The 244,390-nt window shown below is 47.5% G+C and overlaps 2 protein-coding genes, 1 long non-coding RNA gene and 2 pseudogenes across 7 annotated transcripts; 2 read left to right on the top strand and 3 right to left on the bottom strand.

The window, feature by feature from the left end:
• Positions 1-20,051: 20,051 nt before the first annotated feature.
• LOC103248646 (phosphatidylinositol N-acetylglucosaminyltransferase subunit P-like) lies at positions 20,052-20,775 on the bottom strand (annotated as a pseudogene).
• A 102,609-nt stretch (positions 20,776-123,384) lies between these two features.
• On the bottom strand, positions 123,385-167,779 carry CHMP4B (charged multivesicular body protein 4B). The gene is made up of 5 exons (XM_008021206.3): positions 167,443-167,779; positions 129,084-129,261; positions 126,635-126,749; positions 125,498-125,624; positions 123,385-124,253 (listed from the first exon to the last, which is right to left on the bottom strand). Exons 1-5 carry the CDS (start codon positions 167,630-167,632, stop codon positions 124,189-124,191), a joined length of 675 nt encoding a protein of 224 aa, XP_008019397.1. The 5' UTR covers positions 167,633-167,779; the 3' UTR covers positions 123,385-124,188.
• LOC119618588 (uncharacterized) lies at positions 166,377-187,354 on the top strand. 3 transcript variants are annotated; one of them, XR_005234974.2, is made up of 4 exons: positions 166,377-167,361; positions 176,346-176,423; positions 178,757-181,414; positions 186,949-187,354. It is a non-coding gene; the product is annotated as an uncharacterized lncRNA (long non-coding RNA). The 3 variants fall into 3 exon arrangements; XR_012089845.1 differs by having other exon boundaries at positions 176,346-181,414; XR_012089846.1 differs by lacking the exon at positions 186,949-187,354 and adding an exon at positions 181,513-182,005 and having other exon boundaries at positions 176,346-181,414.
• ZNF341 (zinc finger protein 341) lies at positions 182,103-242,471 on the bottom strand. Of its 3 annotated transcripts, none has more exons than XM_008021175.3 (15): positions 242,138-242,471; positions 232,166-232,276; positions 227,916-228,112; positions 224,418-224,567; positions 220,935-221,186; positions 216,966-217,161; positions 215,506-215,596; positions 212,955-213,148; positions 208,305-208,495; positions 204,718-204,926; positions 193,625-193,721; positions 190,823-190,955; positions 185,709-185,820; positions 184,780-184,850; positions 182,103-183,379 (listed from the first exon to the last, which is right to left on the bottom strand). In XM_008021175.3, the coding sequence occupies exons 1-15, from the start codon at positions 242,166-242,168 to the stop codon at positions 182,850-182,852; spliced, it is 2,565 nt and encodes an 854-aa protein (XP_008019366.3). In that variant the 5' UTR covers positions 242,169-242,471; the 3' UTR covers positions 182,103-182,849. The 3 variants fall into 3 exon arrangements, with proteins under 3 accessions (XP_008019366.3, XP_008019378.3, XP_037838797.2); XM_008021187.3 differs by having other exon boundaries at positions 216,987-217,161; XM_037982869.2 differs by lacking the exons at positions 227,916-228,112; positions 242,138-242,471.
• Positions 221,343-223,821, top strand: LOC119618602 (large ribosomal subunit protein eL31-like; annotated as a pseudogene).
• Positions 242,472-244,390: the final 1,919 nt, after the last annotated feature.

Raw genomic sequence — 244,390 nt, 5'->3', positions numbered from 1 at the left:
AACTGTGTAAGAAGTCTGGCTACCCTGCTGGAGAGACCACATGGAGAGAACACATGGTGGGAAGAGACTAAAATTGTATAAAGAGAGTCAGGCCAGCCATCCCAGCTTCTCTGTTGAGCCCAGCCATCAGCCAACCTGCCAGCTGAATGCAACCATAAGAGTGATCACCAGCAAGATCACTAGAAAAACCACCCAACTAAGCCCAGCCCGGATTGAACAATCATAAGCAAATAAAATGGTTATTGTTTTAAATCACAAAGTTTTGGGGTTACATAGCAATCGAAACAACAATCATGTTCAATAACATTTCCTACATCCACAGAGTTCTCAGAGCTCTACCACATCTAAGAGATTAGGATTGTTATTAGCCCCATTTTACAGATGGGGAAGCTGAGGCCCAAAGATGGGAAGCAACAGCCCCAGTCAAGCAGAGACAGAGCTGTCACATTCATACACTTCTGAGTGAGCTCCTTCCACTGCACCTCCCACTGCTCCTTCCACTGCACCTCCCACTGCAGTAACTTCTGTCCAGTTGAAGAAACTTATAAGCAGCAGCAGAAAGTGGTGAGGTATTGGAGCACTGGACTGGGATTCACAATAGCCTGGCTTGAAGTTGGCCATTATTTGTCTGTATGTGCTTAGACAACTCAAACCACTTCCCTCCCTGAGCCCGTCTTTCCAGCTGTTCAGTGAGGGGGGAAGCATACTGAAATGCTCGCAGAGGCCAGGCAGATAACACAGACAAGGGAAGCAGGTCAGGTGAGGATTATAGTGGCTGAGCCTATGCCCTTCTATGTGGGGGTGGTCACTATCCAGCTTCAACCAACTGTTACCATATGGAATCGGGGCCCAGTGTAGCTAGATCACCTGATTTTTTTCTTTTCCTTAGAGAAGCAGGAAATGTAGGTTATGATGTTAAATTTCCCAACATTAAAATGTTATATACAGCTCAAGAAAAGCAGGGAAAAGAAAAAGAAATGTTATGAATTCATTTGAATTGTTTAAAAATATACAGCCATTCAAACCTACAGTCTGCTGGTTTGAAACCCTGGATCAGCTGGGCGCGGTGGCTCACGCCTGTAATCCCAGCACTTTGGGAGGCCGAGGCGGGCGGATCACAAGGTCAGGAGATCGAGACCACGGTGAAACCCCGTCTCTACTAAAACATACAAAAAATTAGCCAGGTGTTGTGGCGGGCACCTGTAATCCCAGCTAGTCCGGACGCTGAGGCAGGAGAATGGCGTGAACCCGGGAGACAGAGCTTGCAGTGAGCCGAGATCGAGCCACTGCACTCCAGCCTGGGGGACAGAGCGAGACTCCGTCTCAAAAAAAAAAAAAAAAAAAAAAAGAAACCCTGGATCAGATTATTTCAAAATGTCCTGCTAGAGTTTATGCCGACATCAAAGAAGGATGCCTACCGGTCCCAGCCCTGCCCTACGCACACAGAGCAGTTCCATCTATCTCCCCAGCCCAACTCACAGAGCCCGAACACCAGGGAGGCCTTGGGTGTAGCTACTCTCTTTCTCTCAAGGACTCTTATCTCCAGCCCTTCCACCCCTCTGTCTACAAGGAATGGGGTGCAGAGGCCCAGCTTCGAATGCCTAAAGTTGCTGGGGCTTCAAAGGAGGGCCAAAAGTGGAAAAGAAGTAGCATCCATTAAGCAACTACTGTGGGCCAGGTGTGATGGTGGATTGCAACATTATGAAATAGCAAAGGGTCTCATGACTATGAGGACATAAGGGATTGGAGGAGCGCTGTTCATCCCTGGTCATAATGAGCCTTGGAGACAGACAGGCAGTGCAGCGAGGGACGGCCTAGCTATTATTGATACTAATTAAAAGGCCATTAAATTGAAGGGGCACATACAGCCCTTCCGTCACCAGCCAGTGCTCTGACAGTCTCACCATTTTCTGTGAGGCCAGCGCAGCTTGTGTGGGGCACAGAGCGCAACCCCTCACCCCCTGACTCTCCACTAAAGCACTTAATTGTCCGAGAAAAAATACCAACACTCCCACAGCTCTGGGTGAAGCTGCAATATACTAATTGAAATTCAATGGCTTGAATCTCAGGAGGGAAAGGGTCACTAGTAGGGAAATATAGAAGCATACATTCATTCAATAAATTATTAGTCTGCATCTTTTATGTGCCTAGTACAGTGCTACATGCAATGAATATGGCAATGATCAAAGCAGATAAAGGGCTCCCCAAATATAATCATGGAGATTATGGAAGGATTGAATTCTACCCTCTACAATTCACAGGTGCAAAAAATGCATAGTTCTTTATTTTCTTTCTCCTTTTTTCTTTCTTTCTTTCTTTCTTTCTTTCTTTCTTTCTTTCTTTTTTTTTTTTTTTTTTTACGGAGTCTTTCTCTGTCTTCCAGGCTGGAGTGCAGTGGCACAATCATAGCTCACTGCAGCCTCAACCCTCCGCGCCTACGTGATCCTCCTACCTCAGTCTCCTGAGTAGCCTTTATTTTCCGTAAGTGATCATTTTTGTGTGTGTGCTTCCTTTATTTTCTGATAGAGAAAAATATAAATCTGATTACTAATTGTAACCGAGTCTCTTCCAGTTTAAAAGTCTCATGAAGGAGTATTTCATACCATTTGAGTAAAAGGTTCATCTTCCTTTCCTCCCACCTCTTCCTCCCTCAAGAAGGCCTGGGTGTCAGCCAGGTCACACATGGATCCTTGAGCCATCCTCTGGGAATATGAGCTGAGAGGCCCTTCCCATTGACTTAGCAGCGGGATGGAGAAACTCCAGCATATCATGGTTTCGTGGGCTGAAAATCCGGGGTCATCTGCTAGGGCCCCACGTGTGCCTCCTCAGCCCTGAATCCCTAAGATGATGACTGCAGCTATGACTCTGCTGAGCGCTTTCTCCTGACACCAAGGCAAACTTGGCCCACTCACTGGACAAGACAGAAGTACTGGAGATGTGGTACCCACAGAAATATCATTCAGCCAATGACAGGGAATTGATGATGATGTTAGTATCCTCTCCCCTTGTACTGGATACACCTGAGTGTTCTTGTGTCCTGGAAGTCCCAGTGGGATTGAGCTCCAGTTGTCCACAGTGGGGAATTTCTTCATCATACCTGATTTATTGGCAGCCTTTTCCTTCCTGTCTCACTCCCTAATCTGTTAACGTGTTCCCTGGGATCATCCTCCAAATAAACTACCTGGCCTTGGATTCTTGTCCTAAGGTGTGTGACTGAGAGAACCCTAAAACATCACCCATTTAGTGTTTTGTTTTGCTTTGAGACAGAGTCTCTCTGTTGCCCATGCTGGAGTACAGTGGTACGATCTTGGCTAACTGCAATCTCCGCCTCCTGGGTTCAAGCAATTCTTGTGCCTAACCCTTCTAAGTAGCTGGGATTACAGGCGCCCACCACCATACCCAGCAAATTTTTGTATTTTTAGTAGAGACAGGTTTCCACCATGTTGGCCGGGTTGGTCTAGAACTCCTGACCTCAGGTGATCCACCTGCCTCAGCCTCCCAAAGTGCTAGGATTACAGGCGTGAGCCACCGCACCTGGCTTTTAATTTTATAAGCCCCACTCACTGACCCACAGGGACCAAACCCTGCTGTATGGGAGGAACCTCCAGATCCCCTCCCTCCCATTGATGGGCCTCCTAAGGCACAGACGAAGAGAGAGGGCTTGCTACCAACTTGATAGTTTTCATAAGACTCTCCATAGCTAATACAAATTAAAGTGGTTTCATAGTTCCCAATGATGTCCCCGGTGGCCATATCAGCGCATCCCACCTTTGTTGTGGAAATGGAGCCATAGTGATTAGTCCGGGCCATGAGCATGTCATTCAAGCTAGGCCAATTAGAGATATCTCCTGGAACTTTTTACACCAAAACTAAGGGAGAGATGTTCTCTGAACTCCAAGAGTTGCTAAAGCTGAAAGGCTGTGATTCTGGAGTGGCCAGAGTCCGTCTTCCCCTCCCTGTGGAGAAGTCCACCTGCGAATGGCGAGAATGGCTCCAACAGGCAAAGAGCAGCAGAAAAGAGAGAGAACAGCCTGGTGGCCTTTGTGTAGCTGAATCCAGTCATCCGGGATATTGGCTCCACAGGGCGCTGTCCACGGTTTGGTTATGTGAACGAATGAACTACCCTTTCTTGCTCAAAGTAGTTGCAGTTGGGTTTCTATCACTTCCAACAAAAAACCTTTGATGAATTTTGATGAATACAGATATCCCCAGCAATGGAAAAGATGAGGAGTTTTCAGGTGCCCTCCCAGGCAGCGGATGTTCACAGCTGGGACAAGATTGGGGGGCCATAATAATGGCTGCCAATAACTGGTCTTTAAGCATGTAACAAATACCTTCCAGAGACTGCTAGGGATACACACGTCCCCTGATATTCTCTCTCTCTCTCTCTCTCTCTCTCACACACACACACACATACATACACACACACCAGGGATAAAGAAAAAATATCTTTAAGGAAAAGATAACACCATAACAACATTCTTAGGTACTGTATTGTTTAACGTCTTTGTAAAGCTCATTCCCTAAGTATGTTCTTTTCAACTCTACAAGACAGCAAAGAAAACAGATGTTTTAGCTATTGTTCTCTTATTCTTGCTCTTCATTCAGAATCGTTCCTAAATTAATTTATTACCTTTTATAACCTTATATAACCATAAAAACTATAGTCATTCTTTATGAGGAATTGCACAGTACATATCTCTCAAACAGAAGTTCTCGTGTGCATGTAAAAGCTTGAACATAAAGTGCTGGGGTCATTATCAAGCCTCCAGGAGCAGATCCCAGCAGGGTGGGCAGAAGTAGGAGCTAAGAGGCATAAACTCCGAGTCAATGTTTTGTTTCTTCTTTATTATTTGGGAAGAAATATTGGTTAATTGAGAAAAAACGAGTGCAAATTTTTCTATAGCCCAATTCTGAGAGGTGAGGGAGGAACTATCATGTGAATATTCGTTATTTGAGAATTAATTGTACTTTGGTACTTTGGACTTGAAGGGAGAATACGAAGAAGACTTTGCAAAAAGGGTGTGAGGCCTGTGTGAGTGAAAAATAGGAAGAGAAACCATGGGCTTTTGATAGAAAATAGATTCCATCGTTGTCAGGAACGTTTCCTCCTTCCCCTCCACCTCCATGGATGGAGTATACTTCCTCACCTCTTGACTTTGGGCTTGGCCATGAGACTTGCTTTGGCCAATGGCATAGCACCAGACATAAAGCAAATGGGCTTGGAATATGCTTACACAGCTAGGCATACTCTCCTGCAATTCCATCATCTCCAAGAACTAAATATGTTCTGGTTAGCCCACTGGTTCCAGGAAGAGGATGGGAGTTGCATGCAGCAGAGCCACCCAGCCTACTTCTGGAGTGATGCAGAGCCACCTGCTGATCAGGAAACTTGTAACCCCAGTGCTTACTGTCATATGCCACTGAGAGTTTGAGGTTGATTGTTATGTGGCATTGCTATAGCAATAACTAATTGACGAAACCTGTTAGTGTGATTTTCCTTGAAAGTGCAAATTGAAGAAGCTCAGCATCATTTGGATTGTACTAATAAAGTAAAGCTGAAGTGAGCAAATCATTTGCCTTTTATTATTACTGATTAAAGTGGAGTCAAGGTGAACCCCTTAACACCCCTCCTTCCACTTCGCTGACATTATGCTATGCTTTCAGGAGTTGGGAAGGGAGTGGTGGAGTTTCAGCTCTGGGACCTCACAGCACCCCCTAGCCTATCTGACCTAGGCCATGCAGCTTGTGATCAGGATATCCATGAGCTCTGAGCATCCCTGCATGTTCTTGCTGGTGCACCAGGAAGGCAAGACCCTGATTGCCCTTTACTCAGGCCATTTCTCAGGACTGTGTTTGCAGAAAACAACCTTGAGGGATGAAGTCATGTCTTCAAAGGGAAGGTTTGTGACTGCTCACTGTAAAAGCAGTAGTTTCTCTTAGCTCAATATTCCTCTCCTGTGACACAACTCCATGTGAGCAGGCCCACCTGCATCACATCCTCAGGACTTTGGAGGTTTGGGGAATCAGGGTAAGCCTGATGTCAGCCTCTACTTTCTCTGTAAGTAATAGAGTTTCTTATCTCTGACCCAGGAGTCTATATCTTCTGCCAGCATTCGGGAAATAATCCAGCTAATGAGTTTGTAAGTAGGGTAAAATCTCAGACCCTTCACCATTCCTGATGTGGGTCACCTCCCACGAGTATTAACTTTCCCATGCACTGCATGGGAACTCTGTCTGTGAACTCCTTCAGAGAGAGGGTGTCCTGGGGCAGCATGCAATGACAACCCAGGGACAGGAACCTCATACATTCTCAAATGTAAAAGTTAGAAGAGACCTTTGTGATCAGAAGAAAGCTTAATGCAGTAATTCCTAGAAGGTGGGATACGTCCCTGGTGAGCCACAACGTGATTTAAAATGATACATGGAAAAGCATGATTTAAAATTTTCATAGCAATTGTTTCTACTATGCATTACAAAAACACTCTTTTTTTCTTCTTAAAGACATATTTAAACAAAAATGATAGGTTAACTTAAAAATATAAGTAAAGAAGACTACAGTGTAAGACTGTGATTAACTGCAAGTAAGGACAAAAATGCTCTTTATAGTGATTTAAACCGTAAGAACCAAATGTAATTATCTCATATAATTGAGAGTCTGCATGTTCCAGTTATCTGTTGTGTATAACAAGCCATCTCACTTAGTGATGTAAAACAAAAATAACTTTATTCTGGTCATAGATAATGAGGATCAGGAATTCACACAGGGCACCGTAGGGATAATTTATTCCTGCTCCATGATGTTTAGGGGCTTATTGAGGAAGACTCCTAGGGTTGAGGACTAGAATCATCTGAAGACTTCTATGCTCACCTATCTGGTGCCTGGGCTGGGATGACTCAAAGGCTGGGCAGAGTGGGGACTGCAGATCACAATACCTATACCTACACATAGCTTCTCCATGTGGCTTGGGCTTCCTCCTAGGATGGTAGCCACAGGGTAGTTAAACTCCTTACACAGTGGCTCAGGAACCTGTGAGTAAGTACTCCAGTGAACAAGGCAGCAGCTGCATGGTATTTTATGACTCAGCCTCTGAAATCACACTGCATCATTTCTGCTGTACTCTTTCTTGTTGTTGTTGTTGTTAATGAAGAAAATATTTATTTAGTAATTACTACCTGCCCAGAAATTGTTCTGTGAATTTCACATACAACTCATCTAATCTTCACAATGATCCTATGAGGTATTTATGATTATCCTCATTTTACAGAGGTGGAAAAGGAGGTACAGAGCTATAAAGTTCATATTGTGCCACAGGACACAATTAGCAAGTGGTAGAGAAAGGGTGTGAATATTAGGTAGGTGGGACTTCTGTTGTACTCTGTTGGTCAAAACAGAAGCCCATCCAGGTTCAAAAAGGAGGGTACATGACACCACCCTTTTGTGGGAAGTACGTCAAAAAATTCACGGCCTGGCGCGGTGGCTCAAGCCTGTAATCCCAGCACTTTGGGAGGCCGAGATGGGCGGATCACGAGGTCAGGAGATCGAGACCATCCTGGCTAACACGGTGAAACCCCGTCTCTACTAAAAACACAAAAAATGAGCCGGGCATGGTGGCGGGCGCCTGTAATCCCAGCTACTCGGGAGGCTGAGGCAGGAGAATGGCGTGAACCCGGGAGGCGGAGCTTGCAGTGAGCTGAGATCCGGCCACTGCACTCTAGCCTGGGTGACAGAGCGAGACTCCGTCTCAAAAAAAAAAAAAAAAAAAAAAAATTCACTGGGCTAGCAAAAACTTAAATTTCCAAAAGACCCGCAGGTGGTGGCTTTAAATACATCTTTTTTTTGCCTCCACCCCCTGAGTAGCTGAGATTACAGGCACATGCCACCACACCAGGCAAATTTTTGTGTTTTTAGTAGAGACGGGGTTTCACCATGTTGGCCAGGCTGGTCTCGAACTCCTGACCTCAGGTGATCTGCCCTCCTCAGCCTCCCAAAGTGCTGGGATTACAGGTGTGTGCTGCGCTCAGCTTTAAATACATCATTTTGAAAAAAAGAAAGTAGAGATTTCTATACTTAAGATGCTCCCTAATACCCTCACAAGTGTTCAGTAAACTTGCTTGTTATTATTACTTGACCCAAGTTTTTTTTTCTTACATATATACCAAACCTAGAGAGAGACACAAGTATCATTGCACACAGATGCAATATCATACATACAACGCTGTTTCTTTTAAAAATTACAAGGTGGCTGTCTCTTCATATCTGTGTCTATAAAATTACTTCCGTTTAAAATATTTTTATTATGGAAAATTTCGAGTATATACAAAAGCAGAGGAAATAATATATCAAATTCCCATTTGCCCATCATCCAACTTTAGTGTTTATCAATTTATGGCTAGTCTGGTTTCTCTCTACCTACACCCATTTCTTTCTTCCCACATTATTTTGAAGTAGATCTCAGAAATTACATTGTTTCATTCATAAACATTTTAGTACGTGTAGAGCTATCTTTCTTTTTTTAATGACAAAAGCAATATCTGGTTGTTACTTTAAAACACCAATGTTACAGACACAGATAACATGGAAAATAAATATTCCTTGCTATGGTTTGAATGTCCCTTCCAAAACTCATGTTGAAATTTATTTACCAATGTGATGGTATTGGGTAGTGAGGCCTTTAAGAGATGACTAGGTCATGAGGGCTAGAGGGAGTGGGTTAATTATCACAGGAGTGGGCTCCTGATAAAAGAAAGAGTTTAGCCCAATGTCCCCTCTGTCTTGTGCACTAGCTTCCACCTTCTGCCCTTCCACCATGGGAAGACCCTCACCAGATGCTAATGCAATGTTCTTGGACTTCCCAGTCTCCAGAACCATGAGCCAAATAAACTTCTGTTCTTTATATATTATCTAGCCTGTGGTGTTCTGTTATAGTAGCAGAAAACAGACTAAGACATCTTTCATAGCCACAATCTCTAGACATTACTGCTTCCTTTCTTTCTCTTTTGAGACAGGATCTTGCTCTGTCACCTAGGCTGGAGTGCAGTGGTGTGATCAGGGCTTACTGCAGCCTCACCTGCCTGGACTCAAGCAATTCTCCCTCATCAGCCTCCCAAGTAGCTGAGATTACAGGCACACACCACCATGCCCAGTTAATTTTTTAAAAAAAATTTTTGTAGAGATAGAGTCTTTCTACATTGCGCAGGCTAGTCTCAGACTACTGAACTCAAGAAGTCCTCCCACTTTGGCCTCCCAAAATGCTGGGATTACAGGTGTGAGCCACTGCACCTGGCTCATAACTGCTTTTGACATCATCTTAATACTCCTCTAGATCTCTTTTTCTGTGCATGTGCCAGCATATATTCATACTTTTCAAAAACGTATTTTATTTTGAAATAAAAATAAAATAATTTTTTTTTTTTTTTTTTTTTTTTTGAGACGGAGTCTTGGTCTGTCGCCCGCGCTGGAGTGCAGTGGCCGGATCTCAGCTCACTGCAAACTCCGCCTCCCGGGTTTACGCCATTCTCCTGCCTCAGCCTCCCGAGTAGCTGGGACTACAGGCGCCCGCCACCTCGCCCGGCTAGTTTTTTGTATTTTTTAGTAGAGACGGGGTTTCACTGTGTTAGTTGAAATAAAAATAAAATAATATTTAAACTAAAGTATTTTTATTCAAAATAAAAATACTTTTTTTAAAAAAAAAGTATTACTACAAGCCTATTTGGTACATTGTTTTGTAACAGGAATTTGTTATTTAGTCATACATCTTGGACGTAGATCTGTTGCACAAAGGTTCTGGATCTTTCTGGTAGATTCTCCCATTCCTGAGACCATGGAAAGGTTAAGCAAGCACTGGCATGAAGATTTTAGCCAGAAGCCATAGTGCAAACCCAAGAAAGCCAGCATTATTATTTCCACCCTTCCTCTTCTCTCCTTACTTCTCAGATATTTTATTTCATTGGTTCAGCCCAGTCTGGAAAAATTATGGTTGGATTTTGAGAAGCAGCTTTAAGCTGGCTATTTGAGAAGCAACAGTATTGGGGCATGAAGCAGGCAGGCCCTCACCTCTTAGGCTGCATAGAACACTGCAAATGAACTTAGACTGGAATTCCAGACAGCTTCACTTCTTGTCTTGACTCTGCCCTTTGTATCTTTATTATGGTTAATTTGTTGAGACATTTTTTTTCCAGATAGACTACTAAGGTAGGGAACTGAGGTCTCTTCTTATTAGGTCATCTTATTAGGCACTAAGCCTGCACTAAATTTATGAAAAGTATCTTTTTTTCTTAAAAAATAAATTTAGTTCACTGTAACTTTACTTTATAAACTTAAAAAATGTTAAAAACCTATTGACTGTTACACAGCTTAAAACGCAAACACATTGTACAGCTCTACAAAACTATTTTCCTTCCTTATACGCTTATTCCATAAGCTTTTTTGATTCTGAAGGTTTTTGTTTTTATTTTTTAAACTTTTAAATTAAAAACCAGGGCACAAGCACACACACTGGCCTAGGCCCACACAGGATCAGGATCATCAATATCATCATATTCCAGGTCCACCCACATCTCGTGCCACTGGAAGGTCTTCGGCAGCAATACATGCATAGAGCTGTCAACTCCGATGACAACAATGCCTTCTTCGGGAATACCTCCCGAAGTTCCTGCCTGAGAATGTTTTAAAGTTAACTTTAAAAATGTAAATAAGAAGGCGAGGTATGGTGGCTCACATCTGTAGTCTTAGCACATTGGGAGGCTGAAGCTGGAGGATCCCTTGAGGCCAGTTCAAGAGCAGCCTGGTCAAGAAAGCAAGACCCCCATCTCTACAAAAATATTAAAAAAGAAGGCCGGACACAGTGGCTCACGCCTGTAATACCAGTACTTTGGGAGGCTGAGGTGGACGGATCACCTGAGGTTGGGAGTTCGAGACCAACCTGACCAACATGGAGAAACCCGATCTCTACAAAAAACACAAAATCAGCTGGGCATGGTGGTACATGCCTGTAATCCCAGCTACTCACGAGGCTGAGGCAGGAGAATCGCTTGAACCCGGGATTCAGAGGTTGTGGTGAACCGAGATGGTGCCATTACTCCAGCCTGGGCAACAAGAGTGAAACTCTGTCTCAAAAAAAGAGAAAGAAATAATAAAATAAATAAATAAGAAGAGAATGAGAGAGGACTACTTCTATGAAATATTCAATCTTTATAAATAATAATTACAGCAGTATAGTGTTGTTGTATGAATAGATAGACAACTAGCTGGATAGACTAGAAAGCCCAGAATACATCCAAAATACACACAGGAATTAAGTATATGATAATAGTGGCATCTTACACCAGAGGAGATAAGATAGACTATTCCAAGAGAGTTGATGGGAAAACTGGGTACCCATATGATAGAAAACAACAGCAACAAGTTAGATCTATTTCTCCCTCTCATCACCAGGTCATTTTTTTCTTTTTTAGTCTCTAGTTCCTGGTGATAAGATATGAGAACTTTTAAAAGATAGACAGGACTCTGGTGATGCTGCCTGGCTAGATTCCAACTCCTGGGTTTAAGCAATCCTCTCGACTCAGCCTCCTTAGTAGCTGAAACTACAGGTACATGCCACCACATACAGCTCAGGATAATTTCTACATGGATCAAAGATTCAAGTAAAAAAGTAAAGATGTTGGCTGGGCACAGTGGCTCACATCTGTAATCCCCGTACTCTGGGAGGCCCAGGCGGGCGGATCACCTGAGGTCAGGAGTTCGAGACCAGCCTGGCCAACATGGTGAAACCCCGTCTCTACTAAAAATATAAAAATCAGCCAGGCATGGTGGCACACGCCTGTAGCCCCAGCTACTCGGGAGGCTGAGGCAGGAGAATCGCTTGAACTTGGAAGTTGGAGGTTGCAGTCAGCCGAGATCACGCCACTGCATTCCAGCCTTGGCAACAGAGCAAAACTGTCTCAAAAAAAAAAAAAAAAGTAAAGATACTAAAAGAAAACATAGGAAAATTCCTTTATTTTGAGGGTATGGAAAAGGCCTACCTAATTATGACTCAAAACTCAGATAAACTTGACTTTTTTTTTACTATCAGATTAGCAAGACCCTAACATGATATCTATTGGCAGAGGGTCAGTGGAGGGGGCATGGCAGTCTCATGAAAATTGGTAATATAAGTTGGTGCAATGTCTATAGAAGACAATTTGGAAATATCAGAATTAAAAATACATGTGCTGTTTGTCCCAACAATTCCATTTCTGAGAATTTATAATAGCACCTTTACCTTTAAGTATGAAATGACAAATGCATGAACTTATTCATTGTGGCATTGTTCACAATGACCAATAATTAGAAAGAATCTAAGTGTTAATCAGGAAATTGGTTTAATCCATTGCAGCACATCCATATAATAGTACATATGTTTAAAAAAAGAATGTGTGGGATTTCCAGTTCCACCAACATGGAATAGCTCCATTTCTCCCAGGACCTCTCCCTAACAACTAAAAATCCCTGGACATAACACAGCAAGCCTAGGAAGATTCTCAAGGGTGGAAAGAAGAAGGCATACTACAAACCAATAGCTCTCATGAACTTGGATGTAAAAGTCCTCAACAAAATATTAGCTAATCAAATCTAGCAACAGATAAAAAGAATTATACACCATGATCAAGTGAGATTTTGTTCAGGTATGCAAGGCTGGTTCAATATTCAAAATTCTTTTTTTTTTTTTTTTTGAGATAGGGTCTCGCTCCATCGCCCAAGCTGGAATGCAGTGGCACCATCTCAGCTCACTGCAACCTCCACCTCCTAGGCTCAAGTGATTCTTGTGCCTCAGCCTCTCAAGTGGCTGGGATTACAGGTGTGCGCCAACATGCCCAGTTAATTTTTGTATTTTCAGTAGGCACAGGGTTTCACCATATTGCCCAGGCTGCTCTCGAACTCCTGGTCTCAAGTGATCCACCTACCTTGGCCTCCCAAAGTGCTGGGATTCCAGGTGTGAGCCTCTGTGCCAGGCCTGGCTATTTAAATTTAAGTTAATTAATATTAAATTAAATTAAAAATTCACATCTTTAGTCAAGCTAGCCATATTTCAAATGTTAAATAGTCATCTGTGGCTAGTGGCTCATGTATTGGACAGCACAGAATTACAAAACATTTACATCACAGAAAGTTCCATTGGACATCACTGACCTAGAGAGTTCCCCTTTACTGTGTGCTTACTATAAAATATAGCAGTCTGTTGAAGCGTCTCAGGGGGTGTTCTCTGGGGCCAGATTGTCTAGGTGTGAACCCCAGCTCTGCCAGTCACTAGCTGTGTGACCCCGAGCAAGTTACTTCACCTCTCTGTGCTTCATTTCTTCAACTGTAAATTAGGCATCACAATAGTATCTCCATGAGGTTACTATGAGGATATGAGGATTCAATGAGATAATACATGTCAAACACTTGCAACACTACGTTGACCCATAGTAAATGCTCAGCACCTGTTATTTTTATTTAAACCTCACAACAGCCCAGTTAGGTAGGCTCTATTACGGTTCTCATTGACGGAAGCAGAAATTGAGGCTCAGAGAGCTGGAATAACTTACTCAAAGTCACATGGCAATGAAGTGGCAGAGCTGGCTTTGAACTCCACAGCCCACAGTTTTCTAGACTTTAAGTTACTTCTGTCTCTGAGGAGTAGGATGCCTCTGCTTCTAGCCTCAGCTGGCATTTGGTCTAGCTCCATGATCTTCTTTGCCAAACAAGCTCCTGCCAACCCTACCAGGGGCTCCAAGTACTCATCCACGTCCCTATCGCCATCAGCAGGGGCCTCCACCATCCACTGGCACCTATGAGAAAGCCTTCCCCTTCCTGCTGCCCTAGGCGAGATTCTGGGCCCAGAGCACTGCACAAATAGAACATGAATTCTGCTGACAGAGTAATAATAAGGCCCCTAAATCAGCACTTGGACTTTTTGCTTTACATATATTACTCAAGTTACATGTCAGGAATTAATACACATTATAAACCAGATATGCCAGTTACATATTTCTCTCTGGAACATCTCTTGGATGCCTCCTGAAACTGCTACCGGTGTTAGTCACACATTCTTTCCACCGTACTCTGCCCTTTGTGGGACTGCACTGACAGCAGGAGGGTCAGGCAAGGGTCAGGAAGGATGGGGGGCCTAGAGGATCTGTAAGGAGCCAAAGCGCTGATTTTCTCACTTTGGAACCCGGCCCAGCTGTGTTGGGTTCCACAACAACTTCTGTATCTCTCTCTCTTTTTTTTTTTTTTTGAGACGGAGTTCTGCTCATGTTGCCCAGGCTGGAGCGCAATGGTGCGATCTCGGCTCACGAGAGTCTCCACCTCCTGGGTTCAAGTGATTCTCCTGCCTCAGCCTCTCGAGTAGCTGGGACCACAGGTGCAGACCACCATGCCTGGCTAATTTTTTGTATTTTTAGTAAAGACAGGGTTTCACCATGTTGGACAGTCTGGTCTCAAACTCTTGGCCTCAGGTGATCTGCCTGCTTTGGCTTCCCAAAGTGCTGGGATTATAGGCATGAGCCACTGCACCTGGTCCAATTCTGTGTCTTTCTGCTGTGCAGACTTTGTCTGTCAGCCTGGTATCTCAGTACTCGGCTGGGGTCTGGCACATGGTGCATATTCAGAGGAGGTGGCAGAGGCTGCTGATTTCCTACTCAAGGTCTATTCTCTCCTTGTTTCCAAAACAGGGTTTTAAAAAACCCTGATGTTCTTTGGGGCTGCAATGTACCAAGCTAAAAATACTCACCTTCATAATTTCCTTTGTCACTAGTTATGGGTATGGGAACTAGCTCTGGCCAATAAGATGAAAATATATACATATGCTGGGAATTTCTGAAAAGTCCTGACATAAGGGCCATTACTTACTCCTTCTCATTTCCTCTCCTTCTGCCTGGAATATAGTTGTGATGGTCACAATTGCAGCCATCTTGCAACCATGAGGTGACAAATATGAGGACAAAGGCCTATATGCCAGGACAGAGGTGTGAAAAGGTGGAAGTAATCTGGAATCACATGGATATATCTGAGCCTTTGTGCTAGCCCTGTTATGCCCTACCACCAGACACATTGTTATTTAAATAAATAACAAGATAAACAAGCCCCTATCTTAACCTTGCAGTTATTGGGACTTACTGCATTCCTGATGCATTTGTTTTCAGTGCACTGGCATTCATAGGAAAGCAACTCTTGGGGCACCCCTTTGGTCCTTGCCTCCTTCTCTAAAGTATGCCTGTCACTACATTCCTGCCCACACCCCATTGTCAGAGAGTGTCCACCACATTCCCCACTGGGTGAGTGGTGGAACATGGCCATACCTGATTGAGCCAATGAAATTAACCTGGCCTAACCACTTTTCCTCCCTGACAATTTCAACTCAATCCAGAAATTTGCATTAGAACATAGAAATTAGTGTTTGCAGCCTGCTGTGGCCCCAGGAAGCTTTCCTTTGGCCAGGATAGTGCTTTTTTAGATTTTTGAAAAACATCAAGCTTCCCCCAGATAGCTGGATATCTGACCTCTCTTGAAATAGTGGAAAATCTGGCATCACTGGGCTCATATTCCACACGGCAATAAATGACTGTTGCTGGCAAGTGGCTGCTCCCTCTAGACAGGCACATACTCACACACTTTCCATAGTCCCTTGGGAGAGCTTCCCTTGGGACTATGGAAAATGTGTGTGCCTGTGTTCATATACATGGCTCCTTTTTATCATCCCTGTTGGCTCCTGTAGGCATTTAAAGTTTAAGATGCCTGCTCTAAGTAGTCTGTATAAGTCCCCAGACCATGCTGATAATAACGCTGATAATGAAGATAACAACAGCAACAATTACTGATGGTTCCCTAAGTAGTTTGGTGAGGGCTTTACACACGTTGTGTGATTTCATCCTCAAAATAGAAAAACCCTACTACTGTCCTCATTGTACAGATGAGGAAACGGAGCCCAAAGGGGATCAGTGACTTGACCAAAACCTTGTGGTTGGTAAACTGCACATCTGAGATTTGAATCCAGGCATTCTGACCTCCAAGTGGGTGCTTCCTAAACAATAAGCTATAATGTCTTTCCATGAATTAAGACAAAACCACAGCTGGAAAGAAGTATGTGGGAGTTGTATTGAGAGAAACAGAGAAAGAGATAGATAGGTAAAGAGAAATTAAGGCACCAAAGTGGGAGGCAGAGTGAGTAGCTGCCTTGGCCCCAGTTTTCTATTTCCCTGTGAAGCCTAGCTGTAATCCACATTCGGGTTGCAGGCAAACCACCAGTTGAGATTCATAATGCAAGCAACAGAAACTGACTGTGGTAGATTTAAGCAGGAGAGGAATCCATAGAAAAGATACCAGAGAGTTTTTGGCATTGCTGGGAAGGCTGAAGAACCAGACCTGGTCACCGCAATGGCAGAAACACAGGGCCTGTGAGGACCCTGCTGTCCCCAATGCAGAGTACCAGACCCTTCCACTTGCCTCTCTGACTCTGCTAAAGCTCCACATCTGGATGCTAGGAATAGTCACTGGCCCTACTGCCTGGGCTGCCCCAGAGACAGGATATTGCTGCTTCTATGGCCCCACCACCAGACTGTGCCTCTCCACTGTCTCCATGCCTTTTTTTTTTTTTTTTTTTTTAAGATTTAGGTGGAAGTTTTTGGTTTTTTGGTTTGGTCTGGGTTGGGTTGTTGTTGTTGTTGTGTTGTGTTGTGTGTTTTATTTTGTTTAGAGACAGAGTCTTGGCCGGGCACAGTGGCTCACGCCTGTAATCCCAGCACTTTGGGAGGCCGAGGCGGGCGGATCACTTGAAGTCAGGAGTTCAAGACCAGCCTGGCCAACATGGAGAAACCTCGTCTCTACTAAAAACACAAAAAGTACCCAGGCATGGTGGTGTGCGCCTATAATCCCAGCTTCTCAGGAGGCTGAGGCAGGAAAATTGCTTGAACTCAGGAGGCAGAGGTTGCAGTGAGCCAAGATTGTGCCACTACACTCCAGCCTGGGCGACAGAGCAACACTCCATCACAAAAATAAATAAATAAATAAAATTTAAAAAATAAAAAAATAGAGTCTTGCTCTGTTGCCCAGGCTGGAGTGCAGTAGCGTGATCTTGGCTCACTGCAACCTCCACCTCCCAGGTTCAGGTGATTCTCCTGCCTCAGCTTCCCAAGTAGCTGGGACTATAGTGCGCACCACCACACCTGGCTAGTTTTTTTTTGTATTTTTTAGTAGAGATGGGATTTTGCTATATTGGCCAGGGTGGTCTCAAACTTCTGGCCTCAAGAAATCCACCTGCCTCAGCCTCCCAAATTGCTAGGATTACAGGCACGAGCCACCATGCCCAGCACTGTCCTTATGTCTTTACATCACCAACTCCTCATTCAAAATTTAGTTTATGCCTCTGACTGGCTGAGCCTAGGTCACGTGCCCAAGCCTTAGCTGCAAGGGAGGCTGAAAAGCAAATAGCTAGCACTTCCACATTCTATGTGGGGAAGTGAGCTCTACTTCCCACCAAGACTCATATGATGGGAAATTCTCCAGACGTGAGTATGCATTTCTGAGGCTGCACAGCCAAAAGGGACAATTATCCATAAAAATCCACAGTGTCTCCTTTTCAATAAGCTAGCTCAAGTGATTAGCATTTAGAATTACATCAAAAAAGAGAGAACACTCAAGTGGAGTGATCAAGGAAAGTATTTATTTATTTATTTTATTTTTTGAGACAAGGTTTCACTCTGTTTCCCAGGCTGGAGTGCAGTGGTGTGATCACAGCTCACTGCAGCCTTGACCTCCCAGACTCAAGCGATCCTCCTGCTTCAGCCTCCCAAAGTTCTGGGATTACAGGTGTGAGCCACCCTGCCTGGACAGGAAAGTATTTATAAAGTTGTAAGAATGGTTAAGGGAAGCCAACAGGAAATGGGGGAAGCACCCCAAAGACCGCGACTGTTGAGGGGAGTACATTATGGGGCAGGGAGAAGGAGTGCTTCCATGAATGTGGAAAGAGCTGGAGTTGCGAAAAGGATCTTCCATGATGGTTCCAGTCCTCGGCCCCAATGGAGGGGGATCTGGGTAAATAAATACCTTCATTTCTCTCTTCTTCCATCCTCTAGTATCCTCCATGTGTCTCCCATTGGGCAAACGCAATAGAAAGTCAGGGAGTAAAGAATCCTTTTGATATATTCCATTAAAGTGAATCTCTGGGGCACAGCACCACTGGTGGAGAAGGTGAAGGGTAGATCTAGAGGACTAAACAGAATAGCTAACAACACATGGCATGATCCTTGTCTTTCCATTGAATCACTGTAAGGGGGTTTTTCCACTTTAATTGAAAGACTCTGGCATTTTGTGGTTCTCCCAGAACTTTCCAACTGGCCACCTCTGTCATCTCCTCCTTTTTGGTCTGACCTGTTTGTTCCTATCTATAAGCCTGCATTTGAAGGTCACAGCCTTTGGTTTCCAAAAAGCACAGGCTTTTCTATGTGGTCATAGGGAGTCTCCTTTGTTGCAGGTGAAATCAATTCTCCACCCAGGTCCCCAAATTCTGATTTGACGGCTCTCCTGGAATTTTGCCAAAACAACTTGCCTCTGTAAGGCAGAAAATGTCTTCCCATATTTCAAGAGCTGCCCTCGTGGGGTTCTTTCTTTCTTTTTTGGAGATGCAGTCTCACTCATCGCCCAGGCTGGAGTGCAATGGTGTGATCTCGGCTCGTTGCAACCTCCCCCTCCTGGGTTCAAGAGATTCTCCTGCCTCAGCCTCCTGAGTAGCTAGGATTACAGGCACCTGCCACCATACCTGGCTAATTTTTTTGTATTTTTAGTAGAGACAGCGTTTCACCCTGCTGGCCAGCCTGGTCTCGAACTCCTGACTTCATGTGATCTGCCCGCCTCAGCCTCTGAAAATGCTGGGATTACAGGCCTGAGCCACCGCGCCCAGTCTGTTTATCTTTCAATGCCTCACTTGGTCTCTTTTTCCTCTCACGACGTGATCTGCCAGCCAAATTTTATCCTAGCTTTCCGCATTCCCTGTTGAGTGATCATTTCTCCATGACCCAGATCTCAGTCTTTCTCTCTCCAAAGAGCTACAAAGAACATTGTGTCTATAACTTAACTGCAGTTTGGTGACTCTGTTGCCAGCATGGCTTGAAATGGTTCTTGTTAAACTTTTTTTTTTTATGGTAATGCAGTATTTTATTTATTCTGTTCATTAACAATACATGAGAGCACTTACAATACTCATTGAACATCTAAGAAAAGATCAACATTTTTTACATCTTTATTAATAAGAAACGGTTGAATTAATTTGTGGTCAAAATTATGATGGCAAAAACTTGTAAATAAATAAATGCTTGGTGTTAGTGGGTCTGGAATTTATTTCTTCCAGTGGGTTCTTGGTCTCACTGACTTCAGTGAGGCCACGGACCTTCACGGTGTTACAGCTCTTAATATCTTAAAGATGGTGTGTCCAGAGTTTGTTCCTTCAGATGTTCAGATGTGTCCAAAGTTTCTTCCTACTGGTGGGTTCGCAGTCTCACTGACTTTAGCAGTGAAACCACAGACCTTCACAATAAGTATTACAGCTCATAAAGGTGGCGCATCTGGAGTTGTTTCTTTCTTCCCGTGGGTTTCTGGTCTGGCGGACTTCAGGAATGAAGCCGCAAAGCCTCCTGGTGAGTGTTACAGCTCATACAGGCAGTGCAGACCCAAACAGTGAGCAGCATCAAGAGTTACTGTGAAGGGCGAAAAAACTAGGCTTCCATAATATGGGAATGGGACCCCCACGGATTGCCACTTCTAGCTTCGGTGGCCAGCTTTTATTCCCTTATTTGGCCCCGTCCACATCCTGCTGATTGGTCCATTTTACAGAGCACTGATTGGTCCATTTTACAGAGTGCTGATTGGTCTGTTTTTACAGAGTGCTGATTGGTGCATTTTCAAACCTTTAGCTAGACACAGAGTGCTGATTGGTGTGTTTACAATCCTTTAGCTAGACAGAAAATTCTCCAAGTCCCCACCGGACCCAGAAGCCCAGCCAGCTTCACCTCTCATTAGCATGGCCACATACATTTCAGTTTTTGGTGTAAAGGTCTTTGGCTGCGAGAAGTAACATTTGGTTTACTTCACTAGTAGAAATAACTCTTTTTTTTTTTTTTTTTTTTTTTTTTTTGAGACGGAGTCTCGCTCTGCCGCCCAGGCTGGAGTGCAGTGGCCGGATCTCAGCTCACTGCAAGCTCCGCCTCCTGGGTTCACGCCATTCTCCTGCCTCAGCCTCCCGAGTAGCTGGGACTACAGGCGCCCGCCACCACGCCCGGCTAGGTTTTTTTTTGTATTTTTTAGTAGAGACGGGGTTTCACCGTGTTAGCCAGGATGGTCTCGATCTCCTGACCTCGTGATCCGCCCGTCTCGGCCTCCCAAAGTGCTGGGATTACAGGCTTGAGCCACCGCGCCCAGCCAGAAATAACTCTTAATGCTGGAATGGCCACCTCTTGTTATTTCTTCTGCTGTTGATTTTTAGCATAGTTATCTGTAATTGTATGAATGGAGTTGAGTGAAGGGGTACTCATCATGTTAATCCCAAACAAGAGCACATAGCCAATTACTACAGTAATAAGGAGGTAGAGAGGTAATGCAACTGTCCAATGTTTTTGAGGCCAATAGGTGAAACCTAAGGAGTTTAGCCAAGATTCAGGAATAAAAGCCCACATGAGGTAAAGTATGAAGCCAAACTGGGAGCTTAAGAGAAGCACAAAGTCATAAATCGCTCTTCCTGGCAGCAGTGAATTTTCCACCATTTTTCCTGGGGCTTTAGACAGTCTCAGCGCTGAGTTCCCTGCGCAAGCGCCGACCAGGAAGCCCCAGTGCGGGAGTGGGGTGGGATCGGTCGGGGGCGGGGGGCGGGGGGGGGGGGAGAAGAAAAATTGAGGGAAAGGCCTAGGAGCGAAGGCTCCTCCCACTCAGGCACAGGCGCACGATGAGCCTCCCCCTGGGTGGGAGCCAGCGAGCGGCTCTTGCCTAGGTTTCTGATGGGAGGAGCTGTTTCTCCTCATCCCTTAAAGTTTCGAGTGGATGACCTAGATAAATGAGCAATGAAACTATGACGACTAAGTTCAAAGGAGTGACATTTAGCATTGTGATCTCTAAAATCTGTACAAGTTAGGCGATGCATTTAGTAAGTGATTATAAATATTTAATGTATACATATATAGCAAGTGACAAGCGTTTTATCATAAGCATTAGCATTCTTAGGGAGAGGTGGCAGTCGAGTGGACTGTGATGTTCGGCACAGGCACCCCTCCTCCCCCACTGAGGAATGAAGGATTTATTCCACCAGCTACTGGGAGAAGTGTTGGCAGATGATCTTGGCTCTAAGCCCTCTTTGGGAATTTCCTTGGCTGCTGCCTTTTCAGGGCAGTCTGCATAAATGATTGATCAGCTTGGGAGCTTAGAGGCCTGGTCCCCTTACCTCTACTCAGGACAACTTGGAAGACCTATTCCAGTTTCAGAGGTCTCCATGAGGTCAGTGGAAGCCTTTGTTCTGACATTGCACTTCAATTTCTCCCTCTGCTCCATCCTGCCTCCTTCTCTGCTCTCCCCCCGGTGTTGATCCCAAGAGTGCTCCCTGAGTAACTTCCTGCATGTTAATCTCCATCTCAGAGTCGGCTTCCCAGAGAATCCAACCCACAGTCCTCCCATCCTCCTTGTTTCCGGGCCCCTTGGAATGTGACTTTGCAGCTTCTCCAATCAAGAGATGGAGTTTATTTTTTGACATCTTGAATCTAAGCCGGCCTGTGACTTGCTCTGGTCAATAGAATGAGGCAGAAGTGACATCGTGCCAGTTCTGAGCCTGAACCTCCAGAAGCCTTGCATGCTTCTTCTATCACTCTTGGAGTCCTGCTGCTACTGTGAGAACAGGCCCTGGCTAGCCTGCAGGAGCAGGAGAGACGAGTGGTCAAGTCATTGCTGTTGTCCCAACTGACAGTCAACCAATTCCTGAAGCAGAGTCACCTGGCTAACCACAGTACCTGAATGAACCTAGCCAAGACCAGAAATAATACCTAGCTGAGCCCAGCCGAAACTGCTGACCCAGAGATTCATGAGCCAATAAGTAGTATTGTTTTAAGACAGTTAAGTTTTGGGGTGGGCTTGCTACATTGCAATCCTTAACTGACACAAGAAGGAACTGTGTTTGAGGAACCACAAACTGGAGGCAGGAGCACCAGGCCCCTAGTAACAGAAGACATGATTAAGAGCTTTCCATGAGAAAATGGGAGGAATTTATTTTTTACCCCTGCGAAGAAGGTAGAGACAACAGAATGGAGGTAGGAGCATTAAAAGTAGGTAAGGAGGAGAAGGTTGCCAGCCAGAAGGTAAACGACTGGGAATAATACGAGTTGAAGCAGCAGGTGGAATTGCTTGGTGAGTCTATGTCCATGTAGTGAGGGCGGCAGAGAGACTTGTTTGTGTTTCTTAGATATAATCTCTTCTCTGTTTATTTGCATCTCATTCCAATCTCCTTACAAAAACAGGAACCAGGCCAGGCACGGTGGCTCACACCTGTAATCCCAGCACTTTGGGAGGCTGAGGAGAGCAGATTGCCTGAGCTCAGGAGCTCAAGACCAACCTGGGCAACGTGGTGAAACCTCGTTTCTACTAAAAATACAAAAAATTAGCGGGGGCATGGTGGCACATGCCTGTAATCCCAGCTACTTGGGAGGTTGAGGCAATAAAGCGAGACTCTTGTCTCAAAAACAAACAAACAAACAAAACCCACACATTATTGCATAAAAAAGCAACTTGCAGAAAATGGAATATAATAGCATTATAAAAGCACATAAGGCAAACATTTATGGATACATTTTATGTGTAAAAGTATAAAAACAAGATTTGGAAAGACAGACACCAAATTCCCTACGGTGGATTCCTCTGGGAAGGAAGACATATGTAAGATAGGTCACTTTTAACCCTATTAGATTAAAAAAATCAAAAGCCAATCTTGTAAAATAATAACATTAAATTCAAAGAGTTGGAGGGCGTGGGTATTTGTTAGACAGCTCTCTGTTTCTTCTGTGTTTAAGATTTTTACCAACTGAGAAAAAATCCAATTATACCCATGAATGCTTTTGGTTATTTGTCTGAGTGTGTGGCTGAGTTTCACATCTGGGTCATAGAGATTCATGCCAGAATCAGGACCCCAGAGGCAATGTTACCAAGCATGTGAGTCCCCTAGGGTCTCCAGACTCTTGGGAAGGGCTCTGTGGACGTATAGGCCATGGAAATGGAATCTGAGTCCATGTTACGGAGCTTGCCTATGGTGAGAGACCCTGGGGAACATCTGGGTTACATGTATAATTGTTACAGGCACTGACACCACGGGTAAGCAGATCACATATGTTAAACAAATGGTAAACAAAACAAAACAGAACCTCTTCTCTCTTTGCTAATTTCCCAGTGTCTATAATCAGGCTTGCGGTGGATAGTTTTCCCTGATACTATATATGATCCCACACACAATTAAAGGAAAGTGTCTGGAAATGAGAGAGCTGTGAGTATTAGTTGATGAAAGAGGCAGATCTGAGCAGAGGAGCTGCTGATAAGAATGAAGAAAAGACCCACACTAAGAGGGTTCACTGATTCTCCCGGGTCTCAGCTCAGGACCCGAGCTCGCTTTGGGTGCCTAATTCACACTCACCTACTGTCCCTCTGGCTACATGTTCTCTCCAAAAACTCTAAATGTAGCCATGCTTCCCTTAGATTCCTGTGCTAGGCACCATCTAGCCTAGACAAAGCTGACTTTGAGTCTCAAACTAGCTGTGTGATCTCTTTTTGAGATGCACTCTCACTCTGTAGCACAGGCTGGAGGGCAGTGGCACGATCTCTGCTCACTGCAACCTCTGCCTCCCGGGTTCAAGCGATTCTCATGCCTCAGCCTCTCAAGTAGCTGGGACTACAGGCCTGTGCCACCACACTCAGCTAGTTTTTTATGTTTTTAGTAGAGATGGGGTTTCATCATGTTGTCAAGGCTGGTCTTGAATGGTCTTGAACTCCTAACCTCAAGTGTTCCACCAGCCTCGACCTCCCAAAGTGCTGAGGTTACAGGCATGAGCCACCACACCTGGCCTAGCTGTGTCATCTTGAACAAGTCACTGAACTCTGTTGAACCTCAGTTTTCTCACCCATAAAATACTGATTCTAATCCTTGCCTTCCCCCATAGGACTGTTTTAAAAGCATTCAATAAAATAATGGACATTACAGGGGACTTGCAACCTGTAAGTTTGTATATGGAACAGTTGTAAACTATTCCTCAACTGTAGATAGCAACTGCTATAGATTGTTTTATTTATTTATTTATTTATTTATTTTATTTATTTTGAGGTGGAGTCTCACTCTGTCACCCAGGCTGGAGCGCAGTGGTGTGATCTCAGCTCACTGCAACCTCTGCCTTTTGGGTTCAAGCAATTCTGCCTCAGCCTTCCAAGTAGTTGGGATTACAGGCCCATGCCACCAAGGCCAGCCTTTTTTTTTTTTTTTTTTTTTTAGTAGAGATGGAGTTTTACCATGTTGGCCAAGCTGGTCTCAAACTCTTGACCTCAGGTGATCCACCCACCTTGGCCTCCCAAAGTGTTAGGATTACAGGCGTGAGCCACTGAGCCCAGCTATATTCTATTATTATTATTTTTTTTTTTTTAATTTTATTTTTTGGAGACAGAGGCTCCCTCTCTCTCCAGCCCAGGCCAGGGTGCAGTGGCGCAATCTCAGCTCACTGCAACCTCTGCCTCCTGAGGTTCAAGCGATTCTCGTGCCTCAGCCTGTACCTGCACAGCTCTTGTACCCTATCAACCATTCTCTTCTGGAGTACAGATGCCCAGGAAGTTTTGTGCCAAAGCTATTTAGATATCTTTCCCTTATGAAAACCACAATTATTTTTTTCCTGTTTCCAGCCTAAAGGTTGGGTCAGTTTCCTCTGGGGATGGTGGGGGTAGCAATTTTAAAAATACAGAATAATGTGAAGAAAAAAATAATCTATATTTCACCATGGCCTGTCTTGGCATGTTTTCTTCCAGTCATTTAGAACCTGAACTCTGTTTTTTCAGGGAACTGATACAACATTATTATGAAGAATTCAAATAATAAAGGAAAGTGTGAAGGTGATAGTAGAAAAAAAATCATATTTTGTGGTCTAGAAATTACAAGAGATGTGCATTATTTGAAACGTCTTTGTGCCAATATAAAATTAGGAGGATGAGATAGAAATATTTTATTAAAAGGAGATTATATTATAGGTTCAAATTTTAATTAAGAAATGTTACATTTTATTATAATTTACTAGACAAAAAAAGAACTGGAGAGAAACTAAAGGAATTGTTGAAAGTCAAACAAATATTTCTGTACTTCAAGAGATAACTTTTTGAAATATCCCTCTAAATTTATAAAGGAGAGATCACAAATACATTAAAGTTGTGGTCACTGTGCTTTTATTTTAAACCATGTGTTGCAGTTTTGTCTGTCTCCCCATTTTGAAAATGATGGCACTAGTACTCTCACCTCTCTTTTTACATCCCAGTTTTTGTTATTTATATATTTTTTTACATTTTTAAATTTTTCTCTGTTTTCTAATGAAGTATCATGGATTTTTTGCATGCATTTATTTTCATTGAGATATAATCTATATACCATAAAATTCACCACTTTAGATTGTACAATTGAGTAGCTTTAGTATATTCATAAGATTGTGTAACTATCACTATTATTTATTTGTTTGTTCATTTGTTTGTTTACTCATTTTTGATATGGATTATCGCTCTGTCACCCAGGCTGGAGTGCAGTGGCACAATCTCAACTCACTGCAACCTCTTCTTCCCAGATTCAAGTGATTCTCCTGTATCTGCCTCCCCAGTAGCTGGGATTACAGGTGTGCACCACCATGTCCAGCTAATTTTTGTATTTTTAGTAGAGACGGGGTTTCACCATGTTGGCCAGGATGGCCTGGAACTTCTGACCTCAAGTGACCCGCCTGCCTCGGCCTCCCAGAGTGCTAGGATTACAGGCGTGAGCTACCGCGCCTGGCCTCTCAGAACTATTTTTTTTTTAAGACAGGGTCTCACTCTGCCACCCAGGCTGGAGTGCGGTGGGCGATCTTGGCTCACTGCAACCTCTGCCTCCTGGGCTGAAGTGTTCTTTCCACCTCAGCTTCCCAGGTAGCTGAGACTACAGGCGCGCACCAACATGCCCAGGTAAGTTTTGTGTTCTTTGTAGAGACAGGGGAAGGGGAGAATGTCCCCCTATGTTGTCCAGGCTGGTCTCCAACTCCTGGACTCAAGTAATCCACCTGTCTCAGCCTCCCAAAGTGCTGGGATTATAGGTGTGAGCCACCTTGCCTGGCATATACAACGTTTTGTTTGTGCATTCATCAGTTGGTGGGCATTTGGGTCGTTTTCACTTTTTGGCTATTATGAATCATGTTGCCATAAACATTGGTGTATGAGTTTTACTATGAACATGTTTAACCTTTTGAGGAATTAACACACTGTTTTCTAAAGTGGCTATACCATTTTACCTTCACATCAGCAATGTATGTGGGTCCCAGTTTCTCCACATCCTCCCCAACGTTGTTGTTAGTTGATTTTTTTCTGTTTTGTTTTATTTTAATTTGCGTTTCCCTAATGACTAATGATATTAAGAACCTTTTCATGTAGTTCTTGACTATTTTTTTTTCTTTTCTTTTCTTTTTTGAGATGGAGTCTTGCTCTGTCGCCCAGACTGGAGTGCAGTGGCACCATCTCACTCACTGCAACCTCTACTTCCCGGGTTCAGGCAATTCTCTTGCCTCCACCTGCCAGGTAGCTGGGACTAAAGATGTGTGCCACCCAGTCCTGATAATTTTTGTATTTTTAGTAGAGATGGGATTTCACCATGTTAGCCAGGCTGGTCTTGAACTCCTGATCTCAGGTGATCTGCCCGCCTTGGCCTCCCAAAGTGCTGGGATTAGTAGGTGTGAACTACCACACCAGGCCTTCTTGGTAATTTTTATAGCCAACGTCTATTCAAATCATTTGCCTATTTAAAAATTGGGTTATTTGTCTCTCTATTGTTGAGTTGTAAGAGATCTTTATATATTCTAGATACTAGACTCTTGCCAGATACATGATTTGGAGGCCAGGCACGGTGGTGGCTCATGCCCACAATCCCAGCACTTTGGGAGACTGAGACAGGAGGATCACTTGAGGCCAGGAGTTCAAGACCGGCCTGGGCAACATAGTGAGAAACCCCAACCTCTACCAAAACATATATTAAAAAATTAGCCAGGCATGGTGGTGTAAGCCCGTAGTCCCAACTACTTGGGAGGCTGAGGTGGGAGGATCTCTTGAGCTTAGAAGTTCAAGGCTGCAATGAGCTATGATCATTCCACTGCCCTGCAACCTGGGTTACAAAGTGAGACACTGTCTCTTTAAAAAAAAAAAAGCGGGGGGTATATGGTTTGGAAATATTTTCTTCCATTCTGTGGGTTATCTTTTCCCTATTGTAGCACAAAGGTTTTAAATTTTGGTAAAGTCCAATTTATCTGTTTTTTGGTTCATTTGTGCTTTTGATGTCATGTCTAAGAAACATCCAATCCAAAGTCACAAAGATTTTCACGTCTTTTTTTTTTTTTTTTTTTTCTCTTTCTTTTTTGAGACTGAGTCTCACTCTGTTGCCTAGGCTGGAGTGCAATGGCATGATCTCGGCTCACTGCAACTTCTGCCTCCCAAGTTCAAGTGATTCTCCTGCCTCGACCTCCCTAGTAGCTGGAATTACAGGCGCGCACCACCACACCAGGCTAATTTTCGTATTTTTAGTAGAGACGGGGTTTTACCATGTTGACCAGGCTGGTCTTGAACTCCTGACCTCGTGATCCACCCTCCTCGGCCTCCCAAAGTACTGGGATTACAGGTGTGAGCCACCACACCCGGCTGATTTTCACATCTTTTCCTTCTAAGAGTTTTATAGTTTTAGCTCTTACATTTAAGTGTTTGATTCTTTTTGAGTTAATTTTTAGGGTGCAAATAGGAATCCAACTTCATGTTACATGTGGATAGTCAATTGTCCTAGTGCCATTTGTTTAAACTAAAATTCCTTCCTTTATTGAGTTATCTTGGCACTATTGTGGTAGATTATGTCTCTTTTTTGAGATACGGTCTCACTCTGTCATCCAGGCTGGAATGCAGTGGCTCCATCTCCACTCACTGCAACCTCTGCTTCCTGCGTTCAAGGAATTCTAGTGCCTCCGCCTCCTGAGTAGCTGGGACTATAGGTGTGCGCTACCACGCTCAGCTAATTTTTGTATCTTTTGTAGAGACAGGTTTCGCCATGTTGGCCAGGCTGGTCTCGAACTCCTGACCTCAGGTGATCCACCCGCCTCAGCCTTCCAAAGTGCTGGGATTACAAACATGAGCCACCGTGCCCACCTCAGTTGGCTTTCTTCACCTAGAACTCTCTTCAGTTTCCTTTGTGGCCCTTGAATCACAAAGGGTTTATTCTGTTTCTTTGGCTTCACTGTCTGTAGGAAGGACTCTACCTGCATGCTCCAGTTTGTAGCACTAGCCACACATGGCTATCGAGCATTCGAAATGTGGCTCATGTGAATGGAGATGTGCTGTAAGTTAAAATACATGGTGGGCTGCTCAGAAGGCTGAGATGCGAAGATCACTTGAGCCAAGGAGTTCGAGGTTGCAGTGAGCTGATGACTCCACTGCATTCTAGCCTGGGCAACAGAGTGAGATCTGATCTCTTAAAGAAATGCACACTGGACTTCAAAGACTTAGTATAAGAAATAATGTATTTAGTACAAGAATTAGTGTATTCCAGAGGCCTGAAACAGATCCTTCTCTTATAGCCCTCAAATAATAAGAAATCATGTAAATAATAAAAACAAAAAATTTTCAAATAATGTAAATTCTTTTACATTACATACATCGCATTTTACATTTGTTTACGTCTCATTAACAATGTTTATACTGATAACATGTTGAAATGATATTTTTGATACATTGGGTTAAATAAAATATAAAGTTTTTGTTTTTGTTTTGAGATGGGGCCTCACTCTGTCACTCAGGCCGGAGTGCAGTGGCTCTGTCACATCTCACTGCAGCCTCAACCCCCTGGGCTCAGGTATCTTCCCACCTCAGCCTCCAGAGTCGCTGGAACTACAGGCATGCACCGCCATACCCAGCTAATTTGTGTGTGTGTGTGTGCGCGCGCGCGTGTGTTTTGTGGAGATGCGGCCTCACTGTGTTGCCCAAGCCAGTCTTGAACTCCTGGGCTCAAGAGATCCACCCACCTTGGCCTCCCAAAGTGCTAGGATTACAGGCATGAGCCACTGTGCCTAGCCTATTATGAAGTTAATATCATCTTTTTGGTACTTTTTAAATATGGCTACTGGAAAATTTAAAATTACATATGTAACTTGCATTTGTGGCTCGTTTTATATTTCCATCTATTTGATATATTTCTAGAAATATATTCTATATTTTCAGCGCTGACTTGGATTTTAAAAACCTAAAAGGTCTGATGCCTATCCTGGTAGTGGCAGTGGTTGGGGGTTACCTTGCACGTCCAACCCAAGGACAGTGATTTACTAGTAACTATTTTATTGAGACAGAAAACACACAAGTTAAGTCTTTAACCATTAGAGACTTAAGTAACCATTTGGGTCATGGTGCTAGTCAAATCTTCAGGGGGCATCTCAGTATAAAGCTACCTGTTCAAGGTATTAATTATCATCACGACTTGGTGTGTTTCTTGCCTCTCTGGATCTCACCTATCAGAACTCATTTTGGAGCCAAGCTCCCAAGGACTAGTACCTACCAGCTGGGTCTGCACCTTCATTCTGGGGTAGCCGGCATTTGAGTAATAATTTATTCTCTGAATTGGCCCTTCCCCAACCTTTGCAAAGGATCTAGCAAATTGCATCTCAAGATGAGGAGAGGCCCCTGCCCCCTTCTTCTTTCCTTTCTATCATTTTAGAATTTGTAAGATGGTATAAATTCCTCTTCATCTTGTCCAAGATAGAAGTGTGAATGAGTAATGCCTACCAAAAAATATAAACCTTGAGGAGCCCAAGCCATTTACATGAGGAAAACCTCAAATATCCATCCCAGATCACATGCAGGCCACCCAGAGGGAGGCATCCATTGTGAAATTCAATTACCAGACCTCATTCAGCCGCTCCCTGGTAGACCAATTAATTTCCCCCCTTTTCTGCATGTGGGACCTCTTTATAAAGCCACAATTAAGGGGCTTCCAGAAGCAGAGCCTATTTTATATTTTAGGTGAATATAATGAGCAGGAAACAGACCCTTATTCTTCTTAGTTATGTATAGGGTGCCCAGGGGTTGGAGGGCAGCCCATGTCCCATGGACAGAGCCCTGTTCCAAGTCTATACCCTTTAGACTCCTGGGTCAGCCTGGGGCACATGGAAATCCAATGTAATTTCCTCTTCCACAGTTGTGGAGGATCTCTTCTGGGCCAGATGCTGGGGAAATCTGGGAGAACAAAGTCCCTGCTCAACCTGTGTCCAGTGGCCGCCAAACAAGAGCTGACAATGTAGCATCGTGAGGTGCTGGAAGGGACGGGGACAGGCTGTGCACAGCAATAGACACCACATCTGATTGTCACTTTTTTGGAGCCTTATGTTATTTTATTTATGATGATGATGATTATTAGCTACAAAACCCTCTTAGTGAAACAGATCTCATGAGAGAGAAGCACAATATATACAACACATAGAGGCCGGGCATGGTGGCTCATGCCTGTAATTCCAGCATTTTGGCAGGCCGAGATGGGCAGATCACTTGAGGTCAGGAGTTCGAGACCAGCCTGGCCAACTTGATGAGACCCTTGTCTCTACTAAAAATGTAAAAATTAGCCGGGCATGGTGGTGTGTGCTTGTAATCCCAGCTAATCAGGAGGCTGAGGCAGGAGAATCGCTGGAACCCAGGAGGTGGAAGTTGCAGTGAGCTGAGATTGCGCCACTGCACTCTAGCCTGGGTGACAGAGTGAGACTCCATCTCAAAACAAAAGAATAAATAAATAAATAAATAATAAAACAGATATAAGTGAAACCGCTTCAGTTGAAGAGGGGGTGGAACAATGCCTCAAATAGAAGACCTTCCCTTTGCTACCTAAGGCAGCCCCTGACCTTCCATGAGGCACAGTTTAAAAGCCACCGGGTTGAAAAAGTATCCTCTTAAATCTTCTACTAAAGCTCCCCGCCAGGCTGGAGCCAGTAGACAACCACTTTCCCATCCTGACATTGTCCAAATCTACAAGGTCAACTTCGCAGTGACAATGTCAGTAGTAGCATCTACTGCATCAGGAGAATTCAGTGACATACTTAGCATGTGACACACAGTGAGTGCACAATAAATGGCCATCGTTATTCTCGTTCTTATTATTCAATCTTGTGCTCTGAGACTTATCATCAAATTTGCCCCAATCTTGTGCCTACATTGTGATAAATGGTCTTGTGCTCTGCCCGTGTGTCTGGATTCCTGACCTTGTCATCTGCTCTGTCCTCAGCCTGTTAGGCCCGGGCCTGGCCTGGAGAACTTCTGGTCCCCATTTCACGGGAAAGAGTCCTTCCAGGCTCCAGCTTGGATTTGAATGGGTCTTCGTTCCCAATCACTGTTTCACGGAGCCCCAGGGCCACATCTCCTGACCTGCATGGGTATTAAAACCCTTGTCCTTTGTCCCTAAAGTCCAAGGATGTGCCCTGGGAGCTGCCACAACAGCAGCTGAGCGTTGACTGCTCTTGCTTGAAGATCACTCCTATTTTCAGGCTTTTGGAGATTTCCCTTTCCTCCTTCTCAACTCAGCTCTGTATTAAAAATATATGTTTTAGACCCAGCATGGCATCTCATGCCTGTAATCCCAGCACTTTGGGAGGCCAAGGCGGGAGGATCACTTGAGCACAGGAGTTTGAGACCAACCTGGGCAACATGGCAAGACTCCATCTCTACAAAAAAATTTTAAAAAATTAGGCGGGGTTGGTGTCATGCGCCTGTAGTCTCAGGTACTTGGGAGGCTGAGGCAGGAGGATCCCTTTAGCCCAGGAGTTGGAGGTTGCAGTGAGCTATGATCCTGCCACTGCACTCTAGCCTGGGCAACAGAGTGAGACCCCAGCTCTGTTTCAAGACTTTTATTGAACATTTCCCTATGTTTGTAGCTGAAACAAGTATCCACATAAGCATGGTAGATCTCGTTGCCAAAATCAGAATTTTCTCTTTCAAATAACTGTGCAAAGATTTCATGTTCACTTTTACTCTCTTGCTCTGTTAGAAGCCTAATTTTCTTTTTTCTAAGAAGACCATCAACACTTTTTGAGCTATAGATGCCCATCTCATGTGGGGGTTATGTCCTAACTTCAACACTGTAAAGCGAAAATTACTGATTGTCAAAATTGTCCTAAGATTCTGTGTGAACTGCCTTTTAATCAGCAGGACCTGGATATTTGGAAATTAACTTCCTTGGTTTCTCTCCCTATTCTGCCGTGGCTCCCTTTCCCTGGAACAGTGAGAGCTGAGGTCTAGTGAGGAAGGGGGTGAGAAGGTAAAGGGGTAAATGTAATATAATACACGTATATTTTAGCTAATAGTTGAACCTGTGTAATTTATACTCTCTCTAGGATAGTCTTTACACACCTGTAACAAAAGGTTACATGTATTTTTTGAGACAGGGTCTTGTTCTGTCACCCAGGCTGGAGTGCAGTGGTGTGATCTTAGCTCACTGAAGCCTTGACTTCCTTGGCTCAAGCAATCTTCCTGCCTCAGCCGCCCATGTAACTGGGGCTACAGGTATACTCCACTGTACCCAGCTAATTTTTAAATTTTTTTGTAGAAGCAGGGTCTCACTGTGTTGCCCAGGCTAGTCTTGAACTTCTAGACTCAAGCAATCCCACCTCAGCCTGGCCAAAGTGCTGGGACTATAGGCGTGAGCCGCTGTGCCCAGCCTCATTTCTTTTTATAACTCAAACTGCCTTCCAAGGAGGGTAGGGCCAGTTTAAATGGAAGGTCTTTCTTTCTATTAGTCCATTCTCACACTGCTATAAAGACGTACCTGAGACTGGGTCATTTATGAGGAAAAGTGGTTTAATTGACACAGTTCTGCAGGCTGTATAGGAAGCATGACTGGGGAGGCCTCAGGAACTTATAATCATGGCAGAAGAGTGAAGGGGAATCAAGCACCTTCTTCACATGGTGGCAGGAGAGAGAGAGAGCAAAGGGGGAGGTGCCACACCTTTCTTTTTCTTTTTCTTTTTCTTTTTCTTTTTTTTTTTTTTGAGACGGAATCTCTGTCACCAGGCTAGAGTTCAGTGGTGCAATCTCGGCTCACTGCAAGCTCTGCCTCCTGGGTTCAAGCGATTCTCCTGCCTCAGTCTCCTAAGTAGCTGGGACTATAGGCATGTACCACCATGCCCAGCTAATTTTTGTATTTTTAGTAGAGACAGGGTTTTGCCATGTTGACCAGGCTCATCTCGATCTCTTGACCTTGTGATCCACCTGCCTCGGCCTCCCAACATGCTAGGATTACAGACATGAGCCACCACGCCTGACACATTCAAACAACCAGATCTCATGAGAGCTCACTTACTATCCCAAGAACAACAGTCACCCTCCATGATCCAGTTACCTCCCACAAGGCCCCACCTCCAACACTGAAGATCATAATTCAACATGAGATTTGGGTGGGAAAACAAAGCCAAACCATATCAATCGTTGTGTTCTGCTGAGCACATGGGAGGTGAGGGTGGGTGTTGCACGTGCTTGTGCAGAAAGTAAGGGCTGGGGAGAGAAGAATTGCTTGGCATACTCAAGGGAGAAGAATTTGGATGGGATGATAAGAATGATCCAGGGTGGAGAGTTGAGGAGAAGAGATGGAGGTGGAGGGAGGGAGAAGCAAGGAACCATTGAGAAGGTGAGAGGATGGGGACCACATGGGGTGACATGGTGAGGGGCTGCCACAGATGGAGGCATGGCTGGAGTTTATGAATGGTCTACATTTCGACTTGAAGCAGTGTGTGAAACAAGCAGTAAATCCCTCCTTTACCCATTGCGCAAACCCAAAGGTTTCTGTAAGCTCTAATATACTCACACACAAAAAAAATGTTTTTGAATTAGAGTTTGTGGGAATTAAGGAAGGGATGGAATTTCACATCTGTATCAACATTATGCAGGATAACTTTTATATAGTGCTATGTCTGTGCTGGGTACTTCACATACAGTGACTTATTTAATCTATATCACAGCCTTAAGAAGGAAGTGTTACTAGCCAGGCATAGTAGCTCATGTCTGTAATCTCAGCACTTTGGGAGCCTGAAGAGGGAGGATTGCTTGAGCCCAGGAGTTCAAGACCAGCCCTAGCAACATAGCAAGATCCTATATGTCCACAAGAAAAAGAAGAAAGAAAATTAGCCAGGAGTGGTGGTGCACATCTGTAGTCCCAGCTACTTGGGAGGCTGAGGTGGGAGGATCACTTGAGCATGGGAAGTCAAAGTTGCAGTGAGCCATGGTCGTTGTGTCACTGTATTACAGCCTGGGTGACAGAACTGGACCCTGTCTCAAAAAAAAAAAAAGTAGGTATTACTATCATTTCCACTTTACAGATGAGGAAACTGCAGCCCAGAGAGGTTCACTTGCCCGAGATCACATAAATAGTATTTATTAAATTACTGGGTCTAGAATCCACACTTTTTACCACTCAAGACGGACGTTCCAGGCCAAGTGTGGTGGCTCAAACCTGTCATACCAGCACTTTGGGAGGCTGAGGCAGGAGAATCACTTGAGTCCAGGAGTTCGAGACCAGACTAGGCAACATAGTGGGATCCCATCTCTAAAAAAGAAAAATAATTATGATCAAAGGCAAACATTCCAGAAGCCTGGAGTTGAAGACACACAAAAGTGATCCATAAAATTCATAGGACTTTCTCTAGTGCTTTCTTTCTTTCTTTCTTTCTTTTCCTTTTTTTTTTTTTTTTTTTTTTTTTGAGACAAGGTCTTGCTCTGTCTGCCAGGCTGGAGTGCAGTGGCACAATCATAGCTCCCTGCAGCTTCGACCTCCTAGGATTAAGTGATCCTCCGGCCTAAACCTCCCAAAGTGCTGGTATGACAAGCGTGAATCATCATGCCCGGCTTCTCTAGTGCTTCCTAACAGGTACTATTCTGAGCCCTAACAAGCACTAACTTGCTTACAGGGGCAAGTGGGAGATTTGAACTCATGCTGTGCTGATCTCAAGGGGCTAACAGGCCCCACTAAGCTATGAGTTGTGCACCTTGTCTCACTGACTCCTCATAGCAGCTTTCTGAGGCTGGCATTATCCCCATTAAAAAATGTAGAACTCCAGGATCAAGGAGATGATATTTCCTGCCCAAGATCACAAGAACATGAGAGATTCGCACCATAAATCTGGAAGTTGAATTCACCTCTGTCTACCTCCAAAGGCAGGCTCCACTGGCCTCCTAAAATTCAAAGTGTCCCAGAGGTGAGGAAGCTGCTGGTGCCTAATGTCAGAAAGAGGGAAGGAAGCAAGTTGTTTCCAACATTTGTCAGATTAATGAGGCAGTCACTGGCTCATCCAAGCGGCTAAATGGCATCTAAACATGTTTGAGAACCACTTAGCAGAGGTTCTGAAGATGGTCCCCCTGAGTCCAGGGCGTCTGCCTCCGTGAGGAGTAACAGGGAGTGACAGGGGGCAGTGAATCAGACATGGCACACAGCTTCCCAAACAGCGCACAAGGGCGAGTCCTCTGCTAAGTGTTGACAAATACAGGCATGGAAATGAAAGGGATGGGAGCTAGCTCAAAATGACACCCGCAGTTCCTTCCTAAGCTCAAAAGCTGCAGCCTATCATGAAATATTCAGGCTCTCAGCATGGGCTGCTGGAGAGACCAAGTGGGTGGTGGCCGCAGGCTATGCAATCCCCCTACACGACTGGCAATATAGGGAGTAGAATAAGTTCCTATCCCATTCAATGGGTGGGATAGGATGTAAGCTTCCTCTCAAAGCCACAGGCCCAGAAGGGGACCTGGCATGTGTAGCTGGGGAAACTGAGACAGAAGGACTGAGCCATGGTAGGAGAGTTGAGGCTGAAGTTTGGTGAGTGTCCCAGTTACTACTGCTGTATAACAAAACACTCTAAACTTAGTGGCATAAGACAGAGACCATTTATTTTCTCATGAGACTGCAGTCTGGGCAGGGTTCAGTGGGGACAGGTCATCTTTGTTAATGTAATGTCACCAGGGATGTCTCTACTGAAGCTGGAGGCTCCGATGCCAAGGTGGCTCACTCACATGGCTGGCAAGCTGGCACTGGCTGCTATTTTCTCTCAGGTGGGCCTCTTCTCAAAGCAGCTTGGGCTTCCTCACAGAATGGCAGCTAGGTTTCAATATGAATGTTTAAAGAGACAGAAAGAGGAAGTCGCCAGGTTCTTAAGGCCTGTTCCTGGAATCTGATAGAACATCATTTCTGCTGTTGTCTATTGGTCAAGCATTCGCAGAGCCCAGATTCAAGGGCAAGGGTCAGGGATCCCACCATTAAATAAGAGGAATGTCAAAGAATTTGGGCACTATATGTTAAAACTGCCACAGTGAGAACCTTCCCTTGCATCCTGTTACCACAAAAGATTCCACTGTTGTCTGCCTCCTCCAATTCATTACAAGAGATGGCTGGACTTCTGTACTGAGGATTTAGAAACTGTCTCCAACCTCAGCAAGAAAGAACGATGTGATTGATTAGTGACCCTATAGACAAAGAAGTGGAGAGTAGAAGCATTTGTGTAACAAATATTGCCATCTCCCTCTCAAGAGGTGGGCTGAGATTCTGTCTCTGAAAACCACTTTCTCTGTCTTGTCTCCCCATTGCTTCAGACACTTTACTTCATTTATTCATGCAGGCTTGCATGCATTTCTTCATTCATTCACTGATTTCAGCAATATTTATAAAGTACCTATTCTGGTACAAATTCAGTAGTGCTGAATAAAGCATAGATAGGAACTGCACCCATGGAACTTACATCCTATAAGGGAGTCAGACAATAAGCAGGAAAACAAATATGTGATTGAATTTGGAATAAATGCTAAGACCAAGAGGGGGCACTACTGTTACTTGTGCAGGAACCCAGCAAGGACATCTGGCGGCAATGGACAAGCAACCATGAGACTATGCAGAATCAGTCTTCAACAGCGACACCCTGTGGCAGTGAGGAGAAATGACTATTGGTGGTGGACTGATAGACTAGTTCTCTCTGTAGGTGGCATTGGAACCATACTGATACCCTAAGCCCAAGTTATCCCCTAGACTTTGAAAATCCAGGGATCAGGGGATGCCTAAAGAGGGTGTTTTGGGACCTTGCATTAATAAAAGTATGTGAGAACTTGAATGAGTGGAAAATTGAAATAAAGGTGGCTATATTTGTACCCTCAAACTGGCAAGTTGTGCCATTCTGATTATTCTATTTTTAAGATCTTAGACACCATGACTTGAACTCAGACCTTAGAGTTTGGTGAGTGGGGAATACAGTTATAAATTGGAAAGGCTGGACTGGCTATGAAATGAGAGAGAAGGTCTCAACTGAGTCTGTACTGGGGCTGGAGTTATTGACTCCTCCAATTTAGGGCAGGATTTTTCCATGGTAATTGGAAAAGGGCTGAGTCTGCAGCAGATGTTAAGAGGCCTCAGTTGTGGGGCAGGGAGGAGGCAGAAATAGGAACCAGGGCTGGGTGCGGTGCCTCATGCCTGTAATCCTAACCCTTTGGGAGGCCAACGTGGGCAAATCACCTGAGGTCAGGAGTTCGAAACCAGCCCAGCCAACACGGTGGTGAAATCCCATCTCTACTAAAAATACAAAAAAAAATTAGCCGGGCGTGGTGGCGGGTGCCTGTAATCCCAGCTACTTGGGAGGCTGAGGCAGGAGGATTGCTTGAACCTGGGAGGCAGATGTTGCAGTGAGCCGAGATTACGCCACTGCACTCCAGCCTGGATGACAGAGCAAGACTCCATCAAAAAAAGAAAGAAAGAAGGGAAGGGAAGGGAAGGGGAAGGGGAAGGGGAAGGGGAAGGGGAAGGGAAAAAACCAGGCAGAGGTTAATGCATACTTCAGGACATCATTCTGTTAGACAGCCAAAAAAATCAGAATTGAGAAGGCATTCGTATATGGACGACAAAAGCATCTACACTCAGACGTGATAATCCATTTGATTTAATCTGGTTGCACATAAGAAGAAATCCAACCAAAACTGCTTCCGCATAAGGGGATGTTATTGGCTTATGGTCCATGGGTGTCCTGGCTCCAGGTGCAGCTTGATGAGGAACACAGATGAGCTCACCAGATCCTAGCTCCCTTATCATGTCCCCACTTGCTTCTTCAGCTGCTGTTTGAGCTCTAGGCCTCAGGTGACAACAAGATGGCAGGAACAGACCCAGCTCTTATGTGCTCTTAGGTTTCAGGTACAGCAGGAAAGAGAGTGTCCCTTTCCCAGAATCTCAAATAAAAGTTTCATTGCCTCTCATTGACTTTGATGGGGTCATATGCCCATTCCTGAACCAAGTGTTAGAACCAGAGGATGAGATATGCTGACTGGCTTAGGGCTAAGTCAGGACTTTTATCCCCAGAGTTGGTCAATTCTGCTTCATCAGATTCCATGCAGGCTGACTATCGGGTAGGGAGTGTTTTTTTCAGAGGAAAATGGGGGCATGGATACTGGAAGGAGGATAAATGGATGTGGGGCCCATGTGTGAGCTTCTGGAAGACATTGCATCTGAAAGTGAAAACAGGGCTGTCCCTAAGGTGCATAGGACCCTGGAAAATATATTTTTGGAAGCCCTGCCTATATAAACAATTTGATTTTAAAATGTATTACAAAATTACTGAGCCCATGTGAGGAATGATGAGGTATTGATGAACATTGAGAGTTGTGAATACGGAAGAAGTACTTAGGTATTTGAGTATTTTTCAATTAGTGCATGTGAAGATTCTTTTCAGTATCTAGGCACCATCTCCTGTTCTTTACTGTCAAATGTGCAGCCCTGGGCTAATGTCATATGTCCCACAACAAGGAAAAAGCACAAGAAAAAAAGCAGCAACATTGTTATTGCTCACAATGCCAGGCTCCTCAGGCTCCGTTTATATCGAAACAATAGAGATCTTCTTGCCTCTGCATTTCCCTGACAACATTTATTGAATGCTGGTTACTCATTAGGTTGCATCATCCATTGTGCTACTGGGGAGTACTGGGCTTCCAATGACTCAAAGACAGTGCTTCATTGATGATGACCACAAGGGAAGTCTTCCCCAGAGTCTGGAGAATATATGAACGATCATTTGTCTTCCGGTCATATTAAATTTACCATTTGGAATTTTACAGTGTGATATGGTTTGGATGTTTGTCCCCTCCAAAGTTCACGTTGAAGCATAATTCCCAGTATTGGAGGTGGGGCCTGGTGGGAGGTGATTGTATCACGGAGACGGGTCCCTCAGGAATGGCTTGGTGCCATCCCCATGGTAATGAGTGAGTTCTGGCTCTGATGGTTCATGCAAGAGCTGATGGTTTAGAGAGCCTGGCACATCTTGCCAGCTGTCTCTCACTCCGCTCTCACCACATGATGCACCTGCTCCTTTTGCCTTCCACCAGAACTGTAAGCTTCCTGAGGTCCACCCCAGGAGCAGATCCCAGCACCACACTTCCTGTACAGCCTGCAGAACCAAGAGCCAATTAAACCTCTCTTCTTTATACATTACCCAGTCTCAGGTATACCGTAACACAAAAGGACGAACACACCATGTAAATGTAGAACAGCGCTTTTCCCAACCATCTCTTCTCTTCAACTCTTTGTGCCACAATCACTGCATTCCTAAAACGCAATCTGTTTCAATGCTGACCTCACCCCCTGCCTTCCACACACCACTACCAGTGGGGAGCATAGGTGAGGGGCTAACAAATAGAGCAAGAACCATACCATTCATGTGAGGAATGTTTGTTCCAATCCAGCACAGCTTAAGGCCAACCCAGAACAGCAGGACTTGTCATATCAATCAGAGGCAAGAAAGGACATTGGTAGAAAGAGCCCATGGGTGCTGCAGAACAATGAGTGGTCCTAGCTGTACCACAGTACTGTCTGACACATGGCTTGAAGCCTACAGAGGGGTGGGGCCCCAGCAGCAGAGAGTGCACAGAGTAAGGATGCCTGTTGCCACCCTGCAGCCACGGGTGCCACAGACCAGAGGTGGCATCACAGTCTGAATGCAAATGGGTGAGACCCAGTGCATAGGCCCTACCCAGGAGAGAAAAACTAAAGGGTCAGTGGTAGGCCAGGCCATTGATAGCCCAGAGCTCTGAACTATTCCTGGGTCTGATCCAAGAGTCACCCCAAATGTGTGTGTTGGGAGCATTCTACAGACTCATTCATTCTGGCATGATCATATATACATGGACAACAGAGCAACTGAGACTCCATCTCTCAAAAAAATAATAATAATAATGAATCTAATAGGATAGAAAAATATTCACATGCCATGCCAAGGTTTCTTTTCTTTTTCTTTTTTTTTTTTTTTTTTGAGACAGAGTCTCACTCTGTTGCCCATGCTGAAGTGCAGTGGTGCGATCTCTGCTCACTGCAACCTCCAAATCCTGGGTTCAAGCGATTCTCCCACCTCAGTCTCCTGAGTAGCTAGGATTAGAGACGTGCACCACCATGCTCAGCTAAATCTTGTATTTTTGATAGAGACAGAGTTTTGTCATGTTGCCCAGGCTGCTCTCAAACTCCTGGACTCAAGTGATTCTCCTACCTCAGCCTCCAAAGTGCTGAGATTGGGGGTATGAGCCACCATGCCCAGCCTCGGAGACCATTTCAAAGAGGAGAAATAGGAAAAGGAGCCCCTCTGGAGCCTAGTTCAGGTTCCGGGGACTCTGCCCACATGGCACTGCCAGTCCCAGCCCCCAGAGGGGTTTTTAGAAATTTTTGATGTAGGTGTTTCTGGCGACCTTGACTGAATACCTCATAGGGTACCAGGCTGGAATAGCATTGCCCACTCCACCCGGTCCCAGACACCAGAAAAAGACTTCCTTTGAGGAAGGCACTCCAAAGCATGGGCCCCCTGAGGCCTGGGGCAGGGGTCCCCACTTGCCTGGGTCTCAGGACAGTACTGAGCGTGCGTGGCATGCCAGATTCACAGTTCAGCCTGACACATTTACTGAGCACCTGCTGGATGCCAGGTGCTGGGTCGAGACAAATGAGAAATCTGTGAGGCCACAGAACATTGCATATTGAGGTGTGGCCAGGGCAGTTACCCGCTGGTCACATCCCATCATCACTCCACTCCTCCAGTCCTTTCCAACAGATTCGAAATCCATTTTATGAAATGGAGAGCTACTCCATACATCCAGGGATCTGTTTACAAACCCTGCATCCACTATTTCATTCCATTCCAATAAATATTAAATAACGAGAAACACCAAGGTGTATTCTATGTATTGCAGGCATTTGTTAAGACCTCAGTTTCTGGACAGGGCTAGGAGGTGGAGGCTGGGGAGTGTGGAGAAAGTGAGAAGCCCAAAGAGCTACGTCCTAAGGAGCCCAACCCAGAGCTGGGGTTGTCAGTCTCAGTCAGGTGTGGTGTTTCCTGCCTATAATCCCAGCACTTTGCAAGGCTGGAGCAGGAGGATCACTTGGGCCCAGGAGTTTGAGACCAGCCTGGGCAACACTGCAAGCCCTCATCTCTACAAAAATAAAAAATAAAAAATTAGCTGGTGTGGTGGTGCACAACTGTGGTCCTAGCTACTTGAGGGGCTGAGGCAGAAAGATCGCTTGAACCTAGGAGTGTGAGGTTGCAGCAAGCCACGATCATGCCACTACACTCTAGCCTGGGTGACAGAGCCAGACCTTGTCTCAAAAAATTAAATAAGAAAAAGGAAACAATTCTGGTTCTATCCTCCTTCCACTTGGACTCCTTTCACCTCTCATGCCTTAGTAAAGAGTCTGCTGGTTAGAAGAAAAAAACACTCCAAAAATGAGGGTAGGCCAGGCACAGTGGCTAACTCCTGTAATACCAGCATTTTGGGAAGCCAAGGCAGGTGAATCACCTGAGGTCAGGAGTTTGAGACCAGTCTGGGCAACACGGTGAAACTCCATCTCTACTAAAAATACAAAAATGAGCCGGGAATGGTGACGGGTGCCTGTAATCTCAGTTACTTGGGAGGCTGAAGCAGGAGAATCGCTTGAACCCAGGAGGCAGAGGTTGTAGTGAGCTGAGATAGCGTCATTGCACTCCAGCCTGGGGAACAAAGGGAAACTCTGTCTCAAAAAAACAAAAAAAAATGAGGGTTCACATGAGAGGGTCAGAGATCATCACCAGCCAGGTGACCATGGGACTCTCATTCAGCCAAGAGGAGTAAGGAAGCTGAGGGCAGGGCCAAAGAGCTTGGAAAACAGGCGAACTTCAAAGAACTCCCAAGGGAGAAGAGAAAGAAAGACAGGGGAGCAGTGTGGGAGGTCCCTGGCATGTGCTGTGTATAACAGGCAACCCACCTTCTGTTTCCAATGAAATCTTCAGTAAAATGTATTTCTCACTAATGTCCATGGCAGCCTTCCCCCAGCCTATTCCTGCATTTCCGAGGCTCCACTCACACAAGGCCATCAGGGAGTGGATTAGTTTCCTAGGGCTGTCATATAGTTGGTGGCTTAAAACAACAGAAATGTGTTCTCTAACAGATCCCAGGCCAGAAGTCCCAAGCCAAGGTGTCGGCAGAGCCACATTTCCTTCAGGGCTCCATAGGAGGATCATTCCTTGCCTCTTCCTGCTTCCAGTGACTCCGGGCATTCCTGGGCTTGTGACTGTGTCACTCCAGTCTCTGCCTCCTCCTTCACATGGCCTTCTCCTTTTCTGTTTCTGATCCATATATATATCTATAGAAACAGGGTCTCACCAGGCTGAGCACAGTGGCTCAAGCCTATAATCCCAGCACTTTGGGAGGCTGAGGCAGGCAGATCACTTGAGGTCGGGAGTTCGAGACCAGCCTGGCCAACACTGTGAAACCTGTCTCTACTAAAAATATAAAAATTAGCCGGGTGTGGTGGCGCACGCCTGTGGTCCCGGCTACTCAGGAGGCTGAGGCAGGAGAATCGCTTGAACCTGGGAGGCAGAGGTTGCAGTGAGCTGATATCATGCCACTGCACTCCAGCCTGGGCAACAGAGTGAAACTGCATCTCAAAAAAAAAAAAAAAGAAAGAAAGAAAGAAAAGAAAAGAAAAGAAAAGAAACGAAACAGGGTCTCACTATGTTGCCCAGGCTGGTCTAGAACTCCTGGACTCAAGTTATCCGCCTCCCTCAGCTTCCCAAAGTGCTGGGATTACAGCCATGAGCCACCGTACCCAGCCACTTCTGTTGTTTATAAGGATGCTTGTCATTAGATTTAGGGCTCACCTAGATAATCCAGAATGATTTCATCTCAAGATCCTTAATTATACCCGTGAAAGTCTTTTTTTTTTTCCAGAAAAAAAGTCATATTCACAGCTTCTGTGGATTTGGATGTGAACATATCTTTTTGGAGCCACAATTCAACCCACCCCTAGAGTTACAACTGATCCTGAAGATTCGAGAACAAACACAAGGAGGTGTCACCACAGAATAAATCATCTCTTGAACTGAGTGTTAGACACTGCTGTAGCCAACGTCCCCCACCTGGGAATGTCACTCCTTTCACCGTGGCCTGTTGCCAATCTCCCCTCTCTATGCATTTACAAAAATCAGTTAAAACAAAGTGCTAAATAAAGGTTAACAATAAAAAAAAGAGCAAAGCCAGGCGCGGTGGCTCAAGCCTGTAATCCCAGCACTTTGGGAGGCCGAGACGGGCGGATCACGAGGTCAGGAGATCAAGACCATCCTGGCTAACCCGGTGAAACCCCATCTCTACTAAAAAATACAAAAATCTAGCCGGGCGAGGTGGCGGGCGCCTGTAGTCCCAGCTACTCGGGAGGCTGAGGCAGGAGAATGGCGTGAACCCGGGAGGCGGAGCTTGCAGTGAGCTGAGATCCGGCCACTGCACTCCAGCCTGGGCGACAGAGCGAAACTCCGCCTCAAAAAAAAAAAAAAAAAAAAAAAAAGAGCAAAGATACATGAGGCAAATGCCATAGACAGTACTTAAGTACTTAGGGAGAGCTGAAAATCCCGGTTCTTTAATGAAGCGCAGCAACACTGGCCCCCCTAGCAGGTGTCTCACCTGCTCCCCAGGCATTTCTTTGCATAATCAATAGGTCTCTTGAAATATTTTCCCAAACCCAAGAGGAGTTCTTTCTCAAGGAAGAATTCTAACATCTGCCTATAGACAGTATTATGCGCACACTGCATATAAAATAACATGTTTTGGGCCAGGCGCGGTGGCTCAAGCCTGTAATCCCAGCACTTTGGGAGGCCGAGACGGGCGGATCACGAGGTCAGGAGATCGAGACCATCCTGGCTAACACGGTGAAACCCCATCTCTACTAAAAAACAAACAAACAAACAAACAAACAAACAAACAAACAAAAAACTAGCCGGGCGAGGTGGCGGGCGCCTGTAGTCCCAGCTGCTTAGGAGACTGAGGCAGGAGAATGGCGTAAACCTGGGAGGCGGAGCTTGCAGTGAGCTGAGATCCGGCCACTGCACTCCAGCCTGGGTGACAGAGCGAGACTCCGTCTCAAAAAAAAATAATAATAAAAATAACATGTTTTGGCCGGGTGCAGTGGCTCACGCCTGTAATCCCAGCACTTTGGGAGGCCGATGTGAGAGGATCGCTTGAATCCAGGAGTTTGAGAACAGCCTGGGCAACACAATGAAACTCCATCTCTACTAAAAATACAAAACCTAGCCCAGTGTGATGGCGAGCCTGCAGCTCCAGCGACTTGGGAGGCTGAAGTGGGAGCATCGCTTGAGCACAGGAAGTCGGGGCTGCGACCTGTGATTGTGCCACTGCACTCCAACCTGGGTAACAGTAAGAGAACTTGTCTCAAAAAATAAATAAATAAATAAATAATAAAAAATTAATAGGCCAGCTGCGGTGACTCACACCTGTAATCCCAGCACTTTGGGAGGCTGAGGCGGGTGGACCACTTGAGGTCAGGAGTTTGAGATCAGCCTGGCCAACATGGTGAAACTCCGTCTCTACTAAAAATACAAAAATTAGCTGGGCATGGTGGCACACTCCTCTAATCCCAGTTACTCAGGAGCTGAGGCATGAGAATAGCTTGAACCTGGCAGGTGGAGGCTGCAGTGAGCCGAGATTGTGCCACTGTACTCCAGGCTGGGCAACCGAGCAGAACTCCATCTCAATAAATAAATAAATAAACAAAATTTAAAAATTAGCCAGGCACGGTGGCACGCACCTGTTGTCCCAGCTACTAGGGAGGCTGAGGCATGAGAATCGCTTGAATCGGGGAGGCAGAGATCACAGTGAGCCAATATTGCACCACTGCACTTCAGCCTGGGCAACAGAGCAAGACTCCTTCTCAAAAATAATAATAATAATAATTAATTTTAAAATTAAAATAAAAAAACAAGTTTTCTCCTAGCATCAGTAAACTGATCCCTCTGGTTTCCTATGAATCTAGTTCAGTGTAGAGAACTTGGGCTTTCCTGTTCGGGAAAGGATTTTGCAGATACTGGGAGAATTCTCAGCCCAGGGAACATTCATTTAGGCTGTGCTCATTCTTGTTTTCTTTTTAGGCCTTCAAGTAAGCCTTTCAAGCAGAAAAAGCAACTCTCGCCTATTTATATCTGTGATTTTTGAGGGTAGAGTTATGTGGGAAAGGGACATCCCTTCTCTGGGCAGTTTTTCTGTCACCAGCATAGGAGAGGGTATATCCAGGATACCTGCAGAGAGGCCTCAGCTGTTGCTCTCTTTTATCTGTTTCAACATGGGGCTTCCACATCAGATTTCATTGGAAATACACCTAAAGACTGGCAAACTCAATGACTTCCAAGAGCTCCATCTAGTTCTGCCCTTTGTTCAAGGTATTCAGTAAATATTTACCAAGCACCTGCTAGGGGCCACGTACTGTTCAAGGCACTGAGGACCCATCAGTGAACAAACAGGCCAAAAAAATCTCTTCCCCCAATGAGACCACATTCCTTTTAAAGTAAATTACACATTCATCAGAAGGTGATGAGTGGTCTGGAGAAGACTCAAATAGACAGGGGAGCTGCAATGTTTAAAAGGGTGATCAGGGGTCCAGGCGCGGTGGCTCACACCTGTAATCCCAGCACTTCGGGAGGCCAAGGTGGGAGGATCGCTTGAGCTCACGAGCTTGAGACCAGCCTGGAAAACATAGCAAGACCTCCTTTCTACTAAAAATCAAAAATTTAGTTTGGCATGGTGCTGCATGCCTGTAGTCCCAGCTATCTGAGAGGTTTGAGATGGGAGGAGGGTTTGAGATGGAGACTGCAGTAATCTGTGATTATACCACTGCACTCCAGCCTGGATGCTAGAGCAAGACCCCAACTCAAAACAAACAAATTTAATTAGACAAGAAAATTAAAAAATGATCAGGGAAGGGTTCTGTGAGGGCGGCATTTGAGCGCTCACAAGGAAAGCGAGGATCGAGCCAAGAGCCATCTCAGGGAGGAGCTTTGTAGCAAGTACTGCTCATGGGCACTCCGGATCCTCCCGGCCTCCCCTGGCTCCACAGATTTGGCCACTGGTTCCAACTTAGTTGCCGCTACTCTGTGGCCAGCTCTGTGCGAGCTCTCACTGATCTCATGCCTGGGCCACCTGCCCTCGCCTCCTGCTCTGGAGATTCCCTATTGACGCTGAGGTTGGAGATGACATGGGACCTGCTGGGAGCCCGTGCCTGAGCTACTGGGAAAGTGGGGGGGTTAATGCCAGTGTTAGTCTGTTTTCACACTGCTATAAAGAACTACCTAAGAATTTCTTCGTAATTCACTAAGAAAAGAGGTTTGACTGACTCACAATTCCACAGGCTTAACAGAAAGCACGACTGGAAGGCCTCAGGGAACTTACAATCATGGTGGAAGGGCGAAGGAGAAGCAAGGACCTTCCTCACATGGTGGCAGGAGACAGACAGTGAAGGGGGAAGCGTCACACATTTTTAAACCATCAGATCTCACAGCGTCACACACTTAAATCATCAAATCTCACAATAACTCACTCTCATCATAACCATGATGAGAACAGCAAGGGAGAAATCTGCCCCCACAATCCAATCACCTCCCACCAGGTCCCTCCTCCAATTCAACATGAGGTTTGGGTGGGGACACAAATCCAAGCCATTATCAATGCTAGTGAACCTTTACCTAGTGGGAACAGAAGCAGGTGGATGAATTCCTTTCCCTTTGTTCCCTTGGGTGGATTTTCCTGAGCTGGCTTTATTCATGTGGTCTCACGGAAGACGTTTCCAGAAGATCGAGCAATCAGTCATGCTTGATACCAAGTGGTGACCTGGTTGGTGGTGCACCCTTGTATTGGCCCTTCCTCCTTCCTTGGGATTGCACTCCGAGTAAACACAGACGTAATAAACATAAGCTGGCCCAGCGCAGTGGTTCATGCCTGTAATCCCAGCACTTCAGGAGGCTGAGGCAGGTGGATCACTTGACGTCAGGAGTTCGAGATCAGTCTGGCCAACATGGAGAAACATTGTCTCTACTAAAAATACAGAAAGTACCCAGGCATGGTGGCATGCACTTATAATCCCAGCTACTCAGGAGGCTGAGGCAGGAGAATCGCTTGAACCCAGGAGGCAGAGGTTGCAGTGAGCCAAGATTACACCACTGCACTCCAGCCTGGACAACAGAGTGAGGCGCCATCTCAGAAAAAAAGAAAAAAGAAGAAACAAACCTTGAGCTTTCTTCTGGCTCTGCTTTCTGGGGAACTCAGGCTCTGGCAAGTGTTCTAGGCAGGGAAACAGGAAGTGCAAAAGCCCTGACGTAGGAGCAAGATCGGTGTGGTAGAGGAACAGCAAGGTGGCTGAGGCAGAGAGAGAAGGACTGTGGTAGGTGAGGGGACCACTAAGGTGCCTCTGAAACTTTAATGTGTATTATGAATCACCTGGTGATCTTGTTAAAATGCAGGCTGTGATTCAGGTCTGGGGTGGGATCTGAGATTCTGCCTTTTTTTTTTTTTTTAGAGATGTATCTCACCCTGTCACCCGGGCTGGGGTGTAGTGGTGCAATCATAGCTCACTGCAGCCTTGAACTCCTGGGCTCAGGCAATCCTCCTGCCTTAGCCTCCCAAGTAGCTGGGACTACAGGTGCATGCCACCATGCCTGGATACTGCATTCCTAACCAGTTCTCAGATGATATTGATACTGCTGGCCAATGGACCACACTTTGAGTAGAAAAGGTATCAGCTATAGTAGGTTCTGTGGCTTTTACCCTGAATGAGATGAGAGCCAATGGAGGGTTTGGATGGAGAAATTACATGATCTGATGTACATTTTTAAAGGATACCAGGCCCGACGTGGTGGCACACGTCTGTAATCCCAGCACTTTGGGAGGCTGAGGTGGGTGGATCACCTGAGGTCAGGAGTTCAACACCAGCCTGACTAACATCATGAAACCCCGTCTCTACTGAATACAAAATATTAGCCAGCTGTGGTGGCGCATGCCTATAATCCCAGTGACTTGGGAGGCTGAGGCGGGAGAATTGCTTGAACCCAGGAGGTGGGGAGGTTGCAATGAGCCAAGATTGCGCCATTGCACTCCAGCCTGGGCAACAAGAGCAAAACTCCATCTCAAAAAGAAAAAAGAAAAAAAAAGGGATACCATTGGCTGGGAGGAAAATAGGTGGGGAATCTGGGTGGTGAGCTTAGAAACAGGAAGGTCAGTTAGGAGTATCTGGCAATAATCCAGGTGAGAGATGCCCTAGGAGTCATTAAGATGTTATCTAAAAGTTTCAGTCTTTTCAATTTAGTATTTATAACTATTTCCCAAAATACAGGACATACATCAGTGGTGGTATATGAGCTCATTTTAGGTAGGACACCAAGTAACCATGTTTTATTTTTATGGTTATGTGTTTATTACAAGTATTTTTGCTTTTCACTTTTAGCAATGATACCCAGTTATCTTTTAAAATAAAGGTTTTAAGTTTATGAAATATGTGTTGATTTAAAGTGAAATACTAAGTAAATGAACAGTGGTAATACAAACATGGCAAATGTGAAGGTGTCTCCCAAATGCCTGAGGTCTAGGAAACGCTGACTTTAAAATAAATAAAATTAGGCTGGGCGTGGTGGCTCACACCTGTAATCCCAGCACTTTGGGATGCTGAGGCAGGCAGATCACTTGAGGTCAGGAGTTCGAGACCAGCCTGACCAACATGGTGAAACCCCGTTTCTACTAAAATATGAAAAGTAGCCAGGCATGGTGGTGTGCATCTGTAATCCCAGCTACTTGGGAGGCTGAGGCAGGAGAATCGATTGAACCTGGGAGGCAGAGGTTGCAGTGAGCCGAGATCTACAGCGGGGGTTGCAGTCCACTGTACTCCATCTTGGGCAACAGAGCAAGACTAACTCTCAAATAAATAAATAAAATAAAATACATAAAATTATTACTGGTTATTTATTTTTTTAATTTCTTTTTTTAAAATTCATGATCCTGCTCCTTCTGTAAGGTGGTTATTTATTTCTTAGGGTAATTTTTTTTTTTTGAAGAACCCATCTCGCATTCTCTAATAAAAAAGCAATGAGAAAATGGGAACTCAAATCTGAGACAGGGTTTGTGAGTCACCTTTTAAAAATGCATCCAAGTGTAATAAACACTTACTTCTCACAAAGTCATTGTCCAGAAGGATAGCCCTTCAGTAATGGGAGGCATGGTTGAAAGAGTCACCCCGTGGTGGTTGATCTGAGAGGAATGAGTTGGACTTCGGTTAAGGCAGTTGTCCTCAAGCCTGGCAGGGCATAGTCATGCTTTAAAAAAAGAAAAAGAAAAAGAAAAAAAAGCCCAGGCCCCACCCCAGGTCAATAATATCAGCATCTCTGAGGGCAGGATCTGGCACCTGTGTGCTTTGAAAGCTCGCAGGTGATTCCATGCCTGTCTGTCCTCTTGTTCCTCCTTGGTACAGGGGAAAGGGCATGGCTTCTGGGACAATACAGACCTGGGTTCAAATCTTTCCACTTGCATGCTGGGTGATCTTGAACTATTTATTTGACTGAATTTCTGAAATGTATGCAGCTCATCTGTACAATAAGAATCGTCATACCCCCCCGCCTTAGGGTAGCTGTGACAATTCAATGACACAAGATTTGTCATGGGCCCACAAACAACATGCCAAACAACAGGAGTTCGGTACACTCTCGTCCCCTCCTTTCCTCAGTGACACTCCCGCCACCCAGACACTGGCACAGAATGAGTGCCTGGTAGTAGGACCTCAGCTTCCGCGAGGAATCAGAGGGTGAAGGTCTGAGCTGATTATTTTGGGGGATTAACAGTACCTATGAGTCAAACCTTAATTCATTGTTTTCTATTTTTAATTAATATTTAATTATGTCAGTAAAATGGAACCATTCTTTAAAAAACATTATAAATGGAGCACAAGTATTCTTTGCCCACCTCCTGCAATCCTGGTCCACGGCCCTTTCCAAATATTGAACTTGGCAAGTGCCTTCCAGATCTTTCAAAAATACATTCACGCATTTTATAGGAACCCATAGAAAAAATATAATATTGTTTAGTATATTTTAATAAATAAGTGGGTTTTTTTACTGTATATATCATTATGCAGCTTTTCTTTATGCAACAGTGTATTTGCAAGACTTACCCATGTGGTTACATACCTGAGTTCATTCCTTTTAGCTCCTTGATAATGTTCTATTGTAAGAATTACCATAATTTATGTAATTATTTTCCTCTCGATAGATTCTTTCCAACTTAACATCACAATCACAGCTCCCGAGGACATCCTTGTATTCACCTCCACATACTCATCTGTATTTTTAACCTTCAAAATTACTCTTTATTCGCTCGACAGTGGAATGAGCACTGGATTGGGAGTCCACACACTTTGATCTGGTTGCCAGGCTCCTCTGAATCCTAGGCTCTCCATTCTTGGCACATATCTTTGCCCCTTTTCCACCATGATTCTCTTACCTTAACCACTGCACCTGCCTTGTCACCGAGCTCCCCATCTCTGGCCAGGTCTCTGGTTCCTCCCAATCCTCACCTAACATCAACCACCATGTCATTCTGCTTAAAATCCTCCATTGGCTGCAGAGCCTGGCTCCAGCGAGGGCAAAACCTGCCTGGGTGAAGCACAGAGGCCCAGGGCTGGGGAGCAGGGGGTCAGAGGGCAGGCAACGGCATTGAGAAGGGCCACAGGGGACAGCACAAAATCAGCCTGTCTGGAGAACTCCCTGCTGACCACTCAAATAACTCACCCCATGAAGCCTACTGGGGCATAGCTGCCACTCCCACCTCCTGAACTCGCCTGGGACTGTGTCCTGCTACTATTTCACGCTCTGCATGCTGACTTTTAGCATGTTATCTTCCTGCCTGACTCCCCTCGGGCCTGTGACCTCCTCAGAGGCCAGGAGTGTGTCTCTGAATCCTCAGCGATCAATACAGGGCTTGGCTTAACTAGCAGGTGCGACTCCATATTTGTTGAACAATGGCATGAGCTTCCGCTTGAAGCTTGGTGGGCAGAGCAGCCCTGACAGGTGGTCAGCAGCAGGAGACCCCACGTGAGCGTCAACTGGGGATCCTGAAGTTGGCCAAGTATAGTTTGCAGCATGCAAAATGGCAGGGAGGAGCCAGACTCTGGTCCTAGCAGGGCTGGAGTCTCAGTTACTTATTGCTATTTAATATGCTACTCCACTCCAGACCTCAGTGGCTTAAAATGATGATGTGTTATTGTATTAGTCAGGGTTCTCTAGAGGGTCGGAATAAATGGGATATCTATATATATATATACACACACACACACACACATACATATAAAGGAGAGTTTATTAAGTATTAACTCACATGATCACAAGGTCCCACAATAGGCCGTCTGTAAGCTGGGGAGCAAGGAGAGCCAGTCCGAGTCCCAAAACTGAAGAATTTGGATGCTCAAGGGCAGGAAGCATCCAGCAGAGGAGAAAGGTGTAGGCTAGGAGGCTAGGCCCATCTCACTTTTTCGCATTTTTCTGCCTGCTTTATATTCTAGCCCAGCTGGCAGCTGATTAGATGTTATCCACCCAGATTGAGGGTGGGTCTGCCTTTCCCAGCCCACTGACTCAAATGTTAATCTCCTTTGGCAACACCCTCACAGGCACACTCAGGATAAATACTTTGTATCCTTCAATCCAACCGAGTTGACTCTCACTATTAACCACTGCACTTCCTTCCTTCCTTTCTTCTTTTTTTTTGCCCAGGCTGTAGGGCAATGGCGTGACCTCCGCTCACAGCAACCTCTGCCTCCCAGGTTCAAGCGATTCTCCTGCCTCAGGCTCCTGAGTAGCCGGGAGGCATGAGCCACCATATCCAGCTAATTTTGTATTTTTAATAGAGACTGGGTTTCTCCGTGTTGGTCAGGCTGGTCTCAACATCTCGACCTCAGGTGATCCACCTGCCTTGGCCTCCCAAAGTGCTGGGATTACAGGCGTGAGCCACCATGCCCAGCCTCCATTAGAGTTATTTTTTATGGTTCTAAGGGATGTCCAGACACAGATGGAAAGTTCTGCTCCACAAGATATTTTTGGGGATCACTCCCACATTCAGCTGGGGCTGGAACACTCAAGACACACATAGAAAGGTTCTGGCCCCTTCCCTATCCAGGGGCTCATCCCTGAACCTCAGCCTTAAACGGCTCTTCCCATTGCCCTGTCTCTGTGTTCCTTCCTCTACCCTGTCTTTGTGGCGGCCTTGGTTGTCAAGGGGTAGTTGGACCGGCTGGGCCCTGGCTGGGCATCTCTCCAGAAGGTTAGTTGGATTTCCTTCTCAGTGGCTCAGGGCTTCAAGAGAACGGAAGCTGCTAGGCCTCTTACAAGCCAGGCATGGAACCAACACAAGTGAAAGCAGGTCACAAGGCCAGCCCAGATTCTAGGGAGGAGAAATAGTGCCACCTCTTGACGGGAGCCTGCGTGTCCAGGGACAGGAGGCATTTCGCTCAACAAGATGGAGTTTCGCTCTTGTTATCCAGGCTGGAGTGCAATGGCAGGATCTCGGCTCACGACAACCTCTGCCTCCCGGGTTCAAGCGATTCTCCTGCCTCAGCCTCTGAAGTAGCTGGGATTACAGGCATGCACCACTACACCCGGGATTGTTGGTGGCCATCTTTGGAGGCATCTCCCTCAGCTGGGAAAGGAAGCCTGAACACTTGTTTTCCAGGTGCCAGCCTTTATCATCACCTTTATCTAAGTCTTAGGTGGGGTACTGGTAGGAGGAGGACAAGTGGTTGTTAATCCTGTGGGATTGGCCCAGCATTTGTAGGGAAAAATCCAGAATGGTTAAGAATTGCCTAGGCCAATTGCGGTGGCTCACACCTGTAATCCCAGCACTTTGGGAGGCCGAGGTGGCCGGATCACTTCAGGTCAGGAGTTTGAGACAAGCCTGGTCAACATGGTGAAACCCCATCTCTACTAAAAATACAAAAAAAAAAAAAAAAAAAAAAATTAGCTGGGCGTGGTGGTGGGCGCCTGTAATCCCAGCTACTCGATTCTCTAGCTGATGCAGGATAATCACTTGAACCCGGGAGGTGGAGGTTGCAGTGAGCCCAGGTTGCACCACTGCACTCCAACCTGGGCTACAGAATAAGACTCCAATCTCAAAAAAAAAAAAAAAAAAAAAAAAAAGAATTGCCAAGGCCATCAAAAAGAGGAGGTAGATGAAGGGAACATAGAGGCAGGACAATGGTAGGAGGGGTCAAGGCTGGGGTTCAGGGCTAAGCCTCTGGCTGGGGCAGGGGCCAGAATTCTCCTGCCTGTGTCGATGACCATCATGTCAGGCTGAACAACCATAATCTGATTTCAGCAAGAAGAGGGGAGAACCATCATCCAGATGTTGCCCACCCCTCTAATATGTCAGAGACCACAGGTCTTACCCCTCCCCACCCACCTGGGCTGGCACTGAACCCCTTACCCACTGGAATCATTCCTAAGCCCACCCCATCTCCACGCCCAGTTAAGGACCCGACAGTTTCCTTGTATTTCTTCTTTTTTAAAAATTATTATTATTATTTTTGAAACGGAGTTTCACTCTTGTTACCCAGACTGGAGTGCAATGGCAGGATCTCGGCTCACCACAACCTCTGCCTCCCAGGTTCAAGCTATTCTCCTGCCTCAGCCTCCTGAAGTAGCTGGGATTACAGGCGTGCACCACCACACCCAGCTAATTTTGCATTTTTGTAGAGACGGGGTTTTTCCATGTTGGTCAGGCTGGTCTTGAACTCCCGACCTCAGGTAATCCACCTGCCTTGGCCTCCCAAAGTGCTGGGACTACAGGCGTGAGCCACCGCGCCCAGCCCAGTTTCCTTGTATTTCAATTGCCCCCAGTAATAGACTAAGAATATCTGTCCAGTCTCTCCTGCTAATAAATATTTGAATAGCGGTTTGTTAATTTTTCTTACCCTTCAAGATGGAGATTAATTGCTATTTCACATTACACTCAACTTCTATTTGTTTGGGATTTACTTCCTCAGTGATACCACAAGCATTGGGCTTGAATAAAACATTTTAACCTAGACAAGCTCATTAAATTCTTGAAGGTGAATGGACAGAAAGAGGGGAGAACTGGCCCTAGTTTTGCAGTTTTGAGGGCATCAATTTAAATCCATCAGGCAAGTGTCAAACAGGTTTGGAGTTGGGACATGCTCGGTGAGGAAGGATAGAGGTTACTGGAAGGACAGTCCTGTTCAGTCCTGCTGTGCCTCAGGCCACCAGAACCAGCCCTTCCCCAGAGCCAGCCCCACCCTACCTGGCTTCACCCTCAAGGTGTCCACAGCCTTGTTGCCAAAGAGTTCACCCTGACCCAAATAGGACTGTTGAATCCTATTTTTTAGGGTCCAGTTTTACTCCTTGGACCTGACAGTCCTGCTGAGAGGAGTAAAGTTTTCTCACCTGTAAACAGGGGTGGTCATGCCCATTATCATGTTCACCATCATTATTGTCATAAATATCATGCTACCCCTAGTCCCAAGGGTTGGACCCTGCTAATACCTGGTGTACACCCCCACTTTTGCCTATAGCACCCTATATTATTAAGAACCCCTCTAGTCTTGAAGCCAGCCATCCCAACCACTCCTCTCTGACTCCAGACCCTGCTGGCTCCATTGCTTTCTCTCTCTTGCCTACAGGGATTATGATCGTACTGCAATACATTTTTTTTTTTTTTTTTTGAGGCAGTCTTGTTCTGTCACCCAGGCTGGAGTGCAGTGGAATGATCTCGACCCATTGTAACCTCCGCCTCCCAGGTTCAAGTGATTCTCATGCCTCAGCCTCCTGAGTAACTGGGATTACAGGCACCTGCCACCACGCCTGGCTAATTTTTGTATTTTTACTAGAGATGGGGTTTCGCCATGTTGGCCAGGCTGCTCTCAAACCCCTGACCTCAGGTGATCCACCCGCCTCCCCTCCCAAAATGCTGGAATTACAGGCGTGAGCCACCACGCCTGGGCCAATACTATTTTAAGACCAAAAAATCTATGAAGTTTCATAGAGTTATAGAATCAGGTGTCTATAAGTTATTCTTAGCTTCCTGAAAGACTCTTAACTTCTGGACCGGGGTGTCCAATTTTTGGCTTCCCTGGGCCACATTGGAAGAAGAAGAATTGTCTTGGGCCACACGTAAAATACACTAATGGTAGCTGAAGAGCTTATGTAATATATATATTTATATATTTATTTATATTTTTATATATATCACAGAAAAAAGTCTTATAACATCTTAAGAAAGTTGGACCACATTCAAAGCTGTCCAGGGGTGCTTGCAGCCCACAGGTTGCACAAAATTGTTCTAGATATTAACCTCTGGTGTTAATCATTTGACGACTTTCAATTATGCTGGGAATGAGAAACATACTTGAAGTCACCACCAGAAGCAGCTCTGGAAGAGGTTCGTATTTAACCCTGGTCATTAGTGCAGACTCCCACAGGTATGGTTCTTTTCCCTGTGAGTCTTTACGTCATTTTTCCCTCCAGGGGCCTCGGTCGGGCTCATCACAATTAACCAGAAAGGTTGTGATCATGTTTTACCTCAAAAGAAAAGGGCATGTGGCCTCGATTCCTAACCTTCCAGGTAGCTCCTGGCCTGTATGCAAATTTGCCAATTTTCGCTCTACAAACCATGGATTTATTTTGGGGGGTGTATTTACATAGCCACAGAATGTCTTTGGGGGTACCTTTCCCCCAGAGCAAGAGGCACCAACTTGCCTGATAATTCCATATTTGAGGGAAGAATCTGGAAGAGTCCAAGAGAATTTGCTGCATCTAGATAGGGAAGAGGTTAAACCATCTTAGGTTCCAGAACACGTAACATCCCACTTATGTAACTACTTGGAGAGCCACGAGGGAGAGGCACAGGGCAGTGCTCACAGGGACCAGGAACCCAGAAACCCTTTCACTCTCTTGGAGTCCACGTTTCCCTCTCTCCCCTCCCCCGCCAGCTTCCTCTGCCCGTGCCCCCACATCATGTCCACATGCCACCTAACTGTTCGGGTTCCCCCAGAAGCCGACCTTGAGACAGAGGTTCAAGGGCAAGTCATTTACTTGGAAGGTGATCCCAGGAAGTACCAGTAGGGGAGGGGTAAAGCGAGACAGAGAAAAGAAAGGTACATGATCAAGCCAGTTACCCCGTGGGCAATGGGAGCCCAATCCCACCAGGGGATGCTGGAGACAGTGTAGATCATGGAGGCAGAGTTGCCCCACCCCAGGCAAGGGAGCTGGGTCTGTATCCCATCAGTCATTGGTGGAGGGCTCCTGGCCATTAACCCTCTAGCAGACTGGCTTTCCCTGAACTCAGGTGGACATGCCCTCAGCAGAAAGCAGCCAGATAAAAGCCCGCAGGTGGGAGGTGGCAGGTGTTTGCGATTATACCTTCAGGGGGTAGGGCTGAGGGTCTTGCAGACATAAGCAGGGCAGCAGCCATGGTGGCTCCCTTGCCCCAGCTCAGATGCCATGTGAATTTCCATCTCAAACCCTTTGTTATGGACTGAATTGTGTCCCCTAAAATTCATATATTGAAGCCTTAATCCCCAGTACCTCCATATCCAAAGATAATATTTGGAGATAGAGCCTTTAAAGAGGGGATTGTATTAGCCAGGCATGGTGGCACGAACCTGTAATCCCAGCCACTCAGGAAGCTGAGGCAGGAGAATCGCTTGAACCTGGGAGGCGGGGGTTGCAGTCAGTGAGCTGAGATCGCACCACTGCACTCCAGCCTGGGCGACAAGAGTGAAACTCCATCTCAAATAAAAAAATAAAAATAAAAAAAATAAGGGCGGGGGGATTGAGTAAAATGAAGTCGTTAGGGTCAGCCATAATCAGAGCTTACTCCCCTTGTGAGAAGAAAAAATTTGGACACACGAGAGACACCAGGGATGTGCACCCAGAGGAAAGACCCCATGAGGACGCAGTGAGAAGGTGGCTATTTGCAAGCCAAGGAGGGATGCCTCAAGAGAGGCCATCCCTGGGTACAGTGGCTCATGCCTGTCTTCCCACCACTTTGGGAGGCCAAGGCGAGAGGATCGCATGAGCCCAGGAGTTTGAGACAAGCCCGGGCAACACAGGGAGACCTCTGTCTGTAGAAAACTAAAAAAGTTAGCTGGGGCTGGGTGCAGTGGCTCATGCCTGTAATCCCAGCACTTTGGGAGGCTGAGGCAGGTGGATCACTTGAGGTCAGGAGTTCAAGATCAGCCTGGTCAATACAGTGAAACCCCGTCTCTACTAAAAATACAAAAAAAAAAAAATTAGCCAGGCCTGGTGGCAGGCACCTGTAATCCCAGCTACTCAGGAGGCTGAGGCAGGAGAATCGCTTGAACCCCGGAGGTGGAGGTTGTAGTGAGCCGAGATCATGCCACTGCACTCTAGCCTGGACAACAGAGTGAGATTCAGTCTCAAAAAAAGAAAGAAAGAAAGAAAGAAAAATTAGCTGGGCATGGTGGCACATGCCTGTAGCCCCAGCTGCTTAGGAAGCTGAAGTGGGAGGATCACTTGAGCCCGACAAGGTTGAGGGGTGACAGAGCAGGACCCTACCTAAAAAAAGAGAGAGAGAGAAAAGGAGAGAGAAGCCAACCTTGCTGGCACTGTGATCTCAGACTTCTAGTGTCCAGAACTGCGAGAAATCCATTTCTATAGTTTAAGCCACCCAGTCTGTGGTATGTTGTGATGGCAGCCCTCATAAACGAAGACACTCTTTCCCAGTTCTAGTTCTCCATCTCCACTCCTGCCTCTGGTTGGCCCAGCCCCTCTTTCAAGCCAGGCTACAGGTCAGAGGTGACTGAGTCTTCTTTGGGTCAGGTGTCCATCTCAGTGCAATCAGCTGCTGTGGGAGAGCAGGGTGCCAGGGCCAGGGTTGTAAATGAGGACAGAGCTCTGGAAAGGGAGCCTCACTGGGGAAGGTCCCCCAAAAGTGTCTGCACCGTGGCCTGGGAGGGTCCTGAGCTGAGGCATCCCTGTGCTTGCTGTAATCTGGGCTATTTCCAAGCCATCGTGTCTTTGTTCTAGAAATAGATCATCCTGGGATATAAATCGGCACGACACTGAGCATCTAGACAGCACTTCAGCAACCCACACCTTGGGCCTGTGTGAGCTGCTTTCCTGGCTCAGAGACTGTGACGATGACAGCCCCAAGCCTTGTCCACTGGGGCTGAATTGGAAGCTGAAAGGCACAGCTCACTTCATCTGGAAACCAGCAGGATGTGAGGCTGACAGTTAATTAGATTAATAAGGAAGCCATACCTTAAAATGTAATGCTGTTTTCATGAGCCTTTAAAGCCTATCAAAATGTTTGCTGAGCTTTATGGCTGGTAATTAACAACCTTGTAAAAATATACAAGGAAACAAGGAGATATCAGGGAGCTAATGAATATGGCAGCTGCCAGACTCACAGACAGAGCCTGGCTCTGGCTTTCACATCACTGGGGTTTGGGTCCAGCTCTGCCTCGACTTGCTCAGACAAGTCCCTCACCCTCTATGATCTGTTTCCTCATCTGTCCCGTGGAAAGGCTGGATGACTGCTGAGCCCTGGACCAGCCGCATTTCCCAGTCTTCCACTTTCTTGTGCTTCAGAGCTCAATTCACCTGCAGGTTCCCCTGCTTGGAGGGCCATTCAATCATTAAGACTGACATTTCCCTACAATAGGTAGGAATCCAGTATCTCAGTGAGATCCTCAACCCACTCCATGAAAGTGGACATAAGCAGCTTTTGTGGCCAAAGGGCCATTCACCCCTCTTTTTTTTTTTGAGACAGAATCTCGCTCTGTCGCCCAGGCTGGAGGGCAGTGGCACGATCTCAGCTTACTGCAACTTCCACCTCCCAGGTTCAAGTGATTCTTCTGCCTCAGCCTCCCGAGTAACTGGGATTACAGGCGCACGCCACCATGCCCAGCTAAGTTTTTGTATTTTTAGTAGAGATGGGGTTTCACCATGTTGGTCAGGCTGGTCTTGAACTCCTGACCTCAGGTGATCCACCCACCTCAGCCTCCCAAAGTGCTGGGATTACAAGTGTGAGCCACTGCACCTGGCCTTTTTTTTTTAACTTTTTTTGAGACAGGATCTTGCTCTGTTGCCAGGCTGGAGTGTAGCGGCACAATCAGCTCGCTGCAGCCTCAACCTCCTGGGCTCAAGCCATCCTCCCACCTCAGCCTCCCTAGTAGCTGGGACTACAGGCACACACCACTATGCCTGGCTAATTTTTAATTTTTTTTGTAGAAACAGGGTCTCCCTTTGTTGCCCAGCCTGGTCTTGAACTCCTGGCCTCAAGTGATCCTTCTGCTCAGCCTCCCAAAGTGCCGAGATTACAGGCATAAACCATGCACTTGGCCTCATCCTTCTTCAGTAACAAATTTTTCCTTCAGCAGATCACTCTCTCCCAGTTCTCAATCCCTAGCTTTAGATAGAGTTGACTCTACCCCTGCTGGTAGGGGTTGGCACGTGTCTCAGCTGTAACCCGTGAGAGCATCGCAAGGATGATCACCTGACCTAGTCAGAGCCAATGGGACACAATGGAGAGACAGTCTCTCCATTCATTTCCATTGAGATGAAGACGACTTAGACCTGGCATAGCTGGCAGCCATCCTGGCACCATGTGGAGTGTGAACACTCATCCAGCACACAGCAAGGCTAAGCCAGATGGTGGAGAAAGATCAGGTCATGGTACTATTGTTTGGGCCCCTGAGTTTAGCCACATCTTAAATTTACCCTTGAACTTTGCAATTGCATGAGCCAATAAATTCCCTTTGTTGATTTAAGATATTTTTGAGGTGAGTTTTCTGTCACTTGCAAACAAGAATTCTAACAGTTACATGGTGTGTCTGTTAATGGGTGTAAGAGAGAGAGAGGAAAAGAAACAAAGTCATAAAAACAGAGAAAAAAAATTTTTTGTTTTACTGAAAGCACATGCTAGAGTTTGTACATGCTATTAGTATTTCTCATTTGTAAAATGCCATTTGCTCTCTTTTTTCTCTCTGGAGATTCCTAGTCATCCTCTCAAAGCCCATCTCAGTGGCTCCTCTTTCCCAGCTCTCCAGGCAAAGTGAGTCACTTCTTCTCCCTAGAAAGTCAGTCCTTCAAGACTTTTGACTTATGGCAGAAGTCATGTATATATTACCAAAAATAAACTACAGAGCATTATAAGTGATACATCTATGTGTAAACTAAACATGTTAACAATTATAATTGTTGTTATTCATTGTTATGGTCATTATTGTGGGTTGACATGTGAGCTTGACTGATAGACTTTTTTCCACGTACCCTTTAACCCCAGGACCCTCCACATTATGACTGGAATGGATACATAGGACTGACACGTGTACCGAGGTCACACGGTCAGAAAGGGACCCACAGAAAGAATCTTCAAATTTTCAACCTCTTTCTTTCCTTTTTCCTTTCCTTTCCTTCCCTTCCCTTCCTTCTTTCCTTCCTTCCTTCCTTTCCTTGCTTTCTCACTCTTTCTTTCCTTTCTTTTCTTGTTAAAGACAGGTTCTCACTCTGTCATCCAGGCTGGAGTACAGTGGTGCAATCACAGCCTACTACAACCTCAAACTCCTGTGCTCAAGTGATTCTCTCACCTCAGCCTTCTGAGTAGCTGGGACCACAGGTATGTGCCACCAAGCCTGGCTAATTTTTTAAGGTTATTTTAGAGAGATGGGGTCTCACTTTGTTGCCCAGGTTCGTCTCAAACTCCTGGCCTCAAGCAATCCTCCTGCCTCGGCCTTCTGAAGTGCTGGGATTACAGGGGTGAATCACTGCGCCCGGCCCAAATTTTCCATTTCTAAATTTGAGAGATAAAAATACTTAGAGAAGAGATGAGAGTGGCCAGGCACGGTGGCTCATGCCTGTAATCCCAGCACTTTGGGAGGCCGAGGCAGGCGGATCACAAGGTCAGGAGATTGAGACCATCCTGGCTAACACAGTGAAACCCCGTCTGTACTAAAAAAGACAAAAATATTAGCCAGGCGTGGTGGCGGGCGCCTGTAGTCCCAGCTACTCAGGAGGCTGAGGCACGAGAATGGCGTGAACTCAGGAGGCGGAGCTTGCAGTGAGCCACTGCACTCCAGCCTGGGCAACAGAGTGAGACTCCATCTCAAAAAAAAGAAAAAAAAAAAGAAAAGAAAAGAAAAAGAAAAGAGATGAGAGCAAAAAGAACCAGTTTTTGCCAGTTACTTACTTTAACCCATTCTGATTTTCCTCCATAGTAATAGAGTTTAAACTGAACAAATGCTGACTCTCCAGCTAGTGACAACACATCCCAGGCTTCTGTGTGGCCATGTGACCACATGGCTAAGTTGTCACCAAGGGCATATGAACAGAAGGGATGGGGCACCTTTTTCCTAACATTCTTTCTCCTTCCCTGAACATAGATGTGCTGTGACCAAGTTCTGACAATGGAGATGAAGATAACACCATGAAGGATACAGAGAAACAAGATGAAAGGATCTTTAATACCTGAGTGATCATATGGAACAGAGCCATCTCCTCACCCTGCAATACTTACCTTGTGGCTGTTACATGAGAGTGGATAAACCTCCATTTTCTTCAAGCCACTGTATTTTGTGCCCTCTTTATTACAGCAGCTTACACTTGCTCAAATTAATATATTCCCAAACACCTCTCCTCCAATGACTAGAAAATTCCTCCCAGTTAGGAATTTTGGAGAGAAAGAAGAGAGAAGGGTAGAGGCTATATAACCCCGTGCCCCAACACACACACACACACACACACACACACACACACACACACACACGTACCTTGCCCTTCCCCTAAGACAAGTTACAGATTTGACGGCAGGAAGAAAACAATAAAATTCTTTTGAAGTTTGGGAGATTAAAGAATAAAGACAGCGTGTGGCTTATTTCCATCTGGAATTCGTCCTTTGCGTTAGGATGTGAGCATCTTTTGTTTTGCCTTCCATCACTTACTTTCCCTTCTTCGGACAACAGTGTCCCAATATCCCTCTGGGAGTTCTGGGGATACCTTTAGCTGCCTCTTGTCACATCAGGCCTGTTTCGTACAGCCGCACAGTCTGTGCACTGCACAACACCAGGAAACTCATTTCACATAGACCATGATGTAGATGTGTCGCCTGGAGTTGTGTAACAGGGCAGCCTTGTGGCCCTCCACATAGGCCACTAACTCTTGGTCTCCACGAGAGTGGCACCTGGCTGCTGTCGCTTCTCCAGGAGGCAGAGCCCAGTCTCAAACTGGATGGAATACTCCATGTATCAAAGGAGTGATAAATAATCAACATGACAATCTCCCCCACTCCATGCTTCCCACAGCACCGCTTATATCCTGGGAGTATAATGTTGACCTATGGCTCTGCTATAAAACTCTTACTGACAATATTCATTATGCAGTTGTCCCTCAGCATACGTGGGAAATTGGTTCCAGGATACCTTCCCTCCCTTGTGCACAGCAAAATCCACACAATCTCATGTCCTGAAGTCAACCCTGAGGAACCCGCATAGGAAAAGTCAGCCCTACATATATGCCTATTTGTCATCCTGCGAATACTGTATTTTCAATCTGCATTTGGTAGAAAAAAAATCCACATATAAGAGGCCCCATGCAGTTCAAACCTGTGTTGTTCAAGGGTCAGCTGTATTAGTCAATGCCTCCTTTGAAGAATTCACATGACAAGCTCCCAGGACGAGTTGGGGTGTCTTGAACAATTGGTAGATTTCCTTCTGGACAATAATGAGAGTTATGGAATCCACTGACTTTCCCTTTTACTTTCACCATCAAGTGGCCCAAAGTGAGGTTAAATGCCCTCGTCAAGATCACCAATGATCTCCATGTTGCTAGAACCAATGGTCGGTCCCCAGTCCTCACCTTATTTAACCCATTTTCCATACTTGACATACATAATGACATTCCGCCTCTTGAAACTCTTTCTTCATTTGGCTTCTAGGATCCTTTACTTTCTTGGTTTTACTCCTAGTCCACTGGCCTCTTCACATTCTTCTTTGTTGATTCTTCCTCATCTCTCTGAACTTTAAGCATAGGAACATCATGAGTCCAGTCCTTTTTCATGCTCTTCTCTGCCATACACTTCCACTGGCAATCTTATCTAGCTTCATGACTTTAAATACCATATCTTTGATGATGATGCCTAAATTTATACCTCTAACCTGGGCCTTTCTCCCGAGCTCTAGACCTGTATGTCCAATTGCCAATTTGATGTCTCTTCTTAGATGTCCAGCAGGTATCTCAGACAACACACATCCAAGACTCAACTCCTTATCATCAAAGCTTCTCTACCACAGGCTCCTCATCTCAGAAAATGAAAACACTCATCTTTAGTTGCTCAGACCAAAACCCCGGAGACATCCATAACTCCTTTCCCTTTTTATTTCACACCCCACTCCAATCCATCAGCAAATCCTATCACCTCAACCTTTAAAATATATGCTGGAGCTGGGGACGGTGGCACATACCTGTAGTCCCAACTACTGGGGAGGCTGAGGTGGGAGGATCACTTGACCCCAGGAGTTCGAGGCTGCAGTGAGCCATGATCATGCCACTGCACTCCAGCCTGAGTGACAGAGTGAGATTCTGTCTCTATTAAAATTTTAAAAAATAAAATATATCCTGTCTCCAACCTCAGCTCCTCACTGCTTCCACTCTATTCCAAACTACCATCATCTCTTGTCCGGATTGTAGCAATATTCTCCTAACTGGTTTTCCTAATTCTGCCCTTGTCACCCTTTAGTCTATTTTAATCACAGCCTCCAAAGAGATTTGTTTCATGCCATCCTCTGCGCCTCCAGTGGCACCAGGATTCTTGGAGTAAAAGCCAAAGTTCATCCTGGCCTATAAGGCCCCAGAGGGTCTGACCCCCTGTTTACCGCTCTGACCATCTCTCCTACTGAGTGACTTCCCTCATGCAAAAGTTATGACTGGTGGTCACGGGAGTGAGCGAGCTCACTCAGCGTAAGGGAGCTGAGTGGAAAGGGAAGCGGAAGGGAAGGGAGAGAAGGGGAGGGGAGGTAAAGGAACCCAGGATAGAGTTAGACCAAAACATGAGGAGCCTGAGAAAGACAACCAGAGGTCAAGGAGAAGGACCAGCAGAAGGTGGGCCCACCAAAACCAAAGAGAGAGAATGTCTCGAGAAGAAACAACCTCTCCTCACCGAGGGCCCATAGGCTGAACAAGGCATCTTCAATTTCCCTTTCGTGCAGTTAAACTTTTTAAACCTTTTTAAATGATGAGCCATTTGTCAGGGATGCAGCATCTTGGCAGCCAAACTGGGTAAGGAGAAAAAATACGAGCATCTTTTGACTGGTCATTTTTTTCTCCCTTTCAACCTAAGCAGGCCAGAACCAGTATTCATTATTAATAGACACATGTTTTATTAAAGGTATAAAGACCAAAGATTTGTAACTTTAATAATCCAGATTCTTATTTTAAATTCTCCAACATTATTATTTATTGATCGGCTGGGGGATGTTTCTTTTGCAATCCCCGACCTGCCAATTCCTGGAGGGGAAATAGAAATGGTGAAATTAGAGGAGTTAGAACTTATACTGATTTACTCCAAGGTGTACAAAACAACTCCCACAAAATGAGCACCTGCTTTGTGCCAGTCCCGGGGCCAGGCATGGGGCATCAGAGCCAGGAGGGCTAACGCACAACCCTCCCCTAATTGGGCAGGCAGAAAAACAAATAATTATACAGACAAGGCAATTATTCAGGTGTGTCGGGGAGCCCAACTGAGTAGTCAGAAGCTTTTCTCTGGAATTAGGAAGATTTAAGTCTCCGTGCCACAATTTACTAGCTGTGTGATCTCGGGCACGACACATTCCCTATCTGGACCTCTGTTTTCTCGTCTGTAAGATGGGGATGGTGTGGGTTTTCATGAAGATTAACTGAGCCACTGATGCATACAGCTTGTTTGGCATGGGACTCAGCATGTAGAAAGCCCCCATTCAACAGCGGTGGTGGTGGTGGTGGTGGTGATGTGAAAAGCTATAGGGGCCGGGCGCGGTGGCTCATGCCTGTAATCCCAGCACTTTGGGAGGCCAAGGTGGGTGGATCATGAGGTCAAGAGATCAAGACCATCCTGGCCAACATGGGAAACCCTTTCTCTACTAAAAATACAAAAATTAGCTGGGTGTGGTGGTGCACATCTGTAGTCCCAGCTACTCGGGGGGCTGAGGCAGAAGAATCACTTGAACTCAGGAGTCAGAGGTTGCAGTGAGCCGAGATCGCACCACTGCACTCTAGCCTGGCGACACAGCAAGACTCTGTCTCCAAAAAAAAAAAAAAAAAAAAGTTATCGGGGGCCGGGCATGGTGGCTCATATCTATAACCAACACTTTGGGAGCCCGAAGTGGACAGATCTCTTCAGCCCAGGAGTTCGAGACCAGCCTGGACACCATGACAAAACCCCATCTATACTTAAAAATTTACAAAAATGTGCCGGGCATGATGATGCGTGCCTGTAGTCCCAGCTACTGGGGAGGCTGAGGTGGGAAAATCACTTGAGCCCTGGAGGTTGAGGCTGCAGTGAACCGTGATCACACCACTGCATTCCAGCCTGGGCAACAGAGTGAGACCTTGTCTCAAAAAAAAAAAAAAAAAAAAAGAAAAGCAGGGGGCACACACTCTGGGCATTAATTCTTCCTGAAGGAGAGGGTTAAGAGAAGGTGTCACGGAGGAGAATACATTTGAACTGGTTCTTGAAGGATGATGAGAATTTCAAAAGGTTGACAAGTTGAGGGAAGCACATTCCAGATGGAAAGCTGCCACAGAGAAATTCACTGGTGAGTAAATGTGAGTCGTGTCGGGGAAAAGTTGAAGAGCTCCGTGGGCTGAGGACATGGCAGCTTGAGGCGCCTGGTGGGAGGGTGGCAACAGTGCAGAGGGTCTCCAAGGCCAGGCAAGGGATCTGGGTTCGCCCTAAAGGCGATGGGGAGACTTTGAAGGCTTTTGGTTTTTTTTTTTTTTTAAATTGTGGTAAAAAACATATAACAGGCTGGACACAGTGGCTCATGCCTGTAATCCCAGCACTTTGGGAGGCTGAGGCAGGTGGATCACCTGAGGTCAGGAGTTTGAGACCAGTCTGGCCAACATGGTGAAGCCCCATCTCTACCAAAAACATAAAAAAAAATTAGCCAGGCGTGGTGGCACACGCCTGTAATACCAGCTACTAGGGAGGCTGAGGCATGAGAATCACTTGAACCTGGGAGGCGGAGTTTGCAGTGAGCCAAGATCCTGTGACTGCACTCCAGCCTGGGTGACAGAGCCAGACTCTGTCTCAAAAAACAAACAAACAAACAAACAAACAAACAAACAGGCTGGGCATGATGGCTTACATCTGTAATCCCAGCACTTTGGAAGGCCAAGGCAGGTGGATCACCTGAGGTCAGGAGTTCGAGACCAGGCTGACCAACATGGTGAAACCTCATCTCTGCTAAAAATACAAAAAAAAAAAAAAAAGAAAGAAAGAAAGAAAGAAAGAAAGAAAGAAAGAAAGAAAGAAAGAAAGAAAGAAAGAAAGAAAGAAAGAAAGAAACAAACATATAACATAAAATTTACCATCTTAACCATTTTTTAGTGTACGGTTCAGTAGCGTTAAGTGTATTTACCTTTTTGCGCAATAGATCTCTACAACTTTTTCATCTTGCAAAACTGAAACTCTCTCCCCCTTGAACAACTTCCCATTTCCCCCGTACTGGGCAGCCACCACTCTGTTTTCTGTTTCTAGAAGTTCGACTACTTTAGGTCCCTCATGTAGGTGGCTGGCTTATTCACTTAGCATGATGTCTTCAAGGTTCATCCACCTTGTGGCATAAGACAGGATCTCTTTCTTTTTAAAGGCTGAATAGTCAGGCATGGTGGCTCACACCTATGATCCTAGCACTTTCGGAAGCTGAGGCAGGAGGATCATTTGAGGCCAGGAGCTTGAGACAAGCCTGGGCAACATAGTGAGACCCCTATCTCTACAAAAAAGTAAAAAATTAGCTGGGAGTGGTGGTGTGCACCTGTGGTGCCAGTCACTTGGGAGGCTGAGGTGGGGGGATCATTTGAACCCAGGAGGTCGAGGCTGCAGTGAACTATGATTGCACCACTACACACCAGCCTGGGTGCCAGAGTGAGACCCCACCTCAAAGGAAAAGAAAAAAAGTAGGCCAGGTGTGGGGGCTCATGCCTATAATCCCAGCACTTTGGGAAGTCAGGGCAGGAGGATCACTTGAGCCCAGGAGTTCAAGACCAGCCTGAGCAATATGGTAAAAAACTGTCTCTACAAAAAAAACACAAAAACAAAAAATTAGTTGGGTTTGGTGGTGCATGCCTGTAGTCCCTACTACTCGGGAGGCTGAAGTGGGAGGATCACCTCAGCCCAGGAGGTCGAGGCTATAATGAGCTGGGATCATGCCACTGCACTCCAGCCTGGGTGTCAGAGGAAGACCCTGTCTCAAACTAAACTAAACTAAACTAAAATAAAAAAGACTGAGTAATGTTCCATTTTATTTAGATATCACATTTTTATCCACTCATACATGAGGATTTTTTTTTTTTCTGAGATGGAGTCCTGCTCTGTCACTGAGGCTGGAGTGCAGTGGCATGATCTTGGCTCACTGCAAGCTCTGCCTCCCGGGTTCACACCATTCTCCTGCCTCAGCCTCCCAAGTAGCTGGGACTACAGGCGCCTGTCACCACGCCTGGCTAATTTTTTTTTTTTTTTTTTGTATTTTTTAGTAGAGACGGGGTTTCACCATGTTAGCCAGGATGTCTCGATCTCCTGACCTCATGATCCGCCCACCTTGGCCTCCAAAAGTGCTGGGATTACAGGCGTGAGCCACCGTGCCCAGCCCATGGGGGTGGTTTAAAAAACCTCTCCAAGGGGTGGTGAGGAGGGTGGTATGTAGAGTGAAGTGAAGCAGCCAGACTGGCAGCAGGGAGGCCAGGGAGGGGCTGGTGCAGCTGCCCAGGTGCACACGATGATGGTGGCCTGGCCACAGGTATGGCAGAGGGCTTGGATACAAAAGACATTGTGGAGGTAGAATTGGTGGGATTTGATCATTGGCGACATGACATTTGTCCTAACCTCAAAAATCTAGAGGTGACTCAGGTCATTCCCGTCCTCCTACTCCAAAAGTGGGAAAGAGGACCTGGCTGGTCCCTTCAAGGGTGAGGAGGGGGATAGAGAATTGCTATGGTGGGCGAAAGGCAAATGCCAACACTTCCAGTTCTATTAGGTTGGTGCAAAAGTAATCACGGTTTTTGTTTTTGCCGTTACTTTTAATGACAAAAACCGTGATTACTTTTGCACCAACCTAATATAATCTTTCAGAAAGCCCCCACTCTGTAGACTATCTTCCCCACTCTGTCCCCCAGCATGTGACTGGGACATTGGGCAGGATGGCTAGCCAGCCACACGGGTGAGAGAACACAGTCCCAAGGGGAGAGGGCGCTGGCCTTCTGGTCCCTGTGCCACCTGTGTCTTGCTGGGTGACTCTGGTTACGTCCACACGCGTCTGTGGTTTTCAGTTTCTCTGTGTAAAGCAGAAGTGTTGGTGAAGCATTAGCGCTGCCGGGGCTGATGATGCTGATGATGGCGGCGGTGGCCAACTCTTTTTGAGTGCTTACTCTGTGCCAGGTACTCTTCTAAGTGCTTTTCAAGCATAAATGCATTGATTCATTTTATTCTTCCACACGATTATAATCCCCATTGTACAAATAAAGAAATGAAGGCAAGAGAAGCAAAGTTACTTGGCTGAGGTCACAGTGACAACAGGCAGAGCTGGAATTCAAATGCAAGCAGTCTGGCTCCAGGCCACTCCCTGGAATTACTTGGTGAGCTTGAAAATATCAGATTCCTGGATCCATCCCAGGCCTGCTAGATCAGAGCCTCTTGCTAACAAGCTCTCAGGGCTGAAGGCCGGGATTGGAGCTGAGGGTTCCATGGGGACAGACATTGCCTAGGTCTAGCCCAAGAGACAGTGGACCCTGACTCTTCCCCCACCTGCCCCAGCACTGATGTTCCCTGGGTTTGGGGGTGACTGACCCTTTTGGAGACAACCTGCAGGGTGTACCCAGATTATTCCCACCCTCTCACACATGACCTGGAGGGAGCAGCCTCCAACTTCCTCACACCCTCCCTGGAGAAGGGGTCCCAGCAGGACCTACCTGTTACACAGGTAACAAACAACCCTAAGAAAAGACACTAAACCTCTCTAGTAACCCAATGTCAGTTCGTTTTCTCTTGCTTATCGCAGAGTACCTGAAACAGAGTAATTTGCAAAGGAAAGGGATTGACTTCTTATGGTTATGGAAGTTGAGTAGCCCAAGGTTAAGGGCTGCATCTACTGAGAACCTTCTTGCTGGTGGAATGTCCCAAGGCAGTGCAGGGCATCACACATGGCGAGGGGGGTGAGCGTGCTAGCTTAAGTCTCTCTTCCTCTTCTTCTTTTTTAAAAAAATTAGAGATGAAGTCTCACTATGTTGCCCAGGCTGGTCTCAAACTCCTGGGCTCAAGCAATCCTCTATCCTCGGCGTCTTGAAGTGCTGGGATTACAGATGCAAGCCACCACACTCAACCCTTTCTTCCTCTTCTTATAAAGCCACCAGTCTTACTCCCATGATAACCCAGTAATCCACTAACCCATGAATCCATGAATTATTCCAGATTAATCCATTCATAAGGGCAGAGCCTTCATGACCCAATCACCTCTTGAAGGCCCTACCTCTCAATATTGCCACACTGGAGATTAAATTTCAACATGAGTTTTGCAGGGGACAAATATTCAAATCACAGCACTCAGCAAATGGGAAGTAAAGCAATAACAAAATGCCCTGGAAGGTTCTCAAGATGGGAGGGCTGTAGTCAGACACCTTCCTAATCAAATTCATCCCTGCTCCATTTGGAATTTGAAGGCACTCGAGTGCTCGCAGGAGCTAAATTACTCTTTTTGTACATATGGTAATGACAGTATTAGACCCACAAATATCTTGGCATGTGGTTATTTTTTAAAAGGACAACATACTGTCAAGCTAGATACCAACAACCAGTAATCGCTCGAGTAATCGCTTTTTAAAACTTCAGTCTAAAAAGGAGTTCAAGAATTACTGCTATCTGCAACAAGAATGAATCTCATAGACTCAGTGAATGAGCAAAACAAACCAGACACAGAAAGCTAGATACCAGATTATTCCATTTATATGAAATGCAAGAATAGACAAAATCAATCTATGGTGATAGAAGTCAGGATAATGGTTATTTTTGAGGAGTGCTGACTGGAAGGGAACCTTTTAGGGAGGTGGAATGACCTGTGTCTTGCCATGGGTTGGAATTACACGGGTGTACACAAAGTAAAGATTCACTGAGTTGTACATGTATAACTTATGCACTTTACTATGTGCAATTCATGCCTTAAAAATGTTTTTAAAGAGTTGGATTGTTTCTTTCTAGTTATCCATGTCCTTCATTAAGATCCAGATAGTGACTCAGAACTGACTGAGCGCTTACAATGTACACACCCACTCAAGAGGGGCAAGTGGCAGAAACAAGGGAAGGTTAGGCCTTGGCTTAGCCTGGCACTAGACTCTGGACTTACAAGGCTTACAGCTGGAGGGGCTACCAAGGCCAACTGTGCCTGATGCCATTGAGACCCCCACTCCCACACATAGCCCAGGCCTGGGCTCCACTGGGGGAGTGGACCAATCAGAAGGCAGCTAGATGGACTGGGAAAAGGATAAGCTATTAGTCAGCAGCTATCCTGGCCACGGGGCTCTGCAGGATCAAAGATAAGAATTGATCGGGCCCACAGGGCAAGGGGGAGGCCAGAGCCGGCAGGAAGGATAATTAGGAAAGACATCAGGCCAGGCTGGACAATGAAGGCTCAGAGACGTCAGGATTCTCACTCCCTGCTGGGATCACATGCCAGGAGGCGAGTGCGCCCCCTAGGGGCCAGGCAGGTAACAGACAATGGTCCCCAGATAAGAGACCAGAGACGTCCAGTTCTTGCCCAACATTACGCAGCAAGTCAGGGACTCAGCCAGGCCAAGACCCCACATATCCTGCACTCTACAGGCTTCTCCCCACCACCCCAGCAACACCCCAAGGTGATGTTTATTTCCTACCCTAAATGTTCCACATTCTACATTCCCTTCATTTTCAGCTTTTTTTTTTAAAGACTTAATTCTTGATTATTTTGACAGCTTACATCATCTTGAAAGTAAAGTGAAAAAGCCACACCACACTACCCACTTTTAATACAGATCTTTGTAGATTGGGAAGCATAAACAAACCAAAAGAGTGATAATTAGTTCTGAATTCAAGCGAGGTTTATGGAATGTGAACCATTTGGGTAATCGGCTGGGGTGGTGCCATGAAGTGGTAATTAATTTGTTTTTTCCCTAAAATGTTTTACTTAATTAAGGGAGGTGTTGATTTATGTACACCCGTCCCCTGGGGATGGTTTGTAAGGCAGGAGAAAATTCCAACTGTCTCCCCGCCACGTTTCTCATCGAATTATTTCATTACATTCAGATACACTTTTGCAACACTGATTGTGACAGATCCTGGAGTTATGAGCTCATAAATACTGGGGATTTGGGGGGAAGCTGGAGATGCACACTTAATGGGAAATGTTCTCATAATCAAAAGAATATTTCAAGCTGTGACAATGCAGGCCAAGAGAGGGAGGGGGAGCCACTTCAAAGAATAACAGGATGCTGAATAACCCAGCACCTGCAGCTCGGCCTCCTTCTGAGTCAGCTGGGCTCTCAAATATCAGCTTGCGAAGGGCGAATGTCAGGAGGATTTGTAGCTAGTCCTGGGTTCTTTGTCACAACTTACTTGGAGCTGATAGTAGCTTAAGTTTGTTCATTTACTTAAATATTTATTAAGCAGCTACTATGTGCTGGACACTGTGCTATGCACTGGGAACACAATAGTGAACAAGACAAGCTTGTTTCCTACCTTCATGGAACTTATAGTCCAGGAGGAGAAAAAGAATATAAACAAGTAAAAGAAAAAATAGCCGATAAACATATGCCTACTCAATGATCTAGCAATTCTATTCTCAGGCATATATCCAAAATAAATGAGTGCATCTCTCCATGGAAAGACATGTAAAAATGTTCACAGCAGCATTATTCAACAGCAACCAGTCAGGAGCAACCCATGGTCTGCCAGCAGAAGAATGAATAAACGAATTGTGTTATACTGACACAATGGAACACTGCTAAGCAATGGAGTATTGCTACGCAGTACTCCATGGAACAGCAATACAAAAAGAACAAACTGCTGTTGCATTTATCCACATGCAAAAATGTGGCTGTATCTCACAGACAATGATGAAAGAAAGAATTTGGGCAGGCCGGGCACGGTGGCTCAAGCCTGTAATCCCAGCACTTTGGGAGGCCGAGATGGGCGGATCACGAGGTCAGGAGATCGAGACTATCCTGGCTAATACGGTGAAACCCCGTCTCTACTAAAAAATACAAAAAAACTAGCTGGGCGAGGTGGCGGGCACCTGTAGTCCCAGCTACTCGGGAGGCTGAGGCAGGAGAATGGCGTAAACCTGGGAGGCGGAGCTTGCAGTGAGCTGAGATCCGGCCACTGCACTCCAGCCTGGGCGACAGAGCGAGACTCCGTCTCAAAAAAAAAAAAAAAAAAAAAAGAAAGAATTTGGGCAAAAAGTGTCCAGATTATACGATTCCACTTACATGAAGCTCAAAGGCAGGCAAAACTCATCTATGATAGAAACCAAATAGAAAGTAGAATAGTGGCTACCTTTGGGAAGAGGAGGCACGAGTGAGCTTTCTAGGGTGTCTGGGAACCTTCTATGTCCAGATATGGGAAACGGTTACAAGCACATATATGTAAAAAGTCATCGAGGCCAGGTACAGTGGCTCACGCCTGTAATCTCAGCACTTTGGGAGGCCGAGGCAGGTGGATCACCTGAGGTCAGGAGTTTGAAACCAGCCTGACCAACATGGTGAAACCCCATCTCTACTAAATACAAAAAATTAGCCTGGCATGGTGGCACATCTGTAATTCCAGCTACTTGGGAGGCTGAGGCAGGATGATCACTTGAACCTGGGAGGCAGAGACTGCAGTGAGCCAAGATTGCACCATTGCAGCCCAGCCTGGGCAACAAGAGGGAAACTTTCTCTCTCTCTCTCAAACAAAAAGTCATTGAGCTATATACTTAATATTATACTTCAATTAAAGCAAACGTTTTAATGAGATAAAAAATTTTAAAATAATAAAGAGCTAAGATAATTTCACATGGTGATGAAAGACATGAAGAAAATAAAACCATGCCACAGGATGGGGAGTTCCTTGCAGGTGGGGGTGGGGGTGCAGGCGGTATTAGATGGAGAAGCCAGCAAAGACCCTTCTGCAGAGATAGCTTTGAGATGCCACCTTTTCCGGAGGTGGCCCATGGGAAAACCTGAGGAATGAGCATTCCAGATAAGGAAGCTGCAAGGCCGCTGGCTGCAAGGTGGGGCATCTGGGTATGTCTGAGCAACAGCATGGAGACCAGGATGGCTGGAGTGGGAGAGTAGAAGAGGCCAGTGGGGCTGTCAGGAGCTAGTCAACCCTATGGGCCACATAAGGATTCGGGTTTTATTCTAAGCATGATATGAGTCATTGGAAAGTGGAAGCAAAGAAGTGGCATGACCCAACTGACCTGATTTTTTTTTTTTTTTTTTTTTTTTTGAGACGGAGTCTCGCTCTGTCGCCCAGGCTGGAGTGCAGTGGTGTGATCTCGGCTCACTGCAAGCTCCGCCTCCCGGGTTCACGCCATTCTCCTGCCTCAGCCTCCCGAGTAGCTGGGACTACAGGCGCCGCCACCACGCCCGGCTAATTTTTTGTACTTTTAGTAGAGACGGTTTTCACTGTGTTAGCCAGGATGGTCTCGTTCTCCTGACCTCGTGATCCGCCCGCCTCGGCCTCCCAAAGTGCTGGGATTACAGGTGTGAGCCACCGTGCCCAGCCCTGACCTGATTTTTTAAAACTGAGGACACCTATTGGAATACGGGGGGAAAAATTGACAGTAGGAGAAATGGCTGCAGTGCTGAGTGGAGAGGCAGGACCTGGAGCACAAGCAGGGGCTGGGTGGGCACCGTGACTGGGATCGCCACCATTGAGGCGGTGAAGCATAAGAGCCAGGTTCAGCAGCAGCAGGCAGATGATACAGAGGAGAGAGCTGAGCACCTCCAGCAGGGAGTAGAGGGAGCAAGGCAGGCCTGGAACAAGCTGAGGCCAAGGTGGCCTCCTTGAACTGTAGGATCCAGCTGGTTGAAAAGGGGCTGGACTGTGCTCAGGCGTGCCTGGCCACTGCCCTGCAAAAGCTGGAAGTAGTGGTAAAAGCTGCTGAGAGTGGGAGAGGTAGGAAGGTTATTGAAAATCGAGCCTTAAAAGATGAAGAAAAGGCTGGACACAGTGGCTCACGCCTGTAATCCTAGCACTTTGGGAGGTTGAAGTGGGTGGATCACCTGAGGTCAGGAGTTCAAGACCAGCCTGGCCAACATGGTAAAACTCTACTAAAAATACAAAAATTAGCTGGATGTGGTGGTACACACCTGTAATCCCAGCTACCTGGGAGGCTGAGGCAGGAGAATTACTCAAACCCAGGAGGCGGAGGTTGCAGTGAGCTGAGATCACGCCACTGAACTCTAGCCTGGGTGACAGAGGGAGACTCTGTCTCAAAAAAAAAAAAAAAAAAAAAGATGAAGGAAAGATGAAACTCAAGGAAATCCAACTCAAATAAGCTAAGCACATTGCAGAAAACAGGCAGGAAGCATGAAGATGGGGCTCGGCTCATAAGTTGGTGGTTGTTGAAGGAAACTTGGGATGCAGAGAGGAACGAGCTGAGCTGGCAGAGTCCTGTGGCCGAAAGATGGATGAGCAGATCAGATCGACCAGAACCTGAAGTGGCTGAGTGCTGCTGAAGAAAAGGACTCTCACAAAGAAGACAGATATGAAGAAGCAACCGAGATTCTTGCTGATAAGCGCAAGGAGGCAGAGACCCGGGCTGAGTTTGCCAAGAGATCAGTAATCAAGCTGGAAGAGATGATTGATGACTTGGAAGATAAACTGAAATGCACCACAGAGGAGCACCTCTGCACACAAAGGATGCCGGACCAGACCTGCTTGACTGAATGAGATTCAGAGCACCCCAGTCCCACCTTGCCACTGCTCCTCCCTCTGACCCCAACTCCACCTAGGCCAGCCTGCCCAAAGCTGCCCTTACACTGAGAGCTGATCTTTAACTGGAAGGCTGCTTTCTCCTTTCACCGCCCCCACCTCCCCGATGTGTCTTTTTTGCCAAACTGTCTCTGCCTCTTCCCAGAGATTCCGGCTGGGCTAGAGGCTGAGCACCTTCGGGAACAACATTTAAGCGAATGTGAGTGCAACACATAATGTTTTTAAAAGCATATTGTGTTGTACACATTTTGTAATTATCTTTTTTGTTGTTTTGTAGCAACCATTTATAACACGGTCCAAATAGCTCCACAGCTCTGAAGCAGCAATCTAATCCCTTTCTCCCTTTTGCAAGGTGACTGTTTAGCTTACTGCATATTACTTCCTCTAGAGAAGAGGGAAAAAGGTATGAGCCTGCCTTACTGAGAACCAGACAGAGCCCAGGGAAGGACTCCACTCTGAGACATCACAGCTTTGCACAAAGTACCAGCCAAACCAGAAAGGTGATTCCAGGAGTTAGCCCAAAAACAACAGCAACAAAAAATGTGCTGTTCAGGTTTTCAGCTTTAAGATATCTTCAGACAAAGTTATTTTTACTTTTTTTTTTTCCCCCCCACTAGAAGTGACCACATTAAGCCAGGCACGGTGGCTCACATCTGCAATCCCAGCACTTTGGGAGGCCGAGGCAGGCAGATCACTTAAGGTCAGGAGTGCAAGACCAGCCTGGCCAACATGGTGAAACTCTGTCTCTACTAAACATACAAAAATTAGCCAGACATGGTGGTGTGCTTCTGTAGTCCCAGCTATTTGGGAGGCTGAGGCAGGGGAATCGCTTGAACCTGGGAGGCGGAGGTTGCAGTGAGCCAAGATCGCGCCACTGCACTCCAGGCTGGGCGACAGAGCGAGACTCCATCTGGGGGGAAAAAAAAAGAAGAAGTGACCAAATTAAGATGGTGAGACCTCTGAGACCAAATTTTTGTCCCATCTCCACCCCATTCCCAGCCGCTTACAGAGTGGCTAATGTGCCCCTTACATTGAGGTGACCACTTGATTGCTCTCCTGCCTCCTTGAAAGAAAGAAAGAAGATTATGTTTTTGCCACTGATTTAGCCACAGGATACTCATCTCATTACCCTTTTCTGGGTTTTAAGCTGCTGTCTCTAAAAGTGCCATCTCGTTGTGCTTTGTATCAGTCAGTGAGAAATCTTGAATAGCTTGTGTACAAAATTTTTTAAATGTCGTATTACTTTGAAACTCTGCTTCTTTGGGTTTCTGGCACCCTGGCTACCCGCTCTGGCTGTGAGAGCTCTCTACAGTCTGTGGGCTGGCAGATTGCTCAGATTGCTGATCTTTTAAAGTTTCTTTCCCTACCTAATCCCCACTTTTTGGTAAACTTTCTAGGAGGTGTGTTAGGCATACACTGCAGCTTATTGGCTTACAATGTACTCTCCTTTGATGCCTCTTTGACGACAATTGGGATAAAGAGAAATCAATAGTGCAACTGTTTTGATACTAAAGACTGATGAGTGTCTTTTTGAAATAAAGAACCAGGCCACGCATGGTCACTCACGCCTGTAATCTCTGCACTTCGGGAGGCCAAGGCAGGTGGATCACTTGAGGCCAGGAGTTTGAGATCAGCCTGGCCAACATGGTGAAACCCCATCTCTACTAACCAAAATATAAAGAAATTGGCCAGGCATGGTGGCACATACCTGTAATCCCAGCTACTCAGGAGGCTGAGGCAGGAGAATTGCTTAAACCCAGGAGGCAGAGGTTACAGTGAGCCGAGATTGCACCACTGCCCTCCAGCCTGGGCGACAGAGCAAGACCCTGTCTCAAACCAAAAAAAAAAAAAAAAAAAAGAAAGAAAGAAAAAGAAAGAAATAAAGAACCAGTCCCTCCAAAAAAAGACCCAAACAAACAAGCAAACAAACCCTGACTGTACAGTGCTGGTGAGGATGTTAAGCAATAGGAACTCTCACACGTTGCTGGTGGGAGGGCCAAATGGTTCAACTTCTCTGGAAAACACTTTGGCAGTTCCTTACAAAGATAAACATCCACTTAACAAACTACCCAGAAACCTCTTTGGCATTTACTCAAGTGAAACAAAACCCTATGTTGAACCAAAAAAACATATTAAAATGTTCATATCAGCTCTAATTATAATCATGAAAAACTGGAAACCCCAAATATTTCCACATTGAGGAAGGATAAACTGTAGTTGAGCTGTTCAGTGGAACCCCATTCGGCAATTAAAAAAACGATGTCTACCTAAAGTAAACAGGAGATGTGCTCTCCAGAACAATTGCTCTCCAGGACAAGCAATTGATACATGCAAAAACTTGGATAAACTTCAAATACATTGTGTTACCTAAAACAGTTTATTTGGGAATAACAGGAGGGATATGCATGCTATAGTGAACCACAGGCATATGAGGTGCAACTGAGGGGTTTCGTTTTACAGTCAAAAGGAAAAGTTCACAAAAGCTGCTTTGAAACAAGGACCATTGGTTATAGGGGCCTGCTGCGATAGTTGGCATCCACTCATTGGTGAAGGCAGCCATCGTTAGTCAAATGTTCTTGTGCAAGAGGCTTATCTGAAGTTTTTGAAATCATTGTGGTTTTCAGAGAGTCCTTATAATCATTCTAATCATAGGCATATGTGCATGAGAGCCCTTCCTTCACGGCCCATGGGCTCCATTTTGTTAGGGGTTAACATAAGTGACTCCATTTTGATTATTGAAGACGTCCACAGGGACAAGCAATGGATACATGCAAAAATGTGGCTGACTCTCAAAGATATTGTGTTACCTAAAAGAAGCCAAAGATACTGTGTGATTTCATTTATATGGCACTCTGGAAAAGGCAAAACTATGGTGATGAAGAACAGATCAGTGGTTGCCAGGGGATCAGGGTGAAGGGAAGGTTTGGCTTCAGAGGGCCCTGGCCACATGACAGAACTGGCTCTATATCTTGACTGTGGTTGTGGTTTCTGATTCTACACATTTTTCAAAACTCACAGAACTACACACCAAAAAGAGTGACTCTCAGCTGCACGAGGTGGCACATGCCTGTATTCCCAACATTTTGGAAGGCTGAGGTGGGAGGATCGGGAGGATCTCTAGAGCCCAGGAGTTCGAGACCAGCCTGGGCGAAATAATGAGACTGCCTCGCTACAAAAAAAATAAATTAGTCAGCCATGGTGGTGTGCGTCGGTAGTCCTAGCTACTCAGGAAGCTAAGGTGGGAGGATTGCTTAAGGCTGCAGTGAGCTGTGATCATGCCATTGCACTCCAGCCTGGGCAACAGAGCAAGACCCTGTCTCAAAAAAAAAAAAAAAAAAGTGATTCTGTCTCCAAGTAAGTTTAAAAATAATTTTTAAATGTAAAAAATAAAAAATAAGTTATCCTTTCCTACTGAAAATCAGACCACCTGCAAGGCTGGAGCACTGTTGATTTAGGGCATGCAAGGGTGCTGGTCCAGGCCCTCCCAAGCATGAGCTAGGGAAAGTGCTACTCGCAGCCTGCTTTTCCTCTGGGCATTACTTTTGCAATAGCCTACTGATCCCCATCACAGGGGGACAGACTTAGTAGCAACCCCAGAGACAAGGATTCCTGGGCAAGTGGTTTATCAAGTGATCCTACGAGAAACTGGCAGGAGTGGGGAAGAAGATAGGAAAGAGAAAACGCCTAGCAAGGGTGCACTAGCAGAGAGTGTCCCAGCCTCAGTCTGATCCCACTGGGAGCAGAGGAATGTAAATTACAGCTCAGAGTTCACGCCTGGAGGCAAAGAAGCTAGACTCATACTCTTGTATATCTGTCCATCTATGGCCAAGGGCCACCCGGCGGGGAAATAAACTCGCAGACACTTCCAGGTCCTTGTGCTGTGCAGCGAGTGGCACTAGGAGCCCAAGGGCAATCCTCTGAAGAAAAATCTCACATGAAAGCTGTCAGATGAAAGCACCTGGAACCTGATCACACAGAAATGCTAAGAGGATCCGAAGGCAGCTGGGTAGAGCTCCAGCAGTGTCCACTCCACCAACTGTGCCTCATCCGCCGGACATTTACTCCCAAAGCTCCTCCATGAGTCAAACCCAAGGGGCTGGGAAAGGTGGGCCCCTGCCCCAGCTCCTGCAGGAAACAGGAGATCAAGGGCATGAAGTCTTATCAGTAGTTGGATCCAAAGGGATGAAGTGGGAATTAAGTTAGAGGGTCTAAAGTATTTTCTGGAGACAGGCTTGGGGATCCCAGGAGCTTATCCTAACCTAACGCTGACCTCTCGGCCACATGAGGTTCCACCGAATGGAACAGAGTTCCAGGTGGCAGCATGTCGCTCTTTGCCCCAGACATGAAGGCAGTTAACTTGGGACCATAGCCCCCTGCTTATCTTCTAAAAGTTGCACTCATGGAAAGAGTGTACCCATGGGAGCAGGCAAGAGAAGAAGGTTTGAATCCCACGTACTGGTTCGTGGACTGGTGCCTGTGCCCATGGTCGCCAGCAAGGATGTCCTGAGGTGGCCAATTATCCGTCACAAGGAAGGCTGTCCTTTACTTTGGGATTATCTCTAACCTTTAGGTTTGAGGTGCAAGTTCCCTATGGTTTCTGAAATGGTGGTGATACTAAATGGGGATTATGTTGTTTGTTTGCTTAATATTATCTTTTTTTGGCAAAATAAAACAATAGCACCTCTGCCTTGGAACATTAAATATGGGATGAAGGAAATTCAACCACCCGTGGAATACAGAATTGGGTACCTCTGGTGAGACAGGGATGTCAGTTTCTCTGCCTCACCTCAAGCTCCGGAGAGGGGCATCCTGAGAACCAGGTGACCTCCCACAGCCACTACCATCACAGTTGATAGAGCCAGAGATGATCACCTGAACAGACACAGTGAATTCATTAGTTGATCAACAACCAATTAGAGCTAGGCACGGTGGCTCATACCTGTAATCCCAGAACTTTGGGAGGTCGAGGTGGGCCGATCACTTGAGGTCAGGAGTTCAAGACCAGCCTGGCCAACCAGTTGAAACCACGTCTCTACTAAAAATACAAAAATTAGCCAGGTATGGTGGCACGCACCTGTAATCCCAGCTACTCAGGAGGCTGAGGCAGGAGAATCACTTGAACCCGGGAGGCAGAGGTTGCAGTGAGCCAAGACTGTACCACTGCACTCCAGCCTTGGTGACAGAGTAAGAATCCATCTCAAAAAACAAACAAACAAAAACAAAAACAAAAAAACCAATTGGATACTCTCAAAAAAATTTTTTTTAAGGTGAGAAGTACTCAAGTTGCAAAATCATAGAGACTGGCAGTTCCCCCAAATCCGGTAAGCACACTACTCCCAAATCTGTGTTTTGTACGTTTGTATGCAAACTAAGGGGCTGACATCCTGTGGGACCCTATGAAGCAGCCTAGCCTGTAGTCTGGAGAGAAAGGCAAGACAGTGACTTCCAGGGGCACTGAAGGGCAGGGCTGGCATTGATCCTAAAGCCCCATGAACTGTGTTTTTCTATCTTGGTTTCTTCCTTTCCTTTCCTTTCCTTTCTTTTCTTTTCTTTTTCTTTTTTTTTTTTTTTTTTTTTTTTTTTTTTTTTCTGAGACAGGGTCTTGCTCTGTCACCCAAGCTGGAGTGCAATGTTGTGATCATAGTTCACTGCAGCCTCGAACTCTTGGGCTCAAGTGATCCTTTTGCCTCACGCTCTTGAGAAGTTGAGAGTATAGTCACGCACCACCACACCCAGCTAATTTTTTTAAAACAATTTTTTGTAGAGTCAGGGTCTTGCTATGCTGCCTAGGCTGGTCTTGAACTCCTGGCCACAAGTAATCCTCCTGCCTCAGCCTTCCAAAGTGCTGAGATTATAGGCATGAGTCACCACATCTGGCTCCACCCTGGTTTCCTTGACCTTAGTAAGCCCCTTCGTTTTAACCACTGAGTGGGAACGTGTACCTTGCAACAAGAAAACAAAACAAACCAGCCTAACCAAATTCATCCTAAAGGAAACCGGAGATGTGAAGATTGTTGCAACACCCAAAATATTTTCAGTGAAAATGTAAGATTTTGCTAACTTAAGAAAAACAAATTTGGCTGGGTGCGGTGGCTCACACCTGTAATCCCAGCACTTCGGGAGGCCAAGACGGGCAGAACACCTGAGGTCGGGAGTTCAAGACCAGCCTGGTCAACATGATGAAACCCTGTCACTACTAAAAATACAAAAATTAGCCGGGCGTGGTGGTGGGCACCTGTCATCCCAGCTACTTGGGAGGCTGAGGCAGGAGAATTGCTTGAACCCAGGAGGTGAAGTTGCAACAAGCCGAGATCACACCACTGCACTCCAGCCTAGGCAACAGAGCCAGACTCTGTCTCAAAAATAAATAAATAAATAAAAACAAATTCACCAACTGGTTTGGCAGATGTTTCCTCTGGGCTCAGGTTCCCAAGCCATTCTCTAGTGGCTGGGCTCTGGATGCTCCTCTCCCAGTAGAGAAGTCAGGTCGTTCCTCTGTAAAGAGAACCCAGAGCTAAATCAACTTGAAACCAATTCTAAATGCTGAGGCCCTGGGATATAGTAGTCAAACAATGTAGGTTCTAATTCCAGATCAGACTAGCTGTGCTACCTCGGGAAAGTTACTTTACATCTCTGAGCCTCAGCTTTCTCATCCATAAATGGGACTGACAGTCAATCTCCTTCTCAGGGTTGTTATAAGAAGGCTGAAACGAATCTAGTTTAGGCTTTCATTTAATTTTTTAAGAATTATTTATTCCTGTTCTGTTCCCCACACTTTAGGAAGGACATGAAAGAATGAGAGCTTTTTCCATGGGTGATGAGGCTGGTGGGAGCACCCAAAACTATTTCGTGCATAATTGATTTACTATTTGGGGAAAGAAAAAAGAAGATCCACATAGATCCTCCCCTCAAAATGTATATAAAAATAAACTCCAGATGGAATCCAGTTAAATGTAAGCAAACATTTAAAACCTAGAAAAAAATAGAAACAGATATTTATCAAGTTGGGGAAGACTTCCTAAATTCCAAAGCAATGGAGAAGGCAGGGTGCAGTGGCTTACACCTGTAATCTCAGCACTTTGGGAGGCCAAGGCAGGCAAATCACTTGAGTCCAGGAGTTCAAGACCAGCCTGGGCAACATGGCAAAACCCTGTCTCTACCAAAAATACAAAAAATCAGTCAGGGAGAAAACCAAACACCGCATGTTCTCACTCATAGGTGAGAACTGAACAATGAGATCACTTGGACTCGGGAAGGGGAACATTACACACCGGGGCCTATCATGGGGAGGGGGGAGGGGGGAGGGATTGCACTGGGAGTTATACCTGATGTAAATGACGAGTTGATGGGTGCTGACGAGTTGATGGGTGCAGCACACCAACATGGCACAAGTATACATATGTAACAAACCTGCACGTTATGCACATGTACCCTAGAACTTAAAGTATAATAATAAATAAATAAATAAATAAATAATCAGCCAGGGGTGGTGCTATGTATCTGTAGTCCTAGCTACTCAGGAGGCTGAGGTGGGAGAATCACCCGAGCCCAGGAAGTTGAGGCTGCAGTGAGCCATGAATGCACCACTGCACTCCAGCCTCAGCAATGGGAGTGAGATCCTGTCTAAAAAAAAAAAAAAAAAAAAAAAAGGAAAGGAGAAAAAGAATCACAAAATAAAAGACTGATAGACGAAATTTAAATGATCTCTACAGAAACAACTCACAAATGAAACATACAGGCAAACAAGTTGAGATAATAGTTGGTTTCCAAAACATCCTTCATATGTAGAGAGTTCTTACAAATCAACAAGTATAACACCTAGTAAGACTCCTAGCAGATAAAGAGACAAGCAACCTTGGCAGTTTGCACAAGAAGAAATACAAATGACCAATAAATATTAAAGTATTCCATATTACTAAAATTTAAAACATTTGAAGAAAATGAAAAATGTATTCATTTTTACCTATCAAATTAGCAAATATTGAAAAACAGTATTCAATGTTGGAAAAAGTACATATAATGGACACTCACATGATTTTAGCATGAGTAAAAATTAGTTTTAAAGTAATGAATTTGGCTGGGTGTAGTAGCTCACATCTATAACCCCAGCACTTTGGGAGGGGAGGAGTTCAAGAGCAGCCTGGTCGACATAGTGAGACCCTATCTCTACAAAAACTAAAACAAATTAGCCAGGCATAGGGGCACACACCTGTAGTCCTATCTGTTCAGGAGGCTGAAGTAGGAGAATTGCTTGAGCCCTCAAAGTGGAGGCTATAGTAAGCTGTGATGGAGCCACTGCACTCTAACCTGGGCCACAGAGTGAGACTCCGTCATGAAAAAAAAAATTTTTAATAATAATTTTAAAAAATTTTAATAATAAAATAAAATAATAAATTGCTCCTACAAGTCTTTTCTCAGCAGAATGCCATGCCTTTGCCTCTGTCCTCCTTGGAGCACCTCAGTCCTAGGCACTGTCCCTGGCATCTGTACTGCTGGTGTGTGAATGATAAGATGCAAATGACCAGTATAGTCAGACATCTTTATAAAATTGAAAACAAATGATAAAACTTTATAAAAGGATGTTGTGCACATTTTTACAGTCTGGCTATTGGTGTGACATCTTGTCACACAATATGTTTCCCAAGCTGTATTTATCATCCCATTAAAGCTGTTAAAGACAAAAAAGTTGGGAGAATGTCATCTTTAAAATACCTACAACCCTTGGGCCTAGTGGTAACACTTCTAGGATGTAAGTCTAAGGAAATAATTTGAAAGCGGTAAAATACTTTACAACTTTTTTTTTAACCACAGCATTGTGACGTAATAGTTAAAAATTAAATATAACCCAAATGTCTAACAATTGGGTGCGATCAGTAAATTGTCTAGACAATGGTGTACTACATAATCATTAAAAATAAAAATCATGTTTGCAAAGAAATGTTAATGGTACAGCGAAATATTCCTGTAATAATGTCATGTGGAAAAAAGCAGAGCACCAAATTGTCTATGTACTATGCACTCAATTATGGGAAAAACGAATAGGAAGACAGAAGTAAAAGTTAATAGTGGTTGTTTCTGGGAGCTGGAATTATGGGTAATTTTAATCTTTCTACTTTGACATAAATTTCCCATATTTTCCACAATGCACATGGATTACTTTTCCACTTAAAAAGAGAAAGGGATATATTTAAAGACAGAGGTGTTTTATTTTCTTAAAGAAATGATGGCTCGGCCATGGTGGCTCACACCTGCAATCCCAGTCATTTGGGAGGCCAAGGCGGGCAGATCACCTGAGGTCAGGAGTTTGAGACCAGCCTGGCCAACAAGGTGAAATCCTGTCTCTACTAAAAATACGAAAATAAGACAGGTGTGGTGGCGGGTGCCTGTAGCCCCAGCTACTCCGGAAGCTGAGGCAGGAGAATCACTTGAACCCAGGAGGTGAAGCTTGCAGTTAGCCAAGACTGCACCACTGCACTCCAGCCTGGGCGATAAAGTGAGACTCTGTCTCAGAAAAAAAAAAAAGAAATGATGGATCGATGGATAAACCTTGTCCTATAAGGAACATTTCATCCTTGTGGGGATGGGGATGTAGGTGGAGCAGACCACTTCTGGGTGGCCCCAGGGACAGACCTAGGACTGAGCGTGGGGGCCTGGGAGAGGCAGGCAGGAGCTGAATATAAGGAAGAACTGCACAGGAGATAGCTGGACTCTGCTGAAGGAGGCTGTCTCTGGAGGGAGGGAGATCCTCACAGCTAGGAGCATTCAAGTAGAGAGTGGACAACTCCTAGTTAATGGTATCATAGGAGAGAAACAGTGTCTGAAGGAAGATTAGAATAGATGAGGAATGTGCCAGCCTGAGATGCCAGGAAAGCGTGAGTGACAATGGTGGTATCTTGGTCCATACAGCAAGGTGGTAGAGGAGAAGTTTTTGGTCAGAGATGAAACTTGGTTGGAGGATTGGGGTCTATAAGAGATAAGTGGGCCAGGCCTGGTGGCTCACACCTCTAATCCCAGCACTTTGGGAGGCCGAGGTGGGCAGATCACAAGGTCAGGAGTTCGAGACCAGCCTGGCCAACACGGTGAAACCCCATCTCTACTAAACATACAAAAATTAGCCAGGCGTAGTGGCACTTGCCTGTAATCCCAGCTACTCAGGAGGCTGAGGCAGAAGAATTACTTGAACCTGGGAGGCGGAACTTGCAGTGAGCCGAGATCACACCATTGCACTCCGGCCTGGGTGACAGAGTGAGACTCCATCTCAAAAAAAAAAAAAAAAAAAAAAAGAGGTAAGTGGAGGCCAGGTTCAGTGGCTCACACATGTAATCCCAACACTTTGGGAGACTGAGGTGGGTAATTGCTTGACCTCAGGAGTTCATTGCAAAATCCTATCTTTACAAAAAAAAAAAATTAACCAGGCTTGGTGGCATGTGCTTGTAGTCCCAGCTACTCAGGAGACTGAGGTGGGAGGATGGCTGGAGGCTGGGAGATAGAGGCTGCAGTGAGCCGAGATCGAGCCACTGCACTCCAGCCTGGGTGACAGAGCCAGACCCTGTCTCCAAAAAAAAAAAAAGAGAGAGAGAGAGAAAGGTAAGTGGAAAAAATCTTCTTCAACTTTCACACACCACACAACACAACACTTCTGACACCAGATGTGTGAGTGAGAGGTTTTCCCCACACACACAGCAGTTCTCCAGCAGACACCAACGGGGTGTCCTCTAATTCAATTCAATTCAGATGTATTCTGATGCTCTCTACCTGAAGACAGCGTCAGATCACACAGAGTCCCACAACTCTGCCCCCACTTCAGAGGCTAGTGGCAAGTAATAGGCCGTCACCACTGACTGATAGGCTGCAAACTAGGAATCCCACAACTCCCTCCTTGAGTCAGATTAACTTGCTAGGACAGCTCACAGAACTCATGGAAGCACTTACGTTTACAGGTTTGTTGCAAAGCATATGACACAGGACAGATGAACAGCCAGGTGAAGAAATGAACAGGGCAAGGCACATGGGAGTGAGGGAGCACAGAGCTTCCCCGCCCTCCAGGAGCACCACCCTCCAGGCACTTACCTAGAAGCTCCCTGAACCCAATCCTTTTGGGTTTTGATGGAGGTTTCATTTCAAAGGCTTGACTGATCACATCAGTGGCCACTGGTTACCCACTCAACCTGCGGCCCCCTCCCCTTCCTGGATATAGGGGGTGGGGCTGAAAGTTCCAGCTATCTAATCACATGGTTGGTTCCCTTGGCAACCAACCCCCATTCTGAGGCTGTCCAGGAGCCCCCCACCAAGAGTCACCTCTAAGAACAAAAGAAGCTCCTGTCACCTGGGGAATCCTGAGGGATTTAGGAGCTGTGCCACGTGCTCCCGTTACTCAGGCAATTAAAAAGGTTTTTGGAGCTTTGTGTCAGGAACTGGGGTCAAAGACCAAATATCAGAACAAAAGATTCTCCTCACTCCCCTATTGCTCAGGAAATTACAAGGTCTTAGGAGCTCTATCTCAGGAACCATAGTCAGAGACCAAATACGTATATATTCACTGTTGCCCAGGCTGGAGTGCAGTGGCATGACCTCAGCTCACTGCAGCCTCTACCTCCCAGGCTCAAGCAATCCTCCTGCCTCAGCCTCCCAAGTAACTGGGACCACAGGTGTGTGCCACCATGCCCAGCTAATTTTTGTATTTTTTTTTTTTTTTTTTTTTTTTTTTGGTAGAAACAGGATTTTGCCATGCTGCCCAGGCTGATCTCGAACTCTTGAGTTCAAGCAATCCACTTGCCTCAGCCTCCCAAAGTGCCAGGATTACAGGCATGTATTTCTGATAATATTGCTTCACAGTGTCCTTCCAGTTTGGAGGCAGGAACGATCTGAGATGCCTGTGGTACTTCAGGTGTTTGTTTGTTTGTTTGTTTTTCTGAGATGGAGTTTCACTCTGTCGCCCAGGCTGGAGTGCAAAGGCACGATCTTGGCTCAATGCAACCTCCGCCTCCCAGGTTCAAGAGATTCTCCTACCTCAGCCCCCCAAGTAGCTGTGTTACAGGTGCCCGCCACCTCGCCCGGCTAATTTTTGTATTTTTAGTAGAGATGGGATTTCACCATGTTGGCCAGGCTGGTCTCGAACTCCTGACCTCAGGTGATCCTCCCGCCTCGGCCTCCCAAAGTGCTAGGATTACAGGTGTGAGCCACCATACCCGGCTGTACTTCAGATTTTTAATCCTGGAGTCTCAGCAGGTAGGGACAGGCTCTGTGTGTGGGCTCTTACACTTATGCTATCTTCACCATCTTCAGCAGTGGGCCACTGGGCAATATGCCTCCATATCAGCCCCCAGCCAGGCTTCTCCTTTGGCCAGGCAGAAGTTCTGTTTTAAAATTGAGCATCTACCATGCGCCAAGCACTTAACCTTCATGATCTTTTAGTCCTACAATAAGCCCAAGAGATCAGTAATACAGACAAGAAGCTGGGCCTCAGAGAGGTGGTGAGACTCACCCACGCTGGCAGAGCGAGGACTGCCACCCAGGTCCTCCTGCCTACCTGGGATGAGGAGCTACCTCCTACCTCACCTTGAGTCTCCCAACAGCCAGAGATGAACCAAAGCCCGGCAGACAGACAGACAGACAGACAAGACTGCATTGCCATTGCCATTGGCCTCAGCCTAGGCTGTGAGAGCTGCACCTGGCAGCATGCAGGCTGACACAGGGCACACCCACTTCACCATACCGAGTTCATTTTGTCCTTATGAAACTGTATGAGAGTTGGGCACAGTGGCTCACACCTGTAATCCCAGCACTTTGGGCGGTCAAGGTGGGAGGTTCTCTTGAGCCCAGGAGTTTGAGACCATCCTAAGCATTTAGACACACCAAAGTTTTTTTAATTAGCTGTAGTCCCAGCTACTCAGGAGGCTGAGGTGGGAGGATTGCTTGAGCCCAGGAGTTCAAGGCTGCAGTGAGCTGTGATTGTGCCACTGCACTCCAGCCTGAGTGACAGAGCAAGACTCTCTCTTTAAAAAGAAAAAAAAAAAACCCTTTATTATGTACCCTTTATACAGACAAGGAAACTGAGAAAGAGGGGTTGGAAATGACTTGTCCCATTTACATGGTGTACAAGAACTTCCAAAGAAGCTTCAGGTGACCCTCAGGGTAGACTGAGGGGATACAAGCTGGGTGAGACCCTGGGCATCCCATGCTGGTCTTATCCATCCTCCTGTGAGATAGATACTTTCCCATCTTTCAGCAAGTCTACCATGGCATTAATTATAATATGCACCATGATTTTATCAACACCAAGAAAGAAAAAATGCTACTGATTAGAAATACAGCATACCAGCAATTGTAAGATATAGCCTAATTTCAGAGATGTGACAGTGAAAAACTGTGCATCTTAGAGTCAATACAATATGGGCTGGATGCGGTGCCTCACGCCTATAATTCCAGCACTTTGGGAGACCGAGGCAGGTGGATCACCTGAGGTCAGGAGTTTGAGACCAGCCTGGCCAACATGGTGAAACTCCATCTCTACTAAAAATACAAAAATTAGCCAGGCATGGTGGTGTGCACCTGTAATCTCAGCTACCCAGGAAGCTGAGGCAGGAGAATCGCTGGAACCTGGGAGGCAGAGGCTGCAGTGAGGCGAGATCGCACCACTGTACTCCAGCCTGGCTGACAGAGCGAGACTCTGTCTCAAAAAAAACAAAACAAAACAAAAGAATCAATACAATATGGTGTACCCTCATTTTGCAGATGAAAACACCAAGGAAACAAGAATTAATGTTTTCTCTAAAGCTACATAGCTAATAAGCAGCAGAACCAGGATTCGTGTCTGGGTCCTTTTGACCCAAAGCCTGGCTCTCAACTTCCTGTAGCATAATTTGCAAAGCGATGCTGTACAGGTTGATTGCTGAACTGGGAATGGTGCCCCCTGGGAGTTGTGCAGTGATCATCCTGAGCAACTGTAATTGTCAGTCCTATATATTTGTTCCTCTGAGTCCAGCAAAGGTGGTAGAGTTAGGATGGTGAGGAACATTCCAGGAGGACTGGGGATATACCACAAGCTAAGGAACTACAGTAGGAACAGTCATGGGTTATGTGGCTAGAAACCAGCCTGACTGGCAGAGCTGTGTTCACACCACTCTCGCTCAGAGAATGAGCAGGAACATCTTGATAAAGAGAGACTGCACTGGGTGCAGTCACTCACGCCTGTAATCCCAACACTCTGGGAGGCCAAGGCAGGCAGATCACGAGGTCAGGAGATCGAGACCATCCTGGCTAATACAGTGAAACCCCATCTCTACTAAAAATACAAAAAATTAGCTGGGTGTGGTGGCCTTCATTTCTGTCTCAGTCCATTTATGCTGCTGGAACAAAAAACCTGAGACTAAGTAATTTGTAAAAGACAAAAATATACTGTATTCCCAGCTACTCAGGAGGCTGAAACAGAAGAATCACTTGAACCCAGGAGGCAGAGGTTGCAGTGAGCCAAGATCATGCCACTGCACTCCAGCCTGGTGACAGAGTGAGACTCCATCTCAAAAAAAAAAAAAAAAGGAGAGAGGCTGGGGGAACCACATTTCAGTTAGAGGAAACAGCAGAAACAAATTCTTGGTAAGAAATCTGGGGGCTGTCACAAGCTGGGTTCCCCGGGAAGCAGCCTTAAATGGAAATGAGTGTGCAGGATGTTTACGGGGCGTGCTGTTGGGCTCACACCTGTGGATGGGAGGGGACAGAGGCAGGATTGGGCAGAGGGAGCGGTGGGGCTGCAGTGTCTCATTGAAGGTTCAGCTGACTCTGGGAGGGGCTCTCCAGTTGGGATGGTCCTTTGGAGTTGACCTGAACTAGGGCAACTGGACCAGGTCTCTGTACCCCAGCTTTGGTCAGTTGCTGGATGAAGGCTGCCTCTGAAAGGAGGCCTGACCTTGGGATGAGACCGCTTTCTTCTCTTGAGACAATCTCCAAAGAAGGCTAATAGCTGAGGGCTGTCTTCTGGCAGCATTCCCAGAAGCCATGGGAATAAATCCTTCATTTCTGTCTCAGTCCATTTATGCTGCTGGAACAAAAAACCTGAGACTAAGTAATTTATAAAATACAAAAATATACTTCTCATGTTCTGGAGGCTGAGAAGTCCAAGATCAAGGTGCCAGCAGTTGCAGTGTCTGGTGAGGGCTGCTCTCTGCTTCCGAGATGGCACCTTGAATGTTGCATCCTCCAGAGGGGACAAACACCTTGTCCTCACATGGCAGAAGGAATGAATAGGGTGAACACACACGTCAAGCCTTTTTATAAAGCACTAATCCCATCCATGCAGGCAGAGCCCTCATGGCCTAACCACCTCTTAAAGGCCTCACCTCTTAATACTGTTGCATTGGTAATTAAGTTTCAACATAAATTTTGGAGGGGACGTGAACATTCAAACCATAGCGATTCCTAAAGGGGCCCTGGGGAGCACAATTCAATGTCTGTCACAAAAGCGGTGGATGGACTTGTAGATAAAGGGGCAGACTCTGAAATTGAGGACAATGATCTGGGTTCAATTTTGGGTTCTACCTCTGACTAGCTGTATGACCTTGGGCAAGTTATCTAACCCATCTGAGTGTTGGTTCTTCCGCTGCACAATGAGGAGAGTCATGCTACTCAGGTGTGGTTGTACTTGACAGGTGCCTGGCACAAAGTAATTACCCAACGCATATCCCTTCCATTCATGCCTACCCTGTAGTCCTGAATGACATCACAATTTCTTCCACGGTCCCTTCTCCTTTGAACACCCCCATATCCTTGCCATCCCTCCCCTATAAAACCGTGCCTCCAGTTGTCTGTGACGTATCCCACAGAATGTCCATCAACTTGTCCACAGCCCACCAGAAGAATGATGGCCTTGATCCCAAAAGCACTGGGGAGCCACTGAGGAGTTTCAAGAGAGTGACAAGATCACATTTGCATTTAAATAATCACTCTGCCTGCAGTGTGGAGTTAGACTTGTAGAAAGAAAAGAGGGTGCAACTGGCACTTTGGGAGGCCAAGGCGGGCAGATCACAAGGTCATGAGATCGAGACCATACTGGCCAACATGGTGAAACCCCGTCTCTACTAAAAATACAAAAAACTAGCCAGGCGTGGTGGCGGGCACCTGTAGTCCCAGCTACTCAGGAGAGTGAGGCAGGAGAATTGCTTGAACCCAGGAGGCAGAGGTTGCAGTGAGCTGAGATTGCACCACTGCACTCCAGTCTAGTGACAGAGTGAGACTCCATCTTAAAAAAAAAAAAAAAAAAGCCGGGTGCGGTGGCTCACGCCTGTAATCCCAGCACTTTGGGAGACCGAGGCGGGCGGATCACAAGGTCAGGAGATCGAGACCATGGTGAAACCTCGTCTCTTCTAAAAATAGAAAAAATTAGCCGGGCGCAGTGGCGGGCGCCTGTAGTCCCAGCTACTTGGGAGGCTGAGGCAGGAGAATGGCGTAAACCCGGGAGGCGGAGCTTGCAGTGAGCCGAGATTGTGCCACTGCACTCCAGCCTGGGCGACAGTGTGAGACTCCGTCTCAAAAAAAAAAAAAAAAAAAAAAAAGAAAGAAAAGAAAAAGAAGGTACAAAAGGACCCAACAAGAGGCTCTTGGGAGAGACAGCACGGAAGTCCCCACCCTGTGTTTTCATTTAAGGTTTGAATTCCCAGGAGATGACATCTGATTGATTTATCTTGGGTAACAGTACCTGCCCTGTTGGCCTGGGGCTGTGGGTCTGTGATTGACAGCCCTCCAGGATTATGTGGAGTATGGAAGGTGCATTTCTCTGATGCAAACTATGCTAGGAAAACAAAAATAAGAAATGTTTCCGGGAGACCTGATGTCCTATCCTCAAGCCATTCCCATATTTCATGGCTCACAGAATTCAGTTGGTATGCAGGCAGCCATGTACTCTTTCAATTGTGTTCCTATGAAGGGAACTGCTTCAGTTAGGAAGGGTTCCACTGCAATAGCAGAATGCCTGACTAAAGTGCTTAAATTATGAGGCTTTGTTAATTTCACATGCCAAGGAAGCTGCTGGTGAGAGGTATCAGGATTGGTGCAATGGTTCAGTGAGGTCACCCAGACTCAGGCCCTTCACTCTGACTTCCATGGTGTGTGGGAAATGTCTCCTTCCTGCTCTCAAAATAGCTGCTGAAACTCCAAGCTTCACATCCCAACAAAGAAAGGAGAGGAGAAAGTGTTCCTTCTAATGTCTCCCTTATCAAGAAGGAGAATCTTTATTGGAGCCCCTAGCATACTTGCCCTTAAATGTCATTGACGGGATGAGGTCACACGCCCACCTCTAGACTGGTCACTAGCAAGGAGGAATGGAATAGTCATAATAATTTGGATCACCCATCATTCATCCCTTGCAGCTGGGCACATGATTGCCTGGACAAAAAAGGACCTAATTCCCCCAACTTTCAGGAGTGTTGGCTGCATCATTGGCTGGTTCGTGCCTGGTCTCAATGGAAGACAACTCCAGAGAAGCCCGTAGGATTGACTGAGGAGGCCTCTGTTGCCCAACGTGGTTCTCTCACTCTCACAAATGTTCCTGAATGCATTCCACAATACACTTCCTGCATGCAAATCCCCACCTCAGAGTCTGCTTCCCTGGAACCGACCTAAGACAGCTTACAAATATGGAGCAAATATGCCTCTTCCACTCCCTGCCTCTGTGGGATACATCACGAATTGATCACAGAGCTCTTTCCTGCTGAACCTGGACAGAACCTCAGAATCCTTCTCAACACAGCACTCCAGACTGCCATCCATCACAGGAGATGAAACCACCCAGCTACACCTTGGACCCAAAAGCAGTATCAGAGGAAGGGATCTTCTAGCTCACTCCAATCTCCTTTGAATCCACCAAAAGAACAGAAACTTTACAAAGGACCTTGAAGATAGATGACCAAGTGATTTGTGACAAGGATTCCAGGATTTCCTCAAGTCCCTGAGGTTTTCCTCCCAGCCCTCAAACAAAGCTTGTACCCATCAGCTGTTCTCTGTCACAGGCTAGTTAATGATCACATCATGCACTAGATGGCTGCTGCCCTGGTGATGAGAGTTGGGCCCCACTGAGCAATCTTAGGATAGTCTGCATTCCCCTGTTGTGTGGGGGAATTGGAATGGCTATTTGATGTGCCAGAACAGTTAAACAAAACTGTCATCACCTCCATTTGCTCACAACTGTCTTTGTCTGGGCCGTGACTGAGTGGGATGAAACTCCTTTCATTTTTCCAGAGAGGCGCTGTGCTTCTCTGAATGTCTCTGTTATTATTATTGATCTCCCTGGATTTCTTAATGGCCAGAAATACAAAATCAAATTTGATTAGGAGCTGATTTGAACTCCAACATAAGGTATGTCAATACACCAGCTAAGAATCAGCTTCCTCACAGCATGGCTATCTCGGAGTGACTGAACCTTTGACATAGTAGCTCAGAACTCCAGTGAGCACAGTGGAAGCTGCCTCGCCCTCTATGGCACAACCTCAGAAGCGATGCAGAGTCACTTCCCCTGCATTCAAAGAATGTGCGTGCGTGTTGCACACTGTCCCAGTTTCCTCCCCAGCTTCCTCTTAGGATGGAGAAAGCTGAAAAGAGTATCACATCCACTCTCACATCGAGAAAGGCCAGATAATCTACAATTTTATACCTTTTCTTATTTATTTATTTATTTATTTTTATTTTATTTATTTATTTTTTGAGACAGGGTCTTGCTCTGTCACCCAGGCTGGAGTACAGTGGCACAATCACAGCTCACTACAGCTTCGACCTCCCTGGGTTCAGGTGATTCTCCCACCTCAGCCTCCCAAGTAGGTAGGACCACAGGTGCACACCACCATGCCTGGCTAATTTTTGTATTTTTTTTGTAGAGAGGGGCTTTGCCGTGTTTCCCAGGCTCGTCTTGAACTCCTGGGCTAAGGCAAACTACCCGCCTCTGCCTCCCAAATTGCTAGGATTACAGGCATGAACCACCGCACCCGGCCTTGTTTGTTGATTTCTTTGTCTCTTGACAGTATGTTATTTTACCTTGCTTCTTTGTATGTCTTCTAATTTTTTGTTTACAGATATCTTGCACAGGATGGTAGAGATGAGGTAAATGGTATTTACGACTGGAAATGGGCATGCCTTTTCTTCTGCTAGGCCTTAAGTGTAGGGGACAAGAAAGGAGCTGGGTTTGGCCTTTGTTGTTACTGGCTTACTATTAGTGCACTGTGGGCTTCAAATTCTTCTAGCATTCTTTTGTGTTTAAGGTAGAACCAGGTGCGTTTTTTTCCTCAATGATCTTATTCCACCCTCAGCTCCAGACTTTGTCTATGATCCTGCACCTCAGAGATCCTGCATCTCTACGTCTCCCAGGCTGGTCTTGAACTCCTGGGTTCAAGTGATCTTCATGCCTCAACCTTCCGAGTAGCTGGGACTGCAGGCACGTGCCGCCATGCCTGGCTTCTCTATGTGCTCTTGATCCTTCTCCAGCAGCAGACTACTACTCGTTACTCGATACTTGCTAGCCTGGGGCTGGAATGTGTGCATGTATACTGTGTGGAGATTGTTCTCTGCTGTCTTGGTACTGCTTCAGTTTTAGGCAGGCACTGTGTCTCTGGGTCTTGTGGGTGGGGCCTTCTCACCCTTGCCCCTTGCCCACTGGGACAGGAATTTTCTTTTCCCTTCTCCTGGCTGCAATGGGCATTGAGGGTAACAGGATTTGCCAACCTTTCCCAGTGTCTTATGGTTGCAGTAAACCAAGATCGCATCATTGCACTCCAGCCTGGAAGACAGAGCAAGACTCTCTCTCAAAAACAAAACAAAACAAAACAAAACAAACAAAAGGACACCACTCAGATTGGATTAGGACCTAGCCCTACTGGCCTCATTTTAACTTATTCACCTCTTTAAAGACCTTATCTCCAAACACAGTGACATTCTGAGGTACTGGGGGTTAGGGCTTCAACCTATAAACTTTGCGAAGGACACAATTCAGCCCATAACTGCTAGGAAAGTTGGGGGGGGGTTTAAGAAATGGGATTTCACTATGTTGCCCAGGCTGGTCTTGAACTCCTGGCCTCAAGCTATCTTCCTGTCTTGGCTTCCCAAAGTTGGCAGGAGTGAGTAGAATATTTTAGTCAAGGTGGTCAGGGAAGGCCTCTTGGAGGAGGTGTAATTTGAGCTGAGGTCTATTCAGGAGATCTGGGGAAAAGAGAGTTCAGGCAGAGGAAAGTGTAAGAACAAAAGCCCCGAGGTGGGATCGAGTGTGAGGTATTTGAGGAACAAGAAGGCCACACTGGCTGGACCGGAGGTTGAGGACGATGGCAGGGACAGGGTCAGCAGGGCTTTGTAGGCCACAGGAAGGAGTTTGGATTTTATACAATCCTTCTCCTGCTTCACTAGAGGCCATGGGATGTGATAAGAGGTGCTGGGACGTAGTGATGAATCTGATACCTCTTCCCCATTGCCCCCCCCCAACAGCTCTGACCCCTACCCAGCGCTCCCAGTCAGGCAGGCAGGTAAGGAGAGGATTTAATCCACTGTGATCATTCCTGATGCAGAGGAGGTATGGGAGACCCTGGGGCCCAAAGCGCCAGCCCTGTCTGAACTAGTTAGGTCAGTGTCTCTGGCCGCGCTGCTGGACTCTTGATTTGAGATGAAGAAGCAGAAGCATACCCCAGGCAGAGAGACCTGTATAGGCTAAAGCCTGGAGAAATGAAAGGGCTGCTGGTGAGCTCGGGTAGGTGGGGGATATGGGACAGGGCATCACAGCACCTGCCACACAAACATCCACCCCCTGGGAGCTGGCTAAGGAAATGACGCTCAAGCTGTACCATAGAATGAAGCAGCCTTCTCTCTGCAGATTCGAAAAGATCTCTAAGATGTATTAAGTGCAAAAATCAAAATACAGAACCACGTTCCTGATAAGCTACCCTTTGTATAAAAAGCATGTGTGGGGATGGTAATAAGACTGTTTTTGTCTTATATTTGCATAAAGAAACTGGAAGGATACACAAGGAACTGAGGCATGTGACGGGTCGTGGGGACTAGGCAGGTGGGGAAGACGCAGGAGTTAGACTTGTTTCACCGCGTGCCTTTTGAATGTTCTTTTGTTTTTGTTTTTGTTTTTTGAGACGGAGTCTCACTCTGTCACCCAGGCTGGAGTGCAGTGGCATGATCTTGGCTCACTACAACCTCCGCCTCCCAAGTTCAAGTGATTCTCCTGCCTCAGCCTCCTGAGTAGCTGGGATTACAGGTGTGCACCACTACACCCTGCTAAGTTTTGTATTTTTAGTAGAGATGAGGTTTCACCATGTGGGCCAGACTGGTCTCGAACTCCTGACCTCAAGTGATCCACCCACCTTGGCCTCCCAAAGTACTGGGATTACAGGCATGAGCCACCACACGCAGTCCTTAATGTAATTTTTGAAACCCATAATCATGAAACTCATTCTTAAAAATTGAAGAGCAAGACTACAGAGGATGTGGTGTGGGAGCTGAGGTCACCAGGGCTGAGGTTGCTGTCACCGTATAAAAAGAGACATACTGCCAACTATGAGATTAACAAGAGCCATAGGACCCACTTAAGCATCTCACAGGCCGGACACCAGGTGTCACTTAACAGTTAATGCAGACTGGCCCCAGGATTTCCAACCCTGGCCAGGGGATTTCCAGGAAACAAGACCACCTCAGCACAGATGCAACTTTCATAAACCTTGAAACAAAGCTTCCCCTTACAAGAATAGCTTGAACTTCTTTTTTGAAAGAAACACCTGGCAACGAACCTAGACTGAACCTAGGTCTAGGAAAGGGAGAAAGATCCCCCAAACTCTGAGGATGGTCTCTACACAGAGACCCTCCTGGTCAGCTGGTCCTCTGACCCCTTAAGGGGATCTGGCCCATGTCATTGATGTCTGTCTCGTAATAGCACAGCCAAAATAAATCACTCGAGGCCGGGCACAGTGGTTCGTGCCTGTAACTCAGAACTTTGGGAGGCCAAGGGAGGAAGATGGGTTGAGGTCAGGAGTTCAAGACCAGCCTGGGTAACATAGCATGATCCCATCTCTTTAAAAAAAAAAAAAAAAAAAAAAAGATAAACCACTTAAGCATCAGGCAGTGTCTAAGACTCATCTTTGACACAAATCAAACCAAAGGGGAGAAATTGCCCCTGGGGAAGCTGGTCACCTAGGACCACCAAAACACAACAGCTGCTTATGATTAGGGCAGTAGGGAGCCATGGAAGGATTTAAAGGTGGGGAGGAGGTGTGTGATGTGATCAGACTTGTGAGCAGCCAGTGCGGAGAGTGGTTCGAGGAGGCAGGTGTGACCATCCAGCTAGTGCCTGGCCTCTGATCCAGGGCAGAGACAAGGAGGTGGGGCAGGGAGCAGAGCGTTGGAGGGGGAAGGGACAGTAGAAAGCAGAGTTAACAAGGCTCCACTGCCAGGCGGGGATGCCAACCGGCTCCTTCCCCTCGGAAGACAGGTGGATGTCAAACCTCAAGCCTCGCCCAGCCACACTGGCCCCTGATAAATCCCCGCTGGCCAGTCATTACTCTTTCTGCATGCAGCCCCCTAATTGCCCAGAGATGAAGTGTCTGAGTCTGCCCTCTTGCCATGGCAGACAAATGCCTGTCTGAGCAAAAGCCGGAGGGAACAGGACAGATGGGGCCCTGTTCAGCTTCCCTGCTCCCAGATCCCAGGCCTCGCGGCTCCTGTGGGCTTTGGGAAACCAGCAAGGGCTTGTGTTTAATGAGGTTGCCTGTTCATCCATCACGCAAGGCCAGTACGCTGTGACGACAGCAACCGCCAAAGATGAGAGCCAGGCCAGGGTCCCTGAATCAGAGCAGGGTGAGGGTGGGGCAGGCTCAGTGCAATCGAATCCAGGCTGTGTAAATCACCACACCTCTACAGGCTGTGATTTCCTCACCAAAATGGGGATCATGTTTTATGTGGCAGGCATTGCATGTTAACAACTCCACACACACTTGCTCTACTTCTTTACGAGGAAAACCACATTTGTTTTCAGGATGGGGAGGAAAGGTACTCCCAAAAAAAACTCACTCCTCCCGCTTCCTGTGGAGCAGGGGCCACTATGTGACAAGAGATAAGACGTAAGGCCGGGCGTGGTGGCTCACGTCTGTAATTTCAACACTTTGGTAGGCTGAGGCAGGAGAATCGCTTGAGCCCAGGAGTTTGAGACCAGCCTGGGCAACATAGTGTGACCTGTCTCTACAAAAGAAGAAGAAGAAAAAATCTCTGGGCGCGGTGGCTCATGCCTATAATCCCAGCACTTTGGGAGGCCGAGGTCAGCAAATAACCTGAGGTCAGGAGTTCAAGACCAGTCTGACCAACATGGTGAAACCCTGTCTTTACTAAAAATACAAAATTAGCTGGGCGTGCTGGCGCATGCCTGTAATCCTAGCTACTCGGGAGGCTGAGGCAGGAGAATCACTTGAACCCAAGAGGCAGAGGTTGCAGCGAGCTGAGATTTCACCATTGTACTCCAGCCTGGACAATAAGAGCGAAACTCTGTCTCAAAAAAAAAAAAAAAGTGTTAAGTTAGCCAGGCGTAGTGGTACACACCTGTAGTCCCAGCTACTCAGGAGGAAAGGTAGGAGGATCACTTGAGCCTGGGAGGTTGAGGCGGCAGTGAGCCGTAATCACACCACTGCACTCCAGCCTGGGTGATGGAGTGAGACCCCATCTCAAAACAAAGAAGCAAACAAAAGACAGAAGACATGAGACATTTGGAGATGAGACGCCTGGAAGTGCAACAAGAGGGTCAAAGCCGCACCCCAAGGGTGCTGAAATGTGAAGATCAAAGGTGTCCAAGTCCCTGGCAGCTTCATGGAGCCACTAAGTCACCTGGGGCTGCCATATCCAGACTTCTGAATAGCGCTGGGGTTTGAATGCCTCTGTGAGGATGAAAGACAAGGCTCCCGGCCCTGTGAGAGCCCTCCAGCTGAAACTAGGCTCCCTACATCAGGAAAAAGCTGGAAATCAGCTGTTTCTTCTTGGGACTGGAAAAACTGCCTAATAACCTTGGGCTGCAGCCTAGAAGTGGGTGTCTTGCCCTGGGCCATAGAAAGAAAAAAGTCACCAAAGATAAACTGAAAAAACAAAACAAACCAAAAAGAAAGACAGAAACTCAATAGGTGGGTTTGACAGTAGTCTGTCATATTCATTTACTGGCCCTGTCATAATAAAACACAGTAGAGTGGCTTAAGCAACAGCAATCTATTAACTCGCAGTTCTGGAGGCTGGAAGTCTCAGATCAAGATGCTGGTGTTTGGTTTTTTTGGAGATCTCGCTCTGTGGCTTTCAGATGGCCACCTCCTCACTGTGTCCTCACATGGTCTCCCCTGCACATGCTCATCCTTCCTGCCCCTTGGTGCATCCACATTTCCTCCTATAGGGCCATGGGTCAGATTGCATTAGGGGCCACCCTGACAGCCTCATTTTAACTTAATCACCTCTTCAAAAGCCCTATCTCCAACATAATCACACTCAGAAGTATTGGGGGCTACAGAACACCTATCAGGGGTGTTCACCCAGAATACATCACACAGAGAGATAAAGAAATGTGAAACATAAAGGAGAAGTTAAGACGGAGGATAAAATGAAACAACCCATTCTGTATCTAACAGGACGTACAACAGGAATAGGAATTCCAATAAGAGACAATAAAGAGGATGTGGAAAAAGCAATATATGAAACTATAATAGGGGCCAGGCACGGCCCAGAACTTTGGGAGGCTGAGGCAGGCAGATCACTTGAGGTCAGGAGTTTGAGACCAGCCTGGTCAACATGGTGAAACCCAGTCTCTACTAAAAAATACAAAAATTAGCCAGGCATGGTGGCAGGCACCTGTAATCCCAGCTACTTGGGAGGCTGAGACAGGAGGCGGAGGGTGCAGTGAGCTGAGATTGCACCACTGCACTCCAGCCTGGGTGACAGAGTGAGACCCTGTCTCAAAAATAAATAAATAAATAAAATATAATATAGTTTAATATGATATATAAAAATTTTTCAGGCTGGGCGCGGTGGCTCACGCCTGTAATTCCAGCACTTTGGGAGGCCAAGGTGGGTGGATCACGAGGTCAGGAGATAGAGACCATCCTGGCTAACATGGTGAAACCCCATATCTAATAAAAAATAGAGCCGGGCGCGGTGGCTCAAGCCTGTAATCCCAGCACTTTGGGAGGCCGAGACGGGTGGATCACGAGGTCAGGAGATCGAGACCATCCTGGCTAACACAGTGAAACCCCGTCTCTACTAAAAAGTACAAAAAAAAAAACTAGCCGGGCGAGGTGGCGGGTGCCTGTAGTCCCAGCTACTCGGGAGGCTGAGGCAGGAGAATGGCATAAACCCGGGAGGCGGAGCTTGCAGTGAGCTGAGATCCGGCCATTGCACTCCAGCCTGGGCGACAGAGCGAGACTCCGTCTCAAAAAAAAAAAAAAAAAAATAGAAAAAATCAGCCAGGTATTGTGGCGGGCGCCTGCAGTCCCAGCTAGTCAGGAGGCTGAGGCAGGAGAATGGCATGAACCTGGGAGGCGAAGCTTGCAGTGAGCCAAGATCGTGCCACTGCACTCCAGCCTGGGCAACAGGGCGAGACTGTCTCAAAATAAAAAAACAATTTTTCAGAATTGAAGAAAGCTCTGTCTTCACAGAGAAAAGCCATAGTTCAGAGTAGGATAAAAATAAATCTAGGCTGGGTGCAGTGCAGTGGCTCAAACACGTAATTTCAATGCCTTGGGAGGCCAAGGCAGGAGGATCACTTGAATCCAGGAGCTCAAGACCAGCCTGACAATATAGGGAGACCCTGTCTCTACAAATAATTTTAAAATTAGCCAGGTGTGGTGGCGTGTGCCTGTGGTCCCAGCTACTGTGGAGGCTGAGGCAGGAGGATTACCCGAGTTCAGGAGGTAGAGGCTGCAGTGAACTATGATCATGCCACTGCAATTCAGTCTAGGTAACAGAGCCAGATCCTGTCTCAAAAACAAACAAATAAAATCTATGCTTAGGCATGTTTAATTGCAGTTGGACAATTTTAAGGGTAAAGAGAAAACTTTTGAAGCTGCCAGACTGGTGGGAAAGACGGATTCCCTTCAAAGAAACGATTAGACTAAAAAATAGACTTCTAATTAGCAACAATAGGAGCCAGAAAAGAGTAGAATAATATCTCCAAACACAGTGAAAAAATACTTGTCAGCCTAGAATTCTACACCTAGCTAAACTGTCACTGAAGAGTGAGATCAAAACATATTTCCAGGCCGGGCATGGTGGCTCACGCCTGTAATCTCAGCACTTTGGGAGGCTGAGGTGGGTGGATTACTTGAGGCCAGGAGTTCAAGACCAGCCTGACCAATATGTTGAGACCCCATCTACACTAAAAATACAAAAATTAGCTGAGTGTGGTGGCGCACACCTGTAGTCCCAGCTACTCAGAAGGCTAAGGCACGAGAATAGCTTGAACCCAGGAGGTAGAGGTTGCAGTGAGCTGAGATTGCACCACTGCACTCCAGCCTGGAGAATAGGGCAAGACTCTGTCTCAAAATATTTCCAGACGTACATGATTTAGAGTTTACTACCCGTAGGCCCTCACTGAAAGATTAAAGGATGCACTTCAACAAGAAGGAAAATGATTAAAGAGATGGAGAAGTGAATCCCATCTTGGTCATGTTATTTGAGCCTTTGATCAAGTTCAACCTGGAGATACTCCTGGACTTTTCAGTTTCAGGTGCCCACAAAGTCCTACTTCGTTGAGGGAGGGGGAAGGAGTTAGAATGTTCTCTCACTTTCAACCAAAAGAGCCCTCATTGACACCACAGCTTTCCCATGGATGCTAACTAAACCAATAAGATTGGTTCCCCCAGCTTGTTGTTTAGCAGAGGTAAATAAATATGTGTTAAATAAATGAAACATGGTCCCTGTCTTTGTGAATCATGGAATCTCATAACTATTGACCAGGAGAGTTCTGAAGACATTGAATCTTGGAATCTGTCCCCACCTGTGGCATCCTAGTTTATCTGGTCTTTGGACCAAGACCCAGCCCATCTAATGAGATTACCTTCCTGTTTGTAATCCCCACACCACCACCACCACCACACACGCAAGCATGCATGCACGCACGCGCTCCTCCTATTAAGCTCACTCTCCCTGCCGAGGCTTGTGCCCACAACACCTTCACAACCCCTTCTCTGTTCCCTACCACCACCTTGAACACTTGCCAGGATACGGCTCACAGCACTGCAGTGTGGTTGGTGAGCAGCAGCAGATCACCCACATGGCTTCCCACTGACATGTGCCATTTAGTGTCAGATTTGGGGGTGATCTTAGGCAGGTGGAAGTCAGCTGGGAAAATGAGGCGGCTGAACTTGATCTCTATAAGGGTCTTACAGCCACAGAGAAGGGAGCCATCAAACAGCTGGATCTCCCAGTTCCCCGCCTCTAATAGAGTAGGCTCCTCATGATTTTTCTTATATACCCGCCTTTGATGTAAGATTTTCCTTGGAGAAGGGCTCTGTAACAAGTTTGGTTTTGGTTTTGTTTTTCTGAGACACGGTCCCACTCTGTCACCCAGGCTGGAGTAGTGGTGCAATCACGGCTCACTGTAGCCTCAACCTCCCAGGCTCAAGTGATCATGCTGCCTCAGCCTCCCGAGTAGCTGAGACTACAGGCGCCCACCACCATACCCAGCTAATGTTAGTTGTTATTATTATTATTATTATTATTATTATTATTATTATTTGAAGAGGCAGCGTTTTGCCATGTTGCCCAGGCTGGTCTCAAATTCCAGGGCTTAAACAATCTACCCACCTCGGCCTCCCAAAGCTCTGGGATTGCAGGCATAAGTCATGGTGCCTGGCCTGTAACAGTTTAAATGTAAGTTTGGAGCCGGGTGTGGTGGCTCCAAAACTCATTCCCCCTCCCTCACTGAAGTGGGACTTTGTGGGCATGTGAAACCGAAAAGTCCAGGAGTATCTTCAGGTTGAATTTGATCAAAGGCTCACACCTGTAGTCCCAGCTACTTGGGAGGCTGAGACAAGAGGATTATTTGAGACCAGGAGTTCCAGGCTGCAGTGAGCTATGATCGAACCACAGTGCTCCAGCCTGGTCAACAAGTGAGACCCATATCTCAAAAAAAAAAAAAAAAAAAAAGTTTTGAAAACTCCCAGAACTGATGAAATATTACGATCCCATCCAACTCAGTGTTCTACAATACCTCTGAAAGCGTAGAGACCAGAGGGTGATGGCAGAGACCTTGGGCATCCCAGAGGCCCACCGCTCCCCCGGAAGACTTCTTAGGAAGATGTCTTCTGCCCGCCTTGCTCCAAGCAGATTCATCCTGCGCCTTTGCAAGGGAAGAAGTCAGTGTAGCGTCCCGCTGCCTTCCCCACTGCGCTTCACGGGAGCATTTGGGCCCCGTCTTGGTGAGATGGCCTGGGACAGCTCATCGTGCCTGGGAGCCTCCATTTCCCCTAACGGGCTCATCGGCACAGTCTCCAGCACCATGTATCCTGTTGGCTGAATCAGGCAGTCAGTGTCCAGAGCCCTGAGCTCAGCAGTGGGCGGGGGCTGAGTTAGGAGCCTAACCGAGAGGAGGTTGATGGACTCGTCGCCATTTGTAAGCCAGAGCACAGGGTGTTTGGTCCTTCCAGCGCCCCCACAACTGCCACTCCTGCGCTCAGACAGACGTCTTCTGGGAGGCAAGTCCAGCTGGTCCCTCGGTGAGAGTGCAGGAGAAGTAGACAGGCTCCTCCCTGGGAGAATGCCAGAGAAAGCCTGCAGGCATTTAAAGTCCCCACCTCGGCCGGGCACGGTGGCTCATGCCTGTAATCCCAGCACCTTTGGGAGGCCAAGGCGGGCTGATCACGAGGTCAGGAAATCGAGACCATCCTGGCTAACAAGGTGAAACCGCGTCTCTAATTTAAAAAATACAAAAAAATTAGCCAGGCGTGGTGGCGGGCGCCTGTAGTCCCAGCTACTCAGGAGGCTGAGGCAGGAGAATGGCGTGAACCCAGGAGGTGGAGCTTGCAGTGAGCCGAGATCACACCACTGCGCTCCAGCCTGGGCGACAGAGTGAGACTCTGTCTCAAAAAAAAAAAAAAGAAAGAAGAAAGTCCTCACCTCAAAGGCATGGCCCAAGGGCAAGTGGGCAGGGCCCTGGCAGTGTCCACCCAGTGATGGACAGATGAGGTGGTGGCCTCCAGAACAAGAGGAAACAGGGCCTCCCACTGTCAGGATCCCCTCTCCTCCCTCTTATTTCTTTCCTCTGTATATTACTGAGGGTTCTCCAGAGAAACAGAATCAATAGAAAACACAGAGAGGAGACAGCTAGATTTCTCTTAAGGAATTGGCTCACACAGTTGTGGGGGTTTGCAAGTCTGAAATCAGAAGGTCAGGCCCCAGGCTGGAAACTCAGGCAGGATTTTATGCTGCAATCTTGAGGCAGAATTTCTTCTCTGGGGAAGCTGAATTGCTCTTGAGGCCTTCGAGTGATTGGATGAGGCCCACCTACATTACCGGGGATGATCTCCTTTACTTTAAGTCAATTGATTGCAGATGTTGAGCGCAGCTACAAAACACCTGCACAACAACACTGAGATTTGCGTTTAATTGAGTTATAGCCTCGCCAGGCTGATGGGATATGAGCTTCACACTCTGCTTCTCTTCATGTCCCTAGCCCTCCTCTCTTTGCACAGAAAGGCTTCTCCAGCGGGTGAGCGTGGGGGGCATGGTGACCAGTAGCTCTGGGCTCCTGTCTTTCTGACTACATGACCAGAGAGGAAGGGGTTCCTCTTCCCTGTCTTCAGTTTAAAAATTCCCAGCAAGGATGGACCCAGGAGTCTGGGTATGAAACAAGATGATGGCATCGTCTGGATCCTAAAGCGGGTGAGGGGGTAGTGGGGGGTGGCCAGGGACAGTACCCCCAGAAGAGAGGAGTAACACACACTCCTGAAAGGAGGAAATGCCAGTGGCGAAGCAGGACCTGCCCCCACAGGTCTCCTCCTGCAGGCAGGTGAGGCTGCGTCTAGCCTTCCCCTAACTCTCTGCCTACACCTGCCAGCCTAGACCCAGTTCCTCCCGGCCCCACCACAACCCCATCAAGGAACATGAAGAAGCCTGAAGCCTTCTCACTTCCTTTTTTTTTTTTTTTTTATAGACAGGGTCTCTGTCACCCAGGCTGTAGTGTAGTGGCACAATTATAATCACTGCAGCCTTGACTCCTGGACTCAAGCGATCCTCCCACCTCAGCCTCCCAAGTTGTTAGGACTACAGGGGTGCACTACCACGCCCAGTTAATTTTTTTTTTATTTTGTAGGCCAGGCACAGTGGCTCATACCTGTAATCCCCGCAGTTTGGGAGGGCTAGGTGAATGGATCAACTTGAACTCAGGAGTTCAAGACCAGCCTGGGCAACACGACAAAATCCCATCTCTACAAAAAAATAGAAAAAATTAGCCAGATGTGGTGCATACGTATGGTCCCTGCTACTTGAGAGGCTGAGGTGGGAGGATCGCTTGAGCATGGGAAGTGGAGATTGCAGTGAGCTGAGATCACATCATTGCACTCCAGCCTGGATGACAGAGTAAGGCCCTGTCTCCAAAAAAAAAAAAAAAAAATTAGAGTAGGATGGCTGGTCTATGAACTCCTGGCCTCAAGTGATCCTCCTGCCTCAGCCTCCCAGAGCACTAGAATTACAGGCATAAGTCACTGTGCTGGCCCTTTCCCGCCTCTTAAACACACTCCCCCATCATCATTATTTCCAGGGTATCTACTATGGCCTAGATGGTTGACGCCCATTTCTCCTTTAATCAATATTGCCTTACTCAACAACCCTGGGGGCTTTTACAGAGGAGAAACCCAGAGAGGGGAAGGGACTTGCTCAAAGTCCCTCAGCTACTAAGTTGAGGATCCAAGACTTAGACCCGGAGACCCAGAAGAGGAATTTCTCACGTCTGTGCGAAGCCAAAGCCCAGGACAGAAACTTCTCGCAGAAGCATGCTACTTCTTGCAAACAGCCTTTCTGGAAAAGCAATGAAGATTGGGGGGTTTTTTATGATTTGGGCCAGACCTTGGCCCTTCTGGTTGGCTCAGAGGCGAGGCCTAACTGTGGGGAAGGTATCTGAGAGTGAAGGTGTTCGTGTCCTTCCTCTACCGCGTCCTGGGCTCCCAGCTGCCGGCCACAGCTCCGACAGCAGAGTGGCCTAAACCCTCTCATCTAATTAAAAAATAAAATCAAAGAAAGAAAACTTTTTATTACACTCTCCTAATGGTAGAAAATAGTTTCAGGCATAAAAAGGCATTCAGCTGGCTACTTCCCAGGCGTCAAAAATTAACAGCCACTACATTTTATTCCGAGGAATTAATGGAAAATTTTACATGGTGGTGTAAAATGCAGGGGACAAGATGAAGGACATGATTCTTCATTGAACAGCTCAGCCCCTCACTTGCAGCAAAGACACTGCTTTGGCCGCATGCTCTGAGCAGGAACCATGGGTTCGCAGGGGCCAAGTAGGTTATGAGGGGGATGGAAGGGAGAGGTGGGGGGAATTGGCTGCAGCCTCCAGGGAAGCTTCTGAATCCCCCAGTTGCACACACTTCTGAACCCTGGCCCCATCTAGTTGTCATCTTTCCTGCAAGATCCCTTCACCCTGAATGATTGCTGACGGTGAAAACTTCAGACTCAGGGGCAGTAGAACTGGGTTCTAGTCCTAATTCTGCCTCAGTCTCTCCATCTGTCAAATGGTCTCTAGAGTTCCAGATCCTGAATCTCTGAATCCTGATGTAAAACAAACTTGGTCTGTGTCTTCTCCTAAAAATATGAACAAGAGCCTGGGCGAAGCTGGGCAGACCTGGGTTTGAATCCAAGCTCGGCCACTCATCAGTGTCATGACCTTAGGAGAGTCACCTCTCTGAGCCTCAGTCGCCAACTCTGTAAAATGGGGACAATGGGACACCCCTCTGAGGAGGGCTGTGTGATGTAGACATCAGTTTGTCCCACCTTGTCTAGCTCCAGGGGCCCCCAAGTGAACTCCCAGTGACACAGGCCCAAGCTCCTTTTCTCCTTTTCTTGTTTCCACAAAAGAGTTTATCCTGAAACATGCCAGTGAGCAGTGAACACTACAGGCGCCTCCTGGGGCTAGTGGAGGGGAGGGTTTACATCACCCGCTTGACAGCAAACCCCTGACAAGCCCTTTGGACCACGCTGGAAAGAGAAATCAGTTACTCCCTGGGGAGTGGGATGGAGTGGGCAGGGAGCAGAGGGAACTTTTCAGAACATAATGTGAGCATATTTGGGAAAGGCAATGTGCAATTCACTGTTACGTCTGTGCTTTTTATTTTACTTGCTTTTTTTTGTTTTTGAGACAGAGTCTTGCTGTGTTGCCCAGGCTGGAGTGCAGTGACCCGATCTTGGCTCACTGCAAGCTCTGCCTCCCAGGTTCATGCCATTGTCCTGCCTCAACCTCCCGTTAGCTGGGACTACAGGCGCCCGCCACCACTCCCAGCTAATTTTTTGTATTTTTAGCAGAGATGGGGTTTCACCATGTTAGCCAAGATGGTCTCGATCTCCTGACTTCGTGATCCACCTGTCTCAGCCTCCCAAAGTGCTGGGATTACAGGCGTGAGCCACCACGCCTGGCCGTCTGTGCTTTTCCTTTAAAATGTCCCTGAATCCAAACTTTAAGTTTTTAAATACATTTTTTTTTAAATAAACATTTACATGTTTTATCATATTGGCAATTAAGTTATGCAAGGAGCTGTAAGCTCGGGGTGAAGTCCCCCTCCTCCTCGGCTTCTGTCCACTCCACAGGCTCGGGCGCCCCCTTACCAGCCGTGTCCTTGCTCCTTCTCCAGCCTGGACCTTTCTCCAGATCACAGGGCCTCCTGGGCATCTCCCCTGATGCCCCATGTACCACTCGGAGGGTCCAACATTGAGCACAGCTGCTCCCCACCCCCAGCCCCACCCCCAACTCCTCCTCTGTCTCCACCAGCTGCCCAGTTGTGAGCCAGGGTACTGGGCTCCATCCCGGCCACCCTCCTCCTCCAATAACTGTCCCCATGGATTCCACCTCTAGGACCTCAGTTGAGTCTGTCACCTACTCTCCAGATCTGCCGCGCCAACACTAGTTACCATCTCTTGGCTTCCCGCCCCATGCCTGGAGCTCGGGCTCAGCCAGCAGTCTCACTGTTTGAGAGTCCCACACACCAAGCTGTGTCCTGCCGCAGTGCCTCTGCTCACACCACGCCCTCTCCCTAGCCTGCCCTTCCCTCTGTTTATTTCTCCAGCTCGTGTGCCCTGCCTCATCTCAACCTCACACCTAACTCATTTCTAGACACTCTGTACATCACCTTCTAGCCTGGTTCAAGCAATCAACTGCCTTCGAAAACACGTGATGAGCACCTTATGTGTGCTGGGGACACAGCGCCGAGTCCCTGCCCTCAGGGAGTGCCTGGTCTAATGAAAAAGACACAGACAACTAAAATCCTGTTTTGATGATGTGGGATGAAGGGTTCTTACAGGACTGGATAGAACTCCCTGACACAGCTGGGAGATGAAGAACAGCTTCCTGGCCGGGCGCGATGGCTCACACCTGTAATCCCAGCACTTTGGGAGGCTGAGGTGGGTGGATCACGAGGTCAGGAGATCGAGACCAACTTGGCTAACACGGTGAAACCCCATCTTTACTAAAAAAGTACAAAAGGCCGGGCGCAGTGGCTCACGCCTGTAATCCCAGCACTTTGGGAGGCCGAGATGGGCGGATCACGAGGTCAGGAGATTGAGACCATCCTGACTGACACGGTGAAACCCCGTCTCTACTAAAAAATACAAAAAACTAGCCGGGTGAGGTGGCGGGTGCCTGTAGTCCCAGCTACTCGGGAGGCTGAGGCAGGAGAATGGCCTAAACCCGGGAGGCGGAGCTTGCAGTGAGCCGAGATCCGGCCACCGCACTCCAGCCTGGGCGACAGAGCAAGACTCCGTCTCAAAAAAAAAAAAAAAAAAATTTAAAAAAAAGTACAAAAAATTAGCCAGGTGTGGTGGCGGGTGCCTGTAGTCCCAGCAACTTGGGAGGCTGAGGCAGGAGAATGGCATGAACCCGGGAGGCGGAGCTTGCAATGAGCAGAGATTGCACCACTGCATTCTAGCCTGGGCGACAGAACAGACTCCGTCTCAAAAAAAATAAATTAATTAAAATTAAAATTAAATTAAAAAAAAAAAAGCTTCCTAGGGGAGATGGGGTTTCAGTCAGGCCTCATCAGAGGAGGATGTCTTCAGCCCACACAGCTGGCAGAGAGCACAGCATTGGTAAAGGCCTGGGGCCACCTAACCAGCCTCAAGAAATCTCCTGGTGGCTCCTTTGCCATAAACCTAGCCTGGGAGCATTTCCAATTCTTTGGAGCACTGCCCAGAGGAAAACTCCCTATGAGGATGAAGATGTATTTATTTGCTTGTAAAGTGAAAGCCAGACCAAGGCAGGGCATAAAGAGGAGGGATAATAAAGAGCTGGCAGAGGACGGCACCCTGCAGCCCAGGGACCCTGAGCTGGCCCTCTCCTCCGCAGAGGACAGTATTCTGCAGCCAGGGGACCCTGAGCCGACCTTCCTCTCAGCTCAGTGCTCCTCCAACAACGGTCCTGTCACAAACACATAGCAAGCGCCTGCTGCTTACCAGCCCTGTGCCAGGCACGGGGGATACAGCAGCCAATGAGACAAAGCCCCTGCTATCAGCCAGAGATGGACGTGGACCTGGCAGTGACAGGCCAGGGCTATGCTGAGGCAGCAGGAACCCTGGGGCCTCAAGAACCCAGAGGCAGCCCCTAGCCTGGCCTGGCAGGTGTAGAGGGTAAGAGAGGGTAGACAGAGACAGCATCCAGGAGCCAGGGCCAAGTGAAGGAAGAGGGTATGCAGGATGCCCCGCAGCTGTGCTCTGGGGCCTCTGTGTCTGCAGGGGCCCTGACATGGGACCACCACCATGGCCCTGCTTCTCCCACCCCCTAACTCGCACCCCACGCAGCCACCTAGACCTCCTGCTGCCCTCCTCTTTTTTTTTTTTTTTTTTTTTTTTGAGACAGAGTCTCGCTTTGTCGTCCAGGCTGGAGTGTAGTGGTGCCATCTTGGCTCACTGCAACCTCCACCTCCTGGGTTCAAGTGATTCTACTGCCTCAGCCTCCCAAGTAGCTGGGATTACAGGCGCATGCCACCATGCCAAGCTAGTTTTTGTATTTTTAGTAGAGACGGGGTTTCACCATGTTGGCCAGTCTGGCCTCGAACGCCTGACCCATTGGCCCGCCTCAGCCTCCCAAAGTGCTGGAATTACAGGCATGAGGCACCATACCCAGCCTTCTGCTGCCCCTTGAGTCCTTGCCCTGGTAAACAGTCCCAGCCAGCCTTGTTCTCTGGGGTCGACTTGGCCACAGCCTCCTCCATGCATCCCCTCCCTGCCCACCCATACCTAGTCCAATCCCACAGAGGTCCCAGGGCAGAGGCTGGGCCACTGTCTAAGCAGACACACGCCTTCTAACATGGCCCGAGATGCCTGTCTGCCCATCTAGTGGACACCCCCCATCTCTGCAAGGGGTCCCTTTAGAGATCCCCTCTCCTTTCCCACAGGGAGGGGACAATAACTGACCCCGTCCCAGGGGTGACAACTTACGATCCAATAATTCCCCTCTCTCCGTCTCTTGTCAGTTTACTGCTTATGGAGCAGAACGAGGTGAGGAGCCAGGGGAGCCAGGAGATGCTGGGGATAACCGAACTGGCTGGACTGTATAAGCCCTGAAGGGTGTGTCTGGTCTCAGTTTTAACTATGCTCTTAGAATGCGGGAGATTTGGCCAAGTGTGGTGGCTCACTCCTGTAATCCCAGCACTTGGGGAGGCAGGTAGATCACTTGAGGTCAGGAGTTTGAGACCAGCCTGGCCAACATGGTGAAACCCCATGGCTGCTTAAAAAAAAAAAAAATTAGCCAGGCATGGTGGCACACACCTGTAATCCCAGCTACTCGGGAGGCTCAGGCAGGAGAATCACTTGAATCTGGGAGGTGGAGGTTGCAGTGAGCTGAGATGGAGCCACTGCGCTCCAACCTGAGTGACAAAGCAAGACTCTGTCTCAAAATACAATACAATTAAAAAATAACGTGGCGTACTTGATGCCTTTGTCTGTAGCTTGGCCTCAGGCACCATTTCTGGGGCAACAGAAAACTTCATTCCATGCCTTACCTGGTATGCGTGCAAAAATGTTCATTGACTCATTACCTGCAACCATGAAAAACTGGAAACGACCCTCAGGCCTAACAGTAGGGGAGGATTATAAACTCTGCAAGAGCAGGAACAACATCTGCCTTGTTTGTTGTTAGGTCTGCAGTGCCCAGCATGGTGCCTGGTACACAGTAGGTGCTCAGGAAACATCTGTGGAAGGAAGAGAATAAAGGAGGGAGGAAGGAAGGGAGGGGAAAAAAGGAAGAAGAAACTTCGAAAGTTCTTCCGGAATCCCAGAAAGCAAACCTTCCCTGCTCCCGCCAAGCTGGAGAGGACGCACCTTTTGGGGAGCTGTGACTGTTCATTTTTAAAACTTCCATCCAATGCCCCTAAAAACTTCCATCATGAGTGTTTTTCTTTTTTGATTTTCATCCTCCACCGTTTTTTTAACGCTCACGGTTGAATTTCTCGTTTGGAGAAGCTGATTGAATTGTGGCTCGGGGGAACCGAGACAGTCCCTTTAGACATTTAGAGTTCCAGTCATGCTGTCACCACCCCAATCCCCCGCCCTTGGCACCAAGGAAACCATCTCTTATGAGAGCCGATTATCTTTACAGCCTAGAACGTCACACTCTAAAACACAGGCTCTGCAAATCAGAATTCTCCGTGACTAATGTACGTCCAGTGAAAATATCAAAAAGCCTATTTAACAGGAGAGGGCTGATTGGAAAAACCCATCTGACCTGCTGGTGAAGTTCCGTGGCTGATGTCATTTGAGAGTCACTGGCTCCAAGCCTGGGGAAGGTTGTGAGATCACCTGTCTGGGGGCCACTCTGTCTCATCCCTCAGGGCCCAGTCAGTGCCCACGGTCCTCCCTCCAGAGACAGTGGCAGGCAGGGGAGGCCAGCGGACGGGAAGGCATGCACATCAAGTGAACGCCTACTGTGTGCCAAGCACTGTGCCAGGAAGGATCTCATGCAGTCTGAGAACAACCCTGCCGGCTGAGATTTATCACCCTTTTGCAGAGGGAGCTTCCTATGGGATCTCACAGGATAAAGAGGAGTTAGTTGGGGGAAGTGGAGAGGCCTGGAAAGGCATTCCATGAAGAGGGGACGTCATTGCAAAGGCAAGAGGCAATAAATAGAACAAAAGCAGTCTGGGGTTGCTGAAGCTTAAAGTGCCGGCAGGGAGAGAGAAGGACAAGGCTGGAAAGGTGGACAGGGAAGGAGCAGGGAGGCACAACTAGAAGCCTGGAGAAGCTGGAGTAGGCTGCCACTGTCATTGAAGGGACAGATGGCGGAGGCTGTAGAGATGTGTGCTGGAGGCAAAGCCAGCAGGACTGGGTGACTGATTCAATGCCCACGGAGGCTGAGGGGCAGTGAGGACCCAAGGATGACACCCAGATTCCAGTCTCCAGAGCTGATGGCGGGGCTGCCTATGATTCGGGGACTCAAGGGAGGCACCGATGGGGGAAAGATGCTGCGTTGCCTCGTGGGCATGCTGGGTTCATGGTGTTCGTGAGACGTGAGCCCAGGATGACAGGGTCTGACTCATAGTGGGTCTAGACCCAAAATCGAGGCACAGATGTTGGTTGTGCGCTTGACAATGATCCCTACAGCCACAGATCAGAGGGGTGCACATGGAGCGTGGGGGAGGCTGCAGATGAGCACCCTATTCATTCATCCTGCACACAAGTTCCATTTGGCCTGCAGTGTTTCAAAAATCTTTGAGCCAATGTTTAAAAGTCAAGCATGCTCTCTTAAAAATACAAATCTTTGGTTTTTCTTAGAACTAAGAAGACCTGGCAACAGAGACTGGAAATCCCTCAAAGCAACCATCACCGAGGAGTGGTTGTCCCTTAGACAGGGGCACGCGATCTCCTATTCACCACAGCCCCCACCCTTGTCTATTGCCTCCCAGAACCTGAGGCTAAGTACTTCTTGTTGGTGATCACAGCACTTGTAATGATTCTTTGTCCCCTGTCTCTATCAAATGCAGGGAAACAGAGCAGTCTCAGAGAGTCAGATCCACGCGTTTAGGTAAAATAGGAGAGCATATATGTTTGCAGAGCCCAAGACAATTCCTTTGCCTTTACCACACACAATGAGTCTGCATCAAAGGCCTAGCCCAGGCCAGACCTTCTTCTCTCATTCACGTGATCTACTGGTGTCCCCTGGTCTAGAGAGAGAAGAGAAGACACACAGGGAAGAGAAAGAGATCAAAGAAAGAGGATGATGTGGGAAATTGCCAGGGAAGAGACTCTCAGAGATGTCCAAGACTGCCTGGAAGTCAGATCGGGTAAGGCAGGAAGGATCTGTCCCAGGCAAGTGCACACAAGGCCACACATGCATCCACACACAAAGAAGAATTGCACAGACATGCACACAAACACTCATGTGCACACGCATACACCAGGACATCTCTAGGCCGCTTACACTCATGTGTGCATGCCCCTCTACACACAGAGGCACATGTGTGCACACACAGAGAGCAGACCAGTAAAGGGTACGCACACGCATAGGCAGGAAAACACCCACATGTAGGCACATGGTCACATACGCTCAGGCACAAAGATATACATGTCTGCACAGACACGGACATACCCCTGTGCACAGAGCCACCCGAGCCTGTGCCCTCCCAGGGATCTGTGCTCCCACCTCACAAAGCCCTGCCAGTTCCAAACCAGCAACTTGTAACTAAATAAATATGATAAACAACTCCCCTCCAGATGGCTCCGCACACACCCCCACTCCTCTTGCTTAGAGGGATGGCACATTCTATGCCAATAAATCCTCCTGTTTGAAAACATTTGCCTTCTTAATTGGCTCGTTTATGGGTAAAATATGTTTCTGGGTAGCGCTCTGCCAGAATGGGATGCCAAGATGCAAGGCTGGCGGTATGTGCTGCCACCCCGGCCTGGAGGGGTCAGACTTGGCCCACCCCCAGAGACAAGGCCCAAAGCGGGGGTGAAGGGGTCTCAGCACTGCCAGGGCAAGTTCCCCCACGATCTTTTCCTCCCTGTGCCTGCATGTCTTTCTTGGGGTTCACATTTGTTGACCTTACTGTATGGGGCACTGTCCAAGGTCCTTAGAGGAATCCACTGGTCCTGACTTGCCTTTCTCTGAGAGCGAGCCTGTGAGGTGCAGCTGACTGTCATAGCCCCCAAAGATATGTCCCCCTCCAAATCCCTGAAACCTGTGAATATGACCTTATTTAGGGAAAGAGTCTTTGCAGATATAACTAAGTTAGGGATCTTAAGATGATATCGTCCTTGATTACCCTAGTGAGCCCTAAATCCAATCACAAGTGTCCTTAGACAGGAGAAGACACACAGAGGAGACGTGAAGACAGAGCAGAGATTGGAGACCACAAGCCCAGGAACACCAGGGATCGCCACATCTTTTCCAGAGAAGGCAGGGCAGGGTTCTCCCCTGGAGTGTCTGTGGGAGCATGGCCCTGCTGACACCTTGATACGAGACTGCTGGCCTGAGCTGTGAGCGAATGCGTGTCTTATTTTCAGTCACTCAGTTCATGGTCATATGTCACAGCAATACCAGGAGACTGATCCACCCCGTCGCATATGGGAGGTGCCCCGACCACACACAGCCAGGCTCAAATCCACCCTCTGCTGCCTCATGGGCTCTGCAGGAGACCCATGCTGGAGGTGGGGAAACTGAGGCCCAGAGAGGGTCGAGGCACCAGTCGGTGGCCAGGCAAGGACTAGAACGCAGCACCTTGGCCCTCCTCATGTGGCACCCACCCCGGAAGTTTCCACATCAGGAGCAGGGAGGGGAGGATGCCCAGCCCAGGACAGCCCCAAGCGGAGGGTCCCCTTAGGGTCCCACTCTGAGATGCTCTGAGGAAGGACAGGAAAGAGACCTCCTTGGGGGATCAGTTTTCCTTCATTCTAAGATGGCCCAAGGTGGGTAAAGTGTGAAGAACCCCCATAGCCACTCCAGTGAGTGTTCAGATACGACATGTGCCAAGACAACCTCTCCTTCATGTGCCCCCACCCCTACCCCCAACTGGTGAGGCAGTTTCTGACATCTCTGCTTCCCTTGCTCCAGGCAGGAGAGTGACGCTGGTGAGACCCCACATAGCTGGGTCACCAAACTAGTCGGCAACAGAGCCGGGATTCTAGCTCAGGCCCCTCTGCTTCCAATGCCGCCTGCTATGCTGCCTCCCAGGTAAGAGTCAGGAGTACATCCCAGGGTTGGGGGATGCAGCCAGGCCACCAGAAACAGCATGAGGCCCTGGTTCCTCTTTCCCCCTCATCTATAAACTACTGGTCTCTGGCTCCGCTGCCCATCGTGGGCCAGGGTGGGTCAGAAGTTTGGATCATCCACTGTGTGGCCTTGGTCAAGTCCTCTCCCTCTGCGAACCTCCATTTTCTCATCTGTACAATGGGGAACATGGTAATAGCCACTCCTAAGAGTTGTAGTGAGGACCCATGGAAATAAAACCCAGGGAGCCCTTAGCAACATGCTGGCACCCAGCAAGTGCTCAATAAATGCTGGCGGGTGTTCAAGCAAGGTTAGAGGTCAGTGAGAGGGAGCGCCTCGCCCCTAGCCACAGAAGGTCACTTGACCAAAGTGGAGGGGAGTGGGGGAGGCTGGTTGTGCTGGCAGTGGGCGGGACTGCAGCCCTGCCCCTGTGCTCACCATTAGCACCCCTCCCCAAAGGACACCAAATCCTCTGCCCATGGCTCAGCCCAGCCGCTGTTCTCAGAGCCAAGTGATGGCCGAGTGATCTGCAGATACAGGGAGAAGGGGAGAGAGGAGCATCATCCTGTACGACAATGTGACAGCTAAAGTTCCCAGTCCGGCTTATACGAACAGAAACCAGATCGTCAACGTCACCCAGGAGGGGTCGGCTAAGATTAAATGCAGGAAGAACAAAGGAAAGTGGCAATGTTGGCACTGCCAAACCAGGTTCTGCAGAGGCAGTGGCTGCGTGGCCTCCGGCGTCAGGTGTCTGGTCCCTCCTCCCATTGCAGGCAAAGCAGCGGCCCTTTTCTGTTTCATGTCATGGACTTCCCTGTAAGATCTCATTTGATGAAATGAGTCTGTTGCCAGAAAACATTTGGAACAGCCCTATCCTGATCCAATTGTCCATCAATTAATTCATTTGGTTCAACTTAGCACGTACTGAGTATCTACTAAGTGCAGGCCTGCAGTGGTGCTGAGCGCAGGACTATGCTGCTGATGGTATAAAGGGAGAGATCATACAAGGAAATGTAGTTTCCACAGGGAAGAGAGCCAGGCAGCATGTGTGCAGAGCTATAAGGATATGTAACTGGGGAGCCCAGGGTCTCAGAACCAGGCCAGGCAGTGGAGCTTTGCCCTTGCTCTCAAGGACAAGCGGCAAGTGTGGGAGTGACAAGATCCAGCCCAGAGACTAAGAGGTACCCCTGGCTGCTGAGTGGAGAATGGTTTGTAGGCGGTCAGGGAGACAGCAGGAAGGCCAGTGAGGAGGTCCTGGCAGGCAAGCCATCCTGGTGGCCTGGAACAGAGCCAGGGCAGGTTTCATGGGTGTGCAACCTGAGCAACTACACAGGGCCCTCACTCAGAAGGGCTCCACACTTGGTTTAATAGTCTATTGTTGCTGTCTTGAAATTCTTAATAATTTTTGAGCAAGGGGCCCTGTATTTTCACTTTGCACTGGGCCTCTCAGTGATGTAGCCCATCCTGACCAAAGCAGGGCAGGGATCTTTCTGTAACAAGCAGAGTCCTAAACAGACCTTTCCCACTGTTGTGCTGGAGCCAGCTTGTACCAGGTCTGAGATCCTATGGTTCAACTTTTTCCCCCACATATTCCAGGGAGCACAGGAATGGCCGAATGTGAAGGAACTTTTTGTCACGTTGGTAGCTTGAAGCTGGCCATGGTAAGAGAATTTACACGATGGAAATCAGCAAAGATTACAAATCAGGGTCTTTTTTTCTGAAGGCATTTCTTCATCAGCGCTTCCCCAAGTGCATCCAAGGCCCTCCTTGGCAGTATGATAAAAACATGTCTTCTGGGCACCCCTCCCCAGGCCTTGCTAGGCACTGTGCAAGGTGAGGCTCAGCCCCATGAGATCCCCTCAGCCCCAAGGCCACACTGGGCCCACAAACCTCGCAAAAGGAGAAGGAGGCAGAGGAAACTGGTGGAGTGGGGTTGGAAAAGGAAATTTGCCTAAGGTATGGGGGTGGGGAGCTCACCAGGGAAGTAGAGGGCAGCGGTTTGGGTCTGTGCTCTTGGAGAACCAGCTCCAGGGCAACAACTGAAGTCCCCAGCCTGGGACCCACTCCCACCCTCCCAGGAGCGGGCTGCCTTCCGGCTACGCCAGATGCAGGGTCTGGGGTGGGGGATACTCATGTACCCATGTCCACAGAGCTGTCCTGCTTTGCTGGACTCCTGGGGCCAGCACAGGGACCTGGAACAGGGAGACCGCCTAGAAGATGAGCTAGCAGCTAGCAACTGCGGCCCCCCACCCCAGCACCACAGAGTGGGCCTCCGTACATAGTGACTATTGCTATGATTGTTGTTACAATGGCCCCACCTCCTGGCTGGCTTGGCCCCCTTCTTCTACACGAGGGCTCTCGGCCTCCAGACCCTGGCAGGAGCTAGGACACAGCCCTCTCCCTACCCATGGGGGTGTCCCCGCGGGCAGGCGGGGGACGAAGGAGTGAGGGGGGCAGTGGGGGCCTGAGAAGCATGGAGAGAGGGGAAAGCGAGGTAGGGCAAGGGAACAGCCCCCATGCTAAGCAGACACCGCTCCCCGCCCCACTCCACCGCCTCCTCTAGGCCCCTCCCTGCGCCAGGCGCAGACCACCCGGGAGGAGCCCACTGTCTCCCCTCGGTTCGGCGGGAGCGGGGTCTCACAGCCTGGGACATGGCGCCACCTGCAGGCCCCTAGGCGCGCTGCCGCGTCGGCCCCTCAAACCCAGGAGGAGGGATGGGGAGGACCCCACACGCTCTAGGGCTCCCCCCACAGCGTTTCCCAAAAGATATTCGGCGGAACTCACACCCTGGTCAGGTAGTTTGGGAGATGTCCCTTGGAGATTCCCAATGCACATTTGACCCTGAAGTCTGGCTTGAGTGAACGCTTCCATTCCCTAAACACAAGCCTCAGGGAAGTGAGCCTTTCTAGGCCTCAGTTTCCTCAACTGCAGAATGGGGATGACGGTGTCGCACTAGAAAAGATTATCTCACAGACCAGGTGGGATTCTCAAACTTGCTGCTTGGGACAATGCGGCAGCAGGCCAAGGAGCACCCAAGAATGCCAGGAGCTACCAGAAGCCACAAGGGCCAAGGAGGAGCCTTCTCCACCAGACACTCTGCTGAAACCTAGATTTTGGACTTCTGATCCCTTGAACTGTGAGAGAATACATTTCTGTTGTTTTAACTGAAGTTGGTGTGTCCATGTTACAGGCTGCTGATGTGGCCTGGCCACACGCCTGCCCGGTGTCGTCTCTACTTGGAGCAGCGGGGTTTGACTGTACAGGATCACAGTTGCTGCAAAGCTGTCTCCACATCACTGAGGGAAATGTAAGGCAACCTTAGAAGCTTCATCTCTATCCTCTCTGGCCCCAAATTATTGCCTGAGAACCTAATTTTCTTTCTCCCTTTCTTCCTATTTTCTGTTCCTTCTTTCCTTCCTCCTTGCCTTTCCTTCCGTCCTTTCCTGCCTGCCTGCACTTCCCTTAGTCTCAGGCCCTCCATCCCATCTAGCTCCAGCCTCCCTCTCCAGTTCTACCTCGCACTCACTCCAAGCAAGCCCCTTTCCCCAGCCAACTCCCCCTGAGGCAGCCCCTGGCCTCCCTGCCGTGTCTCCCTCATCAGGTCCCCTTGGTCTACAGTGCTCCACCCCTCACAGGCACACGTGGAAAATCTGCTCCTTCACGTGCAAGCTCAGATCCTGCCTCCTCCTGGCACACTCTGGCGACAGTACTTCCCTCTGACTTTCCACCACACTGGTGTTCACATAAACGTCTTTGTACCTGATCAGTGCCAGGTGGACCTAGGGGCCAGCAAGTACAGCGACCTCAGCATCTGGTAAGGGAGTGGGAAATGATGAAGAGACAGCGTGGAGGGGTGGGCAGCAGAGGAGGAAGCCGAAGCTCCTGCAGGACAGGCAGGGCTGTATCCAGGAGGGGAGGGCCAGAGGGCCAGAGCACATGCTCCAGGAGACACGGAAGTCTGGGTAACAGGATTTGAGGTTCAAAGGGAGATGAAAATGGGGGCCAGGTCATGAGGCCAAGTTAGCCATTCTAAGGACTTCATCCTGTCAACCTTGAGTGTTCAAGTGTGGGCTCCAGCCCACCTACATTAGAACTACCTCAGGAGTTTGTGAAAATGCAATTTTTTTTGAGACAAGAGTCTCACTCTGTTGCCCAGGCTGGAGTGCAGTGGTGCAATCTCAGCTCACTGCAACCTCTGCTTCCGGGGTTCAAGCAATCCTCCTGCCTCAGCCTCCCGAGTAGCTGGGATTAGAGGCATGTACCACCACACCCAGCTAATTTTTGTATTGTGAGTAGAGACGAGGTTTCACCATGTTGGCCAGGCTGGTCTCAAACTCCTGGCCTCAAGTGATCCACCTGCGTCGGCCTCCCGAAGTGCTAGGATTACAGGCGTGAGCCACTGCACACCCAGCAGTGAAATCCAATTCGAGTCTCCACCCAGCTCTGGGGATTTTTCACAAGTTCCTTGGATAATGGTGACGCACCTTTAGTCTGCCCAGAACAGGAGAGGATAGAGGCAGACTGAGGGATTCGAAAGGACCAAGTGTCACGATCAGATCCACTTTTTGGAAGAAACTGGTAGCACCAACCACATACCTATCTTATGTTCTTGGTTCTGCCTCCATGGTGGACACTGTCGTTCCACCTACTCAGCAACTATCCCTCCTTCTTCCTTGCTGACAGAAGCCTAATTCCAGCCAGTATCAAGTAAGTGGGCAGTAATATATTCAGGGAAGGGAGGCTCCAGCCCTAGCCCTACGGGAGAGCCCTATTGGTCCCTTTCGTCCGGTACAAACATTCCAGACTCCCTTGCAGCAAGAAGTGGCGATGTGACAGTTACGGTCCAGGAGGCATAAGGGACAAGTTGTGAGATGACTCGGGAAGCCTAGCCTGTTAACATAGGCTCAGGTGAAGGAAAAGCTGGCGGGTGCTGGGCCTGCTGCTTCCTGACACTGGGCATATGAGGAAGGGCCATCTCACAACCAAGAGACGGCAAGCCTTCCAGCCAGGTGCAGTGGCTCACTCCTGTAAACCCAGCACCTTGGGAGGCCGAGGTGGGAGCATCGCTTGAGCCCAGGAGTCCAAGATCAGCCTGGGCAACATTGTGAGACTCCCTCTCTACAGAAAATTTAAAAATTAGCTAGGAGTAGTGGCGTGTGCCAGCTACTCAGGAGGCTGAGGTGGGAGGACTGCTTGAGCCCAGAAGTTTGAGGCTGCAGTAAGCCATGATTACAGCACTGTATCCAAGCCTGGGTGACAAAGTGAGACCCTGTCTCAAAAAAAAAAAAAGGAAAAAGCCTCTATGTGTGCAGGGTGCCAGAGCAGAAGGATGCAAAGAATCTGGTTCTTGAGGACATGGTTGAGCCACTACCCCAAACCCAGAACCCCCGCCTCGCCCCACCACCGAGACTTCTTGTCCTAAAATTTGTAGACTGTAACCACCTTGAGGGCAGGGACTCTGATGCCTGTACTCCTGGCCCCTTGAACAGTACTTAGCACACAGTAGGTGCTCAATAAATATTTGTTGACTAAGTTTTCATAAGTAAATGTCTTCATTGCTTATACCAGTGGTTGAGGCTTCTGTTGCTTGTAGCCAAGGAATCCTAACTCAGTAACTTCTCTGTGGCCCCAAGAACCTCCTGAGAACAGGAGAGTGGCTGGATATTACTGAACACTGTACCCCACAGGCCCTGGCACAAGACCCACACCTAGTAGAAATAAGCAGCTATTGCTCAGAGGAGTCACAGGCCCTGCCCCGGACCTGGCTCCTGGGTTCACGAGCTAGAGGACTGAGTCTGCAAGTTCCCCCCACACAGGCCTAGGGCAAGACGCCCTGTAACAGCTGATGAGAAGAGCTTAAGAAAGTCCACTGCGGGGCCAGGCGCGGTGGCTTATGCCCGTAATCCCAGCACTTTGGGAGGCTGAGGTGGGTGGATCATGAGGTGAGGAAATCGAGACCATCCTGACTAACAGAGTGAAACCCCGTCTCTACTAAAAATACAAAAAATTAGCCGGGCCTGGTGGCAGGCGCCTGTGGTCCCAGCTACTCGGGAGGCTGAGGCAGGAGAATGGCGTGAACCCGGGAGGCGGAGCTTGCAGTGAGCCGAGATCGCGTCACTGCACTCCAGCCTGGGCAAGAGAGCGAGACTCCGTCTCAAAAAAAAAAAAGTCCACTGGGTCTCCCACACCAGTGATACCCAGAGGCCACACCAACTGCAGGCTGAGGGGGTGGAAGCTGGCAGCAAACACTGCCACTAGATTTGTTTTGAGGTGAAAGAACTTCTGAGACTAGCCAGACCCAACCTCCACACAAGTCAGGAATTTTTAAGCCACTGTCTTTAAGTCCCAGTTCTAAGTGTGGCAGCCCTGGGATGATGCAATGAGGGGTGAGGGACAGGGCATGAGCCGCTCCACACAGACAGGACCTCAGGACTGATCTGCTGCTATCCCCTTGCTTTCCAGGTGAGAACAGGAGCCCCAGGGAGGGTAGGCAACTTGCCCCAGGGCACCCGGTGAGCAATGATGGTGTCTCGTTATGAACTCAGGTTGGTTTTACTTTAAAAGGTTTGGGAGTGAGCACGGGAGATGGGGGTGTCCTCTCAATACTGCAAATTTGCATGCAAAATTAAGGATGAATATGTAGAGATCCACCTTTCAGAAGAGGTTCCACAGCATGCATCACACTCTCAAGGGGATACAAGACCAAAAGAAAAGGGGACAGAGTGGAAGGGGCTGGGCCAGAGTCGTATGTTGAGTCTCAGCAGTCCTGAGGTGACCTCTGTGTCCTAGATTCTCAGTCACTGCCCTACACTTCCTCCCCATGGGAAAGGCCATTTCTTCAATGTTCCCGATGAGCCTTGTCTGATGGGAGCATCATGGCTTCCAACAGGTAAGGCTCCTGCTGGCACCGCCCATGGACACTGGCAGAGAAGAAATAGGGAAGGCCCTGGAGTGCCCAAGAACCAACTCACCCTGAACTGTACCCAGAGAGTCACCAGGCAAGGTGAGGGCCAATCTAGAACTTGAACAGACTTCCAGTGAGACAAGCTCTGCTCTTTGATTCAAACTGTTGATACATGTCATGGTTAAGTCTTCCATGTTTCCAGACTCCACTGTATACCCTGCTGGTCTGGAAAGGGTCAGATCCCGAGGCAAATGATAGATTAAACACAACAGCAAAGTATGAAAATTAATCGAGATATTTAATAGACAGTGCAAACCATAATTTCATCTGAATATAAATGTATGCACATGTTTCCAATGAGTTATCTATCAGTTATCACAAACAGCAACAAGGACCTTATAGCTATGTTAGAAAAGTGTATAGCTGGAACTTAATTCTAACAATCTCACTTGCTCTCAAGAGAACACCATCCATTTCAAATCAACGTCACAAACTCCAAAAGACCAGGGGAGCAAGGGGGTGAGGAGTGGGCCAGAGTGGTAAACACAGGGCCAATACACAGGTGATGGACAGAAACACAGCTCTGGAGGAAATCAAAATCGGATGCATTATTACAGCTAAGGGCAAGGAAAAGCCTATGGCTTTTGAAAAATGACTTTTCTGCCAGTACCGTACAAGTACACAAAGAGATGTGCGGCAAGTCAACTGACTTACAAGAACAGAGGCTACATTTCAGGTCATTTCAACTGCAATCGGTCGACCCTTTCCATTGAGGATTCAGCAGTGGAGTCAGCGTAGTCCAGAAGCTCAATGTTGGATTTGCAAATACAGTTTATTTTACAGAAATTCAACATTATAAACAGCAGGCACTTCCCACCCCGCCCACCCCCCTCCCCCCACCCATCCCCCCAGGTGCAGACCATGCTATGCAGAGAGTGAGCAGCAACGCGGCCCTACTGCTTTGGAGTGAGTCGAGAGTGATGGAACCTGCCTGCACCGCATCCTGCCTGCCCCGCACACGCACACGCCTGCTCGCTGCGCAGGTCACCACAGTCTGTCTGGGCCCAGCCCGCGCTGGACCCATTACATGGATCCAGCCCAGTTCTCCAATTCCTTCATGTCGTCGTCTTCCTCTTCTTTCTTCTTGGCTGTGTGAAGACAGAAAAGGCTATTTAGGATGGCTGGTGCGTTCAACGTGTTCTGGCCGAAAACGAGGGCTGCCTGTGCTCCATGGTGTCTGTCAAACAGCCCTGCCCTGTGGCCAGCCTCCTCTCCAGGCTGTAGGCAGACTGCTCCTTGGTGCCTAAAAGCTGCAACATACAACTCTGGAAAACCAAGCACACTTTGGCAGCACCCACCCTCCACCTCCAGCAGGCCCAGACAAAACAAGAGGCATTCTACACAGAGGCCCTCAGGATTCCCACGAGGCTTCGGTCCCAGAGCCTGCAAGGTGGGAGGAGAATGGGAAGAACCCCACAAGAGATCAAATCCTTGCCAAACCCCAACTCCACCTCAAGTGGCTTGACCCATGGCCACACAGCTCCAGGAGGCTTGCTGGACAGCCTCTGCCCACACAGGACTCCAGGCAGCTGACTCTACTTGAGGGGGCCATTTCCTCTTTCTACACAGGAGAGGGAGGTGACCAGAGCTGGTCAGGCACTGCCCCCAGGGCTCGCTCTCTCATGCCGTATCAAATTGCCTCACTTTTTCTAGAAGTTCTGTGTGGATTACTTCTACCTGGGGGTGAAATATTGTGCAAGGGGATGCGGGAAGGGAAGAAGGAGGAAATAAAGGTTTTATAGAATCAGGTCTCCAAAGGAATCAAAGCTATTTCCTTCCCCCAGGGGCGGCCTCTAGAGGCCAGGGCTTTTGCAGGTGTGCACAGCACAGGATACTAGAGAGGGGGCAAGAGCTGTCCTGGACTCATGCTCTCACACCTTCTCACAGTGCCTGGAACTTTCTCTTTAGTGAAATAGAAAAAATCATTCTAGAAAAGAGGGTCTCAACTGGGGGTGATCCAACCCCTACAAAGGGACATTTGGCCATGTGTGAAGACATTTTTGGTTGACATAATTCAGGGCAGTTGCTACTGGCATCTAGTAGGCAGAGGCCAGGGATGGTGCTGAACACCCACAGTGCACCAGACAACCCTGCCCTCCATTCTCTCTCGACCCAGAGAGGTATCTGGCCATGTCCGTAGTGTCAAGATTAAGAAACCCTGTTCCAGAGAGAAACCAGAAAAAGCCAGGTGACATGGCCTCTGTAGCCACTACAATGGATCCTGTCTGGTTCTCAATCTTGGGCAAGATCAAGACACAAACCAAAGCCAACCGACCACAAGATCACCCACCACATGACCTCGTGGGTGTATCATGACTCTAGAAGCACTCACCGGGTTTTGATGGTAGGGCTATAGAGGGAACATTTGGTAGAGGGACTGTTTCGGGTCCACTGATTTCCAGCAAATTCTTGTCTAGTTCCTCCTGTTCTAGTTCTTCTAATTCTGCCATTAGCTCATCCTAGTAAAAGGAAACACAAAGTGAGTGCCCTCCCTGGGAATCCCAGCCCCCGCAGTCATGCCTCCTACCTAATTAATGCTCATGGAGACACACACCCCTCTGAGAAGGTCTGCGGGGAGGTGAACTCCAGGTTCCACACCTTGTGATTCAAATATCCTAAACCAGCTTCTACTGGGGAACATATCACTGCTGCACATCACTGATGTAGACCTCGGTGTCCTGCACTACACTGTGAGCATCTGGGAGAGGGGATCGTATCTTTGCCTTCCTATTTCTTTGGCTCAGAGCTGGGCACACGAGTGAATGCTCAGAAATGTTTGCTGATTTGAAATGAATGAGATTCTTCCATCAAACTCCAGTGTGAAAACATGAAAACCCTGGTTTTGAGAGCCAACGGTAAGAGCTGCAGGCTGTTTTCTCAGTTATACAGTGAGGGTCAGAAAGCACAAAGAAAAGTTGAGCAGAAAGGATCTGACCTTTAGGAGATTCAACTCTAACACAGTGGAGTACCTTCAACAGGGGCTAGCACCATTATTTTAAAAACCTAAGAGACTCAAGGTCCCAAATTGCTCAGCAGAAATTGGCAGGTGGCTGAGATCCAGACACATCCCCCGGGTCAGGGGTAAGTGCCCCCCACTCCTTGCTCTACCTTTCCCTCATGCTGGAGCTGTCTCAGGGCAAATCCTGTGAACTTCTCCAGGGCATGGTCATCTCTGCTGCCCAGCTGTGTGCCAGGGCCCACCCTGGAAAGGTGCAGGCTAGCTACTTGTTCAGATCAGTTAGTGACCTGAAGCCTGCTAAAGGGTCGTGATGACTGTTCCTTTACTCTACCTAAGCTTCTACCCCAAATAGGGAAAGTGTCCCTCAAAATGTAGAATTCAGGGAGGGTTAACACCATGCCCTGTCTCTGTCCAAGTCCAAATGCTCCCTGAGAGCCTTCAAGAGCACATCAAGGGGCAGCCTCAGGGTGTCATCTGTGAAGCTTATGGGATCTGTACAAAACTACTCACCTCGTCAAACTCTTCTCCAAACCCTACAGGTTTTGAAATTGCTGTTGAAATCTCCTCCGCAAGTTCTTGCTGGTCAGCAATGTCCTGCATTAACTCGTCAACTTTATCGATGTCCCTTCAAATGCAATGGACAGGTATATCAATTCGTTAGGCTGTGTAAAGAGGGCCTGCAAGGCAAGGCAGGAGCAGAAACTGGGCCCCACACAATCAACTTCCCAGCCACACCCCCTGCAATGACTCCCTGTTACTTGTTACTTGGCATTATTGCCTGCCTCCTCCCCTTTAAAATAGAGAAGCACAGACTCAAGGGGACAGGAATGTCTTCAAGACACTACCCAGTCCAACACCCTACCGGTGGCACTATCAAAGTCCTACATGCAAATTAGCAAAGGTGTCAGGTAAGACCACAGGGCTTTAACTCCTGGGCCAATAGCTCTTTTTCAAGTCCAAGGGTAACTCTGCATGGTGGGGGGGGTGGGGGGAAGTAAAAGCACAATCACAGAAGACAGCCATGCCATCTAATGGGCCTTCCATCTACTCAGTCCACCTATGGATCCTCTAGGACCCCAACGGAAAGGCAAATTCTGAAAATATGCAGAATTTTCTTCTACACACTGACAACCATATAAACCTGTATTTCCTCAAGCCAATATATGCACATATATGTCAACATTTGCACAGTATTTAATGAGCTGCACTCTGCTAGGTTTTTAGGAGAACACAGAAATGAGGCATATATGGTTCTCATTCAAGCAGCTCAGTCCAATGAACATCTACCCTCAGACAAAACCTCACTTATTTGAAAGCTACTTCTCCTGTAACCTTACATTCCTACAGCAAGATGAGCGATCAGCAAGATTTTTCTGCAAAGGACCAGATAGTAAATACTTTAGAATTTATGGCCAGACAGTCTCTATTGCAAATACTTAACCCTGCTGCGTAGCACAAAAGCTGCCACAGACAATATGTAAATTAAGGGGCATGACTGTATTTCAATAAAACTTTTAAGGCCAGGCACAGTGACTCACACCTGTAATCCCAAAACTTTGAGAGGCCCAGGAGAGAGGATCACTTGAGGCCAGGAGTTCGAGACCAGTCTGGGCAACACAGTGAGACCCCATCCCTACAAAAAATTTTAAAAATTAGCCAGGCATGATGTCACACACCTGTAGTCCTAGCTACTCAGGAGGCTGAAGTGGGAGGATGGCTTGAGCCCAGGATTTTGAGAGTGCAGTGAGCTAGGATTGGGCCACAGTATTCCAGCCCAGGTGACGGGATACAGCAAGACCCTGTCTCAAATAATAAAAAAACTTTATTTACAAAAATAGATGGCAAGCCCATAGGGTGCATTTTCCCCACCCATTGGACAGCACAGCTGAGTACCCAAAAGGAAGCAAAAAAGGCCCCTGGCACCACCCAAATATATGCTGCCAAATCTAAGCACTATAATAAATGCAGATTTTTAATTTTTATTTTTATTTAAATTGAAATGGAGTCTCGCTCTGTCGCCCAGGTTGGAGTGCAGCAGCACAATTTTGGCTCACTGCAACTTCCGCTTCCTGGGTTCAAATAATTCTCCTGCCTCAGCCTCTAGTAGCTGGGATTACAGGCACATGCCACGATACCCAGCTAATTTTTGTATTTTTAGTAGAGATGGGGTTTCAACCATGTTGGCCAGGCTGGTCTTGAACTCCTGACCTCAGGTGATCTGCCTGCCTCAGCCTCCCAAAGTGCTGGAATTATGGGTGTGACCCATCTCGCCCAGCCCAAATGAAGTTTTATTCATGAGAGAGGTCTTCATTTGGAGCCTCCTTACCTTGGCCTTTACCTTGGCTAGTTACAACTGTAACAAGCTTGGTTATCTAGTTTCTTAGGCCACTGCCATGAGAGGTAGCCATATAGGGGAAGAAGGAGTGCTGAGGGCAAGATCACTGTCAGTACGACAGCTACAGCTGGAGAGCAAGGGAGGAGGCAGAAAACGCCATCAAAAGCAGACACAGGAACAGAGAGATCCAAAGCTCTTGGATGAACCATACATTTCAGGGCCCCTGACAGCATCAGGGAAAAATCATGGCCACCGATTCTAATCCCAGTTCTATCCAAGCTCCCATGTGACACAGGGCAAATCAGCTTCCCTCTCTGGGACACAGCTTCCCCACCTTCACATTCACAGGTCTGGACAACAGGACCTTCTAAAGGCCTTTCCACCTTGAAACTATGCTCATCACAATAACCCTAAATTACTCAGAAAGTATTTTTGCATGCCATGAGATCTGCTTCCAAAGGCACATCATCCATTTTCGGAGTTCCAAAAAAGAATGAGAATTCAAACAAACTGAGGTGCTCGAATAGGTAAGTCAAGGGATCCGTCTGCCCAAGGCCATGGCCTGGGTACGAGGCATTCCGGGACTGGCACTGCCCTGTGGCGCAGGGGCGGGTGGACACGTACATGTTGTCATGGGCCGCCTTCATGGCCTTGGCGGCATAGCCCATGTTCTTGAGCACCTCGGTGTTGGTGTTGGCATTCTCCAGGGCCTCCCGCTGGAACTCGATGGTTGATAATGTGCCGTCGATCTGCGCCAGCTGCTTCTCATACCTCTTCTTACGCTTCAGTGCCTGGAGGGCCGCTGCATTGGGGAGAAAACAGGGTTTTAGAGAGCCCAGGCACAGGGCGAGGTCCTAGTGTTCACTGAGTTCTTTCCCCAACTCTACTGGAAGCACCTCTGTTGTTGCTTCCACTATAGCAGAGGGTTCATAAATTCTACACAAAGAGCACGTTCAATTTTCTATAAAAACATAAAATTCACATACCTCAAAACACGGCCAGTAAATAGGCACACAAGCCAAAGTTCAACCCTCGGGTAACCACGCACACACACAAATCAAAGCATGGACAGCCACCCAAAGAAAAGGATGCTCTGGGGTCAAACTCCTTTAGGGTCAAAGTCCAGCTCACAGACTCAGGTGAGCTACTTGGCTTCCCAGATGGTGTCAGTGTGAGCAGCAAATGACATACTGTATGTAAACACCTGGCACATTCATCAGTGTGTATGCCCCTCAAAAAAAAGCAGTTCTCATTATTATAAAGCAATTTTAAAGTACCATTTTATGCCAACTAAATTACAGAAATCATAAATATAATGACTATACCAAATACTAGATCCGTTTGGGTTAAAAATGCTATTTCACTCATAGCCAACAACTCTGTAAATTGTTACAGTGCTTCCGAAAAGTAACATGGCAACACACAGCAACAACCACCATGATATTTTTACCCTCTGACCCAGTAATTTCCTTCTGGAAATGTATTCAAAAGCAAAAAGCCCCATGCCTGAAGATGGTTACTACAGCATCCTCCATCATCGAAAACACGACTAAACTAAAAAACTAGAACTCCCTGCCACGGCCAAACCTAGAGTCTGGCCATTTAGTTGGGTCAGTGGCATCATCTACCTTAGCCTCCTAGCACGCTGAGACTGTGGAGATCATCGCATGTTAAGGTCCAATCACGGCAAGCAATTTGACCAAGGTGAATCTGTGGCAGAACTGGGACCAAAACCACATCTCCCAACTTGAAACCCAGATTTCCTTCCCCCTCACGGTCTCAGTTCCACTCTTCACACTGAAAAATATCTTTAGCACACATCTTAGATGACGTTGGGGGTCAGGACACACCACCCCAAAATATGACTGTAGGAGACCAGAATATACCACCCCCAAAATATGTTTCTTTGGCATATTTTGAGCTGGTTATTCTAAGAAACTAGAGTAGCTCAAAAAGCTATCCTTTTGTTTAAAAAAAAAAAAAAAAAACAAAGTACATCTAAGAAGAAAATCTACATTACTAAAAGTATCTATGTCAGGAAGGGGGCTGCTCCGAAAACTTTCATTACCTAAGAGACCTTCTATCTGCATAACAACACATCCTTTACTCACCATACAGTAATTCTTCCCTCACCCTCCAGTAAGCTGTGTCCCCCCACAACAACCTCCAAGTCTTCACCATACAGTAATTCTTCCCTCACCCTCCAGTAAGCTGTGTCCCCCCACAACAACCCCCAAGTCTTCACCATACAGTAATTCTTCCCTCACCCTCCCGTAAGCTGTGTCCCCCACAACTCCCAAGCCCCTATTCTTTTCTGTAGCTCAGGATACTATACAAGCTTCAAGCATCTGACTCTTCTTCAAGTCTCATATTTTGTGGGATTTCCACATGTACATATGTAACTAAATACGGTTTTTCTCTTGTTAATCTGTCTTATATCAATTTAGTTTGTAGCCCAGCCAAAGAACCTAGAAGGGAAGCTATTTTTTGCTCCCCTGCAATGGGCATCAAAAGCCAGGAAGGAGGCTTAGCACAGACTCCGTCAGAAGAAATGGCTGAGCTGGAGTGGGCTGGGTTGGGAGCACTAGCCTCACACACACATGCACTCAGCGCTCTGCCATGTCCTGGAGTTCTGGACCACGGCCACCTCCTGCAGACTGGAGGTCAAAACCCCCACCCCCATGGGGCTGTGGTTTCTCCATATGTCACATGAATAGGTCCCATGCTCCTTCTACTCACACCCCCTGCTGGCATGGGATTCCATCCTAAGGACCATTTGCCAAGGGAAAACAGCTTGGCCTTCGTATAGCACACAGTTTCTCCAAAAGCAGCAGAAAAATTCTCCTAGCCAGTCTTTGCAACCAATGCTGACCAAAATACATACATACGCACATAAAGAGAACTCGTAAAACATCTGAAAAACAATAAAATGTGCCTCATTAAATCTGAAAAGTCACTGAATCTGTAATCTCCCTTGATTCTGATGTAGGCCGGAATGGCCCAAGACTTCAAGAAACCCATCCTGCAGTCACACCAGGGGATCCTCGAGACCCTTCACTCTCACCTTCTGGTAGCATAAGTCATGCTCACTTCATAAGGGCCTCAAAACAGCAACCCTTTAAGGTTAGAACGACCACCCCTTTTAGTTGATGAGGAAACTGAGGTTCAGAGACGTCCTGTGACAGCCCAGGTAACTGGCAGAGGGGACTTAAACCAGGTATGGAACCCCAAAGTCCCTGCCCTGCCACTATGCTATGCCCCCCACTTAATGAAAAAGGTAGGATACTGCCCTGGAGGGATCGTCCAGTCCTGCAGGGAGTGACATGGGGACCATGGGAACACAGAAGAGGGAATGCAAATCCAACCATTCCTTTGCTGAAAAATCCTCAGTAGCTCCCTTTACCATATGGTTTAATACGGCCTGCGGCGTCCCGCAGAGGCAAGGTGTTAGAATTCTCTCCGCAAGCCCAAGACCTGGGAGCCCTAGCACAAGGTCTACAGAACCACCTTTCCCATGAGTAATGTCAGAGGGAAGAGGTCCTGGGGGAGTCCTGTAAGTGCCCCAGGGCTGGGATGGCTTCCTCTGACTTCCTTGGTGTTGTGTTCCTTTTCCACAAAAGCCATACCCTAGACATACTCTAATCACTAAGTGACTGTGAATCCTTCCAAGATCAAGTGCCAATGGCCCACAGGTGCCCCTTTCCCAAGTCCCCTCCAGTCAGCTCCATCACCCACAGCCCAGCCCATCATTCAAGATTCACCAAGACCTTCCAGAACGGGCGCACTGGCTCATGCCTGTAATCCCACCACTTTGGGAGGCCGAGGTGGGTGGATCACCTGAGGTCAGGAGTTCAAGACCAGCCTGGCCACCATGGTGAAACCCCATCTCTACTAAAAATACAAAAATTTGCTGCACATGGTGGCGCACACCTGTAGTCCCAGCTACTCAAGAAGCTGAGGCAGGATAATTTCTTGAACCCAGGAGGTGGAGGCTGCAGTGAGCCAGGACTGTGCTACTGAACTCTAGCCTGGGCAACAGAGCAAGACTCCATCTCGGTGGGGGAAAAAATAAAGATTCACCAAGGCCTTCCGAGAGCCTGCTGTGTGATGGTGAACAAGCAACGGCAGTCTCATCCGCCTCCTATTTCATTTAATCATCCAGAGATCCCAAATGAACAAGGAGACTGGGGATCAGAAAGGTGATGCAGCTCACCCAAGTCATCCTGCTGCCAAGTGAGGAGGGGAGTAGTCTGTGTAACTCCCAGCTCTATGCTCTTCCTCACGGACTCAGAACAACAGCAAGTGACTCTGAGACCGTTCATGAGAGCAAACACTCTTTGACAGAGCTGCCTTGCTTTTCAGTGTCCTGAGTGTAGCAGGAGCTTGGTAAAATGCTTATGAAACTGATTTTATACAGTCAGCTACATTCTTATATTTAAAACCAAAGTTACTTCCCTATTAACATCATAGATTTAGAACTGCTTTTTCTCCAATACATTTTCCATTGGCAGTGACTCCTTGTATGCCAATCCTAACTTCCTCTGACTTCCACCTCCCACTTCTAAAATCTCCCAAACAGTAAATTATCTGGAAGCAAAACCCAAATATACCAGGGAGGAAACCAACAGCCCATCCCCACCCCGAATGAAATAATGCTGATCTTATTCATCTTTGTAGATCAGCAATCCAGCAAAATAACTGATACACAGTAAGTGCTTAGTATCTACTAAATTGAACCTCCAATTTCATTTGTCTTACAAGGTTTTCATGTATTCTATCCAGGGTTCTTCATGGGGGATCCACCCATATTTTATCTCCCATGCACTTCTGACCCAGAGAATTGACGTCTTACTGAAACACAGGCTAGAACAATCATTTGGCAGCATCCTTCCACTGCATTCCTCCTGGCCACAAACAGGGACTTCCCGCAAGCACCTGGCTGTAAGGTGTGCTATCTCATACTGGGGATAGGACCTGAGCAAACAGTATGAGGGACAGTCCCAGGGAATCCTCCCAGGACTCCCCTTCCTGCCTGCAGGGTTCACACAGCCTCTTCCCCTCTAAGCAGTGAACTCTCCAGGACGTTGATTTTTCTTATCCAGATCTATCTGCTGTCTGTGTTTCTCAGCTAGTTGAGAACTCCAAAGGGAAAGGCTACATTATTAATTTTGCCCCACAGAAACCCCCAAACATGCTTCATGAGTAAAGTAACCTTGAAAATTGACATGGGGTCAGCATCTGGGCTGCAGAAACAGACGTAGACAAATATTCACAGCACTTGAACCACCTCCTGTATCTTACAAATGCGTGGCATCGGTGGTGAGGTGTAACAGGGCAAACTAAAGGCTCAGAGGTATTAGAGTGCTTCCACAAGTAAAATGCCATTCTTCTTGAATACTATTACACTTAGTAAAACTTCCTCCATGCCAACTTTATTTCTGACCACAGAAATTTTCTATCTGTAACCAACCCAATGTTTTCATAAATATTAAATATATACTGGTTCTTAATGTCTTGCCTTAACTTCTCCAGATTCCTGATGGTTAGATTTAAAAACAAGTACTGAGTTAAAGAGAAGCTGTTCATCTAAATCAAATATTCAAAAAAGGGGTGTCTAAAGAAATCCATTTTCTGCCAGAGAACCCCCAGCGTCATTTATAAACACAATGGCTTTAACAATTGAAATCTAACCCAGGTCAATAGAAGTTTAAGAGGTTGCTTTTAGATGGGAAAAAAAATAGTCCCTGGAATCTCCATATTTAATTATGCCTTTGCCAGTTCCAAGAGAGTAATTACAGCAGCAATTACAGAATCTAATAACCAGCTTTATTGGCTCTGAAAGCTGAAGCAAAAACAACTCCAACCATGTTGAAATAAACATTGGTCTCCAGACAGTTGCTTCATTAGACCCTCCAAACAGCTATTTAGAGGAAAGATACAGAACAGATACGCTAAGAAGCAGAGACGAGTCAAAAAGACATTTGCCCAGGATGGAAAACCTTCCTGCGAGGCAACAGTTAGTGATTACAGAAACCATTTTTAGAGAACACGTCAGTTCAATACAATCAGACAGGACGTTCCTTTCTCCTAGTCAAACACGACTTCTCTGAAAAGCTGCTGAGGAGGGCGAGTTTGCCTGTCCCAGATCTAGGGGTGTTCAGTATAGGGGCAAATAGCCCAGGGCATCTCAATAGATGCCAAGAAGTCATAACTGTACACTCATTACTAGTATAGAGAAATTCAGGCACGGAGGGAAGGACAGACCAATAATATGCTCTCACTAAATGAATGGCAGTGTCTACAGTCCTTTCGAAGACCCCAGAGTCTACATTTGAAGTCATCTAACAGAAGGTACAGGGCTGGGAGGGAAGAGGGCTGCTGCTTTCCCACTCTCAGCGTGAACAACAAAGCAAATGAACACACTCCTGAGGACACTTACACACAAATGCAACACCAGGACTCCAGCCTAAGTGGGCATTCTGAAGAACCCTTAGCAGCCTGGTCCCAGGAGGACTACCAGCAGGCGGGGAGCCAAGCAGGGCTAAGGGAGCCCCACTCTGCCTGCTAGCAATCACTCAGATAGAGCCTCCTGGTTCATTCTGCCAGTGAATAAACTCAGATATTCAGGGTGCCTTAGCCAGGAGAAGCATGCCTGGCCCTCAAGTCACTGGTTGCTTTGCTGGACAGAGGAAGTGATGGGTGTGTCATCTGTGATCTGTCATCTGCCCTGTGAGCATGGGCAAGAAAGGACTCAAAGTTAAGTCTACGGCCATACCACCCTGAATATGCCCAATCTCGTCTGATCTCAGATGACCCAAAGTCAAAATAACACAGTTAACCACCAATGTCAAAGAAACCCATTCACCCGTAAACATGGTTATTAGTGACCATCCTTGCACCACACGGCATTAGAGATCCCACCAAACTTTGACTAAATAAGAGTTACAATCATGGCATCAAGAATAGAGGGAGCTTGAGGAGCTCTTGGAGATAATGAAGACCAACCCCTCATTAGATAACTGAGAAAAATGATGTCCAGAACAGGTGGCACAGCTTGCCAGGACCCCGCAGTGAGTCAGAGGAAGAACCAGGACTAGAATCCAGGTCTCCAGCCCAGGACTCTTTCTACCACCTCAAGTCTGTTGTTTCCAAATTTAGTTGCTACAAATAAATCAGCAGTTCCCTGTGCCATAAGGAAAACAGTCTGCCTAATGTTCTTTCATCCAGTTTCCAAATCCTGCCCTTGATAAACTCCATTTTAAAGCTTATGCTGACACATGAAAACCAAAAAGCTACCTGGTTTGCTCTCTTAGGTCCCTAGACAGCAGGGGGAAAAAAGAATGGGAAAGAGGTGCTAATCAGGCTAGTTCAACAGTACCTTCCCCTAGTAAGTGCTGTTGATGCACCTACAGTTTCAGAAGGCAGGGCAGGGTTAGGCTCTCATTTCTCTACCCTGGGTGAGGGTGCCTGGGACGGCATTCGTGTCGACTGTTGCTGAGACAGTGTTGCAGGCTCACCTGCAGGACGAGGGCCTCACCCTGCAAAAGCCTTGGAACGCTGTCCCTGACATTGCTGTATTTATTCCCACACAGCTGGAGAGTTCAGGCGAGAGGTGAAGACAGCTTTTTCCAGAGCAGCCTCCTTCTCTGTGATATATCTCCCTGTTCCTCTAATTTGCTCTCCGTGGCCTGGAGCTAATGCACTCCATTTAGAGATGGTAAAATAAGTACTTGTGTATGACCAGGAAATCGGAGTCTGAAGCCCTGCTGACTTCATCAGCAAACACATAGGGAGTACAGTACTCACTGCGAGGGAAAATTCTAGACAGAAAGAAAGAAGCCCCTTATCTGTTTGAAAGGGACAAAGATGAAAGAAATAAGCCCCACAACTAACAGCCTAACAGAATATCAAACGCTCTGAATCATTTAAACGGTACATACAAAGTGTGTTCCGTAAAAGGCATGATAAAACACACTCTGCCGTCAAACAACCTTAGGAAATGCTGGGTCACATCAAGTTACAATGGTCATTTAGGGAGTCCAGTTGTCCAGCTTCAAGTTTCACCTCCACCATCAAGTAAATTACTTAATCTCACTAATAACCCTCATGATAATAACACGCACCTCATAGGGTTATTGTGAGGATTAAAATGAAGTACATATGTAAAGCACCTGGCACAGGGCATGACAGGTAAATGTTGGTCACTGGTATTATTTACTGCAGGACTTCCCAGATCCTATTTTGATAGGAAGAAAACACTGACACCTAACTGGCTCACCAAAAAAAGAAAGAGAAAGACAAGAAAAACCAACAAGACACACACCGACATCTGTAAGACACGGCTTGGGAGAAACCAATTTAAAACCACCTGAGCATTTGGCCAATGCCAGCTTCATCAACCCCTGCCCTTGGTTGATGCCGGCCAGCACTGGGGCACAAAGGAAAAAGAATATGAGGCTTGGTACCAGTAGACCAGGTCAGAATCCCAGCCCTGAAGGTGGCTGTCAGGTAATTTCACATCTCTGAGCATGTTTGTCAGATGCAAGATGGGGGTGAAACCACTACCCTAAGGACAGACGAGGACAGTTACTATGCAAACACTTGCTGAATGTAGGCATTCTCTCCGTCTTGCCTCTTTCCCCGCTGCCTCTCTTTCCTTGCCCGTGTCCAACATTGTCTCTGGGGATCTCTGCATCTTCCTGTCCCTGTCCTGTCTCCCACACTTTTTTTTTTTTTTTTTTTTGAGATGGAGTTTCACACTGTCACCCAGGCTAGAGTGCAGGAGAGCGATCTCCGCTCACTGCAACCTCTGCCTCCCGGGTTCACGTAATTCTCCTGCCTCAGCATCCCAAGGAGCTGGAATTACAGGAGCCGGCCACCATGCAGTGGTGTCCTGTCCCCTTTCCCAGCCCAGTGTGTCTAAGAAAGAGTAGACAATTGTGGCATAGTGGAGAAAAAGATAATATATAACAACAGCTAACATTTATGAGAGGTTTCCTGGGTGCCATGATTGGTGCTTTCATGGGAATGAAAAATTGATACTATCCATGCTCACTAGTTCTTCCAGACAACCTATCTATGAGGTAGATACTGTTACTGTCCCACTTCAAAGATCAGGGTATTGAGGCTCAAAGAGTTTATCATCTGCCCAAGTCATACAGTTAGGTAGCGGCAGGCCTGGGATCAAAGTCAAGCTGCCTATCTGCAAAGGGCATGTTCTTTCTCTACAGAAGAGCATCTACCCTGCACCAAGCAGGCAGCTGGGCCTGCTTCTGCCTGAGCCTGGGGATCTGAAAGCCCTGAAGGCCTTCCCCTCCCCATGGATCCCACAAGCTAGCAACAGTCTGGCACCAAGGGCATCCAGTGGGCTGCCTGTTCTGCCCACAAACTGTCCACTAGCGACAGTCCAGAGGGTATGCAGTAAAAACCTCTACCTGGAAAAAAAATTTTTTTCTAGTAGATTTTAAATTGGTTAAAAGCACACGGGATAAAAACCCAACCATTATCATCCTCTCTACACTTAGGTCGATGACTCTACATAGCTGGAAAGTTTGCTGTGAGCTTTTTTTGTGTTTTAAATAATAAATGTCTTCTTCCCTCATGTCTACCCTAAACCATAAGCTCCTCCAGGGTGGAACCTCCATCTTTGTGCCCCTAACAGCACTGAGACAGGGAGAAGGGAAGGGCACTCCATAATACCCAATGTGACCCTGCCATTTCTTTACCCGTCAGTGCCCTCTGTCCTCTCACCCTACAATGGCTTCCAGATCTTTTCCCAAGTCCTAATATGGCCTTCCCTCCACATTCTGGAGGGCCCAGGGACCAAAGCTACAAGAACCTCTGTCACTTGCCCACTTTTTTCCTGTGTCAACCCACACTGGAATTGCTAGAACCCTAAAACAAAAGGGGTCAGAGGCTTATTATTAGGGGCAATGAGCCTAGGACCTCCCCTGTGACTATATCTGGAGGGAAGTAGCAGAGACCCAAAGTGAGCAGCAGATTATTCCAGACTGGGTCAGCAGGCGTGGGCCAGGCCATAAGGAAGGAGAGAAATGGCCACGGCAGTCAGGGTCACCAAAGGGAACGGTTCAAGGCCTATCTGAGCTGCCTCCTCCTGCTCCCCAAAGGACAGCTGATCAGGAAGAGAAGGGGTTTCACTTCCTAGATCCAGCAGGCAGCCCTGGAGTAGCTCTTGGTGATCAAGATAACTCAGGGCCAGGGTGGGGAAACAGGATACTGGGAAGGAAGGTGACCTCCCCCTGGTTAGTGAGGGCCATAGTCATTCAGCCTGTGCCCTGGAATCCAAGGCCAAAGTTCTTTCCTATACACCAGCCAGGCTGCAGAACTGCTATCAGAGGCTAAAACTAAGCGCCCATGCAGTCCACAGATATGTCTTCATTTGTCCCGTGTCTTAATTAAGTCGTATCTTAATACATAAATTTGAATATTACATATTTCTCATAAAAATCCAGATTTTGGCTTCCTCTTGTAAAGACAGAGTATCTGGCAACACTGAGCCCACACTGCCACCTAGCAACAATCCACTAGAGCAGAGCAGCAGCCATCCCTTTTAGAAGGGACACATACTTTCCAGTCCATCTCAGAGCCCACCACTGCCCACCAACTTCCACCTGGACACATTACTCATTTATATGTCCTGACCGACAGTCCCTGTAACACCTGACACTAATCTTACACCCAGAGGAAACTGCTAGGAGTTATCTGGTACAATCCCTTGCCTTCAGGCAGTTAAGGTTGTGTTCAAGTTAAAGATAGGCAACTGATGTCATAAAGGTTCAACAAGGTGCTCAAAGTAACAAAGGTAAAGGTACTTGACAAGGAGGAATCCAAGCCAGGAGCCCGGAACAGGAGACCTGTATCTAGACACAACCTGCAACATGCGTCCTGTGATCCTGAATCTGGCTTCTAGTTCCACCTCTGCCATGACTAAAATATGTCACTGAGCAAGTCCCCTCATTCCTTAGTGCCTCACACTCCTCATCAAGGACACAAGAAGGGTGGATTAGGTGCTCTCTCCAGGTCTTCCTCCAGCTCTAACAATAGGTGAACCCATATAGTTCTGAGATTTCCAATAACAGGATTGAAACAAACACAAAAGGCTCTTTCTGGTTGATCTTGCGTGATCCAGAATATGTAATTAACATCCATATGCTCCAATTCCCGACTGCTTCACATCATCAAGTATTTCCTGCCCAATGAGCAGTCTTTCTTATTTTAACTGGCTTCACAAACTGAGTTAGAAAAATCAGAGACTCCCTTTAGCCTCTGAATTAAGCTGCTTCAACTGGGCAGAGGAAGTCAGCACTCAGATCCAATGTGAGCCACAAATGTCACTCAGGAAGCAAAGGTAACTATAGTTAGAATGTGAACACAGACATCTTCACCCTCCATCTCCTTACAAGTTCTGGCACTGCCTCCCTCCTCTCTCTGAAATTCCTCTCTCCTGTCAGCCTTGGGGGATCCCCTAGCCTGGTTCCCTTGTCCCAGAGGCCATTCCTTCTTGAGTTTTTGTTTTGTTTTGTTTTTCCTAGATCCTTTCCTCTTCTCAATTCCTAATGGTTGAAGCTCAAATCTTAAAAATCTTGATCCTGGGTTCTTCTGTTTTTTTGTTTTTGTGACACAGGGTCTTGCTGTATTGCCCAGGCTGGAGTGCAGTGGCACAATCTCGGTGCACTGCAACCTCCTCCCAGGCTCAAGTGATCTTCCCACCTCAGCCTCCCAAATAGCTGTAGCCCAGGCTGGTCTCCAACTCCTGAGCTCAAGCAATCCAATCCACCTTGGCTTCCTAAAGTGCTGGGATAACAGAAGTGAGCCACCATGCCCAGCCAGTTCTTCCTTTCTTACATGAAGTATCACCTATTCTGAGCCTCGTATTTTATTGTATTTAATCCTGACAATAAGGAATTCGTCTTACTAGCCAATTTTACAAAGAGATTTGAGGCCTGGAGAGATTATCTCAAAGCTTATGAATAACAAACCAGCAGAGTCAGGATTCAAATCCAGACTCTTCCTTCTGCTTCTAGCCAAGACAGGATGGCAGGGACTAGATTTACCCCTAGCCCAAGGGAAATGAATCAACAGTTTTTGAGACACTGGACATCAAGCAAAAAAGGACCGTGATCCTTGAGAGCTCGGAAGTAAGTTGAACCTACGGTCACACCCAGTTGATCGCTGAGAGTTTCCAGGCCAAGGTGCAGGCAAGGAAAACCCAGACAGAGTCCAGCAACTTCCTGAATTAATGAGATAGAGCTGAGTGTCTGGGGAGACCAGTGCAGCTGGAGTTCATGAGAGTATCTGAGGAGAGAGTTGCACGGAGAGAGAAAACCCCAGAGAGCCATGGAGGGTCCCCCTCAAGTACTCAGCAGAATACTGATCAGCACCCATGTGTGAAAAAGCTATCTAAGGCCAGGGAAAGAACCACTCAAAAGGATGACAGAGAATAAATAATATTAAGTACTCACATGGGGCCAGTCATATTGCCTCTTCCTCAGTTAGACTGGAAAAGCCTCATAATTCTTCTTGGAGGGCCTTCAGGAGGGCCTTGTCTTAATAGTAGGGATTAACTAGCCCTATGCTAGATAAACACTGCTCTGAGCCTGTCTCATAATTCGTACACCTAAGACCCAAAAGGCAAACTGTTACCAAAAATTCTGCCCCCAAAACATAAAGAATATTTATGGAAATACAGAAAGATTCAGTACCCAACAAGGCAAAATTTACATTTGACATCTAATCAAAATCTACAATTTATGCAAAGAAATGGGTAAATAACACCCATGATGCAGAGTAAAATCGACAAATTGCAAGTAACCCAAACTAACACAGATGTCAAAATTAGCAGAGATTAAAACAGTTATAACTATAGTCTATATGCTTAAAAAGCGAAGGAGAAACAGGGAAGGTATTTGCTATGGTTTGGATACTGTCTGTTTGGCCCGCCAAGTCTCATGTTGCTATCTGATCCCCAGTGTTGGAGGTGGGGCCTAGTGAGAGGCGTCTGGTCATGGGGGCGGATCCCTCAGGAATGGCTAAAGGCCATTATCCAGGAGTGAGTGAGTTCTTAGTCAGTTCTGGAAAGAGCTGGTTGTTAAAAAGAGCCTGGCACCTCCTCCTCTCTCTCTCTCGACTACAGGCGCCTGCCACCTCGCCCAGCTATTTTTTGTATTTTTTAGTAGAGACGGGGTTTCACCGTGTTAGCCAGGATGGTCTCGATCTCCTGACCGCGTGATCCGCCCGTCTCAGCCTCCCAAAGTGCTGGGATTACAGGCTTGAGCCACCGCACCTGGCCGGCACCATGCTTCTTGTACAGCCTGCAGAACTGTGAGACAAATAAACCTCTTTTCTTTATACATATCCCAGCCTCTGGTATTTCTTTAATAGCAACACAAATAGACTAAGATAATTTTTTAAAAAACCTAAATCGAGCTTCTAGAAATTAAAATTATTACATGGATTAACAACAGATCAGACATTTCATTGATGAAAAGATTTGTAAACTTGAATAGCAATAAAAACTATCCAAAATGAAATACAGAGAGAAAAAAGAATTTTAAACATCAGCAGAGCAGCAGTGAGGTGTGGGATAACTTCAAGTAACCTATATACATGTAACTGGAGTCCCCAAAGGAGGAGGGCAGGTGAATAAATATGTCAAGAAATAATGGCCAAAAAATTTCCACTTTGACGAAAACTATAAACCCACAGATACAAGAAGCTCAATGACCCTGGAGCTTAAGAAACATGAAGAAGACCACATATACCAAAGCACATCATATTAAAAGTGCTCAAAATCAGTAATAAAAAGAAAATCTTAAGAGCAGCCAAATAAAAAAATACACATTACATATACTGAAATAAAGATGACAGAGATTTCTCATAGAAAACAATGCTAGCAAGAAGACGGTAGAGCAATATTTTTAAAGGATCTCATTAATTCTATCACCTGGCATGGAATTAAATTAGGAATTATAGGCCAGGTGCGATGGCTCACAACTGTAATCCCAGCACTTTGCGAGGCCGAGGTTGGCAGATCCCTTGAGGTCAGGATGTCAAGACCAGCCTGGCCAACATGGTGAAACCTCGTCTCTACTACAAAAATTAGCTGGGCGTCGTGGCAGGTGCCTGCAGTCCTACCTACTCGGGAGGCTGAGGCAGGAGAATTGTTTGAACCCAGGAGGTGGAGGTTGCAGTGAGCTGGGATCACGTCACTGCACCCCAGCTTGGGCAACAGAGCAAGACTCCATCTCAAAAATAAAATGGAAATGGAAAGGGAAAGGGAACAAAAAAAAACTGTTAATCTGGAATTCTAAACCCAGTGAAATATTTCAAAAACAAAGGCAAGGCCAGGTGTGGTGGCTCACGCCTGTAATCCCACCACTTTGGGAGGCCAAGCCAGGCGGATCACGAGGTCAAGAGATAGAGACCATTCTGGCCAACATGGTGAAACCCCGTCTCTACTAAAAGTACAAAAAAAAATTAGCTGGGCATGGTGGCGCTCGCCTGTAGTCCCAGCTACTTGGGAGGCTGAGGCAGAAGAATTGCTTGAACCTGGGAGGCAGAGGTTGCAGTGAGCCGAGATGGCGCCACTGCACTCCAGCTTGGCAACAGAGTAAGACTCTGTCTCAAAAAAAAAAAAAAAAAAAAAAAGGCAAAATAAAGACTGTCAGACAAAGAAAAGCTGAAAGAATTTATCACCAGAAAATCTTCACTACAAAATTTTTTTTAAAGTCCCTCAGGCAGAAGGAAAATGATACCAGATACAAATATAGATCTACGCAGAGCTATGACAAGTACCAGAAAGGATAAACATATGGGTAAATACATAAGGCTTTAAAATTATTTAAATCTCGCCAGGTGTGGTTGCTCATGCCCAGGATCTCAGTACTTTGGGAGGCCAACGTGGGAAAATCCCGAGCCCAGGATGTCAAGGCTGCAGTGAGCTATGATTGCATCACTGCACTCCAGCCTAGGTGACAGAGTGAGACCTTATCTCTAAAAAAAAATAAATAAAATGTAAGTTATTTAAATATCTTTAAACAAAAACACAGTAATAGTGTAGTGTGGGGATTTATATGTAAAAGTAAAACATGGTAATTGCACACAGGCCAGGAAAAGCAAATGAGACTATACATACATGAGGTGTACTATACATGAGGTGATATTGTATATATCACCTGGGATGGAATTAAATTAGGAATCATAGGCCGCATGCAGTAGCATGTAATCCCTGTAACCCCAGCACTTTGTGAGGGCTGAGGCGGGCAGATCCCTTAAGGTCAGGCACTCAAGACCAGCCCGGCCAACATGGTGAAACCTCGTCTCTACTACAAAATTTAGCCGGGCGTGGTGGTGTGTGCCTGTAGTCCCAGCTACACATGAGGCTAAGGCAGGAGAATCGCTTGAACCCAGGAGGTGGAGGTTGTTGCAGTGAGCTAAGATCACGTCACTGCACCCCAGCTTGGGCAACACAGTAAGACTCCATCTCAAAAAATAAATAAATAAATAAATTAGGAATCACAAACAGAAAATCTGTTAAATCCTCACATCTTTAGAAACTAAATAATATACTTCTAAATAAGTCACAGGTCAAAGAAGAAATGAAATGGGAAATCCGAAAGTATTCTGAACTGAATGAAAATAAAAACACAACATATCAAAATATGTGGGATGCCACTAATGTGGTACCTTAAAGGAACTAAAAGCCTATACTAGAAAAGAACAATCTCAAATGGACCTCAGCTTCCACCTTAACAAGCTAGAAAAAGACCAGCTTGGGACTGAGCAACATGGCAAGACCTTATTTCTATTAAAAATTTTTTTCAACAATTAGCTGGTGGCAGGCACCTGTACTGTCCCAGCTACTTGGGAAGCTGAGGCAAGGAGGATCGCTTGAGCCCAGGAGTTTGAGGCTTCAGTGAGCTATGATTGTGCCGCTGTACTCCAGCTCAGGTGAGAGAGTGATAACCTGTCTCCAAAAAAAAATAAAAATAAAAATAAAGGGCAAACAAAATCCAAAGCAAGCAGAAGACAGGGAATAAAGATTAAAATGAAAAATCAATAAAAGACAAAAAAGAAACAAAAGAGAAAGAAGGTCAATGAAATAAAATTCTGGCTCTTTTTGAGAAGTTCAACAAAATTGAACTTCTAGCCAGACTGAACAGGAAAAAAAGATTACCGGTATCGAGAATGGCAGATGTGATATCACTCCAGACTCCACGAACATTAAAAGGATAAAAAGGGGATATTATGAACAACTTCATGACAATACTAGAAAAACTGAAGCAACTTCATACCAATACAAAAGATGCAACAGTTTAGATGAAACAGGCAATTCCTTTGCTCATTCTACTGTACCAGAATTACACTTTGCTCATGAAACCCTGCTAGGGAACTAGGGACACAAATTATACAGTCCCAAGGCTGAAGGAATTCACAGGCCAGCAGATATGGACAATGTAATATGATGACAGAGGTCAGCACAGGACACTTACTGTGGATGCCTAAGGCAGGGAAACTAACTTTTGGGGTTATCATGCATTTTAAAGGATGGCAGGAGACAGCCCGGAGGAATATATCCAAGCAGCAGGAAAAGAGAGGCATGAGAAAATAGGGGAGGGAGCAAGTAAAGATAAAAGTTAAAGAGAGAAACTCAAGGACAGACTTGGATGTCTTGTTAAGGACCTGCTGGAATCTATCCCAGGGTTAGCAGGAAGCCATTGAAAGATTCAAAGCAGGACAGGAACGTGATCAGATTTACATTTCAGAAAGATCCCTCTGGCTGCTGTGGGGAGAAGGGGCTGGCAACCACTGCAGTAATCCAGAGGGTGTAGATTTCAAGGTCCTGAACTGAGGCCATAGCAGAGGGGCTACCCAGGAGAGGGTGAACTTGAGAGACACCAAGGGGGAGGACCATGGGCCTGTATCACCTGTTTGAATGTACAAGAGAAGGAAATGGAGACTGAGTCAGGAATAAGTTCCAAGTTCCTGGCTGGGGCAACCAGGTGGTGGAGATGCCATTTCTCAGAGAGACTAGTAACTCAGGGAAGAGAAGATAAGGCAGGGAGGCAGAAACCATTCTCCCAGGTCTTTCTGTGGGGCCATGGGCTTCAAAATTCAAGTTAGCACCTGACGTTTGAATTAACATTCTCTAAATCCATATGAGGAAGATGGAGTTCAGGGACTGCAGGGTAGGTCAAATCTAAATCATTTCTGGCCGGCCGTGGTGGCTTACACCTACAATCCCAGCACTTTGGGAGGCCAAAGCAGGAGGTTCGCTTGAGGCCAGGAGTTTGAGAACAGCCTAAGCAACATAGTAAGACCCTGTCTCTACAAAAAAAAAAAAATTTTTTTTTAATTAGCCGGACATGGTGGTGCACACCTGTAGTCATAGCTATTTGGGAGGCTGAGGCGAGAGGATGCTTGAGCCCAGGAGTTTGAGGCTACAGTGAGCTATGATTGCTCCAGTGCACTCCAGCCTGGGCAACAGAACGAGACCCTGTCTCTTTAAAAAAAAAAAAAAAAAAAAAGAAAAATCATTTATTGTAAAACTATAAAGAGCACAGGATTCAAAGGTAACCTAATTACTACCATTCATACATGGGCGTGTCTCAGGAGAATATACAGGTATAGTATATGCTTGTAATTGCAGAGACTATCTCAGGGCCTTGTAATTGGTTATTTCTGGGAAGGGCACACAGTGACTGAGGCAATGAAGGCACTTTTAAAATTATGTACAATTTACATGACTACCTAATCAAAACAAACAAAAACAACAGACCATTTCTTCCTCATCCCCAGACATGGAAAGGCGGTTATATTTAAAGAAGCAAATCATTTACTAAGAACAACCTAACTATGACTGGCACTGGCGCTTTGGTCTGGCCCTCTGGGTGGAATGAAGGCACTGATTGAGCTCCTCCCCCACCCGCCAGGTCCTAGGCTGGATGCTCTTAGCCAGGCTTGCTCGAGGTGACCAGGTTCTTGGCTGGGACAGAGGGGAAACAGCCTGTTTTGGTTTTCCGTTCCCAGGCTGGGATGCACTCTTTCTTTTCCGACTGGCTTTTCTTCCTCTGCTTCCAGCTGAATCCATGCCAACAAGGGCCCCCTTCTGCCTGAGCAAGCATGAGAGCACCCTGGCAACCGAGATGACAGCGGAGGTCTGGGGGCTGGGGACATTTGTGGGGAAGTGGGGAAGAGATTGAAATGCCGGCAGAAAAATACTTCCAATGTGCACGCTTGTTAGAAAAGCAGAAAAATACTTCCAATGTGCACGCTTGTTAGAAAAGCAAGGCAAGAGGGAAAACCCAACCAGCCTTTTATGCTTTTGGAATCAAAAGAGACATGATGAAGGGGTTGCAGACAAATGATTTTCCTTGCCCAAAGGCAGCAAGGGGCGAAGGGCACAGGAAGCTGATTCTCTTTTGGGAAAAGGTAGTCTTGCCTTGGTCCTTAAAAAATGGGGCACAGGTCAGACACGGTGGCTCACACCTGTAACGTTATGTATACTTTACCACAATTAAAAAACAAAAACAGTCTGGTTCATGGGTTTGCTATCCGATCCCTGATGAACACTGTCGCTTACAACTGTATATGTGAAAATAACAAAATTAAAGAATGAACTCCAAACTGCACAGAATTACCAGACACTGAAACACTGACAGAACATAATCTCTAAGGCCAGGTGCAGTGGCTCATGCCTGTAATCCTAGCACTTTGGGAGGCCAAGGCAGGAGGATCACTCGAGGCCAGGAGTTCAAGACCAGCCTGGGCAACACAGCAAAACCTCATATCCACAAAAATTTTTAAAACTTAGCTGGGAGGCTGGGCATGGTGGCTAACACCTGTAATCCCAGCACTTTGGGAGGCCAAGGCGGGTACATCACAGGAGTTTAAGATCAGTCTGGCCAACATAGTGAAACCTCATCTCCACAGAAACTTTTAAAACTTAGCAGGGCGGCCAGGCACAGTGGCTCACGCCTGTAATCCTAGCACTTTGGTAGGCTGAGGTGGGCGGATCACTTGAGGTCAGGAGTTCGAGACCAGTCTGGCCAACATGGTGAAAACCCGTCTCTACTAAAATTAGCCAGGCGTGGTGGTACGTGCCTGTAATCCCAGCTACTCGGGAGGTGAGGCAGGAGAATCACTTGAACCCAGGAGGCGGAGGTTGCAGTGAGCCAAGATCGCGCCACTGCACTCCAGCCTGGGCGACAGACGAAGACTCTGTCTGAAAAAAATAAATAAATAAATAAGCTGAGCATACGTAGTCTCAGCTACTTGGGAGGCTGAGGTGGGAGGATCCCTTGAGCTGTGGAGGTCCAGGCTGCAATGAGCCATTTTCATGCCAGTGTATTCCAGCCTGAGTGACACAGCAAGATCCTGTCTCGAAAAAAATTTTTTAAAATTTTTTTTTTAAAAAAAACCTCTGTTTCTTTGAACAATTAATTCACAGTGCTAGATTATAATCTGATTGTTTAGAAAATAATGTAAAGAAAGGAACGTCAGAAAGCAGCCTCCCTACCAAGAAAAACAATACGTCAAGGGTCCTAAAGTAGTCAATCAGAAAACAAAAAGCTAAGGAGTGCTATGGACTGACCTATATCCCCCAGAATTCATATGTTGAAGCCCTTGGCCCCAGTGTGGCTGCACTTGGAGATGGGGCTTCTTGGAGGTCATTAAGGCTAACTGATATCATAAGGATGGGACCCTAATCTGACAGGACTGTTAGCCTTATAGGAAGAGAGACACCCCCACTCCCTATCCACTCCCCGCAATGCACAACACATACTCTACGGGAAGGCCATGTGAGGCCAGAGCAAGTAGGCAGCTGTCTGCCAGTCAGGAAGAGAGCTCTCACCAGAAAACGGAATTACCCAGCACCTTGACCATGGACTCTGAGTCTCCAGAACTGAGAAAATAAAGTTTTGTTGCTTAAACCACCCAGTCTATGGTATTTTGTTATGGCAGCCCAAGCTAACTAATACAAGGAAGATAAGCACTATAGATGCCCAAGCCATTCAAAATCTTTCAGCCTGGCCACGGTATCCCCCATACCCTCTTGCTGTAGGGCTCCCAGGTCCCTCCCCTGAGATGATTAACAGCCTCAGTGTCTCTCCCACCTGGGCGCCTTGCTTTTCCTGGCTCCATATGCTGAGGGAACCATCAAATGCTTCTGCCACTCCTTTCATCCTCCTCTTCACCACCACCCTCTCCCAGCCAAGCTTCCTTCCACATCCTGCTGAGCACTCCACCAGAACGTCTTCATTCTCCACCACATGTGAGACCTGGTTCTGGTTCCAGCTCTGCTGCCAGTCAGTTCTGGTCAAATCAAAGTCTGTTTCCTCATTTGTAAAATGGGAGTGCAGGAATGGGCCCAGATGATCTCTCAAGTCATTTCCAAGACCGACAACTCATCAGACCCTGAACAAGGTTCAGCCAGGCGGAGCCATCTGCCCTTCTTCCTTTCCTATCTACTGTCTACACATGTACCAAGATGTGGCTCTAATGGTGTTATCTCTTCAGGCTGACCCTACATTAGGCACTGGTCTTAAACCATCTCCGGAGACTCTCTCTAAAGAAAGGGGTCACCATGTGTCTACTCTGGATACAGCCTCCTCCTTTCCTACCAACCACAGAGCTATACGTGTGTATATCAGCCAGCAAGAAAATCTAAAACTTATTTCTCATATATGAAAATGATCAGGAAAGTCTTTCTGGGGTCTGGTTTCACATAAGAAATTGAAATTTTTAATTACTCAACCAAAGAGGGCAAAGAAAGAAATTCAGGCCAAAATAAATTCACAGATTTGTGGCCTTATAACCTTAAGACCCAAGACAGAAGGGAAATCAGTTCCTTAGAGCCTAGGGGCCAAAGAAAGGGAGGGAAGTGTCTCTTGTTCTTGCCTGAGTTTGTTTCTGCTTCCCAAGGGAAAGGCAAAGCTGAGCAAACACCACAGATGGGCATTCACGGCTGGGCCTGCACTTCTCCAAGTACCCAACATGGTCTGAGAATGCAAGGAACTGACCGAGAAGGGGCTAAAGTTCATAATCTGGTCCCTTTCCTATGCTTACAAACAGAAAGAACTGGGGAAAATTCTGTGTCTACATAAATACCACACACCCTCCTCTCTCCCAGCAAGAAGCAGCCTCTCTCCTCCAAGCTTCCTCTCACAGCTCTTCTCGCTTTCTCCCTTGGATTCAAGTCATAATCCCTAATGGGCTGTGAGCCCAAGACAGAGGCCAACAATTCTTCATTTCTGTTCTCCCAGCAATACCTAGCACCGTGCCCAGTACTACAAGGTGTTTGGGAAACATGTTGAATGAGTAACAGAAGGATAAATGGCCTCTGAAATTCTAAAAGGGGCCAGAATAAACAAATATTGCTCTATTCTCAAGTCCTAAACTGCTATAAACCCTCCAGACTGCTGAGTGCTGGAGTGTTCTCATACCTTGATCTGTGTGGTTGTTACATAAGTGTATACATTTTAAAAATTCATTCAGCTGTCACCTAAGACTTATCTGCTTTACTATAAATAAAGTATACCTCAACGAAAAAAAAAAAAAAAAACAAGCAGCACCAAAAATTACTATTTATATATCAACTTTTTCTTAGGTCTCTTTATAGACTTCCTAACCCTCCCCAGAGTCCTGTAAAATGAGCTGAAAGTAGGAATTATTCTGATGGCTTGCATGGAGGAAACTGATGCAGGGAGAGACTTGTTCAGCCTGGTCACACAGAGAGTCAGAAATGTAGGTGCAACAAGACCCTGTAGTTTATGATCTTCCACCACGGCTGTGCCTGCCCGCCTAACCACTGACCGCCAGTTATAACTCAAAAGAAAACCACCCCCTAAAATAGTAACTGTTTACTCCATCTCTCCTGTCAGCTGGCTTTCTGCATGGCACTTTAACTTTATTTTCAAAACTATTCTGGCAGGGTTGGCCACATTTACCACAGCGTCTGTTGAGAAGCAGATGAGGCCACAGCAGAATTCACTGGAATGAGGAGATAAGAGCCATGAGTTCCAGTCTCAGCTTTCCCTTCAATGAGCTGTGTTACTCTTAATAGGTCACCTCACCTCTCTGGACCCGGGATTTCCCTCTGTATGGACAAGATGAGCACTAAAGTTTGATCTTCCAGAACTGCTTAGGAGACAGCAATGTACTGGGCAGGTTAATAAAAGGGAGAGGGCTGTTTTAGTGTCACTAGTGGAGACTTGAGGTTTTAAAGGGCCTAATTTAGAACCAGGTGGGTAAATGTTTACCATATTCCTAAGAGGCTTAGCTGCTCATGATGGAGCCAGGACTTATGCTAAGCACATGAGGCCTTTGCAGAAAAGCCCGCTGTTCTTTTTTTTTTTTTTTTTTGAGACAGAGTCTCGCTCTGTCGCCCAGGCTGGAGTGCAGTGGCTGGATCTCGGCTCACTGCAAGCTCCGCCTCCCAGGTTCACGCCATTCTCCTGCCTCAGCCTCCCGTGTAGCTGGGACTACAGGGGCCCACCACCTCGCCCGGCTAGTTTTTTGTATTTTTTAGTAGAGACAGGGTTTCACCGTGTTAGCCAGGATGGTCTTGATCTCCTGACCTCGTGATCCGCCCGTCTCGGCCTCCCAAAGTGCTGGGATTACAGGCTTGAGCCACCGCGCCCGGCCCCACTGTTCTTTCTGACACCGCCAGGATCATTGATTTTCTCTTCGATAGCCATCCTAAAAAGCAGATTGAATTAAAATGACTCAAGTCAGGCCAGCCCTTAGCAACTGGTTCCTTTCTTCACTATCCTTACACAGGAGACAAATCCCCTACATCCTGTGGCCCCAAAGGTGGGTAGGTGAGGAAGTCAAGTCCTATCACAAGTCTTACCCCAGTGTGCTTAACTGGTCACTGCTGGGGGTTTGTCCAGTAGGGCGTGAACCTGCCGAGCCCCAACAGAAATTTGTGCCTCTGATTTGCCAAAAGACTGGCAGTAAAGTCAGAGGCAGGCTACTGATCCAAACAAGGCTCAGGTACCAGGAGAGATGCCCTCCAGCATCTGTGCTGCTTGCCTGGATGCAGGATGAGGGGAGGAGCTAAAAACCATTATTCAGTTCTGGCCTCTGACCGAAGGAATCAAAATAGAAAAATGTCCAGTACCTTCTATGAAACAGCCTATGGCTGACCTCAACTTTTACAATAAGCAGGCATGTACCTAAGCTATTAACAGATAAGATGAAGGCTGAGTTACTCCATCTTTTTATGCAGTGAAACTGCTTAGAGCAACACCTGACTGTCTGGAGAGTGAGGTTACTGTAATGTGGCACTTGTTGAATGTTACAGCAGAGAAATCTCAGCACTCATTTAATCCAGTTTCCCATTCTGTTGTTGACAAAACAAAGGCCCAGAGGTAGGAAGGCCCTTACTTGTCCAAAGATATACAGTGACAGAGTCTGAACTAGTGTGCAGCATCTCAAAGTCTTAGGGGTCTGCCAGACCAATCTGGGCAATGGAGGGAACACCCAGGGATAGGAGTGTTCAGCTAACAGGAGGCCAGGAACTCCTGAAACGGGGAAGAGAGGAAGAGTTCATTCTCAGAGTTTTGGGAATGGGATAGTAGATCAAGCCTGGGCTGAACTATATGGCCTGAAATGTATGGCCTCAGAAATACAGGTCACTGTCATCAACCAAAAAGAATAACTAGCTTTCTTTTGAACCAAAGATAAACATGAAAGGAAGATTAAACAATCCCAAAGATCACAACTAATTGAGTTAGCCAGCGAGCCAGCTGGGAGTGATATGCACAATATTAGCCAAGGACCTGATTAATAAATGAGGCTGGGTCAAGCTAGTTTAAGCAAAGAGGATTTGCCTGCTTACCTTTGGCATGCAACCTGAGATACTCTGAAAACAGAAAAATTGCTGTTCTGCCTCTACCAAGCTGCCCAGAATGGCTGGACTTCAAATAAAGCAGAAGGGGAACCGGGAGAACAAACAAGAGAAACGGTAGTGACTGATGGACTTCCTTATAAGGGAACAGCCCCCAGACACACCTTGTTCCCTCAGACAGTAATAGACAGACAGCCTACCAATGGGAAACTTCACCTGAGTGCTGTAGGGAGATGGCTGCTGGTCCCAGCAAACTGCTCTCTAGAGACAGAAAGTGTCCATTTGGCATGTGCCTCACTAAATTCAGACTAACACAGATTCCTCAGCTTGGCATCCAGGGCTCCTCAGGGAGGCCGCAACCCACACTCTCACTCCACCTGAGCCACCACCAACCCTCATCTATACCCCATAACCCCTCAACCCTCCCACACATAAACACAGCACATGCTAATCTCTGTACCTTGGGTCCCACAGTCCCCTCTGCCTCAAATGGTCCTGCCGGCCTCCTCCTTCCCAAATCCCATTCATCAAGTCCCAGCTCAGAACCCCTGCCATCCCCCTGGCGCTACCCTAGAGTCTACCAGCTGGAATTCACTTCTTCCTCCTTCCTTCTCCTACCATACTTTGACTAAATAGCAATGGTAGGCGTGCCTTATTTTACAGAGAGTTATGCACTGTCTTTCTCTACAGCCCTCACCAGACCGGGAGCTCCTAGAGGGTAAGAACTATGACCCACACCATCCCTTCAAATTGAGTCTTTCACAGTAAACACTCAAAATGTTTGCCAAACTGGGTGGAACTTAACAACCTTTCTTCCTTTTCCCACCATCACCTGATAAAAACAAACAGCTCCACCCTATGATGCCAACCACCGGTCCATCTCCTAAACCTGCGAGGAGCTGGCTCTTTTTCAGGGACCCTTTGTGTGGCCTTGGCCTCTCTGCTTCTTGCCTCTGAAATAAGAATAAAGGTTCTTGTCAGAGAAGCTCAGTGCTTTGAGATGAGAGGGTTTGCAAACACAGATTCCCAAGTTAAAGGCCATTATTTTAAACTCCCCTTAGACCCATGCACCATTTACCAACTAATGCTAGAAACTTAAAGCTTGTTTCCAGCCAAATGCCTCTTCTTTTATCACAAATGCCCTAGTGTATAGCTGTTGAGAGAGCAGCACTGAGTACTCTGGGTAGCCTGTCGGCTTTTTATTTCCAGAGTGTGGAGATTTCCATCTCAAGTGTGAAGACAGCTCATGGTTTCAGGAAAAGCCGAGTTTCAGGTCTGCTGTTCTCTCAAGTCTCCTGGTATAATACGTCAATCAGTTCCCAACCTATGGGTTGTGAGCTCATGGGGTTCACAGTGGTCACTCCAGCGCTCTGTGAATGTGCCCAACTGTGCCCTGCCTGAAACTAAATGATGAATGTATCACACAATAATAAAAACAACTACCATGTGTGTAAATTTACCACTTACACAGACACAGACATAGGGAAGAAAGACAGTGGCTATATACTGAATATCGGATGAAGGGAATTTTGTATTAATATCTGATCTTCTGAATTAACAGGTATTAAAAGTACAACGATTATCATACACCCATTCTCGATATTTTTTGAAACTAGAAAAGGGTTCTTCAACCTGAAAAGACTAGGGACTATGGGTTGATCAAAGAGTCCTGGGTGGGAGGGATTCCCAGCCCTAGCCAGACTTCCAGAAAGCAGAGCCAGGTGGTCCTTGGCTAAGTTTCTAGATCTTGGTTTCCCGAGCAGAATAACAAAATGGTAGGGTGAAAAGTACCTAGCAGACTTCCCCCGGCCCTGCTCTTTATGACCCCCTTATCCTTAGACCAGCCTCTGATACTCTAGAGCTCTATTTGCAGTGGCTTGACAAGCCCTAGAGCAATGGTTCTCAACCTAGGAGCTTCTGCCACCCTCCCCCCACCATTTCGGGGACATTCAGCAATATTTGGAGACATTTTTATTGTCACAACTGGGTAGGGAGGTATTAAGAACATCTAGTAGGTAGAGGCCAAAGCTACTGCTAAACATCCTACAATACACAAGACAGTCCCACACAACAAAAAAATTATCCAGTCCAAAATGTCAATAGTCAAGGTTGAGAAACCCTACTCTAGAGGCCACAGAGAAAATGAGCTTATTGTGGGAAAAGATGGAAACCTGGCAGGGAAATGCACAATGTTGATGTTGTAGCGAATTGAATGAATGAAGACGAGTGAATAAAGGCTCTCAAACCATTCCAGAATGTAACAACAGTCTCCTCTTGGTCTTCTCCTTGGCGCTAGTCCCACTGTGTATAACACGGTCCAGTCACTCTTGAGGCCTCCACACCGCAACCCCAGCCTTGTCCTCCTCAACCTGACTGACCACACCCACTACTGACACAGCCCTGCTGAAGCTGGGGAGAATCTGAACTGCAGCATTAACAGGAAGGAGCCAGGGTGGATGCACAGAGTGGCAGAAACGCACTAGCCTTGGAGCCTCAAGAAGGGCTCTAGCCTTGACTCTGCCTCTAGGGACACCATTTAATTGTTTTGAGCCTTAGTTTCTTCCTTTCTTTAAAAGGAAAAAAACGGGGCTAAAAATCATAATCTGCCCTACATAAGGCTTCTCTGAGTTTCAAAACCAGATTATGTATGTGAAAGTTCTCTGGAAGCCGTAAAACACTGTAAAGTACTCCTCTGCAGAATAAGGATAGGTGCTCACATTGTACAGGAAATATTATAAAAATTGATTTCCAATAACAAGATTCTGTCTATTGATAAATTACAAGCACTCAAGGATTATAGCAATCTGGGGCGGGTGTGGTGACTCATCCCTGTAATTCCAACCCTTTGGGAGGCCAAGGTGGGAAGACTGCTTGAGCCCAGGAGTTCAAGAACAGCCTGGGCAATATAGTGAGACTCCCCTCTCTATAAAAAATAAAAAATTAGGCCAGGTGCAGTGGCTCACATCTGTAATCCCAGCACTTTAGGAAGCCGAGGCGGGTGGATCACCTGAGGTCAGCAGTTCGAGACCAGCCTGACCAATATGGTGAAACCCTGTCTCTACTAAAAATACAAAAATTAGCCGGGTGTGTTGGCACGCGCCTATAATCCCAGATACTCAGGAGGCTGAGATAAATGAATTGCTTGAATCTGGGAGGCGGAGGTTGCAAAAGCCTAAATCGTTCCACTGCACTCCAGCCTGGGCAACAGAGCGAGACCCTGTCGGAAAAATAAAATAAAATATAATATTAGCCAAGCTTGGTGCTGCATGCCTATAGTACCAGCTACTCAGGAGGCTGAGGTGGGAGGATCACTTGAGCCCAGGATGTCCAGGCTGCAATGAGCCGTGATCACACCACTGCACTCCAACCTGGGCGACAGAGCTGAGATCCTACAGAATACCAAACACATCAGAAAATCCACTGTGATACAGCCCACCTCAGGATCCCCAAGTCACAGAGCTAGATCTGCCCAGTGACTCATATAATCTGAACCTCGACTTTCTCATCTCTAAAATGGAACAATACCACTCACACACGATGAAGTTTGTAAAGTACACGGCATTTCCCAAAGATGGGGGAAATGTTTTCATTTCCTGAGGATACCTTTTCTGAAAAAAATTTTTTTTTCTTTGAAATACAATGTTTTTAAGCACAATGAAAATTACTTAACTGGGCCGGGCGTGGTGGCTCATGCCTGTAATCCCAGCACTTTGGGAGGCCGAGGCGGGTGGATCATGAGGTCAGGAGATCAAGACCATCCTGGCTAACACAGTGAAATCCGTCTCTACTAAAAATACAAAAAATTAGCTGGGCATGGTGGTGGGCTCCTGTAGTCCCAGCTACTCAGGAGGCTGAGGCAGGAGAATGGCGTGAACCTGGGAGGCGGAGCTTGCAGTGAGCCCAGATTGCACCGCTGCACTCCAGCCTGGGTGACAGAGTGAGATTGCATCTCAAAAAAAAAAGAAAAGGAAAAAGAAAAAAGAAAGAAAATTACTTAACTGGGCCTATACTGCTGTGTCCTTTACACCTCCAAAATTACCTCTAAAATCTAACCATGAGGGCTGTCCGCAGCTGTAAGCCCTGCAGCCCTGTCAGCTAGGAGAAGCAAGCTGAATGCCAGGCTGATATCAGTTCCCTCCTTAGACAAGGCCACACAGAAGGCTATCGGAGCCCATTACAACTTGACGCCCAAAGTCCTAACTCCAGACTTGCCAAGCATCTGCAATGACACACTGCCTATGTGCAAAATTCTGAGAACATGCTTTGGAGAGATGAAAGCAACTAGTTTACCTGATAGAGAATTAAGAGAGTAGGCTGGGGGCGGTGGCTCACGCCTATAATCCCAGTATTTTGGGAGGCCAAGGTGGGTGGATCACCTGAGGTCAGGAGTTCGAGACCAGCCTGACCAACATGGTGAAATCCCCGTCTCTACTAAAAATACAAAAATTAACTGGGTGCGGTGGTATGTGCCTGTAATGCCAGCTACTCATGAGGTTGAGGCAGGAGAATCATTTCAACTCGGGAGGTGGAGGTTGCAGTGAGTCAAGATCGCACCACTGCACTCCACTGCACTCCCTGGGCAACAGGGTGAGACTCCGTCTCCAAAAAAATAAATAAATAAAATAGCAATAGGCCGTGTGCAGCGGCTCACACCTGTAATCCCAAAACCTTAGAAGGCCAAAGTGGGTGGACACCTTGGGCTCAGGAGTTTGAGACCAGCCTGGGCAACATGGCAAAACCCCGTCTCTACAAAAAAAAAATACAAAAATTTAATTGGGCATGGTGGTGCACACTTGCTGTCCCAGCTACTCAGGAGGTTGAGGTGGGAGGATGGCTTCAGACCGAAAGGCAGAAGTTACAGTGAGCCAAGATCTTGCCACTGTACTCCCCGCCTGGGCGACAGCAAGACTGGAAGAAAGAAAGGAAAGGAAGGAAAGGAAGGAAAGGGAGGAAAGGGAGGAAAGGGAGGAAGGGAGGGAGGGAGGGAGGGAGGGAGGGAGGAAGGAAGGAAGGAAGGAGAGAGAAAGAAAGAAAAGAAAGGAAAGAAAGAAAGAAAGAAACTAGCAATAATCTGGGCTTTTATTTTAACTTTTTTTAAAAATAGAGATGGGGTCTCGCTTTGATGCCCATGTTGGTCTCAAACTCCTGGCCTCAAGTTATCTTTCCACCTCACCTTCCAAAGTGCTGGGATTACAGGTGTGAGTCACCATGCCCAGCCTAATCTGGGTTTTAAATGTCAGCCTTGTCAGTCAATGTCTCCAAGTCCAGGGAACTCTGGGACACACCATGTTGATCAAATTCCTCACCCTAATGGGGGAGTCACAGAGTAAATCCTAGTCTGGGTAGCAACTCCTCTCCAAACCTCTGCAGGGAATAGTGGCTGGGCTACATACATGTCAAGTCTTATTTTTATTTATACAACTATTAGATCTTATAAAGATTACAAACCAGGAATTTATAATGATTGCTTATGCAGACAGTAGAGAATCCACTACTCAGGTTTCTTAGTTCCTACTTCCTTTCATAGGAAGACAATTTTAACGGAATCATTAACTGAATAATTAAGCAAATTAATTATCAGAATAAACTACACTTTAAATTTAGTATTCCAAAGCTAATTATTTTATGACCAAGTTAAACACTGACCCATTCTCATGTCCCCACCAACGGGCTTCTGATTCAAATAAAGTACTTTTTAAAAGTACTGCAAATACTTTCACATTCCTGGTTTTTCTTTCTCAAGAAACTTTTCCTATTAATCTAAAGTTTCAAGCACTCATACATTTTGAGTTTCTTTCTGCTCTAACATTTCATTACTCCCCAAAATAACTACTCAATAAAACATAAATTGAAGTCCCCCAGCCCCCACAATGAAGTTGTTCCAGTTCCCTCTGGTGCATGTCACAAACTGAATCCTGAATATGCTTCGAGAACAAATCGCACTGTACCCTGGTTATCTGTTTACTTGTGTCACTTGGCTAGATTATAAGCACCTCAGAGGCAATGACCTGTCTTCATCTGCGTTTACCCAGCAACTAGGACAGTATCTGGCACACAGCTCAAATTACTACATACTTACCTATCAAATAGATTCATCAGTGAAGCAAAAGTTTCCAGCCACCATCTTTGAAAATGGATCAACTGAAATTAAACGCAAATGTGTACCTACACAGCATTAAGATCAAAGATTTGGGGTCTCAACATCAGAGTCCCCAAACTGCAAAATATCCAAATCAGTTTCAAAATCTCTCAAACTTCGATGGGCATACAAACCACCTGAGCACCTCATAAAATGCAGGTTCTGCTTCAGTAGGTCAGGATGGGGCCTAAGAGTCCACATTTCTAACAATGTCCCAGATGTTTCCATAGACCACACTTTGAGCAGAAAGCTTGTGTAGTCAATTCTGTATTCCTTTTTGTAGCTAAAGAAGCTGTTGTTTAGAGATATGAGGAGGCTTACCCTGGATTACCAAACTAGCAAGTGGCAGAGGTGGAATGTGAAGTCAGGCCTTCTCACCCCAAAGCTAGCACCTTTTCCACTATACCACATCACTGGCCTTTTGAGCTAAACAACCACAACCAGAGGGATGTATAGCTTTACTCCATCACTCAAAAAAACCCTCCAAGCCAGTTTTGCCCTTTAAGGAAGAGGGAGGAGGTAGAGCTAGAAATATCAGCTGTTGGGGAATCAAGCCAGCCAGATGCTCTTGTTAAGAACTTAAATCATTCAATCCTTCAGCTAAGACTCCTTAAGAAGGACCAAACTTACTTTAGGGGTTCCTAGATACTCATCCCTTTACTAATGAATAAGCCACAGGAAAATACGATCACTTTTCCCTGTCTCAGTGATACCGGAAGTATCAGGGCTCAAGAGCACACGTAACCAAACTAGTTCCTAAACAAATGGCTTGGCCCTGCATGTTCTGGGTTTGTCCTGCTCAGACTTTGGCTACAATATTCAGATTATTCAGCTCTGTCCACTCCACACCTTAAGAGCAACACTGGCCGGGCATGGTGGCTCACATCCGTAATCCCAGCACTTTGGGAGGCCGAGGCAGGCGAATTAGTTGAGGTCGGGAGTTCAAGACCAGTCTGGCTAACATGGTGAAACCTCATTTCTACTGAAAGTACAAAAAAATTAGCTGGGCTTGGTGGTGCATGCCTGTAGTTTCAGTTACTCGGGAGGCTGAGGCAGGAGAATCACTTGAACCCGAGAGGCACAGGTTGCAGTGAGCTGAGATGGCACCACTGCACCACTGCACTCCAGCCCCGGCAACAGAGCAAAACTCCGTCTCAAAAAAAAAAAAAAAAAGAGCAACACTGGTAAACAGCAGCACATCCAAAGGAGGGTAAAAAGGAAGGAACAGAAGCACCAGAAAATGGACAGTCAATGAAATGTAGAAGGGCTGACCTAGAAAAGTGCAGGCTTAGACATAAGCACAATCGTCCTTGATCTGTCATATAGAAGCGGGATCAGACCTGTTCTCTGTGGCCCCAAGAGGCAGAAATCACGACCCGTTTTCTAGTTCACAAATGTCTAGTGTCAAAGCTGGGATTTGCCCCAACCCTTCTGTCCCCAAATCCCACATTCTTTTCACCAGCCCAGGCTGCTTCCCTATGAAGCTACCATCCCAACCTGTAGCAGAGGTAGGTACTACAGAACGACAGATATCAATCCCAAATAAGAAAGGTGATTTTACAGTCGGAGCTATCCAGAGACAGACTAGGCTGTAGTGTAGGGGGATAGGGCCCCTAATACAAATCCTGTCAACAGAGGGGTTCAATCAGAGGTTAATCACTTGGCAGGAATGCCACAAAGGGAATCTGGGCATTGGATGGGTAGCTGGGTGAGATGAACCTGCAACCTCAGAGATGAATTAAACTCTTCCTGCTGTATTTTCCTCTAACATTTCATTTGTAAACTTAGGGGTTTGCCTTTTCTCATAGTTACTTTTACCTTTGTGTCTTCCTCAATGAACTGTGTAGGCCCTTGTGGGGAGAAGGCGGTGTCTCATCTATCTTTAAACCCTTACTGTCCCTAAGACTATCCCTGGGAAGCCAAGGAAACAGTTTCATCTCGCCTATTTGCCAGGCATTCTACATACATCAACTTATTCCATATCCTCACAAGAGCCCTAACAAGTAAGCATTGGTAGTATTTCCCTTTTCACACACGGGGGAATTGAGACTGAGAGAAACTAAGTAACTGCCAAGGTACTACTGGTGAGAGGGAAAGCTGCATTCAAACTGGGAATCTTTTGCCCACATCACCACACTGCCTTCCTCCGAGAAGACACGTAATAAATGATGGCTAACTTGAGCCAAACAGCTTAAAAACAGACCAGTACTATAACTAGCTAGATCTGTAGTTTCCCATTGCTATGCTCAGATTTTCCCCTTCTAAATATAATCATCCATCTGCAAAATGAACAACTAAAGTTGTTTTCTAATATCCTCTGTCTCACACACTCTTAAAGACAGTGACACAACACAAAATAATTCTGAGCAAGAAGACTAAGTTTTCATAAGAAAATCCTCAAGGCCCCAATAGCTCTGCCCCTCCTCCTGGTGGGCCCTGGCTCCATGCCAAGGCTCTGGACCACTGTAAACAAATTAGGTCCTGGTTCTATGCCTCAGAAATGGCTGGCTTGCACACATCTTCATAGGATGGTCTCCAAGACCTCCCTCCACACTCAAACCCAACTCTGGACAACTCAAGGTTTCTCCAAGCAAAACAGTCCTGCTCAAAGGTCTTCACGTTTAGTTAAACTTCCAAACAAAATCTATCTTGAGTTACAAATCACATTATAAACCTACTCTGGCAGGCACTTAAAAATATCTAATCTACCTGCCAAATGGGGCAAAATAAGGATTTTGTCATTTGAATCAAAGGCACCAGCATGTTTGGATAGTCAACACATAGGGCCTCTGGTACTCCATCTGTCTTAAGAAGTAAACCAAACTCAACCTAGCCAACCATTTTTCCAAACAAGAAACTTAAGCATCACTGAGGGAAATTCCCACTGCTCAGTTCCCTGGGTGGATTTCGAGTTTTCTATCCCTGGGCCTCTAGGATAAGAGATCCTGCTGGCACATGCACCATTGAGACACTGTGCTTTTCAACCTGAGATCTTGATTCCAGAGAACCATAGTTAAGTTCACTATAAATTTAACTTATTACGGTGTCTTCACACATGCTTATGTTTTAGAGAGACTTTATTAAACAGGAGAAAACCACTCTCACTCCAGCAATGAGCACAACTTAATGAAGAAATATCTCTTGTGAGCTCCTGGCCTCTATGCATCCATCAGACATTCTCAGCTACACCTAAATTAACCTGTAAATGAACTGATTTGCATCCATAAATCCACAGAAATGTACCAATGTAGGGTGTTTTAGATGCCAGTCTCCATTTCCAAATCTTATACAATTCTCTTGTTAAATTATGATCTTGTCTACAACTGTTTTCATCTTTACTAAAACAGGAAAAAAAGGACGATCTGAACCATCTAGAGTAGATATTTCCTTAGCTAGTTATCAGACTTAAAAATAAAAGAAACTTTGATATTTGATCATCTTCCATTTTTTTATTTTCTTTTTTTCCCCACATGTTCTCCAGAAAAGTATGATCACCTTTCTTAGGGAAAAAAACCAATGGGCATTGTTTAGAAAGGTACCAAAAAAGACCTAGTTTTGGGTGATTTTTGTCACATCACCTAAACTCTGATCTTGGTTTCCATCCAGCTCTCAATGAAAGAACTTTTCCATTTGACAACTAAACCAAAGAAGTCTGACCAACAATAACTTTATCAGAAAAGAAAAGTACACTTACTCAATATCCACAATTTGCCACACTCTTTCATATATTATCTTAGCTGATCCTCACCATAGCCATGTGAGTTGAATATTATTTCATAAATGATATTTAAGTCCCTTGAATGGCAGAGACCACATATGGTTCACATCTACATTCTCAGCACCAAGAATGGGGCCGAGGACACAGTAAGGGCCTGCTACGTGCTTAAGAATGAATATATGACTAGGCCGGGCGCACTGGCTCACGCCTGTAATCCCAGCACTTTGGGAGGCCGAGACGGGCGGATCACGAGGTCAGGAGATCGAGACCATCCTGGCTAACACAGTGAAACCCCGTCTCTACTAAAAAATGCAAAAATTAGCCTGGCGTGGTGGCAGGCGCCTGTAGTCCCAGCCACTCGGGAGGGTGAGGCAGGAGAATGGCATGAACCCGGGAGGCGGAGCTTGCAGTGAGCCGAGATCGAGCCACTGCACTCCGGCCTGGGCGACAGAGGGAGACTATTGTCTCAAAAAAAAAAAAAAAAAAAGAATGAATATATGACTAAAGAAAAAGAAATGAAATTTGGAAAAAACATGCAATCCAAATTTTGCTCTAGGCCCCTCACTGGAACCACTACCTGGGACACACCTACACACTGCAAATACTCTACTCAAGCTTCTGAGGTCTGTTTCAAAGCTTCTAAAGTTTGTTTCATCTTTCCAAAGTGTATGCCTCAAAGATAGCATCCACATTTGGCTACACACCCAGCAGGGAATGGCCTGTTTCTCCTTCACTTCTTTTTCCCCTACTCAGCACCACACCTTGCACAGGTGGGTGTTTAATGAACTGAGTGTTTAATGAACATGGTGATGGCCATGATGACACCCTTGGTCATCATGGGAGTAAACAACACAAGATGCCCACAGTCAACAGAAGAACTGGTCTCTGAGTTGAATTCGTCCCCTCGTGAGCCTCATTTTCCTCTCTTATACAATGGGAATAACAGAACTTATCCACAAGATTGTTTTTTTTCATTTAACAAATGCTGACCATTAACCATGTGCAAAGCACTGTGCCAGGTGGTGGGGACACAGTGATGAATGTGACCATCACATCTTACCTCGTGGACCTCACAGTCTCAGTGGATGCTGAGGGGTTTTCCAAACTTACAGGGACTATACAATTATGAAGTACCCACTCCTTCTCCTGTTTCCCAACTTCATTAATGCCATCACCATCCAACCAGCTGCCCAACCTATAAACTGAGGAATCATCCTCCACTCCCCTCTCTCCTTCGTCCTGCCCACTCCCACAATTACAACAAATCACCAAGTCTCTTTTGATTCTCCTTCAGAAAAGTCTCAGACATGTATTATTTCTCTTCCAGTTTCCCATGCTTCTACACTAGGCCCTTTGTTCTCACCTGAAGAATTGCAAGTCTCCTTGTAATAATGATAATGACAAGCATTTATCTGTCACTTACCATATGGCAGTCATTGTCCTAAGAGCTTTGCATGTATATTTTCATCCAATCAGGCAGATGCTAGTACCCCGATTTGTAGAGGAGGAATCTGAGGTGCAGAGTAACCTGCCCCCCAGGTACACAGCTAGTAAATGATGAAGCTGTGGCTCAAACCCAGGTCCAAAAGATGCTAACCTTGCCCCTTACGGGATTCTTGTCTCCAGTCCCTTCCTGGTCAGTCTACACTTCTTCCTTTAAGTTGCTGCTGGAGTGCTCTTTCAAAATTCCAAGCAGATATGATGACTCTCTGCTTCCAACACTTTGGGAGGCTAATACGGGACGATCGCTTGAGGCCAGGAGTTTGAGACCAGCCTGGACAACACAGCGAGACCTTGTCCCGACAAAAAAAAAAATGTTTTGAATTAGCTAGGTATATGCCTGAAGTCCTAGTTACTCAGGAGGCTAAAGTATGAGGATCATTTGAGCCCAGGAGTTGCAGGCTGCAGTGAGCTATGATTGCACCACTGCACTTCGGCCTGGGCGTCCGAGCGAGATCCTGTTGCTTAAAATGAATAAATAAATAAAAATAAAGGACAGCTAAGGGCTCCTCACCACTTCCAGGTCAAGGTCCAAAGACTACAGGCCACTCTCAGTGTTATCTCCTGTCCCACCCACAGACTCCAGAGGTGACACTGTCCCTGCTTCCCAATCACACCCAACTCCTTGCTGACCCACCTCACATTCTCCTTCCTCTGCCAAGTCTTCTTTATCCTTTCCCCCAAAACAGGTGCCTCCTCCTCTGCAGCCTCAGCCCATGTACACACTCACGTTTCTGCACTGTTATAATCATTTCCTGCTCGCTCGCTCTCTCACGCACACACACTCCCACCCCACACTTCCAATTCTGAGTTCCTGAAGGGCTGGCACAGTGTATTTTCATCTCTGACTCTCAAGGTCCCAGCATACTGGCAGGTGAATAAGTAGACTAACTGAATGTGGTAGTGTTCACCTCCCCACACTAAGACCTTCCTCCCAGAGGATGCTAAAAAGAAGGGTAGATTACAGTAGCTCCCATTCTCTCAAGCAAACTCAGGAAGACAGCCTGTTTTCAGCAAGTCTGACAACTGAGATTGGTCCTCTGCAGTCGGCTGACGAGCTCTCCCACAGCCCCCTGAAAGTCAATTCAATTGCCAAAACTGCAGAAATGGCTGGGCGCAATGGCTCACGCTCATAATCCCAGCACTTTAGGAGGCCGAGGCAGGCAGATCACGAGGTCAGGTGTTCGAGACCAGCCTGACCAACATGGTGAAACCCTATCTCTACTAAAAATACAAAAATTAGCCAGGCATGGTGGTGCGCACCTGTAATCCCAGCTACTCGGGAGGCTGAGGCAGGAGAATTACTTGAACCCAGGAGGCAGAGGTTGCAGTGAGCTGAGATCGTGCCACTGTACTCCAGCCTGGGCGACAGAGCAAGACTCCGTCTCAAAAGAGAAAACAAAACTGCGGAAACTAAGCGAGCTCCAGACCAAAAGATCAGAGGAGAATGGTAAACTGACACCTTCCTCCTGCATTCCAAAATGCAGAAAGGTAAAAACACTGACTCTGATGACCACAGAGGATCTGGACTAAGGGAGAGTCATCAGAGGAAAAAGCTAGAGACAGCAAAATATAACCCTGTTCCCATCTCCACAACTAAGCTGGAGTCCAGGCCACAAATGGACCACTGCAGCTGCCTCCTCACTGTTCTCCCTGCTCCCACCCTCATCCCCCACCCACTCTCCAAACAGCAGCCAGATGATGTTTTTTTTTTTTTTGAGACGGAGTCTTGCTCTGTAGCCCGGGCTGGACTGCAGTGGCCGGATCTCAGCTCACTGCAAGCTCCGCCTCCCGGGTTTACGCCATTCTCCTGCCTCAGCCTCCCAAGTAGCTGGGACTACAGGCGCCCGCCACCTCGCCCGGCTAGTTTTTTGTATTTTTAGTAGAGACGGGGTTTCACCGTGTTAGCCAGGATGGTCTCGATCTCCTGACCTCGTGATCCGCCCGTCTCGGCCTCCCAAAGTGCTGGGATTACAGGCTTGAGCCACCGCGCCCGGCCCAGATGATGTTTTTAAAACCCTGTCAATAAGGACACGTTCCAGCAAAATACCCTTCAAAAGCTTTCCATCCACTTGGAATAAAATCCAAACTCTTCACCAACAAGTTCAAAGTCCAACCCCCGCCCTCTTTATTTCATACCACTCTCCCTCCAAGCACTACATTCCGGACACAGGGGTCTCCCTCTTCTGTTTCTTACAACCTGCCAACCTCTGAGCCTTTTCCCATGCTGCTTTCCATGCCTGAAAGGCTCCTCCCCCAGATTTTTACAGAGCTGGTTCCTTCTCCAGACTCAGTTCAAACTTTACCTTTTCAAAGAAGCCTTCCCTGACCATTCTACCTAAAGTGGCATCCCTCCCACTCCACCACTCCCTATCAGACCATCTTTTTGTGTGTTTAGTACTTATCACCACTGGACAGTATTTTCTTCATTTATTTTCCTGTTTCGGTCTTCTCTCCCATTAGGGTTGAGGCTGTGTTTTGTTCACCCCTATGAATACAGCGCATGCACCAGGCACTAAAAAGAATTTCCAGAATATTTGTTGACTATCAGCAGGGAAGTATCCTCAAGATAGGCTATTTTGTTCTCCTATTAGAATGCAGAAAACATCGATTTAGCCCCTACTATGTGCTGAGCACTGTAAATCCATGATTTTCCTTTCAGAAGGGTAAATTAGCTCAAGGTCACACTGTTAGTCACTAGCAGACTTCTGAGTGAATTAGTTCACTTCTAAACCCCTCTCAAGGGGAAGGGATGTCGTTCTGTGTTTCACTCTCACACGGCCATAACAAGAAAAAGCAAACATTTCTAAACAGCTTTACAGTTTTAAAGCATTTTCACATTCATCTCACTTAAGAAAAACACAAAGCACTTAGAATGCCCAGAAAGCCATACAACAACAGGAAGTAAAGTAAGCAGTGCTTCAGGATTCGATGCCGGGGCCCTGAATCCCAGTAGTGGGGATTGGGGAGGAGTCGGGAGTCTCTATTTCTGGTTCAGAGGGATGGGGAAGCGGTGAGTCACGGGGTGAAGGCTTGCGCCACGGGAAACTTTGGTAAGGCCAAGCTATGAGGCAACAAAAAGTGAATCACAACGCTAGAAGACACCTTAGGCCTCAACTGAGGCCAAACCCTGGCTGACGGATGGGGAAACTGAGGCCTCAAAGGGACAGCAACTTGCTCAAGTTCACTTAGCAAGTGAACAAGCAGGAATCAGGGGATCTCCTCTCCCCCAGTCCCCTTTTCTCTCCACCAAGGAGGCTTTTCAACGAGAATTCTGAGTTAAGGGGATGGCGGAGACGCCAAGGGCAGCTCACAGATTCCACCGAGGAGCCGGGAGAGGGCACAGGTAGGACCAGGAAGCACAGAAATGCTGGGATGGGGGCAGAAATGAGCCGAGGAGGAGGCAGGGGCAGTAGCTAGGCAGGTGGGTGAGGCCAAAGGGAGCAGAAAAAGGCGGAAGAGAAAGGGACAGTGTGAGGACGGAGGAAAGTGCTGTGAGACTGGGTCTGAAGGGGCCTGGCGGGGTGGAGAGAGGGTGAGAGGAGAGAACAGAATAAGTCTGACGATGGAAAAGTCCAGGGATCGCGAAGACATTGAAGGGAGTCGGAGAGGGGGTCCCAGACCCGGCAAGAAGTCTGACCCGGAGAGTTCCAGGGTCAGACCAGACCCCGAGGTGAGTCACGAAGGGGGAAGTCCGGGCCCAGGGATCCTGGGGGGAGCCCGTGGGAAGTCTGAAGGGGCCGGGCCGCCTCACCGCGCTTGTTTTTGGTGCCGTGCTTCTTGGCGGCCGTCAGCTCCTGCTCGATTTTCTTCTCTAGGAACTCCTGTTTCTTGCTTAACATCTCCTCCGTGTCCCGCAGCCGCTGGATGGCCTCCTGGGGGGTCGGGCCGCCCTTGCCGGCCTTACCCCCTCCAGCCCCGAACAGCTTCCCGAACACCGACATGGTTGCTGCTCGCCGCGCCGGCCTTCGCCGCCCGCTCCGGCTCGGCTCGGCTCGGCTCCGGCGCCCGCTCCCAGCCCCGCCGCTCCCTGCCGCCGCAGGCCTCTTCTCCGCCTCCGCCTCCGCCCCGCAGCTGGGCCCGGCCGCGCCACCTCCCACAGGCCCCCACGCCCGGCCCGGCCGGCGTCAGGGCAACGCGCCGCTGACTACAACTCCCGGTGGGCAACGCGCCGGCCGCACCTCAAATCTAATGGAGGGAAGCGCGCTGCATGCCGGGAGACTATAGTCTTCCGGCTTCAGGCGCTCCCCGGCGCGTCTTTTTGGTCTAGCTGGGGTCAAAGGGCGTGTGGCATGGTGGGAAATGTAGGCTTCTTGGCCTGTGCTCTGTAGGAGTAGTATAACAGTAAGACAAATAACAGTAAGTGTACAACACTGCTCAAAAGTGTATTGCTAGAATGGGATACCGGTATGCTTGAACTTTACATCATGTGAAGTTGTCTTAAAAGCGTGAAGGCAATAGTTGTTTCCAATTTCAACCTGTCAATTCTGTGGTCACAGAAGCAAAGCAGTATCTTCTCCAGTTAAGTACGGTAGTCTCCCCCTTTTCTGCGATTTTACTTTCAGCAGTTTCACTTGTCCAACTAAGGTCTGACAGTATTAAATAGAAAATTCCAGAAATAAAGAATTCATAAGTTTTTAATTTCCATTGACCTAATGAAATCTCATGCTATCCTATTCCATCCCACCTGTGATGTGAATCATCCCTTTGTCCAACATACCTCTACCACCTGTTAGTCACTTACCAGCTTAGGAGTTATCAGATGGATTGTCACGGTGTTTCAGTGCTTTTGTTCGAGTAACCCTCATTTTACTAAATAATGGCCTAAAGTGCAAGAGTAGTAACGCTGGCAGTTTGGATATGCCAAACTGAAGCTGTAAAGTGCTTCCTTTAAATGTAAAGATGGAAGTTCTCAGCTTAAGAAAAAAAAACGTATGCTGAGCTTACTGGGATCTGCAGTAAGAACGAATCATCTAGCCCTGGAATTGCGAAAGACATACCCGAGACTGGGCAATCTACAAAGGAAAGAGGTTTAATTGGACTTATAGTTCCAAATGGCAGGGGAAGCCTCACAATCATGGCAGAAGGCAAGGAGGAGCAAGTCCCATCTTACATGGATGGCAGCAGGCAAAGAGACAATGAGAGCCAAGCAAAAGGGCTGTCTCCTCATAAAATCATCAGATCTCATGAGACTTATTCACTACCACAAGAACAGTATGGGAGAAACTGCTGCCATGATTTAATTATCTCCTACCAGGTCCCTCCCACAACAGTGGGAATTATGGGAGATATAATTCAAGATGAGATTTGAGTGGGGACACAGCCAAACTATATCAAGTACCAACTACAAGCAATTAGTGTTAGTCACCTGGACCGCTGGGTTGAAAAGAATTCTGAGGCTGCATCAGAAATTCTTGTAAAAAAAAGTGCCAAGATTGGCCTGGCATGGCGGCTCGCACCTGTAATCTCAGCATTTTGGGAGGCCAAGATGGGAAGACTGCTTGAACCCAGGAGTTTGAGACCAGCCTGGGCAACATAGGGAGACCCAGTCTCAAGAAATAATTAAAAATTACCTGGACATGGTGTCACACACCTATGGTCCCAGCTATTCGAGAGGCTGAGGCAGGAGGATCACTTGAGCCCGGGAAGTTGAGACTGCAGTGAGCTGTGAACATGCAACTGCACTCCAGCCTGGGTGACAGAGTGAGATGCTATCTAAAAAAAAAAAAAAGAAAAAAATGTGCTCAAGATGGATTTGTGATGTCTACCCAGGGTAAGGGATGGGGAGTGGTGACACGTGGGCACAGTAGCTGCCATCTTGGCTGAGAATTCAGCTGCCACGATAGAGATTCACAGAGTGGACTGGCTCAATACTGGAGAGCCCTGGGCTTTTCTGGTCTTTATTTTTCTGGTCTCTCAGACAAATGCACAGCCTTTTCAAACTCTGACCAACTCGTATTAACTTATTCAAAACTGTGAAAAAGAATGAGCCACTGGTACATGCAAGAATTTGGATGACTCACAGATATTATGCTGAGTGAAAGAAACCAGATACAAAAGCCTGTATGATTCCACATATATGAAGCTCAAAAAACAGGCAAAACTAATCTGTGGTGTTAGGAATCAGAATAATGGTTACCTCCAGGGAGGTACAGACCAGGAAGAGGACCTTACGAGGTGCTAACAGGTTCAATAGCAGGATCCAGAGGTGTTCACATGGCTGTATACAAATTCATCAGTGTTTATACTTAAGATCAGTGCCCTTTACATATCTTATGTACTTTATTAAACATGTTACATTGGCTGGGCGTGGTGGCTCAAGCCTGTAGTCATAGCACTTTGGGAGGCCGAGACGGGCGGATCACGAAGTCAGGAGATCGAGACCATCCTGGCTAACACGGTGAAATCCCGTCTCTACTAAAAAATACAAAAAACTAGCTGGGTGAGGTGGTGGGCGCCTGTAGTCCCAGCTACTCGGGAGGCTGAGGCAGGAGAATGGCATAAACCCGGGAGGCAGAGCTTGCAGTGAGCTGAGATCTGGCCACTGCACTCCAGCCTGGGCCACCGAGCGAGACTCTGTCTCAAAAAAAAAAAAAAAAGTTACATTACAATTTAGTAAAACATCTCTAGGCCAGGCATGGTGGCTCATGCCTGTAATCCCAGCACTTTGAGAGGCCAAGGTGGGTGGATCACTTGAGGTCAGGAGTTTGAGACCAGCCTGGCCAACATGGTGAAACCCCGAGTCTACTAAAAAAATGCAAAAATGAGCTGAGCATGGTGGCGCGCACCTGTATTCCCAGCCACTCGGGAGGCTGAGGCAGGAGAATCGCTTGAACCCAGGAGGTGGAGGTTGCAGTGAGCCGAGATCATGCCACTGCACTCCAGCCTGGGCGACATAGCAAGACTCCATCTCAAAAATAAGTAAATAAGTAAATAAATAACATCTCTAGCTGGGCATGGTGGCTCATGCCTGTAATCTCAGCACTTTGGGAAACCAAGGTGGGAGGATTGCTTGAGGCCACAGTTCAACACCATCCCAGGCAACATAGTGAGATCTCTTCTCTAGAAAAAAACTTAAAAATTAGCCAGGCATGGTGGTGCAAGCCTGTAATCTGGGCTAGTTGGGAAGCTGAGGTGGAAAAATTGCTTGGGCCCAGGAGTTCAAAGCTACAGTGAGCTATGATGACACCACTGCACTCCAGCCTGGGCAACAGAGGGAGACCCTGTCTCAAAAAAAAATGAACAACAACAACAAAAAACACACACACACACAAAATATCTCTAATAAGAGGAGCAACAGAAGAATAGTTTTTATTTATTTGCAAAGTGCCTTTGCACACAAAAATCCCATCTCATCTCCATCATCCCTCTAAGCCCCATGAAATAAGCATTACAATCCACCTCCATTTTACAGTTGAGGAAACTGAGGCCCAAAGAAGTAGGAATTGACTAAAGTCACATGGTTAAAGATACCCAGCCATATATTTGTAAACTTCCTTGAAAGCATTAATTATGAAATAAAACCTTAATTATGAAACTTGGTCTCACATAATTACACCAAGTTAAATACAGAGGACTTTGCTGATTTTTAGTTGTAAAAAAGAGTTCATCCAACATCCTCTCCTGATTAAACAAAAAAACAAACCTGAAACACTCAGCCAACTAGGAAGAGGAGAGAACATCTCAACCTGGTAAGAGGCATCTGTGCAAAACCCACAGCGAACATCATACTTAATGGTGAAGACAAAGGCCGAAAGCTTTCCCCCTAAGATCAGGAATAAGATAAGGATGCCTACTCTCATCACTTCCAATCAACATTGTACTGAAAGTTCTTGCCAGGGCAATTAAGCAAGAAAAATAAATAAAAAGGCATCCAGATTGGAAAACCAGAGGTAAAACTATTTATATTTGCAGATGACGTGATCTCATATAGAGAAAAACCTAAAGAATACACAGAAAGCTATTAGAACTAAAAATGAGTTCAGCACAGTTCAACAATATGAATACACAAAAATCAGTTGTCTTTCTGTACATTAGCAATGAGCAATATGAAAATGATATTAAGAATCATTTCCATTTACAATAGCCTCAAAAATGATAAAACATTTAGCAATAAATGTAACCACGGAAAGGAAAGGCTTGTCCTCTGAAAAGTACCAAACCTTGTTGAAAGAAATTAAGGAAGCCCTAAATAAATGGAAAGACATTCCATCTCCATGGATTAGAGGACTTCATTGTTAAGATAGCAACACTCTCCAAATTGCTTAACAGATTCAATACAAGCCTTTCAAAATCTGAGCTGCATTTTTTGCAGAAATGGACAAGTTTATCCCACACCTCATATGGAATTGCAAGAGACCCTGAATAGTCAAAACAGTATTCAAAAAGAAAAATAAAGTTGGAAGATTCACATGTCCTGATTTCAAAACTTACTACAAAGCTACAATAATCAAAGATGTTTATCGATCAGTTGAATAGAATTGAGAGTACAGCCCTGGCGCGGTGGCTCAAGCCTGTAATCCCAGCACTTTGGGAGGCCGAGACGGGCGGATCACGAGGTCAGGAGATCGAGACCATCCTGGCTAACCTGGTGAAACCCCGTCTCTACCAAAAAATACAAAAAACTAGCTGGGCAAGGTGGTGGGCACCTGTAGTACCAGCTACTCAGGAGGCTGAGGCAGGAGAATGGCGTAAACCCGGGAGGCGGAACTTGAAGCAGTGAGCTGAGATCCAGCCACTGCACTCCAGCCTGGGCGACAGAGCGAGACTCCGTCTCAAAAAAAAAGAAAAAAAAGAAAAAAAAAAGAATTGAGAGTACAAAAATAAACCTATACATCTATAGTCAATTTATTTTCAACAAGTGTGCTAAGACCATTAAATGGGGGATGCATAGTCTTTTCAACAAGTGGTGCTAGGACAGGTGGGTATCCAAATGGAAAGGAATGAGGCCAGGTCCTGTGGCTCATGCCTGTAATCCCAGCACTTTGGGAGGCCAAGGCAGGAGGATTGCAGGAGCCCAGGAGTTTAAGACCAGCCTAGGTAACATAGTAACACCCCAGTTCTGAAAAAAAAAAAAGAATAATAAATAAAATTAGCCAGGCATGGTGGTGTGTGCCTGCAGTCTCAGTTACTCAGGAGGCTAAGGTGGAACAATCACTTGAGCCCAGGAGTTCAAGGCTGCAGTGAGCTGTGATTTCATCACTCTACTGCAGACTGGGTGACAAAGTGAGACCCTGTCACCCAGGCTGACCCTATATGAAATGTTCAAAATAGTCAAATGCATAGAGATAGAAAGCAGATTAGTGGTTGCCAGGATCCAGAGGGGGGGGGGGAAAGGAGAATGACTGCTTAATGGGTACAGGGTTTCTTTTTGGGATGATGAAAATGTTATGTAACTAGATTATGATGATGGTTACACAATATTGTGAATGTACTAAAAAGTGCTGAGTTGTATACTTTAATTAAAATGGTGAATTTTTTTTTTTTTGGAGCTGGAGTCTCACTCTATTGCCCAGGCTAGAGTGGAGTGGTGCAATCCTGGCTCACTGCAACCTCTGCCTCCCAGGCTCAAGCAGTTATCCTGCCTCAGCCTCCTGAGTAGCTGAGATTACAGGCACTGCCACCATACCTGGCTAATTTTTTGCATTTTTAGTAGAGATGGGGTTTCACTGTGTTGGCCAGGGTGGTCTCGAACTCCTGACCTCAGGTGATCCACCCGCCTCAGCCTCCCAAAGTGCTGGGATTACAGGCATCAGCCACCGCACCCGGCCAAAATGGTCAATTTTATGTCATGTGAATTTTATCTCAATTTCTATTTTTATTGTTTGAGACAGAGTCTCGCTTTGTTGCCCAGATTGGAGTGCAGTGGCGCAGTCTCAGCTCACTGCAACCTCCACCACCTAGTTTCAAGCACCCACCACTATACCCGGCTAATTTTTGTATTTTCAGTGGAGACAGGGTTTCACCATTTTGGCCAGGCTGGTCTCAAACTCTCAAACTCCTGACCTCAGGTGATCTGCCTACATCGGCCTCCCAAAGTTTTGGATTACAGGCTACAACCACCACGCCTGGCCTTATCTCAATTTTTTTTTTTTTTTTTTTTTTTTTTTGAGACAGTTTCACTCTTGTCACCTAGGCTGGAGTGCAATGGCGCGATCTCGGCTCACCACAACCTCTGCCTCCCGGGTCCCGGTTCAAGCAGTTCTCCTGCCTCAGCCTCCAGAGTAGCTGGGATTACAGGCATGTGCCACCACACCCAGCTAATTCTTGTATTTTTAGTAGAGAGGGGGTTTCACCATGTTGGCCAGGCTGGTCTCAAACTCCTGACCTCGTGATCCGCCCGCCTCAGACTCCCAAAGTGTTGGGATTACAGGCGTGAGCCACTGCACCCGGCCCCTTATCTCAATTTTTAAAAGTGCATTGAAGTAATGAAGAGGGAACATGTTTTGATGCCTACCACACAAGCCTAGATTAGAAGTGGGGCTCTGCCATTCAGCCATGTGCTTTACCTGCCTTGGTTTTCCTATCCGAGAAACAGAAATAACACTATATTCCTCACCAGGCCATTCTGATGACTCAGTGACAACACAGACAAAGGCCTTAGCACAGAATATGTATTCAACCAATATTTATGAAATAATAACCACAGGAATAATAATCATTAACATCCATGGAACCCTCACTCTGACAGACAGCTTACATAGAATATCTCATTTTTTTTTTATTTTTATTTTATTTTTTGAGACAGGGTCTCACTCTGTCACCCAGGCTGGAGTGCAGTGGCACGATCATGGCTCACTGCAACCTCTGCCTCCCAGGCTCAAGCGATCCTCCCACCTCAGCCTCCCGAGTAGCTGTGACCACAGGTGTGTGCCACCACACCCAGCTAATTTTTGTATCTTTTATAGAGACAGGGTCTCCCTATGTTGCCCAGGCTGGTCCCAAACCCCTGGGCTCAAGTGATTCTCCCACCTTGGCCTCTCAAAGTGCTGGGATTACAGGTGTAAGCCATCACGCCCAGCCAGATTATCTCATTTAATCATCCAACTAAAGTTCTATGAGGCAGGTATAGATTACAGCTGAGGAAACAGAAGCTTGGAGAGGTTGAATAACTTGCCGAAGATCACACCATTATTGAGTGGTCTGGTTGGCACTTGAACCGTGAGAAAATAACAGAGAATCTTCACTCAGCACTTTATGCTAAGCCAGACAGTGAGCTGAGGATTTTACATGCATTACCTCATTTAGCCCACACAACAACTATATGAGGTAGGCTTTATTGTTCCCATTTTATACGTTAACAGAGGTTGGACAGCTTGCCTAAGATTACACACTTGTACGAGGCAGAGCTGAGATTCTTACTGTAAATGCAACCCATTTAGCCACTGTACTATTCTGCCTACATGCCAATGAATGAATGAACAGACATTCACACATACAAACAGGTAAATAAATAAAGTGTGGTGGGCCTGGGAGCAGGTCTGACCTCCCAGGGGAGTGGGGCAAAGTAAGCAATGGGGGCAGGAAAGGCCTGGCCCAGCAGAACTTGAGGGGTTAAGGGAGGAGTGAGGGGGAGGCGGGTGAGATTGTTGACCCTGAAAGGACCCTACACTCATGCTAATGGTGGGTTACAGGGCGTACTCCATACCCATTTGACCACATGCAGGCCATGCAGCAGGCCCTAGATGGCCACACAGGCTCTAGTCAATGACTGTGACTCCCTGGACTTTACCCCAGGGAAACCCACATCCTCACCCAGGCCCAGGCCCAAGGCATAGGTAGACTAGAAGTCTCCCTGCACGAGGATGGAAAAGTACACATCCAATCCTTTAGAATGTCCTGTTGGCTCTACCCTCAAAATATATCCAGAACCCTATCATTTCTTACCATCTTCATTGCTGTCACTCTGGTCAAAAGTACCTGCACTATTGCAGTAGCCTCCTGGTGGGCAGGATAATGGTCCTTCAAAGACGTCCATGTCCTCATCCCCAGAATCTCCTTAAACGGACTTTGCAGAAGTGTTAAGGAGCTTGAAATGGTCGGGCACAGTGGCTCACACCTGTAATCCCAGCACTTTGGGAGGCCGAGGTGGGCAGATCACGAGGTCAGGAGATCGAGACCATCCTGGCCAACATGGCAAAACCCCGTCTTTACTAAAAATACAAAAAATTAGCCAGGCATGGTGGTGTGTGCCTGTAATCCCAGCTACTCAGGAGGCTGAGGCAGGAGAATGGGGTGAACCCAGGAGGCAGAGCTTGCAGTGAGCCAAGATAGTGCCACTGCACTCCAACCTGGGCGACTGATCGAGACTCCATCTCAAAAAAAAAAAAGGAGCTTGAAATGATGAGATTATTCTGGATTATCCAGCTGGCCTCAATGTAATCACAAAACAGAAGCAAAAGGTTTCAGAGTCAGAGACTGGTAGGATGCTGCCCTTCTGGCTTTGAATGGAGAAAGGGGCCACAAGCCAAGGAATGCAGGTGGTTTCTAGAAACCGGAAAAGACAATGGAACAGATTCTCCCCTAGAGCTTCCAGAAGGACACAGCCCTGCCAACCACTTGATTTTAGTCCAGTGAGAACCATATCAGACTTCTGACCTCCAGAGTGGTAAGATCTGTGTTGGTTTAAACCACTAAGTTTCTGGTTCTTTATTACAGAAGCAAGAGAAACCTAATACTCTTCCCCATTGGCCTTCCTGTCTCCATCTTTATTCCTTCCAGTTCATTCTCTACATGGTAAGCAGAGGTATCCTTTTAAAAATATGTGTTTGACCGGGCACAGTGGCTCATCCCTATAATCCCAGCACTTTGGGAGGCCAAAGCGGGTGGATCACTTGAGGCCAGGAGTTCAAGACCAGCCTGGGTAACATGGTGAAACCCCTCTCTACTAAAAATACAAAAATTAGCCAGGCATGGTGGTACACACCTGTAGTCTCAGGAGGCAGAGGCACGAGAATCGCTTGAACCTGGGAGTTGGAGGTTGCAGTGAGCTGAGATCATGCCACTGCACTCCAGCCTGGGCAACAGAGACAGACTCTGTCTCAGGAAAAAAAACCAAAACATATATATATATATTTTTTGACATCTGACATATATATACACACACACATATACATATATACACACACACACACATACACACATATATACATATGTTTTGACATTGGACATATATACATATGTCAGATCCAGTCACTGAATGCTCACAATCCTCCAATGGCTTTCCACGTCCCTCAAGTAAAACCCAAAGTCCTTTCAATGTCCCTCAAGTCCCTACATGATGTCATGGTTTTCCGTCACCTCCTTGCCCTCCTCCTTTCCAGTGCCTCACTCCAACCACACTGGCCTCTCTACTCTTCCTCAAACACACCAGCAACCCCCAAACTCTCAAAACCTCTACTCACCTCTACTTTTTTTCCTTCTCTGTAATACTCGTCACCTCCTAACATCTATAACTTACCTATTTACTTTGTTGTTTATCTTCTGCTTCCTCCACAAAGGATCTCCACAAATAATTGTTTTGCACATGATGTATCATTGAAGAACTATGCCTGGCACATAGTAGGTACTTAAGAAATATTTGTTCCATGAATAAATAAGTGGACTGAGGAAGCAGTGACCTGGGAAGCAGCCTTGCCTCGATGAGACTTTGGACAAGACCTTTTCCCTCCCTGGGACTGTTTATTCTCTGTGATTCCTCAAAGGAACCAAGGCCCTAAAAGTTGGGCCTTGGCCTCCTGCCTCTGGGTTCTGTGCCTAAGCCTACCCGAGGCACCCTCAGCTAGTAAGAGGTCACTCCCAGTCCTTAGGTGAAACCTGCTCACCTCCCTGATCACCACCCTTCAGGCCCTGAAAGCCTTGTGTGTGGGGGGTCACTTGCTGGCAGCCTTGGGGGTTGGGAGCACCAGTAGCTGCCACCTCCACTCCTTCTTCCCCAAGGGAGACAAAACTAGTCCAGCCAGTTCTCCTGGGTCACAGGGACACCTGCTCTGTCGCCGGAGACTTCCAAGCCACTTGCATTAGTCATTTGGCCCAGATATTCTCTGCTCCCTCTTTGAACAAAGGAAAATATCCTTTTATATCAGACATTACTTCCCTGGAGTCTGGGCCAGTCCTATCTCAGCCTACATGACAGATTCCCCCTTGGCCTCCCTTGGGTGAGAGAAGGGGGTGGGTAAAGTGGGCCGCCTTCTCTCAAAGTGCTGTTGTTTATTCACTTGACAAATATTGATCGAACAATTCCTGGGAAGGTCTAAGCACTGTAGATATATCAGGAACAAAACAGACAAAAGTCGATGTCTTTGTGGACTTTTTGTTTCTAATGAGGACAACAGACAATAAACAAATGTCTAATATAATGTCAAGGGTGATGAATAAAAATAAAATAAGGTAAGGAATTCGAGAATGATGGAGGTGGGGCTATGTTAGACAGATTGGCCAAGGAAAACTATCAGAGGAAATGAGTGTTTTTGTTTTTTGATTTTTTTTTTTTTTTGAGATGGAGTCTCACTCTGTTGCCTGGGCTGGAGTGCAATGGCATGATCTCAACTCACTGCAACCTTTACCTCCCTGGTTCAACTGGTTCTCCAGCCTCAGCCTCCCAAGTAGCTGGGATTACACACATGCACCAGCATGCCCGGCTAATTTTTTGTATTTCTTAGTAGAGACGGGGTTTTGCCACGTTGGCCAGGTTGGTCTCGATCTCCTGACCTTGTGATCCGCCCACCTCGGCCTCCCAAAGTGCTGGGATTACAGGTGTGAGCCACCACGCCTGGCCCAAATGTCCCAATTTTTTACATTTTCTAATTGCTTCTGGAGTAGAGGAGCATAGTCGATTTGTATATATTGATCTTGCTACTATTTCAGCACCCTTGCTATTATCTCACCCTTTCCAATCCTGATACTATTTCTTTCTTTTTCTTGCTCTATTATTCTGGCCAGGCCACTAATGTAATATTGGAGTCATAACAGCATAACATCCCTTGTGTCATTCCTGACGCGTAGCATCTCACATTTCACCACTGCGGTATATATTAAATTTGTTTTTAAATGTTGGCTTACTTTTTCAGACACTGTGAATGCCAAACTGTCTGGAGGCTGCCATGAGCGGCAATTTGTGATCTCTGCTTTACCTGAATTATTTCCCTGAATTGTGACGTCAACCTTGCCACGTAGGTACTATTATTCTGCACACTGACACGAGGAAACTGAGGTTCAGAGAGGTGAAGTGACTTGCCATGGTCACACAGCTAGGAGGGGGCAGAGCCAGAATTCAAACCCAGCTCTGCTTGATACCAAAGATTGTAATCTTTCTCTTTTTCTTTTTTTTTTGAGATGGACTTTTATTTATTTATTTATTTATTTATTTTTTGATACAGAGTTTACTCTTACTCTGACACTCACATGTCCAGGAGTTTACTCTGTCACCCCGGCTGGAGTGCAATGGTGAGATCTTGGCTCACTGCAACCTCCGTCTCCTGGGTTCTAGAGATTCTCCTGCCTCGGCTTCCCAAGTAGCTGGGATTACAGGCAAGCGCAACCACGAATGGCTAATTTTTTGTATTTTTAGTAGAGATGGGGTTTTGCCATGTTGGCCAGGCTGGTCTCAAACTCCTGACCTCAGGTGATCCGCCCGTCTTGGCCTCCCAAAGGGCTAGGATTACAGGAGTCAGCCACCGCGCCGGGTCAAAGACTGTGATCTTTCTGGGGATGGAATGAGACCCTGGATGCCTAGGCCAGCCCCTTTTTATGCTCCACTCTGTCCAGCATCTTGGAGTTCGGCGGCAGACCCTGGGGTCCTGGAGCAGCTATCACCAACTTTCTTATTTATTTATTTATTTATTTATTTTTTTGAGAAAGAGTCTTGCTCTGTCCCCCAAGCTGGAGTGTGGTGGCATGAACTCAGCTCACTTCACCCTCCGCCTCACGGATTCAAGAGATTCTCCTGCCTCAACCTCCCGATAGCTAGGACTACAGGTACATGCCATCACGCCTGGCTAATTTTTTGTGTTTTTAGTAGAGATGGGGGTTCACCATGTTAGCCAGGATGGTCTCAATCTCCTGTCCTTGTGATCTGCCCACCTCGGCCTCTCAAAGTGCTGGGATTTGTCACCAACTTTCTATTAAACATTATAGCTGATCTTGGTATGTCCTTATCTGTGGCCTGGCTCTGCTACCTCCCTGCTGTGTAACTTCGGGTTGCTTAGCCTTAATATTCCTGTTGCCTCATCTCAGCTGCAAAATGGGCTTAAAAGTAGCGCCTCCATTGAAGTGCTAGGGATGGTGCCAGGCATTTGATAACTAATAAATGTAAGTTCTTGTGATTACCAGTAGACATGTATGCCTGTGTACACTGACAGGAAGAAGCAATAGAAAAACCACTTAAATAGGAAGAAGTTGTCATTTTTTTTTTTTTTGAGACGGAGTTTCATTCTTGTTACCCAGGCTGGAGTGCAATGGCACGATCTCAGTTCACTGCAACCTCCGCCTCCCAGGTTCAAGTGATTCTCCTGCCTCAGCTTCCTAAGTAGCTGAGATTACAGACATGCGCCACCACGCCCAGCTAATTTTCTTGTATTATTAGTAGAGACGGGGTTTCACCATGTTGGCCAGGCTAGTCTCGAACTCCTGACCTCGGGTGATCTACCTGCCCCGGCCTCCCAAAGCAAAGTGCTGGGATTATAGGTGTGAACCACCACACCCGGCTGAAGATGTCATTCTTCACATTTCTTTCAATGCCATTGTTACAATTTTTTAAAATGTTCACTGTCTCCCACGACTCCTTCATTATGTAGAGAATAAAGTCCAGATTCCTTAACCCATATCTAAATCCCTCTCTGATTCATCAACCCACACTTCAATCGCAGAAAGTGGCTAAGAACCCATGGAGGCAGGCTGCCCCGGCTTGAGTCCCAGCTCTGCAGCTTTCCTGGCTGTGTGAGCTTGGGTAAGGAAGTTTGCCCCTCTGGGCCTGGGTTTTCTCAGCTGTAAAATACGGAAAGTAACAGCACTCACATGACAGGCTGAGGCGATGTGACTGTAAATAGCCTGGCACAGTGTTCCTCGTGTGGAGAAGCTGGAAGCATCAGCCATGATTATTACCCACCTACTCCTGTGAGACCTCTGGTCATCCTGGAACATCCGCCGGCCCCAGAACATAGCAGGCCCGGCGCTGTCCCACCCCAAGGTGTTTGTGCACGCCCTGCTCTCACACGGCACACCTTCCCCTATCCATCCACCCATCAAAGCACCCCAGGCCAAGGCCCAGCTCCAGGGGCATCCCCTCTGACTTCCTGTCCCCACCAGTCCCCCTTGGGCCTTTGTGCAGGCCGGTACACTTTCACACCTCACCCCCATCAACTCTGTCCCTCCTGCCACCTCACACCCTTCCTGAGGACGTGGGAAGCTGGGCCTGGCTCTGGGCTCCAGCCCTGAGTTCCAACACAGATGACTGAGGGACCTGCCAGCCTTCAAAACAATTCAGTCATCAAATGGAGTTGACAGCCCAGAAGGGTGGCTGTGAAGATAAACAGAAAACACTAGTCAAAGGCCCTTTTCTCTTCCTGCCTCCTCATGAGCCTGATCAACCTCCCACCTGGACTAGCTGAGGGGGAGGAGGAAGCACTGGACGTGGGGACGCTGACGGCCTCCAGATGCCCACGCGAGAGGAATTTCTGATCTTGATTACAACGGATTTGGAGGTGGCTAACAATCCCGAATTCCCACAAGTGAGTACAAACCCTGACCCCCGTGGGGTGTTGTCCTGGACCGTTTTCTGTGGATGGGTATTCCCAATTTCCTTTTTTTTTTTTAATCTTTGAGACAGGGTCTTGCTCAGTTGCCCAGGCTGGAATGCAGTGGCACAATCTCAGCTCACTGCAGCCTCGACCTGCTGGGCTCAAGTGATCCTCCCACATCAGCCTCCTGCATATCTGGGACTACAAGCACCGGCTACTACGCCTAGCTAAAAAAAATTTTTTTTTTTTTTTTTTTGAGACAGGGTCTCACTCTGTCTCCCAGGCTGGAGTACAGTGGCACGATCTCAGCTCACTGTAACCTCTGTCTCCTGGGTTCAAGTGATTCTCCTGCCTCAGCCTCTCAAGTAGCTGGGAATACAGGCGTGCGCCACCACACCTGGCTAATTTCTGTATTTTTAGTAGAGACAGGGTTTTGCCATGTTGGCCAGGCTGGTCTCAAACTCCTGACCTCAGGTGATCCGCCCATCTTGGCCTCCCAAAGTGCTGGGATTACAGGCATGAGCTGCTGTGCCCAGCCTTGCTTCCCTCATCACCTCCCCAGGGCTCCCTGTGTGAGGGGCCCGGGACCCCTCAGCCGCCACAAGCTGCAGATGGGAGTGCTGCCACCTAGGGGCAAAGAACGAAACTGCCACAGCTTGGCCCATGCCACCCGGACACATATTATGACAAAAACATTTATTGAGCACTTTCTTCGTGCCGGGCACCATGCCGAGCCCCTGGCGCACTTCATCACACTGGATCCCCAGGACAACCCTATGAGGTAGTAGTATTGTAAGCCCCATTGTACAGATGAGGAACATGGGGCTCAGAGAGGTGAAGTGACTTACCCAAGGTCACACAGCAAATGCATGGCAACTCTTGGATTTGAAGCCAGATCTGTCTCATAGCTGCAGTCTAACCGTCACACCTGAGTGCCTCCTAAAAGCTACATCACAGAGCTGTCTGAGGACACTGTGGGGAACCGTCTGTGAAAAGGTCCAACACATAAACTCCGAAGAGTTTATGGCAGGCCTCCTGAAGAACAGCGGACTAGAGGCCACCCAGAGGCAGCCTGGAGGCAGAGTGGGGAGGAACGCCCTGTCTTCTCTCCCAGGGGCCCCAACCACCAGCCTAGACTAGCGAGACTCTGGGCTGCTCAGGTTTCAGCCATTTCTTTCCTGCCGCTGTGGCTCTGCCCAGAAACTGTAGGCAGCCCTGCCCCGACCCTAGAATGTTGCAGGGTTTTCCAGCAGGAGAAGGGACACAGGTGGGCGACCATGGGCCAGGGTTTCTGAATGACATTCAGCAGGATTTCTGCCAATGGCTCAATGGCTCACTTCCACTGGTAAGGATCAGCAGTCTGCTCCCAGGGCCCTGGACCCAAACAGGAGCATCAGGCCTGCCCAGGAAACACACCTGAGGTTCGTCACTCCGAGGCCTGGATGTAGACAGGCACAGCGAGCATGGCACATGGGCCCTCGGCCCCGGCCTGCAGCTCCGCCAGAGCCAGGTTGGAGCCCAGCCCCTCAGCGTGTCCAGGTACCACCAGCTCAGGTTCCGCGCCCACTGTACCACCCACAACGATGGACAGCACGGCATCCGGCTCTGCGAAGGGCGGCTTGCCAGGGACAGCCTCGGGCACCAGCCCAGCCCCTGCATCCTTCAGCTCCTCCAGCCCCAGCGGGTCAGGCAAGGGGGTCACCACCTTGCGCCCACCACTGCCGCCATTGCGGGGGGCTGCCCTCCTCTGGGGGGGCCGCCGGGTTTGCAGGTCCTTGTCCTTTTGGGGGCCGAGACGACAGCGGTGATCTTTGAGGTATTTGTGGCGGGAAAAGCCCTTGGCGCAGCCAGCACAGCGGAACTTGTAGTTGCCCGTGTGGGCACGCTGGTGCTCGGCGAGGTGGGCACGGCGGCTGAAGGACTTGCTGCACAGGGCGCATTTGTGGAGCTTCATGCCTGGAGGGCAAGGGAAAGTCAGTGAAAAGCATCCAGACCTTCACCCGGCAACGGTGCCTTGCACTGGGAATAAAATCCAGGCTCTTACCCGACCAGTGCCTGTGTGATCTGGCCCCAGCTCTTTCCACCCTCGTCGTCTGCCTTCTCCCAGCCACTCTCTGTGCCAGCCACACTCGCTCTCCTCAGAGATGCCACGCTGGCTCTTGCCTCTGCGCCTTTGTACTTGCCATTCTCCTCTGCCTGGAACAGCCACTCACTCCCTGCACCTTGGCTTGCTTTGCCAGGTCATCTCAGGCTCAGGGAGGGGCAGTGACGCCTGAGGCCACCCACAGGAACGTGGCAGCACCAAGACTCCAACCCAGCTCTGTGTGTCCAAGTCATTGACCTACTCTCCCAGTTTTCACACTTTCTTTAGTGACTGACTTCTTTCTGTAAATCTTCTCAAACAGGGGAGACTTTACCCCCTAGGGGACTCAGCAATGCCTAGAGACATTTTTGATTGTCACAGCTGTAGGGGGGATGCCACTGACACCCAGTGGATAGAGGCCAGGGATGCTGCTAAACATCCTACAGGGCACAGGACAGCCCCCAGGACAAAATTATCTAGCTCAGACCAGGCGCCGGTGGTCACACCTGTAATCCCAGCACTTTGGGAGGCTGAGGTGGGCAGATCACTTGAGGTCAGGAGTTCGAGACCAGCCTGGCCAACATGGTGAAAACCCCATCTCTACTAAAAATACAAAAATTAGCTGGGCGTGGTGGCAGGCACCTGTAATCCCAGCTACTTGGGAGGCTGAAGCAAGAGAATCACTTGAACCTTGGAGGCAGAGGTTGCAATGAGCTGAGATCACACCACTTTACTCCACCTGGGTGCCGGAGTGAGGCTCTGTCTCAAAAAAAAAAAAAAAAAAAACAATTATCTGGCCCAAAATGTCAGTGGTGCCAGGGTTGAAGAACCTTGTTCTAGACCTCAGCTGGCATGTGGAAAGCCAGCCAGTCTGCTCTGAGGAGCTGCTGAGAAACTGAGGAGTGACTTGAAGACCCCTGCCCTGCCTTATCAAGGAAGCTTCCTGGCCATGTCTTGAACCCGCCCGGAATCTGATTCCCTCCACACCTGGTTCACACTTCTATCACACTGGGCACTGCTCTGACTGAGTCATCTCTGCTCAGGTCAGCTTCCTCCTTGGACTGGGGGACTGTGTCTGATTCATCTCTGTTCATCCTAAAGTCCCTAATACAGGCCTGGCTCATAGCCCACATAAGTGAAAGTGCTGGCTGGAATGTGCCAGGCAGGGAAAACAAGCCTCACAGGATATGTCTGCTCTTTCTCCTCCTGGCGGGTCTATCCCAGTGAACTAGAGCTGAACCAGACCCTCCTGGCAGGCCCAAGAGCCACCTACCAGAGTGGGAGAGGATGTGGGCCTTCAGCTTGTCCGGCCGGTTGAACTCCTTACTGCAGCCTGTGTGTGTCCTAAAACCCAAAGCCACCAGTCAAGGGGAGTTCACTAAGCTTAGGATGCTCTTGCTGGCCCCTCCGCTAGCCCTGGGCACAAGGGACAGCCTTGTCCACCCTAAGGGCTGGACAAGGAGGTAGGGTGGGGAGTGAGGTAGACGGGGCCCAGGACAGGATAAAAGGAGAGAGGCTTGGCCGGGCACAGTGGCTCACGCCTGTAATCCCAGCACTTTGGGAGGCAGGTGGATGGATCACTTGTGGTCAGGAGCTCAAGACTAGCCTGGGCAACATGATGAAACTCCATCTCTACTAAAAATACAAAAATTAGCCAGGTGTGGTAGCAGGCGCCTGTAATCCCAGCTACTTGGGAAGCTGAGGCAAGAGAATCGCTTAAACCCAGGAGGCAGAGGTTGCAGTGAGCCAAGATCATACCACTGCACTCCAGCCTGGGCGACAGAGTGAGACCCTGTCTCAAAAAAAAAAAAAAAAAAAAAAAAAGGCCAGGCGCAGTGGCTCACACCTGTAATCCCAGCACTTTGGGAGGCCGAGGCGGGCGGATCACAAGGTCAGGAGATCGAGACCACGGTGAAACCCCGTCTCTACTAAAAATACAAAAAATTAGCTGGCGCGGTGGTGGGCGTCTGTAGTCCCAGCTACTCAGGAGGCTGAGGCTGGAGAATGGCGTGAACCCAGGAGGCGGAGCTTCCAGTGAGCTGAGATCGCGCCACTGCACTCCAGCCTGGGCGACAGAGTGAGACTCTGTCTCAAAAAAAAAAAAAAAAAAAAGGAGAGGCCTGCCCTCAGTCCCACCCTCCCGGGCAGCGCCCCTGGAGAATCTGCCCCGCTACCCGCCCCTGCATGGCAGTCTCTACTCACGAGAAAGGGCATTTGTATTTCTTGAAGGGCTCGTGGATCAACATGTGTCTCTTCAGTTTGTCCTTGCGGTTGAACGCAGACTCGCACACTGAGCATTTGTAGGGCTTCTCGCCTGCAGCAGACACAGACAGGGAGAGCCAGCACTCGCCAGGAGTCGGAATCCAGGGCACAAGGGTCCCTGCTGGGCCCCTCAGGGGAGCAGCTCCTCTAGGGAGGTGGCCAGGGGAGAAAATAGCCTCTCTCATTCTTCGGTGGCTTTGTTTTGCCAGGGACAAGACAGGGCTATTTTGATAGGATGCTCAGGAGAGGCCTCTCTGATGAGGCCATGCATGAGGAGAGACCTCAGGTCATCCGGGAGATGGTCCAGGCAGCAGGGAAAGCAGGTACAAAGGCCCTGAGGCAGGAGCGCATTTGGCGGTGCTAATGAACAAGAGGGAGGCTGGTGTGGCCAGAGAACAAGGCAGAAGGTGAGGGCAGCAAGCCAGCCAGGCCCACAAGGGAGGACCTGGGAGGCGGAGCTAAGGACTTGGTTTTTGTTTTTGTTTTTGTTTTTGTTTATGAGACAGAGCCTTGCTCTGTCACCCAGGCTGGAGTGCAGTGGCGAGATTTCAGGTGAGTCACTGCAACCTCTGCCTCCTGGCTTCAAGCAATCCTCCCAACTCAGCCTCCTGAGTAGATGGGATTACAGGTGTGTGCCACCACACCCAGCTAATTATTGTATTTTTAATGGAGATGGGGTTTCACCATGTCGGCCAGGCTGGTCTCAAACTCCTGACCTCAAGTGATCCACTCGCCTCAGCCTCCCAAAGTGTTGGGATTACAGGCATGGGCCACCGCGCCCTGCCAGGACTTTGGCTTTTACTCTGAGCCAGAAGAGAAGCCACCAGAAGGTCTGAGTAGCGCAGGGATGGGCTTTGATGTAAGCTTTTAACCGGCTCCCTCTGGCTGCGTGTGGAGAGCAGACTGAGGGGGTGAGGGTGGAGGCGAGGATAACCAGGAAGTGGCCCAGAACAGCCATGTTGGGAAGCCAGAATCGGCAGCCCTTGCCACTGGATTGGCTGTGGCTGTGAGAGGAGGAGGGGAGTCGAGGATGAATCTGAGGCATGGCCTGAGTAGCAAGGTGGCCTCATGGCATTTATGGCAATGGGGTCCACCCTGGGGGATGAGGAATCACACCTTATCTAACTGAATCCTTCCAACAAATCAGGAGGCACCGACTCCCATCATCCTTATTTCACAGATGAGAAAGAAGACTGAAGTTCAGAGAGGTGAAGGGACTGGCTCAGGGGCTACCCCTATGGTTGGGGGAGCTAAGATTCCAGCCCAGCAGCGTGATCCAGAGCCCATCTGAGCTACCCCAGATCTTCCTGCTGTTAAACCTGTCCTGGGGCAGCTTTCGCCTGATGGGCTACCTGAGGAACCCACAGGAAATCAAGGGAGGTGCCTGCAGAGTTGCCGTGGGGTCACAGCCTGCCCTTTAGAAGGAGCTGTTTCTGGGCTGCTGTGACTTCCTGCCATTATTTCCTCTCTGTTCTCCCTCGGCAATGAATAAAGTACTTCTGAAAAAACATCAACCCAGTTGATACGGAAATGCTGGTCCCTACAATGGAATGCTCTGTGGTCATTAAAAAGATTAAAAAGGTCAATCTGTGTTTCCTGATCTGGAAAGATCTCCTGGACATATTGCTAGTGGGAAAAGAAAGCAGTAGAATAGCTTAACACAATCTCATCTTTCATAGAAAAAAATATAATCCTTACTGGATATGTAAGCTCCAACAAAAAAAAAAAAAAAAAGAAAGAAAGAAAGAAAAAATACAACCCGCATACCCCCAAAAAAGCCCTAGCCATGTGTCTCTGTAAATAAACTGAAGATGCAGGGAGAAAGATGGGGAGGTATGGGGAGAGGACAGACCAAAGTGTCAGTGGCAATTACAACTTGAAGGGGAAATTTAACATTTTACTTTATGTATTCCTATATTGCTTCCATTTTTATAATAACCATGTATTTTTGTGTGTGTGTGTGTGTGTTTGGTTTTGGTTTTGGTTTTTTTTGGTTTGTTTTTTTTTTTTTGAGACAGAGTCTTGCTCTGTAGCCCAGGCTGGAGTGCAGTGGTTCGATCTTGGCTCACTGCAACCTCCACCTCTTGGGTTCAGGTAATTCTCCTGCCTCAGCCTCCCAAGTAACTGGGATCGCAGGTGTGCACCACCACACTCGGCTAATTTTTGTATTTTTAGTAGAGATGGGGTTTCACCATGTTGGCCGGGCTGGTCTCGAACTCTTGATCTCAGGCGATCCACTCACCTTGGCCTTCCAAAGTGCTGGGATTACAGGTGTGAGTCACTGCACCTGGCAGCATGTATTACTTTTGAATAATAATTTTTAAAAGCCATAAAGTGCAACTTGGTAATATCAAACTTACAATGCATTACTTATTTTCCCTTCTTTATTGTGGAGAAATATACATAACAGAAAATTGACCATCTTAAGCTTCTTTTAAGTGTATAATTCAGTGGCACTAAGTACATTTGCACCATCATGCAACCATCACCACCATCTGTCTCTAGAATTTTTTCATCATCCCAAACTGAAACTCAGTATTACACATGCATTTTAACCTAGCATTTCCACTCCTAAGGATATACACTACAGATACACTTCCAAAAGGTTGCCAAGGGACCAACACAGCATTTTGTGTACAAACTAATAGCTGAAATGTAATTTAAGGGTTCATACATAGGCTGGGCACGATGGCTCACGCCTGTAATCCCAGCACTTTGGGAGGCTGGGGCAGGGGAATCACCTGAGGTCAGGAGTTTGAGACCAGCCTGGCCAACATGGTGAAACCACGTCTTTACTAAAAATACAAAAATTAGCTGGGTGTGATGGTGGGCACCTGTAATCCCAGCTACTTGGAAGGCTGAGGCAGGAGAATTCCTTGAACCCAGGTGGTAGAGGTTGTGGTGAACTAAGATCGTGCCACTGGATTCCAGCCTGGGTGACAGAGCAAGACTCAGTCTCAAAAAAAAAAAAAAAAAAAAAAGTTCATACACAGAGAACTGGCTAAATACAAGATGAAAAATTAATTGAGGAAGACTACCCAGATGTGAAAAAGAAGGTGCTGTTGGTAACATCTTTCTGGGGGGGCCTGGGGGAGGGGGACCCACAGAATTTAGCCTCCAGGGAAACTGTAAGCAAACACTCCTCGGGGAACATCGCCAAGGTATACGATCAGAAAAAAGGGCATATCAGTTATAGTATGTGCTCACTTTTGCAAACGTAAGCAAGCGTTTTATATACGTGTAAAATAAAACTAGAAGAATGCAGACTAGACCGCTAACAGTTATCTTTGGAGAAGAGAATTAGGAGTATTTTGCAAACTGCAAACTACAAGTCACACCCTGTTGGTGGTTATTTTAAGAATTAAACATAGGCTGGGCGTGGTGGCTCACATCTGTAATCCCAGAATTTTGGGAGGCTAAGGTGGGTGGATCACCTGAGGCCAGAAGTTTGAGACCATCTTGGCCTACATGGTGAAACCCCGTCTCTACAAAAAATACAAAAATTAGCCAGGCATGGTGGCGGGCACCTGTAATCCCAGCTACTCGGGAGGCTGAGGCACAAGAATGGCTTGAACCCAGGAAGCGGAGGTTGTAGTGAGATCACACCATTGCACTCCAGCCTGGGTGATAGAGTGAGACCCTGTCTCAAAAAAAAATAAAAATAAAAAATAAAAGAACTAAAATTGAACAGGACAAAATAGAAAACCCTGTTTTGTAAAACTTTTGTTGCAGTATATCCTATGTGTATATATGTGCTTCTTGGGTTGCAATATGAAATGTATTTTTTACCATAGGTCATAGGAAAGAAAAAAAAAGAAAAAACATTGGGTTGTTCATCTCAAGTGAGAGGGAGTTTCTTTGTACTATATATGCTTTTGTCCTGTCAAGGATTTTCCCTCAGGTTTTCTCAATCTTTAGATCCTTTTCAATTAAAAAACAATTTTTAAAATAAAATTTAAAAATCTAAAGATTAACAGAAAAGAAAATGTCAGTGTGTTTCAACTGGGGAACAAGGAGCCGGCGTTTTGTCCAGGTTTGAGTGGGAACATACAGTGAGAGCAGTGTCCCCACCACAGGGGGCAGAGTCAAGAGTCCCTAACACAGGCCGGGTGCAGTGCCTCACACCTGTCATCCCAGCACTTTGGGAGGCCGAGGCAGGTAGATGACCTGAGGTCAGGAGTTCGAAACCAGCCTGGCCAACATGGTGAAACCCTGTCTCTACTAAAAATACAAAAAACTAGCTGGGCTTGGTGGTGGGAGCCTGTAATCCCAGCTACTCAGGAGGCTGAGGCAGGAGAATCGCTTGAACCCGGGAGGCAAAGGTTGCAGTGAGCCAAGATCTACCACTGCACTCCAGCCTGGGCAACAAGAGCAAGACTGTCTCAAAGAAGAAAAAAAAAAAGTCCCTTCCACACAACCTCCAGGGGCTCTTCTCTGCTCTAGTGGTGGTAGGAACCCCTTGTTCATCAGTTAAGGAAGGTGGGTCAGGGGCCAGGAAGGAGAGAGGAAGGAGGAGCAAGGGAAGAGGCTGGAGGGTGGCAGGAAGGCTGGAGGGAGATAGAGAGCAACAGAGAGAAGGAGGGGTAGGGGGCTGGAGGGAGAGGGGAGAGGACAGCGGAGGGAGGCTGGAGGGGGCTAGAAGGAGATGGGGAGAGGGAAGGGAAGGGAGGCTGGAGGGAGATGGGGAGGAGGAAGGAGAAGGGGGCTGGAGGGAGATGGGGAGGAGGAGGGAGAGGGGGAGGAGGAGGGAGAGGGGGAGGAAGAGGGAGAGGGGGAGGAAGAGGCAGACAGGGACTGAGAGAGATGGGAGAGAGATGGGGAGGGGGAAAGGGGCTAGAGGGAGATGCGGGGAGAGGGGCTGGAGGGAGATAGGGAGGGGGAGGGGAGACGGACTGAGTGAGATGGGGAGGGAGATGGGGAAGCAGAGGGAAAAGTGGCTGACGGAGACAGGAAGAAGAGCCAGATGGGGATGGGAAGAGAGAGAGAAAAGGATGAGGAGAGGGTGAGGAGGAGGAGAGGGGCTGGGCTGGAGTTCTCAGGAGCAGGGTACCCACCTGAGTGGATGTGAGCGTGCAGTTTGAGGTAATGCTCCCGCCGGAAGAACTTCTTGCACACCTGGCACTTGAACCTGCCCCCACTACCGTGGGTGGGCAGATGACGCCGCAGGTAGCGTTCACAAGGAAACACCTGGCAGAGAAGAGGGGCCTTCAGGTCTGACTCACCGGGCCCCCCTCCCCTGGCCATCTTCTGAGCTCAAAGGTCCCTTGTTTCCAGCCCCCATAGAGACACCTTCCTTTCTGGCTACCAGTGGCCAGGACCCAAAATGTCAGACTCAGCCCTTAGAACTTCATGGCTCCCCACAAGCCCGGACAAAACATGCCTGCCCTGAGCTTTTGCCCAGATGTTCTTCCCACCCAGACGGCCTTTCTCTCTTTACTGACAAACTCTTACACATCCTTCAAGACCCAACTCAGGTGCCACTGCTTCTGTCAAGCCTTCCCTAGCTCCCTGGTGCTATGCCCGGCAAAGTCAATTCTGCCTTTGAACGTCCACCCACACTTTTAAGTCAGCATTTAACCCACTGAATGACAGCCCTTTGCTTACAGGAGCTCCAAGTGGGCAGAGAGGGGCTTTCATTCCCCAGTACAGAGTCTGGGTCAAATGACTGACAAGTAAAAGAATTAATGGAAAATGAGCAAATTACTAAAGAAATCAATGGAAAGGTAATTTTTAACTTTTATTTATTTTATTTTATTTTATTTTATTTTATTTTATTTTATTTGAGATGGAGTTTTGCTCTTGTTGCCCAGGCTGGAGTGCAATGGTGCGATCTCGGCTCACTGCAACCTCTACCTCCCAGGTTCAAGCGATTCTCCTGCCTCAGCCTCCCAAGTAGCTAGGATTACAGGAGCCAGCCACCACTCCCGGCTAATTTTTATTTTTGGTAGAGATGAAGTTTCTCCATGTTGGTTAGGCTAGTCTCGGACTCCTGACCTCAGGTGATCCACCCACCTCAGCCTCCCAAAGTGCTGGGATTACAGGCGCCCAACACACACCCAGCTAATTTTTGTACGAAAGGTAATTTTTTTAAAGCCAGAAAACACAGAAGTGAAAATCTCTTTCCAATCCAGGCAAAGGAAGGGCATGTATTCACACATTCTTTCATTTTGGTGGAGCATTGGTCAGGGGCACAGACCCAGCTGCCCCACTGCTTATTAGCCCCATCATTTCCTAGGTAGGTGGCCTTTCTGCCTTGGTTTCCCCTCCTGTAAAGGGAGATAGTAGTAGTACACCTATCTCCTAGTAAATTCCGGTGAAATGCTCAGAACAGCATCTGGCATGTGGTTCTTACTCAATTCATAGTATCCTTTACTTGGACCACAACTTCTAAAGCTTAAAATTAGGCTAGATAATTAGAAACATCTAGAATGAGGCCAAAGTGAAACCAGGGCTGTCCTGGAAAATCTGCCACATATGATTGTAAGAAAATGAGTAGAGTGGGGCTGGGTGCGGTGGCTCACGCCTGTAATCCCAGCACTTTGGGAGGCCGAGGCAGGCGGATCACGGGGTCAGGCGATCGAGACCATCCTGGCTAACACAGCGAAACCCCGTCTCTACTAAAAATACAAAAAATTAGCTGGGTGTGGTGGCAGGCGCCTGTAGTCCCAGCTACTCGGGGAGGCTGAGGCAGGAGAATGGCGTGAACCCGGGAGGCGGAGCTTGCAGTGAGCCGAGATCGCACCACTGCACTCCAGCCTGGGAGACAGAGCGAGACTCTGCCTCAAAAAAAAATGGAAAATGAGTAGAGTGAAGTAGCAAGTTAAATACACCAGGGAGACGTAATCAGCAAAATCCAAACTGCGGGGAACACCGCTGGACCAAATGGCCCAGTTTCTTTAACAAATAAATTCAGAGGAAAGAAAACAGGGAGCAGTGGTGGGGGGCAGGCGGGGCTGTAGATTAATAGAGACTTTTCTTGTATCAATCAATTGCAATCCATGGAACTGATTCAAATAAACTTTACAAAATGATGAGGCTTTGAGACAACTAGAAATTGGAGCACTTCCTGGATGTTTGATGTTATTAGGAACAGGCTTTAGTGAGGCTTCCAGAGTCACTGAAAAGAATCCAGGCTGGGCATGGTGGCTCATACCCGTAATCCCAGCACTCTGGGAGTCTGAGGTGGGAGGATCACTTGAGGCCAAGAGTTTGAGACCAGCCTGGGCAACATAGTGAGCCCCATCTCTACAAAAAATTTAGGCTGGCTGCAGTGGCTCATGCCTGTAATCCCAGCACTTTGGGAGGTCAAGGTGGACAGGTCCCTGAAGCCCAGGAGTTTGAGACCAGCCTGGGCAACATGGTGAAACCCCATCTCTACAAAAAATACAAAAATTAGCTGGGCATGGTGGCACATGCCTATAGTCCCAGCTACTCAGGAGGCTGAGCCCAGGAGGTTGAGACTGCGGTGAGCCATGATCAAACCACTGCACACTAGCCTGGTGACAGAGTAAGACTCTGTCTCAAAAAAAAAAAAAAAATTAAAAAGAAGAGCCAATTGTAATAAGGATAATCTTACATCAGGAAGCTGGGAGGCTGCTGCTCAGACACTAGGCCTGGGACCAGGACAGCCTGCCCTGCCTGGCTCCAGCAGCAGCCCCGACAGGGCCACATCTGGAATGTGATGGATGAGATGGCCAGACAGAGACACTGTGTCATCTGTGGAGCAGCCCCTGAGCCCTGCCTGCGCGTCCTGTGGTGAGAGAGGAGAAGGAAAGGGTGAGGTGTGCACCCCACCCCACCACCTCCTTGCCCCTATTATGGCGTGGGGCCCCAGAAAAGAGGACAGTGGCACCCACCTTCTGGCAGTGTGGGCAGGGGAAGTTGTGAGTGGCGGTCTGCAGGTGGTGCTCCAGGGCTTCGGGAGTGGAGTATTTGTTGACACATTTGACACACCTAAGTGGAAGGAGCAGGAGAGGTGAGGGAGGAAACACAGCAGGCATAGGAAGCAGCCCACGGCCACCCCAGGGCCAACGTCAGGAGGCAACATCCTCCAGTTAATTCATTCCAAATCCACCCACTCTTCTCAATTGCCACTGCCCGTCCTCATCTGAGCGCCGTCGCCTCTTGCTCGGACTTGTGCAGCAGCCTCCTCGCTGGCCACCCTCTCCCTGCCTTGCCTCCAGTAGTCCATTCTCCACAGGGCGGCCAGGGGCACCTTTAAAAATGAAACTCAGGCTGAGCACAGTGGCTCACACCTGCAACCCCAACGCTTCGGGAGGCCAAGGTGAGAGGATTGTTTGAGCCCAGGAGTTCAAGATCAGCCTGGGCAACATGGCAAGACCCCTATCCCTATAAAAATTTAAAAATTAGCTAGATGTGGTGGCTTCCCAGCTACTCAAGAGGCTAAGGCAGGAGGATCGCTTAAGCCCAGGGGTTTGAGGTTACAGTGAGCCATGATTATGCCACTACACTCCAGCCTGGGTAACAGAAAGAGAACCTGTCTCTATTTTAAAAAGAAAAAAAAAAAAAAAGGCCTGGTGTGGTGGCTCACACCTGTAATCCCAGCACTTTGGGAGGCCAAGGTGGGTGGATCACCTGAGGTCAGGAGTTCAAGAACAGACTGGCCAATGTGGTGAAACCCTATCTCTACTAAAAATACAAACATTAGCCAGGCATGGTGGCACCTGCCTGTAACCCCAGCTACTCAGGAGGCTGAGGCAGGAGAATCGCTTGAACCTGGGAGATGCAGGTTGCAGTGAGCCGAGATCACGCTACTTGCACTCCAGCCTGGGCGACAGAGTGAGACTCCATCTCAAAAAAAAAAAGAGATTGTCACAGAGTCTGACATAGTTTGTATCTATGTCCTCACCCAAATCTCATGTTGAACTATAATCCCCAGTGCTGGTAAGGGAGGAGACCACCCCTCATATCGTCTTATGCCCAATTTCTGCCTCCAAAGAAAGAAGAAGTAAAAACTAAAAGGCAGAAATGAAATCCACAGGCAGACAGCCCAGCACCACACCCTGGGCCTGGCAGTTAAAGATCGACCCCAACCCAATTGGTTCTGTTATCTATAGATTACAGACATTGGAGAGAAATGCACTGTGAAAATCCCTATCTTGTTTTGTTCCGATCTAATTCTAATTACCGGTGCATGCAGCCCCCAGTCACATACCCCCTGCTTGCTCAATCAATCACGACCCTCTCACAGGCACCCCCTTAGAGTTGTGAGCCCTTAAAAGGGACAGGAATTGCTCACTCAGGGGCTCGGCTCTTGAGACAGGAGTCTTGCCGATGCCCCTGGCAGAATAAACCCCTTCCTTCTTTAACTCAGTGTCTGAGGAGTTTTGTCTGCAGCTCGTCCTGCTACACTGGAGGTGAGGTCTGGTGGGAGGTGATTGGTTCATGGGGGTGGATTTCTCATGAATGGTTTAGGACCATCCCCTTGGTGCAGTCCTCAGGATAGTGAGTGAGTTTCGTGAGATCTAGCTGTTTACAAGTGTATGGAGCCTCCCTCTCCCTCTATCTGGCTCCTGCTCTGGCCATGTGACATGTCTACTCCCCCTTCTCCTCCTGTCATAAGCAAAAGCCTCCTGAGGCCTCCCCAGAGGCAGATCCGCTAGCTCAGACACTGTGCTTCCTGTACAGCCTGCTGAACCATGAGTCAAATAAGCCTCTTTTCTTAAAAACTACCCAGTCTTGGCCGGGCGCGATGGCTCACGCCTGTAATCCCAGCACTTTGGGAGGCCGAGGCGGGCGGATCATGAGGTCAGGAGATCGAGACCATCCTGGCTAACACAGTGAAACCCTGTCTCTACTAAAAACACAAAAAATTAGCTGGGCGTGGTGGCGGGCGCCTATTGTCCCAGCTACTCGGGAGGCTGAGGCAGGAGAATGGCATGAACCGGAGGGGCAGAGCTTGCAGTGAGCTGAGATTGCACCACTGCACTCCAGCCTGGGCAACACAGCGAGACTCCATCTTAAAAAAAAAAAAAACTACCCAGTCTCAGGTATTTCTTTATAGCAGCGCAAGAACGGCCTAACACACAGTCAAAAAACACAACTGTGCCAAACAGCTCATAAACATGTCCTCACAACAGTAGTCTGAGGCCACAAACCACTCTGAAGGGAGAAGAGACACCGCCATCTCCCCATCATGAAAACACGTGCCAGCTAAGGAAGAAAGGGGATTATCAGACAAAAAAAGAAAACATTTGCCAGCAAACTGGCCTATTTACAATGAGTTATCAGTGAGGAATGTCACAGGTAGGGGAAAAATTCAAACCAAAAACAAAAAGGCAGGCTGTGTAGAGTACTGCCTGTGGGAAACCCCGGGCAGGCTGCACCTGTGAGGGGCCCAGGGGAGCCCCACAGACCGCACTCTGAAACCACACACTAGCCAGGCGGGTGGCTCACACCTGTAATCCCAACACTTTAGGAGGCCAACGTGGGCAGATCACACAAGGTCAGGAGTTTGAGATCAACCTGGCCAACATGGAGAAACGCCATCTCTACTAAAAATACAAAAATTAGCCAGGCGTGGTGGCTCACACCTGTAATACCAGCTACTCGGGAGGCTAAGGCACAAGAATCACTTGAACCCAGGAAGGCAGAGGTTGTGGTGAGCCAAGATTACGCCACTGCACTTCAGCCTGGGTGACGGAGAGAGGCTTTGTCTCAAAAAAAAAAGAAAAAGAAAAAGAAAAGAAAAAGAAAGAAACCACATACTAAATGCCTCCAGGTAGCAAGAAAGGGAAGGTGGGGTGGGAATAGAGGTACCAGGAGGGCAGAGACTTAACTAGCTAGTGAGATGGGAAAGGACAGAATCTCACAGGCTTCAGGGGCTGGGTTTGGGGGAGACATAGGTTTGTGTGGGAGATAATTTACCAATAGCCAGGATAATTAAAATCTCCTGCCAGAAACAGCGCCTGAATTAAGTCATCCAAGGTAACATCACCAGTAATGGAGCAAATCAACATCACATGCCTCCTGATATGACACACAGAGGAGGACACAGAATTTGTTGTGACATTCCTGACAAAAGTGCGTACCCTGAATTTAATCATGGGGTAAAATCAGGCAAACCCGAACTGAGACATTCTACAGAATACCCTGTCTATACTCTTCAGAAATATCAAGGTCACGAAAGACAAAGACAGAAGGAGGAACTGTTCCAGCTTACAGGAAATGAGAGAGATGAGAGAGACATGATAATTGAATTCAACATGTGATTCTGGGCCAAAAGAAACCTTTTTTTAAATTCTTTTTCTCTAAAGCATGTTATTGGAACAACTGGAAAATTCCAAATAAGGCCTGTAATTAGATAATAGAATTGTACTGATATTAACTTCCTGATTTCTTTTTTTTTTTCTTTTGAGACAGAGTCTCACTCTGTCACCTAGGCTGGAGTGTAGTGGCCCGATCTCAGCTCACTGCAACTTCCATCTCCCAGGTTCAAGGGATTCTCCTGCCTCAGCCTCCCAAGTAACTGGGAATACAGGTGCCCGCCACCATACCCAGCTAATTTTTGTATTTTTAGTAGATACGGCATTTCGCCATGTTAGCCAGGCTGGTCTCGAACTCCTGACTTTAGGTGATCTGCCCACTTCAGCCTCCCAAAGTGTTGGGATTACAGGCATGAGCCACCGTGCCTGGCCTGATTTTTTTTTTTTTTTTTTTTTTTTTTTTTGAGATAGCATCTCACTCTGTCCCTCAGGCGGGAGTGCAATGGTGCGATCTCAGCTCACTGCAACATGTACCTCCTGGACTCAAGCAACTCTTCTGCCTCAGGCTCCTGAGCAGCTGAGATCACAGGCATATGCCACCATACCCAGCTCTTTTTTTTTTTTTTTTTTTTTCCATGTAGTCCAGGTTGGTCTCAAACTTCTGGGCTCGAGCAGTTTGTCAACCTCAGCCTTCTAAAGTGCTGGGATTACAGGCATGAGCCACCGCACGGAGCCCAACTTCTTGATTTTGGTAACTATAATATACTACGCTTATGGAAGAGGTTATCCTTGTTTTTAAGAAATACAGGTCAGGTGTGATGGCTCATGCCTGTAATCCCAGCACTTTAGGAAGGCCAGGCAGGAGAATTACTTGAGGCCAGGAGTTCAAGACCAGCCTGCGCAACATAGTAAGACTCTGTCTCTACAAACAAACAAACAAACAAACAAATTTAGCCAGGAGTGGTGGTGCCTGCCTATAGTCCTAGCTACTGGGAAGGCTGAGGCAAGGGGACCACACCTGTGAATAGCTGATGCACTCTAGCCGGGACAACACAGTGAGACTCTGTCTCTAAAGAAATAAAAATTGGCCAGGTGTGTGGCTCATGCCTATAATCCCAGACCTTTGGGAGAACAAGGCAGGTGGATCGCTTGAGCCCAGGAGTTCCAGACCAGTCTGGTCAATATAGTGAAACCCCCTCTTTATAAAAAATAAAAAATTGGCCGGGCGCGGTGGCTCAAGCCTGTAATCCCAGCACTTTGGGAGGCCGAGACGGGCGGATCACGAGGTCAGGAGATCGAGACCATTCTGTCTAACCCGGTGAAACCCCGTCTCTACTAAAAAAACCCAAAAAATTAGCCGGGCAAGGTGGCGGGCGCCTGCAGTCCCAGCTACTCGGGAGGCTGAGGCAGGAGAATGGCGTGAACCCAGGAGGCGGAGCTTGCAGTGAGCTGAGATCCGGCCACTGCACTCCAGGCTGGGTGACAGAGCGAGACTCCATCTCAAAAAAAATAAAAAAATAAAAAATAAAATAAAATAAAAATAAAAAATGAGCCAGGCCTGGTGGCACGGCACCTGTGGTCTCAGCTACTCGGGAGGCTGAGGTGGGGGATTGCTTGAGCCCAGGAGGCAAAGGCTGCAGTGAGCTATGATCACGCCACTGCACTCTAGCCTGGGTGACAGAGTGAGACACTATCTCAAAAAAAAAACAAAAAACAAAGGCCAGGTACAGTGGCTCATGTCTGTAATCCTAGCACTTTGGGAGGTCAAGGCAGAAGGATGGATCATTTGAGCCCAGGAGTTCGAGACAAGCCTTGGCAACATGGCAAAACCCCGTTTCTACAAAAAAATTTTTAAAAAAAATTAGATGGGCATGGTGATGTACATTTGTAGTCCCAGCTACTTAGGAGGCTGAGGTGGGAGAATCACCTGAACCTGGGGAGGTCAAGGGTCAAGGCTGCAGTGAGCCATGATCATGCCACTGCATTTCAGTCTTGGTGACAGAGTGAGACCTTGTCTCTAAACAAAAAATTAATTATATTAAAATTAAAATAAATACGTAAGTTATGAAACAAAGGACAGCTTTAAAACACATATTGAAGGCCAGGCATGGTGGCTCGTGCCTGTAATCTTAGTACTTTGGGAGACTGAGGAGAGTGGATTGCTTGAGCCTCGGAGTTCTATGCCAGCCTGGGCAATATAGCAAGACCTTGTCGCTACAAAAAAATACCAAAATTAGCTGGCAGTGGTGGCACACACCTGTAGTCCCAGCTACTCAGGAGGCTGAGGGGGACGGATTGTTTGAGCCAGGGAGGTCAAGCCTACAGTGAACCATGATTGTGCTACTGTACTCCAGCCTGGGTGAGACAGCAAGATCCTGTCTCAAAAATCAATCAATCCATAATCAAATTATGACAAAATAAAACGTTTAAAAAGAACATTTTTTGAACATGATTGTCTGTGATATGGGGAAGTGGGTCACAGTGGATGGAGAATTCCTATTCACTCTATGCCCTATGATAGTTTTAAAATATTGCACTGTATACACATAATTAGTTTTTGAAGTAGATAATTAATCTTAAAAAAAAAAAAAAAAAAAAAAAAAAAGGCCAGGCGCAGTGGCTCACGCCTGTAATCCTAGCACTTTGGGACACCAAGGCGGGTGGATCACAAGGTCAGGAGATTGAGACCATCCTGGCTAACACGGTGAAACCCTGTCTCTACTAAAAATACAAAAAATTAGCTGGGCGTGGTGGCAGGCACTTGTAGTCCCAGCTATTAGAAAGGCTGAGGGAGGACAATCGCTTGAACCTGGGAGGTGGAGGATGCAGTGAGCCAAGATCGCGCCACTGTACTCCAGCCTGGGCAATAGACGGAGACTCCGTCTCAAAAAAAAAAAAAAAAAAAAAAAAAAACCCAAAACAAAACAAAAAAACTTTTGAACTCTGACCTGCAAAATCACTTCTAGGAACTGACAAAAGAGCAAAGATGTACTTCCGAAGTTGTTCCCTGTATCTTTATTATACTAATGACAAACTGAATATAACCTCACTAACCAACAACGGGAGATGACGTAAGTAAATCACAGAACATCCATGCACAACAGAATACTAAGTAACTGTTTAAAGAATGTGGCAGGTCTATTGTTGCTGAAATGCAAAAACGGTCCATATTACTGGTGTTTTTGTTTTTTCCCTGACACAGGGTCTCACTAGTGCAGTGGCATGATCATGGCTCACTGCAGCCTTGAACTCCTGGGCTCAAGCAATCCAGTTCAGCCTCCCAAGTAACTGGGACTACAGGCACATGCCACCATGCCTGGCTAATTTTTGTATTTTTTATACAGGCAAGGTTTCACCATGTTGCTCAGGCTGGTTTTGAACTCCTGGCTTCAAGTGATCTGCCTGCCTTGGCCTCCCACAATGCTAGGATTACAGGCATAAGCCACCATGCCCAGCTATAATTACTGTTTTAAGTGAAAAAGTTTTAAGTGATAAAACTACATGTACAGTGATCCCATTAAATCAGTCTGTTTGTTGGACATCACGCTACAGGAAGACAGTGTGATGAATTTTCACCAAATTCAGTGACCGTATTTGGAATCATCTGACTCAAATATAGTCTGTGAAACTTATACCCATATCCATATCTGTAAACATATTTATTACACACATATACCAAAGGATAGCTACCAAGAGGTTAATGGTGCAGTGGCAATCCCTGGGTGACAGTTTTGTTTTTTTGTTTTTGCATGGGTTTTTACAAAATTCTTTTCTCTGCATTGAACATTTGCACTGAACATTGACTTTTGCAATTGGGGGAAAAATCAATAAATCTTATTTTTCTTTTTTTTCTTTTTTGAGACGGAATCTCTCTCTTTGTCGCCCAGGCTGGAGTGCAATGGCACGATCTTGGCTCACTGCAACCTCCACCTCCCAGGTTCAAGCGATTCTCCTGCCTCAGCCTATGGAGTAGCTGGGACTACAGGAGTGTGTCACCACATTCGGCTAATTTTTGTTTTTTTTTTTTTTTTTTTTTTTTTAGTAGAGACAGGGTTTCACCATGTTGGCCAGGCTGGTCTCGAACTCCTGACCTCAAGTGATCCGCCCTCCTTGGCCTCCCAAAATGCTGGGATTACAAGAGTGAGCCACCACACCCGGCCAAATCTTATTTTTTAAAAGAAAATATTAAACATATAGTAAACATATAGTGACATGACTAAAATTCATTTGAGAGATTTGGGGAAAGTAGACATAGGCAGGCCAAGGCAATGTGGCTGACAGGGAACAGAAACCAGAATGACAGGGCTTGGACCTCTAAAAATATGATGAAGCCCCCACAGCCACTCAAATGTCATTATGAGATAGAATCAACTCTCATGGTGTATAAGCCACTGTTATTTTAGGTCTCTACTGCACGCAGCCAAACCTCTACTTAAATAACACGAATAATAATAATTGCAGCAATAACATTTATTGAGTACCTACTATGTTCCAGGTACCATATCTAAGAGCCTCAGCCTTGTCTTACTTGATCCTTATAAATAACCCAATAGGGCAGGCACTACTGTGATCCCCATTTCACTGAGGAGAAAACCGAGGCTCAGAGTGGCTGAATACTTTGCCCAAGGTCATCCACTGGATTTGCAGTCAAGACAGGATTTAAGCACAGGCCAATGGCTCCAGAACCCTTACCATTACCCATGACACCATTTCACCTTCAGGCCATTCAGATGGGGGCCTGGCTCATTGGGCCTTACTTTTGGGACAGGACAACAGCTCCAATGTCTACAAAGGGCCACTGGCACCATGACCCTACAAGGGGACTGCACAGGGTCATCAGCACTGGGCTTAACCTTCAACCTGCAAACTCCAAGACCAGGGCTGTGAGGCTTCCAAGATCTCACACTAGGGTTCGAATCTAAACTCTGCTGATGTTGTTACTCTGGTGGGCAGGCCACTTCTCTTTGAACCTCAATGTCTTCATCTTCAAAATGGGGAGAATACCACCTTCCTCCCAGGACTGCAGGGATTCATGTCACTAAGGGCAAAGCTTGGCACAGAGCAGGTGCTTCCTTCCCTTTACTTGGCATCTCACTCCAGAGTCACACAGCCACAGGAACTCACAGATAACCCACAAATCGGAAGGGCAAGAGCCAAAGAAAATTTCTCGAGTGCAAATGGGAATAAGTCATCACTGCCAGAAATCTCTGCCCCTTGGCTGGCCAAAGCTTTGCCCGGCTTCCCTGCCTCTCTTGCCCCATTTCCCAGAGTCTTGGAGGCAAGTTACCCTACACTGCATTTCTTGAGTTCTAGCTCCTCTGCCAACTTCTCAAAGCTCTTGTGATTTCTACATGGCCCTTCATGCCTTGGCCCCACTTTTTCCCACAGGCCCCATCTAAACATCTCCCTCCCACTTCCACTCTACGTAACAGTCACAGTCATTCTATTTTTTTTTTTTTTTTTTTTTTTTTGAGACGGAGTCTCGCTTTGTTGCCCAGGCTGGAGTGCAGTGGCCGGATCTCAGCTCACTGCAAGCTCCGCCTCCCGGGTTTACGCCATTCTCCTGCCTCAGCCTCCCGAGTAGCTGGGACTACAGGCGCCCGCCACCACACCTGGCTAATTTTTTGTATTTTTTAGTAGAGACAGGGTTTCACCGTGTTAGCCAGGATGGTCTCGATCTCCTGACCTCCTGATCCATCCGCCTCGGCCTCCCAAAGTGCTGGGATTACAGGCGTGAGCCACTGCGCCGGCCTAACAGTCATTCTATTAATAAACCACTTGCTATTGTATTTTAAACTTGTGGTTCCTCCTGCTAAGAACACACTCCACCCCATCCATTGTCTACCTGGCAAACTCCTATTCATCCTTCAAAACCCAGTTCAGATGTCACTGCTCCTGGGACAGCTTCTCTAGCCTGCCTCCCCTTGTGGTACCTCTATACCTTATAAACATATATGACAGCATTTTATCAAGTGACAGGGTGCTTTTGTTTACACACCTGTCACCCTGAGCAGCCCATGCATTTTAAGCTCAAGGTATTTACTTATCTCTGAACCCAGAAGCTTCACCCAGGAGTTACAGGGGCCTCATTAACAGAATCACCAAATCTCTGCAGGTACAAGTTTGTACAGAGAAGCAAAAACCATTGTAACAGGAAAATATTTGGTAATGAACTGGAAGGAGGCCCCAGACAAACACCACTCCTGGCCCTTTGCTACTATCTACCCCCATGAGCTTTGTGAGGCAGCTGCTCCCAGATGATGCAGGCACATGCACAGCAAAATGACTGCAGATGGGGGATTTCACGACATCATCAAAGTGATGTTGCACATCTGCAAAGAACACCATCAACAAAGGAAGATCCGGCAAACAGACCAGAAAACAACTGAGGCAGAGAAACTCAACAAGGATGATCAGAGGTCAGTAGCTCCAAAGACTACAGGTGCGTGCCACCACACCTGGCTAATTTTTCTATTTTTGTTGAGACAAGGTCTTGCTATGTTGCCCAGGCTGGTTTCAAACTCCTGGGCTCAAGCCATGCTCCTACCTCAGCCTCCCCGAGTCCTAGGATTACAGGCGTGAGCCACTGTACCCGGCTTTAACGTGAAGATCTAAGGATAAAAAGCACGTTGCAAAACTGAGGGAGCTTTTCATCATTTCTGCCAAAGGAACCCTCTTCACGACCACAATGGAAGACTGAAGTGATATAAATGATTATCAGAATAAATTACCCCAAATAAAATCCATACTTGATCCATTACTTGTTCATTCTAAGAATCAGCACATAGGCTGGGCACAGTGGCTCACGTCTGTAAACTTAGCATTTTGGGAGGCTAAGGTGGGAGGATCACTTGAATCCAGGAATTTAAGACCAGCCTGAGCAACATGGCGAAACCCCATCTCTACAAAAAATACAAAAATTAGCTGTGTGGTGGTGCATGCCTGTTAGTCCCAGCTACTCAGGTGGCTGAGGTGGGAGGATCACCTGAGCCTGGGGAGGCTGCAGAGAGCTGTGATGGTGCCACTGGACTCCAACCTGGACAACAGAGCAAAATCCTGTCTCAAAGAAAAAAATCAAATAAAAATAGGAATCAGCATATAGCTTCAACTTTAACCTAGGTCTTACAGATTATAAAACAAATGAATATTATTTTTATGATTTTTGCTTTTAAACATGTTACTGTTCATTTTAAAATGTATTTTATTTTGTAGAGATGGGGTCTCATTATGTTGCCAGGCTGGTCTCGAACTCCTGGCCTCCTCCTGCCTTGGCCTCCCAAAGTACTGGGGTTACAGATGTGGGCCACCACACCCTGCTCATTCTTTTTTCACTGTGAGAACTGGCGTACCACTTCGATTGTAAGCTAAATTTTGTAGATTATGAGACAAAATAATATTGTCATAATTGTTTAGTTTGGAATAAAATGCTCAAACCTTTTTCCACTATGAACAAGGAAATATAGGTTCCTCTTTTTAAGGATTTTTTTTTGGGAAAAATGTCTGCCAAGACATAAGAATGATATAAGGAGAGCCAGCATCCTTTCTTCCACCAGTGCCAAAGCCCAGAACCCACTCTGCCAGGCTGGACCCCAGCCAGGAGCCTCGGTTTCTCCTTTCAAGTATCTCACTGGTCCTGAGCAGTCAGAACCACCAAGGCCACAGGCCCTGTGCTCCCTGCCCACCCACCCGTCCACCCAGGGAGAGGGAAGCGGGAGGGCACATACTTGTAGACGGCGCTGTCCTTCTTGGGGCTGTGCTGTGGCAGGAGGCTGTGGGAGTACTGGTGCACGCCCAGGTCATACAGCGAGGGGAAGTCCTTGCCACAGAGGTGGCAGCGGTAGCTCAGCTCCTCCTGGTGGCTCTTGATGTGCTCCAGAAATGTGTCGAGCTTTGGGAACGTCTGGGCACAGCTTTTGACCACACACTTGTACACCTTGAGGGAAGATGCTGGGCAGGTGACAGGAGGCAGGAGAGCTTCCTCCACTGCAGCCCCTGGCCTGTGGCATTGGCCCTGGACTGCTGGTAGATGACTTGACCACTGCTCCCTCGGCTCCCCTGCTGATACTGGATCCCAGGGTTTTTATTCATTCATTCATTCATTCATTCATTCATTTTTGAGACACAGTCTCACCCTGTCACCCAGGCTGGAGTGCAATGGCACAATCTTGGCTCACTGCAACCTCCACTTCCCAGGTTCAAGCAATTCTCCTGCCTCAGCCTCCCCAGTAGCTGGGATTATAGGCACGCACCACCATGCCCAGCTAATTTTTGTATTTGTAGTAGAGACAGGGTTTCACCATGTTGGCCAGGCTGGTCTCGAACTCCTGACCTCAAGTGATCCACCCGCCTTGGCCTCCCAAAGTGGTGGGATTACAGGTGTGAGCCACTGGGCCCAGCCCCTGGTTTTACTTTGATTAGAGGGTTCCCTCCTCTCAGCCAGTCATGATGGCCCTACTACCCTTCCCTCAGGTTCTGTGTGGCATGGGTATATTTAGAAAAATTATTCAAGACCTGGATATACAGTGAAAAGATGATAGTGTACCCTTTCAAAGTCATACTGGAATAGCGGCTCTCAAACTGATGCGGGCCTCAGAATTACAGGTTGCTGAAGGCTGCACTCCCGCTGCCCCCGCCATTCCGCCCACCCCACCACCACCCCCGCCACCCTGAGAAATCTGACTCAGCGGGACTGAATACGTGCATCACTAACGAGGAATCCTCAGGGGATGCTGGCGCTGCCGCCGGGAAGCTTACTTTGAGAACTGCTGTCTAAGGAGCCCATCTATAGCCTGCCCACAGTCATCTCACTCTACGGGATGTGGCTACTTCTGACTACTTCGCATTGATTAGGACTCTACAGTTAAATGTTAATTTGTTAATTTGTAAAAAACTGATCCAATGTCATTGATTTGTGTCAGGTAAAGAAGATAACCCCAAAGGTCACAGGTTTTGTTGTCTTGCAGGACATTAACCAGATTTGTATGTAATTTGGCAATCGACTTCAGTATCTCTTTTTTTCATTGACAGTTATTAGGCATAGCTATCCGTGTCTCACGGCCTCTGTTGAACAGGCTTTGTCTTCCTTCAGGTTCCCTCGCTAATGAGTTAAGTAAAATTCTGACTCACTTTTGGGTCTCATTTGTATGAGAAGTATGTTTTTAACAACTTGAAAATTATACTTTGGGCCGGGAGCGGTGGCTCAAGCCTGTAATCCCAGCACTTTGGGAGGCCGAGACGGGCGGATCACGAGGTCAGGAGATTGAGACCATCCTGGCTAACACGGCGAAACCCCGTCTCTACTAAAATACAAAAAAAATTAGCCGGGCGAGGTGGCGGGCGCCTGTAGTCCCAGCTACTCGGGAGGCTGAGGCAGGAGAATGGCATGAACCCGTGAGGCAGGGCTTGCAGTGAGCTGAGATCCGGCCACTGCACTCCAGCCTGGGCAACAGAACGAGACTCCGTCTCAAAAAAAAAAAAAAAAGAAAAGAAAATTATACTTTGATAAATAGTACATAAGTCCTGGTTGCCTACACAATATCATGCACTCCTTCTACCTAACAAAGTGAACCCTGATTTGCTCAGAATAGCAACATACCTAGTTAAAACACTCAATCCAGGCCGGGCGTGGTGGCTCATGCCTGTAATCCTAACACATTGGGAGGCCAAGGCAGGCAGATCAATTGAGCCCAGGAGTTCGAGACCAGCCTGGCCAACATGGTGAAACCCCATCTCTACTGAAAGCACAAAAATTAGCCAGGTGTAGTGGTGCATGCATGTAATCCCAGCTACTCGAGAGGCTGAGGCAGGAGAATCCCCTGAACCCAGGAGGCGGCGACTGCAGTGAGCTGAGATCAAGCCACTGCACTCCAGCCTGGGTGACAGAGTGAGAGTCTGTCTAAAAAAAACAAAAACACGGGCTGGGCGCAGTGGCTCATACCTGTAATCGCAACACACTATGAAGCCGAGGCAGGTGGATCACTTGAGGTAAGGAGTTCGGGACCAGCCTGGCCAACATGGTGAAACCCCATCTCTACTAAAAATACAAAAATTAGCTGGGTGTGGTGGGGAGGCACCTGTAATCCCAGCTACTTGGGAAGCTGAGGCAGGAGAATCGCTTGAATGCAGGAGGTGGAGGTTGCAGTGAGCCGAGATCGTGCCATTGCACTACAGCCTGGGTGACCAGAGTGAGACTCCGTCTCAGAAAAAAGAAAAAAAAAAAAAAAACACTTGATTCTGGTTCCCTTGCATCTAGTGTCAGCCATGTGACTCCTTTCTAACCAATGATATACAATCAGTAGTCTTTGAGGACAGCATCACCTCCAGAACACAAAGGCAAAAGCTTCCCAGGAGAAATCCCCTCTGCTTTCTGTGTTTGTCTTGACTGGAATACACATGTGATGGATGGAGACATAGCAGCCATCCTGCAACCTTGGGGATGAAGTCCATAAGCTAAGAATGGCAGATCAGACAGCTAGAAGCCTGAGTCTACGGTGACATATCTGACCTGCTCTATATAAGCCCAACACTGCCTACTTAGGGACTTCTTCTTTGAATTTATTTGATGTGAGAGAAGTAAAACCCTATGAAGTCAGTTTTCTATCATTTGTAGCATAATAATGCATTCTTAAATGATAGAGCACATGTACTGGGTTTGACCAAAAAGAGATCTACAAAGTGCTTCTAGGAAAAGCTTTCTTGCTGCTATAAAAGATACAGAAGAGATAACCCCTTTTGGTTTATAGATAACAGTAGGTCTGGATTGGTGCCCAGAAAGAGTGACCACCGGCCAGATGCAGCAGCTCATGCCTATAATCCTAGCACTTTGGGAGGCCAAGCAGGCAGATCACTTGAGGTCAGGAGTTCAAGACCAGCCTGGCCAACACGGAGGTGGAGGTTGCAGTGAGCTGAGATCACACCACCGCACTACAGACTGGGCGGAAGAGTAAAACCGTCTCAAAAAAAAAAAAGTGATCACCATCCCAGGACAGGAGGACAAGGTGAGCCATCAGGAGAGGTCAAGGCCATACCCTGAGATGGCAGAGACCAGAGCTGGAAAGATACAGGGTCCTTACGCTGGGTGGAGTCAGCTGTCTCAGTTCTGGAGGTGAGTCAAAGTTTTCTGTGATTTGCCCCAAGGGTAACCTTACTTAACTCCATCAATCCCCTGCTCGGAATCTAACTGGGGGGAATAGAGCCGTGGAAGGTCTGACTCACTGGTTCCTACCCCTTCCTAGGCAGCATTCAAGACCCTAGCACCAGTGAAAGGTCAGGACTGGTGTGCTGTGGGCCCCTGCTGCCACCACCCACCTACCTGCTCGTTCTTATGCTGGGTCATGTGAGACTTGAGCTGGAAGTAGGTGCTGAATTTGCTGGGGCAGAATTGGCACAGGTAGGAGCTGTCGATGAGGACCACCTGCTTGGGCTCCAGCTTGTCCCCCTCTTCCTCACCGGCAATGGGCAAGGCCTGGGGCTGTGGTGCACCCGGCAGGGGCTGGCCCAACCCTATGGAGAAAGCCAGGGAAGTCAGGACAAGGAGCCAGCCCATTCAGGAAGGACGCACAGAACCCCTACCCTGTGCTCCTCTGTGTTCACCCAGCACCTGCTACCCGCTTTGGGTCGGACTCTGTGCTTAAGGTGCTGCACTCACACTCAGCCGGTGTGCACTGATACGGCCAACCCCAGGCTCAAATACAGAAATGCTTCCTTTCTGAATGAGAAACAGCTGCTGCCTCAGGCCTCCCCTCTCTGGCCTTCCCCTCAGACATTGCAGATCTCTCCACGGTTGTTAAAAATTCTGAACACCATCCTAGTTGTAGTCATAATGCCTCCCCAGTCCCTTCTAATTGTAATCATCTGTCCGGGTGCGATGGCTCACATGTGTAATCCCAGCACTTTGGGAGGTCAAGGCGGATAGATCACTTGAGGTCAGAAGTTCGAGATCAGCCTGCCCAACATGGTGAAAGCCCGTCTCTATGAACAATACAAAAATTAGCCAGGCGTGGTGGAGGGTGCCTGTAATCCCAGCTACATGGGAGGCTGAGGCAGGAGAATTGCTCAAACCTGGGAGGCAGAGGTTGCAGTGAGCAGAGATTGTGCCACTGCACTCCAGCCTGGGTGACAGAGTGTGATTCTGTCTCAAAAAATAATAATAATTGTAATCATCAGCTGGGTGCAGTGGCTCACGCCTGTAATCCCAACACTTTGGGAGGCCAAGGCGGGTGGATCACCTGAGTTCAGGAGTTTGAGACCAACCTGGCCAACATGGTGAAATCCCATCTCTACTAAAAATACAAAAAAAATAGCTGGGCGTGGTGGCGCACACCTGTAATCCCAGCTACTTATGAGGCTGAGGCAGGAGAATTGCTTGAACCCGGGAGGCAGAGGTTGTAGTGAACCAAGATTGCGCCATTGCACTCCAGCCTCAGCGATAAGAATAGACTCCATTTCAAACAAACAAACAAAAAAAATTGTAATCATCTGTTTCATCATCCTTCCCTCACTACACTGTTCCTCACTTCCCTTGATATCAGGGACCTCTGGCCTCATCCCTGCAGGTCCGGTGGCCGGGCACATAGTAGGCCTCTATAAAAGTTTGCTAAATAGTTAAACCTTTGATGCTAGGCACTAAAGGAGCTTCAAAAGAAATGGAAGAAATGATTTATTCTGTAGGGCCGTGTGGTGGCTCATTCCTATAATCCCAGCACTTTAAGAGGCCAAGGAAGGAGGATCCCTTGAACCCAGGAGTTCAAGACCAGCCTAGGCAACATAATGAGACCCAATCTCTACAAAAAATAAACAAAATTAGCTGGGCATGGTTGCATGTGCCGGTGGTCCCACCTACCCAGGAAGCTCAGGTGGGAGGATCACTTGAGCCCAGGAGGTTGAGGTTGCAGGGAGCCACCACCATGCCACTGGTCTCCAGCCTGGGTGACAGAACAAGATCTTGTCTCGAAAGAACATTTTTTTAAAGAAAAAAAAAAAAAGGAGTTCACAAGAACTCAGAGGGCACACAGTAGGGCTAGTTCCAACAGGAAGCCTGAAAGAAGGTCAGATAAAAGTGGCTACACATTGTTTTCCCAGCAAAACACTCCCTTCATTACCTAGCACGTGGCTGGCATTGCTCACCCTTGGGGCTACATGGGAATGGCTTAGACTCTGGCCTTACACTGTCCAATAAAGTGGTCCTGAGCCACACGTGGCTACTGAGAACTTGAAATGTGGCGCCAGGCATGATGGTTCACACTTATAATTCCGGCACTTTGGGAGGCTGAGGTGAGAGGATCACTTGAGCCCAGGAGTTTGAGACCAGGCTGGGCAACAAAGCAAGACCCTGTCTCTACAAAAAAAAAATTTTTTTAACAATTAGCCAGGCACAGTGGTGCACCCCTGTCCCAGCTACTTAGGAGGCTGAGGAGAGAGGATCACTTGAGTTCAGGAGTTCGAGGCTACAATGAGTTATGATTGCACCACTGCACTCCAGTCTGGGGTGACAGAATGAGACCCTAACTGGAAAAAAAAAAACAAAACAGAAAGAAATGTATCCAGTCCATATCCAAATGTGCTATACATGTATTTACCTGCTGGATTTCAAAAATTTAGTAAAAAAAAAAGAATATAAAGTATATTTAATCTTTATATTATATGTTAAAATAATAATGTTAATATATTAGGTTAAATACCAGGAGATGGAGGTTGCATTGAGCTGAGATCATGCCACTGCACTCCAGCCTGGGCAACAGAGCAAGAATCCATCTCAAAAATATATATATATACACACACACACACACACACACACACACATATTTAAATATATATATATGGTTATATATATAATATATATGGTTAAATATATATGGTTAAATAAGATATATAATTAAAATTAATTTGATCTTTTAAAAAATTGTTTTTAATGTAGCTACTAGAAAATTTTATTTCATTTATTTAAGATTATTTTTGCCACTAAAGATAGAACTTATAGATTTTTTTTTAAATAGAGATGGGGTTTTACCATATTGCCCAGGCTGATCTTGAACTCCTGAGCTCAAGAGATCCTCTCACTTCAACCTCCCAAACTGCTGGGATTACAGGCGTGAGCCACCATGCCCAGCTGAACATTTTAAATTACGTATGTTGTTCATATTCTATTTCTGTTGGGCAGCAATGCTCTAAACCTAGTCAAGTTCTCAGTCTTCATGCAAGAAAGAAACTCAACCAATATCAGGGGTAGGAACATTAGCTCAGGGACAAATGATGAGAATCTCACATGTATAAAGAGCTTTGGAGACCAACTAACCATGGAGGTCAAATAGCTTTCAACTTCTGATCAACTATACTGACTGCCTGGAGCAACACATAGAAAACAAATTCCGAGCAGGGATGGTGAGGGAAGGCAAGGGTTGAAAAACTACCTGTTGGCCAGGAATGTGGCTCATGTCTGTAATCCCAGCACTTTGGGAGGCCAAGGTGGGAGGATCACTTGAGGTCAGGAGTTCGAGACCAGTCTGGCCAACATGGTGAAGCCCTGTCTCTACTAAAAATACAAAATTAGCCAGGTGTGGTAACGGATGCCTGTAATCCCAGCTACTCGTGAGGCTAAGGCAGGAGGATCACTTGAGCCTGGCAGGCAGAGGTTGCAGTGAGCTGAGATAGCACCACTACACTCCAGCTTAGATGGCAGAGTGAGACGCTGTCTCAAAAAAAGAAAAAAGAAAAACTACCTGTTGGTACAATGTCTAGTATTTGGGTGATGGGTACACTAGAAGCCCAGCCACCACCATTACACATCTAATACCCATGTAACAAACAAGCACATGTACCCCCTAAATCTAAAATTTTTAAAATAAACATAACTAAAAATAGAAAAGGTAATGCAGTGTGCTATGATTTTACAAGGGCAACAATGCCACTAGATGACAGACATTTCCAGCCCCATTATTATAATCTTATGGGACCACTGTCACATATGCCATCTGTTACTCATGGAAACATCCTTACATAGCATGTGACTGTATTACTATGGTGGTTGTCAAATCGTTATTTTCTAATTTAATCACTATTTCTACTTTTATCAGTTCACATTTCACTATAAGAAAGGGCTTTCTTTAAATGTGGCACATACATACCACGGAATACTATGAAGCCATAAAAAAAAATGAGTTCATGTCTTTTGCAGGGACATGGATGAAGCTGGAAACCATCATTCTCAGCAAGTTAACACAGGAACAGAAAACCAAACACCATATGTGCTCACTCACAGGTGGGAGTTGAACGATGAGAACATATGGACACAGGGAGGGGAACATCACACACTGGGGCCTGTCGGGGGGTGTGGGACAAGGTGAGGGAGAGCATTAGGACAAATACCTAACGCATGCAGGGCCTAAAACCCAGATGACGGGTTGATAGGTGCAGCAACCACCATGGCACACGTATACATATGTAACCAACCTGCACGTTCTGCACATGTATCTCAGAACTTGAAGCACAAGTTAAAAAAAAAGGCCTTTCTTTTATCCCCTATTTATTTATTCATTCATTTTAACAGTATGGGCTCATAAATTTTTATTTTATAGTAGTCTCCCCTTATTTGCAGTTTTGCTTTCCATGATTTCAATTACCCTAAGTCAACCATGGTCTGAAAATATTAAATGGAAAATTCCAGAAATAAACAATTCATAAGTTAAAAAAAAAAAAAAAAGATTCTGAGGGGAGATCCAGGCTCAACAAAAAATGGGTAGGTGATTGAATAGTGATATCTGCCATGGGTACAGTATTAGAGTAATGCCACACATGTTGTATGTTTGTCATCCTTCCTTTCATCTTATGCCACATTTTATAGATAAAAGTAGATTGAAGCCTAGAGAGGTCATGGGGGTTTCCCAAGGTCACACAGCTTGCAAAAAAATCTGTGAAGCAGCAGAAGAGAGGTGTGGGGAGCATGGCGTTCCCTACTTCCACCCACCTGTGTTTTCCTCGTCCTCCTGCCTGCTGGGGTTCAGGGCCATGACCTGTACGGTCACAGAGTTTCGAGACACGGTGCCACCACTGTGTCCCGGAGGCCACACCTTGTGGGTCTGCATGTGTTTCTTAACATTAGACTTCTGGGCAAAGGCACGGCCACACGCAATGCACTGGAAGGGCTTCTCACCGGTGTGGCTGTGGAAGACAAGCTTGTCAGTGCCCTCCTGCAGGAATGGGGACGAGGCCTCAGCCCAGGAGCTCACAGCCACCAGGAAGGCCCAGAAAGAATATCCAGATGCTGCTGGCCACCATTCTGACACCACAGGGACAAGCCCCCTCACTGAGGCAGGCAGACCAGAAATGGAAAGACCCTGGGTTCTGGGTCACATTACTGAGCTGCTCATCAACAAACCCTGGAGCCGCCCTCTTCTGGCCATCTCATACTGTGAGAGAACATTTCCTAATTGTTCAGGCCCATTTAAATGAGGACTCCTGGCCTGGCACAGTAGTTCACACCTGTAATCCCAGCACTTTGGGAGGCTGAGGCAGGTGGATCACTTGAGGTCAGGAGTTTGAGACCAGCCTGGGCAACATGATGAAACCCTGTTTCTACAAAAAATACAAAAATTAGCTAGGTGTGGTGGTGCGAGCCTGTGGTCTCAGCTACTCAGAAGGCTGAGGTAGGAGGATAGCTTGAGCCTGGGAGGTTGAGGCTGCAATGAGCCGAGATTGCACCACTGCATTCCAGCCTGGGCAACAGAGCAAGGCCCTGTCTCAAAAAAGAGAAAAAAAAATTAAATTCATTAAAATAAAACAAAACACAAAATTCAGTTTCTCAGTCTCACTAGCCACATTCCAAGTGCTCAACAGCCATGTATTGTCAGTAGCTACCATATTGGACAGTGCCAATTTGAGCATTTCTTCTTCTTTTTTTTTTTTTTTGAGACAGAGTCTCACTCTGTCACCCAGGCTGGAGTGCACTGGCGCGATCTCGGCTCACTGCAACCTCCGCCTCCTTGGTTCAAGGGATTCTCCTGTCTCAGCCTCTGGAGTAGCTGGGTCTACAAGCACCTGCCACCATGCCCAACTAATTTTTGTATTTTTAGTAGAGACGGGGTTTCACCATGTTGGCCAGGCTGGTCTCAAACCCCTGACCTCAAGTGATCCACCCACCTCAAGATTCCCAAAGTGCTGGGATTACAGGTGAGCCACCGTGCCTGGCCCAATTTGAGCATTTCTATAGCTACAGAGAGTTCTATTGGACAGTGACAGCACTCATGTAGACCAGTTCTTAACTGAGGCCAGTTTTGCCCTCCAGGGGACATCTGCCATTTTTGATTGTCACAGCTGTAGCTGCAGTACTACTAGCATCTAATAGTTAGAGGCCAGGGATGCTCCTAAACATTCCAAGATGTGCAGGTCAGCTCCCTACAGGAAAGAATGATGTGATCCAAGACCCAAAATGTCAGTAGTGCCAAGACTTAAAAACCCTTGTCTAGATAGAAGCTGTTGCCGGCCATGGCTGGAATCTGAGGTTTGCTCTCTCTCTCTCTCTGTTTCTCTCTCTCTCCCTCTCTCTCTCTCCCCTTCTGTTATAAGAGATGAGCATGTATACCAAAGGTGTTAAAGACCAAATTATACCAAATTGAGGTTTTCTCTATGACTCCCTAAGGACTGAAATTGCAAAGGGAATAACTTTCCCACTACATCTTTCAGAACTTTTCAACCCCATATTCATGAACCACCAAAAATCATCTCATTGGCCGGGCATGGTGGCTCACTCCTGTAGTTCAAGCACTTTGAGAGGCCGAGGCAGGCAGATCACCTGAGGTTGGGAGTTCGAGACCAGGCTGACCAATATGGAGAAACCCCCATCTCTACTAAAAATACAAAATTAGCCGGGCGTGATGGCACATGCCTGTAATCCCAGCTACTTGGGAGGCTAAGGCAGGGGTATCACATGAACCCAGGAGTCGGAGGTTGCAGTGAGCCGAGATCGCACCATTGCACTCCGGCCTGGGCAACAAGAGCAAAACTCAGTCTCAAAAAGAAAAAAAAAAAAATCATCTCATGTACCAGTGCATCTCACTGTGTAAGAAACGCTGAACAAGCCCACCCTCCCCTTCCACAGATGGAAAAACCAAGGCCCAGAAGGGATCCCCGCATGGTTAGTCTGGAGTGAGCACAGAGTCCACAGAGTCCTATTTGCAAAGTACGGTAGCCCTGGCAGGCCAGTCTGTTCTGCAGAGGGGAGGCCTGAGACAGCCCTAACACATCTGTGAAGCCCCTCTGGGTTCAGTGCTTTTCTTCCCCTACACGGCCCATCCCTGACCTTCCCAGTCTCTATGGGCAGGTCCCACAGCTTTCACAGGTCCCTCCCACAGCTCCTGAGATAGAAGAGGAAAACCACCCAACCTGGACTACAGCCTGAACACGCAAGTGCAGCCTGGGTCACCCCACAGGCTAGGGGCCGAGAAGGGAGTGTCGCTTCCAGCGCAGATGGTCCCAGCCACACCTGCCCAGGAGCCACCTGCCTCACCACGCATGTATACCTTCGGATGTGCTGCTGCAGGTCAAAGTTTTTGGTGAATGACTTGTCACAGTATGAGCACTTGAGTTTCTGAGCCTTTGGCTTCCCTGCAGCTGAAAGACAAGTGGAAGGAGGGGACAATGAGGCTGGGGGGGCAGCTCAGGGCACCAAGAGTAGCCTCTGGCTACTGTACCTGAGCCGGACAATGCACACCCCAGGGAAGTCTACACATATGCACAGGCCAGGGAGGAGACATGGGAGAGCTTCACAGGGCCTGGGAAGGAAAGCCTAGGATATGCTCCAGCTGGGAAAGCAAGACAAATCCTTCAAAGGCTCCCCTCTGCCCTACAATCAAATCCACCCTCTTTGCCATGGCCCACAGCCTCTGCATCCCCTCACTCCTGACAACCTCATCATTCTGTCCATCCAGCTGCAGTGAACTCCCAGCTAATCTTGCTAACCTTAAAAGACCTCAAGCATGTTCCTGCCTCTGGGCCTTTGCACCTGCTGTTCCCCCTTGCCTGGAATGCTTGTCCCACAGATACCCACAAGGCTGCTTCCTTCTCCTCCCCACGTGAATAGTTAGAAGCATTTTCCAGCCTCTCCTCTCCCTAGTTGTTCTCAATCATAAGACCCATTAACCTCCTCCCTGGAGCAACCCAGAAATATTTATTTATTTATTCCCTGTCTCTTCCATTAAACTGAAGGCAGAAGGAATCACAGACCAAGAGACTATAGTCCAGTGCCTGACACAGGGCCTGGCACAAAGATGCTCAATACATCATTGCGAAAGGAAGGAAGGGAAGGAGTAGTTGACTGGAAAGCCGCTGAAAAATTCTCAATTTCTATCCTCTCCATCTGCTGCCTGCTCTGACACCACCTCCCACCCCATACTTAGCATCTGCATTAGGATGGCAGATACTACTGCTTGCCTAATAGCCACTCTCTCCTTCACTCCTCACAAATCCCATAATAGGAGTATCAATGTCCCCAGCCAAAAGAGACACTTCCCAGCTTCTCTTGCAGCTAGGTATGGCCACGTGACTAAGTTTTCGGAAATGAGATATAAGCAAAAATATCAAACAGAACTTCTAGAAGCTGGGAGAAGCCCCTTTTATCCTTCCCTTTCCCTTCTTCTTACTGCCTGGAATATTAACGTGATGACCGGAGCTCCAGCAGCTATCTTAGACAATGAGGCACCAGGCTAACTGATACCATGTTTGGAGGTGGTGGAAACAGAAAGACAGAAGAAATGAGGGTGCCTGGTGCCCAGGCAGTCACATGATCCCCAGATTGTCTGGCTTCTGGCCTTGACTTATACAGGAGAGACACAAAATTCTATCATTTTGAAGTCATTGCTGCTTTGAATTTTCTATTACATGCAACCAAAGTTGAACTACCATAAAAGGGAAGACCAGAACCAAGCAGCTTGTGGATTGGCCAATGCTGAGGAAAGATGCCCATGGCAGGCTGGGGGCCCACCTTCCGGGAGTCCCCTGGCACCTTTAGCCCGTCGGGTCTTCAGCGTTGGTGGAGAGTCAAAGGTGGCCACCGTGCCCCCGGTGGCGCTGGTCATGGGGGCAGCGGGGTTTGGTCCTTTGGGTTTGAATCCCTGTTTGCCAGGGCTGTACACTGCGGGGGTGGGGTATACTGGAGCCTCCACACACTGGTTTGGCACCTAGAAGGACAACACAGTCAAGGAAAAAGCCCTGCCAGGGGAGGGGAAGAGCTCCCAGCCAGGGACACTCTCCCTGCCTCCCTGGCTGACCTCAGCCACTCTCCCCTACATCACCATCACAGCCCCTCCACCTGGCCCGGTCACCCAAGTCACTCCCAAGCCCCCTTAGAACTTCATGAAGCCAGGAGGCCAGAACAGCTATGGAGCCAGGCTGCCTGGGTTCAAATCTTGACTCTTCCACTTAGCACCTAAGTGACCTTAGGCATCTTTTTAATTTCTCTGTCTCAGTTTCCACATCTGTAAAATGGGACTCATCATAGTACCCCTTTCACGCGGTTACTGTGAAGATTAAATGAAGCAACACATAAAGGGCTTAGAACAGTGACTGGCACAGAGTGAGCATGCAATACACATTAGCTGTTATTATTGCCATGCCTATTCTTATCAGTGGTACTTTCCTAGCATAAGAGAACTAGGTGGCTGGGCACGGTGGCTCACACCTGTAATCCCAGCACTTTGGGAGACCAAGGTGGGCAGATCACCTGAGGTCAGGAGTTTGAGACCAGCCTGGCCCACATGGTGAGACCCCGTCTCTACCAAAAATACAAAAATTAGCCAGGTATGGTGTTGTATGCCTGTAATCCCAGCTACTCAGGAGGCTAAGGCAGGGGAATCGCTTGAGCCTGGGAGGCGGAGGTTGCGGTGGGCCAAGATCGCGCCACTGCACTCCAGCCTGGGTGATGGAGTGAGACTCTGTCTCAAAAATAAAAAGAGAACCAGGAAGTCAGAGGGGTCTGTACTCCCCCAGCTGCTCCAATTCCTGACTGACACTACCCAATGCCACAATAGCAGGCTTCCCTTCACTGAGAACTGAAACCACAAGAAATTACCAAATGAATTCTGAGGCATTCAGATTTAGTTAACACTAAGCTTACATCCCCATACTGGGACATTGTAAAGAATTCATTTATTCAGCCTTTTTTTTTTTTTTTTGCTTGCTCTGTTGCCCAGGCTGGAATACAATGATGTGATCTCGGCTCACTGCAGCCTTGACCTCCAGGCTCAAGCAACCCTCCTGCCTCACCCCACTAAATAGCTGGGATAACAGGCACACACCACCACGCCCAGCTAATTTTTGTGTATTTTGTAGAGACGAGATTTCACCATGTTGCCCAAGCTGGTCTCAAACTCCTGAGCTTAAGTGATCCACCCACCTCGGGCTCCCAAAGTGCAGGGATTACAGGCGTGAGCCACTGTGCCTGGCCTATTCATCATTCATTGGTCTTCCTGAGGTGTCCTATCCAAGATTTCTGGTCAGGCACAATGACTCATGCCTGCAATTCCAGCACTTGGGGAGGCCAAGGAAGGAGGATCGCTTGAGCACAAGAGCTTGAGACTAGCCTGGGCAACATAGGGAGAGCTGATCTCCACAAAACATTTAAAAAATTAGATGGGCATGGCAGCGCATGCCTGTAGTCCCAGTTACTCAGGAGGCTGAGATGGGAGAATCACCTGAGCCTGGGAGATCGAGACTGTGGTAAGCCGTGATGGCACCACTGCACTCCAGCCTGGGTGACAGAGCAAGACTCTGCCTCAAAAAAAAAAAAAAAAAAAAAAAAAAAAAAGAATTCAACTCAGCAAAATACCCAAAGTTGAAAAAATATTTCGGACAAATACAAATAAATAGAAGCTACAGTTGGAATAATAAAATCAGACAAAGCTGAAAAAAAAGGTAAAAAAATAATAATAACAATTATAAAATCTGGCCGGGTGTGGTGGCTCATGCCTGTAATCCCAGCACTCTGGGAGGCTGAGGTGAGAGGATCACTTAAGGCCAGGAGATGGAGACCAACCTGGGCTAAAGTGAGACCCCCATCTCTAATTTAAAAAAAAAAAAAAACCCTCTGCAGAAATACCTTGCCTGGTTTCTATTTTCCTGACCAAACCCTGACCAATACAGCACTCAAATATTTGTTGGGCCAGGTGCGGTGGCTCACACCTGTAATCCCAACACTTTGGGAGGCCGAGGCAGGCAGATCACCTGAGGCCAGGAGTTTGAGACCAGCCTGGTCATCATGGCAAAACCCATTTCTACTAAAAATACAAAAAAATTTAGCTGGGTGTGGTAGCTCACGCCTGTAATACCAGCTACTTGGGAGGCTGAGGTACGAGAATCACTTGAATCTGAGAGGTGGAGGCTGCAGTGAGCCAAGATCGCACCACTGCACTCCAGCCTAGGCGACAGAGTGAGACTCTGTCTCAAATAAATAAATAAATACTTGTCACGTGAATAAATTCAGCCATCACTCAACGCATTACTGAGTAATTAATGTGACTGCCACTGGCATAGGCTCTTATTATCCTCAACAGCTCTTCAGGGAGAGTTCCCATTTTAGAGGAGTGCAAACTGAGGTCAGACAGTCCAGTGTAAGGTATCTAATCTAGGAGTGCTCTGCTAGGTGCTAAGGATGCAAAGTCTAGTAAAACTCAGGCCCTGCCCTCAAATATCACCCTCATCTATATGGAAAATCAACAGCAGCAGCTCCTGCTGTGCTGGTCCTCTCTGGGCTGGTCCCCTCTGACTACAAGCCACCAGCATTATCTCAGCATCCTGTTAACTTTTTCTCAATGCAATAAATTCCCTAGAGAAGCTTGCTCTATTCTCCCAGGAGAGGGCAAATCCCCTTGCAGCCCCTCAGAACATCACATGAATGCCTTGTGGTGGGATCTTCCCACTGGTCTGGGCTCTCTTTATACAGAGACTACCTGACAGGGGATGTCCGTGGCTGGATTCTATGGTGAGTCTGAGTTAGTGTGATTTCTAGTGCAGTGAGTTGTTTCTGTCATAACCATACCCTCCAGCACTGGTGTCTTGGAAGGTTCTGTGAACTCAGTGCATTTTGAGTAGATGGTCTGTAGCTTAGAGCTCATCGGCAGGGAATTACTATGGTACATTGATTGTATTACGGACCCAGTTCTTCACCCCTCCCCATACCCATGCCTTTGCAGTGTGACTTTGCAGCTCCTCCCATCAAGAGGTGGCATCTATTTCCCTACCTGCACTATCTAAGCTAGCCTTGTGATCTGCTTTGGCCAGTAGAAGTGATTCTGTGTTACTTACAAGCCTAAACCTCAAAAGGCCTTGGGCATTTCTGCCTGCATTTTTGTACTTCCACCATGGCCATGAGAACCTAGTGGAGGATGAGAGTCACGCAGAACAGAGCTGAGTCACGCCACTTGTCCCAGCCCAGGCCATCCTAGAGCAGCTGACAGCCAGCCAACCTTCAGACATGAGTGAGCCCAGCCAAGACCCACAGTTCTCTAGCTGACCACTGCAAACACGTGAACAATAAACACTTTTGCTATATGCCACTGATGCCTGATGGATATTTCTTACCCAGCAATAGCTAACTGATACACCTAGCTTATTAAAAACTGTAAGAGACACTTAGGCAGATAATTTTTTTGAATCTTTTTTCATTTTTTGCCCAAAAAGGTAGGCATTCTCTGACTGTTCTGAGCATTACCTACAGACAGCTTATATTTCTGCTACAACCTGCACTCCATTCCACCTTCTCATGGCTTGCATCTTACATCTGTGGGTGTGATGCTTTGATTAAAGTCCTTCTCCCCCGTGATGTGGCCGGGACTGGATCTGGTTTTCATGGTATCCCCAGCACAATGCCTGGCACACAGCTGGTGCTCAGGATGGGTCCAGGTTGGCCATGATGTCCATGACCAGTGTCCTCTTCCACCCTGCCCCCTCTGCTCACCTCCAGGGGTGGGTAGGGCTGCATCCCCAGTGCCTGGATCTCCACCGTTCCACTCCCAGCCAGGGGCGCAGCAGCACTGTACACCTCCACCACACCGTTCCCACCAGGGCTGGGACGCCCGGGGGGGCCCAGGCTCTGGGGTGGAGGCGGCGGGGGCTGAGGTGGTGGCGGTGGGGGCAGTGGTGGAGGAGGTGGAGGAGGGGGTGGAGGCTGAGTGAGGTAGCTGGGCACGGAATGCATGTTCAGGCTGCTCTGAAATCAGAAAAGAAAAAGTGTTACAGCCTCTTGATACTAGTTGTCTTATTTATTGGGGAGGAAGGACATTTGCTTTAGCCAGCCAGGTGGAAAGAACAGCTACTCACCAGGCAGCTCAGGGGAGGGGCTAAGAGAGGATGGGGAAACAAAGTCATGGGAGAATTCGAAGGAAGCCTCAGCTTGGTGCTGCTATCCCTTTTCCCTATGAAACTGGCAAAAATGACCTCACTGATACACAGAAGAGTTAATACAACAGCCTAATAATGTTGCTATCTTAAGAAGGGCTTCCCGCCCGGCACGGTGGCTCAAGCCTGTAATCCCAGCACTTTGGGAGGCCGAGACGGGCGGATCACGAGGTCAGGAGATCAAGACCATCCTGGCTAACCCGGTGAAACCCCGTCTCTACTAGAAAATACAAAAAACTAGCCGGGCGAGGTGGCGGGCGCCTGTAGTCCCACCTTCTTCGGAGGCTGAGGCAGGAGAATGGCGTAAACCCGGGAGGCGGAACTTGCAGTGAGCTGAGATCCGGCCACTGCACTCCAGTCCGGGCGACAGAGCAAGACTCCGTCTCAAAAAAAAAAAAAAAAAAAAAAAAGAATGGCTTCCCTTTCCAACTTGGACCTGGCAGAACGGCTCCCACAAAGAAGGGTGGCGAGAAGAAAAAGGGCCATTCTGCCATCAACGAGGTGGTGACCCAAGAATATACCAAAAACATTGACAAGTGCATCCATGGAGTGGGCTTCAAGAAGCGTGCCCCTCAGGCACTCAAAGAGATTCAGAAATTTGCCATAAAGGAGATGGGAACTCCAGATGTGCGCATTGATACCAGGCTCAACAAAGCTGTCTGAGCCAAAGGAATAAGGCATGTCCCATACCGGATCCGTGCGCGGTTGTCCAGAAAACGTAATGAGGATGAAGATTCACCAAATAAGCTCTATACTTTGGTTACCTATGTACCTGTTACCACTTTCAAAAATCTACAGACAGTCAAAGTGGAAGAGAACTAATCGCTGATCGTCAAATACCTCAAATAAAGTGATAAAATTGCAAAAAATAAAAATAAAAAAGGGCTTGCTTGCAGCACTAGCTCGTGACTGGGACCTGAGAACCAGGCTTGTGGGACACCTCCTTTGCTGACAAGGCTTGTTTTGCCACCTGGGGCACTGTTCTATGGTACCAGCTTACGTAGACTGTTTAGACAAAATATGTGATTCATGGTGAACACTTCCTTCTCTTCTGGGAGTCTGGAATTTTGGTCATGGTGGCTGATCACCTACATGACCAATCCCTAACAGAAACCCTGGCCTTGGGCCTGGCACAGTGGCTAACGCCTGTAATCTCAGCACTTTGGGAGGCCGAGGCAGGTGGAGTCCAGGAATTCGAGACCAGCCTGGGCAACATGGCGAAACCTCATCTCTACTAAAAACATAAAAACATTAGCCAGGCATAGTGGTGCACACCTGTAGTCCCAGCTACTTGGGAGGCTGTGGGAGAATCACCTGAGCCCAGGGAGGTGGAGGTTGCAGTGAGCTGAAATCGCACCACTGCACTCCAGCCAGGGCAGTTGAAGTGAGACCCTGTCTCAGAAAAAAGAAAAAAAAAAAAACCCTGGCTTTGGAGTCTTCAGTGTGTTTCCCTGTGTAGCAACCCGGCACACATGTTTCTAGACTTCACTGCTGCAGGAAGAAGTGTGCTCTGTGCAACCTCTCCCCTCCTCCCAAGACACAGAACTCTGGATTCCTCCAGATTCCAAAGTGTCTTTCTCCCTTGCTGATCTTGCTGTGTGTTCCTTTGCTGTAATAAACCACAGCCATGAGTACAACCACCTCTGAGTCCCGTGAGTCTTTCGAGAGAATCATGAATGTGTGGGTAGTCGTGAAACGCAGCCAGTAACTTCTAGAAATTTATGCTACAAAAAAAAACCAAGCAGGTGGGCAAAGACTTCTGTACATGGATGGTGACTCCAGCCATTTTTATAACAGCAAAAAACAACAATGACCTACATGTCTATACATAGAAACTTGGCTAAACAGAAGATGGCCTATCCATATGGTGGAATCCTTTGCAGTTGTTAAAATGATGGTACTGCTGGGTGCAGTGGCTCATACCTGTAATCCCAGCACTTTGGGAGGCAGAGGGAGGAGGATCACTTGAGCCCAGGAGTTCAAGACCAGCCTGGCAACATAGTGAGACTCTGTCTCTAAAAAAAAATTTTTTTTAGGCCAGGCATGGTGCGGTGGCTCATGCCTGTAATCCCAGCACTTTGGGAGGCCAAGGCAGGCAGATCACCTGAGGTCATGAGTTTGAGACCAGCCTGACCAACACAGTGAAACCCCATCTCTACTAAAAATACAAAAATCAGCTGGGTGTGGTGGCACATACCTGTAATCCCAGCTACTCAGGAGGCTGAGGTAGGAGAATCACTTGAACCTGGGAGGCAGAAGTTGCAGGGAGCCAAGATCACACCACTGCACTCCAGTCTGGGCAACAGAGCAAGACTCTGTCTCAAAAAAAAAAAGAAAAAAAAAAAGAACAAAAACAAAACTCAGGCTGGGGCAGTGGCTCATGTCTGTAATCCCAGCACTTCGGGAGACCAAGGTGGGAGGATCACTTGAGGTCAGGAGTTTGAGACCAGCCTGGCCAACATAGTGAAACCCCGACTCTACTAAAAATACAAAAATTGGCTGGGCACAGTGGCTCCGCTCATGCTTGTAATCCCAGCATTTTGGGAGGCCGAGGTAGGGAGATCCCCTGAGGTCGGGAGTTCGTGACCAGCTGGACAACATGGAGAAAACCTGTCTCTACTAAAAATACAAAAAAAAAAATAGCTGGCTGTGGTGGCACATGCCTGTAATCCCAGCTATCGGGAGGCTGAGGCAGAAGAATCACTTGAACACAGGAGGCAGAGGTTGCAGTGAGCCAAGATCGCACCACTGCACTCCAGCCTGGGAAACACAGTAAGATTCCATCTCAAAAAAAAAAAAAAAAAAAAACAAAAGAAGTCAAAATAGTTGCACTGTATTGATAAAGCCCCACATGTTCTGGGTCCCCACCTAGATGTAGCAGCTTCCCACCTATAGCAGAGCTAAACAAGGGGAAGCTGATAGCCTCCCTCAGCATCAGGGAGAGCTGGGGCCAGGCCCCCTTTGTTCTACAAGATTCTGAATCTGCAGGAGTTAATGTACAGGTCTGGAATCAAGACCCTGTGAGAAGCCCACACCTTCTTACCTGCACAGGTGGGGGGCCCTGGGGCATGGGCTGGTCCAGGGATGTGAAGGCTGACATGGCAGACATGAGCACATCATCGCTCACCAAGATGTTCCCCTGCACCAGGGTCTGGATCAGTGGGGACGGGGGCACTGTGATGTATGTGGAGATCTGGACAGTGGGAGAGACAGAATGAGTGAGACAGAAACAGAGAGAGAGAGACAGAGAGACAGAGTGTGTGCATGTGTGGACATGTCTGAGGCTCTGTAAGTAAGCCGAGGGTATGGCACAAAAGATCCCGGTTCTGGAATCCCACAGACCTGGATTCCATTTCTACCTCTGCTGCTCCCTGCTGTGTGACCCTGAGCAAGTCACTTTACCTCTCTGTACCTCCATTTAATTATCTACCGAATGAGGAGGATAAGGCTGGGCATGGTGGCTCACAACTGTAATCCCAGCATTTTGGGAGGCTGAGGCAGTTGAATCATTTGAACCCATTTTGGGAGGCTGAGGCAGGTGAATCACTTGAACCCAGGAGTTCAAGACCAGCCTGGGCAACATGGTGAAACCCTGTCTCTACAAGACAAATATAAAAATTAGCCAGTGTGGTTTTGTGCACAGCTGGTGTGGTTTTAGAGACGCTGTCTCTAAAAATAAACAAACAAAAACAGAAAGAAAAAACAAATGAGGAGAATAACTCACATCTCTCTGCAAAGTACATACCCTATGACTCAGTAATAATACTTCCTTGTATCAGCCGGGCACGGTGGCTCACACCTGTAATCCCAGCACTTAGGGAGGCCGAGGTGGGCAGATCACGAAGTCAAGAGATCAAGACCATCCTGGCCAACGTGGTGAAACCCCATCTCTACTAAAAATACAAAAAGTAGCCAGGCATGGTGGTGCACGCCTGTAGTCCCAGCTACTCAGGAGGCTGAGGCAGGAGAACCGCCTGAACCTGGGAGGTGGAGGTTGCAGTGAGCTGAGATCGCGTCACTGCACTCCAGCCTGGCGCCAGAGTGAGACTCCGTCTCAAGAGAAAAAAAAAACACTTCCTTGTATCTATCCTAAAGAAACACTGAACACATGTCCACAGAAGTCCACAAGTATCTTAGGTCAAGAAGAATATCCGGTCTGGCGCGGTGGCTCATGCCTGTAATTCCAGCACTTTGGGAGGCCAAGGCAGGCGGATCACTTGAGGTCAGGAGTTCGAGACCAGCCTGGCCAACATAGTGAAACCCCGTCTCCACTAAAAATACAAAAATTAGGCCGGGCGCGGTGGCTCAAGCCTGTAATCCCAGCACTTTGGGAGGCCGAGGCGGGCGGATCACGAGGTCAGGAGATCGAGACCATCCTGGCTAACAGGGTGAAACCCCGTCTCTACTAAAAAATACAAAAAACTAGCCGGGCGAGGTGGCGGGCGCCTGTAGTCCCAGCTACTCGGGAGGCTGAGGCAGGAGAATGACCGGAACCCGGGAGGCGGAGCTTGCAGTGAGCTGAGATCTGGCCACTGCGCTCCAGCCTGGGCGACAGAGCGAGACTCCGTCTCAAAAGAAAAAAAAAAAAATACAAAAATTAGCTGGGCGTGTTGGCGGGTGTCTATAGTCCCAGCTACACGGGAGGCTGAGGCAGGAGAATCACTTGAACCTCAGAGATGGAGGTTGCAGTGAGCCAAGACCAGCCTGAGCTACAGAGTAAGACTTTGTCTCAAAAAAAAAGATAACAGAGGGTGAGGGGAATATTTTCTACTAGCAACACTCATAGTCAAGCAGTGAGAAAAATGACTATGTTTTATGCCAGAAGATGCCTGTTTCAGTCTCTGTGTCCTATAGGTCTGGGGTGAAGGCTTTCATTGTGATGACAGAAATGATACCTGTAAAATGAATGAAGATAATGTTCTAAAGAAATAAGGAAAGAAAAGGAAGTCAGTTGAAACTCTGACCCCTTGACCTGGCATCCTGAGATATGCCCAGCCTCCTTTATGAGGGATCCTTTAATCTCTCTATGAGCCCGCCACCCAGGGTGTCTTTGCTCCAGAACCATGTTTTTGGCTGAGGGCTCTGGAAGCTTCCCCAGATGCCTCCAGCCGGGTCCTCTGCTCTGGCCTCCAGACTTGGAAATCTACATTGTCTACTTCCTCACTGCCTCCGCTTAAAGGTCGCAGGCATCTCAGCTTCAACGGGCCCAGTTGAACTCCTGACATCCCCTCAAAACCTTCTCCTCACAGCCTCCTCCTTTCAGTCAGTGGCAACTCTAAATCAGGAGTCCCCCGTGACCCTTCCTGATCTCACACTCCTCACCCAGTCAATTCACAAGTTCTGTCAGCAACACCTTCAAAGTGTTTCTAAAATGTCATTTTCTCACCACCTCCACTGCCAACATGCTGGTCAAGCTACCTGCATCCACTGCCTGGATTTGTGCCACAGCCCCTCAACGGGTCTCCTGGCCTTCTCTCTTGCCTTCCCTCAAAACCTATTCTCTGTCCAGCAGCCAGAGTGACCTGATTAAAGTCACCATGTCCCTCCTCTTCTTAACAGCCTCCAATGGCTCCCATCTCATTCTCAGTAAAAGCCGCAGTGGCTGGGCATGGTGGCTCACACCTGTTATCCCAGCACTTTGGGAGGCCGAGGCGAGGGGATCACAAGGTCAGGAGATCAAGAGTATCTTGGTCAACATGGTAAAACCCCATCTCTACTAAAAATACAAAAATCAGCCGGGTGTGGTGGCGCGCACCTGTAGTCCCAGCTACTCTGGAGGCTGAGGCAGGAGAATTGCTTGAACCCGGGAGGCAGAGGTTGCAGTGAGCTGAGATCACTCCACTGTACTACAGTCTGGGCAACAAGAGCGAAACTCCATCTCAAAAAAACAAAAAAACAAAGCAAAAAAAAAGCCCCAGACCCTACATGATCTGCCAAGACCCTCCTGCTGCCTCTCCTATCACCTCCCACCTTCCTACTTACTCACTCAGTCCCAGCCACTCTCACCTCCTCGTAGTTGCTGGAACAAACCCGGCACACTCCCGCCTCAAGGCCTCTGCATCTGCTGATCCCTGCACCTGGCTCCCACTTCTCCAAACCAGCTGCATGACTCATCCCCACACCTCCTTAGGTCTATCTGGTATGTTCTTCCTACTGATTTAAGTCACTGCAGAAATTATATAGTACTATTGTTTTAGATTTTAAAAATAATAATATATTATCTACTATTATTCTACAATTTGATTTTTCATACAAAACCTTTTATCTGCTATATAGTATTCTTCCCAGTCACCTCTTCACAGAGCCCTTCCCCAAGCACCACAGACAATATGGCAAAACCTCCCACCCCCATCTGGCATCCCCTATCTCTCTGCATTTAACGTGCTGAAAACAGTACGTGTGCACCATCCATCTCGCCCCATTCCGCAAGGGCAGTGATTTGGTCTGTCTTATCCATTGCTACAGCCCCAGTGCCCAGCACAGTGCCTGAGCATGACAGGCCCTCAAAAAAGACACATTGAATGAATGAATGAACAAATACCTGGCGACTGGCAGGAGGTGGGGCCTGCTGGACTGCTGCGGGTGCTGCCGAAGGTGTGTAGATGCTGTTGGTGGCCAGGGAGACTGTTGCCAGGGCGGGGGCATTCCCCTGGCACTGTTCCCGCTTGTGGGTCATAAACGCTGGCAGCGAGTTGAATTGCTTCTTACACTTCCCGCAGAGAAAGACATCCTCATCATCTGGGGTCACACCCGCAGGGTAGTGGGAAGAGGCCACAGACAAAGGTCAAGTAATGAATAAAAAGCAAGAATATGTCAAGGGGCATCACAGTATGAAGCAGGAGAACTGCAGCTGACCACAAGCAGCAATCTGGGAGGAATGCCGCGACTCGACATGCAGGTGTCAGTCATCAACTATGTGCTTCCTAGGAGTTTTCAAAACCACACAGGTGGCCAGGTGCAGTGATTCATGCCTGTAATCCCAGCACTTTGTGAGGCCGTGAAGGGTGGATCACCTGAGGTCAGGAGTTCAACACTAGCCTGGTCAACATGGTGAAACCCCATCTCCACTAAAAATACAAAAATTAGTTGGGCGTGGTGGTGCACGCCTGTATCCCAGTTACTTGGGAGGCTGAGGCAGGAGAATTGCTTGAACCTGAGAGGCTGAGGTTGCAGTGAGCCTGGATCGTGCCACTGCACTCCAGCCTGGGCAACAGAGCAAGACTCCATCTCAAAAAAAAGAAAAAAAAAAACAAGTTCCTGCAGGGATAGCCGTATGCGGCCAGGTACCAATTAATTAGAAATCAAAAAACAGTAAAGTGTGTTCACTACAAAGTTGAGAACTTCAGAATCTTTATCCTGTCTGAATTTATTCATCAGTCCCCAAATGCGCCACCTGATCATACTCCTCCATGCCTTTGCATCCACCGTTCGCCCTGCCAGGCTGCCTCTCTGTGGACAACTTGTTCTGCAAGGCTCACCTTGACTATTACTTCTTCCAAAAAGTCTTTTTTTCTTTTCTTTTTTTCTTCTTTTTTTTTGAGAGAGAGTTTCACTCTTGTTGCCCAGGCTGGAGTGCAGTGGCGCAATATCAGCTCTCTGCAATCTCTGCCTCCCAGATTCATGCGATTCTCCTGCCTCAGCCACCCCAGTAGCTGGGATTATAGGCGTGCACCACCATGCCCTGTTAATTTTTGTATTTTGAGTAGAGACGGGGTTTCACCATATTGGCCAGGCTGGTCTTGAACTTCCTGACCTGAAGTGATCCACCCACCTTGGCCTCCCAAAGTGCTGGGATTACAGGCATGAGCCACTGCACGGGCCTCTCCAGGAAGACTCATCAAAAGCCAGTGGCTGTAGTTCCTTCCTCTGGCACACCTATCATATAACAGTTTTCTTATCAATACCAGACTGTGAGTTCCCTGAGGGAAGGAAATGTGTCTTATTTATCACCATAACTATAATATCTCCTGGAAACAGAGGAGGTTCTCAATGGATGTTTGTTGAATGAATGAAAAACTAAATGAATGATTAGCTACAGTTAACACCATCCATTGCTGAGGGCCTACCACAGGTATGTAGTCACTGGGTCAAGCACCCAACACGTGGTAGCAGAAATGTCTAATTGTTATTCAATTCTAATTGTACCCTTATTTATTTATTTATTTTTTTAAGAGACGGGTTGCCAGGCAAGGTGGCTCACACCTGTATTCCTAGCACTTTGGGAGGCCAACGTGGGTGGATCACTTGAGGTCAGGAATTCATGACCAGCCTGGCCAATATGGTGAAACCCCAGCTCCACTAAAAATACAAAATTAGCTGGGCATGGTGCCGCATGCCTGTAATCTCAGCTACTCAGGAAGCTGAGGCAGGAGAATCACTTAAACCCAGGAGGTGGAGGTTGCAGTGAGCCGAGATCACACCACTGCACTCCAGCCTGGGCAACAGAGCAAGACTCTGTCTCAAAAAAATAAATAAATAAAAGGGCAGGGCATGGTAGCTCACACCTATAATCCCAGCACTTTGTGAGGCCAAGGCAGGCGGATCACCTGAGGTCAGGAGTTCGAGACCAGCCTAGCCAACATGGCAAAACCCTGTCTCTACTAAAAATACAAAAATTAGCCAGGTGTGATGGCAGGTGCCTGTAGTCCCAGCTACTCAGGAGGCTGACACAGGAGAATCACTTGAACCCAGGAGACGGAGGTTGCAGTGAGCCAAGATCGTGCCATTGCACTCCAGCCTGGGCAACATGAGCGAAACTCCATCTCAAAAAAAGAGAGACACGGTCCTGTTGTGTTGCCCAAGCTGCAGCACAGGGGCTATTCACAGGCATGATCATAGTGCACACCACTCTCAACTTGTATCCTTCTTATATAATAATACAAATTTCAGTGGGAAACATGGCTTCCTAGTTAAGTAATATATTTCCCAGGCTTCTTTGCAGCTAGGAATGTCATGTGACAGAATTCTGACCAATGGGACAACAACAGAACTGTACGGTATCTGCAACTTCCCCACAAAAGGAAAAGAAAAGGGTATGGATAGGGCACTGTGGTTCATGCCTGTAATCCCAGTACTTTGGGAGGCTGAGGCGGGAGGATTGCTTGAGCTCAGTAGTTCGAGACCAGCCTGGGCAGCACGGTGAGACCCTGTCTCTATTTTTTTTTTTTTTTAATTAGAAGTTTTTTGGACAGGCATGGTGGCTCACGCCTGTAATCTCTGCACTTTGGGAGGCTGAAGTGGGTGGATCACCTGAGGTTAGGAGTTTGAGACCAGCCAGGCCAATATGATGAAATCCTGTCTACTTGTCCAGGTGCAGTGGCTCACACCTGTAATCCCAGAACTTTGAGAGTACGAGGCAGGTGGATCACAAGGTCAGGGGTTCAAGACCAGCCTGACCAACATGGTGAAATCCTGTCTCTAATAAACATACAAAAATTAGCTGGGCATGGTGGCGGCGCCTGTAATCCCAGCTACTCAGGAGGCTGAGGCAGGAGAATTGCTTGAACCCGGGAGGCAGAAGTTGCAGTGAGCCGAGATCACACCACTGCACTCCAGCCTGGGTGACAGAGCAAGACTCCATCTCAAAAAGCAAAATAAAACAAAACACAGCACAAGGGTATGACTTCCACTTCCCTCTTTCTTCCCTTCATGTTGGTTGGAATGTGCAAATCAAAGTGGGAGCTAGAGCAACCATCCTGGGCTGCAGCTTGAGGGCAGTAGAGCCACGGGAAAGAAGGAGTCTGAGTCTCATCATGCCCACCTCAAATGCCCAAATGCCCATCAGGACTTCACATAACACAGAAACAACCTTTAATCTTGTAGAAACCATGGTAAACTTCAATAGCTAGAACCAAATCCCAAGTACTCTCATAAGATTCCTATGAGGCAGAACAATTGTCCCCATTTTACAGACATAGGAACTGAACCACAGAGAAATTAACTCACTTGCCCAAGGTCACAGAGCTAAGAACTATAAGAACAATAATTAAAACCCAGCTGTTTAGCTCCTTGTCCCTAGTGTGATTCCCAAGTTCACAGAAATGTTTGTGGAATGAATAAATGAACAGTCTCACATAGAAACTTCCAAAAGAAGGTTCTTACAGGCTGGGTGCAGTGGCTCATGCAGGTAATCCCAGCACTTTAGGAGGCTGAGGTGAGATCACCTTAGGTCAGGTGTTTGAGACCAGCCTGGCCAACACGGTGAAACCCCATCTCTATTAAAAATACAAAAATACAAAAAATTAGCCAGGAGTGGTGGCACACGCCTGTAATCCCAGCTACATGGGAGGCTGAGGTATGAGAATTGCTTGAATCTGGGAGGTGGAGGTTGCAGTAAGCCAAGATCGTGCCCTGCACTCCAGCCTAGAGGACAGAGTAACACTCCGTCTCAAAAAAAAAAAAAAAAAAAAAAAAAAGGCCCTTACAGTCCTGGCCCATAAACAGGAGAAATTCATGCTCAGCCTATTCTTTCCACAGAAGGGAAGTTGAATAATCACCTCTAGGGCAAAGGCACAGGCATTGTTGTCAGGCATTGGGGCCCTTAGCCATTCCCTGCATCACCATCCCATCTCCCCACATTTACTAAGCAATTGAGAGTGGCGTCCTCAGAGCTAAGCAGAGAAAGGCATGAGCCCAAAGATCCAGGCTGGGAGGTGGGGGAGAGGTTTAGGCACCAGAGCATGTCCTGGGGACCAGAGCAGGCATTTCACTCCCACAGCCCAGCACGAGCTCTACCTACTCTTCGCAGGGAGCCATTCACTCTCCCACTGGTAAACCTGAGCAGATACTCACCCAATGGCTGGATAGCAGGCGGCGCGTTGACACTCTGGCCTGTTGGATCAGGGACTGCTCCTTGGCCATCCAATAATGACTGGACAGCCAGAACGGTCTGATTGTCCATTCCTGAAAAAAGAAATGCAGCCTCTTTGGAAGGTAGGCCCAGCGTCATGCTCTGACACTACCCTTACAGGCCAGACCCACGGCAAAACCCCTGTGGCGGCTGGGTACAGTGGCTCACACCTGTAATCCCAGCACTGTGGGAGGCTAAGGCGGGAGGTCGCTTGAGCCCAGGAGTTTAAGACCAATCTAGGCAACATAGTGAGACTCCACCTCTACAAAACAATACAAAATTTAGGTGGGCGTGGTGGTGCATGCCTGTGGTCCCAGCTACTAGGGAGGCTGAGGTAGGAGGACTGCTTGAGCCTAGAAGGTCAAGGGTACAGTGAGCCATGATCATATCACTGCACTGCACTGTACTTGCTCTTGACAGAGCAAGACTCTGTCTCAAACAAAACAAAACCCTGTGGCAAGGATGGCTGGCTATGCCCCAATATACATTCTCTCCTGTTTCCACTGTGAGAGAGCCCAAGATTTTGGGCTGGAAAGCTGGCCCCCAAATAAAGGTGACACTTCCCAGGCTCTCTTACAGTTAGGGAATGACTAAGTTCTGGTCAAAGGAATATAAATGTGCTATGTGGCAGCTTCTGGAAAGTTTTCTTAAAACTGCCTGATATGTGACCCTCTTCTTTGTCCCATCCTCCTTTCCACTTTCCAGAATAAGAATATGGTGGTAGCAACTCAATCCACCATTCTGGATCATGAGGACCAACCTTAGGATCATAGGATAAAAAGCTGGATGAAGCCAAGTGCGGTGGCTCACGCATGTAATCCCAACACTCTGGGTGGCCAACGCGGGCAGATCACCTGAGGTCAGAAGTTCGAGACCAGCCTGGCCAACATGGTGAGACCCTGTCTCTACTAAAAATACAAAATTAGCTGGGCATGGTGGTGTGTGCCTATAATCCCAACTACTTGGGAGACTGAGGCAGGAGAATGGCTTGGACCCAGGAGGCAGAGGTTGCAGTGAGCCGAGATCGTGCCACTGTACTCCAGCCTGGGTGACAAGAGCAAAACTCTGTCTCAAAAAAAAAAAAAAAAAAAAAAAAGCTGGATAAATCCTGGGCCTCTGAGAACCTTGTAGAACACAGCCATCCTCCTATCCTAGACTGCCTTCCTCTGGAATTTCATGTGAAAGAAATAACCTTCCAGCCTGTTGAAGCCACTGCGACGTGGGGCCTGTCTTACTCATGGCTGACTCTAATCCTAAGTGACAAAGTCCCTCCAGAAATCATGTTAGCCAGTCGTCCTCATGCACACCCCGCAAACCCCACAAATCTGTGTGCACGCGGGCATCCTTGTCTTCCTTGTTTCTCAACGTGTGCTTGTCTTTTTTGTTCCGCAATAAACAATAGACTCTGAATTGGTGGCTGGGGGGTCGAGAAACTGATTTCTTCCATGTTTTCTAATCAGTTATTACAGTTGAAGTTCACAGTAGTACACTGTCTGGCCATGTCACTAGCCGGATGAGAGGCCTCCTCACATCTCAGTAGCCACCAAGGCACACTGCGCCCCTCCCGAAAGACGCAGATGATGCCTCCTCTCTATGACCCCACAGCCAATGCTCTGCCTCCAACCTCTCAGCTCTTACGGGGATGTCTGCCCCAGCTTCTAACTACAACACAAATTGAAACCATCAGACCAGCTATCTCTGGCGAGGTGTGGTGGCTCACGCCTGTAATCCCAGTACTTTGGGAGGCAGGGGCGGGTGAATCAAGAGGTTAGGAGTTCAAGACTAGCCTTGCCAAGATGGTGAAACCACGTCTCTACTAAAAATACAAAAATTAGCTGGGCATGGTGGTGGGCGCCTATAATCCCAGCTACTAGGGAGGCTGAGGCAGAGAACTGCTTGAACCCGGGAGGCAGAGCTTGCAGTGAGCCAAGATCACGCCACTGCACTCCAGCCTGGGTGACAGAGTGAGACCCCATCTCAAAAAAAAAAAAAAAATTGAAACCATCAGCTCCTGCAGCCAAACTGAATCCATGCTTTCCCTTGTCACAATGCAGGCTGTGTCCCTCCTGACGCCAGCCCTCCCCCCCATCTCCTCCTGCTCCTCAGAAGCCACTCTCCACCAACTCTCACCACACTGTGCCTGGGAACCATCCACAGCTACACACGATCAGCCTCTCCAGAGTGCCTTCCTGCGAACTCACCTTTCCATCTCTCCTCCCTTCAACAGCAAGGATCCCATGAGGGTCACCTACACCTTCTATCTCTTCTACCACCTTCCAGTTCTCCTCCCCCATTCTAGTGGGACTTAAGCCCTCCACCATCTGGAACTACCTCTGAAAAAACGGCAAAGTGAGAAAATCATGACAGTGAAAGACACCTGACCTAACCAACCCCCATCTTGCCTTTAACCTCCAAACTGCCCTTAGTCATCCCTGGGCTTGGGCCAAGATAACTATCGGAGAAATTTAGTTCATAGTTTATTTTTTATTTTATTTCATTTTTGAGACAGAGTCTCGCTCTGTCGCCTAGGCTGGAGAGCAGTGGTGCAATCTCGGCTCACTGCAAGCTCCGCCTTCGGGGTTCACACCATTCTCCTGCCTCAGCCTCCCGAGTAGCTGGGACTATAGGCACCCACCATCACGCCTGGCTAATTTTTTTTGTATTTTTAGTAGAGACAGGGTTTCACCGTGTTAGCCAGGATGGTCTAGATCTCCTGACCTCACAATCTGCCAGCCTCAGCCTGCCAAAGTGCTGGGATTACATGCAGGAGCCACCACGCCTGCCCGGCCTAGTTTACAGTTTAAATGATAATAGCCTTTCCCCAAAACTAACCCTCCTTTGTAAAGCTAATGAAAGACCACCAGGTTAGGAGGATAAGAGGATCCTAAATTCTGCTAAATTGTAGACATAAATATTACCAGTCATTATTCCAGAGGTCACAAGATTTGCAACTTCCCCAATTATTCCTGCAGATAATATCATTATCATTATTATTATTTTGAGATAGGATCTCCCTATGTTGCCCAGGATGGTCTCAAACTGTTGCGCTCTAGGGATCCTCCCACCTCGGCCTCCCAAAGTGCTGGGAATACAGGTATGAGCCACCATGCCTGGCCAACATTTTCTTTTTTTTTTTGAGACAGAATTTCACTCTTGTTGTCCAGGCTGGAATGCCATGGCGCAATCTCGGCTCACTGCAATCTCCGCCTCCCAGGTTCAAGTGATTCTCCTTCCTCAGCCTCCCAAGTAGCTGGGATTACAGGCATGTGCCCCCACGCCTGGCTAATTTTGTATTTTTAATAGAGACAGGGCTTCTCCATGTTGGTCAGGCTGGTCTCGAACTCCCGACCTCAGGTGATCCACCCGCCTCAGCCTTCCAAAGTGCTGGGATTACAGGTGTGAGCCACCACGTCTGGCCCCAACATCATTATTATAGAACCTAAGATTGGCCTTTTGAGACATCTTTTCAGATTTTTGCATTTCTGACAACCAATGGCTCCACCCAGACCCGCCAACGAGTCCTGCAGCCCCACCCAGAAGCAGACTCTGCATGGAGGAGGGTCATTTTCCACAACCCTATGATTGCACCCCCAACCAATCAGCAGCACCCATTCCTTTGCCCCCCAAACTATCCTTGAAAAAAATCTAGTCTCTGGCCAGGTGCAGTGGTTCACACTTGTAATCCCAGCACTTTGGGAGGCCGAGGCAGGCGGATCACAAGGTCAGGTGATCGAGACCATTCTGGCTAACACGGTGAAACCCCATCTCTACTAAAAATATAAAAAATTAGCCAGGCGTGGTAGTCCCAGCTACTCGGGAGGCTGAGGCAGGAGAATGGAGTGAACCCAGGAGGCGGAGCTTGCAGTGAGCTGAGATCGCACCACTACACTCCCGAGTAGCTGGGACTTTAGGTGCGTGCCACCACACCTGGCTAATTTTTTCTATTTTTAGTAGGGATGGCGTTTCACCATGTTGCCTGGGCAACAGAGCGAGACTCCATCTCAAAAAATAATTAAATAAAAATAAAAAACCTAGTCTCTGAATTTTCTAGGAGGCAGATTTGAGTAATAACAAAATTCCAGTCTCCTGTTCAGTCGACTGTGTGAATTTAACTTTTTTTCTATTGCAATTCCCCTGTCTTGATAAATTGGCTGTATCTGGGCAGCAGGCAAAATGAACCCATTGGACGGTTATAGTTCCACCAAAACATTTCCCCATCATCACCAAAGACCATCTGGCAGCACCTGCCATTCCCTGAAACACTCCATTCTTGGCTCCAGGGCACAGCCTCCCTGGGTCTTCTCTACCTTTCTGTGCCTCCTTTACTCTCTTCTCCTGGCTACCCCCTAAGTGTTTCCATTTTGAGGAAATACTTTGTCCTTTGTTCCTTTGTCTGGACTCTCTCCTTTGCCTCTTGTGCTGTCCCTGGGCAGTCTCACTCACCCCGTCTACTTCCTTCCAATATCTCAAGTTTCAAGCCTGGGGTTCAAGCTCCCCGAAACAAGCTTCAGTGAATCTTCTACCATTTTATGTAAAAGTGTGAGTGCTTTAGCATTTGTATGCAAATCTGTACACAAATATTCAAAGCACTTTTAAGTATAATAGTAAAAAATTGCCGGGCGCGGTGGCTCAAGCCTGTAATCCCAGCACTTTGGGAGGCCGAGACGGGCGGATCACGAGGTCAGGAGATCGAGACCATCCTGGCTAACACGGTGAAACCCCGTCTCTACTAGAAAATACAAAAATCTAGCTGGGCGAGGTGGCGAGCGCCTGTAGTCCCAGCTTCTCGGGAGGCTGAGGCAGGAGAATGGCGTGAACCCAGGAGGCGGAGCTTGCAGTGAGCTGAGCTGAGATCCGGCCACTGCAGTCCAGCCTGGGCAACACAGCGAGACTCCGTCTCAAAAAAAAAAAAAAAAAAAAAAAAATAGTAAAAAATTTAGCCTGGGCAACATGGTGAAACCCCGTCCCTACTAAAATTAGAAAAAATTAGCTGGGTGTGGTGGCACGCACCTGTAGTCCCAGCTACTCAGGAGGCTGAGGCAGGAGAACCGCTTGAACTTGGGAAGTCGAGGTTGCAGTGAGCCAAGATGATGCCACTGCACTCCAGCCTGGGCAACAGTGAACTTTTGACATGGAATCTCCCCAGGTTGCCCAGGTGAAAACCTGGTGGTCTTTCAATAGCTTTACAAAGGCGGTTTAGTTTGGGGGAAGGGCTATTATCATTTAAACTGTAAATTAAATTTCTGCCAAAGTTAGCTTGGTCCAAGTCCAGGGATGACTAAGGGTGGTTTGGAGGTTAAAGGCAAGGTGGGGATTGGTTAGGTCAGGCGTCTTTCTCTGTCATGATTTTCTCACTCTTACAATTTTTGCAGAGGCAGTTTCAGAATGGTGGGGGGCTTAAGCCCCATTAGAGTAGGGGAGGAGGACCAGAAGGTAGTAGAGGAGATAGAGGGTGTAGGAAATGGTTCAGAAGAACATCTGAACTGTTTCCAGTTTTTACTTTTTTTTTTTTTGAGACAGGGTCTAAAAAAAATAGTAAAAACTGGAAACAGTTCAAATGTTCTTCAGTGAGTGAATGGTTAAATGGTGGAATAGTCATACTTTGGAATACTACTAAGCAATAAAAAGGAACAAACTATTGCTATACACAACTTGGATGAATCGCTAGGGAACTATGATGGGTGAAAAAAGCCCATCTCAGTGGTATATACTTTATGATTTCATTTACATAGCATTCTTGAAATCACAAAATTTTACAAATGGAGACAGATTAGTGGTTGCAGGCATCAAGGATGGTGGGAGAAGGGGAGGATTTAGGGTGTGGCTATAAAAGGGCAACCCCTTGGAGTGATGTCCTGTTCTGCATATTGACTGGTGGTAATATACTGTAGTTTTGCAAAATGTTACACCAGGGGAAATGGGGCAAACGGCATGTGGGATCTCTCTTTATTATTTCCCACAATAGCATGTGATTCTACAGAAAAAGTGATTTCAAAATAAAAAAATTTAAACAAATGCAGGGTGGGTACAGTGCCTCATGCCTGTAATCCTAACACTTTGGGAAATCAATGTGGGAGGATTGCTTGATGCTAGCAGTTCAAGACCAAGCTGGGCAACATAGCAAGACCTCATCTCTAGAAAATTTTAAAAATTGGCTGGGTGTGCTGGCATGCACCTATAGCTACCTGGGAGGCTGAGGTGGGAGGATCACTTGAGCGCATGAATTTGAGGCTGCAGTGAGCTATGAATGCACTACTGCACTCCAGCTTTGGAGATAGAGTGGGATCCTGTCTCTACAAATAAAAATACAAAAGGCTGGCTGGACACAGTGCCTCATGCCTGTAATCCCATCACTTTGGAGGCCGAGGCGGGTGGATCACTTGAGATCAAGAGTTCGAGACCAGCCTGGCCAACATGGTAAAACCCCATCTCTACTAAAAATACAAAATTAGTCAGGCGTGGTGGTAAGTGCCTTGTAATCCCAGCTACTCGAGAGGCTGAGGCAGGAGAACCACTTGAACCTGGGAGGCAGAGGTTGCAGTGAGCCAAGAGCTCACCACTCCAGTCCAGCTTGGGTGACACAGTGAGACTGTCACAAAAAATAATAATAATAATTAAGTTAAATTAAATTTAAAAGGCAGCCTGGGCCAGGCTCAGTGGCTCATGCCTGTAATCCCAGCACTTTGGGAGGCAGAGATGGATCACTTGAGGTCAGGAGTTCGAGACCAGCCTGGCCAACATGGTGAAACCCCCTTCTCTATTAAACATACAAAAATTAGCCGGACGTGGTGGCATGCGCCTGTAGTCTCAGCTACTCAGGAGACTGAGGTACAAGAATCACTCGAACCCAGGAGGTGGAGGCCTCATTGAGCCGAGATTGCACCACTGTACTTCAGCCTGGGAGACAGTGTGAGACTGTCTCAAAAACAAAAAAAGGCAGCCTGTGTAAAACTGAACTCGAGTTGGCCGGGCGCGGTGGCTCACGCCTGTAATCCCAGCACTTTGGGAGGCCGAGGCGGGTGGATCACGAGGTCGGGAGATTGAGACCAACCTGGCTAACACGGTGAAACCCCGTCTCTACTAAAAATACAAAAAATTAGCCGGGCGAGGTGGCGAGCGCCTGTAGTCCCAGCTACTCGGAGGCTGAGGCAGGAGAATGGCGTGAACCCGGGAGGTGGAGCTTGCAGTGAGCCGAGATCGCGCCACTGCACTCCAGCCTGGGCGACAAAGCGAGACTCCGTCTCAAAAAAAAAAAAAAAAAAAACTGAACTCGAGTTAAATGTCATCCTCCACTCCGAAGTTTGTTCTCACAGTAATCCTCATCAAGGAGAAGAGGGCACCACTGTCCACCCATCTACAGCCTCTGGGGCACCCCTTAGGTCTTCCCTCAACCCACTGCTCCCCCTCTCCACTCCCCATTTCTGGTTCTTCAGCAAGTCTAGCCTATTCTGCCTCCCCAGTACATTTCAAATAAACTTTCTTTCCATCCCCACAGTTGTTCCCCAGCCCAGTTCTCTGCTGTACAACCTCCACCCTGACCCCCCACTGCCACTCTGGCCCCCTCCAGTCTGTTCCAGAGCAGCTTCGGTGAACTTTATAAAACACACATCACATTGTACTGCTCCCCTGCTGAAAATCTTTTGTTAGCTCCACACTGATCCCAAGATAAAGTTCAGCTGCTCCATCAAACCCCATCTCTAGCAGCTCACCCACACCGAGCTTCGGTGAATCCCAGGAGACTTCTCTCCCCATGGCTGTGAAAATGCAGTTCCCACTGCCTGGGCCATTCTCATGCCCCCCCTCCCCGAGATCTCCACAGTCCTGCTGCCCTTTCTTCACCCAACATGCACCCCACTGTCCTAGGAATGGATTTCTCTTTAACTGTCTTCATTACTCAAAACACAAACACATCCTTGCAGTAAAAATTCCAACAATGAGGAAGTCCAAACAGCCTAAAGAGAAAGTAAGCCTCACCCCATTCTACTGGCCTCTGGGAGGGAACTACCACTGACCCTGGCCTTCCTGATCCACCACCCCCTGCTTATGTTATTCACCGTAGGAATGGCCAGCTGAGGTCATCTTATTTTACATGACCTTTTCGGGAATTCTGTCATTTCTCTAATTGCTTGTTTTATAACTTCTCTCCTCCACCAGACTGCAGGGCAAGGACTACGGGGAGTGTCTGGCTCAGTGAGTCTTCTGAATCGGAGCCCCACTGGATGGAGGCAGGCCATCCCCCTTCCCCCCCATTTCCTGGTGCGAATTGTGATCCTTCAAGAAGAGAAGGGAGTCCTGGAGCAGTGGCTCACGCCTGTAATCCCAGCACTTTGGGAGGCTGAGGTGGGCAGATCACTTGAGGCCAGGAGTTCAAGACCAATCCGGCCAACATGGTGAAACCCCATCTCTATTAAAAATACCAAAAAAAAAAAAAAAAAAAAAAGGACAGGCGCGGTGGCTCATGGTGGCAATCCCAGCACTTTGGGAGGCCGAGGAGGGCGATCAGGAGGTCAGGAGATCGAGACCATCCCGGTTAACACGGTGAAACCCCATCTCTACTAAAAATACAAAAAAAAAAAAAAACTAGCCGGGCATTGGGGCGGACGCCTGTAGTCCCAGCTGCTCGGAAGGCTGACGCAAGTGAATGGCGTGAACCCGGGAGGCGGAACTTGCAGTGAGCCAAGATCGCGCCACTACACTCCAGCCTGGGCGACAGAGCGAGACTCGTTTCCAAAAAAAAAAAGAAAGAAAGAAATTAGCTGGGTGTGGTGGCACACGCCTGTAGTCCCAGCTACTTGGGAGGCGGAGGCACGAGAATCGCTCGAACCCGGGAGGAGCAGGTTGCAGTGAGCCGAGATCGCGCCACTGCACTCCAGCCTGGGCGACAGAGTGAAACTCCGTCTCAAAAAAATAAAAAAGTGCAGGGAGTGGCTGAGGATCTCCTAGGAAGCTGCAGGACTCAAAGCTTCAGCTTCATCCCTCCAGTCCAGCACTTCGAGTTTGTATCCTATCTGTATACTCATCTCATCCCACTCCTCCAAGACCAAACTTGGTCTGTATTTCCCACAATGTCTATTCTATGTCATGGCCCCGAGTCGCTAAGGCTGCCCTTCCTCCCCGACTCCCAGCAGGTGCACACATGGAGGTGCTCAGTGTTTGCTGTCTCCAAAGCCCACAATTTTGAGCCTGAGCACCAACCCCATCCTAGGTTCTTGCAGAGCACGGGACAGTCCGTCGGCACCCAGCGTTGGCTGGCGTGGGCCTGGGAGCACCACGTCCCAGCCGGGCACACCGCCGGCACCCACGGTGTCGGCTGAATTTGTAAAACTGCACCGGCCACGGTGCACACTTCAGGCGCCAGGTGTTTGCTGGCTTAGGTCCCTAAACTCTGAGTCCAGGCTGTGCACACAGGTGGCGCCTCTGCTGCTGTGGTCTGATTTTGAGACTACGTCCCAGCACGAGGCATACAATCCAATCTGCAGAAGTTCTTCGTGGTCAGGCCGCCGAGTCCCTCCGGCCCGCAGCTGCGGCCGCACCCCCGTCCCGGGCCCCGCGCGCCGTCTAGCCGCCTCCCTGGCCGCGGCTGTTCCAGATCGCCCCGCCGTCGCCTCCCGCGCGGTTCCCTGCCGGGAGCCCCTCCCGCGCCCGCCCGAGGCCGCTAAGGCTGGCGCTGTTCCGGGCCCGAACCCTCTCCCCGCCGGCCCGGCTCTCCCCGGCTGTTCCGGCCCCGGAGCTCCCCCGCCGGCCCTCAGCTCCCGCGCTGTTCCCGCCCGCGCCCCTCCCGCCCCACGGCTGTTCCGGCCCCGGCGCCCTCCGCCCCGCGGCCGCCGCGCGCCCTACGCCGGGCGCTGCAAGGGCGCGGCGGGAGGGAGCGGCAGCGCGGAACAGCCGCCTCCCCTGGCCCCGCTGCCCCTCACCCTCCAGGGCCTCAAAGATCGCCTGCGCCATCTTGGAGCCGCCGCCGTCGCCGCCACCGGAGCCGAAGCCCGGCTACGCGAGCATTGTGGGAGCCGCGGCGGCTGAGTCGGGGCCGCCAGGGGGCGCCCAGGAGCCGCTGCCTAGCCCCCAGCCATGGAAACCCAACCTCGGCTCGCGGGACCCCAGCATCCTTAGGCTGCCCTGGCTCCACTCGATAACCCAGTCACCGGGCCACCGAGTGTGGACCCCGCCTCACTTGAACGTCCAAGTCTACGCCGACCTTATATCCACCGCACACGCGGAACTTCCCATCCGTATTATCTAAACCCACATCCCCATCTCACCGGACCGGACCCCCTAACTCTGACACAGAACCCCCCATTCCCACTGCGTGTGAGTCCTCCAGGTCTGCAGCACGGACCCCGTTTCCACTAAGCACGGTATACCCCGACTCTGCAACAAACCGTGACCACTATCCCACCTCACCCAGACCACCCAACTGTCACAGGGATCCCCAAACTGCAACATAGATTCCCATCCCTCATCCCCTGTTGGAAGCGTACCGCCCTACTACTCCGCTCAATTCTGCCGGTTGGGAGCCCGCCTCCGCCCCCAGAGTAGCGGGGACTACCGGCACATGCCACCATCTCCTGCTAATTTTTATTTTTGTTTTTTGTAGAGATCAGGGTCTCACTATGTTTCCCAGGCTGGTGTCAACTTCTGGCCTCCAGTGATCCTCACGTCTCAGCCTCCCAAAGCACTGGGATCACAGGCGTGAGTCTCCGTGCTGGGGATCCCATCATCTCTTAAGTAACTCCATCTCTTCACCCTCCATCCCTGCTTGTCAGGACCCCATTTCTGTCACATAAACCCCCAACACCCACCCCAGCCACTCCTAGCCCAGCCTCTGAGGGGTCCTATCCTGGTCGCACAGAATGAGAGGTGCTCCTCACTGGGACTTCTCCCACACACACAGACCCCTCTCATCTTCATTCACCCTCCATCAACTGCTAATTAACGGCCTGCTGTGCACCAAGTCCGTAATATCGCCAGAGACACGGTAGTCCTTTCCCATGGAGTTAGAGGCGGGAATTTTTTCTTCAAGACACCACACCCTACCTCCCTTCCTGGGAATCTTGAAGGGCACACCCCAAGCTGTAAGCGTCCCCTTCCATTGCCTCGCTGGCAGGGTAAGGTCAGGGTTCCTTCCTCCCTTTCTCTAACATGCTCACTGATCCAATGACCTCAGATTCTCCCCTCTTCCCTGCAAGTTTCTCAGTATAACTATTCTTTGTTTGCATCACCAAAGCCTGCCAAGTATACCTATTCTTTGCTTTTGTTGGTTTTTTCTTTATTTATTATTTTTTGGTTTTTGAGACAGAGTCATGTTGTGTTGCCAGGCTGGAATGCAGTGGCCAATCTCCGCTCACCACAACCTCCGCCTCCCGGGTTCAAGAGATTCTCATGCCTCAACCTCCCGAGTAGCTTGGACTACAGGCGCCTACCACCATCCCCGGCTAATTTTTGTATTTTTTGCAGAGACAGTGTTTCGTCATGTTGGCCAGGCCGGTCTCAAACTCCTGACCTCGGGCAATTGCCCACTTCAGCTTCCCAAAGTGCTGGGATTACAGGCGTGAGCCACCACACCCAGCCTGTTTTAGTTTTATTATTCAAATAAGAAATGAGGCCGGGCGCTGTGGCTCAAGCCTGTAATCCCAGCACTTTGGGAGGCCGAGACGGGCGGATCACGAGGTCAGGAGATCGAGACCATCCTGGCTAACACGGTGAAACCCCGTCTCTACTAAAAATACAAAAAACTAGCCGGGCGTAGTGGCGGGCGCCTGTAGTCCCAGCTACTCAAGAGGCTGAGGCAGGAGAATGGCGTAAACCTGGGAGGCGGAGCTTGCAGTGAGTTGAGATCTGGCCACTGCACTCCACCCTGGGCAACAGAGCAAGACTCCGTCTCAAAAAAAAAAAAAAAAAAAAAAAAGAATATGTTCACATTTATTTGATTACTTTCAAAATATTTGTTGAGCACCTACTGTGTGCTAGACACCATTCTAGATGCTGGGGATGCAGGCATTAACCAAAAGACAAAAATCCTTGCCTTCATGGAGTCTCAATCTAGCTAAGTAAGATGGGCTGTAAACAAGGGGAAAAAAAGAGAGAGAGAGAAAGAGAAATTTTCTATGACTTTAAATACTTTTTTTCCGGAAGGAGAGGTAGCTACTTTTAGACAGAATGGTCAAGGG

This window comes from Chlorocebus sabaeus, chromosome 2 (genome assembly GCF_047675955.1).
Source record: "Chlorocebus sabaeus isolate Y175 chromosome 2, mChlSab1.0.hap1, whole genome shotgun sequence".
NCBI lineage: Eukaryota > Metazoa > Chordata > Mammalia > Primates > Cercopithecidae > Chlorocebus > Chlorocebus sabaeus.
The sequence above is the reverse complement of the archived record's forward strand: the minus strand, read 5'-3'. Positions and strand labels throughout refer to the sequence as shown.

What these genes read in the sequence shown, in the direction of transcription:
- CHMP4B (XM_008021206.3), bottom strand. Translation starts at nt 167,632, where the DNA reads ATGTCGGTGTTCGGGAAGCTGTTCGGGGCTGGAGGGGGTAAGGCCGGC. An exon ending in AAGGCGGCCCATGACAACAT is followed by an intron (nt 126,750 to 129,083) that starts GTACGTGTCCAC and finishes TTGCATTTGAAG; the next exon opens with GGACATCGATAAAGTTGACG. An exon ending in TTGGAGAAGAGTTTGACGAG is followed by an intron (nt 125,625 to 126,634) that starts GTGAGTAGTTTT and finishes TCCTTTTACTAG; the next exon opens with GATGAGCTAATGGCAGAATT.
- ZNF341 (XM_008021175.3), bottom strand. Translation starts at nt 242,168, where the DNA reads ATGGCGCAGGCGATCTTTGAGGCCCTGGAGG. An exon ending in GCCTGCTATCCAGCCATTGG is followed by an intron (nt 228,113 to 232,165) that starts GTGAGTATCTGC and finishes GTGTGACCCCAG; the next exon opens with ATGATGAGGATGTCTTTCTC. An exon ending in AGCCCTACCCACCCCTGGAG is followed by an intron (nt 217,162 to 220,934) that starts GTGAGCAGAGGG and finishes TTGTCCTTCTAG; the next exon opens with GTGCCAAACCAGTGTGTGGA.